Source organism: Bos indicus x Bos taurus, chromosome 3 (genome assembly GCF_003369695.1).
Source record: "Bos indicus x Bos taurus breed Angus x Brahman F1 hybrid chromosome 3, Bos_hybrid_MaternalHap_v2.0, whole genome shotgun sequence".
In the NCBI taxonomy this organism is placed as follows: Eukaryota; Metazoa; Chordata; class Mammalia; order Artiodactyla; family Bovidae; genus Bos; species Bos indicus x Bos taurus.
In genome coordinates, this window is record NC_040078.1 from 1,616,641 (window position 1) to 1,835,641 (window position 219,001).

Sequence of the window (219,001 nt, forward strand, 5' to 3'; positions counted from 1 at the left end):
CTGTATCCTAAACTAAATACTTGGTTATTAGTTCTTATAATAATAAATATTATTTTAAAATAATATTTTATATATTAATATTTTTAATATAAGATGATATTGGTATTGTCTGGAGACAGCTTTTGTAGCACAAGGTGAGGGTGGCTCTTGGTAACACATCTGTGTCTCTTAAAGTGGGTTTCCACTAATACCCAAAGAGTTAAAAGTGACCAGAATGAAGAAGAAATGCTTGACAACATATCAATTTAATGGAGATCCAAAACTTTCAAAAGAAACAACCAGAACTCAGCTGCTGGGAGAGGTGAGACTTGCCACAGGATAGATTTCTTGGGTCTCATTATCAAACCTCTACATAGAGAACCATGTCCTGTACTCACAGCCTTCCTGGAATAAGTTGGAGTCTCCAACAAACTATAGTGCCTTTGTGAGCTCATCTCTAGTCTGTGATGAAAAAAATCAAACATAAGTGAAGCATCAAAGTTCAGAAGCATTGGGCAACAGAAATGGCCTCAGCTGGTCCCTCATTTGGACCTCACATTTATGCTCTTCTTCCCCTTCTCTGCTTCCTCCCTACCCCACCTCTGGTGGCTTCCTGCCTGGTGCCGCTCATTTCACTTCTGCCCCTCCATATGATCCTTTCCCCATCCTTGTCCCTTGGTGGGCTGTGGCTAAGTGTGTCTTGAGCTCTGTGCTAAGCTGTAAGGCTTCTCCCTGTGTTTTCAGTCTCTCCCAGATTCCCTTTGCCCAGCTCAATCCTCCCTTCTTCTCTGCAGCTTAGTCCTTGTTTCTTCTTGCCGGCGTCTCCAGGCAGCAATGATGGCTTCATCATCCATTTCCTCCTCCTCCTCCCTGTCAGTGCTTCTCCAATACCGGGACTGCCGCCCTGAAGCAAACCTCCCTTCTTCTTTCTTTTCCATCCTCGCTTTCTCTCCCTCCTCTTCAGATCTCATGAAACTCTGGGTGAATTTCCTCTTGGCTCCAAATTCAGAAAAGTCTGACTTGGATGACTCTTCCACATCTTCCCAGTCCCTGGATCTGGCCCCATTTGGACGCCGTGGTTCTGGGGACTCTTCTCCTTCAGAGGGCTCGGGGGTCCGGCGGAAAAAGTAGGGCTCTGGGCTTTCCTCCCGGGAGCTTGAGGTCTCACTAAACATGGACCTGGAGAATGTGTGCATCTCTCTGCCTTCCCTGGTGGAGGAAGCAGAGAACCGTGAAGTGCTTTTTACCGAGTTGCTATTGGTCTCGTCGTAGGAGGAGGTGTCCTGCTCCTCTGACCGGGATTTGGAGAACTTGTAACTGGAAGACTTAGACTCTGTCTCCCGAATCAGGGAAGATCTGGTGCACTTTTCCCTGGAGCTTCCAGACCAATCACTTTGGGGAGATTTTTCCTCTGTCCTGAGGCCACTGAGCCACTTATTAATACTGTTATCCTTCTCTCTGCCAGCTCTGCTGCCACTTCCGTAGCCATCAGAGACAGCCAGGGAGGAGAAGGTGTCTGTTTCGGGTTTCTGGGAATTACTGCGGGAAGAATACCGGAAGCTCCCTATGGCGCTGTCAGTGTCCTCATCCCTACCACCCACGTCATCATCCTCATCCTCATCTTCCTTGACCTTCTTCTTCTTGAAAAGGGAGCTGCGTTTGTTGTCGGAGGCCAGCTTCTCCATTTTGTACTCGGACATCTTCTCTCTCAGCTCTGTTTGCATCTCCTTCTCCTTCCGGCCAAGCTCCTTTAGGTCAATATTGTCAGCAAAGAGGCTATAGATAGGCTTGCTGGTCCCCTTCACTTTGCTCCCAGTACCTTCAGCTCTTGCACTCATGGTATGGGAGGACAACACAGACTGGGTCTCAGAGCTGGGTCTTGCCTGGCTTTGAGGCAGCAGGCAGCCACCCAGGGCAGAGCTGCTCTGTCCACTGAGCATGGAGACTTGGTCATCCCCTAGGCAGCTGCCTGCTGGTGCTGCCTTCATGCTTACAACGGACAGTGGGCGGGGCGACAACAGCATTTCATTTTGCTTCTGGGCGAGAGTTTCACTGACTACGTTGGCAATCCAGTTCTGTATGCTGGCAATGGAGATTGTGTCTCCAGGCCCCACATGCAGGTTAGGTAGAGGTGTGGTGGGGGTGGAAGCCAAGCATCCGCCTACTTTGCTTAGGGCCTGAGAGGGATGGGAGCTGTGGCTCTGGGCGCTGAGCACAGATGCTGTGTCCCCATCAGCGCTGACTGAGGGGGCTGCCGACCAGAATGCAGACAGGGGGATGCTCCCACTGGCAGCTGAGCTATCTGCCTCCCAGCTTCCCATTGACTGGCTCTCCTCCAGTGTCTGCCTGCTTCTCTCCAGCAGCTCCAGCCTCCGCTGCCGCTTCTTGACCAAGGCCAAGTCATCTCCCTTGCTGAGCTCCACCACCTCCTCCTTGTTCTCACTGCCCACCTTCTTTTGGTGTTTCAGCTTCCAGGCCTGGTAGGCAGACAGATTGACATCAGAGAGGTTTTTCTTCTCCCCCTCCACCTCCTCCGCACCTTGCTCACTGCTGCCATCTCCTGCCTCTGAGTCCTTCTTGTGAAATCCAAACTGGATTCTCTTGATCTTCCACCTTTCCAGGGCGGTGAGTTTGTCCTTGTTTCTGCTGCAGAAGTTATAGAAGGAGCTGGCCTCGGAGGCCACACTCTCCTCGTCATCCTCCCGCGCCCTGCTCCCCACCTCCGAGCTGGCGTCCACCTCCTCTCTCTTGTTCCTGGAGTGGTACTTTCGGGAAGCCTCCTTCTCAATCTCCTGCAGCCTCTGGTCCCACATGTCCCAGGTGCTCTCCGTGGACATGGAGTCAGAGCGGCGTCTCCCACCTCGGTTCTGGCTGCTCATCTGCAGCTGCTGCTTCAGGACCCGGATGTCATGGCTGCTCACACTCTCGGAGGTGCTGCTCTCACTCAGCGTGTGCCTCCTTCTTCTCGTCACGAAGGAGCTGCCATTGCTCTCCTCTTCCTCTTCCTCCTCCCTATTCCACCTCCGGTGCCCTTCTGCCTGGTACCTCTCATTTCGGCTCTGCCACTCCCGGATGATTCGCTCCACATCCTCATCCTCGGGCTCCTCACCTTGACGAGAGGAGGCTGAGAACCTGTCGTCCTCGCCCTGCAGGACCTTGCCCGTGGGGAGGCTCTGCCCCTTTTTCCACGCCTCGTAGAGCCTCTCCTCCTCCTCCTCATCGATAAGGGTGAGGGGCTTGGAGGCCTGGCTGGCCCTCCCCAAGGAGGAGGTACTCAGGTGACTGGCAGCGTCGTCCTCCTCCTCCACGGTGAGGGTGTGCACTCTGGCTGCCACCGTGCTCCCGGCGTCCTCGCCCTCCTCCACCGCCTCCTCCCCACACTCCCTGCTGAAGTCCTCTTCGCGCTCCTCCATCAGCTTCTCGTTGAGCTCGCGGAGCTGCTTCAGGAAGCCGTCGTTGGGGTAGATAGCCCGCTTCTTGCGCACAGTCATCAAGGCCTCCAGGACGGCCATGTTGTGGAAGATCATCAGGTAGGCTACTACCAGCACAGCCGAACGGCTGACGCCCATTTCACTGCTGACCAGGACTTTCCCTGTGAAGAAAACACAGCAGATGGTGATGGAACAGCAATAGTTTGGCTGTTGTTGTTGTTTTAAGTTTTGATGTGCTGGATTTAGTATGTTTCCTTTGCCTCTCATATTCATCCATGCTCAAGTCACATTAGGGACAAGCATCATTGTCCCCATATTACAGAAGTCAGAGCAGTGAGGCTACCCTGTGCTTGTGGAAACATTTTCTGAACATGTACAAGGATTGGGGAGTGGGTGGGGAAAAAAGGATCTAACCACTGTCCCCACTTCTGAAACACTGAGTGCAATTTTGTGCTGTGCTGTGCTTAGTTGCTCAGTCGTGCCCAACTGTTTGCAACCCCATGGACTTTAGCCGGCCAGGCTCCTCTGTCCATGGGGATTCTCCAGCCAAGAAGACTGGAGTGGGTTGCAGGAGTGCATTTCTACTTTCCACCAACCTGAGCATCAGAAGGAGGAAAAATAAAAGAATATGGGTAATGGGGAAGGAAGTAGAAAACGAACAAGGCTAAGATGAATGAATCAGAAAGAAGTAGAATCTCAGTGTTGGAAAGGGCCACAAGTCATTTGAGAATTCCCTTTACAACATCCTTGATCCTGGACAATCCATCTTTCAGAATCTGCTGGATAGTTTCAGTGATAGAGAGCTCAGTATCTTGGACAGACAGAATACAACACATCTTTCACTCCATATTTAGGTCATTCTAATTTTCTGAAAATTCATTCCCATGTTAGGGCAAAGGATAACTCTCTGTAACAAGCATTCAGTACTCCTACTCTGACATACTAGGGTAAATAATAAATATATGAATTAGGTCTTTAATACAAAAATTTTAAAGAAAATCACTATTATATTCTTCACTGAAGTTTTTTTTTTTTTTTCCTTTTCCTGTCTAGTCTGGATCTTTCAATCATTAGACAAACACTTTTCCACGTTTCATTACTATATGATCTGGATTTAGTATGTTTCCTTTGCTCTCATATTCATCCATGCTCAAGTCACATTAGGGACAAGCATCATTGTCCCCATATTACAGAAGTCAGAGCAGTGAGGCTACCCTGTGCTTGTGGAAACATTTTCTGAACATGTACAAGGATTGGGGAGTGGATACTCTCTTCAAGTCAAACTTGGATTTATTAGCTTTATTCCAAAGGAATTTGTGTCAGTGTGGAACAAGATATTTCAGGTTTGGAATGACCCAAATGGAGTGGAGTGGGCCCCTCATTACTCTTGTTCTAGGCACTGGGCTTTCACTGATGCCATCTGAGCCTGCAATGTGGGTGGATATGTCATACAATGGACTCAAATGATTGTTTATATCAACTGAAACCTGTAAAGCCTTCTAAAACTGCTATTAAGTCATGTCTCTCTTTTCTTGTGGCATTCTTAAAGCATAAGGATAGTTGTATAAATTCCTATGAATGCTTTTGGTAAATATAGCCTGTTCTTATAGCCTAACAGAAGCTTTTGCAAGTCTCAACTTTACCATTCAATACATTAGTGATTTCCCAACCTCCCCCTCTACCTTGCCTCCTTCATAAAAATGACAAACATGCCTTCTATGCCTTTGTTCTAATAACTGTTTAAAATGCACATTGGGATCACTAGAGATCTCCTTCCAGACTGTCATCAATCTGTTTTCCAGCAGTCTTCGGGGATATTTATTAAATCATTCAGGAGTCCTATCTTACAATATGGAATGGGGGTGGCTTTTATTATTATATCTTTGCATCAGTTAAGGCTATGTCTTTGTCTTATAGCAGGTCAGAGACCCAGGCAAGACTTGAGGGCACCTGAGATCCAATAATGCTGAAAGGCCAATTACCAAGGGCCAGCAGTCACTAGGGGTAGGTAAGCAAGCCACTAAAGAATCAAGGCCTTACAAATAGCTGAGAAAAAAAGTGAAAGGCAAAGGAGAAAATGAAAGATATACCCATCTGAATGCAAAGTGCCAAAGAATAGCAAGGAGACATAAGAAAGCCTTCTTGAGTGAACAAAGGAAAAGAAACAGAGGAAAACAACAGAATGAGAAAGACTAGAGAGAAGGCAATGGCACCCCACTCCAGTACTCTTGCCTGGAAAATCCCATGGACGGAGGAGCCTGGTAGGCTGAAGTCCATGGGGTCGCTGAGAGTCAGACATGACTGAGCAACTTCACTTTCACTTTCATGCATTGGAGAAGGAAATGGCAACCCACTCCAGTGTTCTTGCCTGGAGAATCCCAGGGACGGGAGAGCCCGGTGGGCTGCCCTCTATGGGGTCGCACAGAGTCAGACACGACTGAAGTGACTTAGCAGCAGCAGCAGCAGAGGTCTTTTCAAGAAATTAGAGATACCAGGGGAACATTTCATGCAAAGATGGGCACAAAAAAGGATAGAAATGGTATGAACCTAACAGAAGCAGAAGATATTAAGAAGAGGTGGTAAGAATACAGAGAAGAACTGTACAAAAAAGGTCTTAATGACCCAGATAACCACAACGGTGTGGTCACTCAACCAGAGCCAGACATCCTGGAGTAGAGTATGAAGTCAAGTGAGCCTTAGGAAGCATTACTAAGAACAAAGCTAGAGGAGGTGATGGAATTCCAGCTGAGCTATGTCAAATCCTAAAATAGGATGATGCTGTTAAGTGCTGCATGCTATATGTCAGCAAATTTGGAAAACTCAGCAGTGGCCACAGGACTAGAAAAGATCAGTTTTCATTCCAATCCCAAAGAAGGTCAGTGCCAGAGGATGGTCAAACTACTGCACATTTACACTCATTTCACATGCTAGCGAGGTAATGCTCAAAATCCTTCAAGCTAGGCTTCAATGGGTCATGGTGGAGAGTTCTGACAAAGTGTGGTCCACTGGAGAAAGGAATGGCAAACCACTTCACTATTCTTGCCTTGAGAACCCCAAAAAGAGTATGAAAAGGCAAAAAGATAGGACACTGATAAATGAACTCCCCAGGTCAGTAGGTGCCCAATATGCTACTGGAGGTCAGTGGAGAAATAACGCCAGAAGAATGAAGAGATGGAGCCAAAGCAAAAACAACACCCAGTTGTGGTTGTGACTGGTGGTGGAGGTAAAGTCCGATGCTGCAAAGAGCAATATTGCATAGGAACCTGGAATGTTAGGTCCGTGAATCAAGGCAAATTGGAAGTGGTCAAACAGGAGATGGCAAGAGTGAACATCGACATTTTAGGAATCAGTGAACTAAAATGGATGTGAATTTAACTCAGATGACCATTATATCTACTACTGTGGGCAAGAATACCTTAGAAGAAATGGAGTGGCCATGATAGTCAACAAAAGATTCCAAAATACAGTACTTAGATGCAATCTCAAAAATGAAAGAATGATCTCTGTTCATTTCCAAGGCAAACCATTCAATATCACAGTAATCCAATTCTATGCGCCAACCAGTAATGCTGAAGAAGCTGAAGTTGAATGGTTCTATGAAGATCTATAAGACCTTCTAGAACTAACACTCAAAAAAAGATATCCTTTTCATTATAGGGGACTGGAATGCAAAAGTAGGAAGTCAAGAAACACCTGGAGTAACAGACAAATTTGGCCTTGGGGTACAGAATGACGCAGGGCAAAGGCTAATGGAGTTTTGCCAAGAGAACACACTGGTCATAGCAAACACCCTCTTCCAACAACACAAGAGAAGACTCTACACATGGACATCACCAGACGGTCAACACCGAAATCAGATTGATTATGTTCTTTGCCGCCAAAAATGGAGAAGGTCTATACTGTCAGCAAAAACAAGACTGAGAGCTGACTGTGGCACAGACCATAAAATCCTTATTGCCAAATTCAGACTTAAATTGAAGAAAGTAGGGAAAACCACTAGAACATTCAGGTATGACCTGAATCAATTCCCTTATGATTATACAGAGAAAGTGACAGATTCAAGGGATCAGATCTGATAGAGTGCCTATGGACAGAGGTTAGTGACATTGTACAGGAGACAGGGATCAAGACCATCCCCAGAGAAAAGAAATGCAAAAAGGCAAAATGCTTGTCTCAGGAGGCCTTACAAATAGCTGTGACTAGAAGAGAATCAAAAGGCAAAGGAGAAAAGGAAAGATATACCCATTTGAATGCAGAGTTCCAAAGAATAGCAAGGAGATAAGAAAGCCTTCCTCAGCAATCAATGCAAAGAAATAGAGGAGAATAATAGAATAGGAAAGTCTAGTGATCTTTTCAAGAAAATTAGAGATACTAAGGGAATATTTCATGCAAAAATGGGCACAATAAAGGACAGAAATGGTATGAACCTAACAGAAGCAGAAGATATTCAGAAGAGGTGGCAAGAATACACAGAAGAACTGTACAAAAAAGATCTTCATGACCCAGATAATCACGATGGTGTGATCACTCACTCACCCAGAGCCAGAAATCCTGGAATGCGAAGTCAACTGAGCCTTAGAAAGCATCACTACGAACAAAGCTAGTGGAGATGATGGAATTCAAGTTGAGCTATTTCAAATCCTAAAAGATGATGCTGTGAAAGTGCTGCACACAATATGTCAGCAAATTTGGAAAACCCAGCAGTGGCCACAGGACTGGAAAAGGTCAGGTTTCTTTCCAATCCCAAAGAAAGGCAATGCCAAAGAATGCTCAGACTACAACACAATTGCACTCATCTCACACACTAGTAAAGTAATGCTCAAAATTCTCCAAGCCAGGCTCCAGCAGTACGTGAACTCTGAAATTCCAGTAGTTCAAGCTGGATTTAGAAAAGGCAGAGGAACCAGAGATCAAATTGCCAACATCCACTGGATCATCGAAAAAGCAAGAGAGTTCCAGAAAGACATCTACTTCTGCTTTTTTGACTATGCCAAAGCCTTTGACTGTGTGGACCACAACAAACTGTGGAAAATTCTTAAAGAGATGGGAATACCAGACCACTTTACCTGCCTCTTGAGAAATCTGTATGCAGGTCAGGAAGCAACAGTTAGAACCGGACATGGAACAATGGACTGGTTCCAAATCAGGAAAGGAGTAATAATAAATAATAAAGTAGTAATAATCAAGGCTGTATATTGTCACCCTGCTTATTTAACTTATATGCAGAGTACATCATGAGAAACACTGGGCTGGATGAAGCACAAGCTGGAATCAAGATTGCTGGGAGAAATATCAATAACCTCAGATATGCAGATGACACCACTTTTAAGGGAGAAAGCAAAGAAGAACTAAAGAGCCTCTTGATGAAAGTGAAAGAGGAGAGTGAAAAAGCTGGCTTAAAGCTCAACATTCAGAAAACTAAGATCATGGCATCTGGTCCCATCATGTCATGGCAAATAGATGGGGAAACAGTGGAAATAGTGACAGACCTTATTTTGGGGGACTCCAAAATCACTGCAGATGGTGACTGTAGCCATGAAATTAAAAGACACTTACTCCTTGGAGGAAAAGTTATGACCAACCTAGACAGCATATCAAAAAGCAGAGACATTACTTTGGCAAAAAGATCTGTCTAGTCAAAGTTATGCTTTTTCCAGTAGTCATGTACGGATGTGAGAGTTGGACTATGAAGAAAGCTGAGTATCAAGGAATTGATGCTTTTGAACTGTGGTGTTGGAGAAGACTCTTGAGAGTCCCTTGGACTGCAAGGAGATCCAACCAGTCCATCCTAAAGGAAATCAGTCCTGAATATTCACTAGAAGGACTGGTGCTGAAGCTGAAGCTATAATACTTTGGCCACCTGATGTGAAGAACTGACTCATTTGCAAAGACCCTGATGCTGGGAAAGATTGAAGGCAGGAGGAGAAGGGAACGGCAGAGGATGAGATGGTTGGATGGCATCACCGACTCAATGGACATGAGTTTGAGTGAACTCCAGTAGTTGATGATGGACAGGGAGGCCTGGTGTGCTGCAGTCCATGGGGTTGCAAAGAGTTGGACATGACTGAGTGACTGAACTGAACTGAGGCTTCAACAGTATGTGAACTGAGATCTTCCAGATGTACAAGCTGGATTTAGAAAAGGCAGTGGAACCAAAGGTCAAATTGCCAACATCCATTGGATCATAGAAAAAGCAAGGGAGTTCCAGAAAAGCATCTGCTTTTGCTTTATTGACTATACTAAAGCCTATGACTATGTTTTTTGTTCTGTCACTCAGTCATGTCCAGCTCTTTGTGATCCCATAATCTGTAGCACATCAGGCTTTCCTTTTCCTCACCATTTCCTTGAGTTTGGTCAAACTCATGTCCATTGAGTCAGTTATGCCATCCAACCATTTGTCCTCTCTTGTTACCTTCTCCTCCTGCCTTCAACCTTTCCTAGCCACAGTGTCTTTTCCAAGGAGTCAGCTCTTTGTATCAACTGTGGAAAATTCTTAAAAAGATGGGAATACCAGACCACCTTACCTGTCTCCTGAGAAACCTGTATGTAGGTCAAGAAGCAACAGTTAGAAACAGACATGGAACTAACTGGTTCCAAATTGGGAACGGAGTATGTCAAGGCTGTATATTGCTACCCTGTTTATTCAACTTATACGCAGAGTACATCATACAAAATGCCGGGCTGGATGAACACAAGTTGGAATCAGGATTGCTGGGAGAAATATCAATAACCTAAGATGTGCAGATGACCAGCCTAATGGCAGAAATTGAAGAGGAACTGAAGAGCATCTTAATGAAGGTGAAAGAAGAGAGTGAAAAAGCTGACTTAAAACTCAACATTCAAACAACTAAGATCATGGCATTAGGTCCCATCACTTCATGACAAATAGATGAGGAAAAAATGTAAACAGAGACAGACCTTGTCTTCTTGGGCTCCAAAATCATTGTAGATGGTGACTACAGCCATGAAATTAAAGCTTGTTCCTTGGAAAGAAAGCTATGATGAACCTAGACAGCATACTAAAAAGCAGAGACATTGCTTTGCCAATAAAGGTCCATATAGTCAAAGCTATGTTTTTTCCAGTAGTCATGTACGGATATAAGAGTTGGACCATAAAGAAGACTGAGTGCTGAAGAATTGATGCTTTCCAACTATGGTGCTGGAGAAGACTCTTGAGAGTCCCTTGGACTGCAAGGGAATCAAGCCAGTCAATGCTAAAGGCAATCAACCCTGAATATTCATTGGAAGGACTGATGCGAAAGCTAAAGCTCCAATACTTTGGCCACCTGATGCAAAGAGCCATTGGTAAAGAACCTGATGCTGGGAAAGATTGGAAGCAAATGGAGAAGGGGCAGTAGAGGATGAGATGGTTAGATAGCATGACCAACTCAATGGTCATGAATTTGAGTGAACTCTGGGAAATAGTAAAGGACAGAGGAACCTGGCTGTGCTGCAGTCCATGTGGTCACAGAGTCAGTGAAGACTGAGCCACTGAACTTCACTGAAAGAATCAAGGCCACTAAAAAAGCATCTACAGATTCAACGTCTTATCCCCTTCCTCTTCCAGCTCAGGGCTCAGCTGTCACTTTTAACTGGCAAACTAGGCCGCAGTTTACTACTGTGAGTACCGAAGACTCATTCCATTTTTTTGGAGGTGGTTACTAGGCCAGCTCAGTTCAAGACACTTCAAGACACAAACCAATAGGCTTCCTCATAAGGGGATCAAATATTGAATACAATTAGACTCAGTCTGGTAGAGCCTAGGTTGCCATCCGTGCTTTGTCATATTATGTTCCTTGCACCTGGGATTCCTCTGAGGAGCCTCAGGGGCTGCCTCAGGGACAAGGGAAAGGCTGGGTGGGTCAGACTCAGGGGTCCCCACCCAATTCACCCAGAGCAGCAGAAGGATTTTCTATTTTCTTAGGCCACACTAAGGTATAGTTTGTGCCTGATATCAACTTCAGGGGGTGCCTTTCATTTTGAAGTGAAAGTAGATTTGTTTGGTTGTGATGAAAACTCTCCAGCAGTAAAATGGCTTGAGGAAGGAAGTCTTTTTCTAAAATTTGAAGTCATCATTTTGATCAATAGGGGGGCTGATTTTGGGGGTGTCGGGGCTCAGTCTTGAGGTACAAATTTCTAGGCAGTCAGTGTAGAACAACTGGGGATCATTAATCTTAAACCCATATGTCTGGTCCATGGTAAAATGGTCAGAGGGCATGAAAAAGGATGGTGACTTAATCCAAGGATCAAGAGAAGCCATGAAATGAAGTTTCTCAGTCGTGTCCGACTCTTTGCGACCCCGTGGACTCTAGTCTACCAGGCTCCTCTGTCCATGGGATTCTCCAGACAAGAATACTAGAGTAGGTTGCCATTTCCTTCTCCAGGGCATCTTCCCGATCCAGGGATCGAACCTAGGTCTCCCGCATTTCAGGCAGCGCTTTAATCTCTGAGCCACCAGGGAAGCCCCCAAGAGAAGCCATAAAGATGTTAAGTATCTTGACCTTTAAATTGATTGGTTAGAAATAATGTGATTTAAGGAAGGATATAAAAACTGCTGTAAGTCCCACCTTGGGGGGACTCTTTACCCCCTCTCAGTGTCTATGCTGAGAGCTTTATACTTTCCTCCTCTTTAATGAATTCTATTCTCTTGAATGTTTGCATGTTCATGGATTCCATTCTTTTGCTCTGCAGACAAGAACTCGGATTCGCATCTCAGTCTGTCTATATGTGCTTAAAAATTTGAAGAGTACTGCTAGTGGAGAGAGCCCTGGACTTGAGTAAGGCTGGGTTCAAGTTCTCTCACATGATCAGTATGCCTTTGTATGGCAGGAGTTTGTGTTGTATCCTCTCAGTTCACAATCCTCTTTTCCCTCAGAACTTTCTTCTCTCTCTGCATTTCAGGAAAATGAAAAGTACTTGCCCAGAGGTCAACCCTCCTTGTCACTGTGGATAGAATTCAGGGTAGACAAAGGACCAGAGTCTGACAACTTCTCTCTCCAGGGAATGTGGAAATGGAACTGAGGAAGAAAATCAGCAGTTATTGCCAGGCCTGTGGAGGGCCATGCTCTCGATGTAGAGAGAAAGAGGAAATGGAACCAAGAGTCCTGAGGTTGTCCAGTCCTTGTTCTAGACCATCCTGAGGCCACATTCCTGTCTCTGGATTTCTTCTTGTCTTGTTATAGTTAATGCCTTTGCTGCTTGTTAAGTAGTTTGAGATGGTTTCCACTTACTAGCAACCAGTGCAGTTCAGTTCAGTTCAGTTCAGTCGCTCAGTCATGTCCGACTTTTTGCGACCCCATGAATCGCAGCACGCCAGGCCTCCCTGTCCATCACCAACTCCTGGAGTTCACTCAGACTCACGTCCATCGGGTCAGTGATGCCATCCAGCCATCTCATTCTCTGTCGTCCCCTTCTCCTCCTGCCTGCAATCCCTCCCCTTACTAGCAACCAAGGGGATCTTAATTATTACATGGTTTCAGTCATTTAGGGGCTTCCCTGATAGCTCAGTTGGTAAAGAATCCCCCTGCAATGCAGGAGACCCCAGTTGGACTCCTGGGTCGGGAAGATCCGCTGGAGAAGGGATAGGCTACTGAATCCAATAGTCTAGCCTGGAGAATTCCATGGACTGTATAGTCCATGGGGTTGCAAACAGTCGGAGATGACTGAGTGACTTTCACTTTCAGTCACTTAAGCGTCCACGAGTGGGGATTTCGCCATCTGTAAAAGGTAAATAACATGTTCTCAAGGGGTCACTGTGATTATTAGGTAAAAGGCCCAGCACCAGGAGTATATTTCATTTTCCTCCTGGTACTAGAGTGGAGAAAATCACAGAAACTAAGGTCCAGGAGGTTAATTCCAGGTCTGCTGGGAGGTAGGAACTACCCACAAAAGCAGCAACCACTGTAAAGGATGTTATCCTTTCCCCGACTTGCAGGGGTGCTGAGACAAGGGAGTGGGAGGCTGAAGTTCATAGTAGCAAGGGAAGGGGGGATGGTCCACAGGACACACAGGCCAAGCAGGAGATGGGGACCACCTGGCTGACCCACGGTCTAGGCTGGCTCCAGCTCAGCTGCCACACTGGCAGGAAGGCCCGATGCACCACTGTGGGTGGGACGGGGGAGCTGGGGGTGCAGAACCAGCCCTGGAGGGAGTGCTACTGCCTCTCTTTCCCCGTGACGGGACACTCCCTGCTCCGGCCACAGCAGCTCCTGAACGTCCACGCCACCACCCTTGGGCAGCTTCTTGCGATTCTGGGCATACGTTTCCACTGTGCGAACTACCTCTCTCACCCGGGATGCTGCGTGAGTCTGTGCTTCCCTTGCTCTGCCAAGAAGTTGGTGGATAGCACCAGGAAAAGCAGCGGAAGAAATCCCCTCTCTCACAGACACCAGGCAGACATGCCCAAGTCTATTTTAGTCAGAAGAAATACGTTCTTAAAAATAGGGTTTTTGTTTTTTTTTAAGTATTGAAAAGAGAAAATCATTTTATATAGATATATAATTATCTATATATATATGTAACACATGAATTATTTAATAAAAATACACATATATAAAAATATTTTCCCTCTCTCTGAACTCTCTCTGCCTCTCGCTGCCTCTGTCTCTGTCTCTCTATATATGTATACATATACATGCATATGTGTTATTGTTCAGTCACTAAGTCACGTAGGACTCAGACCCCATGGACTGCAGCACAGCCAGGCTCTTCTGTCCTTCACCGTCTCCTGGAGTTTGCTCACATTCATGTGCATTGAGTTGGTCATGCTGTCTAACCATCTCATCCTCTGCTGCCTGCTTCTTTTGCTTTCAGGCTTTCCCCGCATCAGGGTCTTTTCCAGTGGGTCAGCTCTTCGAATCAGGTGGCCAAAGTACTGAAGTTTCAGCTTTAGCATCTGTCCTTCCAGTAAGTATTCAGAGTTGATTTCCTTTAGGATTGACTGGTTTGATCTCTCTCCTTGCAGTCCAAGGACTCTCAAGAGTCTTTTCCAACACTACAATTCAAAAGCATCAATTCTTTGATGCTCAGCCTTCTCTCACATCCATACATAACTACTAGAAAAACCATAGCTTTGACTGTATGGACCTTTGTCAGCAAAGCGATGTCTCTGTTTTCTAGATTTGTCATAACTTTCCTTCCAAGGATCAAGCATCTTTTAATTTCATGGCTACAGTCACTGTCTGCAATGCTTTTGGAGCCCCCCAAAATAAAATCTGTCAGTGTTTCTACTTTATCCCTTCTATTTGCCATGAAGTGATGGGACCTAATGCCATGATCTTAGTTGTTTGAATGTTGAGCTTCAAGCCGACTTTTTCACTCTTCTCTTTCACTTTCATCAAGAGGCTCTTTAGTTCCTCTTCACTTTCTGCTGTTAGAGTGGTATCATATGCATATCTGAGGTTGTTGATATTTCTCCCAGCAATCTTGATTCCAGCCTGTGCTTCATCCAGTCCAGCATTTCCCCTGATGTACTCTGTAGAGAAGTTAAATAAGCAGGGTGACAGTATACAGCCTTGACAAACTCCTTTCCCAATTTGGAACCAGTCGGTTGTTCCATGTATGGTTCTAACTGTTGCTTCTTGACCTATATATGGTTTCTCAGGAGACAGGGAAAGTGGTCTGGTATTCCCATCTCTTAAAGAATTTTCCACAGTTTGTTGTGATCCACACAAGTCAAAGACTTTGGCATAGGCAATGAAGCAGAAGTAGATGTTTTTCTGAAATTCCCTTGCTTTCTCTACGATCCAACAAATGTTGACAATTTGATCTCTGATTTCTCTGCCTTTTCTAAACCAAGCTTGTTTAGAGGTTCAAAATTTGGAGATCCTCAGTTCATGTACTGCTCATGTCTAGTTTGAAGGATTTTTAACATACCTTTCTAGCATGTGAAATGAGTGCAATTGTGTGGTAGTTTGAACATTCTTTGGTATTGCCCTTCTTTGGGATTGGAATGAAAACTGAGCTTTTCCAGTTGTGTGGCCACTGCTGAGTTTTCCAAATTTGCTGACAAATTGAATGCAGCACTTCAACAACAATCCTATTTTAGGATTTAAAATAGCTTAGGTGGAATTTCATCATCATCTCCTCTATCTTTGTTCATAGTAATTCTTCCTAAGGCTCACTTGACTTCACACCGTACTCCAAGATGTCTGGCTCTATGAGAGTGACCACACTTTCATATGAGAGTGGTTATCTGGGTCATTAAGACCTTTTTTGTACAATTCTTCTGTGTATTCCTGCCACCTCTTCTTAATATCTTCTGCTTCTGCTAGGTCTTTACTGTTTCTGTCCTTTTTTAAAAAATTTCTTTTTAAATTGAAGGATAATTGCTTTATAGAATTTTGTTGTTTTCTGTCAAACCTCGACATGAATCAGCCATAGGTATATATTTATCCCCTCCCTTTTGAACCTCCTTCCCATCTCCCACCCCATTCCACCCCTCTATATTGATACAGAACCCCTGTTTGAGTTTCCTGAGCCATACAGCAAATTCCCATTGGCTATCTGATTTACACATGGAAATGTAAGTTTCCATGTTACACTTTCCATACATTTCACCCTCTCCTCCCCCCTCCCCATGTCCATAAGTCTATTCCCTGTTTCTCGATTGCTGCCCTGTAAATAAATTCTTCAGTATCATTTTTCTAGATTCCTTAATATTCATTAGAATATGATATTTATATTTCTCTTTCTGACTCATTTCATTCTGTATAATAGGTTCTAGTTCATCCACCTCATCAGAATTGAGTCAAATGCATTCCTTTTTATGGCTGAGTAATATTTCATTGTGTATATGTACCATAACTTCTTTATCCATTCATCTGTTGATGGACATCTAGGTTGCTTCCATGTAATAGTGTATTAGTGCCGCAATGAACAATGTGATACATGTGTCTCTTTCAATTTTGGTTTCCTAGGAGTGGGATTGCTGGGTCATATGGTGGTTTTATTCCTAGGTTTTTAAGGAATCTCCATACTGTCTCCCATAGTGGCTGTATCAATTTACATTCCCACCAACTGTGCAAGAACATTCCCTTTTCTCCACACCCTCTCCAGCATTTACTGTTTGTAGACTTTTTGATGATGGCCATTCTGACCAGTGTGAGGTGATATCTCACTGTAGTTTTGATTTGCATTTCTCTAATAATGAGCGATGTTGAGCATCTTTTCACGTGTTTGTTAGCCATCTGTATGTCTTCTTTGGAGAAATACCTGTTTAAGTCTTTTCCCCACTTTTTGATTGGGTTGTTTGCTTTCCTGGCATTGAGTTGTATGAGCTGCTTATAATTTTGGAAATTAATCCTTTGTCAGTTGTTTCACTTGCTATTATTTTCTCGCATTCTGGCGGTTATCTTTTCACCTTGCTTATAGTTTCCTTTGCTGTGCAAAAGTTTTTAAGCTTAATCAGGTCCCACCTGTTTACTTTTGTTTTTATTTCCATTACACTAGAATGTGGGTCATAGAGGATCTTGCTTTGATTTATGTCATGTTCTGCCTATGTTTTCCTCTAAGAGTTTTATAGTTTCTGGTCTTACATTTAGGTCTTTAATCCATTTTGAATTTATCTTTGTGTATGCTGTTAGGAAGTGTTCTAATTTCATTCTTTTACATGTAGCTGTCCAGTTTTCCCAGCACCATTTATTGAAGAGGCTGTCTTTGCCCCATTGTATATTCTTGTATCCTTTATCAAAAATAAGATACCCATAGGAGCATGGGTTTATTTTTGGGCTTTCTATCTTGTTCCATTGGTCTATATATCTGTTTTTGTGCCAGTACCATACTGTCTTGATGACTGTAGCTTTGTAGTGTAATCTGAAGTCAGGAAGGTCGATTCCTCGAGCTCCATTCCACTTTCTCAGGACTGCTTTGGCTATTCGGGATTTTTTGTGTTTCCATATGAATTGTGAAATTTTTTGTTCTAGTTCTGTGAAGAATGCCATTAGTAATTTGATAGGGACCACACTGAATCTGTAGATTGCAGTTTGGTAGTATAGTCATTTTCACAAAATCCATTCTTCCTACCCAGGAACATGGAATATTTCTCCATCTGTTTATGTCATCTTTAATTTCTTCCATTAGTGTCTTATAATTTTCTGTGTACAGCTGTTTTGTCTCCTTAGGTAAGTTTATTCCTAGATATTTAATTCTTTTTGTTGCAATGGTGAATGGGATTGATTCCTTAATTTCTCTTTCTGATTTTTCATTGTTAGTACTTAGAAATGCAAGTGATTTCTGAGTATTGATTTTGTATCCTGCAACTTTGCTAAATTCACTGATTCTCTAGTAATTTTCTGACACTATCTTTAGGGTTTTCTATGTACAGTATCATGTTATCTGCAAACAGTGAGAGCTTACTTCTTTTCCAATCTGGATTCCTTTTATTTCTTTTTCTTCTTTCATTCCTGTAGCTCAGACTTCCAGAACTATGTTGAATAATAGTGGTGAAAGTGGACACCCTTGTCTTGTTCCTGATCTTAGGGATATGATTTTAGTTTTTCACCGTTGAAAATAAGGTTTGTTGTAGACTTATCATATACGGCCTTTACTATGTTGAGGTAGGTTCCTTCTATGCCCATTTTTTGAAGTTTTAATCATAAATGGGTGCTGAATTTTGTCAAAGGCTTTTTCTGCATCTATTGAGATGATCATATGGTTTTTATCTTTTGATTTGTTAATATTGTATATCACATTGATTGATTTGAATATATTGAAGAATCCTTGCATCCCTGGAATAATCCCAACTTGATCATGGTGTATGAACTTTTTGATGTGTTGCTGAACTCTGTTTCCTAAAATTTTGTTGAGGATTTTTGCATCTCCATTCATCAGTGATATTGGCTTGTAGTTTTCTTTTTTTGTGCTGTTTTTGTCTGGTTTTGGTATCAGGGTGATGGTAGCCTTGTAGAATGAGTTTGGAAGTGTTCCTTCCTCCTCAGTTTTTTGAAAGAGTTTTAGAAGGATAGGCCTTAGCTCTTCTCTAAATGTTTGATAGAATTCTCCTGTGAATCCATCTGGTCCTGGGCTTTTGTTTTTTGGGAGATTTTTGACCACAGATTCAATTTCAGTGCTTGTAATTGGATTGTTCATAATTTCTATTTCTTCCTGGTTCAGTCTTGGAAGATTGAACTTTTCTGAGACTCTGTCCATTTCTTCCAGGTTATCCATTTTATTGCCATTTAGTTGATCATAAGTCACTTATAATCCTTTGTATTTTTGCATTGTCTGTTGTAACCTCTCCTTTTTCATTTCTGATTTGTTGGTTTGATTCTTCTCTCTTTTGTTCTTGATGAGTCTGGCTAAAGTTTTGTCAATTTTGTTTACCTTTTCAAAGAAACAGCTTTTAGTTTTATTGATCTTTACTATTGTTTCTTTTATTTCTTTTTCATTTATTACTGCTTGGATCATTATGATTTCTTTCCTTCTACTAATTTTGAGGGTTTTTTTGTTCTTCTTTTTCCAGTTGTTTTAGGGGTAAAGTTAGGTTGTTTATTTGATGTTTTTCTTGTTTCTTGAGGTAGGATTGTATTGCTATAAACTGCCTCTTAGAACTGCTTTTGCTGCATCCCATAGGTTTTGAGTTGTCATGTTTTCATTGTCATTTGCTTCTAGAAATTTTTTGAGTTCCCTTTTGATTTCTTCAGTAACCTGTTGGTTATTTAGAAACGTGTTGTTTAATCTCCATGTGTTTGTGTTTCTTACAGTTCTTTCTTGTAATTGTTATCTAGTCTTATAGTGCTGAGGTTGGACAAGATGCATGATACGATTTCAATTCTCTTAAATTTACTGAGGTTTGATTTGTGACCCAAGATATGGTCTATCCTGGAGAATGTTCCATGTGCACTTGAGAAGAAGGTGTATTCTTCTGCATTTGGATGGAATGTCCTGAAGATATCAATGGGATCCATCTCATCTAATGTGTCATTTAAGACTGGTGTTTCCTTATTAATTTTCTGTTTTGATGATCTGCCAATTGGTGTGGGTAGGGTGTTAAAGTCTCCTACTATTATTGTGTTACTGTCAATTTCTTCTTTTATGTCTGTTAGTGTTTATCTTATGTATTGAGGTGCTCCTGTGTTGGGTGTATTTACAATTGTTATGTCTTCCTCTTGGATTGATCCCTTGATCATTATGTAGTGTCCTTCCTTATCTCTTGTAATTGTCTTTATGTTAAGGTCTATTTTGTCTGATATGAGGATTACTACTCCAGCTTTATTTTGCTTCCCATTTGCATGGAATATATTTTTCCATCCTCTCACTTTCAGTTTATATGTGTCTTGAGGTCTAAAGTGGGTTTCTTGTAGACAGTGTGTGTATATATATATATATATATATATATATATATATATATATACATATATATATGTGTATATATATATATATATCTTGTTTTTGTATATATATATCTTGTTTTTGTATCCATTCAGCCAGTCTGTGTCTTTTGGTTAGACCATTTAATCTATTTACATTTAAAGTAATTATTGATATATATGTTCCTATTGCCATTTTCTTAATGTTTGGGGTTGATTTTGTAGCTCTTTTTTCTTCTCTTGTATTTCTTGACTATATAAGTCCCTTTAACATTTGTTGTAAAGCTGATTTTGTGGTACTGAATTCTCCTAACTTTTGCTTGTCTGAAAAGCTTTTTATTTCTCCATCAATTTTGAATGAGATCCTTGCTGGGTATAGTAATCTTGGTTGTAGATTTTTCCTTTCAGTACTTTAAATATATCCTGCCATTCCCTTCTGGACTGCAGAGTTTTTGCTGTAAGATCAGCTGTTAAGTATATGAGCTTTCCCTTGTATGTTACTTGTTGCTTCTCCCTTGCTGCTTTAATGTTTTTTCTTTGTGTTTAGATTTTATTAGTTGGATTAGTATGTGTCTTGGCATGTTTCTCCTTGGATTTATCCTGTATGGGACTCTTTGTGCATCTTGCACTTGATTGACTATTTCCTTTTCCATGTTGGGGAAATTTCAAACTATATCTTTAAAAAATTTCTCATACCCTTTCTTTTTCTCTTCTTCTTCTGGAACCCCTATAATTCCAATGTTGGTGCATTTGATATTGTCCCAGAGGTCTCTGAGACTGTTATCAGTTGTTTTCATTCTTTTTACTTTATTCGGCTCTTCAGAAGTTATTTCCACCACTTTGTCTTCCAGCTCACTGATTCATTCTTCTGCTTCAGATATTCTGCTATTGATTCTTTCTAGAGTATTTTTAATTTCATTAGTTGTGTTGTTTGTCTACGTATGTTTATTCTTCAATTCTTCTAGGTCTTTGTTAATTTGTTCTTGCATTTTATCCATTTTGTTTTCAGTTTTTGATCATCTTTGCTATCATTATTCTGAATTCTTTTTCAGGTAGTTTGCCTATTTCCTCTTCATTTATTTGGACTAATGTGTTTCTAGTTGTTCCTTCATTTGTGTAGTTTTTGTCTGCCTTTTCATTATTTTTTTTTTAACTTATTGTGTTTGAGGTCTGCTTTTCCCAGGCTTCAAGGTTGAATTCTTTCTTCTGTTTGGTTTCTGCCCTCCTAAGGTTGGCCCAGTGGTTTGTGTAAGCTTGTAAAGTGTGAGATTTGTGCTGAGTTTTTGTTTGTTTTTCCTCTGATGGGTAAGGCTGAGTGAGGTGATAATCTTGTCTGCTGATGATTGGGTTTGTATTTTTGTTTTATTTGTTGTTTAGATGAGGCATCCTGCACAGGGTGCTACTAGTGGTTGGTGATGCTGGGTCTTGTATTCAAGTGGTTTTCTTTGTGTGAGTTCTCACTATTTGATTCTCCCTAAGGTTAGTTCTCTGGTTGTCTAGAGTCTTGGAGTCAGTGCTCTCACTCCAAAAGCTCTGGGAACAAAGATTCCACAAGTGGTTTGTTATGGGATTGCTGCTGCTGCTGCTAAGTCGCTTCAGTCATGTCTGACTCTGTGTGACCCCATAGACGGCAGCCCACCAGGTTCCCCCATCCCTGGGATTCTCCAGGCAAGAACACTGGAGTGGGTTGCCATTTCCTTCTCCAATGGAGGAAAGTGAAAAGTGAAAGTGAAGTCGCTCAGTTGTGTCCGACTCTTCATGACCCCATGGACTACAGCCTACCAGGCTCCTCCATCCATAGGATTTTCCAGGCAAGAGTACTAGAGTGGGATGCCATTGCCTTCTCCTTGTTATGGGATTAAGTGAGATTAAAACAAATATCCAAAAGAGAGAAACCAAAGATGAACCCCAGACAAATGGCAATTACAAAATCAGGCAAATAATTAAAATAATGGAATATACACATATACACCCATGAGCAAAGTGAAAACGGTCCACCAACAAAAGTAAAGTACAGTAGACTGACCCAACAAACAAAGGAAATAAAAAATTATATTTACCAGTTAAGAACAAAACTAACTAAAGCACGAACTGGAAAACAAAACTAAAGCAAGGTGCCAATTGGGGAATAAAGCAATGAAAATTAAACTACCAAATTGTTGATAGGAAAGGAAAGAAAGAAAGAATAGATATGCAAAGTTAAATAGAGGTAGATTAAGAAGATTTATATACATTAATGGACTCTGTGGGAGAGGGAGAGGGTGGGAAGATTTGGGAGAATGGCATTGAAACATGTAAAATATCATGTATGAAATGAGATGCCAGTCCAGGTTCAATGCCTGATACTGGATGCTTGGGGCTAGTGCACTGGGACGACCCAGAGGGATGGTGTGGGGAGGGAGGAGGGAGGAGGGTTCAGGGTGGGGAGCACATATGTGCCTGTGATGGATTCATTTTGATGTTTGGTGAAACTAATACAATTGTGTAAAATTTAAAAATTAAAATACAATTTAAAAAAAATAAAGGCAGAACCACACACAAAAAAATTAAATTAAATTAAAAAAAAAAGATTAACTGCAAGGGGAAAAGAACAGTAGGAAAGACAAAGAAAGGAATAAATATAGAAAAATATAATAGGTTTAAAAAATTAAAATTATAAAGAAGAGAAAAGAAAGAAAAAACAGAAGAAAGAAAAAAAGAAAAAGGAAAACTCCACAGAACTGCAAAAGCCCAATGTAGAGGCAAAGGTTTATAATAGCAATAAAAAAATGTTACTGATTAAAAAATAAAGCTCAAAATCTTAATTAGATTACATAGTGCCAATAAAATCAACAACTGCAACAGAGGTGGGTGGAAAGGGGAAAAAAATCCAAAGGAATCTACAGAGTGTCCAGGTTCGATGCACGATGCTGGATGCTTGGGGCTGGTGCACTGGGACAACCCAGAGGGATGGTATGGGGAGGGAGGAGGGTGGAGGGTTCAGGATGGGGAACACATGTATACCTGTGGTGGATTCATTTTGATATTTGGCAAAACTAATACAATTATGTAAAGTTTAAAAAAAAAAAACATAGGTCAAATCTTTAAAAAAAAAAAAAAAAACAAACATAAAAATAATAAATGTTTTTCTTGAGTCACTGCTGTCAGAGTCCTTCCCCTCGCTGGGAGTAACAGTCCACCTCACCTCCCTCGGATGCCCTCCAACACTGTGCTGATCTCTGGACCTGCTGTGGGGGCAGCTCAGGTTCTAATCTGGTCCTACTCCTGTATGTTCTTGCCTCCAATGTCCACAGTTATCAGAACTACTGAATTTTCTTTGGTGAGAGCGCTCAATGACCTTTTATACATTTCATAGACAGAGTCTGCCTAGTTGATCATGTGGATTTAATCTGCAGCTAGTACAGCTGGTGGAAAGGTTTTGGGTCTTCTTCCTTAGCCCCACTGCCCCTGGGTTTCAATTCGGGTTTTATTTCCACCTCTGCATGTGGGTCATCCACTGGGGTTTGGTCCTGAGGCTTCCCTGGAGGACTTGGGTCTGCACCTGTGAGGGCCAGGTGTGGAGGAGGTGCAGCTGCTTGGGTCGCAGGGGTTCTGGCAGCACCAGGTACTCAGGGAATTGGCTAGGGCAGCAGGAAATACAGTGCTCTAGGAGGGCATGGCACTCCATGGAGAAGGAAATGGCAACCCACTCCAGTATTCTTGCCTGGAGAATCCCAGGGATGGGGGAGCCTGGTGGGCTGCCATCTATAGGGTCGCACAGAGTTGGACAGGACTGAAGCGACTTAGCAGCAGTAGTAGGAGAGTGTGGCAACCAGTACTGGCCAGTACACTCCAGTATTTTTGCCTGGAGAACCCCCCTCCCTGACAGAGAAGGCTGGCAGACCACAGTTCACAGGGTTGCAAAGAGTTGGACACTGCTGAAGTGACCCTGCACGCATAGATGCAAGACTTTTTTGCTTGTGGCAGCTCTGCTCCAGTGAGAGTTGAGTGTGAAGGTGGCCCAGCTGCTTGGCCTGTGGGGACCCTGGCAGCGCGAAGTGTGCAGGGACACGGACTGCCTCCGCCGCAGGAGTTATGGCCCTATCAGAGTCTTTTATTCGAGCCCGTTGTAGCTGGCAATCAGAACGCCTCTTTGGCCAGTCTTTCTCTGTAGCTCTGCCCATTCAGGCACATAGAGGGACCCCCCCTGGCCGGGCGTCCTACTCTTGTTCTGCACATCAGTCACTTAAAGAAGCAAACTGGGTGAGGTCCTACTCTGTAGTTCAGTGCATCAGACGTTTGATGGGCCAGCCTCTCTATTCAGCTGCTGCCAATGCTGGCATGTGGGGAGAGAGAGGCTATAGTGATGGCTCTCTCCCCTATGTGTGACTTAGCAGTATCGCCTTGCTTCCATGGCCACCTGGCTTTCCTCCACAGGCATTTCTTATCACAATCTCCTCCTTCACCTCCCCTCGATCTGTCTCTCTGCAGTCAACAGCAGCCCTCGCCCTGGGCTCACTCCCCAAACTCCAGCTCTCAGCCGAGCTGCGCCTTCCAGGGGACCCTCATCCGTGTCCAGGGTATGTATGGTTGCAGCAAGGACTGTCTGATTCTCATTCCACTTAAGCTGCCACAGATCAGCTGTTTCACTCTCAGCCTTAAATGTTTCTCCTCCAACTCAGACAACTACCCCGATGTGTGATCGGACCCCTGCTTTAGTTCCCCCACTCACCGAGGGCAGGTCCAATTCTACTAACACTCCTGTTTTCCCCCTTAGTTCCTTCATCCTACCAAGTTTTGCATGGTTCTGTATATTCTTTTCCTCTGGTCAGGTACTCCTGTCCACTCTCAGCTGGTGTTATGCACGCACTTCTGTATCTTAAGGTGTATTCCTGATGTATCCATGGAGAGAGATGTACTCCACATCCACTGACTTCTCTGCCATCTTCAGCCCTCTTTTTCTGTCCTTTATAGTGCCCATACTTGCATGAAATGTTCCCTTGATGGCTCTAGTTTTCTTGAAGAGATCTCTAGCCTTTCCCATTACATCGTTTTCCTTTATTTCTTTGCATAGTTTATTAAGAAGGCTTTCTGAGCTCTCCCTGTTGGTCTCTGGAACTGTGACTAATTGGGTATGTCTTTCCTTTTCCCTCTTGCCTTTTTGCTTCTCTTCTTTCCTCAGCTATTTGTAAACCTCCTCAGAAAACCGCTTTGCTTTCTTGCATTTCTTTTTCTTGGCGATGGTTTTGGTCACTGCCTCCCATACAAAGTTACAAACCTTCATCCATACCTCTTCAGGCACTCTGTCTACCAGATCCAATCCCTTAAGTTTATTCATCACCTCCACTGTATAATCATAAAGGATTTTATTTAGGTCATACCTGAATAGCCTAATGATTTTCCCTACTTTCTTCAACTTAAGCTTGATTTTTGCAATAAGATGCTCATGATCTGAGCCAGAGTCAGCCCCAGGTCTGGTTTTTACTGGTTGTTAGAGTTTCTTCATCTTTGGCTGGAAAGAACATAATCAATCTGATTTCAGAATTGGCTATATGGTGATGTTCACTTGTATAGTTGTCTCGTGTTGTTGGAAAGGGATATTTGCTTGACAAAACTCTGTTAGCCTTTGCCCTGCTTCATTTTGTACTCCAAGGCCAGACTTGCCTGTTGTTTCAAGTATCTCTTGACTTCCTACTTTTGCATTCCAATCCCCTATGATGAAAAGGAGCTTTGGTGTTCTAGAAGGTCTTGTGGGTGTTCACAGAACTAGTCAACTTCAACATCTTCAGCACTAGTGGTTGGGGCATAGACTTGGATTACCATGATGTTGAATGTTTTACCTTGGAAACGAAGCAAGATCATTCTGTCGTTTCTGCGTATCTGAGGTTTTTGCATATTTTGTCATTTTTGGATATCTGAGATTGCACCCAAGTATTGAATTTAAGATTCTCCCGTTGACTATGAGGGCCACTCCATTTCTTCTAAGGGATTTATGGCCACAGTAGTAGATATAATGGTCATCTGGATTAAACTCATCCATTCTAATCAATTTTAATTCACTGATTCTTAAGATGTTGATGTTCACTCTTGCCCTCTCCTGCTTGACCACATCCAATACCTTGATTCATGGACTCAATATTCCAGGTCCCTGTGCAATATTGTTCTTTACAGCATCGGACTTTACTTTCACCACCAGACACATCCACAACTGAACATCATTTCTACTTTGACTCAGCTGCTTCATTCTTTCTGGAGCTATTAGTAATTGCCCTCTGGTCTTCTCCAGTAGCATGTTGGACACCTTCTGACCTGTGGGGCTCATATTCTGGTGTCATACCTTTTTGCCTTTTCATACAGTTCATAGGGTTCTCATGGCAGGAATACTGGAGTGATTCATTCCTCCAGTGGACCGTGTTTTGTCAGCAGTCTTCACTGTGACTCATCAGTCTTGGGCGGCCCCACATGGCATGGCTCCTCTTTGAGTTATGCAAGCTCCTTCAGCATGACAAGACTGTGATCCATAAAGTGGGTGTATATGTGTGCTCAGTCATGTCCAACTCTTTGCCACCCCATGGACTATAGCCCTCCAGGCTCCTCTGTCCATGGAATTTTCAAGGCAAGAATACTGGAACAAGTTGCCATTTCCTACTCTAGGGGATATTCCTGACCCAGGGATCAAACCTGTGTCTCTTGCATTATACATATTTCCATTAAAAGTTACCCTTCCTGGCCAGTTGGTGATGACAGGAAATGTCCCTCCCAGGAATAATGACTAATATTTATTATAGTAATAGCTATAAGTTTTAAAACATTTATTATTGGTCCAATTCTGTGCTAAGTGAGCTCTTATATGCATTTTTGCAATTTTAATCCTCACAGTAATTTTAGGAGCACTAGATCTACTTGTTCTATAGGTAAGAAAATTGTGATTCCTTGTAGAGCATAGCAACTACTGACTGCAGCCTGGATTTTTGGGCCCCAGATCCTAAGCTACCACTCACCCCCACTGTATAAACTCCATTCTCTCCTTGTTGAGATCCTCACGAGACCAATGCCCATCAACTCTGTGGACAGTCTCTGATCATCCCACTGGGACAGCAGTGATAGCATCAGCTCTGCTCTCCTCATTCCCACTCCACCTCCCCAGCCAGTCTTGCCTCCAAAGCTCAAGGAATGAGTTTCTCATAATGTAGGTCAGCTCAAAGTGCCTTTCAGCTCCCTTCCCCCGGCCCTCAGCTTCCTGCACAATGGGCCCCTGCCATCCTCACTTGCCCACCTAACCCACCAGGCTAATCGCCTTGTGATTCCTGAACACATAAAGCTTATTCCACCTTTGGGTCTGTGTGCTGACACTTCCCTTGCCAGGAATATTCTTCTTCCAGTTTTTCCATGGCTAGTTCCTCTTGTCACTCAGCTTAAATGTTTCCTTCTCAGAGAGGCCTTCTCAACCACTGTGGTAGGAGCTTGTCAGCCACTCCAGTACATCATCCCAGTTGTCATCTCTGCCTTACACTGATTGGTATCTGACCATTTTCTTTTTCTTTTTTTTTAATATTGTTCTGCCTTCACTGCAATGTAAGTATCAAAGGCCAGAAGCTTTGTCCATATCTTTCACCACAATGTCTAGAATAGCACCTGGCCCGTGTTGGGCCCTCAATAATTACTTATCAGGTGAATACTGCTCCATTCCTTTCCCCTTGTCCTAGAATGAGACAACAACCGTCTTAACATAGATGACCTCCAGACAGCAGATAACCTGGAGGTTTTCCTAACATTCTTTATGTTGCTCCTCCTGCTGTGGAATTCCAGCAGCCTGGAGTGAGCAGATCCCCTCACCTCTATAGGTCAGCAGGGCTTCATCCAGGAACTCGGCTGCCTTTCGGAAATGCTGGGAGATATCCACCTCAGGAAAGTCATCCACCTCCACACCCAGGTATTGGATCTCCAGGCCAGTGTAGAATTCAGGCCCCGTGTAGACACCAGTGCCGTGAGCAGCATTCAGGATGTGAGTAATTCCCAGCCTCTTCAGCCTCCCCTTGTTCACAGCCACACTCCTAAAGAGAAAGAAGCAGGGACTTTTTTTTTTTTTTTTGCCAGCATCAGAACTAGAAAGGTACCTTACCTCTGAGATTGGGAGCCTGCTTCAGCAGGGTCAGGAGAGCCCAGCTGGGTGAAAACCACTTCCTCTGCTCCACGGTATGTCTGGGGCTTACTGCAAATATTGTTATAAAAATGGACCAGTGACCTAGTTCTAGCAAGAGAGAGAAGGGAGGGAGAGCTGGGCAGGGGAGGACAGGAGAAAGAGGAGAACAGGGCTGATGTGCAAGGAAAACATTGATTGACCGAGAAAGCTCTAGGCTAAAATTCCATGCCTTCAGGATCGACATTTATCAAGACACAAAAGTGGCAGTCAAAAATAATTATAAAATTAAGAATATTTCACACTGATGTGGCATGCTATATTTTTCAAAGTGCTTTCATATGCGCTATTTTAATTTATCCTAATAATAAACTTAAGAAGTAGAATAACTATTCTTTTTCCTATCTGAAGATTGTAAAAATGAATCAACTATGTTTTAGGACTTGTTCCTAAGAGAAGACTCTGAACAAGAACTGGAGGTCAGGATCACTGACCGCCCAGAGCGGAAGTGGTGGAGCAGCCAGAAGTTGCCAGAGTTCCAGTCAGAAAGACTGGCAGGCAGACTTTGACAGGAGCCAGAGCCATGCTGAGGAGTTGGTGGCCATGGCGTTGGGTGAGCCACTCTACAAGTCCAAGTACATCAAGATGGCACCTGAGAACAAAGTTAGTGGCCAATCTGTATTGTGAGGAAGTCAGAACATCGTTCTCAGTGGCAAGACCATTGTGATGAACGACTGTATTATCCGAGGGGATCTGACAAATGTAAGAGTTGGACATCGTTGTGGTGTGAAAAGTCAGAGTGTCCTAAGGCCACCATTCAAGCAATTCAGCAAAGGTTGCATTTTTTCCTTTACATATTGGGGACCACATCTTTACTGAGGAAGATTGTGTGGTCAACGCAGCTCATATTGGCTCTTATGTTCACATTGGCAAGAACTGTGTGACTGAGTGCTGATGTGTCTTGAAAGGCTGTTGAAAAATTCTTGACAACACAGTATTACCCCCAGAAACTGTGGTCCCACCATTCACCGTCTTCTCAGGCTGCCCAGGACTTTTCTCAGGGGAGCTTCCAGAATGTACTCAGGAGCTGATGACTGACATCGCCAAGAGCGACTACCAACAGTTTTTGCCCTTGACACAGGTCTAATGTCTCTGCCTTGTGTCTTGAATTTGATTGAACTCTAAGATGAACTTGGGGACAAAGTGAGCCAGACAGCATCTACAAAGAGCTCTTGTGTCTTTGACACCTCCCACATTCTTTTTTTGTTGTTGTTGTTGACTTCCCTGGTGGCTCAGATGGTAAAGTGTCTGTCTACAATGCGGGAGACCCAGGTTCGATGCCTGGATTGGGAAGATCCCCTGGAGAAGGAAATGGCAATCCACTCTAGGACTATTGCCTGGAAAATGCCATGGACAGAGAAGCCTGGTAGGCTACAGCCCATGGGGTCACAAAAAGTCAGACACAACTGAGTGACTTCACTTTTCACACTCTTTTTTTGCTTGTTTGTTTAATTCTTTAGAATTTCTCAATCCTCCCAGGCTCTAAGCTCTTAAGACTTTAATAACAGAATGACTGGAGGGTTGTCTCCAAATGCTGTGCTTAAACCATATCTATTCACTGTCACTCTGTACCATGATGTGGGGAGCATAGACTCATCTGTTTCCAGCACTCCTGCCCTTTGCCCTGCGGGCAGCCGGTGGAGCAGGGCACTCTATCCCAGTGGGGAGGTTGTGTGCAGCCCATGGCCACGAGCTGCCACAGTGAGCACCATTCGCAGGGGTCACTGTTGGCTTCCCTGCTGCTCATGCAATTGGCCAGTTGCCACAGCTGCTTGTCATTTGCAAAAAAAAAAGTGTTTGCCACTTTTCAGTGTCCAGGTTCCTCTTGGCTACTAAAACTTGCAGGGAGGGTGGTTAGTATTTCTCTTCTTTCCAAAATGACCTGATCATCTTAATTAGGGGTGAATAATTTAAGACTTTCTAGCGTTCTATTCTAGGGCCTTGGCTTTCATTAAAAGGGGGGCCCTTAGCATTCAGATTTTGTTTTTGCAAAGTCCCATGTTTGAGTCTCACGTATGGATGGACTAGACTAGCAGCCACTCCTTGTCTCATGGTGTTTAGGGGCAGCAGTGTACGCCTTATTTCACTGGAGATGTAGCATTTGTGACACTTGCTTTCTGGCCTGGAACCATTCAAACCATTCTGCATTTGCCAGAAATCTCACAGTTCAGACCAAAATATCAATACTTGGGCCCAATCTCATATGTACATGGGGATCTCTTAAAATCATTCTGGGGGCCTGGAGTCCCGAGGAGTAGACAGAGTTGCCAGTGCTGTCCTTATCTTCTGGGTGATGGCACAATCCTTCCCGTTCTGCTCTAGTAGGAAGACTTAGAAGTGAAGGCCTGAGAAGGTCGGCCTTGCCTGATGCTCTAGTGCTACTGCGAATGGGGTAGGACAGTCCAGCCTCAAAGGTCAGGATCTAGCAGCAGCTGTCTTGACTTAATATCTGGTCTGGGGTTTGCAAAAAGAACTCTATGTAGTCACCTCTGCTAGTTCAATATAAAACTGCTTTCTGGTTTCTCATTTTTTATGTTTGTACATTAAAGGTGTGACACATGAAACAAACAAACAGAAAAAGAACTGGAGTTTGGGATTCCTAGTTCAGAGTTCTTTTTACTGCAGTGGGACAGGTGGAGCTTAGTTTGAAGAGCTTCTGCACACAGCGTTGCCCAAGAAGAAGCAGAGGCCTTCAGCTGGGGGTTTCTGGAGATGCCCAGAGTCTCTGTTCATCACAGTGTGAATGTTTCTGAATCTATGGAGCTAATTAGAGATCACTTGGGACTTGGTGCCCAGCTCTGGGAATTGGGTTCTGGGCAACATATTATACCATGCTGGAGTATAAGACCCAATGTCCAAAGCTATTTTACCTATTGCCTGCTTTCAGGGCCCCAAATTCCCTCCCTTATATTGGGAAAAGATCTCATTAAGAAGCCAGTAGATCAGCAAAAATGGTTTCACAAATCAGTCTTTTGTTACCAATTATGTACTGGCAAGACCATGATGAAGGAATAAGATGTGAGTGAGTTGTTTGGGGTTTTGTTCTGGATACCACTGATAAACTTTTGAAAAACAACATTTTGTTTTCTGATTATAAAAATAAATGTTTACTGTAGGATATCTATACAATTCAAAAATCACTTATAGAACCACCTCCCAGCAAGAAGTATTGTGAAATTTTTATCACATTTGTTTCTAATTTGTTGTCTATGCAAAAGCACACGTGCACACACACACACACACTATATCAGTTAGTATCATATCGTATATACAGGTTTTGTAACCTATCTATCCTCTTAATATATTGTGGATATTTTCATAAGTTAGTAAATACATATAAAATCAATATTGTCAATGGCTCCAAGTGCCCCATTATATGGTTGTTACGGATGTCATGGAATAATGGTAATAGTGAGGTGTGTGCTATTGGCAAGGCTCTGGGCAGGTAGGAAGGCCCAGAGAGGGCACCTGGGGCAGCGGGGAAGGCTGTGAACGAGAGCCCTGTCAGGAGGTTGGAGGATAAACAATCATACCAGCATTTTCGCCTGGGAATCCCTGTGTGCAGATGGGTGGCCTGGGTCTTTCTCCAAGGTGGGGGCTGGAAAAATGCTCAGGCAGCATCCATTTGCTGGATGGAGCTATTGGAGCTGTTGGTCCAAGTTGGGGGAATTTCATCTCTCTTGGGCGCTACCCAGAGGGCTGGGACAAAGGCTCATGACCATCCAGCCATCAGACTCACTTCTCTGCTATGAAGACGTTGGGCCAGACCTCATCCACCTCATTCCAGGGAGCCTCTTGGCGGTCTTGGACCAAGGCCCGCTGGAGGTCCAGGATGCAGGGAGTGTTGTACAGGCTGGTGTCATCCATCTTCTCCCTGACGCGGTTGTACAGGTCCTCCACCAGCAACTGCTCGGCAGACTCCAGCATGCCTGGACACTCTGCCTCGACTCTGACCCCACGTGGCTTGAGTTCTAGGGGGAGAAGCAGCATTCTTATCAAAGAGAAAGAACACCACGACCCTCCCTGCTCCTTGGAAGAATCCACAATTGGCCCATTTTCTGCTGGGACTCTGTGTATGGGATGACTTAACAGGGATCAGCAGGAAGGACTTAACAGGGATCAGCAGTAGCATAGATGTACTGGGGTGGGAGAAGGGACGTCAGTTTCCCTCATCTCCTCCCATATTTCTATAAAACTGGCTGATAGTTTCTTGGACCACGGTCCTTAAGTAGCTAGTATATGTCCGATTTATACTTGTAAAACCCATAGTGAAACAAAATGTATGCTTAGATGCATTTACCAGATGAATACATGACATTCTTTAGTAACATAATTCATTCCATTAGTTCGAATCCATTATGTACAGAGGGCAAATAACTGGGAAAAGTAAAATTTTCAACAGTCACTTATGCTAGGTCATGTTCTAATACACCTTTAGTTTACTTATTTCATTTATTGTCTGAATGCATTACTTGGGCACAATCTCAAAAATGACAGAGTGATCTCTGTTCATTTCAAAGGCAAACCATTCAATATCATAGTAATACAAGTCTATGTGCCAACCAGTAACGCTGAAGAAGCTGAAGTTGAATGGTTCTATGAAGAGCTACAAGACCTTCTAGAACTAACACTCCAAAATGATGTCCTTTTCATCATAGGGGACTGAAATGCAAAAGTAGGAAGTCAAGAGATATCTGGAGTAACAGGCAAATTTCACCTTGGAGTACAAAATGAAGCAGGGCAAAGGCTAACAGAGTTTTGCCAAGAGAACACACTGGTCATAGCAAACACTCTCTTCCAACAACACAAGAGAAGACACTACATGTGGAATCACCAGATGGTCAATACCGAAATCAGATTGATTATGTTCTTTGCAGCCGAAGATGGAAAAGCTCTATATGGTCAGCAAAAAAAGAAAAAAACACTGGGAGCTGACTGTGGCTCATATCATGAAATTCATGAACTCCTTATTGCCAAATTCAGATTTAAATTGAAGAAACTAGGGAAAACCACTAGGTCATTCAGGTATGACCTAAATCAAATCCCTTACAGTGGAAGTGACAAATAGACTCTAGGGATTAGATCTGATAGAGTGCCTGAAGAACTATGGATGGAGGTTTGTGACATTGTACATCCCCAAGAAAAAGAAATGCAAAAAAGGCAAAATGCTTGTCTAGGGAGGCCTTACAAATAGCTGAGAAAAGAAGAGAAGCCAAAAGCAAAGGAGAAAAGGAAAGATATACCCATCTGAATGCAGAGTTCCAAAGAATAGCAAGGAGAGATAAGAAAGCCTTTCTCAGTGATCAGTGCAGAGAAATAGAGAAAAACAATAGAATGGGAAAGACTAGAGATCTCTTCAATAAAATTAAGGATATCAAGGGAACATTTCGTGCAAAGATGGGCACAAAAAAGGACAGAAATTGTATGGACCTAACAGAAGCAGAAGATATTAAGAAGAGGTGGTAAGAATACACAGAAGAACCGTACAAAAAAGATCTTCGGACCCAGATAACCATGATGGGGTGATCACTCACCGAGAGCCAGACATCCTGGAATTGGAAGTAAAGTGGGCCTTAGAAAGCATCACTAAAAAACAAAGCTAGTGGAGGTGATGGAATTCCAGTTGAGCTATTTCAAATCCTAAAAGATGATGCTGTGAAAGTGCCACACTCAGTATGCCAGCAAATCTGGAAAACTCAGCAGTGGCCACAGGACTGGAAAAGGTCCATTTTCATTCCAGTCCCAAAGAAAGGCAATGCCAAAGAGTGTTCAAACTACCGCACAATTGCAGTCATCTCAAACACTAGCAAAGTAATGCTCAAAATTCTCCAAGCCAGGCCCCAGCAGTACATGAACTGTGAATTTCCAGATGTTCAAGCTGATTTTAGAAGAGGCAGAGGAACCAGAGATCAAATTGCCAACATCTGTTGGCTCATCAAAAAAGCAAGAGAGTTCCAGAGAAACAACTACTTCTGCCTTATTGACTATGCCAAAGCCTTTGACTATGTGGAGCACACTAACTCTGGAAAATTCTTCAAGAGTTGGGAATACCAGACCACCTTACCTGATTCCTTAGAAATCTGTACGCAGGTCAAAAAGCAACAGTTAGAACTGGACATGGAACAGACTGGTTCCAAATTGGGAAATGAGGACATCAAGACTGTATATTGTCACCTTGCTTATTTAACTTATATGCAGAGTACATCATGCAAAATGCTGGGTTGGATGAAGCACACGTTGGAATCAATATTGCCGGGAGAAATATAAAAAATCTCAGATACACAGATGATACCACCCTAAAGGCAGAAAGTGAAGAGGAACTAAAAAGCCTCTTGATGAAAGTGAAAGAGGAGAGTGAAAAAGTCAGCTTAAAACTCAACATTCAGAAAACTAAGATCATGGCATCTGGTCCCACCACTTCATGGCAAAAAGATGGGGAAACAACGGAAACATGAGAGACTTTATTTGGGGGGCTCCAAAATCACTGCAGATGGTGACTGCAGCCATGAAATTAAAAGATGCTTGCTCCTTGGAAGAAAAGCTATGGCCAACCGAGACAGCATATTAAAAAGCAGAGCCATTACTTTGCCCACAAAGTGCATATAGTCAGAGCTATGGTTTTTCCAGTAGTTATGTATGGATGTGAGAGTTGGACTGTAAAGAAAGCTGAGCATGGAAGAATCGATGCTTCTGAACTGTGGTGTTGGAGAAGACTCTTGAGAGTCCCTTGGACTGCAAGGAGATCCAACCAGTCAATTCTAAAGGAAATCAGTCCTGAATATTCATTGGAACAACTGATGCTGAAGTTGAAACTCCAGTACTTTGGCCATCTGATGCAAAGAACTGACCAACTGGAAAAGACTCTGATACTGGGAAAGATTGAAGACAGGAGGAGAAGGGGCTGACAGAGGATGAGATGGTTGGATGGCATCACCAACTCAATGGACATGAGTTTGAGCAAGCTCTGGGTGTTGGTGATGGACAGGGAAGCCTGGCATGCTGCAGTCCATGGGACTGCAGAGTCAGACATGACTGATCAACTAAACTGAACTGACTGCCTCTCTAGAGTGTAGGCATCTGTGATCCACAACCTCCCAGCTCTATGACAGCTGGGAAAACTTTGCAATGAGCCCTGATGCCAGTCACAAGACATCATACAAGACCTTTTTGACAACAGCCCAGAAAAGCTCAAATTTCAAATGAATTCCCTCTTGAGTGAAACTTTATCTTCTCCTTCCAATGTATTTTCTTCCAAATTATCAAATATAGAGGAAAGTAAGATCTTTCATTTCTCTAAGAATTTATCAGTTCAGTTCAGTCGCTCAGTCGTGTCTGATTCTGCAACCCCATGGACTGCAGCACCCGAGGTCTCCTCAGTGCTGCAGTCCTTGGGGTCCATCACCTGTCCATCATCCAACTCCCAGAGTTTACTCATACTCAGGTCCATTGAGTTAGTGATGTCATCCAACCTTCTCATTCTCTGTCAGCTCCTTCTCCTGTCTTCAGTCTTTCCCAACATCAGGGTCTTTTCCAATGAGTCAGCTCTTTGCAGCAGGTGATCAAAGTATTGGAGTTTCAGCTTCAGCATCAGTCCTTCTAATGAATATTCAGGACTGATTTCCTTTAGGATGGACTGGTTGGATCTCCTTGCAGCCCTAGGGACTCTTGAGAGTCTTCTACAACACCACAGTTTAAAAGCATCAATTCTACAGCACTCAGCTTTCTTTATAGAACAACTCTTACATCCATACATGACTATTGAAAAATCATAGCTTTGACTAGACAGACCTTTGTTGGCAAAGTAATGTCTCTGTTTGTTAATATGCTGTCTAGGTTGATCATAACTTCTCCCAAGGAGTAAGCATCTTAATTTCAAGGCTACAGTCACCATCTGCAGTGATTTTGGAGCTCAAAAAAATAAAATCTGTCACTGTTTCCACTGTTTCCACATCTATTTGCCGTGAACTGATGGGACCTATGGTCATGTATGGATGTGAGAGTTGGACTGTGAAGAAGGCTTAGCACTGAAGAATTGATGCTTTTGGACTGTGGTGTTGGAAGAAGACTTTTGAGAGTCCCTTGGACTGCAAGGTGGTCCAACCAGTCCATTCTGAAGGAGATCAGCCCTGGATTTTTTTTGGAAGGAATGATGCTAAAGCTGAAACTCCAGTACTTTGACCACCTCATGCGAAGAGTTAACTCACTGGAAAAGACTCTGATGCTGGGAGGGATTGGGGTCAGGAGAAGGGGATGACAGAGGATGAGATGGCTGGATGGCATCACTGACTCGATGGACGTGAGTCTGGGTGAACTCCAGGAGGTGGTGATGGACAGGAACACCTGGCGTGCTGCGATTTATGGGGTCGCAAAGAGTCGGACACGACTGAGTGACTGAACTGAACTGAACTGATGGGACCAGATACCATGATCTTAGTTTTCTGAATGTTGAGTTTTAAGACAACTTTTTCACTCTCCTCTTTCACTTTCATCAAGAGGCTCTTTAGTTCTTCTTCACTTTCTGCCATACGGGTGGTGTCATCTGCATATCTGAGGTTATTGATATTTTCCCTGGCAATCTTGATTCTGGCTTGTGCTTCTTCCAGCCCAGTGTTTCTCATGAAGTACTCTGCATATAAGTTAAATAAGCAGGGTGACAATATATAGCCTTGACATACTCCTTTCCCGATTTGGAGCCAGTCTGTTGTTCCATGTCCAGTTCTAACTAACTATTGCTTTTTGACCTGCATACAGATTTCTCAGGAGTCAGGCAAGGTGGTCCTATATTCCCATTTTTTTAAGAATTTTCCACAGTTTGTTGTGATCCACACAGTCAAAGGCTTTGGCATAGTCAATGAAGCAGAAGTAGTTGTTTTTCTGGAACTCTCTTGCTTTTTTGATGAGCCAACAGATGTTGGCAATTTGATCTCTGGTTCCTCTGCCTCTTCTAAAACCAGCTTGAACATCTGGAAGTTGACAATTCACGTATTGTTGAAGCCTGGCTTGGAGAATTTTGAGCTTTACTTTACTAGCGTGTGAGAGGAGTGCAATTGTGTGGTAGTTTGAGCATTCCTTAGTGTTGCCTTTCTTTGGGATTGGAATGCAGACTGACTTTTTCCAGTCCTGTGGCCACTGCTGAGTTCTCCAAATTTGCTGGCATATTGAGTGCAGCACTTTCACAGCATCATCTTTTAGGATTTGAAATAGCTCCACTGGAATTCCATCACCTCCACTAGTTTTGTTCGTAATGATGCTCCTAAGGCCCACTTGACTTCACATTCCAGGATGTCTGGCTCTAGGTGAATGATCACACCATTGTGATTATCTGGGTCATGAAGATCTTTTTTGTACACTTGTTCTGTATATTCTTGCCACCTCTTCTTAATATCTTCTGCTTCTGTTAGGTCCATACCATTCTGTCCTTTATTGAGCCCATCTTTGCATGAAATGTTCCCTTGGTATCTCTAATTTTCTTGAAGAGCTCTCTAGTCTTTTCCATTCTACTGTTTTCCTCTATTTCTTTGCATTGATCACCGAGGAAGGCTTTCTTATCTCTCCTTGCTATTCTTTGGAACTCTGCCTTCAAATGGGTATATTTTTCCTTTTCTCCTTTGCTTTTGGCTTCTCTTCTTTTCACAGCTATTTGTAAGGCCTACTCAGACAGCCATTTTGCCTTTTTTTTGCATTTCTTTTTCTTGGGGATTGGTCTCGATCCCTGTCTCCTGTACAATATCACGAACCTCTGTCTGTAGTTTATCGGGCACTCTGTCTATCAGATCTAGTCCCTTAAATCTATTTCTCACTTCCTCTGTATAATCGTAAGGGATTTGATTTAGGTCATACCTGAATGGTCTAGTTACTAAGGAGAAGGAAAAAGAAGGTAAGTAGGAAACAGGTGTCCTCCATGTTGGTCATAACCTCTTCCAGCACCACCTCTTCTCCATGGGTGAAATGTGGGTGAAGAGTGCAGCCGCATTTGGCAAATAGATGTGGCCTTGCTCTTCATGGAATGAGCAGGTGTGTGTAAGCTGGGCATGGCACTCAAATTCTGTCGATCCAGGAGTCCTGAGTTCTGCTGAGGGCTGAGGGCTTCATTTCCCTAAAGCTTCCCTTTCCTCTCCTCCCTTATTTCTGCATCACCTGATGGGCCCCACATCCATTCACAGGTCTCAGCTCTAAGTGTTCTTTGATCTCCATTTCAAAAGCAGAAAGAAGGAAACCTCTGCAATCCCAGTGCTCTATTTTGTTTAAAAATAGATGAAGTGTTCCTATTTTCTCCACCACTCTGGACTCTCCTGGGGTCTTAAATGGCAAATGTAAAAGCCTTTCTCTTTCCTTACTTCTAAGTAGAAGTAAGATTTCTACTTAGGTATTTTTACTACACTGAGAAAAAGACTCCCCACTGCCTCATTAAAACATGCAGCTGGGCCTTCCTCAGCTATTTACATAGCAGGGGATTGTTTTGAGTTCTTTTCCTTCCTGTTTAAAACAAATGTGCCAGTTCCTTACCCACACCGGGTACTTTCCCTAGGTTTCTAGTCCACACCTCAGCCACATCAGTTCTCCCATTTATTTCTACTCCTGGAAGTTTCTTCAAAAGACAGTTAAGCCCAGACAATTCTCTGCACTCTCTCAGATGTGTGGCATATGCAGACTTTCCTGAAATTGGAAGGTTCTGCCACATCCATTTTTACATCTCTAGTCATTACTGAGTAGGGCAGTGTTTTGAAAGATCACTTGGTACATTTTCCTTTTTTCTGTAATTTATTCTTTGCTTCTTCTTCCACCACCCATCAGCCACTCAGACTACTGAAACTTTGACTTAATGCCTAGATATGACCTAGGATTGGAAAAAAATGCATTGCTCATTTTCAGGTCTCAGTATAAACGTTGAATGTCCCTAGAACCCCACAGACCTGACAGTGAAGCTTTCAAAGAGAGCACATGGTTTTCTCACTACTCCTTAAACTGGACTCTTACTCACACACAAACCTGGAGAGTAGAGCAGAAAGGGAAGCGCAGAGCATGGATGATGCAGGATGGGCTGTTAGGGACATTCCTAACCACTCAGGAGGGACAAAGAACTTTCAGAGTTAGAGTGGTGCTGTGAGCAGTTTAGAAAGAACTGGATTGGGGTCAAGACACCTTGGCCAGGGCTTATCTGGTGGCTCAGTGGTACAGAATCCTCCTGCCAGTACAGGAGACATGGGTTCGATCCCCGGTCCGGGAAGATCCCATATGCTGTGCAGCAACTAAGCTCATGCACTGCAACTATTAAGCCTGAGCTCTAGAGCCAGGGAACTGCAACTTCAGAAGCCTCTGCACCCTACAGCCTGTGCCCTGCAACAAGAGAAACCACTGCAGTGAGAAGCCCTCACACTGCAACGAAGAGTCCGCCACTCGCCACAACTGAAGAAAAGCCAGTGCAGCAACAAAGACCCAGCACAGCCAAAAATAAATAAATAAAAATTCAAAATGCACACCTAGGCCTGCCTAGGAGCGAGGCAATAGCAACCCCAGGAAGGGCAATAAAGAAAACAGAAAAAAAGTAGTTATTTGAGAAGATGGAGCCTCCTGGGATTCCCAGACCAACAAGCAACATCAGGTAAAATAGCTCATTCCTCATCAAGTGTATAGGAGATCCAGATGTCCTCAGAGACCCAAAGGGTCTAGGGCCTAAGGAAGACCTGGGGTTACATGGAAAAGGAGTAGTATGTTTGGTTCTCATCACTAGGGAAGTGATCCTGGCCACCAGCTGTGGATGCCAGATTAGGCTCAAGGCCAGGTGGGTGCTGTGTCATTAATAGGACTGCCTTACCCCACTATCGGAGAAGGCAATGGCACCCCACTCCAGTACTCTTGCCTGGAGAATCCCATGGACCGAGGAGCCTGGTGGGCTGCAGTCCATGGGGTCGATAAGAGTCGGGCACAACTGAGCAACTTCACTTTCACTTTTCACTTTCTTGCTTTGGAAAAGGAAATGGCAACCCATTCCAGTATTCTTGCCTGGAGAATCCCAGGGATGGAGGAGCCTGTTGGGCTGCCATCTATGGGGTCGCACAGAGTCGGACACGACTGACATGACTTAGCAGCAGCAGCAGCAGCAGCAGCAGCAGCAACCCCACTATACTCATCAAAGTGAGAGAGACACAAAAGGCAAAGGCATGAGAAGGGAGAGGAATGAAATTGTGAAAGATTATTGCCCAAATTTCCATCCAATCTGGATGCGTATCCTTGAATGAAATATTGTATGGGTTCTGCTCTAAAATTTCCTGTATAAATATTAACATCTTTTTCCATTCCATCTTTTTTTTTTAACCTTCTCCCCATTCATACTTCAGTGTGAAAACTATCTTTAATCTCTGGTGTAAATGCAGGTTTAAATATAGACATGCCCTTGAACAGAACTCTGTGGATGCTCCCAGCCATTTTGGGGGCTCTCAGATCTGCATCTGTAGCATAACCAGACCCCTGAGTTTAACTGAAAAATTGGAGTAGAGGCCCTAGTGGCAGATTGGAGTTACCTCCCTGGCTGTTGACTAGAGAACTGTTCACACTGAGACATAATAATTTCCACCCTGTCCCATGAAGGTTGATGAGGAGGGGTTGGAGGAACTGTCTTCTTTGGACCTGCTCTTCTTAATGTGATGGGAATCACATGAGAAACACATGACATCTCCCAATGAGCCCCTTCTGAGGGTCTCCAGATGACCCATGGACCCTCCCACCTGGCGTCTGATGGCATCACCTTCATTGATGATCTGTTTAGCTGCAACAGCTGAGGAGAGGTGAATGGGATCCATGAAAATGCTTTCTGTTTCTGCATCTGAGACCATTGAGTACCTGAAAGAAGAGGATATCATGTGAGATGACTTAGAGCATCTGAATGGAAGGTAATCTTTTTAGACAAGAAACCTAGATCCGATTATAGCCATGAGTGGCAAACAATGAGAGATAAAAGGAATGCCTTCTTAAGAATGCAGACCACTGGGTATGCTATGGCTTAGTCACCTACTTATTTTTAGACTAGAATTGATGCCTTGATATGTGATGACGTGGTAGTCTGGGTTGTGGAGGGAAGAGACTGGGGGGAACCTACACTAATGTGGCTCCACTTTCTCTGTGTGTTCCTACCCTTGGATGTACTGCTGCTCCTTTTTCTTTTCCTGTCCCTGCCTCTCTGTTACCATTACGATCAGATGTCCCTACCTGTGCTTCTACCAGGGTTCTGCTAGATTGTTGGGCTGGGTAGGCTGCCACCACTCCCTCCATGCACCGTATCTTCTGCCTGCTTAAAGGCATGGGCTGATGAAGAAGGGCTGGCACAGCACCAAGGGAAGTGTGAAGACGTGATAAACTGCACAGTCCTGATTCTGAATACAAGAAATCCAGGATCTTCCTAAGTCCAGGGAAGCAATAGAGTCACTTAGGTATATGTTAGTTTTCTGGAAAGAATTCAGCAGAGGTGTCCAAAGGGATCTTTGAGGAATATGGTGAATCAAGGGCAGAAACAAGGCTTAGGACATATAATAGTGGGTCCCTGGAAAAGGTGACAACCCACTCCAGTATTCTTGGCCAGAAAATCCCATGGACAGAGGAGCCTGGTGGGCTACAGTCATGGGGTCACACATACATGCATAGTGGTGGGTTCCCTCCTCTCTGATGGGTTCTTCTCTTTTCCAGGTGTCATGGTGAGCTCTGGGTCTTTTTCACTTAGTCTTTCCTTTCCTTTATATCTACAGAGGATTTTTTTTTTAAGTGAGAAGGCTTAATGGATACCATTTCCCCACAAAAATTCCATCATGCCTCATTTGTTTTATAGTCAAACCCTCCCTCTACCTCACCCCCTGGCAATCACCAATCTGTTTTCTGTCCCTAAGTGTGGCCTTTTCCAGAAGGTTAAATAAATGTGATAATATAGTAGTCTTTTTGATATGGTTTATTTCACTTAGCAAAATGAATCTGAGTCATCTAATCTATTGCAATAATAGAATAATAATAATAATAGAGTCAATAAGTTGTTCCTTCTTATTGCTGAATAATATTTCATTTCTTAGGCACTGCAGGCTATTGCTGCCATCGCTGTCACACTGCCTGAGTGAAGACGGTGTATTCCATAGGAAAGTATGATACACTTACTGCTGATGTGGTGATACTTTGGATTCTGGTTTTCTTCCTCAATCTGCCTGCTACTATTTACTTTTCAGAATCCTGAAACAGTTGCTGTATCCTTCTGTCCAGGTTTTATAAGGGCAATCCATGGGAGAGTCTGGGTGAAGGGTGTGTTTGCCATCTTTTCCAGAACTGGAAACTTGTACTTTATCTTTTTGATTTTAAAAGTCTGAAGTCAATATGTTTCCTGACTCTTATAATTGACCTATTTTCTCTCTGTGGAAACCAACAGGGTCTCTTTTAGTTTGCAATGTTTAGAAATTTCCTGGTGATGTTCCTTTTTTGGTATTAGTTCTAGAAGGTCTTGTAGGTGATATCCTTTTCATCATAGGGGACTGAGATGCAAAAGTAGGAAGTCAAGAGATACTTGGAGTAACAGACAAATTTCACCTTGGAGTACAAAATGAAGCAGGGCATAGGCTAACAGAGTTTTGCCAAGAGAACACACTGGTCATAGCAAAGACCCTCTTCCAACAACACAAGAGAAGACTCTACACATGGATATCATCAGATGGTCAATATCGAAATCAGATTGATTATGTTCTTTGCAGCCAAAGATGGAAAAGCTCTATACAATCAGCAAAAACAAGACCAGGAGCTGACTGTGGCTCAGATTGTGAACTTCTTATTGCCAAATGCAAACTTAAATTGAAGAAAGTAGGGAAAACCACTAGCTTATTCAGGTATGACTTAAATCAAATCCCTTAAAATTTTGCAGTGGAAGTGACAAATAGATTCAAGGGATTAGATCTGATAGAGTTCCTGAAGAACTATGGACGGAGGTTCATAACATTGTAAGGGGGCAGTGATCAAAATCATCCCCAAGAAAAACAAATGCAAAAGGTAAAATGGCTGTGTGAGGAGGCATTACAAATAGCTGAGAAAAGAAAAGAAGTGAAAGGAAAAGTAAAGATAAATCCATCTGAATGCAGAGTTTCAAAGAATAGCAAGGAGATAAGAAAGCCTTCCTAAGTGAAAAATGAAATTGAAATTTGCTCAGTTGTGTCTGACTCTTTGTGACCCCATGGGATTTTCCAGGCCAGAATACTGGAGTGAGTAGCCATTTCCTTCTTCAGGGGATCTTCCCAACCCAGGGGTCAAACACAGATCTCCCACAATGCAGGATGATTTTTTACCATCTGAGCCACCAGGAAAGCCCCTTCCTAAGTGATCAGTGCAAAGACATAGAGGAAAACAACAGAGTGGGAAAGCCTAGAGATCTCTTCAAGAAAATTAAAGATATCAAGGGAACATGTCATACAAAGATGGGCACAATAAAGGACAGAAATGGTATGGTCCTAACAGAAGTGGAAGATATTAGGAAGAGGTGGCAAGAATACATAGAAGAACTGTACAAAAAAGACCTTCATGACCCAGATAACCGTGTTGGTGTGATCACTCACCTAGAGCCAGATATCCTGGAGTGTAAAGTCAACTGGACCTTAGGAAGCATCATTGAGAACAAAGCTAGTGGAGGTGATAGAATTCCAGCTGAGCTATTTCAAATCCTAAAAGATGATGCTGTTAAAATGCTGTACTCAATATGCCAGCAAATTTGGAAAACTCTGCAGTGGCCACAGGACAGGAAAAGGTCAGTTTTCATCCCAATCTCAAAGAAAGGCAATGCCAAAGAATGTTCAAACTGCTAAACAATTGCACACATCTCACACACTAGCAAAGTAATGCTCAAAATTCTCCAAGCCAGGCTTCAATAGTATGTGAACTGAGAACTTCCATATGTTCAAGCTGGAATTAGAAACGGCAAAAGTACTAGAGATCAAATTGCCAATAACTGTTGGATGATAGAAAATGCAAAAGAATTCCAGAAAAACATCTACTTCTGCTTCATTGACTACACTAAAGCCTTTGACTATGTGGATCACAATGAACTGTGGAAAATTTTTCAAGAGATGGGAATACCAGACCACCTTACCTGCCTTCTGTGAAACCTGTATGCAGGTCAAGAACCAACAGTTAGAACCAGACCTGGAACAACAGATTGGTTCCAAATTGGGAAAGGAGGATGTCAAGGCTGTATATTGTCACTCATCTTATTTAACTTTATATACAGAGTACATCATGCAAAACGCTGGGCTGGATGAAGCATAAGCTGGAATCAAGATTACAGGGAGAAATATCAATAACCTCAGATATGCAGATGACACCACCCTTATCATAGAAAGCGAAGAGGAACTAAAGAGCCTCTTGATGAAAGTGAAAAAAAGAGTCAAAAAGTTGGTTTAAAATTCAACATTCAAAAAATTAAGATCATGGAATCTAGTCCCATCACTTCATGGCAAGTAGATGGAGAAACAATGTAAACAGTGCCAGATTTTATTTTCTTGGGCCCCAAGATCACTTCAGATGGAGTGATCTCAGCCATGAAATTAAAAGGTGCTTGCTCCTTGGAAGAAGACTTATGACAAACCTAGACAGCATATTAAAAAGCAGAGATATTACTTTGCCAACAAAGGTCCATCTAGTCAAAGCTACGGTTTTTCTAGTAGTCATGTATGGATGTGAGAGTTGGACTATAAAGATGGTTGAGCACCAAAGAATTGATGCTTTTGAACTGTGGTGTTGGAGAAGACTCTTTAGAGCCCCTTGGACTTCAAGGAGATCAAACCAGTCAATCCTAAAGGAAATAAGTCCTAAATATTCATTGGAAGGATTGATGCTGAAGCTGAAGCTCCAATACTTTGACCACTTGATGTGAAGAGCTGATTCACTGGAAAAGACCCTGATGCCGGGAAAGATTGAGGGCAGGAGGAAAAGGGGCTGACAGAGGATGAGATGGTTGGATGGTATCACCAACTCAATGGACATGAGTTTGAGCAAGCTTGGGGAGTTGATGATGGACAGGGAAGCCTGGCGTCTTGCAGTCCATGGGGTCATGAAGAGTCGGACACGACTGAGTGAACAACAACAAAATTATATTCCTTGGTCAATGTTAATCCAATGTGTTGGTTATGGATACCATTTTGAGTGCCTTTTATGAATTTGTAATAATCCTGACAAAATAGGTTTTATTTTTCATGCTTTAAGATGAGGAAATTGTGGCATAGAGAGGTTAAAAAAATTGCCCCAAACAGTAAATAAGTGGGATAGCTAAGTTGCAAACATAGAACAGTCCTGCTCTGAGTCCACTCTTCAGTCCACTGCAATGCATGGATACCATTTTGATTGGAAAGGGGAGGTGAATTGGCTGGTGGAGAAACCCCAGCTGGATCCCCAGGCCCAACATAGACTTTGACGCAGAAAATACTTAAAGAATACTTGTTGAAAGCATGGATGGATGGTTGCATGGATTTGGTTGAGTTGAGCTGAGTCCAGCTGAACTGAACGGAGCTAAGTTGTGCTAAGTTTAGCTGAATTGATTAGCAGAACAATTACCTTGTAGTAGACGCCCACGTTGGATTTCCCACTTGGGAGAATGATGTAATCAGAGCCAGCAAAGATATGAAGAAAGAAATGTCTTCGACAGAAGAAAGGAGTAGCTAATGTCTCTACCCAGGATGTGGCTAAATCTGTCCATGCAGGTCAGCACAATGTGGCATCATCACTGGTAGTTCCTGAGGGATTTCCAAGAGCAACTGTGATGGATTATTCCCAAGTATAACTTGTGACCAGAAGATGCATTTCAAATAAGCGTAACCGGGGAGTAAGTGTGACTATTAAGAGTGAAATTTGTGAGACATTAATATCATCCTGGATGCCAGAACTAGAGAGGCTTTTTGAGATCTCTGTGCTTTGTAAAGATAATAAAGAGTAGAACACCCAGCGGGTTGTACACAAGCTGTAAATGTACAGATTTGTTGTTATTCAGTCGCTGAGTCATGTCTGACTCTTTACGACCCCATGAACTGTAGCACACCAGGCTTCCCTGTCCTTCACTATCTCCCAGAGTTGGCTCAAACTCATGTCCATTGAGTCAATGATGCTATCCACCCATCTCATTTTCTGTCACCCCCTTCTCCTCCCACCTTCAATCTTTCCCAGTATCTTTTCCAATGAGTCAGCTCTTCACATCAGGTGGCCAAAGTATTGGAGCTTCAGCTTCAGCATCAGTCCTTCCAATGAATACTCAGGGTTGATGTCCTTTACAATTGACTGGTTTTATCTCCTTGCTGTTCAAGAGACTCTCAGGAGTTCTCCAGCACCACAGTTCAAAAGCATCAATTCTTTGGCACTCTGCCTTCCTTATGGTCCAGCTCTCACACCCATACATGACTACTGGAAAAACCATAGCTCTGACTATATGGACCTTTGTCATACAGATTAAACAGTCATTTTTATCCCTGTACCTTCAGCACATGGAAGATGAGTGACCAGACAGGTTTTGATGACTGCATGGATGGTGAGTGGACAGATGGGTAGATGGATGAACACATGGGTGACTGGCTGAATGGACGGAATTCTCGGCAGCCGGCAGGGTGTCCACATACCACCTTGGTGATCAAACTTGATAGTCTCCATGGTCCTGCAGTCTCTGGTCTCTTTCTACTCTCCAGCCTCAGCTTGTGCTGGCTTCCCTTGGGCTCACTTCTTTCCAGTACACTGATTATCTAGGCTTTCCATCCTCACCAATTTTCCTTTTGTCCAGGCATTTTGCCAAAGCCAATTTTCACTGCCTGGATAATCAGTCCTCCCCCTCCTCACTGATCTTTCAGGTCTTAGTTTAATCATCATTTCACTAGGGAAGTTTTCCCTGTTTTCCACCTCTCATTGCACCATACACCTTTTCTTTGAGGCACTTCTATTAATGTAACTTTACATTTATTTATAAAATAATTTGATAAATTGTTTCCTTTAAAAGACCATACCCTCTGTGAGGCAGAGACAACACCTTCTTTATTAGACTCATTAAACCACATCTGTGGCAAAATAGTCTTAGTGCTGTTAGAGTATTTTGTGAGCTGTTAGGTTCCCAGAATCTAGTTTAATGTCTGATTAATAGATATTTTCTGATTCGCTGACTGACTGAATTTGTCCTCAGGGAAGTACCATATTTAAGGGACTGTGGCAGGTACAATAGCTACAACACAATGGTATTTTCAAAGTATTGGCTACGGGCTCATCATTTTACTGGGATGCAAACCCAGGAGCAAACCCAGGAGCAAACCCAGAGTGCTGGCTATCTTGTGTCCATGCTCATTCTCAGCTCTTCTGAGGTCAAGATGTGTACATCTTGGAGGCCTATATTGGCAGTTAGAAATTCTTTTCTTATGGTGGCCCCAGATCCGTGACGCCCCCCACATAGAGGGAGTCTTTGTCCCCCTCCCTTGCATCTTGGTGGTTTCTGTGACTGTTCTCACATAGACTATGGTGGGAGTGACACTACAATGTTTCAATCTGAACCTTAAGGGTAGCTCCTGGCTCTTGGTGTTCTCTCTTCAGAAGCCCTGAGCTTCCATATTAGAAGTCAAATGACCTCAACCACCCCAAAGCCACCAAGCTAGAAAAGCTATTGACCAACACTCTCTGCCAAGCTCCTAACCAACATTCAGCCATGTGGGTGAGCCTTCTAGAGGAACATCCTTCACCTCTTGGGCCACTCCAGCTGACACCATGTGAAACACAGAGAAGCTGCCCCATCCTGTCCAAATCCCTACCCATAGAAAGAAGACCAAAAAAAAAAAAATTATGTCTTAAGTCATAACATTTTGGGGAAATCTGTCAGACTGCAGGAGATGACAGCAACAACACCATTTCAAGGATTAAGTAAGTAGTGAATTTTGAGCAAATGCCAAGGCATTCTTCTCCCTGATAGTAATACAGAACCTAGTAAATATCAGTGGCTGACCTCAATTTGTTGCAGTTGGGAGGCAACAATAAAATAAGACCAATATGAGAGTAAGACCTAACACTGTTCCAGACCCTGGTGATATTTTGGGCCCAAGACTCAGGGCAGTCTAAGTTTTTTTAAAAAATTGGAATGTAATTGCTTTACAATGTTTGTTTCTGCTACAACAAAGTGAATTAGCTGTATGTATATGAATTAGCTGCCTAGAGGAGCTATTCCACGTTCAAGGTCAGAAGGGGTGGCAGTGAGGAGATACCCCTCATCCAAGGTAAGGAGCAGCAGCTGCACTTTGCTGGAGCAGCCGTGAAGAGATACCCCATGTCCAAGGTAAGAGAAACCCAAGTAAGATGGTAGGTGTTGCAAGAGGGTATCAGAGGGCAGACACACTGAAACCATACTCACAGAAAACTAGTCAATCTAATCACACTAGGACCACAGCCTTGTCTAACTCAATGAAACTAAGCCATGCCCATGGGGCCACCCAAGATGGGCGAGTCATGGTGGAGAGATCTGACAGAATGTGGTCCACTGGAGAAGGGAATGGCAAACCACTTCTGTATTCTTGCCTTGAGAACCCCATGAACAGGATGACAAGGCAAAACGATAGGATACTGAAAGAGGAACTCCCCAGGTCGGTAGGTGCCCAATATGCTACTGGAGATCAGTGGAGAAATAACTCCAGAAAGAATGAAGGGATGGGGCCAAAGCAAAAAGAATACCCAGCTGTGGATGTGACTGGTGATAGAAGAAAGGTCCGATGCTGTACAGAGCAATATTGCATAGGAACCTGGAATGTTAGGTCTATGAATCAAGGCAAATTGGAAGTGGTCAAACAGGAGATGGCAAGAGTGAATGTCGACATTCTAGGAATCAGCGAACTGAAATGGACTGGAATGGGTGAATTTAACTCAGATGACCATTGTATCTACTACTGCGGGCAGGAATCCCTCAGAAGAAATGGAGTGGCCATCATGGTCAACAAAAGAGTTCAAAATGCAGTACTTGGATGCAATCTCAAAAACGACAGAATGATCTCTGTTCATTTCCAAGGCAAACCATTCAATATCACAGTAATCCAAGTCTATGCCCCAACCAGTAACACTGAAGAAGCTGAAGTTGAATGGTTCTATGAAGACCTACAAGACCTTTTAGAACTAACACCCAAAAAAGATGTCCTTTTCATTATAGGGGACTGGAATGCAAAAGTAGGAAGTCAAGAAACACATGGAGTTAACAGGCAAATTTGGCCTTGGAATACAGAATGAAGCAGGGCAAAGGCTAATAGAGTTTTGCCAAGAAAATGCACTGGTCATAGCAAACACCCTCTTCCAACAACACAAGAGAAGACTCTACACATGGACATCACCAGATGGCCAATACCAAAATCAGATTGATTATATACTTTGCAGCCAAAGATGGAGAAGATCTATACAGTCAACAAAAACAAGACCAGGAGCTGACTGTGGCTCAGATCATGAACTCCTTATTGCCAAATTCAGACTGAAATTAAAGAAAGTAGGGAAAACCACTAGACCATTCAGGTATGACCTAAATCAAATCCCTTATGATTATACAGTGGAAGTGAGAAATAGATTTAGGGGCCTAGATCTGGTAGATAGAGTGCCTGATGAAATATGGACTGAGGTTCGTGACATTGTACAGGAGACAAGGATCAAGACCATCCCCATGGAAAAGAAATGCAAAACAGCAAAATGGCTGTCTGGGGAGGCCTTACAAATAGCTGTGAATAGAAGAGAAGCAAAAAGCAAAGGAGAAAAGGAAAGATATAAGCATCTGAATGCAGAGTTTCAAAGAATAGCAAGAAGAGATAAGAAAGCCTTCCTCAGCAATCAATGCAAAGAAATAGAGGAAAACAACAGAATGGGAAAGACTAGTGATCTCTTCAAGAAAATTAGAGATACCAAGGGAACATTTCATGCAAAGATGGGCTCGATAAAGGACAGAAATGGTATGGACCTAACAGAAGCAGAAGATATTAAGAAGAGGTGGCAAGAATATACAGAACAACTGTACAAAAAAGATCTTCATGACCCAGATAATCACGATGGTGTGATCACTTACCTAGACCCAGACATCCTGTAATATGAAGTCAAGTGGGCCTTAGAAAGCATCACTACGAACAAAGCTAGTAGGGGTGATGGAATCCCAGTTGAGCTATTTCAAATCCTGAAAGATGATACTGTGAAAGTGCTGCACTCAATATGCCAGCAAATTTGGAAAACTCAGCACTGGCCACAGGACTGGAAAAGGTCAGTTTTTATTCTAATCCCAAAGAAAGGCAATGCCAAAGAATGCTCAAACTACTGCACAATTGCACTCATCTCACACGCTAGTCAAGTAATGCTCAAAATTCTCCAAGCCAGGCTTCAGCAATACGTGAACCGTGAATTTCCTGATGTTCAAACTGGTTTTAGAAAAGGCAGAGGAACCAGAGATCAAATTGTCAACATCCGCTGGATCACTGAAAAAGCAAGAGTTCCAGAAAAACATTTATTTCTGCTTTGATTGTGTGGATCACAATAAACTGTGGACAATTCTTCAAGAGTTGGGAATACCAGACCACCTGACCTGCCTCTTGAGAAATTTGTATGCAGGTCAGGAAGCAACAGTTAGAACTGGACATGGAACAACAGACTGGTTCCAAATTGGAAAAGGAGTATGTCAAGGCTGTGTATTGTCACCCTGCTTATTTAACTTATATGCAGAGTACATCATGCAAAATGTTGGGCTAGCAGAAACACAAGCTGGAATCAAGATTGCCAGGAGAAATATCAATAACCTCAGATATGCAGATGACACCACCCTTATGGCAGAAAGTGAAGAGGAACTCAAAAGCCTCTTGATGAAGGTGAAAGAGAAGAGTGAAAACATTGTCTTAAAACTCAACATTCAGAAAACGAAGATCATGGCATCTGGTCCCATCAGTTCACAGGAAATAGATGGGGAAACAGTGGAAACAATGTCAGACTTTATTTTTGGGGGGTCCAAAAATCACTGCAGATGGTGACTGCAGCCATGAAATTAAAAGACGTTTACTCCTTGGAAGAAAAGTTATGACCAACCTAGATAGCATACTGAAAAGCAGAGACATTACTTTGCCAACAAAGGTCCGTCTAGTCAAGGCTATGGTTTTTCCAGTGGTCATGTATGGATGTGAGAGTTGGACTGTGAAGAAGGCTGAGCGCCAAAGAATTGATGCTTTTGAACTGTGGTGTTGGAGAAGACTCTTTAGAGTCCCTTGGACTGCAAGCAGATCCAACCAGTCCATTCTGAAGGAGATCAACCCTGAGATTTCTTTGGAAGGAATGATGCTCAAGCTGAAACTCCAGTACTTTGACCACCTCATGCGAAGAGTTGACTCATTGGAAAAGACTCTGATGGTGGGAGGGATTGGGGGCAGGAGGAGAAGGGGACGACAGAGGATGAGATGGCTGGATGGCATCACTGACTCGATGGATGTGAGTCTGAGTGAAGTCTGGGAGTTGGTGATGGACAGGGAGGCCTGGCGTGCTTCGAATCATGGGGTCCCAAAGAGTTGGACACGACTGAGCAACTGAACTGAACTGAACTGATGTACTGTGTCCCTTCCTTCTTGATCCTTCCTCCCACCCCACCCGCATCCCACCCCTCTGGTCATCACAGAGCCGAGCTTCCTGTGCTGTACCGCTGCTTCTTACCAGATATCTGTTTTACACATAATCGTTTGTGTGAATGTTGTCCTAGGCTCCCTTCCCCCCGTATGTCCACATCTGCTCTCTACATCTGCATCTAAATCCCTGCCCCGCAAATGGGTTCATCTGGAGCTGGAGGAATCAGGCTCCTTGACTTCAGACTATAATATAAAGCTACAGTCATCAAGACAGTATGGCACTGGCACCAAAACAGAAATGCAGACCAATGGAACAGGACAGATAGCCCAGAGATAAACCCATGCACCTACGGCCATCTTATCTTTGACAAAGAAGGCAAGAATATACAATGGGGAAAAGACAGCCTCTTCAATAAATCGTGCTGCAAAAACTGGACAGCTACAGGTAAAGGAATGAAATTAGAACACTTCCTAACACCATACATAAAAATAAACTCAAAATGGATTAAAGACCTACATGTTAGACCAGAAACTATAAAACTCTTAAAGGAAAACATGGGCAGAACACTGTATGATATAAATCACAGCAAGATCCTTTTTGACCCACCTCCTAGAGTAATAAAAATAAAAACAGAAATAAACAAATGGGACCTAAAGAAACTTCAAAGTTTTTGCACAGCAAAGGAAAGCATAAGCAAGGTTAAAAAATAACCCTCAGGATGGGAGAAAATATTTGCAAACAAAGCAACAAAGAATTAATCTCCAAAATATATAAGCAGTCTCAGTTTTAACATATCAACATTTCATAAAACTAGATTCAGAGTCTTAAATTTTATATAAATTTGAGTCACATTTCCATTTCAATGATATTTATTAAAGGAGTTTTACTTTTTTATTTATTAATGCATAAAGTGCATGCAGACTTAGCTGTGTTGACTCTTTGCGACCCCACAGACTATATTTCACCAGAATCCTCTGTCCATGGGACTTCCCAGGCAAGAATACTGGAGTGGGTTGCCGTTTCCTTCTCTAGGGGCTCTTCTCGACCCAGGGACTGAACCCGTGTCTCCTGTACTGCAGGCGAATTCTTTACTACTGAGCTATCAGGAAAGCCCTTATTTATTAATTGTTAATAAAATAATTACCTTGTTTCTTAAGGGTCAGTATTATTTTAAAATGAGATTTGAGTTGATGAGGGGGATCAAATCAAAACCTTGAAAGGGTAATTAGCCAAGAATTCTCGTGTTACTGTGGGGATGATAAGGACTTCCTCCTAGCATGGCCCTCATTCTCCCAGAGATCTGTTTCCTTTGTTCCTCTGCAGGTCTCCAGGGCTCTGCATTCAGGGAGGTGACAGGCACAAACTGAAAAGAAATGCAGGAGAAGCCCTCATCTGTCAGGTGTGCAGAAAGAGCGAGTCAGGAGCTCAGCAGGTGGTGTCCCCCGGGATCCCCACCGGGTACTCTTTCTTCGAGCCTTTGATCCTGGCATTTTCCCTAAACAATGTTGACTTCAGAGTGTGTGGATTTGATTTCACATGACAAATACCAGGAACTAACAGCCTGTCCTAAATATACTTAAACTCTGAGGCTGTACATTTGATAGGGGAGTATTTGAAATTAAAATCTGAAAATAGAAATGGTGGAGAAACATTCTTCATTCTTGTTGGTGGTAAAGACTGAACTCCAGCTCATGAGTCAGTGAATCTGAGAAATCGCATTTGAAGACAACCCAATACACTTTTGAGAAGTTGGAGGTTTATGATTGAGAAAAGAGGGAAGTTACGCTCAAATGCCCCTCCCCTACCCCAAAATGCATCTGTTTTGACTGCTGATGCAAAAATTCAAGCCGCAGTAAACTCAGCTCAGCATCCTCCAGTGTTAAGGAAGGATGTAAATTTCAAGTGCTTTTATGAGTTAACCTGTTATGAGAGGAGGAGATGGAAACCTAATAGTCCTCAGACTATTTGGTGGAGACACAGTTTACTGAGTCTATTAAAGAAGGTGTGGGGCTAGGACTTGAAATGACCTGAATGGAGAACAAGTGTCCCAGCGGCATTGTGAAGCTGCTTTTATTTTCTACTGAGAAGCAGGACTACAGAGAAAGAAAGGAGGAAGGAGGCTGAGATCTGGACAAGTGGCCCTGTTTATATTTGCAAGGTCAGTGAGACAGCGGCTCCAGAGGTTTTGATTTATGACCGTGTCTGTACTTCCACCCGCATGCCTGAGATGGAGTGTGATGACACAGTGTGATTGGAAAGCAGCAAGGGCTGGCTGTTCAGAAAGGCTGGCAGGGAAGCAGAGGCTCTAGGATCGATATACACCTCATCATAGGATCAGGAAGCAGCAGCTAAAGAGCCTTGAAGGTGAATTGAAGATAAATAATAAAGCAGAGTTTGATGGACTTCCTAACCAAGAGCAGAGATGGGGGCAGCTTTCTTTAAATTGGTGTTTTTCAAAATTGCAGACTGTGACCTATTATTGTATCATAAAATCAATGGGTCGCACCTAGCATCTGGAAAAGAAAAGAAAAGAAAAAAAAGACTAGAGAATGGTACCATCCATTTTAAAGATAAATACAATTTTTGAAACCTTTTTAAAATTTACACAAACCTATATGCATATGCTGTGAGTAAATGGTATGTCCCACTGTGGATTACAGTTGGCAAAGTTTGTAAGCCAGGTCTTTAAATCAGTTGCCAGGTTGTCAAGACCCAAAATGGAGTGAAATTGGGATCCTTCAACCCAGATCCCCTGACAGCTGGTCACTTCCTTTCAGTGAGTCCCTTGGAAATGAAATGGAGGCAGAGGCCCAGGAGTGGGTGTCCTCCTTGATTTGGCTTTTGTAAAAAAGGAACAGATTTCTGAGCTTCAGTGAAAGTGACCATACAGGCAAAGTTCAGGCTCCAAGGAAGAAGAGAAGTCACCAAAGCAAATCTATTTTTAGCAAGCTGCTTCTAGCAAGCTTTGTGAAAGAGGCATGGCAGAAAAATTTTCATGGGAAAAGATATATGAAACAGCAAAGGTGTGTGAGAGGAGCCATTTCCCGAGGACGCATGACGAGGACACACAGACCTGACGTGCCATGCCCCCGTCTCTTGCCACCCCCGCCCACCCACCAGACATGCAGGCCTCAAGATAAGAGGGGCAAGCAAAGCACAGCTACGGAGCTATGCTGAGAGTGAAGGGGGAAATGCCACCGAGAGAGGCAGCCTGACCACATTAGTGAGAAGTTCCAAAACACTGCAAAGGCTAGAAAAATCAGATGTGAAGTCAGAGCAAGAAATGGATTTTTGACTTGGGAAAAAATTAAGGAAAACAGAAAAACATTATTCAAATTAGAATAATAGAAGGATAAAGAAGTCTGATCCTTTATTTGGAAAGGAAGAGAAAACGGGTCATAGCTGAGGAGGAAGAGAAGCAGCAGATGTAGGCTCCAGACCCTCTGTGTGGGCAGGCTTGGCGGGCAGCAGCCTCCGGTGATGGAGGGCCTGTCTGGAGGTTGGTTTGCATCGCAAGCACACCAGTACTTCAAACTGCGGGGTTTACTGGGGAGGTTTGATGGAGGTTATGGATATGGGTGAAGGCTCCACCAGGCGGCCCCACTGGATATGGGGTTTTACATTTTAATGTTAACTCACGAATTACCTCAGGAAATTTGCCCAGATGGAAGATAGGTGACTCTCTAGCTACAGGTTTTCCTCCAGAGAAAGTGACACACAGCAGTTAGATTTGAATTTAAGGTGTTTGAGGTCAGGGTCTAACTCAGGCAAAAATAGAAGACTTGACACCTCTCTCTACTGTCTACACCCCTTTCTCAGGTCCTTTACTCACCCAGGGATGAGATTTGCAGATGAGGCCGGGAATGTTATGACTCCCTGCTGGGACAGCAATCACTTCATCCCCGAATGAACTCTGCCCTGTTGGCTATGCCTGTTTGCAGCACTAGGTGGACTTTTGCAAATCTCTCTCCTGGTTCCACAGAACAGAGTACAGTTGTATCACCCCAGGGCTGAATCTAAAGTTACAATGGGTTGAATGATGGCCCCAGCAAAGATACATCTCCCAGAACCTGCGAATGCAAGCCTTTTTGGAAAAAAGATTGTTGCAGATTAGTTAAGTCAAAAACCTTGAGAAGAGACTATCATGGATTCAGTTCAGTTTAGTCGATCACTTGTGTCCGACTCTTTGCGACCCCATGGACTGCAACACTCCAGGCTTCCCTGTCATCACCAACTCCTGGAGCTTACTCAGCCTCAAACTTTGAGTTGGTGATGCCATCCAGCTATCCCAATCTCTGTCGTTCCCTTCTCCTCCTGCCTTCAATCTTTCCCAGCATCAGGGTCTTTTCAAATAAGTCAGTTTTTCGCATCAGGTGGCCAAAGTATTGGAGTTTCAGCTTCAGCATCAGTCCTTCCAATGAATATTAAAGACTGATCTCCTTTAGGATGGACTGGTTGGATCTTCTTGCAGTCCAAGGGACTCTCAAGAGTCTTCTCCAACACCACAGTTCAAAAGCATCAGTTCTTTGGTGCTCAGCTTTGTTTATAGTCCAACTTTCACATCCATACATGACTACTGGAAAAACCACAGCTTTCACGAGACAGACTTTTTGTTGGCAAAGTAATGTCTGTGCTTTTTAATATGCTATCTAGGTTGGTCATAGCTTTTCTTCCAAGGAGCAAGCATCTTTTAATTTCATGGTTGCAGTCACTATCTGCAGTGATTTTGGAGCCCCCCAAAATAAGATCTCTCATTGTTTCCACTGTTTCCCATCTATTTGCCATGAAGTGATGGGACCTGATGCCATGATCTTAGTTTTCTGAATGTTGAGTTTTAAGACAACTTTTTCACTCTTCTCTTTCTCCTCTTCACCTTCTCCCTTAAGGGTGGTGTCATCTGCGTATCTGAGGTTATTGCTATTTCTCCTGGCAATCTTTATTCCAGCTTGTGTTTCATCTAGTTCAGCATTTTGCCTGATGTACTCTGCATATAAGTTAAATAAGCAGGGTGACAATATACAGCTTTGACATACTCCTTTCCTGATTTGGAGCCAGTCTGTTGTTCCATGTCCAGTTCTAATTGTTGCTTCTTGACCTGCATACAGATTTCTTAGGAATCAGGTAAGGTGGTCTGGTATTCCCATCTCTTTAAGAATTTTCCAGAGTTTGTTGTGATCCACACAGTCAAAGGCTTTAGTGTAGTCAATGAAGCAGAAGTAGTTGTTTTTCTGGAACTCTCTTGCTTTTTCAATGTTCCAATGGATGTTGGCAGTTTGATCTCTGGTTCCTCTGCCTTTTCTAAATTCAGCTTGAACATCTGGAAGTCCATGGTTCATGTACTGTTGAAGTCTGGCTTGGAGAATTTTAAGCATTACTTTACTAGTGTGTGAGATAAGTGCAATTGTGCGGTACTTTGAGCATTCTTTGGCATTGCCTTTTTTTTGGATTCGAATGAAAACTGACCTTTTCCAGTCCTGTGGCCACTGCTGAGTTTTCCAAATTTACTGACATATTGAATGCAGCACTTTCATAGCATCATCTTTTAGGATTTGAAATAGCTCAGCTGGAATTCCATCATCTTCACTAGCTTTGTTCATAGTGATGCTTGCTAAGGCCCACTTGACTTCACATTCCAGGATATCTGGCTCTAGATGAGTGATCACACCATCATGCATATCTAGGTCATAAAGGTCTTTTTTTATACAGTTCTTCTGTGTATTTTGAAGTAAATATCTTCTTTACTGAATATCTTCTCCTTCTGTTAGGTCCATACCATTTCTGTCCTTTATTGTGCCCATCTTTTCACAAAATGTTCCCTTGGTATCTCCAATTTTCTTGGAGAGATCTCTACTCTTTCCCATTCTGTTGTTTTCCTCTATTTCTTTGCACTGACCACTGAGGAAGGCTTTCTTATGTCTCCTTGCTAATCTTTGTAACTCTGCATTCAAATGGTTATATCTTTCCTTTTCTCCTTTGCCTTTAGCTTCTCCTCTTTTCTCAGCTATTTGTAAGACCTCCTCAGACAACCATTTTGCCTTTTTGCATTTCTTTTTCTTGAGGATGGTCTTGATCACTGCCTCCTGTACAATGTCACAAACCTCCATCCATAGTTTTTCAGGCACTTTATCAGATATAATCCCTTGAATCTGTTTGTCACTTCCACTGTATAATCGCAAGGGATTTGATTTAGATCATACCTGAAACGTCTAGTGGTTTCCCCTTCTTTCTTCAATTTAAGTCTGAATTTGTCAATAAGGAGTTCATGATTTGAGCCACAGTTAGCTCCCGGTCTTCTTTTTGCTGACTGTATAGAGCTTCTCCATCTTTGGCTGCAAAGAATGTAATCAATCTGATTTCAGTATTGACCATCTGGTGATTCCACGTGTACAGTCTTCTCCTGTGTTGTTTGAAGAGAGTTTTTGCTATCACCAATGTGTTCTCTTGGGAAAACTCTATTAGCCTTTGCCCTGCTTCATTTTATATTTCAAGGCAAAATTTGCTTGTTACTCCAGTATCTCTTGACTTCCTACTTTTGCATTTCAGTCCCCGATGATGAAAAGGACATCTTTTTTTGGGTGTTAGTTCTAGAAGGTCTTGTAGGTCTTCACAGAACCATTCAACTTCAGCTTCTTCAGCATTACTGGTTGGGGCATAGACTTGGATTACTGTGATATTGAATGGTTTGCCTTGAAAATGAACAGAGATCATTCTGTCGTTTTTGAGATTGCATCCAAGTACTGCATTTTGGGCTCTTTTGTTGACTATGTGGGCTACTCCATTTCTCCTAAGGCATTCTTGCCCACAGTAGTATAGTAGTCATCTGAGTTAAATTCACCCATTCCAGTCCATTTTAGTTCGCTGATTCCTAAAATGTCAATATTCACTCTTGCCATCTCCTATTTGACCATTTCCAATTTGCCTTGATTCACAGACCTAACATTCCAGGTTCCTCTGAAATATTGCTCTTTACAGCATTGGACCTTGCTTCCATCACCAGTCACATCCACAGCTGGGTGTTGTTTTTGCTTTGGCTCTGTCTCTTCATTCTTTCTGGAGTTATTTCTCCACTGATCTCCAGTTTTAGCATATTGGACACCTACTGACCTGGGGAGTTCATCTTTCAGTGTCCTGTATTTTGCCTTTTCATACTGTTCATGGGGTTCTCCAGGCATGAATACTGAAGTGGTTTGCCATTCCCTTGTCTGCTGCTGTTAAGTCGCTTCAGTCGTGTCCGACTCTGTGCGACCCCAAAGACGGCAGCCCACCTGGCTTCCCCGTCCCTGGGATTCTCCAGGCAAGAACACTGGAGTGAGTTGCCATTTCCTTCTCCAATGCGTGAAAGTGAAGTCACTCAGTCGTGTCTGACTCTAGTGACCCCATGGACTGCCACCCACCAGGCTCCTCCATCCATGAGATTTTCTAGGCCAAAGTACTGGAGTGGTGTGCCATTGCCTTCTCCATTCCCTTGTCTAGTGGACCACATTTTGTCAGAACTCTCCACCATGACCTGTCCATCTTGGGTGGCCCTATACTGGAGTAGGTAGCCTATCCCTTCTTCAGCAGATCTTCCTGACCCAGGAATCAAACTGGGGTCAACCTGCATTGCAGGCAGATTCTTTACCAACTGAGCTATGAGGGAAGTCCATTCATGGATTAGGGTAGACCATAAATTCAGTGGCAGATGTCACTTAAAAAGAACACAAGAGCTGTAAGAGTTACTTATATATTCTGGAGATTAATCCTTTTGTCTGTTGTTTCATTTGTGATTATTTTCTTCCATTCTGAGGTTTGTCTTTTAATGTTGTTTATTATTTCCTTTGCTGTGCAAAAGATTTTAAGTTTGAGTAAGTTACATTTTTTGTTTTTAATTTCCCTTACTTTAGTCATAGAGGACCCTGGTGTGATGTATGTCAAAGAGCATACAGCCTATGGTTTCCTCTAAGACATGTGGCTAACTCATGTTGATGTATAGCAGAAGCCAACACAACATTGTAAAGCAATTATCCTCCGATCAAAAATAAATAAATTTATATGTGAAAAAAGGGCACAAGAGAAGACAGAGAAAAGACGACCATATGAAGACAGAGGCAGAGGTTGGAGCTACACTGTCACAAGCAAGAAACTCCTAGAGCCAACAGAAGCAAGGGAGAGGCAAGGACAAAGTCTTCCCTGGATTCTTTGGAGGGAGGGTGTTCCTGCCAGCACCTGGATCTCAGATTTCTGGCCTTTAAAACTGTGAGAGAATATGTTTGTGCTGTGTGTGTGTGTGTGGTTTTTAAGCCACTCAGTTTGTGGAATTTGTTACAGAAGCCCTAGGAAACTAGCAGTGGGACTCTGCTGGTGGGATATTTGCTCTTCCACATATAACTTAATTTAAAAAAGGCTCAAGCTTTTAGCTAAAGAGATAAAACAAGGAGGATGGAATTTCAGGCATTTATTAAGTACAGGGAGGATTGCTCAGACTTGGGTGATGATCTATTGCTTAGAATGGGCTTCCCGGGTGGCTCAGTGGTAAAGAATCCACCTGCTAATGCAGGAGATATATGTTATATTGTAATAATGTAGGTTATATATTATATATAATATAAATAATATATATTTTACTATATTGTTTAATTTCTGTCACTGGTAAAACTGATATCCCAGTTTTATGACTACATTATTTATATAAGCTTTTGTGGCTAATAAGTGGCAGAGCAGAGCTGACCTTAATTTTGGCCTTAATTACACCATTTTCACTCTTCCCCCATCACTATATAGGCTTCTAGAAGAGAGTTTTATTAATAATTCTCTTTCCATAGCTTTAAAAAGCCCACAGTTTTACTTAAGGTATAATTATTACACATACAGCACATATTTAAAATGTACAGACTGGTAAAGTTTGATACACAAATAAGTGAGATCATTACCATAATCAAAATTGTGTGGTTTCTCTTTTACTGGGTTTTGAGAGTTTTTTAAATGTATATTTTGGATATGAGCTCATTATCAGATATGTGATTTTCATTTTTTTCTCCCAGTTTGTGAGTTGCTTTTTCTTTTTTAAAGATACTGTAGATATTCACCTGGGCTAGTTTAAGCCTCGGAGAAGGCAATGGCACCCCACTCCAGTACTCTTGCCTGGAAAATCCCAGGGGCAGAGGAGTCCATGGGGTCACTAAGAGTCGGACACGACTGAGCGACTTCACCTTCACTTTTTCTTTCATGCATTGGAGAAGGAAATGGCAACCCACTCCAGTATTCTTGCCTGGAGAATCCCAGGGACGGGGGAGCCTGGTGGGCTGCCATCTTTGGGGTCGCACAGAGTTGGACACGACTGAAGCGACTTAGCAGCAGCAGCAGCAGTTTAAGCCTGGTTCTGTACAGTGCAGTGGGGTTGATTGGATGATGACTCAAAAGTCAGTGCAGCTGTACTAATTTATACCTCAGATTCTATGATGATAATTGCAGGAAGGGATAGCCTGTGAAGTGTCACTGTGTGTTTCACTTTCTTGAACATTTCTGAAAAGGGCTAGTTGATTTAGGATCAGCTACTAAAAACCAACTGCTAAGGAGTATACAGTGGAGAAGGAAATGTCAACCCACTCCAGTATTCTTGCCTGGGAAATCCCATGGACAGAGGAGCCTGGTGGGCTGTAGTCCATGGGGTCACAAAGAGTTGGACGTGACTGAGCGACTTCACTTCACTGAGAGCCCAGAGAAAATGTGCTCTCTCTGTGGGACCTTACTTTTCAGGAGTTCAGCCCTTTTCATGTGTAAGTGGGGCTTTCGGGTTGAGCCTGTTTTTGTCTAGAAGGGGGACTGGCAGCTGGAAGGACTAAGAACTGGATGCTGCTGAAATGTCTCTATTAATCAATGTTTGTGTCCTGCTGCCAGCTCACTTTATGTGAGACTCTGGAACCGGCAGAACCAGCTCTCCCTGCAGTGACCCACCTTCTGCCTTCACAGCTGGCACTCACTGATCGCCCTCTCCAGCCAATGACCTCAGAAGCTCAATCACACCAAAGTGACAGACACTTAATAAAACACCTAGGTCAGTATTTTAAAATATTCACCAGACTTTATTTATCTAGCCTACTATTAATTAGACAGTTCTTCATGTTGCTCAAACATTCCAAATTCTTAATGACCGTTAGCTGCTAAAGCATTCTAGTATTAGTACTTCTCTTCTGGTGCACATATATACTTACTTCTGTTAAGTATGTATCAGGAATAAGCCTGCTGGGCCGTAGGACATGCATGTGTTTAGATACTGCTGCTGCTGCTAAGTTGCTTCAGTCGTGGCCGACTCTGTGCGAGCCCATAGATGGCAGCCCACCAGGCTCCCCTGTCCCTGGGATTCTCCAGGCAAAAACACTGGAGTGGGTTGCCATTTCCTTCTCCAATGCATGAAAGTGAAAAGTGAAAGTGAAGTTGCTCAGTCATGTCTGACTCTTAGCGAACCCATGGACTGCAGCCTACCAGGCTCCTCCGTCCATGGGATTCTCCAGGCAAGAGTACTGGAGTAGGGTGCCATTGCCTTCTCCTGTTTAGATACTAGGAAACAATTTTCCAAAGGGTTGTACTAATTTACCCTCTTACCAGCAATGAACAGGAACATCTTGTTTGCTTCACATCCTCATTAATATTTGCTATTGTCAGTGTTTAATTTTAGGCAGTCTGGTGAGTATCATACTATCGAACTGTGGTTGTGGTTTGAATATCTGTCATCCATATATTTCAATATATCCCATCCCACTTGCTCTCTTGTAAGTATCACCTTGATGCCTCTCCAGGGGAGTGGTGGAGTTCATGTTGTCTCCTTTTGAATATTTGTTTCATGTGACTTTCTTTCTGAGGCTAGATCATGAAAATCAATGAACTTCCATGCTATTCTCTTAGATACTAACTCTTGAAATTTCTACTGTGTATTTTGTTTTTAATGATTTCTAGCTTAACTCTGCAATGATCAGAGAACATGTTTTATATAATTTCAAGCATTAAAAACTTGTTGATAGGGAAGGCGCCAAGATGGCGGAGGAGTAGGACGCGGAAAACACTTTCTCCCCCACAAATTCATCAAAAGAGCATTTAAACGTCGAGTAAATTCCACAAAACAACTTCTGAATGCCAGCAGAGGACATCAGGCACCCAGAAAAGCAACCCAACTCCTTGAAAGGAGGTAGGAAAAAATATTAAAGACAATAAAAGAGACAAAAGAGGGAGGGACGGAGTTCCGTCCCGGGAAGGGAGTCTTAAAAAGAGAGAAGTTTCCAAACACCAGGAAACCTTCTCACTGCCGAATCCGTGCCGAGCTTTGGAAGCACAGAGGGCAACATAACAGGGAGAAAAAATAAATAAACAATTAAAACTCGCAGATTGCGAGCCCTACGGTAACTCCCCCAGCGGAGAAACAGCGCAGACGCCTGCATCCGCCATTAGCAAGCGGGGGCTGGGCAGGGAGGTGCGGCGCGGGCTGCATCGCTGAGAGTAAGAATCTGGCCTGAATACCCTGAGCACTATCTGAGCGAAATAATTTGGGCTAGCAAACCAGACTGTGGGATATCTACCATGCGAAAAGCCAGCCCTAACCTAAGACACCGCCAGCCCGCGCACGGAACAAAGGACTAAACAGAGATAGCCGGCTGCAGACCTTCCCCCTCCGGTGACAGGCAGCCAGAGCCGGAAGGGGGCAATCGCAGCCCCAGAGAGACATTATCTATAAAACTGGCTTCTTTGCTAACTAAAACTTATTGGGGGTCTGGACGGTCAACATCTGCCTGAGAAGGTGCCCCGGTTTTACACCCAGATAACCGAGTGGCGGGGAGGTGATAAGTCGCAGCATTGGCGCTCGCCAAACACCTCATCACCTGAGCTGCTCGGACCTGGGAAGAGCACAAAACTCAGGCCCAACTGAGTCTGCGCCTCTGAGGACTACCCGAGTGCCTGAACCTGAGTGGCTTGGACCTGGGAGGTGCATGCAACCCAGGGTCAGCCTCGGATTGTTCCCGGCGGAACAACCTAGAGCCTGAGCAGTGTGGGCAGGGAGGCTACACGCGCCGTGAGTGGGGGCAGACCCAGTGTGGCTGAGGCACTGCGAGCGCACGCCAGTGTCATTTGTTTGCAGCATCCCTCCCTCCCTCCCCACAGCGCGACTGAACAAAGAGAAGAAATACAGCTCCACCCACCAGAACACCGACACAAGCTTCCCTCACCAGGAAACCTTGACAAGCCACCTCTACATACCCACACACAGCGAGGAAATGCCACAATAAAGAGAACTCCACAAACTGCCAGAATACAGAAAGGACTCCCAAACTCAGCAATTTAAACAAGATGAAGAGACAGAGGAATACCCAGCAGATAAAGGAACAGGATAAATGCCCACCAAACCAAACAAAAGAGGAAGAGATAGGGAATCTACCTGATAAAGAATTCCAAATAATGATAGTGAAATTGATCCAAAATCTTGAAATTAAAATGGAATCACAGATAAATAGCCTGGAGACAAGGATTGAGAAGATGCAAGAAAGGTTTAACAAGGACCTAGAAGAAATAAAAAAGAGTCAATATATAATGAATAATGCAATAAATGAAATTAAAAACACTCTGGAGGCAACAAATAGTAGAATAACAGAGGCAGAAGATAGGATTAGTGAATTAGAAGATAGAATGGTAGAAATAAATGAATCAGAGAGGATAAAAGAAAAACGAATTAAAAGAAATGAGGACAATTTCAGAGACCTCCAGGACAATATTAAACGCTACAACATTCGAATCATAGGGGTTCCAGAAGAAGAAGACAAAAAGAAAGACCATGAGAAAATACTTGAGGAGATAATAGTTGAAAACTTCCCTAAAATGGGGAAGGAAATAATCACCCAAGTCCAAGAAACCCAGAGAGTCCCAAACAGGATAAACCCAAGGAGAAACACCCCAAGACACATATTAATCAAATTAACAAAGATCAAACACAAAGAACAAATATTAAAAGCAGCAAGGAAAAAACAACAAATAACACACAAGAGAATTCCCATAAGGATAACAGCTGATCTTTCAATAGAAACTCTTCAAGCCAGGAGGGAATGGCAAGACATACTTAAAATGATGAAAGAAAATAACCTACAGCCCAGATTATTGTACCCAGCAAGGATCTCATTCAAGTATGAAGGAGAAATCAAAAGCTTTTCAGACAAGCAAAAGCTGAGAGAATTCTGCACCATCAAACCAGCTCTCCAACAAATACTAAAGGATATTCTCTAGACAGGAAACACAAAAATGGTGTATAAACTCGAACCCAAAACAATAAAGTAAATGGCAACGGGATCATACTTATCAGTAATTACCTTAAACGTAAATGGGTTGAATGCCCCAACCAAAAGACAAAGACTGGCTGAATGGATACAAAAACAAGACCCCTACATATGTTGTCTACAAGAGACCCACCTCAAAACAGGGGACACATACAGACTGAAAGTGAAGGGCTGGAAAAAGATTTTCCATGCAAATAGGGACCAAAAGAAAGCAGGAGTCACAATACTCATATCAGATAAAATAGACTTTAAAACAAAGGCTGTGAAAAGAGACAAAGAAGGTCACTACATAATGATCAAAGGATCAATCCAAGAAGAAGATATAACAATTATAAATATATATGCACCCAACATGGGAGCACCGCAGTGTGTAAGACAAATGCTAACAAGTATGAAAGGAGAAATTAACAATAACACAATAATAGTGGGAGACTTTAATACCCCACTCACACCTATGGATAGATCAACTAAACAGAAAATTAACAAGGAAAAAAAAAAAAAAAAACACAAAGAGTCAGATATGACTGAAGTCACTCAGCAAGATTAGAATCTGTGAGGTCAGTCAGAGTTTCTCTTCGATGATGGTGATGAAGCAGTATGTCCTGAAACTGATTATTGGACCAGAAACACACTTAATGAAGTCCTTCTTGGGGTCTATTGCCTTTTTTCATCATGAAGGGTAGTCAGAGAGTTTGTACAACTCAGCTCATCACTCATCATTATAATATGTACCAGAGAGTTTCACCCAAATAATGTTAGCTACCATGATGTGAAATTAGATATGAAATAAATAGTGCCACCACCCTCAAAAAAAAAAAAAAAACTTGTTGATATACATATGACCCAATGCATGTATGAACTTTTTGGTTAAAAATTCCATGTGCACATGATAAGAATCTATCTCTTGCAATTGTTGAGTATATATTCTATAAATGCAAATTAGGTTAATTTTATTTATTTTTTATTTACATTTCTTATATTTTTGATTTTTTTCCTTCATTCTATCAGTTGCTGAGATTGTGCTTTTTAAAACGTACATTTGACTAAGATGGTGAATTTTACTTTTTCTTCAGTTCTGTCAATTCTTTGCTTTACATATTTTGAGGTTACTTTATCAGATCCTAGAAATTTTAATAATTTAAATGAATATACCTATTATATAGCGAATTTGATTATTCTGAAACTTTAAGGTAAGGTTTTCTTTGTCTGCTATCAGTAAATCACTTCACTGGCTTGCTTCTGGCCAGTGTTCGCAATTACAGCAGTGGGTACTTTCCAAAGAGGGCCACGATGTATCCCATCCCACTTGTTCTCCCTACAACGTGACCCTAATACGCCTTCAATGGAATGGTAGAGTCCGTGTTGCCTCCTCTGAACTTTGGTGGTCCTCTCTGTGACTTCTGAGGCTAGATCATGAAAGTCAATGCACTTTTATCCTATTGTCTTGGAATTCAGCTCCCAGGCTCTGAGAAAACCCACAGTGACCCACATGGACAGATCATATGAAAAGACCATGTTAGGTATTCAGGCCAATTGCCTAACTGAGGTCTTGACCTCAAGTGCCAAACATGTGATGATGCCTCTCTGACACCAGCTCCCAGCTCTTGAATCACCGCAGGCTAAAATTTATCCCCAGTCTCCAAGTCTTTTTAGCTGAGGCCCCAGACATCCTGAAACAAACAAGCCACACTACTGTGCCTTATCCAGATTCCAAATTATGAGCATAATAAAATGGTTATTTTATGACACTAAGGTTTGGAGTTATGAACAATAGTAACCAGAACAGTGTAGTATAAGTTTTCTATCTTTTGTTCACCTTTGTACATCTTTATTTTTGAGTGTGTCTCTTGTAAAAAGTATGTAGGCTTGTGAAAAAATTGAGTCTGCCAATTTTTGTTTTTTAATTGAAGTATTTAGTCTGCTGTGCTGTGCTTAATCACTTAGTTGTGTCTGACTCTTTGCAACCCCATGGACTGCAGCCCACCAGGCTCCTCTTTCCATGGGGATTCTCCAGGCAAGAATACTGGAGTGGGTTGCCATGCCTTCCTCCAGGGGATCTTCCCACCTCAGGGGTCGAACCCAGGTCTCCTGCATTGCACGCTGATTCTTTACCATCTGAGCCACCAGGGAAGCCCAAGAATACTGGAGTGGGTAGCCTATCCCTTCTCTGGGGGATCTTCCTGACCCAGGAATCAAATGGGGGTCTCCTGCATTGCAGGCAGATTCTTTACCAGCTGAGCTAACAGGGAAGCTGACGTATTTTAGCTTATATATGTTTAAATAATTACTTATATATTTGGGTTTAAATCTTCCATCCTACTATTTTCTTACTATCAATTATGCTTTTCCTGTATTCTTTTTTCTCTTGCCTTCTTTTGGATTGATTACATTTTACTATTGCATCCTTATAAATTCTAAATAACTTTGATCCTGAACTCCCTACTCAAATTTAAAGTTTCAGATACTCTCTCAAGATATCTGTCATTAAGCTGAGAGAGTGAAGCACATACACCAGGAATCAGAGAAATAAATTAGGATTGAAAATTATATCTAAGAAAGAACTATGGGTGTGATTTCTGGCACATGGAGTTGTCCGGTTTCTGTAAATCAGAAACCAATTAAACTTTTGAAGGGATAACATTTTCTAAGAAGTCATGACTCTTAAAAGGCCTTTGGGTGGTATAAGCCTTAAAACAGCCCTTGGACCTCCAAGTTTCCATAAGCAGGACAAGTCTGCAAAAGTTACGCAGTGCTCAAGGAAGAGACCCTCTTCAGCTTCACTTCAGATGTGGCTGTGGAGGATAACAGACAAGGAAAAAGGCCCAGGGGATGGAGCTAGAAGCCGCAGAGAACAACAGATCAAGAGTGCCACCCTGAGAGCCACATCAAGGTCACACCTAGGAGATGTCTCCACTTCTGGGGCAAAGCCACACTCAACAGGGTCATTATTTGTAAGGACTGATGGCTGCTGTGTCCCCTACTCCTCCTTTCATTAGATGGAAGGCTTTTTTTTTTTTTTGGTAGGGCCGGGGGCTGTTATCCTGGTCAGATCATGAGGAGCTGCATTCAGCCCCAGACAGGGCATACTTTCCAGAGAACCCAGCCTTTGAACTTTGCAGCAATTGGTAAATGGGATTTCAGGCTGTTTCCCCGGGAAGGCAGTAAGTGTGGTCTAAGAGTGTGAAAAAGGAGACATGAATATTAACTGCCTCGAGAGACTACAGTGGCTGAGCCTACTTCTTTTTCCTGGGTTCATGGACCGTTCCTTTACAAGAAAGCATGGCCTTGCTGAGTTCTAGCCAATGGAATATGATCGCACAGAGTCAGACACGACTGAAGCAACTTGGCATGCATGCATGCATCGGAGAAGGAAATGGCAACCACTCCAGTGTTCTTGCCTGGAGAATCCCAGGGACAGAGGAGCCTGGTAGGCTGCTGTCTATGGGGTCGCACAGAGTCGGACATGACTGAAGCGACTTAGCAGCAGCAGCAGTGCTTAGTCGCTCAGTTGTGTCCGACTCTGTGCGACCCCATGGACTGCAGCCCACCAGCCTCCTCTGTCCATGGGGATTTGCCAGGCAAGAATACTAGAGTAGGTTGCCATGCCTTTCTCCAGGGGATCGTCCCAACTCAGGGATTGAACCCAGGTCTCCAGCATTGCAGGCAGATTCTTTACCATCTGAGCCACCAGGGAAGCCCAGGAATACTGGAGTAGATAGCCTATCCCTTCTCCAGGGGATCTTCCCTACCCAGGAATCAAACCAGGTCTCCTGCACTGCAGGCTAATCCTTTACCAGCTGAGCTACCAGGGAAGCCAGTATGAGTGGAAGCAAAATGGCCATTTCCAGGCCTGGCCCATAAAACCCTCCTGAGAGATTCTCCATTTTGTCTCAAGACTGATGAACACAGTCACTTTGGAAGTCAGGGCTTACAGTGGAGGATCTACAAGACAAAAGGAGCCTCAGTTCCTGAATCACTGCTCAGGTACCTGTTCTGAAACACACCTGAGTGAGAAAAAAACGTCCATTTGCTGTAACAGCTGTCATTACTCCAACTGCTACACGAAGCCATCACTTACCCTAACCACACATAAAACTACCTATGCCTTGTCTGGTGGCATAGAGAGGGGAGGGCTGTATTTTAAATCTCTCAATCCTGACAGTTTTTCTAAGTGGGAACATAAGCCTGAACTTTAAGGGAAAATCCCTGAAGCTCCATCTGGCCAGTGTGGTCTGGCCCACTATGGTGACGAGCACCTACATTTGCTCCCATCTCACTCCAAAGGGGAAGCCTGTTGAGCCCCGAGAAGCCAGAGCCAACAAGACCCCAAGAGGCCCGAGGAAAAGGAAAGTCAAGCAGCATCAGAGATGCTCTGATGTGAATTTACCTTGAAATATTCTAAGTCTTTTCTTCCCTTTTTCTTGATAAGGAGACATAGGCTCAAGAATTAAAGTGATTCTTCACTTAAAATTTGGTGACAGAGTTAAGATTAGAAGTCAGGTCCCCTACTATTATTTGTAGCAAAAGAAAAAAGAAAAGGCATACACATGACTGCTTTAGCAAGCAATTAACTATTTCTTTGTTGCTTTATGGTTTTTCTTAAAATTTGTATGCAAATTTTTCATTCTACATCATCATATATCCCCAATGATTTTATATAAAAGAAACTTTAAAATTAATTGTCGCAAAATAAAGAAAACCCTCCAGGAAGCACACTTCCCAGTGGAAAGACACAGCCTGATCACAGATACAAAATTACCTTAGTGCTAGAATTTGATGTCTTAAGGGCGTCTTCCTGTCTTGATGCCTTCTCTTATCTATGATCTATGGTCTATCATCCCCATTCCAGCCTTATTTCCCTCCTAGGGAAAAAAGAACTGTAATCCAGGGACACCTGCCAAATTTCTACTCACCCTTTGAGGTTCAAGTCCAACATCATCTCCTCTAGGAAGCCTCCTATGAACCTTCCAAGCCCAGGTGATCCTTTCCTTCCCCACATCAACTAGACCCTAAGCATGCTAATTCTAGCACTTACCATGCCGTGTTGCAATGTATCTGTTTGCAAGTTTTTTCTTCCATGAAATATAACACATAAAAAATTTGCAAACGATGTTTGCTGAATGAATGAACTTAAGGCTGTGGCTGTAGGCTCCCTGGGGTCCACTCGTCGTCACGCTCCCTAGCACACTCCCATTACGGCTGGAGGGAGGCCCACACTCAGCAATCGCACACTTACTGGCTGGGGGAGGGGCTCCGGAGGTACCAGGCCTGTACAGCCCTCACGTTGGCTTCATCCTCTTCACTCGGGACCACCTGCTCCTCTTCTGGGTCCCCACTGGTTGCCATGACAGCCCGTCAGCCTCTGTAGGTTTAGCATGAATAAGGCAGTTAGAAAACCTAGTTCTGGAGGTTTTGTGGGGGTGAGAGGTGTGTTGGTGATGTCACCTCAATGGAACTAGGGATGGGAAAGTCACCACATGTTAATCGCCTGGTGGGAAAACAACTCATGAGGAAAACCCAGTCAGACTTGATTCAGCTACTGTTATCAGGACACCAAAACGCACACTTGGCTGGCCATGTAAGCAATCCACCTAGTCCACCTTGGAGTCATGAAATTTAAGAAGTGATACCTTGGCTCCTTCCACAGGTGCCAGCAAGAAAGCAGTGAGGGGAGTCCAAAGTTTGCCTTAACTATAGCTTACGCTGAACATATGTGTATTCCCCAGACCAGAGAGGTCCTTCTCTGAACCTTCTCTCTGAACTTTCTCTGAACACACACACTCTCTCTCTCTCCCTCTCTCACACACACATCTTTTGTCTCTACTGGGAAGGTACCTTCTTCAGCGACTCTAACCAAGGCCACAGGAGCCACTGCCTTTGATTCAGGAGCCATCCCACAGCTTATTAAAGAACATGAGACCCCCCAGGAGCTGGTCCCAGATGAGGCTAGGCCCTGACACTCAGGGAAGAGCTGCTGCCCTTTTGGTTGTAAGTCCTGGGCTCACAGGACAAAGTGAAGGGAGAACACTCACCGCTGATCTGCCTGTATCTCCACACCAAGAGGGCAGCCACCCAGAGGCTGAGGGGCCCAGACAAAATGGCCAGAGACTCCGACCAGTGAGAGGGACCTCCCTCCTCTCTCCAGTCTCCTTCTCTGAGGGGCAGGACAGCTGTTCACAGGAAACCTTAGCTGCCTGCTAAATATAGCCTCTGGCCCCTCAGCCTGGCAGATCTCTGAGAGGAAGGCATGCAGGCTCAGGACTCAGACCCAAATGTGGGCCCCACTTAACTCTTTCCCTCCTGGCTGCTTCTTTGGAAACTGACCCTGAGCCGCAGAATTGGGAGAAGTTCACGCTTCACAGAGCGGCCTCAAGAACAGGTTTACTTTAGGCTCTCTCTCCATACCTCCCTGCCTGGGGCTGCCTATGCAGAGTGCTTCCAGAAGATAATCTAAAGCCAAGGATCTAAAAGAATGAAGTAAACTGTACTTTAACCCTCTGTCAGCAGATATATAGAATGGGGAGGATCCTCTGATAGATGTTGGGAGAGCACCATGGTGAGACTATGGGGTACTAACTGCCTGTGGCCAGGACTCCATTTCTTTGCAGAAATATGACTCTGGATAGTGAACTGGGCAGTCGTGCACGCCTTCCATAACCCCGTCCCACACTCAGCCCATATCATCCCTGGGTGATATAAACACCCCTTGAGCTTCATGAACTTCAAATGAGTTCATAATCCATCCTACTCCACCCACCAACATTACAATCAAAACAAAGCCCAGTAACCCAATAGTTCATTCCCCAAGCCCGTACATTCTGTAATGACCCCTATCCCTTCGTCCAGCCATCTGCCCATTTGTGTACCCATTCACAAATATGTACTGATATCCACTATGCATCCAGCTCTGATGTGACCAAAGTAAGACACTTAAATGGTGTTTCCTCCCAGCTAGGTGGAATAATGCCTGGGGCATAGTATCATTAACAATTGGCCAAACGAATGAATGACCTCATAGTTTATTAGGAGGGATGAGACACAGACCAAAAATAGCTCAAGCTCAAGGCAGAATGTAGTTAGTTAGTATCCTAAGAGAGATCCGGAGTGCTGTGTGAGTTCAAATGAGGGAGAGAGCCCTTCTGACTGAAGAAGTCAGGAATGGCTTCACGAAAGAACAAATACATGAACTGGGCTTTAAAGCACATATTGCATTACAACAGCAGATATGGTGAGGGGAGGATTTCCAGAGGGGACGACATGGAAAAAGTTTTAGGGTAGCAAAAATTAATTTCACATAGTGATTAGAGCTTTGAAGAAAGAAAACAAGGTTGAGTGCAGAGACTTGGCAAAGCTGGGATGGGAGCGTCTTTGGATAGAGTGGTTCAGGAAGGCATCTCTGGAGAAGCACATGGCATCACCACTGACCAGTTGCCAAACCACTGTCCTGGGCATCAAAATAGGGGCTCGGTGAGTGGCTGCTGAAGAATGGAAGAAGGACCACAACTGAGTAACCATGGGGGTTCAATGTACCTCCAGACTTCAAGGCTCCATGAAGATGAAAAGTAGTATGAGAGAGAGGTGAGATGAAGGAGGGAGGGATGGAGAGTGGGGTGGGAATCAGGCAGGGGGCTGAAGAGGGGCATCAGGTGGACAGACCGCCAGCATAAGGAAGCAGATGGTGGAGGGGAGGGGAGAGAGAGAAAAGGGAGAGCGAATACACCAAAAAGTGGCTGCAGATAGACGGGACCACTCAGGAGGAGAGGATGGCAGAGGGCCTCTGTTTTCTTTATAACCTTAGTCACCATCCCGAACTCACCAACGGTGACATCAGGATCACTAGCAGAGTGGACTGAAAATCAAAAGATTACTTGCTGGCTGTGTGACCATAGATAACCCATTTAACTTCTTTGAGACAGAGATACCTATCTGTAACATAGAAAATCAAAGTACTAATTTTTCCACTGCGTTCTGACCACCCAGTCCAAGGTGGGTCCTCCCAAGGCCACAGTTTTATTACCTACATCTTTTTCCAAGTCATGATCCCCATAGCACTGGTGATCTTTAAGTGGGGTGACCAACCATCTCAGTTTCCCTAAGACAGAGACATTCCTGGGACATAGGGCCCTCTGTTTTAACAGTGGGGCAACTCCAAGCAAACTGGATGAATTGGTCATGGTATTTCTGGCTGTCTTGTTTGATTGTATACTATTTTCCTCCTCAGTCAGATTAGCAGTTCTCTGGGATAGAGACTTCTGGTCTTCCTCATGACTGTGTCTCTAGCATGGTGTGGGGTAGGGGGAAATGACAAGGAAGGGAAGCAGAGGAACAGATCATAATATGTCTTGCAGTGTTTCGGCAATTGTGGCCAACACCCTTCTTTTATTGACTTTGAAACCCTTCCTCTGAGATAGTTTCCCTTTATATTACAGGTGGCAACTTCCTATCTCATATAGGTAAACCTGCATTATAGTGAGAAGCCCAGGACTTTGCTCACCTGCTAAATGGAGAGAAGGCAGGGGAAGGAACTGACGAGCTGAAAGAGGTTCCTGTTGGGGCCTTTGGTGGAGTGGGTGGAGCTGGAGTCTAGTCCCACAGGTGAGCTCACCTGTCAGTCTAGCTGTGGGGTGGGGCATGGGGGCCAGGCTGGGCAGAGGTAGAGGAAGGGAGAAACTGGAGGACTGACTGAAGGCTGGGCTGGGTTGGGCCAGAGGCCACTGTAGCTTTAACCAGTCAGCCCAGACTGATTCAAGACAGGAGCCCACCAGTGCCAGGCTGGACGTGGGGCAGAGAGGGAGCCAGACCATGGAGGGGAAGATACAGCCTGTGCTGTGGGTGCTTTGTGCAGGTGAGTGGTGCCCAGGGGTGGGCAAGATAGGGGCTGAATGCTGAGGGTCTCCCAGACAGCCCCAGAGAGGGCCTCAAATGACACAGTGTTTTCCCTCTGGGCAGAATGACATGTTGAGTTGTTGAAAAAGCAGGTTCCAGGCCAGAATCAGAAATGTTTAATTCTCATATTAGTAAATAAAATTTGAGCCCATTTCTGGAATGAAGAATTCATAAGACTCTCAAAACTATATTTTCTGATTCTAAGTCAAATCATCGGATCAAATATATTAATAAAATCTGGAAATTAGGACAATAAACCCCAGAAAGGCCAGGATGTGTGGATCCAGGAATTTTGTTCACTACCTGAGATTTTAGAGGAGGAAATGGCAACCCACTCCAGGAATCTTGCCTGGGAAATCCCATGGGCCGAGGAACCTGGCAGGCTACAGCCCATGGGGTTGCAAGAGTCAGACACAACTTAGCGACTAAACCACCAATACGTGAGATTTTAACCATTGCCTTAAAACCAGAGAAAATGGTAACATCTGTATCATGTATATGGAAACTAGCAGAGAGACACTACTACTCACCCAATATCGTTTACAGGGCGAGAGAAGACTAAGCAAAAACAAAGAGAAAAACAACCAATTAGAAAGGCTCTTTCCAAAGGTCAAAGCTCTTTAGCTCTCTTTGTACTCTGGTCGTTGAAAACGCAGAACATGGGGAAACTCCACATAATAAAAATCAGACGTTCATTAATATAATGGTAGACTCCAAATCAGGTGCTAAATAGCAAAGCCACTGTGTGAGGATCCATGGAGGGTCTACGGGTTAGGATGGAGGTCTTGGCATCAGACTCCTGGGAACTGACAGAAAGTAGAATGAGCAAGGAATTTGAGAGATAAGGGTTGGGGGAATTTTAGGAGTTGACCATGCTGAGAATCTCATCAGCTTGCAATTTATTTATTTATCTTAAAATTTGGCCATATTTTAAAACTAAAAATATTATTTTTCTTTGAATGAAAGATTCTTTAAATTCTGTAGTGTTTACAATTGTCAAATATTTCACATACATGATTTTATATAATCCCACAATAACCCTTTCTTCTCCTACTCCTATCTTGCCCCTCCTGTCTTCCCTCTCCCCACTGGTAACCACTAGTTTGTTCTTTATATCCATGAATCTGCTTTTGTTTTTTCATTTTATTCATCTGTTTGCAGCATTTTTTAGATTCCACATGTGATATCATACAGTATTCGTCTTTCTCTGTATTAGCTTGCAATTTAGAAATTATTGTGGGCTTCAGGGATCTAGCAAGACTAGGGTGTGTTGTTGAATTCAAGTTCATGTGCCCCGTGTACAATGAGGCTAAATAAACTGAAATACTGGAGTGTGGAAGAGAAAGTTTCACTGCAAGGGCCATAATAGGAGAAGGGGTGGCTCACGCTCAAAAGACGTAAACTCCCCAATGGGTTTCAAGAAAGCATTTTTAAAGGAGCAGGTGAGGAAGGAGAGTCACAGGATGTGTGATCAGCTTGTGCGCAATTTTCTGTTCGGTTGGTGGTGAGGTAACAGGGTGGTGTCACAGGGGTTAACATCACTCTCAGGCTCCAGTAGCTCTGGAGGCTGCATGTTCACGGTCATAAAGTACTTCCTTCCATTTGGTAGGGGTTTCAGTAACTCTAAAACAACCCAGGAAATGTGGATCAGGTAGTGCTGTCTAGGTTCTTCAGGGAGGAGCTAAACATTCTGTGACTGCTGTATGGCTAATTTACTGTTTATATTCTTACCAGTTTTCCTGGTCCAACTGCTACTTTTGCATTCACTCTTGATTCAGACTTTAATGACTCAGGGTAGGCCTGGGAGACCACAGCTTTTCCACAAACAAGGGGCAGGCGGAGGACATGCAGAGAAGGAACTGTCCTGGGCAGTCCCATAGGGTCCTGCGCAGTTACAGGGGGAGGTGAAGAGTTCTACCAGGAAACTTGGGAGCCCTAAGGCCTGGGAAGTGTAATGGAACAGGGTCTGATTTAGGGCTCACTTTTCCGCTTCTAGAGGCAAGCTCCAAACCAGTTGGCCTGCCAGCCCAGGGTGGTTCTCCCAGGTCCCCAGGTTTCCCCAGGTTCCCCTTCTTTCCCCATCTCTCCAAACGCAATCTTGAAGCTGTTGGTTGCTCGGGAAGGTCTGGTCAAACTCGCAGGCCCTGCCAGAAGGCCCATCTCTGTGGGGCAGAGGGGCCCTCGTCATCAGGCTAGAGGGCCTACTTGGTTCATTCTTTCATCCAAACAGCTCTTTACCAAACACATAGTTTGTACAGGAAACGCAGGAGTGAGGGGCCTGGAATGAATTGCAGTCATCAGGGAATCTGTCTCAGCCATCACATCCAGACCCGAATGACGTGCTTCAAGTCTCAAGGGTAGGAGGCTGAGAGGAAATGACCACCCTTTCTGGGCTGGGCCAGCGACCTCTGATCTTCTTCTCCAGAGCCTGGAAGTCTCTCTCATGCCTTGCCTCCTCCCCTACACACCCCTGCATTTGCAGTCTGGCTGCAACCCGAAAGCCATGCACAAATAAAAAGAAGGGATTTGGGCTTAGGGAAAAAATAACCCAAAACAAAACAGACTGAAAAGTGGCCCTAACTGTGAACAGCCTCGAGCAGTACATTTCACCTCTTCCTGTGAGAAGGTATGTGACCCCTGGGTGAACTCATCCAGTGGAACCAGTTCTTGGGATTGTGCTCAGACACACAGATAGAGTGTTCTGCCCCCATCCACTTCCCTCCACCCTCCAAGTCTGGCGCCAGGGGCTCATCACCTTTGCCTCCATACTTTATACTAAGGGGAAGGGGCTGGAGCAGTGGAGCCATGGAAGCCGGGCTTGGTGGCTAGCTCTGGGTATATGTTTGCCAAGTGGAAATGTTTGTGGGTGAAATAGTCACTTCCATGTGTAAGTGAGCAATAAAGGCCTTCAAAAGTCAAACATAAAAACTGTTGGGTGACACTCCCCACCATGAGGAGGAACAGGGAAATTAGGGAGGGCTTTCTGGAGGAGGTGGAGATTAAGCTGGATTCCAGAGGACCTACTGGCTTTCCCTGTTGTTCTGTTCTTCACCTGAACTTGCTCAGTAACCACTAAAATTTTGCTGATGTCTTGGGCAGAGTACCATGACAGAATTAATGAAAACAGGCCCCAGGACTCATCAGACTTTGGGGAATCAGAATAAAATCACATTAGGTCATATGACGGAGAAGGCAATGGCACCCCACTCCGGTACTCTTACCTGGGAAATCCCATGGACAGAGAAGCCTGGTAGGCTGTAGTCCATGGGATCGCTAAGATTTGGATGTGACTGAGCGATTTCACTTTCCCTTTTCACTTTCATGCATTGGAGAAGGAAATGGCAACCCACTTCAATGTTCTTGCCTGGAGAATCCTAGGGACAGGGGAGCCTGGTGGGCTTCTGTCTGTGAGGTCACACAGAGTCGGACACGACTGAAGTGACTTAGCAGCAGCAGCAAAAGCAGGTCATATGAAGGGTATGCAAACAGAAGGTGGTGCATTCAAGAATTTAAAAACAGTACTTAAACCTACTAAAAGTCAGTATGACAATTCCAAAAATGTCAGTGACACAATACCTCCCCCTCCCTGGCAGACGCTCCCACCCGCTTATCCTCTCATGTCACAGGCACTCAAGAAGGGCAGGCCCTCTTCCTTAACTGACTTTGCTGCTGCTGCTGCTAAGTTGCTTCAGTCGTGTCCGACTCTGTGCGACTCCATAGACAGCAGCCCATCAGGCTCCCCGGTCCCTGGGATTCTCCAGGCAAGAACACTGGAGTGGGTTGCCATTTCCTTCTCCAGTGCATGAAAGTGAAAAGTGAAAGTGAAGTCGCTCAGTCGTGTCCGACTCTTCTCGACCCCATGGACTACAGCCTACCAGGCTTCTCTGTCCATGGGATTTTCCAGGCAAGAGTACCGGAGTGGGGTGCCATTGCCTTCTCCTAACTGACTTTAGCTTGAGGCAAATTAGTTGCCTCAATAAATCTCAGTTTCCTAATCTGTGAAATGGAGAGGGCAACCTATAATGTATAAAAATGCACATTTTACCTCCCATTTGGTTATTAGAGATAGCAAATGAGGTTGTCAATGTAAAGACCCTGGATCAGTGCTTGCCACATTACAAGCATTCAATAAATGCCCATTATTATTGTTGTTGTTGTTATTAGTGTGGGCAAGTGTAAATTATAGGAAAGTAACTAGACTTTGATGATCAACTGTCTGATCACTCTGACCTGGCAGACATCTGCCAAGAGACTGAGAGTCACTGTGGATGAAAGATTTTCATCCACCCTCCCAAAGGCTGCTAGAGAAAATGCTCCAACTTGTGTATAAGACCAAAGCTCTTCCACTCTGGGAATTTTTTCAGCCACCAGACTCCATGAAAGACTTGATATAGTAGAAGGTACAGCTGCAGGAAAAGAGAGGCATAAAGAGGAGTCCACCAAGGGGAAAAAAGTCTCTGAGACACTCTGCCCAGAGTCACTAAAATCTTTGAAGACTTGATAAAAAACATAACCAAACAAAAAGCCCTACCTTCCTAGAACTAGAGGAAACCTCAAAGCTTAAGTTAGAAAAGCAGAAAGTACTGCTTTTCACCAAGAAATAAGGGAATCTATCATCCTGAAATATTCAAGATGAGAAAATATTTTTTTTTCCTCCATCTAAAAAAAAATTTCAATAAGCTCATGGATGATTCATCCATGATGGGTTTTTTTTGGGAACTATTAATAAGTTTCAAATTTTCTATCATTGTAAAGTTGATCATGCCATTTTAGAATCCTTCCCCACGGGCCTTTGTTAGAGCTACAGTCCCCAGCAGGAGAATTTTCCTACACGACTTAGATTTGCCCACTCTGAAGTACCATGTTCCTGTTAGTCACACAGGCTTGGGCAGCTTCCCAAGACCTTCCCTGTCAGAGGGTGGCATATCTTCGCCTCGTGTCCCTTGCATCTCTAAGTCCACACAGTGGCCTGGTTGAGGCTCTGAGGTTTACAGGGCTCAATCTCAAACATGTACAAAGATGAGAACCAGATAAGTGGCCTTGTGCCAGTTCATCTTGACCCCATGAGTGCGTGCTTAGTAGCTCAGTCATGTCCAGCTCTTTGCAACCCCATAGACTGTGGCCTGCCAAGCTCCTCTGTCCAGGGGATTCTCCAGGAAAGAATACTGCTGTGGGTTGCCATTTCCTCCTCCAGAGTATCTTCCCGACTCAGGGATCGAAACTGGGTCTCCTGCATCATCTGCACCGCAGGCAAATTCTAAGAGAGTGGCCTTGTGCCCAGTTCATCTCCACTCCAAGAGTGTGGTATTCAGACCAGAGCCAGTAGTGTTGCCCAGCAAGTGCACTGCAAGATGGCCAGGCTGGCCTTTTATCTCCTTCCCAGCTCTAAGCCCTGTTGCCACACCTGACCCCAGGGTGTGACTCACACCTGGAGCCTGGGGAGGGCCTGCTGGTGCCTGAGCACAAGTCAGAAGCCAGTGCTCACAGGGAGGGCTCGTGTGCCTGGGGAATTACACTTTCTGCCTGTCAGAAATGAAATCAGATTAAAATGCCCCAGTCCCAGCTCCAGCCTTGAAGTGGGAAGAATGCAATGAATGGTCACCCTAAGTGTGGTATGTGTGCACTGAGTGATGGTTTAGGGCAGTAGCTGCAACCCAGGCAGCCCATCAGTATCCCCTGGGGAGTAAAAGTACACATGTCCAGGCGCCCCCAGACCCTCTGAATCAGACTCTTGAGAGGCAGAATCTGGCCATCTCTCTGATTATGAAAATTTACCCAAGTGATTCTGATGTGAAAACCTCAGTTCAGAGTTGCCTACTGGACCTTGAGGAAAAATAGGTTTAATGAATGGTTGTCTCCGTGACTGGGGCTGATACTCTGCATGTGATTTGCAGCTCAATTTTGCAGCATCTGGCTGCTTCCCTGAGTTAATGTCCAGCCTCCAAATTGATGTCTTAACTCACACTTTCATATGCATAGAAGTCGTCTTGAGATCTTGTCAAAACACAGACTGATTCAGTAGGTCTAGGGAAGGGCATGGAAATCTGAATTTCTAACAAACTCCCAAGTGATGTTGCTGCTCCTCCAGGGACTACAGTTTGAAAAACAAGGCCTCCAGAGAAGAACTGGTTCATGGGCACAGGTGTGATCCTCATCTTGCCCTCATCTTTGCCCTCTAGGGCCCCATCCCAGGGTCTTGGTAACTAGTAGCACTGCTTACTGTGATGCTGGCTAGCAGGGAGGAAGCCTGGGGGAAAGTATTCCCGGCAAGGTCTAACCTTGATAATCCCTCCCTCCTTCCTAACATACTCTAGTCCGTCGGTCCCCCAAGATACACCCATTCCTGGTTCTCCTCTGGCATTCCTGGGCTAACCCTTTCACATCTCCCTTGCAGCTTCATGCTTCTCGGCCTACCATGAAATGTTAGAATTCCCTCCACTTAGACCCTCATCTACATCTGCATCTTTCATTCACACCCATTCTAACTGGGCTTCCTTTGTGGCTCAGCTGGTAAAGAATCCACCTGCACTGCAGGAGACCTGGGTTCAGTCCCTGGGTTGGGAAGATCCCCTGGAGAAGGGAAAGGCTACCCACTCCAGTATTCTGGCCTGGAGAATTCCATGGACTGTGGAGTCGCAAAGAGCTGGACACAACTGAGTGACTTTCACTCACTCACTCACTTATTCTGATTGACCCACATTTGACCCCAGTTTTGTCTTCAAACTCAATCTCTTTCTTGAGCCTTAGACCCATAAATCCAAAACTATGCGTGACTTTTCAATTTAGATATCTCAGAATCAGTTCAAACTCACAAGCTGTAAACCAAACTCATGATCTTTGTCCCCACATCTGGGCCTTTTTCAGTGATCTCTACATCAGTAAATGACACCCAATCCCTCCAGGAATGAAAGCCAGAAAAATAGGAGTCATCTGTTACTGTTTTCTATTGTTATGTAATTATCCATTCCAAAACTTAGTAGTAACTTAAAACAATAATAACAAGCATTTATTTTGCTCACAAATCTGCAACTCGGATGGGGCTTGGCAGGGACAGCTTGTCCCTGCTCCATGCAGTGTCAGCTGGGGTGACTTGATTGGGGTTGGAAGACCCACTTCCAAGACTCTGGCTCACTGGCTGGCAAGTAGTTGCTAACTCTGATTCCTCTGTTTATGAACTTCTCCACAGGGAAGCTTGGGCTTCCTCATAGCATGGTGGCTAGATTATAAGAGTGAACATCTAAAGAGATATAAGGTGGAAGCTGCCAATATCTTAAAGTCTGGGCCCGGATATTGACCCAGCATCTTTTACCATACTTCTACCATATTCTATTGATCAAGCAATCACAGAACCTAGGTTCAAGGGCGGGGACATGAGTCCTTTTGATGAGAGGAGTTCCAAAGTATTTTGGGACCATATTTTAAAACGACCATATCACCCTTGACAGCTTCTTCTCCTTTAGCTACAAATTCAAGTCATCACTAAGTCCTGATGATTTTAGCCCTCCAGTATCTCTAAAATCTGTTCATCTTTCTCTATTTCCTCTGACACCTCTCTGAAGTAAGCTCCCTCTCCTAAGCTACTTCCATAGTCTCCAACTGGGCTTGTGAGCCTATTTTGCCACTTCTATCTGCTGTCCACCCTGAAGCCAAAATGATCTGTTAAAATAAAATTATGACCATGATACTACACCTACTTGAAGGTATTCAGTTATTGCCCGTTACTATTAGGATAAGACTCATATTGTGAGGCTAGTTTCTCCTAACTCTTATTTAGACTCTGTAAACCACTGGGACATTCTTCCAAATCCCAATATTTCAGCACCTAGAATGTCTCTACACTTTTGATATTACAAAAATGTTTGCTACATTACATCTTGCACTTCTTGGTCTGGAAAAATGTTATCATCAGACCTCTTTGTAGTGTCGGTACCTTCCTTTTTTCTGGCTGACCTTGAAGTATCACAAGTTCTTTCTCTCCATAAAGCCTTTCCAGGTAACTTTAAGCCACATTGTTTTTTTCCTGATTTGATTTTGAGGTCTCGATCACTTTTTTTTCCCCCATCTGATTTACTGCCATTTAACCTTTTTTTTGATACCTGTTTGCCTAAGCAGCATGGGGATCAAGAACTACTGCATATATATATATATATATATATATTTTTTTTTTTTTTTTTTTTCTGTATCATAGTTTCCAGAACAAGTGCTCACAATCTATTTGTGAACAATATATTTTGGTTTTCCAGTATCAAGTTATAGTTTTCTGGTCCTCTTTTTTCCTCCGACTCTTTTCATTGGGCTCTCTCCTCAGATATAAAACTCCCTTTAATCCAGCTGGGGTATCCATCTTACCAAGCATTCTCAGATACTATTATTGAGCACAAATCTTTAAATTACGAGAGTCTACCATGTGTGCTAAACATAAACAGCTAGATTCTTGTCCTTGATGATTGATTTTGAGGCTGTTCTGCCTACTTATTTCCTTTATAATTTTTCTCTCTGTCCCCTCCAAATCTAAGTTAACTTTCTATCTGGACAACTTTCCCAAACTAGGCTTCTTTCCAACCAGCACCTGACCTCTAACCAGCCCCACTGCCTCCGCCAGTGCCCATTCCTAGGCCCTCTTTTCTTAGATGGCCCCCAGAAAGCCAGTGTAGGCTGTGCAACTCCACTCCTGCAAGCGGATCCTGCGGGCCAGACTTTGCTGCTGCGGCTTTGTTCAGTCGCCCAGTTGTGTCTGAGTCTCCGTGACCCCATGGGCTGCAGCATGCCAGGCCTCCCTGTCCCTCACTTCTTCCCAGAGTTTGCCCAAGTTCACGTTCATTGCATTGGTGATGCCGTCTATCCTCTGATGCCCTCATCTCCTTCTGCCTTTGATCTTTCCCAGGGACTTGTCTAATGAATCATCTGCTTGCATCAGATGACCCAAAATACCAGAGCTTTAGCTTTAGCATCAATCCTTCCAGTGAATATTCAGGGTTGATCTCCCTGAAGATTGACTGGGAGCCAGAGGAGGATGGGCTAAAAGAAGATGGGCCCGAGGAGCTGACACTGAGGAGTGAGGAGGGCCAGAGAAAGGGGTCCAAAGACGGTGGCGACCATTATGCCCACGGCTGAGCCCCTAACTCCACACTCTGACCAGAGCCAAGACTGCTGAGCACAGGAAGTGGGGGCCTTACCTTCAGCATCAGGACCTGGAAGTGAGCTTTGCTGTGACACCGATGTGGGGCGAAGGGCACTGAAGAACAAGCGTGTTTGGACCATGCACTTGGATTTGCTTCCTTCATTTCCAAATTGGAAGTATCTTACAAACTATGCTGATGTCCCAAGCAAGCAGTAATGTCCCAAGCAGCAATTCACTGCTTGTCCCTTTATGCTCACCACCAGGTTCCTTGGGTTGAAATCAATCATCATTCTCAATTTTGACAACAAAAATCATATTGAGCAGGATATTGTCAACCAAACCAGGAAACTTTGATAAGAGACAGTGGCTGAGAGCATAGCAGTGCCCTCCTCATGATGAAGACTGGGAGAAAGGTTTGTAGCAGCAGATCCTGTTTGTCTGGGGCACAGCCAGCTAATATAGTAACGACGGCCCTGCAAGTGACATAGTTACGGAACGTAAGCTCAATCTGGCTTCACACACCCATGTTGTCAAGTCTCTGCCCTATGTTCTGTCCTGGAAAAATAATCGGAATGCACAGTAATGAATATCTATCTCATCAAATGCCAGACGGGAGAGGACTCTTGCTTCTTCCTGTTATCAGTAGGTTCTTCATTTTCCTCCTAATTTAATTATCTAAAGATAAACATCAGTGATTTTAAAACTGACAAGTGCTCACTCATTCGATGCAAGAAAGAACCCTCATACTCAAAAGAACTGTTTCAAATAGATGTAGATAGTGGGGGTGGGGGGGTGGTGGGAAAAACCCTCAATTGCTATTATGGCCTGTTAGACTTGGGCCCATCCCACATTTCTGACCACAACTGGGGGAGGTGTAACTTTTGAGTTGCTTTCTAGGAGACTCCTGAAGGGTGAAGTCTGGCAGATAGCAAGAATTGTCCTAAACTGCCCTGAGGGCACAAGTATGAAGTTTGAACTTGGCCTCTGTTTATTTGGAATCGTCATGGAAGGCTAAAAGAATCACACCACCCACCCACACCACCCACTTCCATTGCTGCAGAGCGGCTTGTTTTAGTTTCTGGAACATGGCCCACCTTCTCCCGTGCCCTGACCTCTGTACATGCTCTTCTCTCCTTCTCTCACCTCTTCCCTTTTTTTCTTGTGGTTCCCTCCTGCCCATCCTCCAATGTCAGCTCAAAGGGCCTTTCCTCAGGACAACCTCTCCTCATCCCCAAATCCTCTGTTATATCCTGTCATTGACTGTGTACCACTGGTTACGATGATGGTTTTACATTTATCTCTGTGATGCGGGAACTGTGTCTGTCTCTGGTTGCCATTTTCCCCCGGAGTCCAGCAGAGCCCTTGGAACACAGGTGTCCAGCAGCCATTTGCTGAGTGGGTGTCAACGAATGAGCACCCACCCCTTTGAACCTCAGCAGGCAGCAAGCTGGTTTGCTCTCAGTTTCCTACCTGTCTTTCTTTGCCTTTACTCTATCCTTCTCTCCAAGCCTCAGTTTCCTAATTGCATTTGTTTTTTTAAATCAACATTTATCCATCCTGCATCCCCTTTCTAGGGATGGATGGGTGAGAGGGGCTAATTAAGGAGATGGATTTGCCCTGCAGGTTAAAGGAAGAGAGCCACTCACTGTGCCTTCCCTCCCTCCCAAGCAGCACTTGCATTCCCGGGAAGACCCCCTGGAGGAGGGCATGGCAACCCACTCCAGTATTTTTGCCTGGAGAATCCCATGGACAGAGGAGCCTGGCGGGCTCCATGGAGCTGCAGAGTCAGACATGACCAAGTGGCTAAGCGCATGCAGACACACACACACACACACACACACACACACACGCACATGCACGCACACGCATACACACACACGCGCACACACACACACGCACAAGCACATGCACACGCACACGCACAGTGCCTTCAGTCAGTGGTGGGATTTTAGTATTGAGACAGCCAGTGGAGAATATATTTGACTTGGAGGTAAAGTTCAGTTGCTCCTCAAACCACTCCATCTTGGCAACACTCAGGTTTTGTTCCCATATCCCTAACCCCTGACTGTTGAGCTTGTCTCTGTTCCCAGAGCACCCTCTCTGCCCAGGGCACCAACTGTCACACTTGGAACCCGCCTCCTTCCTGGGGTTCTTCCTCTCCTGGCAGTCAGTGCCCTTTGGGCGGCTTCCTTGCTCTCTGCCCTGTGAGTCAGGGATGCCATAAACACCCGGCATAGGCAGAATATGGCGATAGATAGACGCTCAGACAGACAGAGAGTGAGCGAGCGTAGCGGTGGAGGGCAGAGCCCCCGGTCAGAACTCACTGCTCCACTCCTGCCCACCGGCTGCTCTCTTTCTGCACACTCGGGCACAGGTGCCTCTTGCCGTGGGCAAGGCTAGTCCTCCACCTTTGCGCATACCCACCCAGGCAGGGGTCGTGCTCCATCAGGCTTCTCCTCCTTTATTTTGTTAAGGAGTCACTTCTTTTCTAGGAGCTCCATCCCTATGACCTAGGAGCCTGCTCAAGTCTCTCCATCTTCCATTCCAGAGGGGATGAAACAGACTTTCTCAAGATCTTTCATAGCCTTCTATCTGCAGCTTTCCCATTTCTCTGTGTTAGGCAAGCTCCCTGACAAAACAGTCCGTCCTCACTTCTTTGCTTCCTTATTTCCTACTTGACTTGTAGAAATGTAACTCAGTTTTATGGTTGTAAGAGTACCACATGTCTGCTGCAGAATGTTTGCAAAATAAAAATACACAAAGAAGAAATCCAGAATCCAGAGGTAACTGCTATTAATTCTATACTTTGATATATTTTCTTTTAAAATTTACTTTCTGTGACTCTGTGGAAGTGAGATACTGTTACATGCACAGTTATGCACCCTGCTTTACTCTCTTGTATACACAAGTTCAACAACATGAACTGAGTCCCTTGGGGGCTATTTCAAGTCCCATCATCTCAGTAAGGCTTTCCATTAAAATCCTTCTTCTGGATCCAAATGCAGTCCCTCTCCTCTCTCCCCACCTCCATCCCTTCACACTTCCCTCCTTAACACTTGCACTAAACACTTACTTAGGCTTTGTTAGGATGCTGGCTGACAGTGACTTCTAACTTCTTCCTGGGCAGGGAATACAAACCACTCAACAAACAAGGTCTTATTAGCACCCAGCTCTGTGTAGACACCTTGGGGGTGGGAACTGGCAAGTGATGAGTACAAGAGAAGTCTGAGACACACACCCTGCTAGAAGGAGCTGCTATGTGATGAGGGGAGGCAGCCTGCACATGTAGACGCACAGTGACATGATAATGATGTGTGTGGGACACAAGCTCCCTGGAGCAGTTCAGCAAAGCCAGTAAGGGCTGAGACGGTCCTGGTGGATTCCCCAGGAAGATAGGGGCATGAACATGCCTCTGATCATTTTCTCAGTGCCTTGCACTAAACTAGGGCCTTAGGAAAAATTCATTAAATTGACTGGAATATATAGATTCCTAAAGATCTTTGTTGAAAAAAGGCTTCCACAAATGTCCATTGAGTTCTAACCCCTCCTCCCCATCTCTCCATCTCTCCTTCCCCAGCTGTCATTCTGAGAGCCTGCAGGGGTCATGTCCACCTTGGGGGACAGGACAAACCAACACGCACGTGCATGTATGAGCTGCACCCCTTGCCCTAGAGACCAGCACTTTCTCACTGTAAGAGCTCCATCTATCTAGTCCTAAGGCACGATGGGTCCCTTCTGGCCTCCAGCACACGTCCTCCCTAAGACTGTGGTTTCTCTGTGCAAATGGATTTTCCTAAGTGGAGGCATTACTGCCAGTTTCCCAAGGGTTCCCATAATGTGCTATGTACGCCTCAAGCAGCCGGGTTCCATCAAGCATTTCATTAGCCTCGTTGGATGTATTGCTTTCTAGTTAGCTCTCAAGAGACCGTTTACTATCTTCTTAACAAACCTTAATTATTTACAAGCAATTCTGGAGGCCTCAAGCTGAGTCTTCACACCCCAGTCACTTAGGGAGTTTCAGTGACCTTTACCATTTCCACCTGGGGCCACCTGCAGACTTGGTGTCCCCTCTCTGGGGCTCCTTTGGTTATTTATTTGATTTTTTTTTTTTTTTTTTACATCTTCTAGCAACTAAGTTTCTCTGGTTGTAAATCCTACCTATCTTTTAAACTTAAGTTCTTCGTAACTCATTCATTTTGTTGGCAAAGGGCACTTCATTGAGTATTTCCTACGTATTAGGCACTTTGTTGAGCCCTGAGGATATGAAAATGAAAGAAGCACAGTGTAGCAGAGGAGAAGACACGACAATATAGAATGTGGACACAGGTCTTGCTTATCTGCCAGGGTAAAGGTTGTGCATACTAAATATGCTATTATCCAACCCTCACAGCCTTGAGTTAGGTAGTATAATTAACCTCGTTTTATAGTCAAGGAACCTGAGGTACAGAGAAGTTAATTAAGTTGTGCAAGGTTGCGCTGCTAGGAAAACTAAGGATGAGGATGCAGGCCTGGGCAGTTGGCTTCAGTGGCTGTGCTTTTGGCCACTCTGCCACGTTGTGTGACAACCTTTCACGAGAGAGCACTAGGATGAAGGCACGCGTGGGTGGTGCTTGTGGTACAAAATTCTGAGATTTTCATTCCTTCTTTGCAGGTGAAAGCACCTACTCTCCCAATTTGTATACCTTGGGAAGGTCAACACATCCCTGAACTATTTATTAGTTTTTAACACCTTATGGTGAATTAGCTTCGACAGATGATCTTCACCAATATCGGAAAAGCTGAGCCTTGGAAAAAAAAGAAAGGAGAGCAGCAGGGAGGAGGAGAGAAAGAATACTTCTGGAGCAGGAGAGACACAGCTGTTAGGAGCAACAGGATGTGCGAGTGGCAACGACTAGGGAGAGGGTGGGTTCTGGGCGACTGGAAAGAAGATACCTAGTGTAGACCTATACAAAAAGTAGAAAGGGAGGTTGTTGGAAAGCTCTAGAAACCAACTTCTCCACTCCCTAGTGTTCTGATTATAGATTAGATATCCTCACCCGGTGCTTTTCCCTCATCCACTGCGTAGGATGCAAAGATTCCATAGAATGTGGGTCACAGTAAGCCTATGGGAAGAGGTGAAAGGAACTGGACTTATTACAGTTTATTACAGAACTAGGAATGAGAAAGCTGGTGATTACAAACATCAGAAGCCTCTGAGTTTATGATGGGAGGCTATTAAGAAGTTAAGCCAGATGTCTTTGTTGCCAGTAATGTCAGAACAAGAGGATACTCACTGAAGTCAGCGAGAAGGATTTAGATTAGCTATGGAGGATTCCCAGTGATGGCTGTTGGCATGAAGTGCTTAAACATAGGATAAATTCTCATCTAGGATTATGGAAAATGTAAGTGTGCCTTAGGGCACAGGATTGGCCTTTAAAAATCCTTCTCAGGTTTACAAATAACATTAAATAGCACTCTATATTTGTTCAATATATTTTCCCTTTCTTTATGAGTTCTTACTCATCCATTCATTTCAGTCTCTTCTCTCACTCACATAAAATGACTTCAACTCGCTGTTATTATGATCTTTAAAAGTGATCTATTCTTTTTAAATTATTTAACTTACTTACTTTTCACTGCACTGAGTCTCGGTTGCTGCTCTTGGGCTTTTCTCTAGTTGCGGTGATAAGGGCTCCTCTCTAGTTGCGGTGCATGGGCTTCTCATTGTGGCGGCTTCTCTAATTGCAGAGCATGGGTTCTAGCATGCATAGGCTTAGTTGCCCCGCCATATGTGGAATCTTCTTAGACCAGGGATTGAACTCATATCCCCTGCATTGACAGGCAGATTCTTAACCATTGGACCACCAGGGAAGCCCCTTGATCTATTCTTTAGTTATAGTCATTAGTAATTATTATTTATTTACAATAGTTCATCCATGGTGATGGTGATGGTTTTTCTTGTGATTAATTTCTAATTAAGGATGCACCTCAACAAAAGACTATGAGATGAAAAAGTAGAAGTTATTCAATATAAATATATATATATATATATATATATAGAACATACACATATGTAATGTAACTGTCATATATTAAGCACTGATTATGGGTCAAGATGGAGAAGGCAATGGCACCCCACTCCAGTACTCTTTCCTGGAAAATCCCATGGATGGAGGAGCCTGGTAGGCTGCAGTCCATGGGGTCGCTAAGAGTCGGACACGACTGAGCGACTTCACTTTCACTTTTTCACTTTCATGCATTGGAGAAGGAAATGGCAACCCACTCCAGTGTTCTTGCCTGGAGAATCCCAGGGACAGGCGAGCCTGGTGTGCTGCCGTCTATGGGATCACACAGAGTCGGACACGACTGACGTGACTTAGCAGAAGCAGCAGCATGGGTCAGGAATCATTCTAAACAAAGTACACATTTCATGTTATTTAATTTTCAAACAACCCTTTTTTCAAGCAAGGACTCTGGCACAGAGAGCTTAAGTAAGTTGCTCAAGGCTACACATTTAACAGATAAAGGAACTGGAATTCCAAAGAGGCATTCTAGCTCTGAAGCCTGTGCATTTAAACTCAGTGCTATGCTACCCTTACAGGCACACCGAATCTACACCGACATACAGAGCAATTCCTCCTAAGGAAGACCTGAGGGCTGATCAAAGTTACTACATACAGAAGGGCAACATAGAAATGAGTAGGAAACACAGAGATGTTGTATCCATGGGAACCCAACCCCTAACACAGAAACCAATAAGGAGGGTTATTGCTGATGGGCCCAAGTATGGACTTGCCCACCCGAGAAACAGCATAAAAATCAGCAGTTCAAAGGGCACCCAGACTCTATGGGAAAGAAATCCATTTACTAGAGCTTCAGCCAAATGGGCGTCTCTCACACTGCAGTTACAGGCCGACTCAGATTCAGGGGGAGGGGACACAGACCCCAGGTATCGATGGGGGAGAGTCAATGTCACATGGTAAGAATGTATGTGATGAGAGATGCTAGTGTGACCACACTCTTTTTCTCACCGTTTTCTTTTTTTCTGATAGACTTATATAGAATAAATGCTCCTGGGAGTACCCTCTCTCTCTTTACCTTAACTTAATCTTATTCAAATTTATCATATATAAGTGCTCCATAAATATGTATTAAATATTGAGTGAATTATCATCACAACAAAAAATGATGGGGGGAAATATTTATTGAGTGTGTTCTATGTGCCAGGCATTAAGCAAAACATTTACATGTTATCTCATTTAATTCTCCAAACAGTTCTGAAAAGTATTAATGTCCCTTTTTCTGGATGAGAGCTGAGGCTAAGAAAAGTTCACACAATGCCTAAAGGGAGGGGTGGGGCTGAGGCTCAAAGCCAGGTTTTTGCCCAGCACACAAGCTGCTTGACTTTATTGAGCTGCTGCAGGACGGGGGACAGGGTGAACCAAGGTATACGTGTTTGTCTTCACCCAAGGCTTGGAGGAGAATAGCCGGTGTGCCATGGCCAAGATCGCAGTTGTAGTGTGTTGAGCTGTGGTTGGAGGAGATCCAGTGGATAGTGAGTGGGTATGCCATGTCATTTACTTCCTGCTTTCTTTCCAGTCTGGGTGACTGTCCACGGCATCTTTGTGGAAACCCCAAAGGATGTTCTTCGGGCTGCAAGGGGGAAAAATGTTACCCTTCCATGCTCCTACCAGACTTCCTCCCCCAACCGAGAAGGATTTATCCAGTGGGACAAGCTTCTAAGGAGTCATACGGTAAGGATCCTTAAAATGCTGGGAGCATGCATATAGGACTGAGTATGACCTGACCATAGAGCAGCAGTTCCCAACCTTTTTGGCACCAGGGACCTATTTTGTGAAAGACTATTTTTCCAGGGACTGGGGGGTGGGAGGTGGTTTGGGGATGACTCAAGACATTACATTTATTGTGCACTTTATTTGTATTATTATTAAATTCTGATATACAATGAAATAATTATACAACTCATCATCATGAGAATCAGTGGAAGCCCTGAGCTTATTTTCCAGAAACTGATCTGACAGGAGGCAGAGCTCAGGTGGTAATGCGAGTGATGGGAGCAGCTGTACACACAGATGAAGCTTTGCTCGCTTGCCTGCCTCTCATCTCCTGCTGTGTGGCCCGGCTCCTCACAGGCCAAGGACCAGTACCGGCCTGTGACCTGGAGGCTGGGGACTCCTGTCTTAGAGGACACGCACTACAAAACCTTTCAATACAAGTTAGACAGACTAAACTTCGTTAACGCCCGGGCTGGGCTGGGTGGGGAAGGAGCAGTGAATGTTGGACCCAGGGAGGGCTGTACTGTGCCATCTCTAGTTTGAAAGAATTACCTTCCCTCAAACATCTTTCTCTCATCCAGTCTCAAGGGACCTTTACTGTATCATTTGAGTCAGTCATCACTTTTGATTAACACAGAGCTCTCCCAGAGACCAAATTTTGTTGTAGCTCTTTTTCCTTCCTGCTTGGGTTCTTTCAGGGAGTATGGGGAGATTTTATTTTCTATTTTGGAATAGATAGTAATCCTATGGTCCAAAAATTAAAACATCATGAAGAAGTACATTGATAAGTCTCATTCCCATCTTGCCAATCTTGTCCCATCCCTGCCCCAGTTTCCATACCCTAATCCCCTTATCTCCCCTTTCTCCCAGACAAGGCTAATTTTCACTGCTACTGGTTCTTTGGGGGCCGCATTTACTCTAATTTATTGGTATTTCTGCCACAATCATTCGGTACTGTGAATACCACTTTTGGCTAAGATCTGGTTTCTTGTGTTTCCTTCCAATGGTTCTTTATGCCAGTTCAGAAAATGTATATATTCATATACACGAAAATACATCTGCTTTCCACCCTAGAATCCCAGTCCCCTATTCCCCTCACTAGAGGCGTGTGTGTGTGTGTGTGTGTATGAGTGTGTGAGTGTGTGTGCTCAGTAGTGTCCAACTCTTTGCAACCCCATGGACTGGAGCCTGGCAGGCTCCTCGTCCGTGGAATTTTCCAGGCAAGAATGCTGAAGTGCGTTGCCATTTCCTACTCCAGTGGATCTCCCCAACCCAGGGGTAGAACCTGGTCTCTTAACATCTTCTGCATCATCAGGTGGATTATCGGTGGGATTCTTCCCACTGCAGTACCTGGGAAGCCCACTAGAGGCAGCCGCTATTCCCAGGTTTTGGGGTGGCCTTCTCCTGCTCCAAAGTCACTGCAGATGGTGACTGCAGCCATGAGATTAAAAGACGCTTACTCCTTGGAAGGAAAGTTATGACCAACCTGGATAGCATATTCAAAAGCAGAGACATCACTTTGCCAACAAAGGTTTGTCTAGTCAAGGCTATGGTTTTTCCAGTGGTCATGTATGAGAGTTGGACTGTGAAGAAGGCTGAGTGCCGAAGAATTGATGCTTTTGAACTGTGGTGTTGGAGAAGACTCTTGAGAGTCCCTTGGACTGCAAGGAGATCCAACCAGTCCATTCTGAAGGAGATCAGCTCTGGGATTTCTTTGGAAGGAATGATGCTAAAGCTGAAACTCCAGTACTTTGGCCACCTCATGTGAAGAGTTGACTCATTGGAAAAGACTCTGATGCTGGGAGGGATTGGGGGCAGGAGGAGAAGGGTATGACAGAGGATGAGATGGCTGGATGGCATCACTGACTCGATGGACGTGAGTCTCAGTGAACTCCGGGAGTTGGTGATGGACAGGGAGGCCTGGCGTGCTGTGATTCATGGGGTCGCAAAGAGTCGGACAGGACTGAGCGACTGATGTGATCTGATCTGATCTGTAGATGCATCACATGTAAACATAGGCATATATTTACATATGAACTTACATATGAGTATGTAAGTTTCTATAAACTTCATGCACACTGTCCTCCACTTGGATTTTTTCCTCTTAATATACTTTGGAGCTCTTTCCATATGTCAGTGCATTTATATTTATCTTTTTTTAAAAAATTCATATTATATATTTCATTTTATGAATGCTCTATATGTACCAATGATGGACATTTGTTTTACTCCCTATATTTTGCTACTACAAATAATATTGCAATAAATATCCATATATGCATGTCTCTAGGTATATATTTATAATTACTATTGTAATTGTTTATACATATGTATTCATATATAAGATAAATTATTTTAAAATGGAACTTTGGGGTCAAAAGCTATATGAATTTAAAATTTTGATAAATGTCAAGTTGCCTTCTTTGTATGTCAGACCAATTTTCAGGTTCACCAACAGTGCAGGCACTTATTTCTCTAATTCAGACTATTCTCAAACTATCTGATATTTGTGAATTTGATGAGTGGGAAAATATCTCATTATTGATGAAATTCACATTTCTTTAACTGTAAGGAGAGGGACATCTATTCACAAGTTTTTTGGGTTTAATTTTCTTTTTTTTTTGCTACACCAAGTGCCATATGGGATCTTAGTTCCCTAACCAAGGATCAAACCCTCACCCCCTGCCGTGGAAACAGTCTTAACCACTGACCACCAGAAAAGTCCTTATTCATCAATTTTAAAGTTACTTCTACTTTTAAAGTGCAAACATGCTTAGCATTAGATCCCCAGCTATTCAGAGAGAAGGCATTAAGCTTTTCCCTGACAGAGAAGAAGGGATGACCCAAGACACCCAAGTCCTAGAGCAGCAGGGCTGAGGAGAAAGGAGAGTAATTCTTGGCCTGAGGCACCTTACTCTCTGTTGCCCAAGGGACCCTGATGGGCCAGAGTACCTGTCCTATCTGTTTCCAGAATACCAGGAAAAAAACCTAGAGAAGGCAGCTGCTGCCATTAGCTTGCAGAAACTGAAGACATGTTCTCTCAGCAAACCAGATGTTAGGTCTCTGCCAGGCACCTAACAAAGATAAATTTACCTCTTTTGAGATAAATACTAAAGATCTTATATTGACTGATCCCTTACTTCCTAAAGGATTTGAGGCAATCATGTTGAGAGCAAGTAAGTTCAGTTTAGTTCAGTCGTTCAGTTGTGTCCAGCTCTTTGCGACCCCATCGACTGCAGCACACCAGGCTTCCCTGTCCATCACCAACTCCCAGAGCTTGCTCAAACTCATGTCCATCGAGTTGTTGATGCCATCCAACCATCTCATCCTCTGTCAGCCCCTTCTCTTCCTGCCTTCAATCTTTCCCAGCATAGGGTCTTTTCTAATGATTCAGTTCTTCTCATCAGCTGTTCAAAGTATTGGAGCTTCAGCATCAGTCTTTCCAATGAACACCCAGGACTGATCTCCTTTAGAGTGGACTGGTTGGATCTCCTTGCAGTCCAAGGGACTGTCAAGAGTCTTCTCCAACACCACAGTTCAAAAGCACCAATTCTTCAGTGCTCAGCTTTCTTTATGGTTCACCTTGCACATCCATACATGACCCACTGGAAAAACCATAGCCTTGACTAGACAGACATTTGTAGGCAAAGTAATGACTCTGCTTTTTAACATGCTGTCTAGGTGTGAGAATACTCTATGAGTTCTGTCACAGCCCTATTTTTAATTTTAATTTGCTGTTACTTGATAACAAGTAAGAGTGCAGAGAAAAGGATTACATCTATGCCCTCAAGGAGGTTATTGTGACAGGTACTAGCAAGAGTGGGAGATGACATGGGGGAGAGTCAAGAAAGGGGAAGCCTTAGGATAGCTGTAACCAGTAGGTCAGAAAAAAAGTTGAACTGAGACAGACCAACATCCATGCACTCATCCACAGCTCAAGACAGGTCCTCATCTCTTGCTTTCTTGTTCCTCCCTGTCTCAGCCAAGTTTCCTGAGAGTCATCTGTTCCTACCAGAGCTGTGGCATGTGACCGGGTGAATTATGCATCTGGGTACCCAGCCCAGGGGACCTGATCACCATTAGCTTGGCACAGATGTGTCTGTCCAACAACTAGAGTATCTTTTCCTGATTTGCATAAAGAGTACATGCAGACCTCAGACCTGACTCTTTTCCCTACCCAGCATGGTCTGCCTTCCTCCCCTAACACTCCACCAAAATCACCAGCAACTTCTCTTTTGTTAAATTTAATGTACTGATTCTGTCCTCATCTTATTTCATTTCTCCCTAGCTTTTCTAATGATCAGCCACTTCCCCCATCTCAGAATCTCTCTCTCTTGGCTTTCTGATAGTCTTATCTTGGCTTCCACTCTTATCTCTCTGACCTCTCTCTGACTTTCTCAATTAAGTAGCTTGGGGGCTTGCCATTTCTCTACTTGCTTACCTGAGGTGGCTTCATTAAGCCCATGGCTCAATGCCATTTGCTTTTCGTATATTATCTACTTCAATCCTCACAAAAATCCTATGATACAAGTGTTATTATCATTATCTCCACTTTGTAGAAGAAGAAAGAGACTCATAAAGGAGTCAAATATTTCACTCAGTTCAGTTCAGTTCACTTGCTCAGTTGTGTCTGACTCTTTGTGACCCCATGGACTACAGCACACCAGGCTTCCCATCACCAGCTCCTGGAGCTTGTTCAAACTCATGTCCATTGAGTCAGTGATGCCATCCAACCATCTCATCCTCTGTCGTCCCCTTCTCCTCCCACTTTCAGTTTTTCCCAGCATCAGGGTCTTTTCAAATAAATCAGCTCTTCACATCAGGTGGCCAAATTATTGGAGTTTCAGCTTCAACATCAGTCCTTCCAATGAATATTAGGACTTCAGAACATTTCTTTTAGGATTGACTGGTTGGATCTCCTTGCAGTCCAAGGACTCTCAAGAGTCTTCTCCAACACCACAGTTCAAAAGCATCAATTCTTTGGTGCTCAACCATCTTTATAGTCCAACTCTCACATCCATACATGACTACTAGAAAAACCATAGCTTTGACTAGACAGACCTTTGTCAGCAAAATAATGTCTCTGTTTTTTAATAAACTGTCTGGGTTGGTCATAGCTTTTATTCCAAGGAGCAAGAATCTTTTAATTTCATGGCTGCAGTCACCATCTGCAGTGATTTTGGAGCCCCCCCAAATAAAGTCTCTCAGGGTTTCCATTGTTTCCCTATCTATTTGCCATAAAGTGATGGGACCAGATGCCATGATCTTAGTTTTCTGAATGTTGAGTTTTAAGCTGACTTTTTCACTCTCCTCTTTCACTTTCATCAAGAGACTTTTTAGTTCCTCTTTACTTTCTGACTTAAGGGTGGTGTCATCTGCATATCTGAGGTTATTGACATTTCTCCCAGCAATCTTGATTCCAGCTTGTGCTTCATCCAGCCCAGCATTTCTCATGATGTACTCTGCATATAAGTTAAATAAGCAGGGTGACAATATACAGCCTTGACATACTCCTTTCCCTATTTGTGAGCCAGTCTACTGTTCCATGTCTAGTACAATCTGTTGCTTCTTGACCTGCATATAGATTTCTCAGGAGTCAGGTAAGGTGGTCTAGTATTCCCATCTCTTGAAGAATTTTCCACAATTTGTTGTGGTCCACACAGTCAAATGCTTTAGTGTAGTCAATAAAGCAGAAGTAGTTGTTTTCCTGGAATTCTCTTACTTTTTTGATGACCCAACAAATTTTGGCAATTTGATCTCTGGTTTCTCTGCCTTTTCTAAATCCATCTTGAACATCTGGAAGTTCACAGTTCATGTACTGTTGAAACCTGACTTGGAGAATTTTGAGCTTTACTTTGCTACCGTGTGAGATGAGTGCAATTGTGCGGTAGTTTGAGCATTCTTTGGCGTTGCCTTTCTTTGAGACTGAATTGAAAACTGACCTTTTCCAGTCCTGTGGCCACTGCCGAGTTTTCCAAATTTGCTAGCATATAGAGTGCAGCATTTTAGCAGCATCATCTTTTACGATTTGAAATAGCTCAACTGGAATTCTGTCACCTCCACTAGCTTTGTTTGTAGTGATGCTTCCTAAGGTCCATTTGGCTTTGCATTCCAAGATGTCTGGCTCTAGGTGAGTGATCACACCATCATGGTTATCTGGGTCATGAAGGTCTTTTTTTGTATAGTCCTTTTGTGTATTCTTGCCACCTCCTCTTATTATCTTCTCCTTCTGTTAGGTCCATACCATTTCTGTCCTTTATTGTGCCCATCTTTGCATGAAATGCTCCCTTGATATCTCTAATTTTCTTGAAGAGCTCTCTAGTCTTTCCCATTCTATTGTTTTCCTCTAATATTTTGCTCAAGACCATACAACTACTAAGTGGCAGAGCTGGGATTTGAATTGAGGCTGTCTGGCTCAAAAGTAGTGATCTTAGCTAGTACCATGTTTTATTTGATAAATGATGAGTATATTGATGAATAAACAAATTCCAAAGGTAAGATCAAATAAATAAAGGGGGGTTGCAAGCCATGGATGACTGCCCCACTCAATGCCTGGACATCTTATATACTCAATTAATATTGGTTGACTAAAGGTTTGAGAACAGAACTAAAATGGAGTAAGTAAGAGGTGCCATAGGTTACAAGAGGTGAAAGCCTCTGGTATGAAGTGCCTACCTGCCCTGGGTTTTTTTTTTTTTTTTTGGTTGTGAATTAACTTTTATTTTGGGACATTACTAAGGACTTTAGCCTGGGAGACAGCCTCACAGATAACTCTGAGGAACTGCTTTGTTCTTTTTTTTTCTGTCTAAATATTTAAAAAAAAATTTTAATTATTATTATTATTATTTACTTTACAATATTGTATTGGTTTTGCCATACATCAACATGCATCCACCATGGGTGTACACGTGTTCCTCATCATGAACCCCCCCTTCCACCTCCCTCCCCATACCATCCCTCTGGGTCATCCCAGTGCACCAGCCCCAAGCTTCCTGTATCCTGCATCCAACCTGGACTGGCGATTCATTTCTTATATGATATTATACATGTTTTAATGCCATTCTCCCAAATCATCCCCCCTCCCTCTCCCACAGAGTCCAAAAGACTGTTCTATACATCTGTGTTTCTTTTGCTGTCTCGCATACAGGGTTGTCATTACCATCTTTCTAAATTCCACATATATGCGTTAGTATACTGTATTGGTGGTTTTCTTTCTGGCTTACTTCACTCTGTATAATAGGCTCCAGTTTCATCCACCTCATTAGAACTGATTCAAATGTATTCTTTTTAATGGCTGTGTAATACTCCATTGTGTATATGTACCACAGCTTTCTTATCCATTCATCTGCTGTTGGACATCTAGATTGCTTCCATGTCCTGGCTATTATAAACAGTGCTGCGATGAACATTGGGGTACACGTGTCTCTTTCAATTCTGATTTCCTCGGTGTATATGCCCAGCAGTGGGATTGCTGGGTCGTACGGCAGTTGTATTTCCAGTTTTTTAAGGAATCTCCACACTGTTCTCCATAGTGGCTGTACTAGTTTGCATTCCCACCAACAGTGTAAGAGGGTTCCCTTTTCTCCACACTCTCTCCAGCATTTATTGTTTGTAGACTTTTGGATAGTAGCCGTTCTGACCGGAGTGAGATGGTACTTCATGGTGGTTTTGATTTGCATTTTCCTGATAATGAGTGATGTTGAGCATCTTTTCATGTGTTTGTTAGCCATCTGTGTGTCTTCTTTGGAGAAATATCTGTTTAGTTCTTTAGCCCATTTTTTGATTGGGTCGTTTATTTTTCTGTAATTGAGCTGCAGGAGTTGCTTGTATATTTTTGAGATTAGTTGTTTGTCAGTTGCTTCATTTGCTATTATTTTCTCCCATTCTGAAGGCTGTCTTTTCACCTTGCTTACAGTTTCTTTTGCTGTGCAGAAGCTTTTAATTTTAATTAGATCCTATTTGTTTATTTTTGCTTTTATTTCCAATATTCTGGGAGGTGGGTCATAGAGGATCCTGCTGTGATGTATGTCGGAGAGTGTTGTACCTATGTTCTTCTCTAAGAGTTTTATAGTTTCTGGTCTTATGTTTAGATCTTTAATCCATTTTGAGTTTATTTTTGTGTATGGTGTTAGAAAGTGTTCTGGTTTCATTATTTTACAAGTGGTTGACCAGTTTTCCCAGCACCACTTATTAAAGAGATTGTCTTTTCTGCGTTGTATATTCTTGCCTCCTTTGTCAAAGATAAGGTGTCCATAGGTGCATGGATTTACCTCTGGGCTTTCTATTTTGTTCCACTGGTCTATATTTCTGTCTTTGTGCCAGTACCATACTGTCTTGATGACTGTGGCTTTGTAGTAGAGCCTGAAGTCAGGCAGGTTGATTCCTCCAGTGCCCCGGGCTTTTAGTACTATAGATCATAAGAGGAGTCCGTGAGTGGGCCCCATATGTGGAGCTCTTTGTTCTGCAGGGTCGGCTTGTCAGTACATTTGGGCCTGGGGACGGTTGGTGAGGGTAGACAGGACAGGCTGCAGCATCATGCCAGGGCCTTAGGCTGAAGACCAAGTGGTATTTCTTCTTCCTTCCAGGAAAGCGTGCTCATCTGGGCATTTTCGACCAAAGAATATGTCTACGGTGAACTTTATCAGAATCGTGCTAGAATATCAAACAACGCCGAGCAGTCAGATGCCTCCATCACCATTGACCAGTTGACCATGGATGACAATGGCACCTATGAGTGCTCCGTCTTGCTAATGTCAGATCTGGGTGGCGTCTCCAAGTCACGTGTCTATCTCTTGGTCCTTGGTGAGTGCTTCCTCCTTCCTGGGGTGATAGGAAGAGGCTGGGGAGGGTGGGGTGTGAGGAGGAGGCACCCTGGTGGCAAGATAAAACTGGAAGCAATGCCTAATGAAGAGCTAAGACTTCTCCCCTCATCTGGTCTGTCCGGAGGCTTGGGGGGTCTGCTTCTCCCCCTGGAACCAAATACGATTCTGTCTGGGCATACAGCTCCCCAGGACAGAGGTCAAGGCTGATTTGGAGTGGTCCCTGGGGGTCATCTCTGGAGATTCTTGTCCATGCTTCCTCCAGTGCTCTTTCCTTCACACCAGCTCCTCTCTTTTTCATGGAAAACTTACTAAAGAGAAGAAAAATGGCAATCCTAGATCCTACTGGAAAGATTCTAACTGCCTTGCTGTGATGCTGAGGGCCAAATCATGACTCTTACAAGTCAGGCATCTTTTGCAGCTCTAAATTCAGCTAATCAGTAGAAGTACTTCACACCACCATCTCCCCAGACCTTGGCTCTAACACACCATTCATCAGGTTCTATTGTTTCTGAAATATGTCCCACAATAACACTCTTTTTATACAAATAGCTTATTATTGGAGTCTATCATGTTGGAAGGATTGGAACTATCACCTACTTTTAGGATCTTCATTTTGTAGATGAGGCCCAGAGACTCAATGTCAAACAGTTGTTGGAAAACCTTTAGTGAGCCAGCCTGTGTCTACTCTAAGAAATGATCCCCACACTGGTGGGCAGCAATACTTTTTAGCCATACTTTAAACCAAAGAAATGGATCATGTTCCTCCATTTTACCCCCTTTACACTACATAGTGGGATTTTATTTTTAATTGCATAAGGTAGCTGCCTAGGTTTTTGAATCATTGTAGTGAGTTAAACAATAAAGCCCTGAATAAAGAATGACCATCTCCTCCTTGCACCCTAGTGCTAACAAGGTGGCCAAGGCTAGTACTTGTGTGCATTCTTCTAGACTCCTCTCCAAGTCCTTTCAACACACACACACACACACACATTTCATTTTCCTTTCTTTCCTTTTCTTAAAAAAGAAATCATATTATAAAGGTTTTTTTGTAACTTTCTTTTTCTTAATGTTTCATGTAAATTTCTCCAGATCGTTACATACAAATATACCTATTAATATAATACATTCCCTTGCATGAATGTACTGATTATTCCAGTGGCCCATACTGATGAGCATTCTCAAGCTGTTTCCATTTTTTGTACAAATATATATGTATGTATAATATGTGTGTATATATGTATGTACATATATATGTATATGCATATTCTTTTACTGTGTTATCTTTGTTTCTGTTGGATAGATTCTTAAAAGTAGGATTTCTATTGCTCAACATCATTAGGCATCAAGGAAAAAAAAATTAAAAAGAAGGATTTCTAGGTCAAAGACTTTGCCTTCATTAAAAGTTACTACATACTGGCAAATTACTTTCTCCAAAGCAACTTACTATTGCCATGAACATTATATGATCATGCTTGTTTTCCTATATTCTTACCAGAACTGAATATTATCAATCTTCTTAATTTTTCTGTGAAAGTGAAAGTCACTCAGTCCTGTTCAACTCTTTGTGACCCCATGGAATTCCATGGAATTCTCCAGGCCAAAATACTGGAGTGGGTAGCCTTTCCCTTCTCCAGGGGATCTTCCCAACCCAGGGATCAAACCCAGGTTTCCCACATTGCAGGCAGATTCTTTACCAGTTGAGCCACAAGGGAAGCTTAATTTTTTATAAATTTTGTTAATTGACTAAGTGAAAAAAAATCTGTTCAGTTCAAGTTTCACATCCATGCTAAGTCACTTCAGTTGTGTCTGACTCTGCGACCCTATGGACCATAGCGCACCAGGCTCCTCTGTTCATGGGAGGATTTTCTAGGCAAGAATACTGTAGTGGGTTGCCCTTCTACAGGGATACTCCCAACCCAGGGATCCAACTCTCATCTGTTATGTCTTCTGCATTGGCAGGCAGGTTCTTTACCACTAGCACCACCTAGGAAGCCCAGATAAGCTTCACATTTCTCCTTAACTTGGCGCTGACCACCTAAGGTGAGGAGACCAGCAGTGGATTAAAGGCTGGGTCTGTTTCCTTATTCTCCTTAGTCCACTTCCTCCCACTCTCACTTTTGTGACTCTGAGGTCACGGCCAAGTGTTAAAGGGGAAAGCAAAGCCGTGATCACCTAGCCAGGCCACTTACCGTCTTCTCTTGCTATCCCATGATCCCAATCAGAGCAGACATCCCACTACTGTTTCTTTTGTGGGGTGCATGATAGGGTTCCTCAGCACTGGCCCCACCAAGGGATCCACCTGACACAAGTATTTTGCGCACCTGCAGGGCAGATTTTCACATCTTTCACCCTTTTCCACCTTCCCCTGATTATGGTAACTTGCTCTTACTCTTCACTGTCCACTCTGGGCTCCCCTTGACCCAGCCAACAGCTCTCTGAGGCCAAATCCTTTCAGTGTGACAAGAACACGCCTTGTCCTTATTCTGCACCTGGAAGGGCAGATCCTTCTCACTGTTGCATGCTCTCCTCACCTTGCCATTGCAGTCTGCTCCAGCAAGCTTCTCTGAGCAAGAGGTAGGACCTGAATGTGACCCCAGATGGTTCCTCAGATACCCAAGGACATCTATAAAGCCCTTCCAACATCACGTTCCAGGAGTAGACTGTAGGAACTTAATGATTCCTTACAAGTCTCAGCGAGGAGTGAGAGATGCCAGTTCCCGACAATAGACAACCGCTATCTCCACATGGTATTCTTTTGGTTCCTCCCCGGCTGGGAACGAGATGAGGGGAAATACCTCCTTCCCTTCCACCAAGAGAAGGAGGAGAAATGCTCATGGTCCCTATTTCTGACAGTCTTCTTTAAAGAAATCTCTCTGATGAATCTCTAGTCTTCTCTTAAATGGGAAGGAGGAGGGCAACTGATAATTAGAGAATTCACTCCTGGGAAGGCCACTCCTCTCCTCAGCAGGGAGGCTAGCCATTCAGAGCCTCAACTTGAAGATTTTAGTGGACATTCTGAGACACAGGAGAAGTCCCTCCATATCCCATTGATGTTTTCTGCTCTGGATTTGGGGACTGTTGTCCTGTACAAGGTCTCTCACACCACCTTTGTGGTTATAAAAATGAACTTAATGTTCTTTTCTTATGTCTGTAAGTCTTGTTTTTTACCCTTAGATCTTTGTTTCATCAGGAATTCATTTTTGAACACAGGATACTAAGGGTCTTTGTTTTCTTCCAAATGGATAGCCAATTACATCAACATCATTTATTTATTATACCAAAGAAACAATTATTCTCCCACTGGAATGCCAGGTTTGTCACAAGTTAAATTGCTACATACACACAGCTGTTTTTTACTCCTTATTTCATTTATTCTCCTTTGGATTATTCCTACGCCAATATCACATTGTTGTGATTATAGTGTGTCTATAGTCTGTGTTGAGACACAAACACGCATGCACACAAACATATTTAGTTATCAGTATTTGTGTGCATGGCTTTTAAAATCTGGCACTATGTAATATCTGTTCTTACTAAACTTTTCCAAATCAGTTTTACACATTTATTCTTTCATGTTAATATTAAAATCACTTTGTTATGTTTAAAAAAAGTTGGTTGGAATTATATTCAATTTACATATTAATTTGCAATGGAAGGACATTTTAATGATATAAGGAAGATGATATATCAGATTTTCTGACCTATATTGGCGAATCTATAATGACTGGATTCCAGGCTTTCTGTGGCCAAATAAAGACTAATGTGTTTACTTAGGTGTGTAAGAGGAGGGCAGGAAACTGTACCCATTCCACGTAACTAAAGACCCAGTCTCTGTGTCCCCCTGCTCTGCAAACCAAGGGGATCCTCTTAAATGGAGGGAAGTTCAGTTCAGTTCAGTCACTCAGTTGTGTCCGACTCTTTGTGACCCCGTGAATCGAGGCACGCCAGGCCTCCCTGTCCATCACCAACTCCTGGAGTTCACTGAGACTCACGTCCATCGAGTCGGTGATGCCATCCAGCCATCTCATCCTCTGTCGTCCCCTTCTCCTCTTGCCCCCAATCCCTCCCAGCATCAGAGTCTTTTCCAATGAGTCAACTCTTTGCATGAGGTGGTCAAAGTACTGGAGTTTCAGCTTTAGCATCATTCCTTCCAAAGAAATCCCAGGGCTGATCTCCTTCAGAATGGACTGGTTGGATCTCCTTACAGTTCAAGGGACTCTCAAGAGTCTTCTCCAACACCACAGTTCAAAAGCATCAGTTCTTCGGTGCTCAGCCTTCTTCACAGTCCAACTCTCACATCCATACATGACCACTGGAAAAACCATAGCCTTGACTAGATGGACTTTTGTTGGTAAAGTAATGTCTCTGCTTTTGAATATGCTATCTAGGTTGGTCATAACTTTCCTTCCAAAGAGTAAGCATCTTTTAATTTCATGGCTGCAATCACCATCTGCAGTGATTTTGGAGCCCCCAAAAATAAAGTCTGACACTGTTTCCACTGTTTCCCCATCTATTTCCCATGAAGTGATGGGACCAGATGCCATGATCTTTGTTTTCTGAATGTTGAGCTTTAAGCCAACTTTTTCACTCTCCACTTTCACTTTCATCAAGAGGCTTTTGAGTTCCTTTTCACTTTCTGCCATAAGGGTTGTATCATCTGCATATCTGAGGTTATTGATATTTCTCCCAGCAATCTTGATTCCAGCTTGTGCTTCTTCCAGCCCAGCATTTCTCATGATGTACTCTGCATATAAGTTAAATAAACAGGGTGACAATATACAGCCTTGACGTACTCCTTTTCCTATTTGGAACCAGTCTGTTGTTCCATGTCCAGTTCTAACTTCCTGACCTGCATACAGATTTCTCAAGAGGCAGGTCGGGTGGTCTGGTATTCCCATCTCTTTCAGAATTTTCCACAGTTTATTGTGAGCCACACAGTCAAAGGCTTTGGCATAGTCAATAAAGCAGAAATAGATGTTTTTCTGGAACTCTCTTGCTTTTTCCATGATCCAGAGGATGTTAGCAATTTGATCTCTGGTTCCTCTGCCTTTTCTAAAACCAGCTTGAACATCTGGAAGTTCACAGTTCACGTATTGCTTTAGCCTGGCTTGGAGAATTTTGAGCATTACTTTACTAGTAATGTGAGATGAGTGCAATTGTGCGGTAGTTTGAGCATTCTTTGGCATTGCCTTTCTTTGGGATTGGAATGAAAACTGACCTTTTCCAGTCTTGTGGCCACTGCTGAGTTTTCCAAATTTGCTGGCATATTGAGTGCAGCACTTTCACAGCATCATCCTTCAGGATTTGAAATAGCTCACCTGGAATTCCATCACCTCCACTAGCTTTGTTCGTAGTGGTGCTTGCTAAGGCCCACTTGACTTCACATTCCAGGATGTCTGGCTCTAGGTCAGTGATCACACCATCGTGATTATCTGGGTCATGAAGATCTTTTTTGTACAGTTCTTCTGTGTATCCCTTCCACCTCTTCTTAATATCTTCTGCTTCTGTTAGGTCCATACCATTTCTGTCCTTTATCGAGCCCATCTTTGCATGAAATGTTCCCTTGGTATCTCTAATTTTCTTGAAGAGATCTCTAGTTTTTCCCATTCTGTTGTTTTCCTCTATTTCTTTGCATTGATCGTTGAGGAAGGCTTTCTTATCTCTTCTTGCTATTCTTTGAAACTCTGCATTCAGATGCTTATATCTTTCCTTTTCTCCTTTGCTTTTTGCTTCTCTTCTTTTCACAGCTATTTGTAAGGCCTCCCCAGACAGCCTTTTTTGCATTTCTTTTCCTTGGGGATGGTCTTGATCCCTGTCTCCTGTACAATGTCACGAACCTCATTCCATAGTTCATCAGGCACTCTATCTATCAGATCTAGGCCCTTAAATCTATTTCTCACTTCCACTGTATAATCATAAGGGATTTGATTTAGGTCATACCTGAATGGTCTAGTGGTTTTCCCTACTTTCTTCAATTGAAGTCTGAATTTGGTAATCAGGAGTTCATGATCTGAGCCATAGTCAGCTCCTGGTCTTGTTTTTGTTGACTGTATAGAGTTCCTCCATCTTTGGCTGCAAAGAATATAATCAATCTGATTTCGGTGTTGACCATCTGGTGATGTCCATGTATAGTGTCTTCTCTTGTAAACTATCATCAAATTGCAATGACCTTTGCCTGTATCAGTCAGTTCAGTCGCTCAGTCGTGTCCTACTCTTTGTGACCCCGTGGACTGCAGCACGCCAGGCTTCCCTGTCCATCACCAACTCCTGGAGCTTACTCAAACTCATGTCCATCAACTCAGTGATGCCATCCAACCATCTCATCCTCTGTCATCCCCTTCTCCTCCCACCCTGAAGCTTTCCTAGCGTCAGGGTCTTTTCAGATGAGTCAGTTCTTCACATCAGATGGCCAAAGTATTGGAGTTTCAACTTCAGCATCAGCCCTTCCAATGAATATTTGGGACTGGTTTCCTTTAGGATGGACTGGTTGGATCTCCCTGCAGTCCAAGGGACTCTCAAGAGTCTTCACCAACACCAAAGTTCAGAAGCATCAATTCTTTGGTGTTCAACCTTGTTTATGGTCCAACTTTCATATCCATACATGGCTACTAGAAAAACTATAGCCTTGAGTAGACAGACCTTTGTGGCAAAGTAATGTCTCTGCTTTTTAATATGCTGTCTAGGTTGGTCATAGCTTTCCTTCCAAGGAGTAAGCGTCTTTTAATAAGTAACACCAAGTTCACAATCATAACAACTATCCTTTTTTGAGTGTCTGTTTGGTATGTGCCAGGCATCTCAATAAGTCCTCTATGGATATGATCTCATTTCATCTTTGCAATACATCTGTGACAGTGGGTATTAACACTCATATTTGATAGAAGGGAACACTGAGATCCAAGCAGTTAAATGACCACTAGAAAGTGTCCAAGCTTTGATGCAAACAAGGATTTGATGCTCAAATCCCTTCACTGTTCCCAACCATCAAGCCTTCCAATTCCGGGTGATTCCCAAACTCTGCGTGACTGACAACTTTTCAGCATACCCTTTGTTTCACTTTGTGGCAGATGTAAGCTTGCCAATTATGTTTTATGGTGTCATTGCATTAACTTGTATCTTGCCCTTCCTGTGCCCATGCCAGTGAAAAAAGGCTGGAGAGGCTAGAGCAGTGCCAGCCATGGATGTGCCCACTGTCCACGGGACATGCCCATCTTGGAAGCATCACTCAATGAAAACTGAGGTTCTGTAACTGCTCTTCCACACTGAAGGTCTGAACCTAGGTCTGGGACACGGAAGCCCCACAGCCCTCTGAGTACATGGATATTTATTTCAAGGTTTTCATGGGGAGCTCTGATGGTCTTAGAGCTGCAGGAACACCTCCCCTAATCTGCTGGACAAGGCTGACACCATCACGTTTTATTATCTTACGGCATTTTTACAGCTGTGTTTCGGTTGACCAGGTGGAGTGCCGTGATGGTTTTTCTACTGGCCCCGTGGAATCAAGAGTCCGCCTCTTTGTGAAGGGCTCCTCATGTCAAAATCTCTAGTGCACCGGACTCTTAGAAAGAAGCCTGTTTCTGTTCTGCTGGCCTGTTCTTGTTCTCCTGCTCCGAGGACCTTACTCCTGACACAAATAAACAAATAGCTGTGTTTGATGACCCCCTTGTCTCTTAAAAATATACTAATTTAAAGAAAGATGAAACAAAAAAAGACAAACATTCACATATATCATTGGGTTTTATTTCTCCATGTTTTCTTCCAGCTCCTAGCCACATCCTTATTTCCATACATAACGGAATCTGTAACCTAACCATAGGAACTTTTCTCTTTTCATTTCATTACGTGCTGTCTTAGCACTTGCTGTTCTTTAAGCTTCATGCCACTTCAGCAAGGGAATGCTGAGTCCTCTGTCGCAGAACTGGACACTGTTTCCAATTTAAGCTATTATAATTAATGTTGCATTAAACCGTTTTGTGTTCACAGCACTTAATTTTATCTGCATTAGCTCCCGAGAGAGAGATTACCCAGCCAGGGAAACGAGCATTTTTCTCCAGTTTCTCTTCTGCACTGTCTGCCCTCCCTCACCCTCTCCCCTTATCCTGGTTCACCCCCAGCTGAGTCCCTCACTCTGCTCCACCTGGTCCTTCTCTGGCTGATTCTGGCTCCTCTGGCTTCCGTATTTAACGGCTTTGGTTTTCTTCTGGCAGCAAGCTGGTTTCAGGCAGGGCAGCCGGGCCCAATTCAAGTGTGAATGTCTGGATTTCCCCCCTCTCCTCTCTTAGGACCAGCTGCACTTTAAGAGACGAATTAGTTAAACTCGAACAGCAAAGACTACAAATTTAATGAGATTATGAAACTCGGTGAAAAGACAGTTTTGCTTTAAAAAGAGAGATAATTGGTACTATATGTTAAGTAAACCCAGGAAAAAAGATTTTTACAAGTTTCATTTCCAAAAGGTTTGGTGCTGGGCTGATTTTAGGCAGAACAGCTTTTGAATTAAATGGGGTCGTCCATTCAGGCTGCGTGACCTCACAGTAAACTGAGGTGAGCATGGAGCTTCCGGAAGGAGGGGAACCGTCTTGGTCACCAAGGGACAGTCACCTGGCCCGGAGACCCGGGACCTGGCGCCGCCGGGCAGGACTGGTCGTCTTCCCGGCCTCTGGCGCCCCCTGACGTCTGCAGCGGGAGTCGCAGGCTTTGCAGAGGCCTGGACCAGCTCCCTCCCATCACTCCGCCCTCTATAAATATTCAGGTATTATCTACAATTTATTTAGGAGCTGGGACGCGCCAACTGAGAATCCAAGATCTACAAGAGTCCTAAATCCCCCCGCCCCCCGCGTCAGCGGGTGGAAGGGCTGTTTGAACTAGATCTGTATGATTCTAGGTCCTAGCTGTTCTTGATGGTGAGGGCTGCGGAGGGGAGCTTCGGGGAGGAGCTGGATGAAGTGAGGGCTGGCGGTGCCTCGGTTTAGGGCCTGGGGAAAGGACCCTGACGTATTCCTCCGTAAGGTGGGTCTCCTAGGAAGTGATTGATCCCTTGTTTGCCGTTATTTCTACTGCTGCCTCTAGAGTGGATTCAGTTCAGTTCAGTTCAGTCGCTCAGTCGTGTCCAACTCTTTGCGACCCCATGAATTGCAGCACGCCAGGCCTCCCCGTCCATCAACAACTCCCGGAGTTCACTCAAACTCACGTCCATCGAGTCGGTGATGCCATCCAGCCATCTCATCCTCTGTCGTCCCCTTCTCCTCCTGCCCCCAATCTCTCCCAGCATCAGAGTCTTTTCCAATGAGTCAACTCTTCGCATGAGATGGCCGAAGTATTGGAGTTTCAGCTTTAGCATCAATCCTTCCAATGAAATCCCAGGACTGATCTCCTTTAGAATGGACTGGTTGGATCTCCTTGCAGTCCAAGGGGCTCTCAAGAGTCATCTCCAATACCACAGTTCAAAAGCATCAATTCTTTGGTGTTCAGCTGTCTTTACAGTCCAACTCTCACATCCATACATGACCACTGGAAAAACCATAGCCTTGACTAGAGTGGATTAAGGATTTGTTTTTAATAATATTCCCTCAGCAAACGGTGGCATAAGAAAGCTAGTCACCGGATATGTACAGCATATGCTGGCTACTAGTCATGCACCCTTAGCATGGTTCTGAGTCAGTGAGAGACTTCAAAGGTGGTGTTGTATTTGTGGCCAGTCTGTTTTGTGGAATAAAAGGTTAGGATCCTGTTAAAGGAGTACCTGGGAAGCAAGGGTGAGAATTTTTATTGGTAGGGAGGAATGTTCCTGGACCTGCGGAGAGCTCAAGAGATAAAGCTTGGCTCATGAACAGCTTTGACCAGTAGCCAGTCTCCTCAGAAGTGATGCTCTCTTTTTCTGTCCTGCAGATACCTGCTGGCTGGGCCTGCAGGGAGGGCAGAGAGCTGTTTGTGAGAGTAGCCCATAGGTAGCAGCCTTTTCCTCCCCAGGCTGCTTCAGTCCCCGGGGTCTGGGCATGGATACCTGAGTCCTGTTCTTGAACCTAGGGCCTTTTAGGTTTAGGGACTAACTGATTAGGGTGGCAGTGGGAAATGCCTTTGATTTTCCCCACGCTGCTCCATGCCTGGCTGCCCCTCACCAAGACAACAGGAAATGAGGGGGCACACCCAGCAACCACCTGCCTTTGTCGGAGAGCAAATACCAGAGCAGATGTGAGGCTAGAGGGGAGAGGTGCCTCCTGTCTCCCAGCAGCCCTGGGCGGAGCGGAGATTGGAATTCACCCTCCACGCCCAGCGAGTGTGCGCCTGTGCAGTCTGCACTGTAGAAAGGGCAGCACTGTTGGGGCAAGCAAGCCGTCCAAGGGGGCATGTGAAGAGAGAAGCAGGATGGACAGGCCTGCCGCTGAGGAATTCAGTAATAGTACTTTCCACTGGTGTCCTCTTCCTCCCACCCAAAAGGACTCCCTGGAGTCTTCTTGCCTCAGGGCCTCTGCACAGGCTGCTGCCTCGGGCTGGAGTGCCACCCCATCTCTTCTCCAACCCCTCCCAGCACCTCCACTATTGGCTTCACGACTGGGTCAGTGTCCCTTGTCATGCCTGTCCTGTCTCAGCATTGTTGCGTCCTGCCTGGTCATGGTTTTTTTTTTTTTTTTTGCCCCCACTGGATTCCTTAAACACAAAAACTCACACACTATGTCATCTCCATGCCCAGCAGAGTCAGGTATACAGAATTTTTGTAGAACAAACCACTGTACACAGTGGTGTGTTAACTTACAGTGTTGAGTGAACGACCCTGGCTTAAGGTCTTCAGGAATTCTAAGCGATCAGATTGGGCTTGTGCATTGAGGGTGGCCTGTTGGTTTTCACAACCTTCTTTCTGTGGGCTTCTTTTGTGTGTGTCTGTTCCTTCCTGCCCCCTCCATCCGCTCAGTCCTCGTTCTCTACCCTGCACATAATCCCACTGCCGCCAGGGGGCTCTTCCATCACCCAGTTACTTGTGGTAATTCCATTTCATCAGCAAAGCACAGGAAGAGAGTTCTGCTTAACTGAAGGGAACATTGCTAAGAAGTTAACATTGAAGGGTTTCAGAGAGAGAGGCTTTCACTGAAACCAAGGGTAGGCAAACTGCAGCCAAATCCAGCCTGCAGACTGTTTTCTATGGCATGTGAGCTAAGAATGGTTTTTACCTTTCTTTGCCTGTGAACAAACAAGGCAACTGGTGTGTGTTGGGGTGAGGGAGTGGTTGTCACCAAGCCCCAACTAATTCCTGGCTTCTCTCTGGCTCTTCCCCTGCACAGTGCCGCCCTCCAAGCCAGACTGTGGCATCCAGGGAGAGACTGTCATTGGGAACGACATCCAGCTGACCTGCCAGTCAAAGGAGGGCTCCCCAGCCCCTCAGTACAGCTGGAAGAGCTACGATGTCCTGCACCAAGAGCGTCAAATCACACCAGGTAAAAAGGTCTGCAAGGAAGGCCAGCGCCCCACATCGAGGTGCCGCTCATGTGATGTGTACTGCCAGAGGAGACCCTGGGCTGACCAGTCAGGTGCCCCTGAAGGCTGCCTCTCCCCCCTGCATTTTGCACTGGATTATCTTGGACATCTCTCTAAGCAGCATTTTTCTCATAATAGTGCCCACCTCATAGGTTATTGTGACAAATAATAACATTGTACACATGAACTTGTTTTCTTTATTCCCCATAACTGAGTTCTCTTGAGTAAGCATGTATCAGTAACCAGTCGCTGCACAAGCACTCGCGGGGTTTTAGTTTTGGTTATGATTATGTCCTAAAGTGTACATTTGAGTCCTCAAGTCTGACTCTGTGGCTCCACTTAAGGACGGAGAAGTTTCTATTTCCATCCCTTACCTAGGCAGATACATCTCGGACTGCCCTGGTTCCCACCCACAAACTCAACCCTGTTATATGGTCCCACCCACTACACAACTGGGTCTGCTATGAGGTTCCCACATTCTCAGGGAAGGAAATGGTAGGTTCTGCTGTGGTTGCCAGGAGACTGGTTTTGTACCAGGCAGTTTGGTATTTGACCTTTCAATCAGGAAACAAACTGGAAAGAGAAAAGGAGCTGCCTTTTGTATAAACATCCCGCTGCCATTACCTTGGAGTCAACTAATGTGGGAAAACCCCAGTGGAATCCCTGGGCCCTGTTTCCACCAGCTGCTTAGCCAGCTGCACCCACCACTCCTGAAGATCAAGAAAGACAAGGTCTGGAAAGTCCCACTGGATTAACTTCTGGGAAGACTTTCTACCCAGTATGGGTGGAAAGGAAGTGGGTGGTGGAGCGGTGGGTATAGACAGCAGGTCTGAGGAGATGAGACGGGAGAGCGAGTCCCACCAAATGAGGGCACAGACAGGGGCTTCCACCAAGTGAGGGGACTTAAGCTCTCTACCATTTGTTTGTTTGGGGGTAAAACAAGAACTTCTGAAAAGTTAAAAAAAAAAAAAGAATTAGTAGAACCCACTCTAATGTAAAATAGATGTGTTAAGGATTTCAACAAGCTTCTGGATTTGTTTACATATTTCTAGCTGGCAAGTTTTTATCGAGTGTGTCAAAACTGGCTGGCAGCTCTCCTCTGGCTATATGACAATCTGTCTCTGGGCTGTGTGCAGCCCAGGGACTCCATAAGTGGTCACAGGTCAACCACAGACACTAGTTGATCTGGCATTCCAGCAGAGTATGTATAGCAGAGGGTTGCATGAGTGCATGCTCAGTCACTCAGTTGATTTTTTGTGACCCCATGAACTGCCAGACTGCCTGCCAGACTCCTCTGTCCATGGAATTTTTTGGCAAGAATACTGGAGTGGGTTGCCACTTCCTTCTCCAGGGGATCTTCCTGATCCAGGGACCGAACTTGTGTCTCTTACATCTCCTGCATTGGCAGGCAGATTCTTTACCACTGACCCACCTGTCAGTGAAGCTAGCAGAGGGTAACAAGATAGGAAATGCTGCCGTAGTTTGTATCCAGTGGTGCTAGAACCCAGAGGGGTCAAAGAAGATTTCTTCAAGGAGGGGGCACTTGAACAGGCAGGAGAGCGTGGTGGTTAGGAGCATGCATGGGCTTGAATCCTGGCTTGTTAGCTGTGTGACCTTGGCAAGTCAGTCTCTCTGTGCTTCCATTTGCACATCTGTAAAATGGGCATAAAATTAGTATTTATTTCATAGGGATATTGTGAAGATTTTTTTTGGCTTCTCTTTGCAGCATGTGAGATCTTAGTTCCTCAACCAGGGATCGAACCCATGCCCCTTGCATTGGGAATGTGGAGTTAGGGAAGTCCTATTGTGAAGTTTAAATAAAAGTCCATGTAAAGTACTGAGACCACCAAGTGCCTGGTAGAATGATCAGCTGTTATCTGAGCTGATTCCTTAAGAGTGAGTAGGCTAAGGATGGAGACAGCTTAGGAACTGTGCATGCAGGAAGGATGGGAGGTGCCACTGAAGAGAAGCTGAGATGAGAGATGATGCAGGGCCTGCTCATTGGACTCGGGAGGCTGGCCTCTGCCCTGGAGGATGTGGGGACCCTGCTCACAGCTCTCCTGCCTCCATCAGGAAGGATTCCTCTGCTTGTTAGAAGCCAAAGCTCAGTTTTTCAATGATCTAAAACATGAGAGCCATAAAAGAGCTTAAATGGAGATTGCTTAGTTACTTTGGAAAAGATTTATTCTGCCTCTAGTTAAGAATTACTCAGAGTCAGAATTAGGATTAGACAGTGACTGAAAAAAGCATCTGGATGGTGGTGCGGGTTGGGTGTTGTTCTTAAAGACGTGGGCTCTGCCTTGCCTCACAGAGCCCTAGGGAGTCTATCGTGTCATCTTGTGTGGGTCAGTTGAAACCCATTTCTGACTTTTAAAATATTTTAAAACAACCCATAGTGGGCAATCTGGGGAGCAGAATTCCTCAACTCTTCTACATCTAAAGGAGAATTCTCAACATTAGAGATTGTTTCCTTTAACTTGGATCAGCAGGAGTAAGCCAGCAGTAAAGGAACAGGGAATGTGGAATCAACAAATGAGGGTTTGAGTTCTGGCTTCTTCTGTTAATCGTGGCCTCTCAGACCCTTAGTGTCTTCATCTGCAAGATTGGGATGATCGTCATTCAGCCTTCCCCAAAGACTGTGGAGAGGGTAAGAGGCGATCACGTATGTGATACCTCTGAACATCCTTGTAAACCCTGTCAGTCAGCTGAGTTTCATGCACTGAAGGAGTAGGAATCTGGGTAACAAGGAAGGCGGGAGAAGTAATTCTAGGGGCGGGAGCACTTTAGGGGAGGATATTCTGAAGGGTGGGCTTCCCAGGTGGTTCAGTGATAAAAGAACCCACCTGCCGATGCAAGAGGCGCAGGAGACCTGGATTTGATCCCTGGGTCGGGAAGATCCCTGGAGGAGGAAATGGTGACCCACTCCAGTGTTCTTGCCTGGAGAAGCCCATGGACAGAGGAGGCGGGTGGGTTACAGTCTGTGGAGTCACAGAATCGGACACTACTGGGCACACTGAGCACACACTCCCAGGTACATTCTGAAGGGTGGCATGGACGTTGCTCCCAGCAGCCAGGGAAGATCTTGAAGGCAGCTTGAGCTTGTTGACAAATCATGGGATCAGGGAGATGCTGGGGTAGTGGGCAGAGAAGTTAAACCTTGTCAATTTGACATCAGTGTCTCTTGCTGACCTGGGCTGCTCTGGAGGGAAACCTCTCCTAGCTGCAGCAGAGGGAATGTGGAAACCCTTCTGTCCTACGTGTTCCCTTCTTGACCACGAGGTGTCATTGTAGAAGAAACATTTGTTTTGGCCAGATTTCAAGAATGATTGGGTCCTTTCCAGAGGAAAAGGGACTTGGGAGCTCCAAATCAGAATCAAAACAGGTCTTGTGGCAATGTTTGTGCACTGGTTAATCCCAGGGTAGCTTCGCATGTTTGTTGTTTGTTTTGAGAGACTGGGGAAGGAAAGTGCTGACTCTGGCCTAGGCTGCCACATGTTCCCGACCCTAAAGAGGGCCAGGAGTGCCAAGCTGGGCTCTGATAAATGGGAAGAGCCTGGCAAGAGCCTGAGGTTTTCCACCTTGATCTGTCTGAAATGTGCTGGGCACATTTAACATATAGACTGAGTTTCATGTTCTAAAGTAGTGGGACTCTGTTAAGAGCCATACACCCCTGAAACATGTCCAGGTTCATAGAATATTTCTCAGAATGGTTTTGTGTTCCTTCAAGACGCCTCTTAAAAATATAAAAATCCAATTGGCTTAGAAAACGAGGCCATTAATACCATAACCCCATGTTAGAAGTGTCCGGTGCTATCAGCATATCAGAAACTCTAACTCATGCTGAACTTGCTTTGGTCATAAACCCTTTCTTAGTATCATACGTTAATATCACACGTAAACAGTGTTCCAGAAAAATTGCCAAGGTATGAAATTCTAGGATGGAAGGAACAGTGTGTTACAGAGAATGAGTAACCAGAGGCTATCATGCTGAGTTTCAGGGGATGAATCTGGAGAAAGTATATATGAAAGGATTGGAAGAAAATAATCTCAAATTAAAGCGCTGTTATTTCCAGCTGGTGAGATTATGAACGATTTTTATTTTGTTCTCTGTTCTTCATAGAGGCCTCCTCAGACCCTTCAGATGAGATTAAGATCTAATAGGGTTCCCATTATGAACTCTAATCACTCTCTAATCACCATTGCTTTATGTCTGTTCTCCCTTATATACACCAAAGGATAGGGACCCTCTTCATCTTGTTTTGAACTGATGTGATGAGCATAGCAAGATTTTCTAGATTAGACTAAATTGAAGTAATAATTTTACGTCATAGATTCTTGTATATTATGTACATGTTATTGTAATGAGCATAATGTAAGTTTTTATAATGAGCATCTATTGCTTGTATAATATATCTTATTTTTCTTTAAACATTTTTTATTTTATATTGGAGTATAGTTGATTTAAAATGTGTCAGTTTCAGAATGATTCAGTTATACATACACATATATCTATTCTTTTACAGGTTCTTTTCCCATTTAAGTTATTGTGCTATACTGTAGGTTTTTGTTGACTGTCTTATATATAGCAGTGTGTATATGTTAATCTCCACCTCCTAATCTATCCCTTCCCCTACATTTCCTCTTTGGTAACCATGTTTGTTTTCTAAATCTGTGAGTCTGTTTTGTTTTGTAAATAAGTTACCCTTGTATCATTTTATTGGATTCCACATATAAGTGGACTTCCCTCGTGGCTCAGACAGTAAAGCGTCCGCCTACAATGCAGGAGACCGGTTTCAATCCCTGGGTCGGGAAGTCTCCTGGAGAAGGAAATGGCAACTCACTCCAGTATTCTTGTCTGGAAAATCCCATGGACGGAGGAGCCCGGTAGGCTACAGTCCATGGGGTCGCAAAGAATTGGACTTCACTTTCTTTCACATATAAGTGATTTACATGATATCTTTCTCTGATTTATTTCACTTGGTATGATAATCTCTAAATCCATCTGTGTTGCCACAAATGGCATTATTCCACTCTGTTTTATGGCTGAGTAATTGTCTATATGTACTGCTTCTTCTTTATCCGCTCATCTGTTGATGTCTTCATGTCTTGGCTGTTGTGTGCAGTGTGCAGTAAACACTGGGGTGCATGTATCTTTTCGAAGTATGATGTCCTCTAGATGTATGCCCAGGAGTGGCATTGCTGGGTCATATGGTAGCTCTATTCTTGAACAGTATTCTGTACTGTTCTCCATAGTGGCTGTACCAATTTACATTCCCACCAATAGTGTAGAAGGGTTCCCTTTTTTCTACACCCTCTCTGGCATTTATTGTCTGTAGGATTATTGATGATGACCATTCCGGCCAGGTGAGGTAAACCTCTTTGTAGTTTTAATTTGCCTTTCTCTAACAGTCACTGATGTTGAGCATCCTTGACTTAATGATGTGGTGCTTTTTGGCCATCTGTATGTCTTCTTTAGAGAAATGTCTATTTAGATTTTCTGCACGTTTTTTGATTGGATTGTTTGTTATTTTGATATTGAGCTACATGAGCTGTTTATATATTTTGGCAATTAATCCCTTGCTGGTCATGTTGTCTGCAAATATTTTCTCCCATCTTGTGTGCTGTTTTTTCATGTTGTTTATGGTCTCCTTTGCTGTGCAAAGGTTTTTAAGTTTAATGAGGTCCCATTTTTTATTTGTTTATTTTTATCACTCTGTGAGGTGGCTCCAAAAATTGTTACGATTTAGGTCATTGAGTGTTCTGCCTATGTTTTTCTTTAAAAGTTGTGTACTGCCTGGTCTTACATTGAGATCTTTCATCCACTTTAAGTTTGTTTTTGTGTGTGGTGTTAGTGCGTGAGTGCTAAGTCACTTCAGTCGTGTCCAACTCTTTGTGACCCTGTGGACTGTAGCCCACCAGGCTCTTCTGTCCGTGGGATTCTCCAGGTAAGAATACTGGAGTGTGTTGCCATGCCCTCCTCCAGGGGATCCTCCTGACCCAGGGATCGAACCTGCATCTCCTGTGGTTCCTGCATTGCAGGTGGATTCTTTACCACTGAGCCACCAGGGAAGCCTGGTGTGTGGTGTTAGAGAATGTTCTGATTTCATTCTTCATGTGCAGTTGTCCAGTTACCCCAGCACTGCTTATTGAAGAAATTGTCTTTTATCCATTGTACTGATATTATTATTGCCTCTTTTGTTGTAGATTAATTGGCCAAACATGTGTTAGGTTTATTTCTGGGCTTTCTCTTCTGTTCCATTGACTTATATTTCTGTTTTTGTGCCAGAACCATACTGATTTGATTACTGTAACTTTGTTGTATAGTCTGAAGTCAGGGAGCCTGATTCCTCCAGCTCTGCATTTTTTTTTCCACAAGATTTCTTTTGCTATTATAAGTCTTTTATTTCCATACAAATTAAAAAATTTTTGTTTTAATTCAGCAAAAAAAAAAAAAAAAAAATGCCATTGGCTTGGATAGTGTAGTCATTTTGATAGTATTGGTTTCTCCAATCCAGGAACAGGGTGTATCTTTCCATCTGTGTCATCTTTGATATCTTTCATCAGTGTCTCATAGTTTTCAGAGTACAGGTTTTTTGTCTCCTTAGGTAGGTTTTTCCTAAGTATTTTATTCTTTTTGATGTGATGGTAAATGGAATTGTTTCCTTAATTTCTCTTTCTGATATTTCACTGTTAGTGCATAGAAGTGTCTTTCTGTGTGTTAATTTTGTATCTGGCAAATTTACCAAATTCTTTGATGCCATCTGGTCATTTTCGGGTCTCACTTCTTTTCTAATTTTGGTTCCTTTTTTTTTTCTTCTCTGATTGCTGTGACTAGGACTTCCAAAACTATGTTGAGCAAAGGACATCCTTGTCCTATTTCTGATCACAGGGGAAATGCTTTCAGCTTTTTCATCACTGAGTATAATGTTAGCTGTGGGTTTGCCATACTTGGCCTTTATTATGTTGAGATAGTTTCCATCTATCCTACTTTCTGAAGTTCTTTTTAATCATAAATAAGTATTGAATTTTGTCAAAAGCTTTCTATTTTTTCTTTTCTGCATCTAATGAGATGATCATATGTTTTTTATTCTTCAATTTCTTAGCACATTATATCACACTAACTTGATTAACTTGCAGGTATTGAAAAAGCCCTGCATCCATGGGATAAACCCCACTGGATCATGGTATATGATCCTTTTAATGTATTGTTGGATTTGTTTGAGTAGTATTTTGTTGAGGATTTTTGCATCAATACTCATCAGTGATATTGGCCTCTAATTTTCTTTTTTGTAGTATCCTTGTCTGATTTTGATATCAAGGTGATGATGGCCTCAAAGAAGGAGTTTGAGAGTGTTCCTTCCTCTGTAATTTTTGCAAGAGTTTCAGAAGGATAGGTGTTAAGTCTTTTCTATGTATAAGTACCAAGTACTAATGATTTGCACAACTGGAACTCTGGTTCTCTTCTCTAAATGTTAAATAGATTAGCCTATGAAGCCATCTGAATTTTTATTAGTTGGGAGGTTTTAAATCACAGTTTCAATTTCAGTACTTGCGATTAGTTCATATTTTGTATTCTTCTCAGTTCAGTCTTGGGAGATTATACCTTTCTGAAATTTGACCATTTCTTCCAGATTGTTCATTTTATTGGTATATGGTTGCTTGTAGTAGTCCCTTATGATCCTTTCTATTTCTGTGGTGTCCATTGTAACTTTTCCTTTTTCATTTCTAAGTTTATTGATTTGAGTCCTCTTCCTTTTTTTCTTAATGAATCTGGATAAACATTTATCAATTTTGTTTATCTTCTTGAAGAACCATCTTTTAGTTTCATTGATATTTTCTATTGTTTTCTTTGTCTCCATTTCTTTCTGCTCTGATCTTTATGATTTCTTTCCTTCTGATAACTTTGGGTTTTGTCTGTTCTTCTTTCTCTAGTTGTTTTAGGTGTAAGGTTAGGTTGTTTATTTGAGATTTTTCTTGTTTTTTTTTTTTTTTTTGAGGTAAGATTGTATTGCTATAAACTTCCCTCTTAGAACTACTTAGGTTTTGAATCATTATTTTTATATTTTCATTTTCCTCTAGGTATTTAAAAATTTTTTTCTTTGATTTCTTCAGTGATTCATTTGTTGTTTAGTAGCATCTTGTTTAGGAGAAGGAAATGGCACCCCTCTCCAGTACTCTTGTCTGGAAAATCCCATGGACGGAGGAGCCTGGTAGGCTGCAGTCCATGGGGTCACGAAGAGTCGGACACGACTGAGCGACTTCACTTTCACTTTTCACTTCCATGCATTGGAGAAGGAAATGGCAACCCACTCCAGTACTCTTGCCTAGAAAATCCCATGAACAGAGGTGCCTGGAAGGCTGCAGTCCATGGCGTCCCTGAGGGTCAGACACGACTGAGTGACTTCACTTTCACTTTTCACTTTCATGCACTGGAGAAGGAAATGGCAACCCACTCCAGTGTTCTTGCCTGGAGAATCCCAGGGATGGCGGAGCCTGGTGGGCTGCCGTCTACGGGGTCACACAGAATCGGACATGAATGAAGCGACTTAGCAGCAGCAGCAGTGGGGTCAAGAAGACTTTAGGCAGCCTCTCTGCTGATGGGTGGGGCTGTGTTCCTGCCTTGTTTGTTGTTTCGCCTGAGGCATCCCAACACTGGAGCTCTTGGGTGGGGCCAGGTCAAAATGGTGCCCTCCAGGAGAGCCCACACCATAGAGTACACCCCCTTACCTCTGCCTCCAGTGTTTTTGTCTCCACAGTGGCCACAGCCACCCCCTGCCTTCCCTGGAGACTCTACAAAACCAGCAAATACTTCTGGCTCAGGCTCCTATGAAGTCACTGCTTTTTCCCTGGGTCCTTGTACACATAAAACCTTGTGTGCACCCTCCAACTCAACAGAGTTGAGTTTCTGATTTCCACAGTTCTGTGGAGTTTTGTGGTCAAAAACCAAACGCTCTGAGGAGTCCCCTCACTCAATGCCAGACCCCCAGGCTGGGCAGCCTGATGTGAGGCTCAGAATTCTCACTTCTGTGAGAGAAACTCTGTGATATAATTATTTACCAGCTTGTGGGTTGCCCACTTGGTGGGTATAGGATTTGATTGGGCATATTGTGAATGTGCCCTTCCTACCATCTTATTGTGGCTTCCTCTTTGTCTTTGGATGTAGAGTATCTTTTTTGGTGGGTTCCAGTCTTGTCACTGGTTGTTTCAGCAGTTAGATATGATGTTGGTATTTTTGTGGGAGGAGTTGCGCTCAAGTCCTTCTACTCTGCCATCCTGTCTCCAACCAGAAGCCAAAGTTCTTTAATAACCATAGATGTAGACATGTGGGTAATCCTTTGGGTGTGTCTTCTTAGACAAATTCACATAAAATATGTGTCTGTACTTGGTATTTCCATAGGCGTAGCAGTCTAAGATTGGTTTGTTGGTCACCCCATCAAATGTGGAATCTTGTTCACAAAGTTTCTTGGTCAGAGAGGCCTCATTTTGAAGATAAATGATGCATTTCTATATGATGCTAGCCTTTAGAAACACACAGCCTGTTCCTGCAGCCGTTCCTGCTAGTGGCACTGTCCAGAACACTAAGATTCATGTTCTCTTCCATGGGGTCCTTTCTGAGACCACAATGGGGCAATTACTCATAAACTGTGCTTCTTCTTCATCTATGATCTGGAAGGTCCTGGCATGGTCTTTCTCCTTATAACCCTCTCTGTTCTCTTTTCTGTATTTTTTTACAGAAAGGTGTCAACTGTTCCTGGGAATTCTAGACCTAAAAATGAATTTTTGTTATTGTTTTGTCATTTCTTATTTTTGTGACCTTGGGGAAGTCCCTTAATTTCTCCAACCTTCCAGTTACCTCTAGGGCACTGGAGATTGAAATATTTCTTCCATTCACAATACAAGATTGTTGGAAAAATCAGAGGGCATCATATTTGAGGAAGTATAGTGAATAGCACATTCAGACAAGAAAAATTCACACTGAGATACAATCTTGCAACAGAGTAGAGCTGGGCAGGGAAAGAATTGGCCACCAGGGGAACTAGCAAGAGGTAAAGCTGGGTTACTATGAATGGAGGTTTGTGACATTATACAGGAGTCAGGGATCAAGACCATCCCCATGGAAAAGAAATGCAGAAAAGCAAAATGGCTGACTGAGGAGATCTTACAAATAGCTGTGAAAAGAAGAGAAGCGAAAAGCAAAGGAGAAAAAGAAAGATATACCCATTGAATGCAGAGTTCCAAAGAATAGCAAGGAGAGATAAGAAAGCCTTCCTCAGTGATCAGTGCAAAGAAATAGAGGAAAACAATAGAACGGGAAAGACTAGCAATCTCTTCAAGAAAATTAGAGATGGCAAGGGAACAATTCATGCAAAGATGGGCACAATAAAGGACAGAAATGGTATGGACCTAAGAGAAGCAGAAGACATTAAGAGGTGGCAAGAATACACAGAACTGTACAAAAAAGATCTTCATGACCCAGATAATCACGATGGTGTGATCACTCACCTAGAGCCAGACATCCTGGAATGTAAAGTCAAGTGGGCCTTAGGAAACATCACTATGAACAAAGTTAGTGGAAGTGATGGAATTCCAGTTGAGCTATTTCAAATCCTAAAAGATGATGCTCTGAAAGTGCTACACTCAATATGCCAGCAAATCTGGAAAGCTCAGCAGTGGCCACAGGACTGGAAAAGGTCAGTTTTCATTCCAATCCCAAAGAAAGGAAATACCAAAAATGTTCAAACTACCAAGATGAATTGCATTCATCTCATATGCTAGTAAAGTAATGTTCAAAATTCTCCAAGCCAGGCTTCAACAATATGTGAATTATGAACTTCCAGATGTTCAAGTGGGTTTTAAAAAAGGCAGAGGAACCAGAGATCAAATTGCCAACATCTGCTGGATAATCAAAAAAGCAAGAGAGTTCCAGAAAAACATCTGCTTTATTGACTATGCCAAAGCCTTTTACTATGTGGGTCACAATAAACCGTGGAAAATTCTGAAAGAGATGGGAATACCAGCCTACCTGACCTTGAGAAATTTCTCGAGAAATCTGTATGCAGGTCAGGAAGCAACAGTTTGACCTGGACATGGAACAACAGACTTGTTCCAAATAGGAAAAGGAGTACGTCAAGGCTGTATATTGTCACCCTGCCTATTTAACTTATATGCAGAGTACATCATGAGAAACGCTGGGCTGGATGAAGCACAAGCTGGAATCAAGATTGCTGGGAGAAATATCAATAACCTCAGATATGCAGATGACACCACCCTTATGGCAGAAAGTGAAGAAGAACTAAAGAGCCTCTTGATGAAAGTGAAAGAGGAGAATGAAAAAGTTGGCTTAAAGCTCAACATTCAGAAAGCTAAGATCATGGCATCCAGTCCCATCACTTCATGGCAAATAGATGGGGAAACAGTGGAAACAGAGGCTGAATTTTTTTTTTTCTGGGCTTCCAAATCACTGCAGATGGTGACTGCAGCCATGAAATTAAAAGACGCTTACTCCTTGGAAGGAAAGTTATGACCAACATAGATAGCATATTGAAAAGCAGAGACATTACTTTGTCAATAAAGGTCCATCTAGTCCGGGCTATGTTTTTTCCAGTAGTCATGTATGGATGTGAGAGTTGGACTATAAAGGAAACTGAGCACTGAAGAATTGATGCTTTTCAACTGTGGTGTTGGAGAAGACTCTTGAGAGTCCCTTGGCCTGCAAGGAGATCCAACCAGTCCATCCTAAAGGAGATCAGTCCTGGGTGTTCATTGGAAGTACTGATGTTGAAGCCGAAACTCCAATACTTTGGCCACCTGATGCGAAGAGCTGACTCATTTGAAAAGACCCTGATACTCAGAAAGGTTGAAGGCAGGAGGAGAAGGGGACAACAGAGGATGAGATGGTTGGATAGAATCACCAACTCAATGGACATGAGCATGAATAAACTCCAGGAGCTGGTGATGGACAAGGAGGCCTGGCGTGCTGCAGTCCATGGGGTCACAAAGAGTCAGACACAAGTGAGTGACTGAACTGAACTGAACTGAAAGCTGGATTATCAAGGCCAGATCTGTAACATCATGTCCATATTAAGAAACTTGGGCTTATTACTGAAGATGAGGGACTGCCTCTGAAATGTCACTCAGATCCTATTTGCAATTTAGAATATCTCCTAAGAAGGAGTGTAACCCACCTGGTAACAGCAGTGGAGGCTGGCTGTGCAGCAAATTAGAGGACAAGGTCTCTAACTCTTCTCTCATAATAGTGGCTATGACACAGCATTAATGAGGATGTGTGTATGTGAGCTCAATTGCTTCAGTTGTGTCCAAGTGTTGGTGACCTCATGGACTGTAGCCTGCCAGGCTTCTCTGTCCATGGAATTCTCCAGGCAAGAATACCAGTGTGGGTTGCCGTGCTCTCCTCCAGGGGATCTTCCTGACCCAGGGATTGAATTCACATGTCTTATGTCTGCTGCAGTGGTAGGGGGTTTCTTCACTACTAGCACCACCAGGAAAGCCCATCATTGAGGATAGGATATATAAATTTGTCTAAACATTTATGTTTTATGCTTTAGCTCTCGCTTTCAAGGTGAAGACATTTGTAGAATCATAGATTTAGTAGAACGTCTTCTCATGAGGACATCTAGACCATTGCCCTGAATTTGGGGGGATCAGATACTTTCCCTCCCACTTCCAGATGAGGTAACTACAGCTCACAGAAGTTAAATGGCTTACTTAAGTGGTGGAAAAGAAAGAGGAAGAGTCTAGACTGACTGCCTGCCTCCTCCCACCCCACCGCACATACACATACATACACAACATACAAATACCACATACACTCACACACACACGGCTCATGGTAGAGAAATACTGAAGTCAGAGTCCTTGAGGTTCTAAAGCCTGCTTTCACATGAGTCTAAGCTGCAGAATTCTGTTTCTGAAGATCATAAAAGTGATAATTGTATCATCTAATTATAAAACATTTCTATGTAATATATAATGCATAGTATGTTTCCTAAGCATTTACATCAGGCATTTGGTTGTGGGCTTATATTCATTAGTACTTTATTTCATGTTCACAATTACCCTGTTGTGAAGGCACTATTATTATTTTATTTGTAAATAAACAGAGTTAATGAAGCTAAGTTCCTTGCCCAAAGTCACAAAATTAAGGTGGCTTCAAACACACAGTTCCTGCCTGAATTCTAAGCACTTCAGAATTGTGCAGTCTGCCTGGTTTAATCATCCTGCAGCCCTAGAGGTGGATATTTTCTCCACATTCCAGATGAGGCTCAGACATGCTCAATGGCAATGCTTTTATCTACATAGGAGTTCAGGAGTCCATACTCCTTCCTAGCTGTTTCTATTCTACTATGGTGGACTGTCTCCTCAGCCTGACTCTTCTTCCTTCCCAGTCACAGGACAGACCTTCTCTCTGAAAAACATCTCCACAGAAATGTCAGGTTACTACATCTGCATCTCCAGGAACGAGGTGGGGACCGAGTCCTGCAACATCACTGTGGCTGTCAGATCTCGTAAGAGCAGTTTGGGGTGGAGGGAGAGTGGGAGGGTGAAGGCCAGAAGGTGACCGGCTGGGGGTCCAAAGGGTCAGCTGACTGGGAGGTGAGCTGGGCAGCCTCTTGGGGTCTCCCGTTGGCAGGTGGCTGAGGCGTTGACCAGATGCTCCTGTCCCAGGTTCCCCTCATCTGGAGGCTAGCCCTGTTCCCTTTGTTGTTTGGAAATAGCACCTAAGACTGGCTTCTGGAGACCTTAGTCCTACCCTTAGGGTTGCTCTGTGGGAGTCGGGGAAGTGCCCAGATCTGGCTTCCATAGGAGTCTGGACCCCATCACTTGGGGAGGGACACCCTGAGCAGCTTGGAAATGAGCTAGAGTAGGAGCTGGCATGACACCTGAGGGCTTTTTTGGAGCCTGAGTAGCTCAGATCTGCTGGCCATCTGGCCTTTTGTACACCTTCATTCTGAGAAGTATCCTCCCGCATTGTCTGGTTCCATTCCCACGAGGCCGTGCCTTCCATGGAGTGCCCCCAGAAGCTGGTGGCACTGCCCCTTGGGCTGGGAAGACAGGCACCGCTCAGAGCCTGGGAAGGACCACCTCTCACATCTGGGACACTGGCTGTTGTGGTTCTTCATCCCTGGCATGCTCCCTGCATCTTGACTTGTGTTATGGGCTCGAGTTGGGAACTGTGGTTAGCGCTCACAGGACTTGTGGCTCTGTCTCTCCCAGCCTCCATGAATGTGGCTCTGTATGCGGGCGTCGCTGGGGGCGTGGCTGCGGCTCTTGTCATCATTGGCATCATCCTGTACTGCTGCTGCTGCCGGGACACCGGCCAAGCTGAGGACGCCGAGGTCGCACGGCCGTGAGTGTCGGGGACAGCCTGTTAGCAAGGGTCTAAGCAGATTAGGAAGATGTGCTCCAGCTCCTCACAGCCTCTTCCTCTCACAACACCTCAGGGGGCAGCTGTTAACAATAAAAACAACTTTTATCCATCCCATTTTATAGTTGAGAAAATAGTAAATGATTCACCCAAATCCTAAAGTGGCATTGCTATCTGGGACATGACTCCAGGGCCCGTGGTTCGCCAGTCTCTAATCCCAGGGTAGAGTTTCCTGTGGGTGTCCAGGGCCGGGTGTGGGGGCAAGCCTCTGTCATAGGCTGCTCTCTCCTCATAGGAAGCACTAGACCCAGCTCCCTCAGTCCTGATGGGTGAGTGTGAACCCTTCCCCTCTGTCCTCAATGCCTGCAGGAATCGGGCGGCCTACCGGGAGCCACCAGAGCAGCTGACAGAGCTTTCCAGAAGACAAGAAGAGGAGGGTGAGGATGACTACAGGCATGAAGACCAGAGGAACGCCGGCCGAGAGACCCCTGACCAGGCTGGCCGATGATCCGGGCCTGCTGCAGGCTGGGGCCAGTGGGAGGATTAGGGGTCATCCCCCTGCCTCCAGGCCTCTCCCCTCCTTTCCAAACCCTACTTTTCTGACCCTTTGTCCCAGTTATTGAGGGATGCTTCATTCTCCATGTTGGCTGCTGGAGGACTTGGCTTGGCCTAGCCAAGGGGATGTCACTTTTGACTGACCCTGTCAAGTGCCCTCCCCTTTGAAGTGACCCTCCTATTACCCTCAGGGCCCTTCACCCTGGACTAGGCAGCAGCCTCCACTTCCCGATGGCACTCCTGCTCCCCAGAGGTGATACTAGCCTCAGGATGGCAGAAGTTGCCCTCCCCACTGTGTGCCCAGCACCCAGGGGAACAGCACCTGGCAGAGGTTTTGCACGCAATGCATTTTTGTTGAATGAATGAAAGAATAAATGAGTACATAAGCCCTTATTTATCCAACTTTGGTGTGAACTCCTTGCTTTGGACCCATGTTGGCCTGGCCTCAAGCTCCCTCTCCAGCTGCATCTCCCACAGCTTTTCTGAACATTCCAGATGCTCCCTGCAAGGGCCACCCCAGCTCCCACTGCACACTCCCTCATGGGGTTTTGCTTTCTCTGTTTGGCTGGGAATGCCCATGAAACTCCCATCTCTGCCTGTCAAATCCTACTTGCCCCTCCAGGCCTGTCTCAAATGCAAGTGAACTCTATAACCGCATCCTAATCTCACACACAGATGGGGACAATCTTGTTACTTTGTCCCACACCCATCACAGGCCACATGGCACAGTTGTCTGAGGGTCTCTCCCTTTGTGTATCGGAGTAGGCAATGGCACCCCACTCCAGTACTCCTGCCTGGAAAATCCCATGGACAGAGGAGCCTGGAGGCCCTCTGTGTATAGTGTGAACTCCTGGAGCAAGGCCTGGGCCTCAACCCCATGCTTTTCCTGGAGCCCTCACAGTCTACAGCTCTTCTAGCAGGCTCAGTCCACCTAAATTTAGGAAACTGCTTTCATAGATTGAGCCTTCCCCTCTCTGGTCCCCGAGACACAGGATGACTTCCACTCAAACCCACTTGCTAATTTCATGAATGAAGGAAGAGATGATTTAAGTGAACACACACTCATGTGAGTATGTACACTGGAGTCAGTTTGCAGCTGGCCCTGTGGTCACAGTGATTCTTCTCCAGGCCAGAGTAACTGACATGCCCATCTCTGCTTCTTGATACCTACCCCTGCCCTGCCCGGCCTGTTCCTGTCTTGGCTGGGCTGCCAGATCTGCTTTGCTGGCCAGCTGTCTAGTTACCCCTCCCACAGCCTCTCACCTGTTGGTCGATTACTTCTTCTGTTCCCAAGAACTTGGCAGTATCCTGCTGCTTGGGTCTTGTGATCCAGTGGCTACTCTCACTCAAATACAATTTGCCAGTAAGTAAATATTGTCATTTCTTTTTTTTCTGAATGATCAGGAAAGCAAATCTATAAATCTGTTGTCCATCTTTGATTTTTAAAAATATATTTTTTATATGTCTTGTTAAATTCTTTGGTTCATTCAAAATGCTGTCAGTAATAATAAAATTGTTGGTGGAAATTCTTATTTCTTTTTTAAAGTGGGCTTTATTCACATCAAGGTAAAGATTATGTCTTTTGTTGTCGTGTGTCAGCCTACTGTGGGCCTCTCTTGGGCTTTCTGGGAGAGGTGAGGTGAGGTGAGGTGAGGGAGTCAAGCAAGGAGACAACTGGGTCAGATCCTGCAGGTCCCATTGCTTGTAGCCATCATAGGGTCAGGCAATGGTTGCTGGGGACAGGACAGAGCCCCACTGATTACAGAAGAATATTCCAGGTGTCTGCAACATCAGAAAGAACACACGGACCTGGGAGTTGGTGCATGCTCTCTAAGGAAGATGGTGGAGAGGTTCTGGCCAGATATACCCCAAGAGTACCGCTCCTGAGAGAGGGAAGAAAGCAGATCCCCAACCCCTACTCCAACTGTCAGAGATCTGGTGACTCTTCCTCCTCCCCAAGCACTCAGCTCTGTCACCCTCTCCCACCACACATTCAAAGTCCTCTTGACCTATGTACCCCTGTCTTGCACCTGTCCCACAGTACTGTCATTACCACGGTCTGTGTCTGCCTAGGACTGTGAGATTTGTGAGAATAAGAACTGATCTTACTCATGGCCTGGCATATATTGACACAAAACTTAATATATTTTTGTTGAATGAATAATTTTTTTTGTCACCATGTCCTGTTCAAGGCCATTTCCTTGTCTTCTAGTTACTTTGGGTGTCTCCCAGCCCTCCTGGTGCAAGGTTTTACACACATGATCTTGAAAGTGGTGGAAAGGAGGTGGCCACCTCCCCCAGCCCTGACCTGGCTGACCTCTGCCCCTGGAAGGGCTCTGAAAGTTCACCCACCTTAGCTCCAGGCTTGGGTAAGAAAACGAGGGAGATTAGAACCCACCACATTCCTTCAGCAATAAATATTTTGTGAGCTCCTACAATGTGTCACATTGAGAAACCTGTATGCAGGTCAAGAAGCCACAGTTAGAACTAGACATGGTACAACAGACTGGTTCCAAATTGGGAAAGGTGTACTTCAAGGCTGTATATTGTCACCCTGCTTATTTAACTTATATGCAGAGTACATCATGTGAAATGCCAGGCTGGATGAAGCACAAGCTGGAATCAAGATTGCCAGGAGAAATATCAAACCTCAGATATGCAAATGACATCACCCTTATGGCAGAAAGCAAAGAACTAAAAAGCCTCTTGATGAAGGTAAAAAAGGAGAGGGAAAAATCTGGCTTAAAACTCAACATTCAAAAAATTAAGATCATGGCATCTGGTCCCATCACTTCATGTCAAATAGATGAGGAAACAGCAGAAAAAGTGACAGACTTTATTTTCGGGGCTCCAAAATCACTTCAGATGGTGACTGCAGTGAAATTACATGAAATTCACATGCAGCCATGAAATTAAAAGACGCTTGCTCCTTGGAAGAAAAGCTATGACCAACCTAGACAGCATATTAAAAAGCAGAGACATAACTTTGCCAACAAAGGTTTGTCTAGTCAAAGCTATGGTTTCTCCAGTAGTCATGTATGGATGTGAGTTGGACCATAAAGAAGGCTGAATACTGAAGAATTGATGCTTTTGAATTGTCATGTTGAAGAAGACTCTTGAGAGTCCCTTGGACTGCAAGGAGATCAAACCAGTCAATCCTAAAGGGAATCAGTCCTGAATATTCATTGGTAGGACTAATGCTGTGAAGCTAAAGCTCCAATAGTTTGGCCACCTGACGCAAAGAACTGACTCTTTAGAAAATACCCTAATGTTGGAAAAGATGGAAGGCAGGAGGAGAAGGGAACCACAGAGGATGAGACTGTTGGATGGAATCACCAACTCAATGGACATGAGTTTGAGCAGGCTCTGGGAGATGGTGAAGGACAGGGAAACCAGGCATGCTGCAGTCCATGGGGTTGCAAAGAGCCGGACATGACTGAATGACTGAACAGCAACAACAATGTGCCAAACACAGTACTGGCTGCAGGGGATATAGAGCTCACTATGACGTCCATCTAGTCAAGGCTATGGTTTTTCCAGTGGTCATGTATGGATGTGAGATTTGGACTGTGAAGAAAGCTGAGCATCAAAGAATTGATGCTTTTGAACTGTGGTGTTGGAGAAGACTCTTGAGAGTCCCTTGGACTGCAAGGAGATCCAACCAGTCCATTCTGAAGGAGATCAGCCCTGGGATTTCTTTGGAAGGAATGATGCTAAAGCTGAAACTCCAGTACTTTGGCCACCTCATGCGAAGAGTTGATTCATTGGAAAAGATTCTGATGCTGGGAGGGATTGGGGGCAGGAGGAGAAGGGTAGGACAGAGGATGAGATGGCTGGATGGCATCACTGACTCAATGGACATGAGTCTGGGTGAACTCCAGGAGTTAGTGATGGACAAGGAGGCCTGGTGTGCTGCAATTCATGGGGTTGCAAAGAGTCGGACACGACTGAGCGACTGAACTAAACTGATGACGTCATTACTCAGGAGGCGCTACAATCTAATGGAGGTGATAGGCAGGAGCGTGGTCATGTGAGATGGCGAAGATGCCATGAGAATGCAGGACAGGGGCCCGAGTTACTCAGCCAGAGGGGATTGGGAAAGCTTCAAAGAGGAGGTGACCTGTGGGTTACATCTTGAAGGAAAAAAAGGAGTTTTAAAAGTGAGAAAGTGGGTGGTGCTGAGCCTTCTGTCCTCCATTTCAGGTCTCTTTTACTTTGGTCTTAAATTACATTATGAATTGATGAGACTATTCTCCTGCTGTATTTAGTTCAAGCCATAAACTCAATGAGAATCAGGTTATTGTTGGTTCCCTTACAATCACCATTACCCCAGCCTCCTTCCCAATTCGGAGTTTCCAGCTGACAGTTCATAGCCTTACTGTGTTTGAGAAAAGAGACCAAGAAAAAGAAAGAAGAAAAAAAGAAAAGAGACCTGTGGGTGAGGGAAGATTGTTTGCTAGACACTCATTAGGCACTTGAGACAGTTTTTCAAGTAATCCTTACTTGGACTTTCAAATATTAAGGCATTTTTTTTTGCTTTATCTGCTTTTATTTATTTATTTTTAAAATTTACTTATTTTAATTGGAGGCTAATTACAAGATTGTAGTGGTTTTTGCCATACATTGACATGAATCAGCCATGGGTGTACATACGTTCCCCATCCTGACCCTCCCTCCCACCTCCTTCCCCATCCCATCCCTCAGGGTCATCCCAGTGTACCAGTCCTGAGCATGGAACCTGGACTGGCAATCTGTTTCACATATGATAATATACATGTTTCAGTGCTATTCTCTCAGATCATCCCACCCTCGCCTTCTCCCACAGAGTCCAAAAGACTGTTCTATACATCTGTGTCTCTTATGCTGTCTCGCATATAGGGTCATCATTACCATCTTTCTAAATTCTGTATATATACATTAATATACTGTATTGGTGTTTTTCTATCTTACTTCACTCTGTATAATAGGCTCCAGTTTTGTCCACCTCATTAAAACAGATTTAAATGTATTCTTTTTAAAGACTGAGTAATATTCAAGTGTGTACATGTCCCATAACATTTTTTATATATAAATTTATTTATTTTAATTGGAGGCTAATTACAATATGGTAGTGGTTTTGCCATACACTGACATGGATCTGCCACGGGTGTATATGTGTTTCCCATCCTGAACCCCCCTCCCACCTCCCTCCCCATCCCATCCCTCTGGGTCATCCCAGTGCACCAGCCCCGAGCACCTTGTCTCATGCATCGAACATGGACTGGCGATCCTTTTCACATATGATAATATACATGTTTCAATGCCATTCTCCCAAATCATCCTACCCTCTCCCTCTCCCACAGAGTCCAAAAGACTGTTCTATACATCTGTGTCTCTTTTGCTGTCTACCATAACTTTCTTATCCATTCATCTGCTGATGGACATCTGGGTTGCTTCCATGTCCTGGCTATTATAAACAGTGCTGCGATGAACACCGGGGTACACTTGTCTCTTTCAATTCTGGTTTCCTCAGTGTGTATGTCCAGCAGTGGGATTGCTGGGTCGTATGGCAGTTGTATTTCCAGTTTTTTAAGGAATCTCCACACTGTTCTCCATAGTGGCTGTACTAGTTTGCATTCCCACCAACAGTGTAAGAGGATTCCCTTTTCTCCACACCCTCTCAAGCATTTATTGCTTGTAGACTTTTTGATAGCAGCCATTCTGACCGACGTGAGATGGTACCTTGTTGTAGTTTTGATTTGCCTTTCTCTGATAGTGAGTGATGTTGAGCATCTTTTCACGTGTTTGTTAGCCATCTGTATGTCTTCTTTGGAGAAATGTCTGTTTAGTTCTTTGGCCTATTTTTGGATCAGGTCATTTATTTTTCTGGAATTGAGCTGCAGGAGCTGCTTGTATATTTTTGAGATTAGTTCTTTGTCAGTTGCTTCATTTGCTATTATTTTCTCCCATTCTGAAGGCTGTCTTTTCACCTTGCTTAGAGTTTCCTTTGTTGTGCAGAAGCTTTTAAGTTTAATTAGGTCCCATTTGTTTATTTTTGCCTTTACTTCTAATATTCTGGGAGGTGGGTCATAGAGGATCCTGCTATGATTTATGTTGGAGAGTGTTTTGCCTATGTTCTCCTCTAGGAGTTTTATAGTTTCTGGCCTTACGTTTAGATCTTTAAACCATTTTGAGTTTATTTTTGTGTATGGTGTTAGAAAGTGTTCTAGTTTCATTATTTTACAAGTGGTTGACCAGTTTTCCCAGCACCACTTATTAAAGAGATTGTCTTTTCTCCATTGTATATTCTTGCCTCCTTTGTCAAACATAAGGTGTCCATAGGTGTGTGGATTTATCTCTGGGCTTTCTATTTTGTTCCATTGGTCTATATTTCTGTCTTTGTGCCAGTACCATGCTGTCTTGATGACTGTGGCTTTGTAGTAGAGCCTGAAGTCAGGCAGGTTGATTCCTCCAGGTCCATTCTTCTTTCTCAAGATTGCTTTGGCTATTAGAGATTTTTTGTATTTCCATAAAAATTGTGAAATTATTTGTTCTAGCTCTGTGAAAAATCCCATTGGTAGCTTGATAGGGATTGCATTGAATCTATAGATTGCTTTGGGAAGTATACTCATTTTTACTATATTGATTCTTCCAATCCATGAACATGGTATATTTCTCCACCAGTTTATTTTGAAATAAAGGCTGTGAAAAGAGACAAAGAAGGACACTACATAATGATCAAAGGATCAATCCAAAAAGAAGATTTAACAATTATAAATATCAGATCAGATCAGATCAGTCGCTCAGTCGTGTCCGACTCTTTGTGACCCTATGAATCGCAGCACGCCAGGCCTCCCTGTCTATCACCAACTCCTGGAGTTCACTGAGACTCACATCCATCAAGTCAGTGATGCCATCCAGCCATCTCATTCTCTGTCGTCCCCTTCTCCTCCTGCCCCCAATCCCTCCCAGCATCAGAGTCTTTTCCAATGAGTCAACTCTTCGCATGAGGTGGCCAAGGTACTGGAGTTTAAGCTTTAGCATCATTCCTTCCAAAAAAATCCCAGGGCTGATCTCCTTCAGAATGGACTGGTTGGATCTCCTTGCAGTCCAAGGGACTCTCAAGAGTCTTCTCCAACACCACAGTTCAAAAGCATCAATACTTTGGTGCTCAGCCTTCTTCACAGTCCAACTCTTACATCCATATATGACCACAGGAAAAACCATAGCCTTGACTAGATGAACCTTTGTTGGCAAAGTAATGTCTCTGCTTTTGAATATGCTATCTAGGTTGGTCATAACTTTCCTTCCAAGGAGTAAGCGTCTTTTAATTTCATGGCTGCAGTCACCATCTGCAGTGATTTTGGAGCCCAGAAAAATAAAGTCTGACACTGTTTCCACTGTTTCCCCATCTATTTCCCATGAAGTGGTGGGACCGGATGCCATGATCTTCGTTTTCTGAGTGTTGAGCTTTAAGCCAACTTTTTCACTCTCCACTTTCACTTTCATCAAGAGGCTTTTGAGTTCCTCTTCACTTTCTGCCATAAGGGTAGTGTCATCTGCACATCTGAGGTTATTGATATTTCTCCCGGCAATCTTGATTTCAGTTTGTGTTTCTTCCAGTCCAGCGTTTCTCATGATGTACTCTGCATATAAGTTAAATAAACAGGGTGACAATATACAGCCTTGACGAACTCCTTTTAGGAGCATTGCAGTATGTAAGGCAAATGCTAACAAGTATGAAAGGGGAAATTAACAGTAACACAATAATAGTGGGAGACTTTAATACCCAACTCACACTTATGGATAGAGCAACTAAACAGAAAATTAGCAAGGAAACACAAACTTTAAATGATACAATGGACCACTTAGACCTAATTGATATCTATAGGACATTTCACCCCAAAACAATGAATTTCACCTTTTTCTCAAGTGCACACGGAACCTTCTCCAGGATAGATCACATCCTGGGCCATAAATCTAGCCTTGGTAAATTCAAAAAAATTGAAATCATTCCAAGCATCTTTTCTGACCACAATGCAGTAAGATTAGATGTCAAGTACAGGAAAAAAAAAAAAAAAACTATTAAAAATTCCAACATATGGAGGCTAAACAACACGCTTCTGAATAACCAACAAATCACAGAATAAATAAAAAAAGAAATAAAAATATACATAGAAATGAATGAAAACATAACAACCCAAAACCTATGGGACTCAGTAAAAGCAGTACCAAGAGGAAAGGTTCATAGCAATACAAGCTTACCTCAAGAAACAAGAAAAAAGTAAAATAAATAACCTAACTCTACACCTAATGCAACTAGCAAAGGAAGAAATGAAGAGCCCTGGGGTTAGTAGAAGGAAAGAAATAACAAAAATTAGGGCATAAATAAATGCAAAAGAAACAAAGGAGACCATAGCAAAAATCAACAAAGCCAAAAGCTGGTTCTTTGAGAAGATAAATAAAATTGACACACCGTCAGCCAGACTCATCAAGAAACAAAGGGAAAAGAATCAAATCAACAAAATTAGAAATGAAAATGGAGAGATCACAACAGACAACACAGAAATACAAAGGATCGTAAGAGACTACTATCAGCAATTATATGGCAATAAAATGGACAACGTGGAAGAAATGGACAAATTCTTAGAAAAGTATAGCTTTCCAAAACTGAACCAGGAAGAAATAGAAAATCTTAACAGACCCATCACAAGCAAAGAAATTGAAACTGTAATCAGAAATCTTCCAACAAACAAAAGCTCAGGACCAGATGGCTTCACAGCTGAATTCTATGAAAAATTGAGAGAAGAGCTAACACCTATCCTACTCAAACTCTTCCAGAAAATTGCAGAGGAAGGTAAACTTCCAAATTCATTCTATGAGGCCACCATCACCCTAATACCAAAACCAGACAAAGATACCACAGAAAAAGAAAATTACAGGCCAATATCACTGATGAACATAGATACAAAAATCCTTAACAAAATCCTAGCAAACCGAATCCAACAACATATTAAAAAGACCATACATCATGACCAAGTGGGTTTTATCCCAGGGATGCAAGGATTCTTTAATATCCTCAAATCAATCAATATAATACACATTAACAAATTGAAAGATAAAAACCATATGATTATCTCAATAGATGCAGAGAAAGCCTTTGACAAAATTCAACATCCACTTATGATAAAAACCCTATAGAAAGCAGGCATAGAAGGAACATACCTCAACATAATAAAAGCTATATATGACATACCCACAGCAAACATTATCCTCAATGGTGAAAAATTGAAAGCATTTCCCCTAACATCAGGAACAAGCCAAGGGTGCTCACTCTCACCACTACTATTCAACATGGTTTTGTAAGTTTTGGCCACAGCAATCAGAGCAGAAAAAGAAATAAAAGGAATCCAGATTGGAAAAGAAGAAGTAAAACTCTCACTGTTTGCAGATGACATGATCCTCTACATAGAAAACCCTAAAGACTCCACCAGAAAATTACTAGAGCTAATCAATGAATATAGTAAAGTTGCAGGATATAAAATTAACACCCAGAAATCCCTTGCATTCCTATAAACTAACAATGAGAAAACAGAAAGGCATATGTTAAGGTCAGGCATGCATATCATTACCCAAAGAAAGACTGGCTGCCCAGGGCCAGGGAATATGTACCTTCTTAATAAATTAGCCACAGTTCAGGGCCTTGTTCTTAAGTTGCTTTTGGGCACAATGAGAGGGCATTGGTTTTCAAAGGCAGAGTCACATTACCCAACATGATAGAGCCTGATGTACAGTACAAATAGGAAACACTTAGACAGCACGTGCTCTGAGCCAGCTACTGTTTTAAGCACTTTCCATATAGCATCTAATATTTCTCACCACAACTCTCTGAGATAAATCTTATTATTATTCCCATTTACAGATGAGGAAGCCAAGGTACAGTGAATTTTAGCATTTGAAATAAACACAGAATGTCAATTTGATATTTACAGCTGTCAGGTAGAATGGACTTTTGTCCACCTGACCTAGGCATTCTCACCCTGTGGGCACCATGACCTCAGCTGCTGGTGTGGAATCAAAGCAAAGGAAGTTAGTTGTCTTCAAGGAACGCTCATCCTCTATAACAATGTGTGCAAACAGGGGTTGTGCCATCTGCGGGAGTTCTGAAACCTTCACTGGCTTTGACCCTCTCCCTAGATGTTCTGGTTTAGGGCCCTGGGCATCAGCAGAGATCATGCCTGGTCCCCATTGGAAAGTGTAGTTCCCCAGGAAAGGCCTCTTCAGGGACACTTGGCTATTGGCTATTGAGTTTGCTTACTGAGACAATCTCTTCTGCGGACAATTTCCAGAAAGTCTTATCTACTATCTCTGCTTTGTGGATGAGGAAATTGAGGCTCAGGGAGATAATGTCAATTGAGTTAACATAGCAAGTCAGTATCAAAATAAGAATTAGACTCAATTCTGTCTGATTCTGAAGACCTTCCCATTGATCATATTTCCTCCTGACCCCATGTGTATGAACTGGATGACTGAATGGGAAATATGTGGGAGTGGAGACAGAGTTAGGGAGTTTTAAGTTTGGCAGTTACCTACTGTAACATAGAGATTTCAGATATAATGTATGTGCATTTCTAAAAAACCTTGCTGTATGCAAAATCACAAGCTAAAAATAATGGGATTTAAAAGAAAGTTAGGATTAGAAGCAGACCAATAAAGCTTTCTAAACTGATCACTTTTAAACATTAACAATCATAGTGAAAATACAAGTGGTGTTAAGTCAATGCTGTGAGTACCCAGGGGCATTCAATTCTGTAGAATTTCATCAGAAGTAAAAAATGATCCAAGCAGTTCATTTGACCATAGAATTGGGGGGTGTCTCTCTTTTAAAAATTTGATTTTTATCACTTGTTGGTTTTAGGCTACGTGCTTATTTTTGTACTTGAATTTTCCTGTTAGTACAGTTGACCCTTGAACAACAGGGTTTGAATCGCATCAGTCAGTTCAGTTCAGTTCAGTCGCTCAGTCGTATCCGCCTCTTTGCAACCCCATGAATCGCAGCACAACAGGCCTCCCTGTCCAACACCAGCTCCCGGAGTCTACTCAAACTCATGTCCATCGAGTCGGTGATGCCAACCAGCCATCTCATCCTCTGTCGTCCCCTTCTCCTCCTGCCCCCAATCCCTCCCAGCATCAGGGTCTTTTCCAATGAGTCAACTCTTTAGCTTCAGCATCAGCCCTTCCAATGAACACCCAGGACTGATCTCCTTTAGGATGGACTGGTTGCATCTCTTTGCAGTCCAAGGGACTCTCAAGAGTCTTCTCCAACACCACAGTTCAAAAGCATCAATTCTTTGGTGCTCAGCTTTCTTCACAGTCCAATTCTCACATCCATACATGACCACTGGAAAAACTGTAGCCTGGACTAGACAGACCTTTGTTGACAAAGTAATGTCTCTGCTTTTGAATATGCTATCTAGGTTGGTCATAACTTTCCTTCCAAGGAGTAAGCATCTTTTAATTTCATGGCTGCAATCACCATCTGCAGTGATTTGGGAGCACCCAAAAATAGAGTCTGATACTGTTTCCACTGTTTCCCCACCTATTTCCCATGAAGTGATGGGACTAGATGCCATGATCTTAGTTCTCTGAATGTTGAGCTTTAAGCCAACTTTTTCACTCTCCTCTTTCATTTTCATCAAGAAGTTTTTTAGTTCCTTTTCACTTTCTGCCATAAGTGTGGTGTCATCTGCATATCTGAGGTTATCGATATTTCTCCCGGCAATCTTGATTTCAGCTTGTGTTTCATCTAGCCCAGCGTTTCTCATGATATATTCTGTATATAAGTTAAATAAGCAGGGTGACAATATACAGCCTTGACGTACTCCTTTTCCTATTTGGAACCAGTCTGTTGTTCCATGTCCAGTTCTAACTCTTGCTTCCTGACCTGCATATAGGATTCTCAAGAGGCAGGTCAGGTGGTCTGGTATTCTCATCTCTTCCAGAATTTTCCACAGTTTGTTTTGATCCACACAGTCAAAGGCTTTGGCATAGTCAATAAAGCAGAAATAGATGTTTTTCTGGAACTCTCTTGCTTTTTTGATGATCCATAGGATGTTGGCAATTTGATCTCTGGTTCCTCTGCCTTTTCTAAAACCAGCTTGAACATCTGGAAGTTCACGGTTCATGTATTGCTGAAGCCTGGCTTGGAGAATTTTGAGCATTACTTTACTAGCAATGTGAGATGAGTGCAATTGTGCGGTAGTTTGAGCATTCTTTGGCATTGCCTTTCTTTGGGATTGGAATGAAAACTGACTTTTCCCAGTCCTGTGGCCACTGCTGAGTTTTCCAAATTTGCTGGCATATTGAGTGCAGCACTTTCACAGCATCATCTTTCAGGATTTGAAATAGCTCCACTGGAATTCCATCACCTCCACTAGCTTTGTTCGTAGTGATGCTTTCTAAGGCCCACTTGACTTCATATTCCAGGATGTCTGGCTCTAGGTGAGTGATCACACCATTGTGATTATCTGGGTCATAAAGCTCTTTTTTGTATGGTTCTTCTGTGTATTCTTGCCACCTCTTCTTAATATCTTCTGCTTCTATTAGGTCCATACCATTTCTGTCCTTTATCGAGCCCATCTTTGCATGAAATGTTTCCTTAGTATCTCTAATTTTCTTTTTTTCTTTTTTTTTTAAATTTTATTTTATTTTTAAACTTTACAATATTGTATTAGTTTTGCCAAATATCGAAATGAATCCGCCATAGGTATACCCGCGTTCCCCACCCTGAACCCTCCTCCCTCCTCCCCCCACCACCCTCCCTCTGGGTCGTCCCAGTGCACCAGCCCCAAGCATCCAGTATCATACATCAAACCTGGACTGGCGACTCGTTTCATACATGATATTATACATGTTTCAATGCTATTCTCCCAAATCTCCCCACCCTCTCCCTCTCCCACAGAGTCCATAAGACTGATCTATACATTGGTGTCTCTTTTGCTGTCTCGTACACAGGGTTATTGTTACCATCTTTCTAAATTCCATATGTATGTGTTAGTATACTGTATTGGTGTTTTTATTTCTGGCTTACTTCACTCTGTATAATAGGTTCCAGTTTTATCCATCTCATTAGAACTGATTCAAATGTATTCTTTTTAATGGCTGAGTAATACTCCATTGTGTATATGTACCATAGCTTTCTTATCCATTCATCTGCTGATGGGCATCTAGGTTGCTTCCATGTCCTGGCTATTATAAACAGTGCTGCGATGAACATTGGGGTACACGTGTGAATTGCATAGGTCTACTTATATGAAAGGGGGCCTGGTGGCTCAGTTGGTAGAGTCTGCCTGCAATGTGGGAGAGTCAGGTTTGATCCCTCAGTCAGGAAGGCCCCCTGGAGGAGGAAATGGCAACCCACTCCAGTATTCTTGCCTGGAGAATGCCATGGACAGAGGAGCTTTGTGGGCTATAGTCCATGAAGTCACAAACAATCGGACACAACTGAGTGACTAACACCTTATACATAGATTTTTTTTTTCAATAAGTATATGGGAAAAATTTTTTTGAGATCCGCAACAATTTGAAAAACTCGCAAATTGTGTAGCCTAGAAATATCAAAAGGTTTAAGATAATGATAACTATATCATGAATATACAAAGTGTATGTATGTACTAATCTATTTTACCACTATCATAGAATATACACAAATATATTATAAAAAATAAAATTTATCAAAGCTTATGCTCACAAACAGACCATACATGGTGCCATACTTAGTAAAGGGAAATGTAAACAAGTGTAAAGATATAGTATTAAACCATAACTGCATAAAATTAACTGTGGTACATACTGTACTAATGTACATAATCCAAAACAACCTCCTGTTGCTATTGTGATAAGCTCAAGTGTCCTGAGTGTCCACTGTGCTGTGTGATGCTAATCAGCTAATCAAAAATTGTGTGAGCAGATTCTCTCTCCAGGCAATTGCATGTTACACTAAAAAGAGATCTCATGATTCTTGTGTATTTTCCTTTGTGTTTAGTGAAATACCATAGACCTTGAATAACACCATGGGACCCATACAAACTATCACTAATGATGCTGGAAGTGTTCCCAAGAAGCAGACATTACAAGACATGACATTACAAGAAAAAGTTGAATGGCTTGATATGCACAGTAAATTGAGGTCTGCAGCTGCCCACCATTCCAAGATAATGAATCCAGCGTAAGGACCATTGTAAAAAAAGAGAAAATTCATGAAACCATTGTTGCAGCTACTCCAGCAGTCTAAAAAACCTTGCATGCATGCGTGCTAAGTCACTTCAGTTGTGTGCGACTCTGCAACCTATGGACTGTAGCCCACCAGGCTCTGTCCATGGGATTCTCCAGGCAAGAATACTGGAGTGGGTTGCCATTCCCTTCTCCAGAGGATCTTCCTAACCCAGGGATTGAACCCACTTCTCTTACATCTTCTGCATTGGCAGTTGGATTCCTTACCATTACAGCCACCTGGGAAGCCTTTGAAAACCTCGCACTCTTTGCAAAATACCTTTAAATCTACTATCGGTAGTACAGATTTTATGTGTTACAGAATTGCTCTAAGAAAGGCAGGCATGCTCTGGGAGACAGTGAAGGACAGGGGAAGCCATATGCTGCAGTCCGTGGGGTCTCAAAGAGTCAGACTCGACTTAGTGGCTGAACAGTAACAACAAGGCATACCTATAGACTTTAATGTGATTCAAGAAAAAACGAAGTCATTATATAACTTAAAGTGAAAGGAAGGTGAAGGATCTAAACCTGGAGAATTTAAAACCAACAAAGTATGATTTGATAATTTTAGAAAGAGGCTTGGCTTCAAAAACATCCAGATAACAGGAGAAGCACCTTCTTCTGACCAAGAGGAAACAGGAGAGTTACCAGATGCCATGAAGAAAATCATTGAGGAAGGAAATCTGCCTGAAAATGTTTTTAATGCAGATAGAAGTACCCTATTCTGAAAAAAAAAAAAAATTCTACCTAGGACTGCTGCTTCTACTGCTAAGTCGCTTCAGTCGTGTCCAACTCTGTGCGACCCCATAGATGGGCAGCCCATCAGGCTCCCCTGTCCCTGGGATTCTCCAGGCAAGAACACTGGAGTGGGTTGCCATTTCCTTCTCCAATACATGAAAGTGAAAAGTGAAAGTAAGTCACTCAGTCGTGTCCGACTCTTAGCGACCCCATGGACTGCAGCCTACCAGGCTCCTCTGTCCATGGGATTTTCCTGGCAAGAGTACTGGAGTGGGTTGCCATTGCCTTCTCCATTACCAAGGACATTTATTATTAAGTAAGAGAACTGAGCCGGAGAAGGCAATGGCAACCCACTCCAGTACTCCTTCCTGGAAAATCCCATGGGCAGAGGAGCCTGGTAGGCTGCCGTCCATGGGGTCTCGAAGAGTTGGACATGACTGAGCGACTTCACTTTCACTTTTTACTTTCATGCATTGGAGAAGGAAATGGGAACCCACTCCAGTGTTCTTGCCTGGAGAATCTCAGGGACAGCAGGGCCTGGTGGGCTGCATTACAGTAGAAGTACATTCTTCTGACCAAGAGGAAACAGGAGAGTTACCAGATGTCATGAAGAAAATCACTGAGGAAGGAAATCTGCCTGAATATGTTTTGTTTTGTTTTGTTAATTTTATTTTATTTAGCTTTACAATATTGTATTGGTTTTGCCATATATCAAAGTGAATCTGCCACAGGTATACATGTGTTCCCCATCATGAACCCTCCTCCCTCCTCCCTCCCCATACCATCCTTCTGGGTCGTCCCAGTGCACCAGCCCCAAGTATCCAATATCGTGCATTAAACCTGGACTGGCGACTCGTTTCATATATGATATTATACATGTTTCAATGCCATTCTCCCAAATCATCCCACCCTCTCCCTCTCCCACAGAGTCCAAAAGACTGTTCTATACATGAGTGTCTCTTTTGCTGTCTTGTATACAGGGTTATTGTTACCATCTTTCTAAATTCCATATATATGCATTAGTATACTGTATTGGTGTTTTTATTTCTGGCTTACTTCACTCTGTGTAATAGGCTCCAGTTTCATCCACCTCATTAGAACTGATTCAAATGTATTCTTTTTAATGGCTGAGCAATACTCCATTGTGTATATGTACTACAGCTTTCTTATCCATTCATCTGCTGATGAACATCTAGGTTGCTTCCATGTCCTGGCTATTATAAACAGTGCTGCAATGAACATAGGGGTACACGTGTCTCTTTCAATTCTGGTTTCCTCAGTGTGTATGCCCAGCAGTGGGATTGCTGGATCATAAGGCAGTTCTATTTCCAGTTTTTTAAGGAATCTCCACACTGTTCTCCATAGTGGCTGTACTAGTTTGCATTCCCACCAACAGTGTAAGAGGGTTCCCTTTTCTCCACACCCTCTCCAGCATTTATTGCTTGTAGACTTCTGGATCACAACCATTCTGACTGGCGTGAAATGGTACCTCATAGTGGTTTTGATTTGCATTTCTCTGATAATGAGTGATGTTGAGTATCTTTTCATGTGTTTGTTAGCCATCTGTATGTCTTCTTTGGAGAAATGTCTATTTAGTTCTTTGGCCCATTTTTTGATTGAGTTATTTATTTTTCTGTACTTGAGCTGTAGGAGTTGCTTGTATATTTTTGAGATTAGTTGTTTGTCTGTTGCTTCATTTGCTATTATTTTCTCCCATTCTGAAGGCTGTTTTTTCACTTTGCTTACAGTTTCCTTTGTTGTGCAGAAGCTTTTAAGTTTAATTAGGTCCCATTTGTTTATTTTTGCTCTTATTTCCAATATTCTGAAAGGTGGGTCATAGAGGATCCTGCTGTGATGTATGTCGGAGAGTGCTTTGCCTATGTTCTCCTCTAGGAGTTTTATAGTTTCTGGTCTTATGTTGAGATCTTTAATCCATTTTGAGTTTATTTTTGTGTATGGTGTTAGAAAGTGTTCGTTTCATTATTTTACAAGTGGTTGACCAGTTTTCCAAGCACCACTTTTTAAAGAGATTGTCTCTAATCCATTGTATATTCTTGCCTCCTTTGTCAAAGATAAGGTGTCCATATGTGCGTGGCTTTATCTCTGGGTTTTCTATTTTGTTCCATTGATCTATATTTCTGTCTTTGTGCCAGTACCTTACTGTCTTGATGACTGTGGCTTTGTAGTAGAGCCTGAAGTCAGGCAGGTTGATTCCTCCAGTTCCATTCTTCTTTCTCAAGTTGGCTTTGGCTATTTGAGGATTTTTGTATTTCCATACAAATTGTGAAATTATTTGTTCTAGCTCTGTGAAGAGTGCCATTGGTAGCTTGTTAGGGATTGCATTGAATCTATAAATTGCTTTGGGTAGTATACTCATTTTCACTATATTGATTCTTCTGATCCATGAACATGGTATATTTCTCCATCTATTAGTGTCCTCTTTGATTTCTTTCACCAGTGTTTTATAGTTTTCTATATATAGGTCTTTAGTTTCTTTAGGTAGATATATTCCTAAGTATTTTACTCTTTTCGTTGCAATGGTGAATGGAATTGTTTCCCTAATTTCTCTTTTTGTTTTCTCATTATTAGTTTATAGGAATGCAAGGGATTTCTGTGTGTTGATTTTATATCCTGCAACTTTACTATATTCATTGATTAGTTCTAGTAATTTTCTGGTGGAGTCTTTAGGGTTTTCTATGTAGAGGATCATGTCATCTGCAAACAGTGAGAGTTTTACTTCTTCTTTTCCAATTTGGATACCTTTTATTTCTTTTTCTGCTCTGATTGCTGTGACCAAAACTTCCAAAACTATGTTGAATAGTAATGGTGAAAGTGGGCACCCTTGTCTTGTTCCTGACTTTAGGGGAAATGCTTTCAATTTTTCACCATTGAGGATAATGTTTGCTGTGGGTTTGTCATATATAGCTTTTATTATGTTGAGGTATGTTCCTTCTATGCCTGCTTTCTGGAGAGTTTTTATCATAAATGGATGTTGAATTTTGTCAAAGGCTTTCTCTGCATCTATTGAGATAATCATATGGCTTTTATTTTTCAATTTGTTAATATGGTGTATTACATTGATTGATTTGTGGATATTGAAGAATCCTTGCATCCCTGGGATAAAGCCCACTTGGTCATGGTGTATGATCTTTTTAATGTGTTGTTGGATTCTGATTGCTAGAATTTTGTTAAGGATTTTTGCATCTATGTTCATCAGTGATATTGGCCTGTAGTTTTCTTTTTTTGTGGCATCTTTGTCAGGTTTTGGTATTAGGGTGATGGAGGCCTCATAGAATGAGTTTGGAAGTTTACCTTCCTCTGCAATTTTCTGGAAGAGTTTGAGTAGGATAGGTGTTAGCTCTTTTCTAAATTTTTGGTAGAATTCAGCTGTGAAGCCATCTGGACCTGGGCTTTTGTTTGCTGGAAGATTTCTGATTACAGTTTCAATTTCCATGCTTGTGATGGGTCTGTTAAGATTTTCTATTACTTCCTGGTCCAGTTTTGGAAAGTTGTACTTTTCTAAGAATTTGTCCATTTCTTCCACGTTGTCCATTTTATTGCCATATAATTGCTGATAGTAGTCTCTTATGATCCTTTGTATTTCTGTGTTGTCTGTTGTGATATCTCCATTTTCATTTCTAATTTTATTGATTTGATTTTTCTCCCTTTGTTTCTTGATGAGTCTGGCTGATGGTGTGTCAATTTTATTTATCTTCTCAAAGAACCAGCTTTTGGCTTTGTTGATTTTTGCTATGGTCTCTTTTGTTCCTTTTGCATTTATTTCTGCCCTAATTTTTAAGATTTCAAAAAAGAAATCAAAATTTGCATAGAAACAAATGAAAATTAAAACACAACAACCCAAAACCTGTGGGACACTGTAAAAGCAGTCCTAAGGGGAAAGTTCATAGCAATACAAGCATACCTCAAGAAACAAGATAAAAGTCAAATAAATAATCTAACTCTACACCTAAAGCAACTAGAAAAGGAAGAACTGAATATGTTTTTAATGCAGCTCCACTTCCATCTCTTCCACCTCTTCTGCCTCTCCTGCCTCTTCTACCTCACCCTCCTTCTCAGCCCACTCAATGTGAACAGGAAGAGAATGAAGACCTTTAAGATGATCCATTTCACCTTAATGAATAGTAAATAATCACTGTGCCCTAATATTAATAGGTTTATCTGTCGTATATGTGTGTGAGTATCTTCATGTGAAAATCTAAAAACTGCACAGTAAGAACTCTATGAGAAGTTTTTGTGTCATCATCATCACTGCCTAAGTATTTATCATGTAGTACATTTTGTGTAAGACATGTATCCTTACATAGGCATAAGGTGAGTGATATTTACAGTAATACAAAATTAACATGTTACTTTTCTAACTTTGTTTTCAAAAAATTGTATTACCATGTAGTATGCCTCTCTCTCTCATAATTGGAGAAACTGCCTACAAGCCTATCATCACAGATAAGTGGGTTTTTAAAAAAAATGTGACAATGTTTACAATGCAGTACTATGAATTTGACTGCAATATTGGATGCCATCAATATTTTCTAATGATTTATTCATTAATTTATAGGCTAGGCTACTAGAAGTAACTGTAAACTTTACACTGTTGTTTTCCAGTCACTAAGTTGTGTCCTACTTTTTTCGATCCCATGGACTGTAGCACACCAGATTTCTTTGTTCTCCACTATCTCCCAGAGTTTGCTCAAATTCATGTCCATTGAGTGAGCGATGATATCTAACCATCTCATCCTCTGTCACCGCCTTCTCCTCATGTCCTCAGTCTTTCCCAGCATCGGGGTCTTTTCCGGTGAGTCAGCTTTTTGGATCAGGTGGCCAAAGTATTGGAGATTCAGCTTCAGCAACAGTCCTTTCAATGAATATTCAGGGTTGATTTCTTTTAGGATTGAGTGCTTTGATCTCCTTGCAGTCTAAGGGACTCTCAAGAGCCTTCTCAAGCACCACAATTTTAAAGCATCAGTTCTTCAGCACCCAGCTTTCTTTATGGTCCAACTCTCACATCCATACACGACTACTGGAAAAATGATAGCTTTGACTATATGACCTTTTCTGCAAAGTGATGTCTCTGGTTTTTAATACACTGCCTTAGGTTTTGTTATAGCTTTCCTTCCAAGGAGCAAGAGCCTTTTAATTTCATAGCACTAGCTACAGTACAGTAAATAATCATATCGCAGCTTCTTCATTATCAATGCATGATTCTTTATACTTGTAAATAAATATGAATTTTTGTTTTTCACATTATCTTTTCATTTTTGATGTCTGGTGTTAGTAACATCTACAATGTTTTGCACACATAAGATGATATTGATGTAGTTACTGACAGATGATTTATCTTATAAACAGACAATGTAAACTTATGGTATTAACAAATACAGTACACTACTGTAAACATATGTTTTCTTCTTTATGATTTCCTTAATATTTTCTTTTTTCTGGCTTACAATATTGTAAAAATCCAGTATATATTTGTATGTGTGTTAATCAGTCAGCTGTGTCCAACTCTTTGTGACCCCATGAACTGTAGTCCATCAGGCTCCTTTGTTCATGGGATTCTCCAGGCAAGAACACTAGAGTTGGTAGAGTAGATTAGTCAATCCCCTCTCCAGGGGATCTTCCTGACCCAGGTGTTGAACTCAGTGCTCCTGCACTGCACGTGGATTTTTTACCATCTGAGCCAGCAGGAGGTGTGTTAGTCACTTAGTCATCTCTGACTCTTGCGACCCCATAGCTCCTCTGTCCATGGAATTCTCCAAGCAAGAATACTGGAGTGGGTTTCCATTCCCTTCTCCAGGGGATCTTCCTGATTCAGGGATCAAACCCAGGTCTTCTGCATTGCAGGCAAACTCTTTACTGTCTGAGCCCCCAGGGCCCTATATAATATGTATGACATACAAAAATATGTGTTAATTGACTGTTTATGTTATCAGTAGGGCTTTCGGTCAATAGTTGGCTATTGGTAGTTAAGTTTTTAGGGAGTTAATAGTTAAATGCAAACTTCTGATTGCACAGGAATGAAACCCCTGCTCCCACTGTTGTTCAAGGGTCAACTGTAAGTGGATATACCTGTCTTTGCTGGTTGTAGGAAAGGGCCAAACTATATTGCAGGGTGGTGTGTACCATTAGCCCTTTAAAAAAATTACACAAAGGAAGTGTCTTTTGTATTAACCAGCTTAAACCAAGTTACGCTGTGGTAACAACATAAAACTTCAGTGGCTCACAACAACAAAAGACTATTTCTTGCTCATATAACATGCCATCTCAGATAGGCTCAGTCTTCCTCCACATCTTCCTCATTCTGGAATCCAAGCTGAAGATCAACTTGTAATAAGGAATAACTTTTACGTTCTATTACAAGTTAATCACAAGGGATATTGCCTATAAGCTTAAATTATACATAACTTCCCATCTCTGGGAACTTTTGCCTTCCAGGTAATGAGCATTAAGCTAAAATACCTTTGTTTAGCTCACAGGAAACTTCCTGACCAGTTCCACCTGTGAGTACCTGCAGGAAGGAAGGAATCTGGAGGCTGACCAGAACCAGGAAATGTTTGTCTTTACTCTCTCTCCTTTTACAAAGCCTGAGTTCTAACTGAGGCAAGACAGTTCTTTGGGGGCATGAGTCTATCATCTTGGCCTGCTGGCTTTCTGAATAAAATCCTTATTCCTTGGCCTAGCAAATGATCTCTCAATATATCAGCTTATCATGTGGTGAGCAATACAAGCTTGGACTTGATAAACAAGTTTAGCCACAGCTAACCAGGAGCCTTGGGAGAAGGCAGTGGCAACCCACTCCAGTACTCTTGCCTGGAGAATCCCAGGGACAGGTGAGCCTGGTAGGCTGTAATCCATGGGGTCACACAGAGTCGGACACGTCTGAAGCGACTTAGCAGCAGCAGCAGCAGCAACCAGGAGCCTTGTTACTTCTGGCTGGCTGCCTTGATTGGGAGATTTTCAAGTTAGGTGCTAGCAGGTGCTAGGATCCATTGTTTTGAGGATCTTCTCTTCAAGATTTCCCAAAGCTGCACCCAGGTGCCCCAGTGATTGGCAGTTGGAACAAGGAATCAACATTTGAGAGATGATAAGCTCTATAAAATAGGGTAAGTTGCTCCAGTGTGTGCAGCTGGAAACTTTATTTCCTCTCCATTCAGGGCTCTTTCTCTGGAATAAGCCAATTTGTTTTGTATTTGAATGGGGTACCCTGATGGAGAGAGGAAGGAATTGTTGGATTTTTACCTGATTTGTGAATTGGCTCACTCATTTCTTTGGATGTTAGCATTTGTGTGTAAAGTTTGTGTTTTGTCTTGAATTTGTCTTTAACAATGGGGAATATTTCAACTATCCCTAAAGTCCTGTGAGATGCATTTTGGATAAGTGATCTGAATACAGATATGAATCCATGAGTGAGAGGAAGGTGATGTTTTATTGTGATAATGTGTGGCCACAGTATCTGTTAGGATCTCCACAAGGGGCTTAGGAGGGTTATCTCAGGACCCTGTCCACCATGTACTGCTACCTTGCTGTGTTAATTAGATCACTTATGGTTTCCTGTGTCACTGAGGTGTGTAAAATCAAGAGCAAACTTGAGGGTTAGCTTAGGATTTCCTGTTTGTCCTTTGAGTTGTTTGTTTCATTTTGTTTGGTACTGGTTCTCCATTTACAGCCAAATCAGTTTTGGAATATTTAAAACTTTTAGTGATGTCAAATGAAGGAAAGAGAACAGAACAACAACAACAAAAAAGACAAATATTTCACAACTACTTGCTTCTTGGTTTTCACTAGAGATTAAGGTTTAAACATGAAGATATAAGGGAAACATTTCAGTATGCAGAGACATAGATTATGTGTTTTCAGCAAAGAAGGTATGAGGAATCAAAATGCATTTTGTTAAAGGGAAAAAGGTGACATAGTCAGGATTCACTAAATAAGATTGAACTTAATTAAGAAAATGAGTGTTGGGACTTTCCTGGTGCCCCAGTGGTTAAGAATCACCTTCCAATGCAGGGGATGCAATTTTGATCCCTGGTCAGGCAACTAAGATCCCACACACCTCAGGGGAACTAAGATTCCCCCAAGGCTTGGAGGAACTGAGATCCCACATGCCTTAGGGCCAATTAAGCCTTCGAGCCAGCCTTTCTGCCTTGATAACTGTATTTCTTTGTTTAAGTGATCTGTATTTGCCATTAAGATCTTATTATCACTGACTAAAACTCTGGATATTTTGACAGACTTCTCCAAAATCAAATTTTGGGTGACATTCATTTGATCTCTAGCTAAGTTTGAAGTTTTCCAAAGACTCCTGGAACACCTCAAATTATTTGTTTTCTCTCCATCTGAGAGAGGAGTGCTAAACTAACTGGACTTATTCAGTGAGTTGAATTAATGTGGGAAGAATTATTAAATAAGTGAAAATAAAACCTCTGGATCATATCAGATGGGTGAACATTGATGTACACATTTTGGACATTATATGGGGCTCCTAAAATCTGGCATGGGCTTCCCTGATAGCTCAACTGGCAAAAAATCCACCTGCAATGCAGGGGACTCAAGTTTGATTCCTGGGTCAGGAAGATCCCCTGGAGAAGGGATAGGCTACCCACTCCGGTAGCTCAGATGGTAAAGAATCTGGCTGCAATTTGAGAGACCTGGGTTGAGAAGATCCCCTGGAGGAGGAAACGGCAACCCACTCCAGTATTCTTACTTGGAGAATTCTGTGAACAGAGGAGCCTGGAAGGCTACAGTCCAAAGGGTCGCAAGGAGTTGGACACAAATGAGTGACTAACTTTCACAAAATCTAGTATACTCTGGTAAATGATACCAGTCATAATTTTAGGAATTATCTTAAATTGTATGTCACAGTAGTAACCAAGTTTCTTTACAATCTCAATTGGTTGATGCCAAAGCAAAATGGTTAGAGATGATCAATTGCTATTTATGGTTTTACAGTGGCTTTTGAATGACTCTGTAGCTATTCTATGAAGAGGGGAGGAATGATGATATCCCTTATGTGCAAGCGCTTGTACCCTTATCAATACATCAGGGAAAACAAGGAAAGGAAGGGAAAGAGGGCAAGGATGTGCCGAGTCAAACCTTACCTCCTTCCAGCTGAGCTGGGTGTCCCAGATGCACCTGCTCTTATGCCAATGTATCCATTCCTTCCTCTACCTTCCGTTCTTTCCCACCATCCTTTCTTCTTGATTCCTGACTCCAGGAATCAGGACTTCCCTTCTTTCTAGGGACCAATAAGAAAATCCTGTTATTTCCTGGACCACAGGAAGTTGGCCTGGTATCACCAACTAAGAACCAGTGGAGTATTCAGTCTGGGACAGGAGCCACTCCCAGGGCAGGGCAATTTCAATTGCTGTTATCTCACATAGGGGGATAAGTGCAAATAGCCAACTGGGTTTCTATTGTTATTGAAAGGATCATAACCCTCCTTTATAGGGATAATTATCTACAGCTGAAGCCCACTTGGCTGTACCCACAGATGAACCAAACTGGGACCCCAGTGAGGGAGGTATGCCCTTTTAGAGCAGTACTTTGACAGGGTTTTGAAAAAGAGAACCAAAGCAAAAGTGAACTAGACTCAAGAAATCTGGCAAAAAAAAAAAACCCCAAAACCCAAACTCACAAATGAAAACCCCAGGAAAAGGAGACAGAGCTCCACCCTGCTCCAAGGTCTACTAAAAGGTAAGTTCAGAAGTGTGTGCTCATAGCACCCTGGGGAAGGCCAAACACTCGGCCAGTACAAATCCCATTAAAAAGGGACACTGACACCTAACCCAAAGTAATATCATTTGAGGCGAGAGGATCACTTCTCCCACAGATTGACTTGTTAGGATACCAGCCAGTGTATTCCTTGCGCCTGCCTTTCCTGGATGACTACAAAATTGGCAGTATTAGTCCTGTCCCTGCAGGTCAGTTGGAGACTGCTGTTCTCAAACTTGACTTGGTGATCACCTTTGCTCCAGTCAACATTATAACTGAGGTAAATTCTGTTGAAATGCACCATGAAGCTTTAAAGTAAAGTCCTTTCTGGGGACAATATGGGGCTTCAATGTCAAAAACATGTCTGTCAAAGATGTTCATCATGGCAATGCAGCTGGTGATAGCAAAAATGACCCTCCAGTGGAAGCGGCTGCTTCACAGCTCAAGGAATTATCTTGAACTATCCAGGCCAAATCATTGCTGGATATGCACCTATGCGGGATTGTCACAGAGCTCACCTTGCTTGCAAGTCAGCTGGGACGAGGTGAAGATAGATCATTGCTCCAGGAAAAAAGCTGGAAGATGGCCTCAAATTCTCGAACTCTGCTAATGCTGCCATCGTTGACATGGTTCCTAACAAAACATTATGTGTTGAGAGCTTCTCCGACTATCCTCTTCTGGGCCATTTTGCTGCTCACAACAGGAAAGACAGTTGCTGTGGGCGTCATCAAAGCAGTGGACAAGAAGGCAGAAAGAGCTGGCAAGGTCACCAAGTCTTCCCACAAAGCTCAGAAAGCTAAATGAGTGTTATCCCCAATACCAGCCACCCCAATCTTAATCAGTGGAGGAAGAATGGTGTCAGAACTGTTTGTCTCAGTTGTCTCGATTGGCCATTTAACTTATAGTAAAAGGCTGGTTAATGATAATGATGGATCATAAAACCTTCAGAAGGAAAGGAGAATGTTTTGTGGGTCTTTTTTTTTTTTTTTTTGTATATGACAGTTTTAAGCTACTAGTTTTTAAAATAAGTAGCTTCTAATTAGTTACAACCCTTTATCTCCTGATATGGATTAGGGCATTAGAACTACATTCATCCTGGAGACCACAATCAACAGGAAAAACCGGTACAATGAATATTAATTTAAGGATAAGGCCTTGCCAGTTGCCCTGCTATAGATCAGTGGTTCCCAGAAGCAGGCTTAAATTAAGCCCCTTTCAAATAGTGTATGGTAGGCCATTCTAGGTGTCCATCCAGGTGAGAAAATCTATAAATGCCCTAAAAGACCTAGAAGTTGCCAATTATGTTAAAACTTTGGGCACCATACCAACGTCTGTTCACGAGCTTGCCTCCAACAGATCTGCCTCTTCAACCGAAGTAGGTGGTAATTTCATTGCAGCTGGAGAAGGATCAACCAGTTTGTTTAATTTTGTACACATAAGTAGCACAGGAATTTAGTATATGTATTGGGAACTGGAGCCAAAACTCCAGTTCAATGACAAATTAGACAGCAAAGTGCTGAGAGGTTTCATCGGGTTCAAATAGTTGTAGATAATAAAGGATTGACTAAAGAGCCTAGGAATATTCATCACCGGGAACTCTTCGTGCCTTTCCCCACGAGGTTGTAGAACGGACACCAACAGTGGGGAATTGTAATAGGGAAGAATCTTTGTATTCTATTACATGTTACTCACTAAGCGATATTGCCTATAACAGCCCATCTCTGGGAACCCTGCCTCCCAGGTAACGAGCATTAAGTTAAAACACTTTTGTTTAGCTCACAGGAAACATCCTGACCAGGCCCATTGTGAATGACTGCAGGGAGGAAGAAACTAACATGTCCCTCCTGGACGCTGACCGGAACCAAGAAATGTTTGACTTGACTCCCTCATTTTAGTATAAAAGAAGCCTGAGTTCTAACTTGGTAAGATGGTTCGTGGAGACACAAGTCCACCATCTTCTTGGTCTGCTGGCTTTCTGAATAAAGTCACTATTCCTTGCCACAACAACTTATCTTGATTAATTGGCCCGTCACGTGGTGAGCAGTACAGCTTGGCCTTGGTAACAAATCCAGATCTTTGGATGATTCTGGCCTCAAGGTATAGGGGAATGAAAAATGATAGACTCACAAAGTGACTCATAAAGCTTCTTCTTGAGGCACCATCCTTTCTGTTCCCATTTCATTATCCAGAGCCAGACACATGTCACATATCTTAGGGCAGGGGTTCATCCTCCTCCTTAGGGAGAGGCATTAAGACACTGAACAATCTAGTCCACCTTCACAGTCCCTTCCTCTGTACACAGGTTCCCCATACAGCTTAAACATAAAGGAAAGTGAATCAATTCTTAAGATCACTTAACTTGAAGTTACTTCTTAAAGGAAAGGAAGCCACTTGTGCAGACTATTTAGCTTCTTTATTAAGTCCATCATATATAGCTTTGGGCTTCTCTGGTGGCTCAGAGGTTAAAGTGTCTGCCTCCAATGCGGGAGACCTGGGTTCAATCCCTGAGTCGGGAAGATCCCCTGGAGAAGGAAATGGTAACCTGCTCTGGTATTCTTGCCTGGAGAATCCCATGGACAGAGGAGCCTGGTGGGCTACAGTTCACGGGGTCGCAAAGAGTCGGACACGACTGAACGACTTCACTTCACTTCACTTCACTATATAGGTTAGGAGTTGTCTTTCATTATGGGAAATGAGTTCTTTATTGCTGGGAAAGCCATAACCTCCCCAAGGCCTGAAAGGACCAGGGCAGAGGAGACGGTGAAACCTTCCAGAACCCAGGAAGAGCTAGAAGCACAGAGGGGGACTTTCAGCAGTTGGAATCATGGAGAAATGCCACTGCTAACACAGCAGTGCCAATGCAGGGAGTGTGCAAAGGAGGAAACACCACAACCAATTTCTCCTCCCACTCTCCCATCCTGCCCACCTCTCATTAGCAGAACCCAACTAGAAGTTAGATGGCAAGGGATCAGGCTGTGCCCTCCAGGAGTACAAATTAAGGAAGAAAAGGAAAGAGAATGGAGTTGGGGGGAAAACAGGAAGGTGCAAGTGAAGAATAAACAACACAGCTGCCTTCAGCTATAACCAACTGGGAGTATCCTGTTTTTCCCAAGAACTAGGTCTCTTCATCCTCCTCAGCCTCACTCCTGCACTTTCTTAAAGGGTCAAGAGAGACTTATCCTACCTTCAAAAGAGTTAAAGCTCATTCAGAGGTGACCCAGTCTAAGTGAAAGTGAAAGTGCAAGTCGCTCAGTTGTGTCCAATTCTTTGTGACCCCATGGACTTTACGGTCCATAGAATTCTCCAGGCCAGAATACTGGAGTGGGTAGTGTTTCCCTTCTCCAGGGGATTTTCCCAACCCAGGGATTGAACCCAGGTCTCCCGCATTGCAGGCGGATTCTTTACCAGCTGAGCCACAAGGGAAGCCCAAGAATACTGGAGTATTAGTATTCTAATATTAATAGCCTATCCCTTCTCCAGAGCATCTTCCTGACCCAGGAATTGAATCGGGGTCTCCTGCATTGCAGGTGGATTCTTTACCAACTGAGCTATCTAAGTTCCCCCCGAAAAAGGAATCTCAGAAATATTCATACCTTATTCTGAAGGCCTAAAAAGAACAAGCACCTTTCGATATCTTTCTAGTTCCAGAAAATGGGGAATTGATTCCTCATATGGCTGGTCCTGCAATCAGATCGGCACATATGTAGATGCCAACATATATAGGAAGGAGGTACGATTCTGCACACCCCTCCACTAGAGTTTCCCCCCTTATGATATTTTCCTTGAAATAATCTCAAAATTACAAAAATATACAAGTAAATATAAAAGACTTTTCCTGAATCATTTGAGGATAAGTTACCCACACAACATGCCATCATCCTATATATGTATGTTTAATGTGCATTTTCTTCCTGTAAGGATATTCTCCTGCCTAACTACAATATAGCAATAAAAATCAGGAAATCAGTATCAGTATCCGCAGACCACATTCAAGTTTCACCAGTTTCTCCAGGAATTTACATTTGAGCAGAAGACTCTAGTTCAGAATTACTCACTGCATTTAGTTATGTATATTTAGTCTCCTTCAATCTGGAACAATTCCTCAATCTTTCCTTGATTTTCATGACTTTGACACTTCTGATGAATACACACCAGTTATTTTGTAGAATGACTCTCAATTTGGGTTTGTCTGATGTTTCTTTATGATTAAACTCATGCATCTTTAGCAAAAATACTGCAGAAATGAAGCTGTGTTCTTCTCATTGCATCCTATTAGGTGGCACAGGAATTCAACTTTCCTGTTACTCATGATGTTAACTTTGATCACTGGATGAGATGGTATCTGCAGTTTCTCAACTCTAAAGTTACTTGTTTTCCCATTGCAATTAAAAGATGCTTTATTGAGAGGCTTTAAGAGACAATGGAAATGTTCCATTTCTCATTAAACTTTTAGCTTATTCATCAACTTATTAAGTTTCTATGGGCTCTTGCATTTTTAGTTTACCCACCGGGCTAGGACCCATTCCTATCATTATTTACTTTGACATTTGAATTGTCCCAGATTTGGCAATGGGAGCCCCTCTCAGAAGTGAAAAGATCTAGTGAATGAAATATATTTCTTCCACACACATTATCCTCTACTTTACCTCTATATTTATGTATACATTCATCTCTCCATATGACGACCATTAGTTCACACCAATGCCTTCAACACACTACATGGTTCAAGTGAGTTTTCTCGCTTTCCATATTGGTATATTCCTCTTCCAGAAATGAAGATTCAGACTCAATTTTCTTTCAATCATTTGCTTATTTGATAAATTTCCCTGGATGACCAGTCTCCTTTTACTGCTTTACTTTGCCACTGCTCTTTCATCCATGTGGACAACCTGCTAACCACATATCCTCTCACGTCCTTGTTTAGGGAGACTAACTTGTTTATGAATGTCTTCCATGTATTTCTTCCAGAAGCATTTTAGTTTCAGCTTACACATTTAGATATTTGATTCATCACATATTAATATTTGAGTGTGTTATCAGGTGAAGTTTCAGTTTGTTGACATGTTTATCCAATCTCTGTGACCCCATCTATTGAAAAGACTTTTTTTCCCTCTGTTGCCTTGGTACTTTTGCAAAAAGTCAATTGACCAGATATATTTGAGTCCGTTTCTGAATTCTGCTCTTTCCCCTTGATCTATTTGTCCATCTTTATGCCAGTACTATTCTGTCTTGATTACTATGGATTTATAGTAAGCCTTGAAATCAGAGTCCTCTAACTTAGTTCTTCTTCAAGACTGTTCCGGCTATTCTGGATCCTTTGCCTTTCTACATAAACTTGAGAATCAGCTTTTACATTTGTAATATGGTGGTGGTGATTTAGTTACTAAGTTGTGTCCGACTCTTCTGACCCCATAGGCTGTAGCCCACCAGGCTCCTCTGCTCATGGGATTTCCCAGGCATGAATACTAGAGTGGATTGCCATTTCCTTGGTTGTAACTCTGATTAGGATTGCTCTGAATCACTAAATTAAACTGGGGAGAACTGACATATTAACAATACTGAGGCTTCCAATTTATGAGCATAGTATGTAGCTCTCTCAATATTTAGGAGGCATTAGGCTGCTCTCCCTCAAGGAGGTCCTGAATCTCACGGAGTCTCTTTCCACCTCAGCCTCGGGCACTGTCCCTCTTCAGGAGCCTTTTCTTCTGGTTGCAGTCACTCAGCCTTAAGGGCGTGAAGAGAGGAACGTTCAGTTAGGGTCCCTCTTTGGTCATTTGCTCTGGTTAGGCACCTTGATACTTGAAGCTGATTCCTCTGGTATTGGGTCTCTTCTCTTCTCCTTATCAGTGGTGATCTGCCCAGGGAAAAAATGAGAAGAAAAAAAGCACAAAAAATGAAAGTCTTTCCCTAATATAAGACTCTACTTTTCCTTTTACCATCCTGTGCCCAGTCCTGAAGATTCTACTCTTAGCATTCTCCAATGTGTCTTCACTGTCTCAGTTCTCCTTATTATTTTGTCATTGTTCCATGGCATAGAGACCTCAGGCCTTGCCTGCTGACATATCCCTGGTTCAAAGGGAACCTGGGGTTGTTTTCTGTCCATTGCTAGCCCCTCAGATCATCTCCACGCAGAAACAAGTGGAGTGGCTTCCTTTAGGTTAGTGTCTACATTTCAACATTCAAAAAAGGTTGTCACTTTTACTCTCACCCTCATGGTCTAGCTTTTAAAGCAAATGTGTCCACACTTAACTACCAAGAAAGAAATATTTTACACTTTAGAAAAATCACTGCCAACCAATAAATTTCAAACTTTCCATTGAATAAAATAAAGTTTGCAGAAAAATTTTGCAAAGTATATAATATTCCTCATCCTTGACTCAAGTCAAATCATCAAATCTGCATTCTTGGTTTGTAACATCTTGATTTATTCTGGAATTATTTTATATGACTATGTTATTCCACTGACTATTGCAGAAAATTGTTAGAAACAGTATTAGGTCTCTCATTTTTGTAATTACCTTTAGAATGTTATTGAGGATACTAATCATTACATTGCAAGTTTTTTATTGATTAAAATCCACTAGAGAATTTGCTCTCAATTCTGCTTACTAGGAAGATTTTTGCTACTCATGAACAACAGATTTGCTATAGACATATTATTTTAATTTGACATGAACTAAAGAGCCTCTTGATGAAAGTGAAAGAGGAGAGTGAAAAAGTTGGCTTAAAACTCAACATTCAGAAAACTAAGATCATGGTATCTGGTCCCATCACTTCATGGCAAATAGATGGGGAAACAGTGGAAACAATGACAGACTTTATTTTGGGGGGCTCCAAAATCACTGCAGATGGTGACTGCAGCCATGAAATTAAAAGACACTTGCTCTTTGGAATAAAAGTTATGATCAACCTAGACAGCATATTAAAAAGCAGAGACATTACTTTGCCAACAAAGGTCCATCTAGTCAAAACTATGGTTTTTCCAGTAGTCATGTATGGATGTGAGAGTTGGACTATAAAGAAAGCTGAGCACTGAAGAATTGATGCTTTTGAACTGTGGTGTTGGAGAAGACTCTTGAGAGTCCCTTGGACTGCAAGGAGATCCAACCAGTCCATCCTAAAGGAAATCAGTCCTGAATATTCATTGGAAGAACTGATGCTGAAGCTGAAACTCCAATACTTTGCCCACCTGATTCAAAGAACTGATTCATTTGAAAAGACCTAGATGCTGGGAAAGATTGAAGGCAGGAGGAGAAGGGGATGGAAGAGGATGAGATGGCTGGATGGCATCACTGACTCAGTGTACATGAGTTTGAGTATACTCCGGGAGTTGGTGATGAACAGCGAGGCCTGGCATGCTGTGGTCCATGGGGTTGCAAAGAGTCAGACATGATTGACCCACTGAACTGAACTGAACTGAACTGATGAACTTGTGTTTCCCTTTTTGCAATGGCTAGTAGCAAGTTCAAAGACAAACTTATGATACAGATCAAGCAACTATGTACAACTTTTCTAAACAGACCTTGTGAAATAACTCTTCCATTATTTTTTTTAAATTTTATTTTATTTTTAAACTTAACAATATTGTATTAGTTTTGCCAAATATCGAAATGAATCCGCCACAGGTATACCTGTGTTCCCCATCCTGAACCCTCCTCCCTCCTCCCTCCCCATACCCTCCCTCTGGGTCGTCCCATTGCACCAGCCCCAAGCATCCAGTATAGTGCATTATTTTTTAATTGCCTTCATTTTTATCTTCACATGGATTTTGCCTTTACATATTGCCTTTATGTAGCTTTTTAAATGTATTTTTATAATCCACCTTGATATCATAAGTTCTTTTGAAAACAAGGTGGGTTTGATTAGCAATAAATAAGAATAAAGAAAAGAGGTGTGAGGTCTAAGTACCTGGAGCTCTGGAAACAGTTATGGCTGATTATGGACTTCAAGGGTCACAGATATCCAGGAAGGAGCAAGGCCATGGACACCAAGGAGATGCCCTGGATGGCATGTGGTGAGAAAGGAGCCAAGGTCAAGTCTTGAAGGCATCTTTAATGGCACATGGTAAAAGGAAGCACACAAAGGAGATCCAAGTGAAAAGCCTGCAGCAAAGATGGAGGAAAGCCCTAGAGAGGATGGTCCATAGGCGGCACTGGTGGTAAAGAACCCGTCTGTCATACAGGAGACATGAGAGACGTGGGTTCAGTCCCTGGGTGGGGAAGATTCCCTGGAGAAGGGCATGACAACCCTCTCCAGTATTCTTGCCTGGAGAATGCTATGGACAGAGGAGCCTGGCAGGCTATGGTCCACAGGGCCGCAAAGAGTCAGACACGACTGAAGCAACTTAGCATGCACACACACAGCAAGAGACTATGGATTATATTTTTCTCTTCTTTTTTTCTATAGGAGAAGAACATGGGAACCCACTCCAGTATTCTTGCCTGGGAAATCCCATGGACAGAGGAGCCTGGCAGGCTGCACTACATAGGATCACAAGAGTTGGACACAGCTGAGTGACTGAGCAGGCAGGCATGTACTGCAAATCGCCTGCTTACATGACAGTGCAGTCATTTTGTTTGCACTACATTTACAGCAAGTATGTCCCCTAGAATGCACATCACCATGCACGACATGATGAATGCCATGTATCACCAACACCCCCTTAGCCCTAGACATCTTATTTTTTAAATTAATCATTTTTGGTTGTGCTGAGTCTTTGTTGCTGTGCGCAAGCTTTCTCTAGTGGTGGCGAGTGGGGGCTACTCTTCATTGAGGTGTGCAGGCTTCTGGTTGCGGTGGCTTCTTTAATTGCAGAGCACAGGCATTAGGTGCATGAGCTTCAATAGTTGTGACATATTGGCTTAGTTGCTCCTTGGCACATGGAATTTTCCCAGACCAGGGATCAAACCCGTGTCCCCTGCATTGGTAGGTGGACTCCTAACCACTGGACCACTAGGGAATTCCAGATGTTGTCTTTTTTTTTTTTTTTTTAATAATTGTATTAGTTTTGCCAAATATCAAAATGAATCTGCCACAGGTATACATGTGTTCCCCATCCTGAACCCTCCTCCCTCCTCCCTCCCCATCCCATCCCTCTGGGTCATCCCAGTGCACTAACCCCAAGCATCCAGTATCGTGCATCGAACCTGGACTGGCAACTCGTTTCTTACATGGTATTTTACATGTTTCAATGTCATTCTCCCAAATCTTCCCAAAATTCATTACTTATTTTAATTTTTTCCACTAAAGGTTGAAATGACCATGATCACTATATTTGTGTTTCCTTATACATTCAAGTTTTCTGTATGTCATTTGTGTGTTTAATTGCCATGGAATTAATGTTTGTTGTCAATTTCATTGTTCGATTATCAATTCAACTCAACCAATGTGTATTGTGTGTGTATGCTGTTGCTTCAGTTGTGTCCAGCTCTTTGCAACTCTATGGACTGAAGCCTACCAGTCTCTTCTGTCCGTAGGATTCTCCGGGCAAGAATACTAGAATGGGTTGCCATATCCTCTTCCAGATGATCTTCCCGACCCAGGGATCAAACTTGTGTCTCCTGCTTTGGGAAACGGATTCTTTTTTTTTCTTTTGGGAAACGGATTCTTTACCATTGTGCCACCTGGGAATATCCAATGTGATTGAGAATCTGTCAAATGCTAGGGACTGGGGTTAAAAAAATATATCTGATGCCTAGGAACTTGAGTGGGAACACAAACAAATAATTCGAATACAGCCAAATGTACCTATTCTAGTGGATTTTAGGTGTTAGTAAGGAAATATTAATGCCATATCTTGATTTTGAATAGGTAGAGCCTATTTGTAGCAAATGATATGAAAACAATGTTCAGTTCACCTCAGCCCTCTGGGTTGTAAGATTATCTTCCTGTGTCTTGATATTTCAGAGCTGATTATTTGCATAGGCCTCTTCCTGTTAATTAGTCCTCAGATGTTTCTCTTCCTCTCCTTTTCCTCAATTCTTTTTCAGGTGTTTTCCTTATCAATAGCCTAATCTAGTAGTCAATTTAATCTCTCTTTTAATGTTTCATCAGCATTTCTTCTATAGTTTCTCGGTGTTCTTCCACATGGGTTAGCCAAGTTTTTGCCTCCTAGAGTTTAAATCATAAATTGTAGACTAAATAAACAAATTCTGAAATAAATACAAACATTTAAATATATAAATGGTCAGAACTAAACAGAAATTCTTGTAGGCAACTCCCAGCTACCTGTTACCTGTCAGCATGAACATTTACACATCTACCAGCTTGGATTTCACATGGTCATTGGATACTTTCAGATGCATGCTCTGGAGTGGCCACTTGAACCCATGCCCAGCTGTACCTTGGGGAAATACATCAGACATTTCTCCTTCACTAGCTGCGGTGAGTGCTAGGGTAGATGGAACAGGGGCTCAGGCTGAGGACTCTCAGATGTGCTGGGGGCTCAGTCAAGCTTCTCTGACATGTGATACTTTAGCAATCTTGATAACAGGCAGGACAAGATGATGGGTGATTAAGAATTCCAAGGGAGAAGAAAAATTCATAGCACAAACCTAAAACCCTGAAAAATGCATTCTTTATGTAATATTTTTTTGTCTACAAATTGGAAAAAGACAACTATATCTGACTCTTAACAGTGGTAAAACTCTACCCATCTCTAATTTTCAAATTAGGTTGAGAAAGGTTGTGTGTAGATCCACATGATCTCAAGTCCAGAATGACTGTGATATTTCAGTTCGCAAGTCCCTGGATGCATTTCCGTACAGCAGGAGAAGTAAACTAGTTCTCCAAAGCTTTAAGAAGCCTTAAAACCAGTGTACTCAATTTTCTTCACCTCGTGTAAATGCGTGACCATCTACCCCTGAAGAGACAATTTTGCTGTATGTGGAAAGTCTATTGAGGCATTATTTCCCACTGTGTGGCTTTTAGTTTCTTTACTTTCCATTATACTTGTTCATCCTCTCTTATAACCTTTTCAGTACTCACACTGCTTTTGCATTTCTGGACATGCTAGGATTAATAATAATCCCCAAACAACCCCAATATGGCAGAACTCAAACACATGATCACCCACGACCACGACCACTCAACTTTTTGAAGTCAGGTAGTATTGATTGGCTTTTGTTCTTTTCTGTGGAAGACCATCATTGGAAAGACTTCTGTTCCAGCTTTGGAAACCATTGCAGTGGATCTGCGGAGCCCTTATATGCAGAACGTTGAGAAAACTCAGTGAGTGCTTTAGGAAGACAACTCTGGCAGCACGTGGAGGAAGGGAAAGAGGAGAAGATGAAAGGAGACGAGCTAGGAAGTTATGGAACAGACTGAGAGAAGTGGTGGTGACCAGAACTAAGACACGGGCCCTGGGGACTGACTTGAAAACACATTTAACAGCATAATGCTTGAGGTGAAGGGAAGAGGTATACGGTTAGATGCTGTTTACAGAAATATATAACACCATGATACTTGGCTTTCCCAGTGTTTTATAATGCTTTTCTCTTTTTTTAAAAACATATAATTCTTACATCTACTTTTTCAATTGCACTTTCTCTTCCACTGATTTATGGCTTTAGTGTGCCTGTATGTATGTGCACACCAGTACCACACTGTTTTACTAACTGTTGACCTGTAGCATGTTTTGAATCTGGTACACATGGTTTCCGTGAGCTCTTCTTTTTCAGTTATTCTTTCCTGTTTCTGTCTAAAAGTGAATTTTGGCATCACTTTTCTAGTTCTTAGAAAAATTCATTTAGGATTTTGATTGATATGGAGCTCACTCGCTTATCCAAACAATATTTATTGGGTGCCTGCTATGGGCTAGGTCCCGAGGAGATAGAAATAAGTAAAACCCAGGAATTAGGGTCTAGGAAATCTGTGAACTGGACCTGGGGAGAATTGATATCTTTACAGTGTGAGCATGGCACATCTCTTTATAGACCCAAAGCTTTCATGTGCTTCCTAAATATTTTGTTGCAGTTGTTCTTGTTGAGGATAGTGCCTAATTAGTATAATTAGCATGGGTCATATTGATGTTTGTATATACTTGACAAGTTCTTTAGCTACAGTTAATAATTTTACTTCCTTGACTTTTCTGTGTATATAATATCATCTGTGTTATGTTTCTATTTCTTCTTTTGGTATTATTTTAATGATTTCTTTTTCTTTCCTTATTTAATTGGTTAGACTCTCCAAAATAATGTTTAGCCATATAAATTGTTTATAGAAATATTGTATAAAGGGCATGTGATTGCACTCCTCTTGGGCATTTCAGAAACATGATAAGGAATGCTTCAGTTCAGTTCAGTAGCTCAGTCACGTCTGGCTCTTTGCGACCCCATGAATCACAGCATGCCAGGCCTCCCTGTCCATCACTGTCTCCCGGAGTTCACTCAAACTCACGTGCATCAAGTTGGTGATGCCATCCAGCCATCTCATCCTCTGTCGTCCCCTTCTCCTCCTGCCCCCAATCCCTCCCAGCATCAGAGTCGTTTCCAATGAGTCAACTCTTCGCATGAGGTGGCCAAAGTACTGGAGTTTCAGCTTTAGCATCATTTCTTCCAAAGAATACCCAGGACTAATCTCCTTTAGAATGGACTGGTTGCATCTCCTTGCAGTCCAAGGGACTCTCAAGAGTCTTCTCCAACACCACAGTTCAAAAGCATCAATTCTTCGGCACTCCATTTAAATCCTGCTAAAATGCAGATGTCCTAATCCAAATGGCTCCCAATGGAAATCAGCAAGCTTTCCCCCCACCTTCCTCTCTCTCTCTCTCTTTTGGCCACACCACTTGGCATGTGGGGTCTTAGTTCCCCAACCAGGAACTGAACTCTTAACCCCTGCATTAGAAGTGTGGAGTCAACCACTGGACTGCCAGGGAAGTCCTTCCACTCTTTTCTTTTAGCCTCACACCTTTTAATATGTCTGATGAGCCTTTATTCTGTGTCTTAGTCCTAAGATTGGCAGGTGATCTTATGGGCAGAATGCTGAACGTGTAGAATTCCAGCTTTATGGAGAAAAGAAGAGAAAGTTGAGAAATAGTGAGAGGAGCTTTTTTTTTTTTTTTAACTTATTTCTTTTAATTGGAAGATAATTGCTTTACAATGTTGTGCTGGTTTTTGCCATACATCAGCATGAATCAGCCCTAGGTATGTACATGTTTCCCTCCCTCTTGACCCTTCCTCCCATTCCCCACCCCTCTAGGTTGTCTCAGAGCACCAGGCTGAGCTCCCTGTGTTATACAGCAACATCCCACTAGGTGTCTATTTTACATATGGTAATGCATATATTTCAATGATACTTTCTCAATTTGTCCATCTTCTCCTGCCCCCACTGTGTCCATAAGTCTGTTCTCTGTCTGTGTCTCTATTCCTGTCCTGTAATTTTTCTAGGTTCCATATATATGCATCAATATTTGATATTTTTCTCTTTCTGACTTATTTCACTCTGAATAACAGGCTATAGGCTCACCCACCTCACTAGAATTGATTCAAATTCTTTCTTTTCTTTGGCTGAGTAATATTCTATTGCATATATGTACCACAACTTCTTTATCCATTCATCTGTTGACAGACATCTAGGTTGCTTCCATGTTTTGGCTCTTGTAAATAGTGCTGCAGTGAAGATTGGGGTACATGTCTATCTTTCAATTATGGTTTTCTCAGTATATGCCCACTAGTGGGATGGCTGGGTCATATGGTAGTTTTTTATTCCTAGTTTTTAAAGCAGTCATCATTCTGTTCTCCATAGTGGCTGTACCAGTTTACATTCCCACCAGCAGGGCAAAAGGATTCCATTTGGTGGGAGGAGTTTAAATGGAGCATATGTGACATGTTCCTAGAACTTGTCAAGTGGTCAGTAGGTCACAGGTCCATGGACTTAACTGTAGTCTTTGAAACTTAGAATAGTCTTTAAGAACAGAAACCTTGCTAACCCATAGATTTTGATGAAGGTTTTAACAATCCTCTTCCCAGAAAAAAATCTCCACAAATACACACTTGCATATAATTTCATGGACTTTATAGACATCTTCAAGCCTATGGACAACAACTCTAGATTAAAGGAAACCCATCTATATGGTCCACAGCTCAGGAAGCCTACTGGTTATCAAAGAGATGCTGGGCTGCTTTCCAGGCTGTGAACTGGGATTAATGTACAGATGCATCCCTCACACATCTGTCTGTGTGTGTTGTTCTGGTGGTCTCCAAAATATACACTCGAGGGCTCTCTGAGAGCCCTCCCCCACCAAAAGCAGAAATCTGGTTCTCTAATTGATGAGATTTGATGAGCATATCAAATTACTTCCCCTTAATATAAATCAGCTTGTTGGAAAGGTTGTTAATTTAGTTATGTTTTTAAAACTTTTAGATGCGGACTTAAAAGAGCTGACATTACTTTAGGGCAGTTGGGGCATGGTAAGAGGTGAAGCTGAGATCTTGACTGTGCTGCTCACTAGCTCGCTCTTGCTGACCTTGGCCGAGTTGGCCTCCCTGCTGTGTTCCCGTGCTTGTCTACTGGAGAACAAGCCCCGGTATTTAGGAAGTTGGCAGGTGATAAGGAGACATTATAAGACAGAAAGGAATCAGTCTGAGATGGCAAGTTAGTATTCAGAAAAGAGTCAGGTGAGATTTCACCTCGCCACTACATGTCAATATAAATTCCAAATAGATTTTAAGTTTCGTGTAAAAAATAAAAACATAAAATAAATAGAAGGAAATATGGCAAGTACTTCATGTTCTGGCTTACAAATGCAAAGAATGAACAGTAAAAGATAACCTTTAGATTTAGCCACGTAACTAAAACTCTGTCTATCGTAGATCATAATTAAAATTATGGTGAATGATTAATTGTATAAAATTGAGAGCAGCCACAACAGAGGGTTAATACCCTTAAAATTTAAAGCTTTCTTATCAGTCATTTTAGAGAACTCTACTGGGGCTTCCCTGGTGAGTCAGGCGGTAAAGAATCCGCCTGCAATGCAGAAGACCCTGGTTCAATCTCTGGGTTAGGAAGATCCCCTGGGGAAGGAAATGGCAACCCACTGCATGGTGTTCTTGCCTGGAGAATCCCATGGGCAGAGAAGCCACAGCCAATGGGGTCTCATAGAGTGGGACACGACTGAGGGACTAAGACTTTCACTTTCATAGTTGATTTATGATGTTTTATTAGTTTCGGATATACAGCAAAGTGATTCACTTATACATATATCTATTCTTTTTCAGAGTTTTTTCATAGGTTATTACAGAGTATTGCATTCCCTGTGCTATACAGTAAGTCCCTGTTGATTCGGAAGATCCCCTGGAGAAGGAAATGGCAATGCACTCCAGGACTATTGCCTGGAAAATTCCATGGACAGAGGAGCCTGTAGGCTACAGTCTATGACGTCGCAAAGAGTCGGACACAACTGAGCGACTTCACTTCACTATATGTGTATATATTAATCCCAGTCTCCTAATTTATCCCTCCTGCCCCACCTTTCCTGTTTGGTAAACATAAGCTTTGTTTTCTAAGTCTATGGGTCTATTTCTGTTTTGTAAATAAGTTCATATTTTTAGATTACACGTATAAGTGACGTTACATGATATTTGTCTTTGTCTGATCTACTTCACTTAGTATAGTACTCTCTTGGTCCATCCATGTTGCTGCTAATGGTGTTATTTCATTCTTTTTTATGGCTAGGTAATTAGGTAATATCCAATGGTATATATGTACCACATCTTCTTTGTAAATTCCTCTGTTAATGGACATTTATGTTGCTTCTATGTCTTGGCTTTTGGAAATAGTGCTGCGGAACACTGGAGTGCATGGATCTTTCCTAACTAATGCTTTTCTCTGGATGTATACCCAAGAGCAGGACTGTAGGATCATATGGCAATTCTATTTTCAGTTTTTAAGGAACCTCTATACTATTTTCCTTAATGGCTGTACCAATTTACATTCCCACCAACAGTGTAGAAGTGTTCCCTTTTTTCTACACTGTCTCACAGCATTTATTGTTTGTACATTTTTTGATGATATATTCTGACCTGTGTGACGTATTAATAGTTTGATTTGCATTTCTCTAACAATTAGTGATGTTGTGTGTCTTTTCATGTGCCTTTGGGTTATCTGTATGTCTTCATTGGAGAAATGTCTACTTAAATATTCTGCTCATTTTTTTCATTGAGTTGGTTGTTTTTTTTGAGGTTGAGCTTTATGAGCTGTGTGTATATTTTAGAGATTAATCCCTTGTCAGTTGCTTTGTTTGCAAATATTTTCTCCCATTCTTTTGGTTGTCTTTTTGTTTATGGTTTCCTTTGCTGTACAAAAGCTTTTAAGTTTAATTAGCTCCCATTTTTTTTGTTTTTATTTTCATTACTCTAGGAGGTGGATCCAAAAAGATATTGTTGCAATTTATGTCAGAGAGTTCTGCTATGTTTTCCTGAGAATTTTATAGAACCTGGTCTTCCATAGAGGTCTTCAATCCATTTTGAGTTTGTTTATGCATATGGTTTTAGAGAGTGTTATAATTCATCTTTTGCCTGTAGCTGTCCAGTTTTCCCAGCACCACTTATTGAAGAGACTGTCATTTCTCCATTGTATAGTCTTGCCTTCTTTGTCATAGACTGACCATTTGTGCATGGGTTTATTTCTGGGCATTCTATCCTGTTCCAGTTATCAATATTTCTGTTTTTGTGTCAGTATATCATAGTATTTTTGTTATTGCAACTTTATAGCATAGTCTGAGGTCAGGAGCCTAATTCCTCCAGCTTCATTTTTCTTTCTCAAGATTGCTTTGTCTATTTGGGGTAGTTTTCTGGTGGCATTTTTGGGATTTTCTATCTGTAGTATCATGTCATCTGAAAACAGTGACAGTTTTACTTTTTCTTTTCCAATTTGGATCGCTTTTATTTCTTTTCCTTCTCTGACTGTCATGGTTAAGACTTCTAAAACTGTGTTGAATAAAAGTGGTGAGAGTGGACATCCTGTCTTATTCTTAATCTTAGAGGAAATGCTTTTAACATTTCACCATTGAGAATGATGTTAGCTGTGGGTTTGTTATATATGGCCTTTGTTACGTTGAAGTAAATTCCCTCTATTCCCACTTTCTAGAGAGTTTTTGTCATAAAGAAGTGTCTGGATTTTGTCAAAAGCTTTTTCTACATCTATTGAGGTGATCATGTGGGTTTTATTCTTCAGTTTGTTGATGTGGTGTATCACACTGACTGATTTGCAGATATTACAAAATCCTTGCATCCCTGGGATAAATCCCACATAATTATTATGAATGACCCTTTTAATGTATTGTTGAATTTGGATTGCTACTATTTTGCTGAGGACAATTTAATCTATGTTCATCAGTGATATTGGCCTGTAATTTTCTTTTCTGTGGTATCTGCTGGGTTTTAATATCAGGGTGATGGTGGCCTCCAACTATGGTGTTGGGGAAGACTCTTGAGAGTCCCTTGGACTGCAAGGAGATCTAACCAGTCAATCATAAAGGAAATCAGTCCTGAATATTCATTGGAAGGACTGATGCTGAAGCTCCAATACTTTGGCCACCTGATGCAAAGAACTGACTCATTGGGAAAGACCCTGATGCTGGGAAAGATTGAAGGCAGGAGGAGAAGGGGACAACAGAGGATGAGATCACTGAGTTGATACACATGAGTTTGAGCAAGCTCCAAGAGCTGGTGACAGACAGGGAACGTGGCATGCTGCGGTCCACAGGGTTGCAAAGAGTCAGACATGATTGAGCGACTGAACTGAACTGATGGTGGCCTCATAGAATGAGTTTGAGAGTGTTCCTTCCTCTGCCATTTTTTTTTTGGAATAATTTCAGAATGATAGGTGTTAACTCTTCTCCCCTTGATAGAATTTGCCCTTGAAGCCACCTGGTCTTAGACTTTTGTTTCTTGGAAGACTTTTTAAAATTTTTACTTATTTACTCATTTTATTTTTGGCTGTACCAGGACTTCATTGATTTGTGTGGGCCTTCTTTAGCTGTAGCAAGGGGGGCCTACTCTTCATTGCAGTTTTCAGGCTTCTCACTGTGGTGGCTTCTCTCATTGAAGAGCATAGGTGCTAGGGTGCACAGGCTCCAGTAGATGCAGCACATAGCTGAGTAGCTGCGGCTCGCAGGCTCCAGAGCATGGGTTCAGTAGTTGTGGCAAACAGGTTTAGTTACTTTGCAGCATGTGGAATCTTCCCAGGATCAAACCCATGGCCCCTGCATTGGCAGGCAAATTCCATCCACTGTGCCACCAGGGAAGTCCCTGTTGGAAGTTTTTATTTTTTTTTCTAATTTTATTTTATTTTTAAACTTTACATAATTGTATTAGTTTTGCCAAGGAAGTTTTTAAAGTGCAGTTTCAATTGCAGTATTTGTGATTGTTCTGTTCATATTTTTTATTTCTTCCTGTTTCAGTCTTGGGAGATTGTACCTTTTTAAGAATTTCTCCATTTCTTCTAGGGTGTCCATTTTAGTGGCATATAGCTGTTTTTAGTAGTCTCTTAGTAGTCTCTTCTTTGTATTCATGTGGTGTCCGTTGTAATTTCTCTTTTTTTTAATCATTTCCAATTTTATTGATTTGAGCCCTCTTACTTTTTTTCTTGATGAGTCTGGCTAAAGGTTTATCAATTTTGCTTATCTTTTTTTAAAGAACCAGCTTTTGCTTTCATTGATCTTTTCCACTGTTTTCTTTGTCTCTCTTTCATCTGTTTTTTTTTTTTTTTTTATCTTTTCTTTGATTTCTTTCTTTCTACTAACTTTGGGTTTTGTTTGTTCTTCTTTCTGTAGTTGCTTCAGGTGTAAAGTTAGGTTGTTTATTTGAGATTTTCATTGTTTTCTAAGATAAAATTGTATTGCCATAAACTTCCCTCTTAGAACTGTGTTTGCTGCATCCCATAGGTTTTGGATCATCATGTTTTCATTTTCATTTGTCTCTAGATATTTTTTGACTTCCTCTATGATTTCTTCAGTGATCCATTCGTTGTTGTATAGCATATTTTTAGCCCTGACCCCCTTTTTTATAGTTTTTTTTTCTTGTAGTTGATTTCTAACTCATAGTGTTACAGTTGGAAAAGATGCTTGAACTGATTTCAACTTTCTTATATTTACCCATGCTTTCTTTGTGGCCCAGCATGTGCTCTCTCCTGAAGAATGTTTCATGTGCATTTGAAAAGAGTGTGTATTCTGCTGCCTTTGGATAGAATGCTTTATAAATATCAATTAAGTCCATCTGGTCTAATGTGTCATTTAATCTTGTGTTTCCTTACTGATTTTCTGTCTGGATGATCTGTCCATTTGTGTATGTGAGATATTCAAGTCCCCCACTGTTATTATGTTACTGTCTATTTTTCCTTTTATGGCTGTTAATATTTGTCTTGTATATTGAGGTGCTCCCATGTTGGGTGCATGTATATTTACAACTGTTATATCTTCTTTCTAGATTAACCCTTGATCATTATGTAGTTCTTCTTTGTCTCTTGTAACAGTCTTTACTTTAACATCTATTTTGTTTGATATGAATATTGCTACTCCTACTTTGATTTCTACCTGCATGTAATAGCTTTTCCATCCCCTCACTTTCAATCTCTATGTATCCCTAGATACGAAGTGGTTCTCTTGTAGACAGCGTATATATGGGTTTGTTTTTTTAATCTGGTCAGCCAGTCTCTGTCTTTTGGTTCAAGTATTTGATCAATTTATATTCAAGATAATTATTGATATGTATGTTTTGCCATTTTGTTTTGGATTTCTTTTTGTAGTCGTTTTTCTTCCTCTTTTGTTCTTTTTTCTTGTGACGTGGTGGCTATCTTTAGTGTTTGGATTCTTTTTTCTTTTTGTATGTGTATATATCTGGTGTGGATTTTTAGCTTGCAGTTCCTATAAGGTTTTGATGCAGCAGTCTGTATATAGACATACAAGATTGTTTTATGTTGCTGTCTTTCAATTTCAAATGCATTTTCAATATCCTGCTTCAGCCCTGGGATTTCTTTGGAAGGAATGATGCTAAAGCTGAAACTCCAATACTTTGGCCACCTCATGCGAAGAGTTGACTCATTGGAAAAGACTCTGATGCTGGGAGGGATTGGGGGCAGAAGGAGAAGGGGACAACAGAGGATGAGATGGCTGGATGGCATCACTGACTTGATGGACGTAAGTCTGAGTGAACTCTGGGAGCTGGTGATGGACAGGGAGGCCTGGCGTGCTGTGATTCACGGGGTCGCAAAGAGTCAGACACGACTGAGGGACTGAACTGAACTGAACTTCTTACAGTTGTTAGTTTTGATATCATATTTGTGTGTGGAATGACTTTCTACCTTTACTGTGTGTTTATCTTTACCAGTGAGCTTTTCCATTCATAATTTTCTTGTTTCTAGTTGTGGGATTTTCTTTTCCACCTTTTAGCATTTGTTGTCAACCTGGTTTGGTGATGGTGAATGCTCATGCCTTTTGCTTGTCTGTAACTCTTTTGATTTTTCTGTGGAATCTGAATAAAAGTCTTGCTAGTTAGAGTATTCTTGAGTTGTAGGATTTTTCCTTTCATCATTTTAAATTTGTCATGCCAGTCCCTTCAGGCTTGCAGAGTTTCTGCTGAAAAAAACCAATAACCTTATGAGTGTCCCTTTCTGTTTTTCTTTCTTTCTTTTTTTTTTTTTTTTTGCTTTTCCTGTATTGCTTTTAATATTTGTCATTGTCTTTAATTTTTGTCAACTTGATTACACATGTCTTGGCATTTTCCTACTTGGTTTTCTCCCGTGTGAGCCTCTCTGCACTTCCTGAACTTGCATGAACTGTTACTTTCCCATGTTAGAGAAGTTTTCAACTATTATCTCTTCAAAAAATTTCTCAGGCTTTTTCTCTCTTTCTTCTTCTTCTGGGACCCCTATAATGTGAATGTTGGTGCAGAAGTCTTTTAGACTGCTCTCATTTCTTTTCATTCTTTTTCCTATACCTTGTTCTACTGCAATGAAATCCACCACTTTGTCTTCCAGCTCACTTATCTGTTGTTCTGACTCATATAATCTGCTATTGATTCTTTATAGTATTTTTTCATTTCAGTTATTGTGTTGTTTAACTCTGTTAGTTCTTTATATCTTCTAACTGTTAAGCATCCCTTATATCTTCTCCATCTGTGCCTCTATTCTCTTTCTGAGATCTTGAGTCATCTTTACTATCTTTACTCTGGATTCTTTTTCAGATAGATTGCCTATCTCCACTTCACTTAGTTGCTCTTCTGGGGTTTTTATCTTGTTCCTTCGTCTGGAACATATTTCTCTGTCATCTTGCTTTGTCTAGCTTTCTGTGTGTTTGTAGTCTCCATTCCCCTCTTGCTTCTGGTGTCTGCCTTGTGGTAGGTGAGGCTGATCTTAGAGGCTTGTGAAGGCTTCCTGGTTGGAGGAAATGGTGTCTTCTCACTTTGAAGTGAAGCTAGGTCTTGTCCCTCTGGTGGCAGGGTCATGTCAAGGGGTATGGTAGAGCTAGTTATGGGCTCAGGAAGACTTTAGCAGACTTTAGGCAATTTATCTGCTGATGGGTGGGGTGTTGTTCCCACCCTGTTGGTTGTTTGGCCTGAGACATCCCAGCAATGGAGCCTACATGGTTGTTGGGTTGGGGTCAGGTCATCGTGTCAAAATAGCAGCCTTCAAGAGAGCTCACACCGAGTACTCCTCAGTACCTTCACCACCAGTATCCTTGACCTCACAGTGAGCTACAGCCACCCACCACATTCCCAGGAGACATCCCCCTACCCCAGCATGTAGGTCTGACTCAGGCTCCTACGAAGTCACTGCTTTTTCCCTCAGTCCCAGTGTGCATAGACTTTGTCTGTGTCCTCCAAGAGCGGGATTTCCATTTCCTTCCATCCTGTGGATTTCTTACGATCAAGCCTCGCTGGCCTTCAGTACCAAATGCTCTGGGGGCTCCTCCTCCTAATGCCAAATCCTCATACTGGGGTCCTTATGTAAAACTCAGAACTAGTAACTCCTGTGGGATAACTTCTGCAATATAATTATTTTCTAGTTTGTGGATCATCCACCAGGCGGGTATGGGATTGACTAGATCACTAATGTACCGCTCCTACCATCTTGTGGTTTCCTCTTAGTCTTTGGATATAGAATGTCTTTTAGATAGGTTCTAGTCTTTTAGTCTTCATTGGAGAAGGAAATGGCAACCCACTCCAGTGTTCTTGCCTGGAGAATCCCAGGGATGGGGGAGCCTGGTGGGCTGCCATCTCTGGGGTCACACAGAGTTGGACACGACTAAAGCGACTTAGCAGCAGTAGCAGCAGCAGTCTTTTTGTCATGGTTGTTCAGCAGTTAGTTGTGATTTTGGAGATTTTGGGAGAGGAGGTAAGCATGAGTCCTTCTACTCTGGCATCTTGTCTTCAGCCCCCTGTAGATTCTTCTTTTAAGTTTTTTAAACAAACCTGTTGTTTCTATATCACTTTTCCTGCATAAAATAAACACAAGGCACTCCATAGTTTAAAGTCTTAACTGAGCATTGCTTAATTAGCTTGACAATCTTCTATATTTTTTTCCCCTGAATCAAAACAAGGCTACCCATGAAAATACAAGCCATTCTATTCCACCTAAAATTCACTTTCCAGATCCCTAGGTGCATTGACGTAAGCATAAGCATATCAGCCTGGTCTACTGCCAGTTTAAGTAACCTTTCAGACTTTCAGGCTGGGAGCTCACCCTGACTTTACATAGTTCTCTCAGGGAGCCAGAGTGTTTGAGGCTGAGGAAGCATGCACAGCAAAACAGGACAAGCATCTCAGAAACGCAGAAGTGGATTTGTGCCTGGACTCATGATTTAGGCTACTTCCCCCCCCCCCCCACTTGGCAATCAAAACTGGAGATGTTTTTGAGCTTTCTTTTGTGCTGCCTAGAGAGGAGATGAGCTAACTGTGCCAGTGGGTGATTATTTCATATTGCTCTGAGAAGAGCACATGCTCCTGCTGCCTTCAAGCAAGAGCTTTCTGAGGTGGATTAAAAGTGTCTCATCCCACCCAGGACCCAGACACAGGCTTCAAAGCTGTGCCAAAACATTAACTGAGCCACTTTCTAGAAAAATCAACCTCAGTGAATCACAACCACTCAATCTTCCTATCTAAATATTTTGCATTATATATACACGTGCTTGATGGCATGGGGGAAGGGAGCTGATTCTTCAGAAGTTCACGGATAGCCAGTTCAGGAATGGAAGAAGCACCGAGCTTTGTAAAGCATATTCAATGACCCCTTTCCATCCTCACATCCACACTCTCAGTCAGACAACCACACTCTGTATACAGATTAGGAATCTAAGGTTCAGAAGATTGATGTATCTTGAGCAGGATTCAGGCAGCTGGTTCGTGACAGAGCTGGGGCCCAAACAGTTTGACCATTTAAGTCCTGGGCTTCATTGCTGAACTTTATGCTTCAGAGAGAGATCCAGAACCCCTAAATAAATGTTGGTTGCTTAGTCCTAAGCAACTAAATGTTACAAGCCTTTGTCCTTCCTTTTGGGAAAGATCTATATGGTTTATCAACTCAGAAAAGCCTTCCCTCAGCATGTTACTTTTATCTTCCTTCTCCCACTTTTCTCTGGCTTTTCTTGTCTTCCTAACGAAATTAAAAACATCCTGAAGTTCCTTTGAACCAGCTCCATGACTCAGGAGAGCTCTGTGGCTTGGCACATAAAGGTGAGACTTGCTAGGGAACAGCCTGGCAGAAATAATGCCACCACCAAATATTGCCCAGGGCCCCATTAATAGGAGTTATTCTCTAGATGAGGACCAAATGGTGGGGTTGCATTTGTGTTGTTTTTGCTCTTTTAAGTTCTCTATATGGTTAATGCTGTGAAAATAACCCAGTGAGACCTAAAAAAATAGCCCATACAGACCAGGGGCTCCTGGCTCTGTATGACTTCGAGAAGTGTTAAGATCTCTGGATAATTTTTCCTTCTTCAATAGAAGAAACAAATGAGACAAGATGAGACTGCACTTCCTCTTCCAGCACTGAAAGTCATCTCTGTAGAAACTGGAATCAAAAGCAGTGGTTGAAACCCACCAATGGGCTGATTCCCAATTTCTTCATACCACAAACAGAAACATGGGGAAAATGAAGCAAAAGAATAATATATTCTCTAGGGGTGATCTTTCAGCTTGGATCAGGAGAATAATATCATTCCTTTTTCCATTAGTTCCCTGAGGTGGGAGAATCAATTCATCATTGTATCACCAGTGGCTGGAAGTGTTTGGACATAGCATGTGCTCAAGAAATATTAGTTGAACTAGTGAGAAAATAGAACTACCTAAGAAGTATTGGATTTGTTATCTCATAACATAAAACCTAAACCAATAATTTAAAATATCCATCAGTTAAGTTCAGTTCAGTCACTCAGTCATGTCTGACTCTTTGTGACCCCATGGACTAAAGCATGCCAGGCCTCTCTGTCCATTACCAACCCCCAGAATTTACTCAAACTCATGTCCATTAAGTGAGTGATTCCATCCAATCATCTCATCCTCTATCGTCCCCTTCTCCTCCTTCCTTCAATCTTTCCCAGCAACAGGGTCCTTTCAAATGAGTCAGCTCTTTGCATGAGGTGGCCAAATATTGGAGTTTTCTCTTCAGCATCATTCCTTCCAATGAACACCCAGGACTGATTTCCTTTAGGATGGACTAGTTGGATCTCCTTGCAGTCCAAGGGACTCTCAAGAGTCTTCTTCAACACCACAGTTCAAAAGCATCAATTCTTTGGCACTCAGCTTTCTTTATAGTCCAACTCTCAAATCCATACATGACTACAGAAAAAAACCATAGCCTAGACTAGATGGACCTTTGTTGGCAAAATAATGTCTCTACTTTTTAATATGCTATCTTGGTTGGTCATAACTTTCCTTCCAAAGAGTAAGTGTCTTTTCATTTAATGGCTGAAGTCATCATCTGCAGTGATTTTGGAGCCCCCAAATAGAAAGTCTGCCAGTGTTTTCACTATTTCCCCCTCTATTTGCCATGAAGTGATGGGACCAGATGCCATGATCTTAGTTGGCCTTTAAGCCAACTTTTTCACTCTCTTCTTCCACTTTCATCAAGAGGTTCTTTAGTTCTTCTTCACTTTCTGCCATAAGGGTGGTGTCATCTGCATATCTGAGGTTATTGATATTTATCCTGGCAAACTTGATTCCAGCTTGTACTTCTTCCAGCCCAGCGTTTCTCATGATGTACTCTGCATAGAAGTTAAATAAGGAGGAGCGGCCCTAAGATGGCAGAGGAATAGGACGGGGAGACCACTTTCTACCCCACAAATTCATCAAAAGAACATTTAAACGCTGAGTAAATTCCACAAAACAACCTCTGAATGCCAGCAGAGGACATCAGGCACCCAGAAAAGCAGCTCAGTGTCTTCAAAAGGAGGTAGGAAAAAATATAAAAGACGTAGGGACAGAGCTCCATCCCAGGAAGGGAGTCTTAAAAAGAGAGGTTTCCAAACACCAGGAAACACTCTCACTGCTGAGTTTGTGGCGAGCCTTGGAACCACAGAGGGCAACATAATCGTTAGGAAAAATAAATAAATAATTAAAACCCACAGATTACTAGCCCAATGGTAACTCCCCCAGAGGAGAGGCAGTGCAGATGCCTGCACCCGGCACTAGCAAGTGGGGGCTGGGCAGGGAGGCATGGGCTGCATTGCTTAGAGTAAGGACCGGGTCTGAATGCCCTGAGGGCAACCTGAGGGAACTAACTTGGGCTAGCAAACCAGGCTGTGGGATAACTACCACGCGAAAAGCCCTAACCTAAGACACCGGCAGGCCCGCTCACAGAACAAAGGACTGAACAGAGCTAGCCCACTGCAGACCATCCCCCTCCGGTGACAGGCAGCCAGAGCCAGAAGAGGGCAATCGCAGCCCCAGAGAGACATTATCTACCAAACTGCAAGCAGGCTTCTTTGCTAACTAAGACTTCTTGGGGTTCTGGATTGTCAACATCCACCTGAGAAGGTGCGCTGGTTGTACACCCAGAAAACCAAAAACCGAGCTGCAGGAATGGGGGAGGCGATAAGTCACAGCTACCGTGCTCACCAAACACCTCATCACCTGAGCTGTTCTGACCTGGGAAGGGCACAAAACATGGGCCCAACTGAGTCTGCGCCTCTGAGGACTACCTGAGTGCCTGAACCTGAGCAGCTTAGACCTGGGAGGTGCATGCAGCTGGGATGGTTCTCGATGGAGCAACCTAGAGCCTGAGCAATGTGGGCAGGGAGGGCACACGTGCCATGAGTGGGGGCAGGCCCAGTGTGGCTGAGACACTGTGAGCACAGAGCACACGCCAGTGTTATTGGTTTGCAGCGTCCCTCCCTCCCCACAGTGCGACAGAACTGCTGCTGCTGCTAAGTCACTTCAGTCGTGTCCGACTCTGTGCGACCCCAGAGACAGCAGCCCACCAGGCTTCCCCATCCTGGGGATTCTCCAGGCAAGAACACTGGAGTGGGTTGCCATTTCCTTCTCCAATGTGTGAAAGTGAAAAGTCAAAGTGAAGTCGCTCAGTCGTGTCCAACTCTTCGCGACTCCATGGACTGCAGCCTACCAGGCTCTTCCGTCCATGGGATTTTCTAGGCAAGAGTACTGGAGTGGCTTGCCTGAACAAGTGAGCCTAAAAAAGTGTACACCACCGCCCCCTTGTGTCAGGGCGGACACCAGACACTGAAGAGACCAGCAAACAGAAGAAGCTAGAACAGGGAACCGCCTTGGAAGTGACAGGTGCAATAGATTAAAACCCTGTAGTTAGTACCGACTACATAGGAAGGGGCCTATAGATCTTGAGAAATATAAGCCAGACCCAGGAACTATCTGAAAATGAACTGACCCCACACTGCCCACAACAATACCAAAGAAAGTCCTATATATATTTTTAGTATCATTCTTTAAAAAATTTTTTTTTTAATTTTTAAGTCCTCTATTACTCCTTTAATTTTCATTTTTTATAACCTACTACTACTTTGCAAAAAAAAAAGAGACCCTATTTTTAAAGCAAACTTCATATATATTTTTTGTTATAATTTTTGTAACTTATTTTTTCCTTCTTTTCTTCAATATTGTATTTTTGAAAATCCAACCTCTACTCTTTGCTTTTTAGTATTTGTTGTCAACTTTGTACCTTTAAGAACCCAATCTTCAGTACCCATTTTTACTTGGGAGCGAGATTACTGGCTTGACTGCTCTCTCCCCCTTTGGACTCTCCTTTTTCTCCACCAGATCACCTCTGTCTCCTCCCTCCCCCTTCTCTTCTCTACCCAACTCTGTGAATCTCTTTGTGTGTTCCAAACTGTGGAGAACACTTAGGGAGCTGATTACTGGCTGGATCTGTTTCTCTCCTTTTGATTCCCCCCTTTATCCTCCTGGCCACCTCTGTCTCCTTCCTCCCTCTTCTCTTCTCTGTATAACTCCGTGAACATCTCTGAGCAGTCCAGACTGTGGAGCACACATAAGGAAGTGATTATTGGCCAGCTTGCTGTCTCCTCTTTTGATTCCACCTCATCTCATTCGGGTCACCTCGAACTCCCTCCTCCCTCTTCTCTTCTCCATGTAACTCTGTGAACCTCTCAGGGTGTCCCTAACTGTAGAGAAACTTTTCATCTTTAACCTAGATGTTTTATCAACACTGCTGTATAGATGGAGAAGTCTTGAGACTACTGTAAAAATAAGACTGAAAACCAGAAGCAGGAGACTTAAGTCCAAATCCTGAGAACACCAGAGTACTCCTGACTCCAGGGAACATTAATTGACAGGAGCTTATCAAAGTCCTCCACACCTACACTGAAACCAAGCACCACCCAAGGGCCAACAAGTTCCAGAGCAAGACATACCATGCAAATTCTCCAGCAATCTAGGAACACAGCCCTGAGCTTCAATATACAGGCTGCTCCAAACCCAAAGTCACTCCAAATACAAAGTCACTACAAACCCACTGACATCTCATAACTCATTACTGGACACTTCATTACACTCCAGAGAGTAGAAATCCAGCTCCACCCACCAGAACACCGACACAAGCTTCCCTAACCAGGAAACCTTGACAAGCCACCCGTAAAACCCCACCCACTGGAAGGAAACTCCACAATAAAGAGAACTCCACAAACTGCCAGAATAGGGAAAGGCCACTCCAAACACAGCAATATAAACAAGACAAAGAGACAGAGGAATAATATCCAGCAGGTAAAGGAACAGGATAAATGCCCACCAAACCAAACAAAAGAGGGAGAGATAGGGAATCTACCTGATAAAGAATTCCGAATAATGATAGTGAAAATGATCCAAAATCTTGAAATCAAAATGGAATCACAGATAAATAGCCTGGAGACAAAGATTGAGAAGATGCAAGAAAGGTTTAACAAGGACCTAGAAGAAATAAAACAGAGTCAATATATAATGAATAATGCAATAAGTGAAATAAAAAACACTCTGGAGGCAACAAATAGTAGAATAACTGAGGCAGAAAATAGGATTAGTGAAAGAGAATGGTAGAAATAAATGAATCAGAGAGGAAAAAATAAAAACGAATTAAAAGAAATGAGGACAATCTCAGAGACCTCTAGGGCAATATTAAACGCTCCAACATTCAAATCATAGGAGTCCCAAAAGAAGAAGACAAAAAGAAAGACCATGAGAAAATACTTGAGAAGATAGTAGTTGACAACTTCCCTAAAATGGGGAAGGAAATAATCACCCAAGTCCAAGAAACTCAGAGTCCCAAACAGGATAAACCCAAGGCGAAACACCCCAAGACACATATTAATCAAATTAACAAAGATCAAACACAAAGAACAAATATTAAAACCAGCAAGGGAAAAACAACAAATAACACACAAGGGGATTCCCATAAGGATAACAGCTGATCTTTCAATAGAAACTCTTCAGGCCAGAAGGGAATGGCAAGACATACTTAAAGTGATGAAAGAAAATAACCTACAGCCCAGATTACTGTACCCAGAAAGGATCTCATTCAAATATGAGGGAGAAATCAAAAACTTCACAGACAAGCTAAAGATGAGAGAATTAAGCACCACCAAATGAGCTCTCCAACAAATGCTAAAGTATCTTCTCTAGACAGGAAACACAGAAAGGGTATATAAACTCGAACCCAAAACAATCAAGTAAATGGCAATGGGTTCATACTTATCAATAATTACCTTAAACATAAATGGGTTGAATGTCCCAACCAAAAGACAAAGACTGGCTGAATGGATACAAAAACAAGACCCCTATATATGTTGTCTACAAGAGACCCACCTCAAAACAGGGGACACATACAGACTGAAAGTGAAGGGCTGGAAAAAGATATTCCACGCAAATACAGACCAAAAGAAAGCAGGACTAGCAATACTCATATCAGATAAAATAGACTTTAAAACAAAGGCTGTGAAAAGAGACAAAGAAGGACATTACATAATGATCAAAGGATCAATCCAAGAAGAAGATATAACAATTATGAATATATATGCACCCAACATAGGAGCACCACAATATGTAAGACAAATGCTAACAAGTACGAAAGAGGAAATTAACAATAACACAATAATGGTGGGAGACTTTAATACCCCACTCACACCTATGGATAGATCAACTAAACAGAAAATTAACAAGGAAACACAAACTTTAAATGATACAGTAGACCAGTTAGACCTAATTGATATCTATAGGACATTTCACCCCAAAACAATGAATTTCACCTTTTTCTCAAGCACACACGGAACCTTCTCCAGGATAGAACACATCCTGGGCCATAAATCCAGCCTTGGTAAATTCAAAAAAATTGAAATCATTCCAAGCATCTTTTCTGCCCACAATGCAGTAAGATTAGATCTCAGTTACAGGAGAAAAACTATTAAAAATGGCAACATATGGAGGCTGAACAACATGCTGTTGAATAACCAACAAATCACAGAAGAAATAAAAAAAGAAATCAAAATATGCATAAAAACAAATGAAAATGGAAGCACAACAACCCAAAACCTATGGAACAGTGTAAAAGCAGTGCTAAGGGAAAAGTTCATAGCAATACAGGCATACCTCAAGAAACAAGAAAAAAGTCAAATAAATAACCTAACTCTACACCTAAAGCAACTAGAAAAGGAAGAAATGAGGAACCCCAGGGTTAGTAGAAGGAAAGAAATCTTTAAAAATTAGGGCAGAAATAAATGCAAAAGAAATAAAAGAGACCATAGCAAAAATCAACAAAGCCAAAAGCCAGTTCTTTGAAAGGATAAATAAAATTGACAAACCGTTAGCCAGACTCATCAAGAAACAAAGGGAGAAAAATCAAATCAATAAAATTAGATATGAAAATGGAGAGATCACAACAGACAACAGAGAAATACAAAGGATCATAAGAGACTACTATCAGCAACTATATGCAAATAAACAACTTGGAAGAAATGGACAAATTCTTAGAAAAGTGCAACTTTCCAAAACTGAACCAGGAAGAAATAGAAAATCCTAACAGACCCATCACAAGCACAGAAATTGAAACTGTAATCAGAAATCTTCCAACAAACAAAAGCCCAGGTCTAGATGGTTTCACAGCTGAATTCTACCAAAAATTTAGAGAAGAGCTAACACCTATCCTACTCAAACTCTTCCAGAAAATTGCAGAGGAGGGTAAACTTCCAAACTCATTCTATGAGGCCACCATCACCCTAATACCAAAACCTGACAAAGATGCCACAAAAAAAGAAAACTACAGGCCAATATCACTGATGAACATAGATGCAAAAATCCTTAACAAAATTCTAGCAATCAGAATCCAACAACACATTAAAAAGATCATACACCATGACCAAGTGGGCTTTATCCCAGGGATGCAAGGATTCTTCAATATTCACAAATCAATCAACGTAATACACCACATTAACAAATTGAAAAATAAAAGCCATATGATTATCTCAACAGATGCAGAGAAAGCCTTTGACAAAATTCAACATCCATTTATGACAAAAACTCTCCAAAAGGCAGGAATAGAAGGAACATTCCTCAACATAATAAAAGCTATATATGGCAAACCCATATCAAACATTATCCTCAATGGTGAAAAATTGAAAGCATTTCCCCTAAAGTCAGGAACAAGACAAGGGTGCCCACTTTCACCACTACTATTCAACATAGTTTTGGAAGTTTTGGCCACAGCAATCAGAGCAGAAAATAAATAAATAAATAAAAGAAATCCAAATTGGAAAAGAAGAGAAAAACTCTCATTGTTTGCAGATGACATGATCCTCTACATCAGATCAGATCAGATCAGCCACTCAGTCATGTCCGACTCTTTGCGACCCCATGAATCGCAGCACACCAAGCCTCCCTGTCCATCACCAACTCCCGGAGTTCACTCAGACTCACGTCCATCGAGTTAGTGATGCCATCCAGCCATCTCATCCTCTGTCGTCCCCTTCTCCTCTTGCCCCCAGTTCCTCCCAGCATCAAAGTCTTTTCCAATGAGTAAACTCTTCGCATGAGGTGGCCAAAGTACTGGAGTTTCAGCTTTAGCATCATTTCTTCCAGAGAAAGCCCAGGGCTGATCTCCTTCAGAATGGACTGGTTGGATCTCCTTGCAGTCCAAGGGACTCTCAAGAGTCTTCTCCAACACCACGGTTCAAAATCATCAATTCTTTGGCGCTCAGCCTTCTTCACAGTCCAACTCTCACATCCATACATGACCACAGGAAACACGATAGCCTTGATTAGACGAACCTTTGCTGGCAATGTCTCTGCTTTTGAATATGCTATCTAGGTTGGTCATAACTTTCCTTCCAAGGAGTAAGCGTCTTTTAATTTCATGGCTGCAGTCACCATCTGCAGTGATTTTGGAGCCCAGAAAAATAAAGTCTGGTCCTCTATATAGAAAACCCTAAAGACTCCACCAGAAAATTACTAGAGCTAATCAATGAATATAGGAAAGTGGCAGGATATAAAATCAATACACAGAAATCCGTTGCATTCCTATACACTAATAATGAGAAAATAGAAAGAGAAATTAAGGAAACAATTCCATTCACCATTGCAACGAAAAGAATAAAGTACTTAGGAATATATCTACCTAAAGAAACTAAAGACCTATGTATAGAAAACTATAAAACACTGGTGAAAGAAATCAAAGAGGATACTAATAGATGGAGAAATATACCATGTTCATGGATGGGAAGAATCAATATAGTGAAAATGAGTATACTACCCAAAGTAATCTATAGATTCAATGCAATCCCTATCAAGCTACCAAGGTATTCTTCACAGAGCTAGAACAAATAATTTCACAATTTGTATGGAAATACAAAAAACCTTGAACAGACAAAGCAAGCCATTCTTCTTTCTTCTTGAGAAAGAAGAATGGAACTGCAGGAATTAACCTGTCTGACTTCAGGCTCTACTACAAAGCCACAATCTTCAAAACAGTATGGTATTAGCACAAAGACAGAAATATAGATCAATGGAAAATAGAAAGCCCAGAGATCAATCCACGCAGCTATGGACACTTTATCTTTGACAAAGGAGGCAAGAATATACAATGGAGAAAGACAATCTCTTTAATAAGTGGTGCTGGGAAAACTGGTCAACCACTTGTAAAAGAATGAAACTAGAACACTTTCTAACACCATACACAAAAATAAACTCAAAATGGTTTAAAGATCTAAATGTAAGGCCAGAAACTATAAAACTCCTAGAGGAGAACATAGGCAAAACACTCTCCAACATAAATCATAGCAGGATCCTCTATGACCCACCTCCCAGAATATTAGAAATAAAGGCAAAAATAAACAAATGGGACCTAATTAAACTTGAAAGCTTCTGCACAACAAAGGAAACTCTAAGCAAGGTGAAAAGACAGCCTTCAGAATGGGAGAAAATAATAGCAAATGAAGCAACTGACAAACAACTAGTCTCAAAAATATACAAGCAACTCCTGCAGCTCAATTCCAGAAAAATAAACGACCCAATCAAAAAATGGGCCAAAGAACTAAATAGACATTTCTCCAAAGAAGACATACAGATTGCTAACAAACACATGAAAAGATGCTCAACCTCACTCATTATCAGAGAAATGCAAATCAAAACCACAATGAGGTACCATCCCACACCAGTCAGAATGGCTGCTATCCAAAAGTCTACAAGCAATAAATGCTGGAGAGGGTGTGGAGAAAAGGGAACTCTCTTACACTGTTGGTGGGAATGCAAACTAGTACAGCTACTATGGAGAACAGTGTGGAGATTCCTTAAAAAACTGGAAATAGAACTGCCTTATGACCCAGCCATCCCACTGCTGGGCATATACACTGAGGAAACCAGAATTGAAAGAGACACATGTGCCCCATGTTCATTGCAGTACTGTTTATAATAGCCAGGACATGGAAGCAACCTAGATGTCCATCAGCAGATGAATGGATAAGAAAGCTGTAGTACATATACACAATGGAGTATTACTCAGCCATTAAAAAGAATACATTTGAATCAGTTCTAATGAGGTGGATGAAACTGGAGCCTATTATACAGAGTGAAGTAAGCCAGAAAGAAAAACACCAATACAGTATACTAACGCATATATACGGAATTTAGAAAGATGGTAACGATCACCCTGTATGCGAGACAGCAAAAGAGACACAGATGTAGAGAACAGTCTTTTGGACTCTATGGGAGAGGGAGTTGGTGAGACTATTTGGGGGAATGGCATTGAAACATGTATAATATCATATAAGAAGTGAATCGCCAGTCCAGGTTCAATACAGGATGCTGGTGCACTGGGATGACTTGGAGGGATGGTATGGGGAGGGAGGTGGGAGGGGGTTCAGGGTGGGGAACACGTGTACGACCATGGCAGATTCATGTTAATGTGTGGCAGAACCAACACAATATTGTAAAGTAAAAAAAAATTTTTTTTAATTAAAAAAAAAAAGAGAGAGAGAGAGAGAAAGAAGTTAAATAAGCAGGGTGACCTTATACAGCCTTGAAGTACTCCTTTTCTTTTTTGGAACCAGTCTGTTATTCCATGTCCAGTTCTAACTGTTGCTTCCTGACCTGCATATAGGTTTCTCAAGAGGTAGGTCAGGTGGTCTGGCATTCCCATCTCTTTCTGAATTTTCCAGTTTATTGTGATCCACAAAGTCAAAGGCGTGGCATAGTCAATAAAGCAGAAACAAGTGTTTTTCTGGAACTCTCTTGCTTTTTTGATGATCCAATGGATGTTGGCAATCTGATCTCTGATTCCTCTGCCTTTCCTAAAACCAGCTTGAACATCTGGAAGTTCACTGTTTATGTATTGTTGAAGTCTGGCTTGAAGAATATTGAGCATTAGTTTACTAGTGTGTGATGTAAGTACAATTGTGCAGTAGTTTGAGCATTCTTTGGCATTGCCTTTCTTTGGGATTGAAATGAAAACTTTTCCAGTCCTGTGGCCACTGCTGAGTTTTCCAAATGTGCTGGCATATTGAGTGCAGCACTTTCACAGCATCATCTTTTAGGATTTGAAATAGCTCCACTGGAATTCCATCACCTCCCCTAGCTTTGTTCTCAATGATGCTTCCTAAGACGCACTTGACTTTGATTCCAGGATGTCTGGCTCTAGGTGAATGATCACACCATCGTGGTTATCTGGGTCATGAAGATCTTTTTTGTGTAGTTCTTCTGTGAATTCTTGCCACCTCTTCTGTTCTGCTTCTTTCAGGTCCATACCATTTCTGTTCTTTATCGAGCCCATCTTTGCATGAAATGCTCCCTTGGTATCTCCAATTTTCTTGAAGAGATCTCTAGTCTTTCCCGCTCTATTGTCTTCCTCTATTTCTTTGCACTGAACACTGAGGAAGGCTTTCCTATCTCTCCTTGCTATTCCTTGGAACTCTGCATTCAAATGGGTGTATCTTTCCTTTTCTCCTTTGCTTTTTGCTTCTCTTCTTTTCTCAGCTATTTGTAAGGCCTCCTCAGACAGCCATTTTGCTTTTTTGCATTTCTTTTTCTTGGATCCCTGTACAGGAATCCTGTCTCCTGTACAATGTCACAAACCTCTGTCCATAGTTCATTAGGCACTCTGTCTATCAGATCTAATCCCTTAAATCTATTTGTCATTACAAATACAAATCTATTTGTATAATCATAAGGGATTTGATTTAGATCATACCTGAATGGTCTAGTGATTTTGTCTATTTCTTCAATTTAAGCCTGAATTTGGCAATAAAGGAGTTCATGATTTGAGCCACAGTCAGTTCCCAGTCTTGTTTTTGCTGACTGTATAGAGCTTCTCCATCTTTGGCTGCAAAGAATATAATCAATCTGATTTCAGTGTTGATCATCTGGTGATGTCCATGTGTGGAGTCTTCTCTTGTGTTGTTGGAAGAGGGTGTTTGCTATGACCAGTGCGCTCTCTTGGCAAATCTCTATTAGCCATTGCCCTGCTTCATTCTGTACTCCAAGGCAAAATTTGCCTGTTACTCCAGATGTTTCTTGACTTCCTACTTTTGCATTCCAGTCCCCTATAATGAAAAGGACAACTTTTGGGGGTGTTAGTTCTAGAAAGTCTTGTAGGTCTTTATAGAAGCATTCGACTTCAGCTTCTTCAGTATTACTGGTCGGGGCATAGACTTGGATTACTGTGATTTTGAGTGGTTTGCCTTGGATATGAACAGAGATCATTCTGTCATTTTTGAGATTGCATCCAAGTACTGTATTTCGGACTCTTGTTGACTATGATGGCTAATCCATTTCTTCTAAGGGATTCTTGCTCATAGTAGTAGATATAATGGTCATCTGAGTTAAATTCACCCATTCCAGTCCATTTTAGTTCATTGATTCCTAAAATGTCGATGTTCACTCTTGCCATCTCCTGTTTGACTACTTCCAATTTGCTTTGATTCATGGACCTAACATTCCAGGTACCTATGCAGTATTGGTCTTTACAGTATCAGACCTTGCTTCCATCACCAGTCACATCCACAACTGGGTATTGTTTTTGCTTTGGCTCTCTCTCTTCATTCTTTCTGGAGTTATTTCTCCACTGATCTCCAGTAGCATATTGGACACCTACAGAGCTGGGGAGTTTATCTTTCAGTGTCCTGTCTTTTTGCCTTTTCATACTCTTCATGGGGTCCTCAACGAAAGCATACTGAAGTGGTTTTCCATTCCCTTCTCCAGTGGACCACATTTTGTCCGAACTCTCCACCATGACCCGTCCGTCTTGGCTGGCCCTACATGGCATGGCTCATAGTTTCATTGAGTTAGACAAGGCTGCGGCCCATGTGATTAGAATGGTTAGTTTTCTGTTATTGTGGTTTCCAGTCTGTCTGCCCTCTGATGGAGAAGGATAAGAGGCTTATGGAAGCTTCCTGATGGGAGAGAGTGACTGAGGGGGAAACTGGGTCTTGTTCTGTTGGCCGGGGCCATGTTCAGTAAATCTTTAATCCAGCTTTCTGTTGATGGGTGGAGCTGTGTTCCCTCCCTGCTATTTCCGTGCTAGTTAGCAGGCAATTAGAACCCCCAAGTATGAGTAAAACAGAATAAAAATATAATAGGCTACTAAATAAATATGTTTAAAATGATCAAAGATAAAAGGTGACATATACTAGCATATAGTTATGAGCACAGACACTAGAGCCAGGTAGCTTGACTGAAGTTCTAGCTCTTTCACTTAATAGCTATGTGAACCTGGGCAATGTATTAATATTTAACCTTTGTATCACTGTTTCCTTATCTGTAAAATAGAACCAAAAATAGCATTTATTTAATAGGATTACTGTGAGGATTGAATGAGTTGATGGACTGGGTTGGCCAAAAATTCTTTCAGGTTTTTCCATAACATTGTCTGGAAAAATCTGAAGATACTTTTGTCCATATGCTTACAGGTCATCTGTGATTCTCCATGGTCTCTATACAGTAAGGCCCTACATACAAATGAGTTCCATTCTGAGAATACATTCCTAAGTCCAATTAGTTTGTAAGTTCAACAAATTCTAGGTAACACAATTGACTATAAAGTACTGTGCTGTAATAGGTTTATAATACTTTTCACACAAATGATACATAAAATACAAAGCAACCCTCCCAAAATAAAGAAAATATTTGAAATCTTACAGTACAGTACCTTAAAAAGTAAGGTAATAGAGTACAATAGCTGGCATACAGGGACTGGCATCAAGTGAACAGGCAAGAAGAGTTACTGATTGGAGGAAGAAGAGAATGTGGGAGATGGAAGAGCTGAAGGTTTGTCAATAATTGGAGATGGAGGGAAAGTTGCAATTTCACTCACACCTGATCAAATTGATGGCATAGGTTCTGGTTCCTTGTTGGATTCAATTCTATCTACCTTCTTGCTTGCAGACTTGAAATAAAGGGGCTTGAAATAAAGATATTGTGCTACTGTACTGTATATAGTGTGTGCATGCACAGTCACTTCAGTCTGTCCAACTCTGTGCAATCCTGTGGACTCTAGCCTACCAGGCTTCTCTGTCCATGAGATTCTTCATCCATGGGATTCTCCAGACAAGAATACTGGAGAGGCCTGCCATGCCTTCCTCCAGGGGATATTCCTGACCCAGGGTTGGAACCCACATCTCCTCTGTCTCCTGCATTGCAGGCAGATTCTTTACCCATTGAGCCACCTGGGAAGCCCACTCTATACAGTACTGTATAGTAAAGTACACAAAAGCACAACCACTTGTAGAAGATGTACACACATGACAGTGTATGCCGGATACATGACTAACTTACCTGATTGGACATGCAAATACATGCTCACATCTTTGAGAGTTTGCAACTTGAAGGTTTGTATGTAGGGAATTTACTGTACCACTCTTCAACTGAAATTACACCAGGAACTGAGAGTTCTTTGGTGTATATTGTTCTTGAGAATTTGAGGCTATTAGCAGAAAGATAGGATAATAATTTGAAATATAAGGCAGAGCCATCTGAGGTACAAGCGTACAGTGAATTGAAAAGCATGATAATGACTCTTAAGCATGTGAACAGATGCTGAATATCATTCAAAAGATACATGTAAGTAAAACTATACTAAGATACCACTTCCCATCTGTAAGTTCAACAAAAATCCAATATTTGGACCATATACTCTTTTTGCCAAGCTATGGTAAAACAAGCCCTTGAATGCATAGCTGGTAGGAATGCACAATGGTAAAATAACACTGATGGAGGAGAAATTGGGAATATTTCACAAAATTATATATACATATGCATTATCATTTGGCCTAGCAATCATGCTAGAAATTAAAATTTAGAGAAGAGCTAACACCTATCCTACTCAAACTCTTCCAGAAAATTGCAGAAGAGGGTAAACTTCCAAACTCATTCTATGAGGCCACCATCACCCTAATACCAAAACCTGACAAAGATGCCACAAAAAAAGAAATCTACAGGTCAATATCACTGATGAACAGGGATGCAAAAATCCTTAACAAAATTCTAGCAATCAGAATCCAACAACACATTAAAAAGATCATACACCATGACCAAGTGGGCTTTATCCCAGGGATGCAAGGATTCTTCAATATCCACAAATCAATCAATGTAATACCATATTAACAAATTGAAAAATAAAAGCCATATGATTATCTCAACAGATGCAGAGAAAGCCTTTGACAAAATTCAATATCCATTTATGATAAAAACTCTCCAGAAAGCAGGAGTAGAATGAACATACCTCAACATAATAAAAGCTATATATGACAAACCCATATCAAACATTATCCTCAATGGTGAAAAATTGAAAGCATTTCCCCTAAAGTCAGGAACAAGACAAGGGTGCCCACTTTCACCACTACTATTCAACATAGTTTTGGAAGTTTTGGCCACAGCAATCAGAGCAGAAAAAGAAATAAAAGAAATCCAAATTGGAAAAGAAGAAGTCAAACTCTCACTGTTTGCAGATGACATGATCCTCTACATAGAAAAGCCTAAAGACTACACCAGAAAATTACTAGAGCTAATCAATGAATATAGGAAAGTGGCAGGATATAAAATCAACACACAGAAATCTCTTGCATTCCTATACACTAATAATGAGAAAATAGAAAGAGAAATTAAGGAAACAATTCCATTCACCATTGCAACGAAAAGAATAAAGTACTTAGGAATATATCTACCTAAAGAAACTAAAGACCTATATATAGAAAACTATAAAACACCGGTGAAAGAAATCAAAGACAACACTAATAGATGGAGAAATATACCATGTTCATGGATGGGAAGAATCAATATAGTGAAAATGAGTATACTACCCAAAGCAATCTATAGATTCAATGCAATCTCCATCAAGCTACCAACGGTATTTTTCACAGAGCTAGAACAAATAATTTCACAATTTATATGGAAATACAAATAACCTCGAATAGCTAAAGCAATCTTGAGAAAGAAGAATGGAACTGGAGGAATCAATCTGCCTGACTTCAGGCTCTACTACAAAACTGCAATCATCAAGACAGTATGGTACTGGCACTAAGACATAAATATAGATCAATGGAACAAAATAGAAAGCTAAGAGATAAATCCATGCACCTATGGACACCTTATCTTTGACAAAGGAAGCAAGAATATACAATGGATTAAAGACAATCTCTTTAACAAGTGGTGCTGGGAAAACTGGTCAACCACTTGTAAAAGAATGAAACTAGAACACTTTCTAACACCATACACAAAAATAAACTCAAAATGGTTTAAAGATCTAAACGTAAGGCCAGAAACTATAAAACTCCTAGAGGAGAACATAGGCAAAACACTCTCCAACATAAATCATAGCAGGATCCTCTATGACCCACCTCCCAGAATATTGGAAATAAAAGCAAAAATAAGCAAATGGTATCTAATTAAACATAAAAGATTCTGCACAACAAGGGAAACTCTAAGCAAGGTGAAAAGACAGCCTTCAGAATGGGAGAAAATAATAGCAAATGAAGCAACTGACAAACAACTAATCTCAAAAATATACAAGCAACTCCTGCAGCTCAATTCCAGAAAAATAAACAACCCAATCAAAAAATGGGCCAAAGAACTAAATAGACATTTCTCCAAAGAAGACATACAGATTGCTAACAAACACATGAAAAGATGCTCAACCTCACTCATTATCAGAGAAATGCAAATCAAAACCACAGTGAGGTACCATCTCACACCAGTCAGAATGGCTGCTATCCAAAAGTCTACAAGCAATAAATGCTGGAGAGGGTGTGGAGAAAAGGGAACCCTCTTACACTGTTGGTGGGAATGCAAACTAGTACAGCTACTATGGAGAACAGTGTGGAGATTCCTTAAAAAACTGGAAATAGAACAGCCTTATGACCCAGCAATCCCACTGCTGGGCATACACACTGAGGAAACCAGAAGGGAAAGAGACACATGTACCCCAATGTTCATCGCAGTACTGTTTATAATAGCCAGGACATGGAAGCAACCTAGATGTCCATCAGCAGATGAATGGATAAGAAAGCTGTGGTACATGTACACAATGGAGTATTACTCAGCCATTAAAAAGCATACACTTGAATCAGTTCTAATGAGGTGGATGAAACTGGAGCCTATTATACAGAGTGAAGTAAGCCAGAAAGAAAAACACCAATACAGTATACTAACACATATATATGGAATTTAGAAAGATGGTAACGATCACCCTGTATGCGAGACAGCAAAAGAGACACAGATGTATAGAACACTATTTTGGACTCTGTGGGAGAGGGATAGGGTAGGATGATTTGGAAGAATGGCATTGAAACATGTATAATATCACATATGAAATGATTCGCCAGTCCAAGTTCGATGCATGATACTGGTTGCTTGGGGCTGGTGCACTGGGATGACTTGGAGGGATGGCATGGGGAGGGAGGTGGGAGGGGGGTTCAGGATGGGGAACACGTGCATACACGTGGTGGATTCATGTTGATATGTGGCAAAACCAATACAATATTGTAAAGTAAGTAACCTCCAATTAAAATAAATAAATTTGTATTAAAAAAAAGAATCTAGAGTTTTAGAACAGTATCCTGAAAACATACTAAAAAAATATGATGAGATGTACAAATAAGGTACTATAATACAGCATTATTTATGATAACAAAAGACTGGCAACAACCTGAATCAACAGGAAAACAGTTAAATGAAGCTTTAGCTACACAATGGAATATAAACAGTATAAAAGGAAAAGCTACAATGTGGTAATCTGTAGGGTATATTATTTTTTGTTTTGTATTATTTTCTGTTGAACGTGCATTTTTTTATTGGCATATATTTGATTTACAATGTTGTGCTAGTTTCTGCTATATAGCAGAGTGATTCAGTTGTACATATGTGTACATTTTTTTTAAAATATTCTTTTTCATTATGATATCATTTGTGTTCAGTTGCTAAGTCATGTCTGACTCTGCGACCCCACGGATTGCAGCCTGCCAGGCTCAGACTCTGTCCATGGGACTTCCTAGGCAAGAATACTGGAGAGGTTGCCATTTCCTTCTCTAAGGGATCATCCTGACCCAGGGATCAACCTTGCATACCCTGCATTGGCAGGCGTACTCAAACCCTTATGGTTTATCATAGGGGACTGAATATATTTCCCTGTGCTATACAATCAGGCTTTGTTGTTTATCCATTCTATGTGTAATAACATGCATCTGCTAACCCAAACTCGCAGTGCATCCCTCCCCCACCCCATCCCCCTTGGCAACCACAAGTCTATTCTTTCTATGTTTGTGAGTCTGTTTTTATTTTTTTTAGTGGTTCATTTGTGTCATGTTTTAGATTCCACATATAAATTATATCATATGATATTTGCCTTTTTCTGTCTGACTTCACTTAGTATGATAATCTCTAAGTCCATCCATGTTGCTGCAAATGCCATTATTTCATTCTTTTTTTCTTGCTGTGTAGTATTCCATTGTATATATGTATAACATTTTTTAAAATCTATTCATCTGCTGGTGGACATTTAGGCTGTTTCCCTGTCTTGGCTATTGTGAATAGTGCTGCTATGAACATAAGGTGCATGTGTCTTTTTGAATTATGGTTTTGTCTGGATACATGCTCAGGAGTGGGATTGCTGGATCGTATGGCACTTACACTTATTTTTAAATTTGGCTATGTCAGGTGTTAGTTTGGAGAAGGTGATGGCACCCCACTCCAGTACTCTTGCCTGGAAAATCCCATGGACGGAGGAGCCTGGTAGGCTACAGTCCATGGGGTCGTGAAGAGTCGGACATGACCGAGCAACTTCCCTTTCACTTTTCACTTTCATACATTGGAGAAGGAAATGGCGACCCACTCCAGTGTTCTTGCCTGGAGAATCCCAGGGACGGGGGAGCCTGGTGGGCTGCCGTCTATGGGGTCACACAGAGTCGGACACGAGTGAAGCGACTCAGCAGCAGCAGCAGCAGGTGTTAGTTGTGGCAGTGGGATCTTTGTGGCCTCATGTGGGATCCTTACTTGTAGTGGACAGACTCTCTAGTTGTGGCGTGAGGACTCCAGAACACAGGGGCCTCAGTTGTTGCAGCACGTGGGCTCAGTTGCTTCATTGCATGCGGGATCCCAGTTCCCCAACCAGGGACCAAACCCACATCCCCTGCACTGCAAGGCAATTCTCAACCACTGGATCACCAGGGAAATCCCCACAGACCTCTGTTTTTAGTTTTTTGAGGAACCTTCATATTGTTTTCCATGGTGGTTACACTAACTGACATTCTCATCAACAGTGTAGGAGGGTTCTTTAGGGAATATTGTTAAGTGGGAAAAGCAAAGTGAAGAAAGACACTTAGAGTATGCTGTATAAGAAAGGGGAGATGTGAATATAATTATATATCTACAGATAGATATATAGCTAATATATACACACATATGTATTTGCTCATGTTATAAAAGCCAATAAAAGAATAATAAAAAATTTAATTGTTATATATGAAGGGGAACAGAGAAGATCTTTTCTGAATATTCCAAAGATTGTCTTTAGAAACAAGTATTTTTTTAAATTAAATAAAAATATAATCCCTAAAAAAAGCAAAAATAAGTGATTATATCTGTATATCCAGTTTATAACATAATTCTCAGAAATGAAATATTTTAAATGACTTTAAAAACAGTAATTTGATCATATATTTCCCCTAGGATTAACCCCAAGGACAAAAACAACAGAAAATAAAACCATAAATTGTTCTCAGTTTGGTGGTAGATTTGGTATTGCTATTCTCAGACTGCTGTATCACAGGATTAAAGAAGTGTGCTTATTTGGTAATACTAAGAACCACATTTTTTTAGTGTGGTTGAAAGAAGATACAAATGCAAGACTAGTGAGTTTAAATAAGAGTCTGTAGGCCTGTACTTCATCAGTATGAAATAATGTATATTAGATCTTAAAAATACATATATTTTCTAGTTCTATCTACTGAAGAGGTCCAGACACAGTTCCTGACTCTAATCAGTGGTCCCCAAAACCAACCTCAGGCTCAGTGATTCTCTGAAAGAACCCACAGAGCTCAACAAAATTGTTATACTCAGGATTACAGGTTTTGCAATGGAAGGATACAGACTAAAAATCAACAATGGAAGAAGGCATATAAGGCAGATGAGGGACAAGCTTCTGGTTGCCTGCTCCCAGGTAAGTCACACAGACAAAATTTCATTTTCCCAGCAATAGTGTGCAGCAACTTGCACTTCCCAAGCACAGAAGCTTACTTAAGCATTGATGTCAGGATTTTTATTTTAGAGGTCAATTATGTAGGTATGTCCTCCAGTGGTCAACTGACAGATATTGTGTGACCCAACGCCCACACCATAACTTACACTGTTAGCACAGATAACCTGGTGTGGCCCAAGTTCCTTCATCCAACCAGTCCATCCTAAAGGAGATCAGTCCTGGGTGTTCACTGGAAGGACTGATGTTGAAGCTGAAACTCCAATACTTTGGCCACCTGATGTGAAGAGCTGACTCATTGGAAAAGACTGAAAGTAGGAGGAGAAGGGGACGACAGAGGATGAGATGGCTGGATAGAATCACTGACTCTATGAACATGAGTTTGGGTAAACTCTGGGAGTTGGTGATGGACAGGGAGGCCTGGTGCACTGCAATTCATGGGGTCTCAAAGAATCAGACACGACTGAGCAACTGAACTGAACTAAACTAGTTAGAGGTTCTCTCCTAGGAGCTAGTCAAGAGCCTAACCTTTCTTTGGAATAAGCAGTGTTTGGATAACTTAGGTCTTCTTAGGCACAGTGTCCTAGTATCACTGAATTACCACTAGAGCTCAGGTTGTCGTCTTTAAACACTATTGGCCAGAAAAGAAAATAGGGCTCTTTGGAAAAAGGGTTGAACCCAGTTCTAGGGCAATAAATGTACAAAGTTAAGTTAGGATATTTTGTCATACCAGAGTAAGAGAGTTATCATAGAGCAGTTGAATTGTGTTAATAGAATTCAGAAATCAATCTAAATGAGTTCCCACTGGGCAAAGATAGGACAACTTGAGCAACAATAAAGATAATTGCTATAGATTAAAACATATAAAAATACTTTTATCTATTGTTCATAATGATGCTAAAATAATAACCCCTGGAAGATGCTAGAGATGGTTATTAACTCATATCATTAATTTGAAAAATAGGTAAATGAAGCATTTGCCTGCTTTTTTGTGAATGGGTAGGGAAACTAGATAGTTGATGTGTGGTGAATGTGGAGGTGCTTCTTTTTGTAGAAATATTTCAGCTAAAAAATGGGAGAGGGAAATGATAGAATATCACTATTTTCCCCTGGTAACTCAGACAGTTAAGAATCTGCCTGCAATGCAGGAGACCCAGGTTTGATCCCTGGGTCAACAAGATCTCCTGGAGAAGGGAATAGCTACCCACTCCAATATTCTTGTCTGGAGAATCCCATGGACAGAGGAGCTGGCAGGCTACAGTCCAAAGGGTCACATAGAGTTGGACATGATTGAGTAACTAACAAAGAAGTAGATTTTTTAAAAAAATTTGGGCAATAATCATAACCCCTTAAAAAGAGAGAAAACAAGAAACTGTTCATCCTATTTGAAGTATAAACACTACCACATCCAAGGATAAAGATAAGCCACAATGAGATGGTAGGAGGGGTGCAATTACAATAAATTCAAATCCCATAAGCCCTGGTTGCCACCCACAAACTGGAGAACAATAATACTGTTCTTGCACTTTGGGAATGTTCTAGGCCCCACATCAGGCTCCCCAGCCTGGGGATCCGACAAACGGACTAGGAATCCCCAGGGAATCTGACTTTGGAGGCCAGCGGGATTTGATTACGGGACTTCCACAGGACTGGGAGAAACAGTCTCCACTTTTGGAAGGCACAAACAAAACCTTGTGCACGCCAGGAGTAGGGGAAAGGGCTCATAGCTCCACAGCAGACTGAGGCAGGCCTACCCTGTGAGGGTTTGAGGGTTCTCCTGCAGAGGCGTGTGTCGGCAGTGACCTGTCACAGGGACAGAGGCACTAGCAGCAGCAGTCCTGAGAGTTGTGTCTTGATGTAAGGCTTCATGGAGGTTACTGTTATCCCTATCATAGAGCCTGTACACTCTAGGACTGGGTTCAGTTCAGTTCAGTTTAGTCACTCAGTCGTGTCCAACTCTTTGTGATGCCATGAACCACAGCATGCCAGGCCTCCCTGTCCATCACCAACTTCTGGAGTCCACCCAAACCCATGTCCATTGAGTAGGTGATGCCATCCAACCATTTCATCCTCTGTCGTCCCCTTCTCCTCCTGCGCTCAATCTTTCCCAGCATCAGGGTCTTTTCCAATGAGTCAGCTCTTCGCATCAGGTGGCCAAAGTATTGGAGTTTCAGCTTCAACATCAGTCCTTCCAATTAACACCCAGGACTGATCTCCTTTAGGATGCACTGGTTGGGTCTCGTTGCAGTCTAAGGGATTCTCAAGAGTCTTCTCCAACACCACAGTTCAAAAGCATCAATTCTTTGGCACTCAGCTTTCTTTATAGTTCAACTCTCACATCCATACATGACCACTGGAAAAAACATAGCCTTGACTAGACAGACCTTTGTTGGCAAAGTAATGTCTCTGCTTTTGAATATGCTGTCTAGGTTGGTCATAACTTTCCTTCCAAGGAGTAAGCATCTTTTAATTTCCTTGCTGTAATCACCATCTGCAGTGATTTTGGAGCCCCCAAAAATAAAGTCAGCCATTGTTTCCCCATCTATTTCCCATGAAGTGATGGGACCAGATGCCATGATCTTAGTTTTCTGAATGTTGAGCTTTAAGCCAACATTTTCACTCTCCTCTTTCACTTTTGTCAAGAAGCTCTTTAGTTCTTCTTTACTTTCTGCCATAAGCGTGGTGTCCTCTGCATATCTGAGGTTATTGATATTTCTCCTGGGAATCTTGATCCCAGCTTGTGCTTCTTCCAGCCCAGCATTTCTCATGATGTACTCTGCATATAAGTTAAATAAGCAGGGTGACAATATACAGCTTTGACATACTCCTTTTCCTATTTGGAACCAGTCTGTTGTTCCATGTCCAGTTCTAATTGACCTGTTGCTTCCTGACCTGCATACAGGTTTCTCAAGAGGCAGGTCAGGTGGTCTGGTATTCCCATCTCTTTCAGAATTTTCCACAGTTTATTGTGATCCACACAGTCAAAGGCTTTGGTATAGTGAATAAAGCAGAAATAGATGTTTTTCTGGAACTCTCTTGCTTTTTCCATGATCCAGCGGATATTGGCAATTTGATCTCTGGTTCTTCTGCCTTTTCTAAAACGAGCTTGAACATCTGGAAGTTCATGGTTTATGTGTTGCTGAAGCCTGGCTTGTAGAATTTTAAGCATACTTTACTAGCGTGCGAGATGAGTGCGATTGTGCAGTAGTTTGAGCATTCTTTAGCATTGCCTTTCTTTGGGATTGGAATGAAAACTGACCTTTTCCAGTCCTATGGCCACTGCTGAGTTTTCCAGATTTGCTGACATATTGAGTGCAGCACCTTCACAGCATCATCTTTCAGGATTTGAAATAGCTCAACTGGAATTCCATCATTTCCACTAGCTTTGTCCATAGTGATGCTTTGTAAGGCCTACTTGACTTCACATTCCAGGATGTCTGGCTCTAGGTGAGTGATCACACAATCGTGATTATCTGGGTCATGAAGATCTTTTTTGTACACTTCTTCTGTGTATTTTTGCCACTTCTAGGTATCCAGAACTGGGTGCCTCAGGCCAAAAACTAACAGGAAGGGAGCCTAGCCCATCAGCAGACAACTGGATCAAAGTTTTACTGAGCATGGCCCTGCCCACCCAGAGCAAGACCCAGTTTTCCCCACAGCCAGTCCCTCCCATCAGGAAGCTTGCACAAGCCTCTTACCCTCATTCACCAGAGGGCAGAGAGAAGAAGCAAGAAAAACTACACCCCTACAGCTTCCAGAACTAATACTACAATCACAGAAAGCTAACCAAAATTAAAAGAAATAGAATTATGTCCCAGATGAAGGAACAAGATAAATCTCCAGAAAAATAACTAAATGAAGTGGAGATAGGCAGCCTTCCAGAAAAAGAATTCAGAATAATGATAGTGAAGATGATCCAAGATCTTGGGAAAAGATTCAAGAAATGTTTACCAAAGCCTTAGAACTGAAGAACAAACAAACAGATGAAACAATACATAGAAGGAATACATAGAAGTAGCAGAATAACTGAGATAGAAGAATCGATAAGTGACCTAGAAGACATAATGGTGGAAATCACTGCTGCAAAACAGAATATAGAAAAAAGAATGAAAAGAAATGAAGACAGTCTAAGAGACTGGGACAACATTAAGTGCACCAACATTCATATTATAGAAAGAGAAAAGAGGGAAAGAGAAAATATTTTAAGAGATAATAGCTGAAAACTTCCCTAACATGGGAAAGGAAATAGTCAACCAAGTCCAGGAAGCACAGAGAGTCCCAGGCAGGATAAATTCAAGGAGGAACACACCAAGACACATAGTAATCAAACTGACAAAAATTAAAGACAAAGGTAAAATATTAAAGGCAACAAGGGAAAGATGACAAATATCATACAGGGAAACTCCCATCAGGCTATCAGCTGATTTTTCCATAGAAATTCTACAAGCCAGAAGGGAATGGCATGGCATATTTAAAATGATGAAAGGGAAGAATCTACCAGCAAGAATACTCTACTGATAAGACTCACAATAAGATTTGATGGAGTAATCAAAAGCTATCAAAAAAAAGCAACAGTTAAGAAAATTTATAACCACTAAACCAGGTTTACAACAAATGCTAAAGGAACTTCTTTAGGCAAGAACCACAAGAGAAGGAAAAGGTCTACAAAAAATTAACCCCAAACAATTAAGAAAATGGTAATAGGATCATATATGTCAATGAGTGAGTGAGTGAAGTCACTCAGTCATGTCCAACTCTTTGCGACCCCGTGGACTGTAGCCTACCAGGCTCCTCTGTCTATGAGATTCTCCAGGCAAGAATATTGGAGTGGGTTGCCATTTCCTTCTCCAGGGGATCTTCCCAACTCAGGGATCAAACCCGGGTCTCCCACATTGGAGGCAGACGCTTTAACCTCTGAGCCACTAGGGAAGATCTTACATGTCAATAATTACCTTAAATGTAAATGGATTAAATGCACCAACCAAAAGATACACACTGGCTGCGTGGATACAAAAACCCATGTATATGTTGTCTACAAAAGGCCCACCTCAGACCTATGGACATTTACAGATTGAAAGTAAGGGAATGGGAGAAGGCATTTCACTCAGATGGAAATTATAAAAAAGCTTGAGTAGCAATACTCATATCAGAAAAAATAGACTTTAGAACAAAGACTGTTATAAGAGACAAAGAAGTACATTACATAACTATGAAGGGTTCAATCCAAGAATATATAACAATTATAAATATGTATGTACCCAACATAGGAACACCTCAATATGTAAGGCAAATGCTAACATCAGAAAGGTAGAAGTCAACAGTAATACAATAATAGTGGGGGACTTTAATACCCCACTTTCATCAATGGACAGATAATCTAGACAGAAAATCAATAAGGAAATACAGGCCTTAAATGACACTTTAGATGAATCAAACTTAATTCCAAAAGCATCAGACTACACAGTCTTCTCAAGTGCACATGGAACATCTCCAGGACTGACCACATGCTGAGCCACAAGATGAGCCTTGGTAAGTTCAACAAAATTGAAATCATATTAGCATCTTTTCTTATCACACTGCTATGAGATGAGAAATAAACTACAAGAAAAAAAAACTTGAAGAAACACAAACACACGGCGGCTAAACAATAAGCTACTAAACAACCATTGGATCACTGGAGAGATCAAAGAAGAAATGAAAAATTGCCTAGAGACAAATGAAAACAAAAGCACAACAGTTCAAAACTTAATGGGTGTAGCAAAAGCAATTCTAAGAGGGAAGTTTATAGCAATACAATCTTACCTCAAGAAACAAGAAAAACCTCAAATAAACAATCTAATCTTACACCTAAAGCAACCAGAGAAAGAAGAACAAACAAAACCCAAAGTTAGCAGAAGGAAGGAAATCATAAAGATCAGAGCAGAAATAAAATAGAGACAAAATAATCACAAATATCAATGAAACTAGAAGCCGGTTCTTTGAAAAGATAAACAAAATTGATAGGCCTCTAGCCAGACTCATCAAGAAAAACCAGATAGGACTTAAATCAGTAAAATTATCAGTGAAAAAGTAGAAATTTGCCAATAAAAATGGACAATGTGGAAGAAATGTACAGTCTCCCTAGACTGAACTAGGAAGGAAAAAATAAACAGACCAATTCCAAGTGCTGAAATTGAAGCTGTACTTAAAAGCCTCCCAACAAATACAAGTTGAGGACCTTGGTTTCACAACCAAATTTTATATCAAACATTTAGAGAAAAGGTAATATCTAGCCTTCTGAAACTGTCCCAAAAAGTTGCAGAGGAAGGAAAACTTCCAAACTCATTTTATGATGTCACTATCACCCTGATACCAAAACCAGACAAAAATACCACACACAAAAAAGAGAAAATTTCAGGCCAATATCACTGATGAACATAGATGCAAAACTCCACAACAAAATGCTCGCAGTTCATACCCAACCATATATGAAAAAGATCACACACCATGATCAAGTGGGATTCATCCCAGGGATGCAAGGACTTTTCAACATCTGCAAATCAATCAAAGTGATATACCACCATCAACAAACTGAAGAATAAAAGCCATATGATCATCTCAATAGACGCAGAATAAGCTTTTGACAAAATTCAGCACCAATTTATGATAAAATGCTTCAGAAAGTGGGCATAGAGGGTACATACCTCAACATAATAAAGGCCATCTATGACAAACCTGCTTCCCTGGTGGCTCAGAGCATAAAGAATCTGACTGTAATTCAGGAGACTCAGTTCAATCCCTGGGTTGGGAAGATCCCTGGAAGAGGAAATGGCAACCCACTCCAGTATTCTTGCCTGGAGCATCCCATGGACAGAGGAGCCTGGTGGGCTACAGTCCACAGGTTGGCAAAGAGCTGGACATGACTGAGCAACTAACTCACATACACACACACGACAAACCTACAGCTGGCATCATACTCAATGGTGAAAAGCTGAAAGCATCCCCTTTAAGATCAGGAACAAGACAAGGATGTCCACTCTCACTTTTATTCAACATAGTTTTGGGAGTCCTAGCTACAGCAATCAGAGAAGAAAAAGAAGTAAAGAGAATCCAAATTGGAAAAGAAGAAGTTAAAGTGTCACTGTTTGCAGATGATATGATAAAAGATAGAAGATCCTAAAGATGCTACCAGAAAGCTACTAGAACTCAACAATGAATTTGGTAAAGTTGTAGGTTACAAAATTAATATGCAGAAATCTGTTGCATTTCTATGCATCAACAACAAAAGATCAGAAAGAGAAATTCAAGAAGTAATTCGATTTATCATTGCATCTAAAAGAATAAACTACCTAGGAATAAACCTACCTAGAAGACAAAAGACCTGTACTCCAAAAACTATAAGATGCTGACGAAAGAAGTTGAAGAAGACATAAACAGATGGAAAGATATACCATGTTCATGGATTGAAAAAATCAATATTGTCAAAATGACTATACTACCCAAGGCAATCTACAGATTCAATGCAATCCCTATCAAATTACCAATGGCATTTTTCACAGAACTAGAACAAAAAAATCTCAAAATTTCTATGGAGACACAAAAAATCCCTGAATAGACAAAACAATCTTGGGGAAAAAAATAAAAATAAAAACAACTGGAGCTGGAGGAATCAGGCTCCCTGACTTCAGACTATACTAAAAGCTACCGTCATCAAAACAGTATGGTACTGGCACAAAAATAGAAATATAGATCAATGGAACAGGATAGAACACCTAGAAATAAGTCAATGTACCTATGGTCAAATAATCTATGACAAAGGAGGCAAGATTACACAATATTGCAAAGACAGTTTCTTCAACAAATGGTGCTGGAAAAACTGGACATCCACATGCAGAAGAATGAAATTAGATTATTCCTTGACCCCACACACAAAAATAAGCTCAAAGTTGATTAAAGACCTAAATGTGAGACCGGACACTCCTCTGGTCTAAAGCTCCTAGAGGAAAACATAGGTAGAACACTCTCTGACATAAACCAACATCATTGTCAATCCATTTCCCAGAAAAATGGAAATAAAAGTAAAAATAAACAAATGAGACCTACTTAAACTTAAAAGCTTTTGCACGGCAAAGGATACAATAAACAAAACAAAAAGATAACCCACAGATTGGGAGAAAATATTTGTGAATAATGTGACCAGTAAGGGATTAGTCTCCAAAATTTACAAACAGCTTATGATGCTTTAATGGCATCAAAAGAAACAACCTACTCAAAAAATGGGCAGAAGACTTGAATCGACATTTCTCCAAAGAGGACACACAGATGGCTAGTAGGCACATGAAAAGATGTTCAACATTGCAAATTAGTAGAGAAATGCAACTCAAAGTTCCAATGAGATATCACTTCATACCAGTCAGAATGGCTATCATCAAAAAATCTGCAAACAAATGCTGGAGAGGGTTAGTGAGAAGGGAACCCTTCTACACTGTTCATGGGAATGTAAATTGGTACAGCCACTATGGAGAACAATATGGAGGTTCTTTAAGAAACAAAAAATAGAGCTATCATATGACCCTACAATCACACTCCTGGACATTTATCCACAGAAAAACATGATCCAAAAGGATACATGCACCCCAATGTTCATTACAGCACCGTTTACAATAGCTGAGACATAGAAGCAACCTAAATGTCCATTGACAGAGGAATGGGTAAAGAAGATGTGGTACATATATACAAAATGCAGTATTAGTCAGCCATTAAAAAGAATGAAATAATGCCATTTGCAGCAACGTGGATGGACCTAGAGAGAGTCATACTGAATGAAGTAAGTCAGACAGAGAAGGAGAAATATCATATGACATCCCTTATATGTGGAATCTAAAAAGAAATGATACAAAGGAACTTACAAAACAGAAAGAGGTTCACAAACTTAGAAAACGAACTTATGGTTGCTAAGGGGAAGGGATAGTTAGGGACTTTGGGAAGGTCATGTATATACTTCTATATTTAAAGTGGATAACCAACAAAGACCTATTGGACAGCACCTGGAACTCTTCTTAATGTTAGGTGCCAGCCTGGATGGGAGCGGGATTTGAGGGAGAATGGGTACATGTATATGTATGGCTGAGTCCCTTCACTGCTCACCTGAAACTACCACAACATTGTTAATCAGCCACTCACTCATTTTTTATTTTGTTTTATTTTTTCTAGTTGATTTTATTTTTTCCCAAATATTAAATTTTTATTTTGTAATCAGCTACACCCCAATACAAAATAAAAATTTACTATTTGGAAAAAAAACCAATATCAACTAGAAAAAAAATGAGTGAGTGAAACAAGGTATGAAGGTCCATTTTTTTTTTTTTTTTGGCCTCATTGTCCGGCTTGTACATCAAGGATCAGATCTCTTGGCAGTGAAAGTGCTGCCAAGTCCTAACCAGTAGGCCACTAGGGAATTCCCAAAGTATCCCAGATACTTCTAAATGCAATGCTGCTGCTGCTGCTGCTAATGCAATAGTGAATAATAAATCTGGCTAGGGTGCTAGGGAATGTGGGGGAACAGTTGTTTTGAGGAAAAATGTCTGGGAAGATAACATCTGGGCAAACAAAGGAAGCAAGAAGAGAGCTATACAGATATCTCTGGAAGAGCACTGCAGGTAAATGGATCAGCCATCATGCAGACCCCATGCAGGAGTGCGCCTGCAATGCTTAAGAATAGCTAGGAGAAGAGCGAGGCTGGATCAAAGGTGAGGGTGGAAGTGAGGTCAAAGAAGTAGTGCAGGTTTGGGTAACTAGAAAATGACTTTTGACTTGTTCATGATTTGAGATGGAAAGCCATTAAAGGTTTGTTTGCTTGTTTTTAAGTAGTTTTATTGAACTAGGGACAGAGGAGCCTAGTGGGCTGCTGTCTATGGGGTCGCACAGAGTCGGACACGACTGAAGCAACTTAGCAGCAGCAGCAGCATATATTCATTTCCTAGGCCTGCCATACAAAATACCACAAACTGGATGGCTTAAAACAACGGAAATTATTCTCACAGTTCTGGAGTCCAGAAGTTTGAAATCAGGGTGTCATTTGGGTTGATCCTTTCTGGAGGTTGAGCCCTCAGGAACTGTAAAATTTTGAAGAAGGAGGGTAATGCAGCTAAGACTGAGGAATCACTAAGATAGGAGAGAACCAAGAGAATGTGGTGTTCTGGAAGCTAAGTGAAGAGCCTGTTTCAATTGTGTTTCAACATTTCTTTAGAGAAAGGTTACTGGTTAATTAAGAGGAGGGGGACTGAGACTTTGGCCATTCAGTTTAGCAATATGAAAGTCACTGGTGACCATGATAGGAACAGTCATAGTTGACTGAGAGGGACAAATGCCTGACTGGCTTCAAGAAACAAGGGGAGGAGAGGAATTGAGGCAAGGAAGAGAAGCTTTGCTCTAAAAGGGAGCCCCGAGTGGAACAATAGAGGGGTATGAGGACTGTTTTTGATTTTTAATGGGAGAAATAATACTAAATTTGTACCCCAATGGGAATGATCGATTAGGGTGGGAAGCATTAAGGGTATCTGAGGAAAAAGCCAGATTGCAGGTGCAATGCCCTGAGTGAGAGGGATGAGATGTAGCCTGGAGGAGTGGTGCTGGCCTTACGGAGGAGCAGGAGCAGATCATCTGTTCAGTGGGCTGGGGTGGGGAGGATGCAGATGTGGGACAGATGCCAGTCACTGGGTAGATGTGGCAGAGGGAGCTTATTGAAATTCTAGTAGTACAAAACTAGGAGTGTGGATGGGGAGGTGGGTATTGGAATTTTAAGGAAAGAAAAAAAAGGTGTAATCATCTAGACTAGGGACTAGGGAAATATGGCAGCATTAAGCGCCCCCTGCAGGTGGGGGTCAGGAATTCATAGTAAGACTGGGCAACATGGCTGGGTGTCTTTCTCTTTGGGTATTTAGATCTGTGGCTGTTGACACAGAGTAGGCACCGGACTGGGTTTCTGGCAAGATTTGGACTGTGCCAAACAACAAGAGAAAAAGATGAGCAAAGGAGGTGAGAATGTGTATGCAAGGGAGTGATCATAACACTTGATTGGGGCCTTTTAGTTTGGTAAAAAGCAAAGTGAAGACAAAGAATGGTAAGAGATGGGGAAAATGGTAACTGAATCAACAGGTTGTAGGTCCCATGTGCAACAGAAGAATTGCTGAACTTGGGGTGCCAGAAGGTATGAATTAAAAATGTGAGGTGATGAGTCAAGCACAGAACACTTGAAATTCACTGTATGGTGGGGTAGTGTTATTATTAGTGATAAGGACTCAGATATGACTAGGATTCCCTAGTGGGTCAGATGGTAAAGAGGCTGCCTGCAGTGTGGGAGACCCGGGTTTGATCCCTGGGTCAGGAAGATCCCCTGGAGAAGGAGATGGGAATCCACTCCAGTATTCTTGCCTGGAAAATCCCATGGACAGAGAAGTCTGGCGGACTACAGTCCACAGGGTCTCAAAGAGTCGGACACGACTGAGAGACTTCATTTTCACTTTCACTTTCATGACTAGGAGAGTGGGTAGTTGAAGAGGGATTGAGGACAAGTTCACTGGGTAGAGGGAGTAAGAGGTCAGGATTTGAAAAGATCATCTCCATGGAGATTGACATTACCTAGAACCATGGTAGAAGTAGCTTTGGAGACTGTGACAGTGAGCCTGGGGCTGAAATTGGCAAGGAATGAGTGGGAGTGCTCTGGTGGGGTAGATGGCAGCAACAGGAAGGGTAGTGGGTCTATCAATGGACACTTAAGTCTGGAGGTTCTTAGGGTTTAGGCTTTAGGGAGGAGAAGGGAGATGGTAGGAAAAGGGAGTTTAAAGAGCATTGAAGAAGCAGGGGGGACCCTTCTCAACTCTAGGTCTGGGGGTATAAGAAAGTGGGAGAGAAGCAGCCAGCAATGTAGGTGAATACAGAGCATGAAGTGGAAGGAGTGTTCTTACAAGAGGCGGTGTATACAGGAGGGTGTGCCCACAACTGCCCTTGAGTTCCAGAGGGCTCAGTGGAAGGGTTTCATAAGATGGGGAGGGCTTTGAGTGGGGGCTGGAAAGAAACATACAGGGCTATAGCGGCTTCCAATGTGGGGGAAGAGGGATGACTTAAGAGCCTGGTGTTTGGAGCCAGGGTTGTTCGGGGGAAGCACAGTGAGATTGGTCCAACCGTCTGAAGGCATATGGTGGGGAAGCCACCATGAGTGTGAAGGTTGCTGGGGTCTTGGGTCATGTGACATTCCTGCCAGCCAGCGAGGAGGAGGCCAGGGAGAGGACATCTTATCAGAGTATTCAGAGATCCCTGAAGGCCTATGGGGGTCAGGGCGAGATTGTCTCACCTAGAAAATACATAGTGCGAGAATTTTCTAAGTACATCAAATCTCTTAATTCTCCTAACAACCCCATTCTCCTATTAGTACCACTTTTAGATGAGAAGAACAATTTGCCAAGGCTATACGGAGAAGGCAATGGCACCCCACTCCAGTACTCTTGCCTGGAAAATCCCATGGACTCAGGAGCCTGGTGGGCTGCAGTCCATGGGGTCGCTAGGAGTCCGACACGACTGAGCGACTTCACTTTCACTTTTCACTTTCCACTTTCATGTGTTGGAGAAGGAAATGGCAACCCACTCCAGTGTTCTTGCCTGGAGAATCCCAGGGACAGGGGAGCCTGGTGGGCTGCTGTCAATGGGGTCGCACAGAGTCGGACACGACTGAAGCGACTTAACAGCAGCAGCAGCAGCAGCAGCATACAGCCAATAAGTGGTGGAGTCCAGATATGAGTGGAAACTGTTTATCTGCCCAAGGCCCATACTCTTAACCACTAACATACAGATATTTGACATTCATTGAACATTGACTGGGTACCACCCATCTACCCACTTCTCTGTGAACTCTCTAAAATAGGGACTGCTGTTAATCCTTTCCTCTCCTACACGTGGCATAACGCCAGGAATATGGAGGGCATTTAATAAATGCTTGACTAGTAAATAAATGTATTAATAAGTAGAAAAATGAAGGGTAGAGGTTAAATTAAAAATGAGTAAGACAGTTCCTTTGCCATACCAAATATTAAAAGCTTGTTGTAAAGTTATATTAAGTAAAACAGGACATAAGAACACATGAATAGAGTAGAATATAAAGTCAGGAATTAGACCTAAATAACATTGGAATTTATGGTATGAAAAATATGCACTTTGAAATTAGTGTGGAAATGTGGATTATTTAACAAATGATGTTGGGAAAACTAATTGATCATCTGGAAAAAAATACAATCTGAGTACAGTGCAAAAATACAGTCTTACACTGTAACCAAGATACAATTCAGATGGATCAAAAAGTTATAAAACAATGAATTTCTAGAAGTCTGAGAAATAAGCATGGTGTATATATATATTTATTTATTTATTTTTCATCTCAATGTGGGGAAGTCATTTCTAAATGTAATATTAAGCCCCATATATAAAAGATCAATAAATCTGAGCAATGTAAAAACAGAAATTTCAGCATGACAAAAACAATTGGTAAAGATAAAAAAGTACAATAAGCTGTGATAAAATGTTTGCAACTCATGTCATAGATATAAAGGGATTCTAAAAATCAAAGTAAAAATTACTCAAGAGCATAGTGTATAAAGGACAGGAATGCCTGGTTAACAGAAAAAAATTATATATATATATATATATATATATATATATATTCTTAAGTATATAAAACACATTCAGCCTCATTCACATTAAGAGAAATGGAATTTAAATTATGCTGTAATACCATAGTCAAACATAGTTAAACACTATCACTCTGGAGAAAATCCAGGTTTGGGAACATACTATGTGGTCTGGGGAAACAGGGATACTTACATACTTGTATGTGCACAACATTACATATGTACATACAAGGATATTCATTGCAGCTTTTGTAACAGCAGAAGGTAAGGAGTAACTTAACTGTGCACGAACAGGGATAGGTCACACCATACAGCAGGATGTTGCTCCACACACACACACACGTAAATACACGGACCTGTTAAAAAGCATGAGGAAACTGTAGAATGATACAGAATGAGTTCCATATACAACAAGCGGAAAAACACAAGATGCTGGATAGTATGCTATCATTTCTAATTTTTGAAAGAGGGGATAAAAAACTATATGAATGTTTTGTATGTTTCTATAGGTGTAAGGTACTTTAGAAAGACATCCAAGAAACTGGAAATATTGGGTGCCCCTGCAGAACAGAATTGAGTACACTGGATACAAGTGCTATCTTGCAAGTCATGCATAAGGATTACCACAAATCCTTCCTATCTTCTGAATTTGTACTCAAATATAGTAACCTAAAGAATCTGCCTACAATGCGGGAGACCTGGGTTTGATCCCTGGGTTGGGGGGAAGATCTCCTGGAGTAGGGAAAGGCCACCCACTCCAGTATCCCGGCCTGGAGAATTCCATGGACTCTAATAGTCCATGGGGTTGCAAAGACTTGGATACAACTGAATGACTTTCACTCACTCATAGTAACCTATTCCAAATAACAGCAGTGATCATAACAAAGTGAACGTCTTTTTGTCCTCAAGTTGGGGAGACCAGACATACATTTATTGCTTTACTACAAGATGGAAAGTGTTTGGCATCCTAAGAGAACCAGGGATGAAATTATGTTCTGACTGGGCTGGAAAGATAGCATTTATGGAAATTTAGGCAGGAGGATGCTTGTATTTTATTTAAATATTATAGTATATGGTGATGGCACCCCACTCCAGTATTCTTGCCTGGAAAATCCCATGGATGGAGGAGCCTGGTAGGCTGTAGTCCATGGGGTTGGGAAGAGTCCGACACGACTGAGCAACTTCCCTTTCACTTTTCACTTTCATGCATTGGAGAAGGAAATGGCAACCCACTCCAGTATTCTTGCCTGGAGAATCCCAAGGACGGGGGAGCCTGGTGGGCTTCCGTCTATGGGGTCACACAGAGTCGGACACGACTGAAGCGACTTAGCAGCAGCAGCAGCAGCAGCAGTATATGGAGCTAGAACGAGTGCTCTAACCTCCAAGTTCAAGTCATATTCAGCAGCACTTTGGCCTCCAACAAGACTTTTTTCTGGTTAAAAGCAGGTGCCTTAAAACTCAAAAGAGTTCTAAAACAGCCCAGATAGCATCTGGCAAAAGTCAGGGGTCTAATGTTACTAGTTAAAGCCTTTTTAACTGCGGTCTTCCCTGGTGGCTCAGAGGTTAAAGCGTCTGCTCGCAATGCGGAAGACCTGGGTTCGATCCCTGGGTCGGGAAGGTCCCCTGGAGAAGGAAATGGCAACCCGCTCCAGTACTCTTGCCTGGAGAATCCCATGGATGGAGGAGCCTGGTGGGCTGCAGTCCATGGGGTCGCTAGGAGTCGGACACGACTGAGCAACTTCACTTTCACTTTTCACTTTCCACTTTCCACGGGGTCGCCAAGAGTTGGACACGACTGAGTGATACCACTCACTCAAAGCATTTTTAAGTGCACATCACCCTCCATCATGATCTGTTCCAGTGTTAAAGTAGCTGTGCTTAACACTATTGTGTGCCAGCAGGAGACAGAAAATATATGTTATTTTTAGCAAATTCTAGTACCAGTGGATGCATGCTCTTTGGACTTGCTGGCAGACTTGCCTCTCAGCTCCTGGGAGGCCAAATTTAGTTAAATTGCCATCCTTGTCTGTCATTTCAAGTGGAGAAATGGACTTTTTAGATTCCTCAAGCAGGGATGTAATGGGTGGATAAATTCCCAAGGTGGCATCCAACTGTGGCTCGACTGACAGTTTGGGGATTTTATTTCCCCTAAAAGTAAGGACGGATGCAGAGTTTCAGCTCAGCAGCTGATAAAGACATCTGATTTACTGAGACAGCAAACAGAACTCACCTGCCTTTATTTTTCAAAGTAGAAGAAAGGTCTCAGGTAACTCATTAACTCTAGCCCTTTCTGTAACAATTAGTATAAACTGTCTTAGAGGAAGGTTGAGGTATCATAACATGAGAGAAAGAAACTTGTTATTTCACTATTTATTGCTTTAGTCACCAAAAAGCCTCTATTAAAATTGACTCTTTATTGTCCTTTTAAGTGTAATATTTGACACATACATTCCTCTGCTTTCTCACTCCCATTTCCCAGAGGCAATTTGCTATCTTGATTCTATGGTTATAATTTCCAGTTTGTGTCTTGTCTTTTCATATTCTCTGTAGCTTTTTAAAAAAATGAACATAATTTCTTACATTAATGTAGTCACAACTATCAGTAGTCTCTTTTATAGTCAATTCTTTCTGTACTATGTGTTCAAAAAAATCTTTATGACCTCAATGATATTTTATACATTTTTCTTCTAAAGTTTAAAAGGTTTCCTTCTCATATTTAAAATCTTAGATCAAGTGGAATTGCTTTTTATGAATAACGTGGGGAAGGGGTCTAAATTAAACTTTTTCCCTTTATGCATTTACCAATGAATTGTTCCTGGACAATTTTCTAAATAGTCCCGTTGGTCTGAAATCTTACCTTGGTCATATATCAGTTTCATAAATGAATGGGAAAAATAATAATGAGTGGGTCTTCTGATTTTATGCTATTTGTTAATTTGGCTATATTTACTTTAATATCTCACAGTCTTAATTATCATTATAATAAGTTTTATAATCAATTAAATATCTGACAGGGCAAGTCCCATCCCTCTTAAGACGTTATTCTTCTTTAGGTGTGTCCAGGCTTCCTTCATCTCTATCTTCCTAGAATTAGCTTGCGAAGTCCTAAAAAAACAGGGCTGGGACTTTAATTGAAACTGTACTGATCTACAGACCAGTCTAGGAAGAATGAAAATCAGTACAATTTTGAGTCTTTCTATACAGATCAGTCTTGGGTGTTCTTTAGAAGGAATGATGCTAAAGCTGAAACTCCAGTACTTTGGCCACCTCATGTGAAGAGTTGACTCAATGGAAAAGACTCTGATGCTGGGAGGGATTGGGGGCAGGAGGAGAAGAGGATGACAGAGGATGAGATGGCTGGATGGCATCACCGACTTGATGGACATGAGTCTGAGTGAACTCCAGGAGTTGGTGATGGACAGGGAGGCCTGGCGTGCTGCGATTCATGGGGTCGCAAAGACTCGGACACGACTGAGCAACTGAACTGAACTGAACTGAATTGATAGACAGAAGAACTAGGTCTAAGTTTTTGGTCAGGAGCACTTTGTGTAGGAAATTATAGTCGCTGGCTGTGAGGGACAGTGCAGAAGCATGGCCTAGAGGAGCTACCCCTCGCCCGAGGTCAGGGGCAGTGGCCGGGAGGAGCTAACCCACATTCAAGGAGCAGCGGCTGCGTGGGCGCAGGAGGGCAGAGAGGAGCCACTCCACGTTCAAGATCAGGAGGGGCAGCGGTGAGGAGATACCTCTTGTCCAAGGTAAGGAGCAGCGGTTGCACTTTGCTGGAGCAGCCGTGAAGAGATACCCCATATTCAAGGTAAGAGAAACCCAAGTAAGATGGTAGGTGTTGCAAGAGGCATCAAAGGGCAGACACATAAACCATAATTAGAGAAAACTAGTCAATCTGATCACACAGACCACAGCCTTGTCTAACTCAATGAAACTAAGCCATGCGTGTGGGGCCACCCAAGACGGGCAGGCACGGTGGAGAGGTCTGACAGAATGTGGTCCACTGGAGAAGGGAATGGCAAACCACTTCAGTATTCTTGCCCGGAGAACCCCATGAACAGTATGAAAAGGCAAAAAGATAGGATACTGAAAGATGAACTCCCCAGGTCGGTAGGTGCCCAATATGCTACTGGAGATCAGTGGAGAAATAACTCCAGGAAGAATGAAGGGATGGAGCCAAAGCAAAAACAATACCCAGTTGTGGATGTGACTGGTGATAGAAGCAAGGTCTGATGCTATAAAGAGCAATATTGCATAGGAACCTGGAATTTCAGGTCCATGAATCAAGGTAAACAAGAAGTGGTCAAACAGGAGATGGCAAGAGTGAATGCCAACATTCTAGGAATCAGCAAACTAAAATGGACTGGAATGGGTGAATTTAACTCAGATGACCATTATATCTACTACTGTGGGCAGGAATCCCTCAGAAGAAATGGAGTAGCCATTATGGTCAACAAAAGAGTCCGAAATGCAGTACTTGGATGCAATCTCAAAAACGACAGAATGATCTCTGTTCATTTCCAAGGCAAACCATTCAATATCACAGTAATCCAAGTCTATGCCCCAACCAGTAACGCTGAAGAAGCTGAAGTTGAATGGTTCTATGAATATCTACAAGACCTTTTAGAACTAACACCCAAAAAAGATGTCCTTTTCATTATAGGGGCCTGGAATGCAAAAGTAGGAAGTCAAGAAACACCTGGGGTAACAGGCAAATTTGGCCTTGGAATACGGAATGAAGCAGGACAAAGGTTAATAGAGTTTTGCCAAGAGAAAGCACCGGTCATAGCAAACACCCTCTTCCAACAACACAAGAGAAGACTCTACACATGGACATCACCAGATGGTCAACACCGAAATCAGATTGATTATATTCTTTGCAGCCAAAAATGGAGAAGCTCTATACAGTCAGCAAAAACAGAGCGGGAGCTGACTGTGGCTCAGATCATGAACTCCTTATTGCCAAATTCAGACTGAAATTGAAGAAAGTAGGGAAAACCACTAGACCATTCAGGTATGACCTAAATCAAATTCCTTATGATTATACAGTGGAAGTGAGAAATAAATTTAAGGGACTAGATCTGATAGAGTGCCTGATGAACTGTGGATGGAGGTTCATGACATTATATAGGAGACAGGGATCAAGACTATCCCCATGGAAAAGAAATGCAAAAAAGCAAAATGGCTGTCTGGGGAGGCCTTACAAATAGCTGTGAAAAGAAGAGAAGGGAAAAGCAAAGGAGAAAAGGAAAGATATAAGCATCTGAATTCAGAGTTCCAAAGAATAGCAAGGAGAGATAAGAAAGCCTTCCTCAGTGATCAATGCAAAGAAATAGAGGAAAACAACAGAATGGGAAAGACTAGAGATCTCTTCAAGAAAATTAGAGATACCAAGGGAACATTTCATGCAAAGATGGGCTCGATAAAGGACAGAAATGGTATGGACCTAACAGAAGCAGAAGATATTAAGAAGAGGTGGCAAGAATACACAGAACTGTACAAAAAACTCTTCATGACCCAGATAATCACGATGGTGTGATCACTCACCTAGAGCCAGACATCCTGGAATGTTGAAGTCATTTGGGCCTTAGAAAGCATCACTATGAACAAAGCTAGTGGAGGTGATGGAATTCCAGGTGAGCTATTTCAAATCCTGGAAGATGATGCTGTGAAAGTGCTGCACTCAATATGCCAGCAAATTTGGAAAACTCAGCAGTGGCCACAGGACTGGAAAAGGTCAGTTTTCACTCCAATCTCAAAGAAAGGCAATGCCAAAGAATGCTCAAACTACCGCACAATTGCACTCATCTCACACACTAGTAAAGTAACGCTAAATATTCTCCAAGCCAGGCTTCAGCAATACGTGAACCATGAACTTACAGATGTTCAAGCTGATTTTAGAAAAGGCAGAGGAACAGAGATCAAATTGCCAAAATCCGCTGGATCACGGAAAAAGAAGAGTGTTCCAGAAAAAACATCTATTTCTGCTTTATTGACTATGCCAAAGCCTTTGACTGTGTGGATCACAGTAAACTGTGGAAAATTCTGAAAGAGATGGGAATACCAGACCACCTGACCTGCCTCTTGAGAAACCTATATGCAGGTTAGGAAGCAACAGTTAGAACTGGACATGGAACAACAGACTGGTTCCAAATAGGAAAAGGAGTACGTCAAGGCTGTGTATTGTCACCCTGTTTATTTAACTTCTGTGCAGAGTACATCATGAGAAACGCTGGGCTGGAAGAAGCACAAGCTGGAATCAAGATTGCCGGGAGAAATATCGATAACCTCAGATATGCAGATGACACCACCCTTATGGCAGAAAGTGAAGAGAAACTAAAGAGCCTCTTGATGAAAGTGAAAGAGGAGAGTGAAAATGTTGGCTTAAAGCTCAACATTCAGAAAACGAAGATCATGGCATCCAGTCCCATCAGTTCATGGGAAATAGATGGGGAAACAGTGGAAACAGGGTCAGACTTTATTTTTGGGGGCTCCAAAATCACTGCAGATGGTGATTGCAGCCAGGAAATTAAAAGACGCTTACTCCTTGGAAGGAAAGTTATGACCAACCTAGATAGCATATTCGAAAGCAGAGACACTACTTTGCCAACAAAGGTCCGTCTAGTCAAGGCTATGGTTTTTCCTGTGGTCATGTATGGATGTGAGAGTTGGACTGTGTAGAACGCTGAGCGCTGAAGAATTGATGCTTTTGAACTGTGGTGTTGGAGAAGACTCTTGAGAGTCCCTTGGACTGCAAGGAGATCCAACTAGTCCATTCTAAAGGAGATCAGCCCTGGGTGTTCTTTGGAAGGAATGATGCTAAAGCTGAAACTCCAGTACTTTGGCCACCTCATGCGAAGAGTTGACTCATTGAAAAGTCTCTGATGCTGGGAGGGACTGGGGGCAGGAGGAGAAGGGGACGACAGAGGATGAGATGGCTGGATGGCATCACCGACTCGATGGACATAGGTTTGGGTGAACTCCGGGAGTTGGTGATGGACAGGGAGACCTGGCCTACTGCAATTCGTGGCGTCGCAAAGAGTCGGCCACGACTGAGCGACTGAACTGAACTGATTCTTAGGTACCTCACAGTTCGGGTGTTCTGTTTTGTTTTGTTGTTGTTTTGCTATTGTAAATGCTGTCTTCCCCTCCTTCTTTTTAAAAATGTTTTTCAAACTATTTGTTGCTGGTGTATAGAAATATATTTGATTTTTTAATTGACCTTTTAGCCAGCTAAAGTCTTCTTTTTTTTCTACTTTTTTTTTTTTTGCTTGTTAGTTTTGGTTTTTTTGGCTTTGCCACATGGCTTATGGGATTTTAGTTCCCTGACCAAGGCCCATGGCAGTGAAAACACAGTGGAAGTGCAGAGTCCTAACCACTGGACTGCCAGGGAGTTCCTTATTTTTTTCTACTTTTTGTTTGTAGATTCTTTTAAGCAAAACTTGTGCTTTTCTTTCTTATATTGTGTTTGCTAGAAACTCCAGTACAATGTTAAATATTAGTGACATCAGACATTTTTTCCGCCTCTTGCTCCTGATTTTAAAGGAAAAGCTTTTAAATTTCCATTGAGAATACTTGTTATAAAATTTTTGTAGATGCTTTTCATCAGGCTAAAGGGAGTTCTAATTCTAGTTCACTTATAGTATTTTAAATCATAAGTGGATGTTGAATTTTGTCAAATATTTCTTTCTCCATCCATTCTAATAACATGCTTTTTCTCCCTTGAACCTATTAATGTGATGAACGACATTTATAGGTTTTTCTAATGCTAAATCACTCTTGCTCTCCTGAATAAACCCAACTTGAACACAGACGATATATTTTTGTATATATTTGGAATGATATATTTCTTGAAAATTTAGTAGAATTTGCTGGTTAAACTGTGTGACCATGGCATTTTATTCTTAAGAATCTTTTAGCATTTCAGTTTCTCCATTACAGGAAGTATAGGCTTTCTGTGTCTTTTAAATGCATTTCTAGTGAATTACATTTTTCTAGGAATTTTTTCCAGTTCACCTAGGTTTTCAAATTTATTGGTATGAAATATTCCAGTATTTTTTCATGTCTTTAGCCTCTGCTGGTCTGAATTTATGCCTCTTTTTATATTCCTAATTATTGTATATGCCTTCTTTTTTGCTTGGTTCATCTCAGAGTTTTCATCTATTTTAATAATCTTTTCAGAGTCAGCTTGGGCTTTGTTGAAGTTCATTATCTTTGTTTTGTATTTCTCTTTATTTTATCTTTTCTTTTACTTTTCATGGGTAAATTGTTATTTTTCTAATTTAAGTTGGTTATTTAGTTGCTTAATTTTCAGTCCTTTTCTTCCAATATAAATATTTAAAGCTATATGTTTTCCTCTCTCTTCATGTAGTATGTAGTATTTAATAAAATTGTTATGCAGATTTTTACTATCAATTTAGTCATAAGTTTTTGGATTTCATCATGATTTCCAAATGTATGAGATTAAAAAAGATTTTTGATATATACAGATAATTGAGAAAAAACATGATTTGTCAATTCCTTGAAATTTATTGAGACTTTTCTTCTTACAGTTTGGTCCATTACTATTGAAAAAAAAATTCCATGTGTATTTGAAATGAATGTAGTTAACAAATTGTCTATTTAAGCTTAACTAAAGTTTTCAAATATTCTATATATTTACTGATTTTTAGTGTGCTTATCAAAGACATGTTTAAATCTTACAGCATGATGGTAGACTTGTCAGTTTCTCCTTATTCTCTTTTACTTTTAATTTTACATTTTAGGAAACTATTGAAAAAGGAAAAATTACTGAATTAATCAGGAAATATTTTAAAAATCTAACAATGATTTTTGCTAAACACTCTTGTTTGATATTAACACCACAGATTTTTGAGGGGTTGGTATTTCCCTGGTGCATATGTATTTACATTTTTTTTTTTCATTTTTCCTGCCAATTTGCTTCTAGTGCCATCTTGTACATAGCATATACATATAACTGGATTTTTAAAAAAATTCAATATGGTAAACTTTTGACCAGTGAGTTTACATTTCTTGTACTTATTGATATATTGCACTTGATTCTACCATTTTATTTTCACTATTTTTCTTTCCCCCAACTCTATGCATTTTCTTTCTTTTCTTCTCTCCTGCTTCCCCAGGGGGGTGAGTTTATTTTTGTTATTATATATTTCTGTATTCTAATTGTTTTCTCTTTATAAATTTATAATTTATTCACTCTATTTCTGTTCTCTCAGTGGTTACCCTGGACATTTTACCAAACTTATTTGGTAAGATTTAGTGTCAAATAGGGCTTCTCTGGTGGCTCAGATGGTAAAGAATCCACCTGCAATGTGGGAAACCTGGGTTCAATCCCTGGATTGGGAAGAACCCCTGGAGGAGGGCATGGTAACCCACTCTAGTATTCTTGCCTGGAGAATCCCCATGGAGAGAGGAGCCTGGCAGGTTATTGTCCATGCAGTCTCAAAGAGTCAGACATGACCGAGCAACTAAGAACAGCACAGCACAGTATCAAATAATATATTAAACTTTTAATGAACAATTCTAGGAATTTAGAACGGTAATTTCAGCAAACACCCTGTCTGCTTATGTTATTACAGATCCAGCATTTTAGAGCTGTCCTTTTATAACCCCTTTGAATTAAACAATATAATACTCAGTTTTTACATGAACAATATTTGCTTAGGTTTGGTGGCTCAGTCAGTAAAGAATCCACCTGCAGCACAGGGTTTGACATCTGGTTTGGGAAGATCCTCTGGAGAAGGAAATGGCAACCTACTCCAGTATTCTTGCCTGAGAAATTTAACCAAAGATTCATGTTTTTCATCATTTCTGAAAAATTTCAGCCACCTCTCCTTTAGTTTTTCTTGCACAGAAATTCCAATTGGACAAATACTAGACTTTCTCACTTTTTCCTCCAAATCTATCATCTGTTTCTAATTTTTCATTCTATTGTATCTCTATGCTACATTCTACTCATTTCCTCAGTACTATCTTCCAGCTTGCTAATTCTCTTTTCATCTGTGGTTAATCTTCCAGTGATATTTTTTTCATTTCAACAATTATATTTTGTTCATTTCTAGAGCTTCTCATTTTTTGTCCTTAAAATATGCCTCCTCATTCAAATAATTATTGCTTACTTTTTTGTGAGTCTTAAAACATTTCATGCATAAATATTCTGCATTCCATATTTAACAGTTCCAGTATCTGTGGTACCTGAATGAATAATTCCATTATTTGATGTTTCTACTGTCAAAATGTTTTACCTTTCCCTAGGCTTCATGGGCTTAATGAGCTACTTCGTGATCTTAATCTGAGGGAATTTTGGAGGATTAAATTGGACAAACATTTCTTACGAGGATCACCGTCTGTTTCTGACAATGCCCAGGGGGTTTCATCAACACGGTACTCTTTCAGACCTCCAAGAGGTAGAAGGCCAGGCTCAGATTCTCCATCTTGCTCCTGGTCCTAGCAAGTCAAATGATAGCAGTCATGCCACCTGCATTATGCTCTATGTCCATCTCCTACACCCAGGCCCTCCACAACTTCAAATTCCTGCTGTGCATCAACAAGATGAGGTAGACATGTTTAGAGTGATTGCCCTTCCCTCAACAGAGGTCTGGCACGAGTCAGTGTCTGGGTCCAGAAGTACAACTCCCATAGGTGTATGCTCATCCATCATGAGTGAAAAGTCACAGAAATTCACTCATCCTGACCTGCTAACAACGATAGTCTTAGCATCAGTATCTGCTTTGAATCTACCAGGAGCAGCTTTCTCGTGCTGTTTTTGTCAGTTATCATAAGAACCGCCAGATTCCTAGGTCAGCTCCCACACTCAGATCAAAGGGTCTATACATCCCTAATCCTGCCCCCTTCAGCACTCTTCTCCAATTCCTGAAACTATCATGCCCTCTAAAATTCATGATTCATCAAAACTGCCTTTCAACCTTTTTTTCCTGGATGCCCTCATCACTTCTTGCAAGGTGACTTCTTGCAACAACTGAAATGTGGATTTTCCCTGAAAGCAGTTTTGCCTGCAGTCTTCTCAAATGCTGTTTCTCCTCTCAGACCCATTGTTGCCACTGAGCCTAAAGGTTTGGGTAGCATCTCCCTGTTCTTCAGTGCTTCTTTCAGATCTATCTTCCTTCTCCCCCAAACCTCTAGCTTTGATACTCATGTCATCATAATAAGACCATTTATTTGGATATCAATAAGATATGAAAAG

General features: G+C 42.3%; 2 protein-coding genes and 1 pseudogene across 2 annotated transcripts; 2 read left to right on the top strand and 1 right to left on the bottom strand.

The window, feature by feature from the left end:
• Nucleotides 1-226: 226 nt before the first annotated feature.
• On the bottom strand, nt 227-70,930 carry DUSP27 (dual specificity phosphatase 27, atypical). Its single transcript, XM_027526639.1, has 6 exons — nt 70,804-70,930; nt 70,008-70,133; nt 40,642-40,736; nt 31,636-31,867; nt 27,533-27,750; nt 227-3,571 (listed from the first exon to the last, which is right to left on the bottom strand). Exons 2-6 carry the CDS (start codon nt 70,115-70,117, stop codon nt 750-752), a joined length of 3,477 nt encoding a protein of 1,158 aa, XP_027382440.1. The 5' UTR covers nt 70,118-70,133; nt 70,804-70,930; the 3' UTR covers nt 227-749.
• Nucleotides 27,784-29,126, top strand: LOC113883199 (annotated as a pseudogene).
• Nucleotides 70,931-73,442: 2,512 nt separating the features above from the next.
• On the top strand, nt 73,443-126,184 carry GPA33 (glycoprotein A33). The gene is made up of 7 exons (XM_027526667.1): nt 73,443-73,616; nt 90,357-90,511; nt 99,139-99,355; nt 110,649-110,801; nt 124,248-124,367; nt 125,077-125,209; nt 125,597-126,184. The coding sequence occupies exons 1-7, from the start codon at nt 73,574-73,576 to the stop codon at nt 125,733-125,735; spliced, it is 960 nt and encodes a 319-aa protein (XP_027382468.1). The 5' UTR covers nt 73,443-73,573; the 3' UTR covers nt 125,736-126,184.
• Nucleotides 126,185-219,001: the final 92,817 nt, after the last annotated feature.

Coding starts and splice junctions, on each gene's coding strand:
- DUSP27 (XM_027526639.1), bottom strand. CDS start 70,117: ATGGCAACCAGTGGGGACCCAGAAGAGGAGCAGGTGGTCCCGAGTGAA. Junction 31,868..40,641: donor TAAACAGATCATCAATGAAG/GTGATGCCATCA, acceptor TTCTCCCCCTAG/AACTCAAGCCACGTGGGGTC. Junction 27,751..31,635: donor AACGTCTTCATAGCAGAGAA/GTGAGTCTGATG, acceptor CTTTCTCTTTAG/GAGTGTGGCTGTGAACAAGG.
- GPA33 (XM_027526667.1), top strand. CDS start 73,574: ATGGAGGGGAAGATACAGCCTGTGCTGTGGGTGCTTTGTGCAG. Junction 124,368..125,076: donor CACTGTGGCTGTCAGATCTC/GTAAGAGCAGTT, acceptor TGTCTCTCCCAG/CCTCCATGAATGTGGCTCTG. Junction 125,210..125,596: donor GACGCCGAGGTCGCACGGCC/GTGAGTGTCGGG, acceptor CAATGCCTGCAG/GAATCGGGCGGCCTACCGGG.